Genomic DNA, 288,358 nt, shown 5'->3' on the forward strand with positions numbered 1-288,358 from the left:
CCATGGGTGAGTGGTTTCTACAAGGAGGAACCAGGTTTGTCATCCAGGTGACCCCAGCGGACTCAAAGGGGATGAGGAAGTTGTTAATCCCCAAAGTCACGTTCAGGAACTTGAAACTCCCGTTCTCCAGACTTGTAGGGATGGGTAATTGGTGGGAGAATGGGTAGGATTCAAATCTAGATCTATTTGACTATCAAGGCTGGCCTGGGAAACCTTGTCACTCACCTCTACTACTTCCCAATTCATCATTAGTGAACTGACAAAAGCTCCGTGTCTTCTCCATAGGCGATGATCAGAGAGGACAAGAGACAGAAACCTAGCTTAGGGATGTCAGTGGGAGAGATTTGGTTTTTTAAGACACTGATGAACTTTGCTCCTAATTGGACCAGTCAGCTAAGCCTGATAATACTGTGTCTAATCAAGCTTTGCAGCCATCTGGTCTGGAGTAGAGAGCCTGGCAACTTTCTACATAGCCCGGCACAGTCCAGCATAGCCTGGCCTGCACTTGTAGCATGTCTGGGCTGCATTCTAGGATGGCTGAGTCTATCCCCATCTCTCTGCGTCTTTTCCTTGAGTCTTCCACCTCCAGACTCCTAAAGAGAACCAGTGGAGTTGTGTCTGTTTATATAACCCAGAGGCAATGATTTCAAGCATTTGCACTGGGTGACTTTCTGCTTTCTCTAAAGTGTTTGGTGCAAGCCCAGCTGTTGAGTAATGTTTAAAGGCAAGGAGTCCTAGATTAGCATCACAAAAGTCAATTAACAAGTCAATTTCTTCCCTTGGTTTGTATTTGTATATTATTAATGAACTACCAAGCCTGCTAGTGCAGTAAATTAGCCTAGGTAACTGGGGATCAGAGTACAAACATTTTTTTCCCTTAATGGCCCCAAACTTTTATCTCGTACAGAGAAAACTATATACAAGTACAGGGAGAGCTCCTTGTTCTGGCAGCCGCTATGGAAGCACATTGCAGCAGCTCTGATAAATACTGATGTCTGTTTATCCAAATGCCACAGACCATGCTGGCATGTCGCCACCCACTCCCACCCTTGCAAAGCCCTAACTGGCAGGACTCATTATGCAAGGAGGAGACACAGGAGCCTCAGCTGCCTTTGCTGAAGGACTTTGAGCCTTTGTTTTCTGAACATGCACATACACACACACACTCACAAATTAGGGGAACTAGTTGTCCTGATCTACAAAGGTCAAGAATAAGACACACAAAAAAACAACAAAAGAATCCTGTGTCCTATCTTTAATGGAAGGGCAGAAATATATTCTCTTATGTAAGAAAAGAATGGTAATTGGAAAATTCTGCCTCACTGAAACGACTAGCTTAGGAATGTGTGAATTCTGCCCCAAAGTGCTGCTTTGTTACAAAATCAATGCCGTTAAGAACTGAATTGTGCTGCGTGTGTGTGTGTGTGAGTGTGTGAGTGTGTGTATGTGTGTGTGTGTGTGTGTGTGCATAGTCCCTCAGTATGTCCAACTCGTTGAGATCCCATGGACTTTAGCCCTCCAGGCTCCTCTGTCCATGGGATTCTCCAGACAAGAATACTGGAGTGGGTTGCCATGCCCTCCTCCGGGGGATCTTTCTGACCCAAGGAACAAACCCACATCTCTTGCGTCTCTTGCATTGGTAGGATTCTTTATCACTGCACCACCTGTACCAGAGCATTAACATGGAAATGTTAGTAACCACCCACTCAGTATGTCACAATTGAGCAACGACTCTGTACAACACAGTGTGAACCGTATCCTTCATCCAGTCTCCACTCATCTATTACTAAGCAACATGATTCAACTTCAAAATGTTTGGTACTAAACAGAGTGTCAATTAATAAGGTCTGTGTATTCATTCTTTTAATGAATATTTATTGAATGCTTATCATGTGACTGCCAGGTGCCAGGCACAGAACAAAAACTGAAAAAACACAGTCCTTCAAAGAGCCCGGTAGCTAGCCAGGGAAGCAGACAGATAGGAAAGCACTATATAGTGGACCACAAGAGAGGTGTAGCCCAGGCTCCTGGGACAGGGGGGAAGCAGAGGGCCATCAGGAATGGCCAGTGAAGGTCAACGTCCTGGGGAGAAGGTAGATGCCCTTACTAATGTTGTCTGCATTGATTCCTTCTAGGGTGATAAACTGACTCCTCCGGGTAGCCTTCTCAGACAAGCACATCATCAAATAGGAAAATCTCAGGTGGACATCTCCCCATGCCCTGGGAGTCCCACCTTCTTCCTTTGTTGTTGTCATTCAGTTACTAAGTTGTATCCAACTCTTTGCGACCCCAGGAAATGCAGCACGCCTTTCCCTCACCACCTCCTGGAGCTTGCTCAAAACCCATGCCCATCGAGTCGGTGATGCCATCCAACCATCTCATCCTCTGTCATCCCCTTCTCCTCCTGCCCTCAGTCCTTCCCAGCATCAGGGTCTTTTCCAGTGAGTTGGCTTTTCACATCAGGTGGCCAAAGTATTGATGCTTCAGCTTCAGCATCAGTCCTTCCAATGAATATTCAGGGTTGATTTCCTTTAGAGACAAAATAAGACAAAACAGTTCCTCATTTCAGAATAAATTTTCTTTCTGACAAAATCTGTTTTCTGTCTGCCTAAAGCACCTTTATTTTTTTTTTAACCTTTTAATTTTGTATTGGGGTGTAGCCAATTAACAATACTGTGACAGTTTCAGGTGAACAGTGAAGGAACTCAGCCATACCTGGACATGTATTCATTCTCCCTCAAACTCCCCTCCCATCCAGGCTTGCCTAGTCTCCTTTAGACTGAGCCTCTTGACACACTTTAGAGGATGTTGACCCTGAGGGACCCCGGAGGGGTCAGGCCAGGGATGCCAGAGGCTCTAGTGAGAGTTACCTGGAGTCAGAGGCCTGGTGGAAAGCTGCATGCAGCCTCTTGTATCTGTGGATGTGCAGAAAAGCAGCACATAACTGCCCAATGTCTCATTCCTTCATACGTCAGTGGGTCTGGGTGTGTATCAATGTCTTAATTTACATCTTATGACTTTCTACCTGGATGGTATAATAAGTATCTACATGCCATGCTCCCTTTACCTGGAATATCCCCCATCTCCCCACCTCTATCAGCTTCATCCAGTTAAACACCAACACACCTTCAGATCTCAGGGAAATGTGCTTTCTTCAGAGATGACTTCCCTGACTCCTCAGGCTAATTGCCCAAGTCATTCATAATCTCTGTACCAAGCCCTCTCCTCCATGACCTTAGCTGTAGCTTGCAATTATGCATTCATCTGAGTCATTTTCTTTTATCTCTTCCCGCCTCTCCCGTGGTCACACGCTCCATGTAGGAGGCACAGAGTCCAGCTTATTCCCTCTGTAATCCCAGCTCTTACCTGGTGCACGTTCACCCGCTAAGTCAAGAAGATCCCCTGGAGAAGGAAATGCAAACCGCTCCAGTGTTCTTGCCTGGAAAATCCCATGGACAGAGGAGCCTGGTGGCCTACAGTCCATGGGGTCGCAAAGAGGCAGACACAACTGAGTGACTGAGCATGCAAACATGCACAATCCTAGCTCTAACTCTGTGCATATCATGCACTCAGCAAATTCTCCTTGATTATTCAATGAATTTCAAGTAATGAGAGTCTCTCCCAGAACTTGTTTCTCCTGTTCTGCCACACCCCTGCCTGGCTTGGATTTCTGTTTGGTTTGAGGCTTTGCTTTGTGGATCAAAGGCATTATAGGCAAAGGCAAAGCCCTTCCACCTCCAAATATCTCCTATGCCAGTTGGCCAAAAGGAGCCCTTTGAAGGCAGAATGCAAAAATAGTAAATAGGAATTTTTAAAAATTAAGACCTGAGTTCAAACAAGCGAAATATTTTGCCAAGAGTATCACACACCAGTTGTTTCAGAAGGCTATCATAGACACAAATCAATAATGTTTTTCTTCTGGTAGATTAACTTCATGTTTAAAACAAGAATCTAATGGACAGCTCTTTGCTTCCTCCACTCTGTGATATGATGCAGTTATGCCAGAGCGAGGAATTTGAGGACACAGAAGGTTAGAAAGCTAAGGACATTGTCTAAGACAGGAAAGAAGACTTGGAAAGAAGGTCAGATTCTCCCTGACCTGTCAAGTGGGATAGAATTGTTTATGCACTTGAAATGTGATGTGCAGACAAGTCACATTGAAGGTGACTGTGTTGGCTGCATGTATGAAGAACTGGAGAAGGCCAGCCTGCCAATAGGAAGGATGACAAGAGGTCAAGTGTCCATGAACAACACCTTCCTAGGTCCTGATCCCTGCCCCTTATGAGGCCAGCCTGAACTTTCCATCCTTGGAACCCATGATACTCCTTGTGTCTCCTGAGGAAATGCCCGCTCCCCACCTTTCTTGTTGCCAAAGTTACTTTGAGGGTGCTTCTTTTCCTTATGTATTAGTTTCCTGTGACTGCTGTAACAAATTACCACAAACTGGGTGACTTAGAACAACAGAAATTATTCTCTCATAGTTCTAGAAGCTAGAAGTCTGAAGCTAAGTTGTCAAGATGGCCAGACTCCTTCAGAAGCCTCTAGGGGGAGAATCCTTTGCTTCTTCCAGTTTCTGGTGGCTTCTGGCATTCCTTGGCTTGTGGCCACATCACTCTAATCTCTGCCTCCGTTTTCACATGACCTTCTTCTCTTCTGCCTCCCTCCCCATTTGTCACTTCTGAAGACATTTGTCATTGGATTAAGAGCCCACTTGGTTAATTCAAGATCATTTCATCTCAAGATCTTTAACTTAATTACATCTGCAAAGATCCCTTTCCAAATGAAATCATGAGTATAGTCACTGTGGGTTAGGATTTGGACATAGCTTTTTGAGAGTCACCATCCAGTTCATTATATACCTTGCAACCCACTGAGCCCAGGGGTGAGTTGACCAAACATTCCTGATTAGGCTTGCAAAGTGTCAGTGACCAGTTGATGTATAGCCCACAACACAAACTGTTTACAGATTCTAAACAATGAATAAATGAAATAAAAAGCAATTTGTATCTTTTTTTTTTTTTTGGTAGGGGAAGTGCTTTGTGACCAGTTGTTCTTGAATATTCTGGGATGGAGTCAAGCCTTGGTCTGTCATATCTGAACTCACTGTCTTCTCTAGACTCTTCTGGAGTTGTATTGATGATAATATAGTGTGATGAATTGAGCATGTGCTCAGTATCAGGCACTGTATTTGGCTCTTTATGGGGCAACACCATGATGTTCTGAGGGTGGTTTTCTTGCCCCCAGGAGTCACACTCAAAGGGTCTGGTGCAAAGTCAGCATTTTCATCACCAGGAAGACCTTTCGGCGATTTGGCACCTTTGAGGGCTGTGGATAATAGAGAAAAGAGAAGGACCTAATATGGGCAACCCCTACTAGGTGTCAGCTTCCCAGGTGGTGCTAGTGCTAAAGAACCTGCAAGCCAATGTAGGAGACACAAGAGATGAGGGTTCGATCCCTGGGTCAGGAAGATCCCCTGGAGGAGGGCATGGCAACCCCACTCCAATATTCATGCCTGGAGAATCCCATGGACAGAAGAACCTGGTGGGCTAGAGTCCATAGGGTCGCAAAGAGTTGGACATGACTGAGGTGACCTATCACACACACATTATCATGTGTCAAGCACTGCCTTTGGGTCGAAACAAAGGCAGTGTTGATCTTTATAGTTCCTCCACAAGAGAGATGGTGCAGAAATTCACGGGAGGCCAATCAGGCTAACCAGGTCTTTCCCTGGATATAACCTGCTGAAGTCAGTAGGAAAAAGTCCCAGGTGCTCCTGCTCATCAGTGCCCAGGAGTATCAGCCCCTACAAATCTATTTCTACCAACCTAAGGAAACACAACACAGGTAGACACCAGATTGGCAGTTGTAAACTGAAGGTGAGAACGTACTTCCTGAATTAGAATATTCTTCTCACCGGAGAAGCTGCAAATGTCACCTCTCAAGTTGTGGGCCTGGATGAGAACTGAAGTGAAGCAGCCTTCAAGGTCATGCCCCAAAGGGAAGGCTTCTCCTGGTACATGTTTTGTCATAGTAGTTTTCTACTCCAACCCCAGGAAAGAGTTAATTTTCAAAAGCCTAGTCTCATAGTTTCCCTCTTCCTCCTTATTGTCAGTGGAATTTTTCCCCTCCTCTCCCTTAAGAGTTGAGGACACACGGTGCAGATCAAGATCATCACTCACCTCCCTCTTTATTCCTCCTCACTAGCTCTACCCACACAGTCACCCAAATCAGCCACCAGGACGTCATCCTCAGCTCTCTCGTGCCCAATCAGTCATCAAGTCCTGCTAGCGCTAAAGAACCTGCCTGCCAATGTAGGAGATGCAGGAGATGAAAGTCGATCCCCGGGTCGGGAAAATCCCCTGGAGAAGGGAATAGCAACCTGCTCAAGTATTCTTGCCTGGGAAATCCCATGGACAAGAGGAGCCTGGAGGGCTACAGTCCATGGGATCACAAAGAATCAGACACAACTGATTGACTAACACTTTCACTTTTCACTTTTTTGCTTGCATATGACCTCTGAACATGAAGGGTAAGGGAAGGGAGTGATGCAAGGCCATTTGCCACGGTTTTGTGATTAAAATTAGTATGAAGTCCCTTGAAGGATCCTTTGCAAAGTAGAGAGTAGTTTCAAAGTAGAAGTTTCCTAACCTTCATAGTACATTGGGAATGTGTGTCAGATTTGTTCATTAGACAACATGGAGTATTAAGTGTTGGAGTAGGAATTTGTCCTTGGTCAAAGATATTTTGGTTCCTCTTCTTTAAGAATGAGACCCCACCCGACCCCACCCAGAGACCTTTGAGGTAACTAAAGAACATGGAAGAAGAAAGTCTGCCCAGCTAAGCAATTTTATGGAAAAAAATCATACACTTGTCAGTCGGAGTCTTAATTACTCTCACTCTGATGGGAATAACCATAAAAAGTCATGTGGTCTAAACTGGACAGGATAGATGGTTTTGAATAGTCTTCAGTCCAAAGATATTTCGGTCTGAGCCAGGAAGTGAGACACTGAGGGTAAAAACATCTGAAACCCATGAGCACCTTCCACCTATTGATCAAAGGTATTAGAGGATGTAATGAGCCCAAGCGTGGTTTGAGGAAAGTAGCTTTAGCACAAATGAGAGCAGAATTTCCTGGGGCTGAATGAGCATCTCGGTCAATTCCTATAGAGTTCCAAGAAAAGAGAAGTTTTGACAGTCATTGGTTTACTTGATCAATGCATTCTGGTCCTCAAATGGATTTCTTTTAAACATGTGTGTATAGAGCCTGATCAGGCTCATAATAAACCATCGATTACTTGTCAGTGAAACCAGTAATTGTCTAAGCTCCTGTTCAGTTTGTATAAGAAACTCGCCCACACATGTGACTTATAGTGTCAATAGTTGTACAGTATCAGTGTGCTCATCTACCCACAGGAGTACGCATAAACCAAAGGCATCCAAATCATTCATTCAACACACTTTGAATTCCCAGGCTGGAGTTATAAACACAGATAGAATGTAATCCCTGCCTTCAAGAAGCACAGTCATGCTGGAGTGACAGGTATGTTAGCAAATTAAAAGTCCCTATGGAGTGACTGAGTCAAGGATAGAAGTTTGTACTGAGAACAGGGAGGTCTGGAGGAAGGGGTGTCAGAAGGCTCAGAGAAGGAATTTCAAGAAAAAAGAAGGAAGCTAGCAAGAAGACAAAGGCACTCCATTATGAGAGAACTGCTTGTGCAAAGGCCCTGAGGTATAAAGTCTTAATACTCAGGGGACTGCTGATGGTTAGGTAAGATGAGTATTGAAACAGGCATGTAAAATAAAGGTGAAGGAATATAGGGAGAGGTCTGATCTTTTTTTTAATCAATATTTTTATTGATATATAGTTGATTTACAATGTTACATTAATTTTTGCTGTACAGCAAAATGATTATTATACATATATACATTCTTTTTTCATATTCTTTTCCATCAAAATCACAGGATTTTGAATATAGCTCCCTGTGCTATACAGTAGGACTTTGTTGCTTATCCACTATATATATATATATATATATATATATATATATATATATATATATATACACATATACACATATCATCTGTTGCATCTGTAAATCCCAAACTCCCGATCCATCCCTCTCCCACCCCACTTCCCTGTGGCAACCTCTAGTCTATTTTCAATGTCCCAGATTCTGTTTCATAGATAGATTCATTTGTGTCACATTTTAGATTTCACATATAAGTGATATCATATGGTTTTGTGTTTCTCTGACTTACTTCACTTCGTATGATAATCCCTAGTTGCATCCATGTTGCTGCAAATGGCATTATTTCATTCGTTTTTGTGGCGGAGTAGTAGTCCATTGTATATATGTAGCACACCTTCATTATCTATTAATAACTTCAGTAGACATTTAGAGGTCTTTGGTATAGTGAATAGTGCTATGAACATAGAGGTGCATGTATCTTTTTGAATTACAGTTTTGTCTGGATATATGCCCAGGAGCAGGATTGCTGGATCATATGGTAATTCTATTTTTAATTTTCTGAGAAACCACCATACTATTTTCCACAGTGGCTGCACCAGCTTACATCCAAACAGTGTAGGAGGGTTCCCTTTTGTCCACACCGGGAGAGGTCAGATTTTTCACTCACTGCTTCAGATAGCATTGCAGGCAGACTCTACCATCTGAGCCACCAGGGAAGCCTCAGATAGCATTACTGAATACCTGTTACTTACCAGGCAGGTACTTCTTGACACAGCACTAAACAAGACAGATGCAGTTCCCGGGCTCATGGAGTTTATGTTCTGATGGACTGAGACAGGATAAACAAGCTAATAAACTTAATTTCACATAGTGATGAGTGCTGTGAAGGCAATAATCAGGAGGCGAGACAGAGTAATGGGTTTGGAAAACAGCTTAGAAAACATGGTCTGGAAAGGCTATTCTGAGATGAAGGCTGTTAAAAGAGGCAAAGGATGAAAAGGCCAGAAATGAGGACTAAGGACCCTAACCTTTCCCTTCTTCAGGGGATCTTCCCAACCCAGGGATCGAAACCAGGTCTCCCACATTGCAGGTAGATTCTTTACCAGCAGAGCTACAAGAGAAGTCCAAGAATACTGGAGTGGGTAGCTTATCCCTTCTCCAGAGGATCTTCCTGACCCAGGGATCGAACTGGGGTCTCCTGCATTGCAGGTGGATTCTTTATCAACTGAGCTATGAGGGAAGCCCCAGAAATGAGGACTAAGGACCCAAATGTGGAGGTTCTTATCATTTAGGGGACAGAGAAAGGAAGAAGAGGCAGCAAAGGAAACCAAAAGAAATAATCAGAGATTAAAGACAGGAGTTGGGAGAGGACAGTATAATGGAATCCAAGGGAAAAACAGACTACAAGGAGAAGAAAGGCCTCCACTCCAACCTTCTCCTTTCACTTAGTATTTTTAAAATACATGGTTATCAGATTCCCAGGCAAAGACGGTGTATTAAGCCAAGCATCTGGTTTTCCTCCTCTTAAAATCTCACTTGAAACTACATTAGAGAAAAATTTTCTAAGACCTAAACCCACAAGGACAGAGAGAGTTGGCTAAGAGACAATGTCAAAATTCTGGAAAGTGGATGTGTGTGAGTGCTAAGTCGTGTCTGTCTCTGCGACGCTATGGATTGTAGCCCACCAGGCTCCTCTGCCCATGGGATTCTCCAGGCAAGAATGCTGGAGTGGGTTGCCAGACCCTCCTGCAGGGGATCTTCCCGACCCAGGGATCAAACCTGTGTCGCTTATGTCTCCTGCGTTGGCAGGTGGGTTCTTTACCACTAGCGCCACCTGAGAAGCCCAGAGAGCAGACAGATGAGTGCTAATTGACTTGACAAACATAAGGAAGCCAAATTCTAAATTGGTGATGGACAATGTGGAGAAAATTCAAAAGACTCAGGAATTGGTGGCACCACATACCTTTAGAAATGAGAGTAAAGGTGGGAGATTAAAATTAGTTAAAGTTAGGAGGACTGATTGAAAACTGTTTGAGAAATAATTCCTCCTCCCTCTCCACATCACTACTCCTCTCTCACCCTGGCAGAAGACTGGGATTATAATATTTGGAGGGAGTAAAACACAGCTGAGGGCATGAGTGTTGTAGTAAAATAACTTAAAATTTGTAAATGGATGCACACTGATCTCTGAAATCCTCCTGATTTCTGCCCTTACACAATTCCCAGAACCCTGACATTCTGGTCTGTATCTTTAAGCCAGGAGAATCAAAGAGCATTCTCTAAGGAATCTAACTTGCCTGAGAGGAAATATCTAATGATATAGCATGAGCAATTACCCTAAGGATGGCTGAATCAGATCACTCTATAGACAGTTCAAAATCTAGAAGCAGACTAACATACAAAAAGTTCCTATCAGCTACCTGGCCCACCTCTCTTAAATATATGCAGACAACCAGAATCACCTGACTCCTGAGAAATAAACACTCACATTTATGGTCAATTGATTTTTGAAAAGGACACAAGACAATACAATGGAGGAAAGGACAAAGTGTTTCCAACAGATGATTTGGGACAACTGGATATCTACATGAAAATGAATGAAGCTGGACCCCTGCCTCACACCATACACAAAAGTCTACTCAAGGTGGATTATGTGCTACCTACATGTAAGAACTAAAACTTAAAATTCCTAGAATAAAATATAGGGGTAAGTCTTCATGACTTTGGGTTAGGCAATGATTTCTTAGGTAATGATGCAAAATGCACAAGCAAGAAAAGAAGAAAACAGATAAATTTGACTTCATCAAAATTGAAAACTTCTATACTTCAATGGACACTATCAAGGAAATGAAAAGACAGCTCACAGAATGGGAGAAAATATTTGCAAATCATATATCTGAGAAGGGACTTATATCCAGAAATACAAAGAACTCTTGTAAATTAATAATAAAAGACAAGTAGCCCAATTTAAAAATAGGCAAAGGATTTGAACAGACATTTCTCCAAAGAAGATCATCATTAGATGTGAGGGAAGTGCACATCAAAACCATAAAGAGATCCTACCTCACACACACTAGGATGGCTGAAATCAAGAAAACAAGCAATGGCAAGCAATGGAGAAACTGGAACCCATATGCCCTGCTGGTGGAATGCTAAATGGTGTGACTGCTTTGAAAAACAGTCTAGTAGTTTCTCAAAAGGTTAAACATAGAGCTACCATAAGACCCAGCAACTGTATTCGTAAGTATATATACAAGAGAAATGGAAACATATGTCCACACAAGCACTTATACACACTGTTTCATGGCAACATTATTTGTCATAGCCAAAAAAAGCAGAAAAACCTTAATGTCTAACATCTGCTAAATGCATAAACAAATTGTATATTCATACAAGGCAATATTATTTGGTCATAAAAAGAATAAAATACTCATAAGTGGTATAGCATGGATGAAATCTTAAAGGCATTATGCTAAGTGCAAGCTGTTGTTTTTCAATCACTGAGCCAACAAAGGTCCGTCTAGTCAAGGCTATGGTTTTTCCAGTGGTCATGTATGGATGTGAGAGTTGGACTATAAAGAAAGCTGAATGCCGAAGAATTGATGCTTTTGAATTGTGGTGTTGGAGAAGACTCTTGAGAGTCCCTTGGACTGCAAGGAGATCCAACCAGTCCATCCTAAAGGAGATCAGTCCTGCATGTTCATTGGAAGGACTGATGTTGAAGCTGAAACTCCAATACTTTGGCCACCTGATGCGAAGAGCTGACTCATTGGAAAAGACCCTGATGCTGGGAAAGATTGAGGGCGGGAGGAGAAGGGGACAACAGAGGATGAGATGGCTGGATGGCATCGCCAACTTGATGGACATGGGCTTGGGTAGACTCCCGGAGTTGGTGATGGACAGGGAGGCCTGGCGTGCTGTGGTTCATGGGGTCGCAAAGAGTCGGACACGACTGAGCGACTGAACTGAAGTGAACTGAACTTCCCAGCATCAAGGTTCTTTTCCAATGAGTCAGCTCTTCACATCAGGTAGTCAAAGTGTAGCCAGTGACAAAAAAATCACATATTGTGTCATTTCTTTTACATGAAATATCCAGATTAAGCATACAGATAGAAAATGATTCGCTGTTGCCTGGGGTTGGAATGAAAGGAAATGAGGAGTGATTGTTAATGGGCATGAAGTTCCTTCTTCAGGTGATGAAAATGTTCTAAAATTAGATTATGGTGATGGCATCACAACTCTGAATATATTAAAACTAATCAACTGCACAGTTTAAATGGATGAATCTTATGGTATGTGAAAAATATTTCAACAAACCTATTAAAAAAATCTCACTAATCATAGATATCAACAAAACATAAAACATAAAGATACGTCGATATCTTCCTAGCACTACAGTATGTTTCCCCATCTTGTTACTCAAGACCCTCTTGGCACTTTTTCAACTTGTAATAACCTTGTAAAGCCAACTGGTCTTCAAAAGATAAAGCAAGTCAAAGTTTCGTAATTAGAGGGAAGAAGTACTTCAACGTTCAGAGGTCAGGTTTTTACTCAATAGGAAAGGGTAGGTCAGAAAATATTGGTTTACAACATCTTAAAACTAACTTTTAACACACGTTTATTAACTGTTTGCATGGTGTTAATAAGCTTTATTTGTTTTTTTGAAGAATCTGAGGAGTAAGAAGAATAAAGATGCTTAGCCAGGTGTCCCACTGAATTTTTCTTCACTAATGTTGATTATTTGGTTTTCTGGATGTGAGATGGTAGGGAGCAAAGAGCCAGTATGTCATAGTGGTCACCAGATTGGAATCCAGATACAGATGAACCTGGATTCGTTTTCTTCCTTTGCCACTTAGTGGCTGTGTGACCTTCTGCATGTTGCTTAACCTCTCTCTGCTTCCATTTCTTCTCTGTAAAATAAGAATTCTATCTTGATCCCATGAACAGAGGAGCCTGGTGGTCTACAGTCCATGGGATCATAGAGAGTCAGACATGACTGAAGCGACTTAGCACACACGCATACTGATCCAGTTTTCATTTGAGGGCCTAGCCCATTGCAGTTACCTTTGTTTTTAAAAAGCTTTTAATAGGCATTTATGAGCAGGCAATGGCAACCCACTCCAGTACTCTTGCCTGGAAAATCCCATGGATGGAGGAGCCTGGTAGGCTGCAATCCATGTGGTCGCTGGGAGTCGGACACGACTGAGCGACTTCCCTTTCACTTGTCACTTTCATGCATTGGAGAAGGAAATGGCAACCCACTCCAGTGTTCTTGACTGGAGAATCCCAGGGACGGGGGAGCCTGGTGGGCTGTCGTCTATGGGGTCGCACAGAGTCGGATACGACTGAAGCGACTTAGCAGCAGCAGCATGAGCAATATATCTTGGTTACTTTGTCCTGACTTAAAAAAGTAGTGTTGGCATTTTCTGCATATCAGTATCTTATTCTTCTTTCATTAGTTCTGTTTCATTTTGATGTGTTTATTATTGAGTAACTTGTCAAAGTTCTTCCTTGAAACTCTGCTATCAATCAGGAAATATAGAATTAAAGCATTTGATTACTGTGTATTTTGTTACTGAACACTTGTGGCTCTACCGCTGCTTAGCTAAAAAATAGAGTGTGGAGTCAGAATGAGGACAATCGAGGTGAAGAAGCTCAATCTTCTGATGCGGAGGGGGCGGGGGGCAGTAAGAGACAGTAAGGGCGGGCGGCACTATACAAATTTCCTTTTAAAGGTCCCAGCTGGCGCCACTCGCCTGCCAATGCAGGAGATGCAAGAGACATGAGTTCGATCCCTGGGTTGGAGGATCCCTTGGAGTAGGAAATGGCAACCCACTCTAGTATTCTTGCTTGGGAAATCCTATGGACAGAGGAGCCTGGCAGGCTACAATCCATGGGTTTACAAAGAATGGGACACACAATGAACACATATACGTTATGCATTCATCCCAGAAATTCTTTGGGGGTTGAGTAGGAATCTTTGTTACAATGCAAATATTTCTTGGCCATCAATAGCACATAAACGATAATAATTAATTTCAGTTGTCCTTGATATTTTGCCAACTATCAGCCACATAAAAACTAGAATGTGCAGATTTTTTTAAAGTTTTGCCATTGTGAATCCATATTCGTAGTGCAGAAGGAGAAGACAAATCCTGTTTAACAGCCTGATACATAATTTTCGAACATTTGCAGTATTCCTACTCTAGCCCTGAGTCCACATGTTTTAAGACTGGGCTCCATTGCTTCAATCAGATAATCAGATTATTCTTTTTCTGAAATTTAGCTAGCAATAACTTATTGACCCTAAGTATGTGCCAGGCTTCCTATTAAGTACTCTCTACATATTACCTCATTAAATCCTCTTGATAGTCTTGTGTCACCAGTAATTTTATTATCCTTGCTTTACAGAGAGGACTCTGGGGTTTGTAGAGTTTAAGTGACTTGCTCAAGGCCATATAACCTCTAAGTCCTGGAGCTGGGATCTGACCCCAGGAGGCCGGAGTAACTTTGGAAAGGGTAGTTAGCAGAGGCAACCTTGATGCACAGTGCCGTGGGGAACTTGGACAGAGCAAGGCGATGTGGGAGTGTCAAAGTATAGGGAGAAAAGGCTGTGAGGACATGTTCCATTGGACTTTGCAGTCAGACCGGAGATTTGAGGTCACCTCCAAGGAGCATCCCCAAGCACCAAAGGCTACCAGATATCTGAACAGGTGGGCAGGAGTGCCAGTGTTGCCAGCTTTTCATGTTCTCCTGACTTTAACATACACAGGGAAGAAGGTCCCATGTAACTGTGTTACTCTCGGATGCTCATTCTGAGGACTGATTTCTTCTTTCCTTCCTTTCTCTCCCTCCCTCCCTCCGTCTCCTCTGTCTCTGTCTCTCTCTTTCAGGAAATACACACTGAGTTAACACTATGCACCAAGAACTATGCCTGGTTCAGGACAAAACAGACAGAACCTCACCCTTATGTCTAGAGGAGAGACAGACAGCAAATTAACACGAAAAGACTGAAAATTGCCGCGATGATCCAAAATGCCATGAAGGAGAGGCAGGTGCTCTAGGAAATGGGAACGAGGGGAATCTGGCCCAGTCTCAGGGTGAAGTGAAAGTTGCTCAGTCGTGTCTGCTCAGGCCAGAATACTGGAGTGGGAAGCCTTTGCCTTCTCCAGGGGATCTTCCCGACCCAGGGATTGAACCCAGGTCTCCCACATTGCAGGCGAATTCTTGACCAGCTGAGCCACAAGGGAAGTAGGGAAGAATTCCCTGAGGCAGTGACATTTCAGCAATGATGGTGGTAGTAGGAGTTAACCATACAAAGGTTCAGGAGAATATTTCAGGCTGGGAGCTCTTTAAGGAAAGAGCCCTGTGGGTTGGAGCATGAAGATTCTGAGAGGAGGCTGGTGAGGCTGGATTGTGAATAGAGGGCAAAGTTCCAGATCTTCTAGACCAGGAAGTAGGCAAATTATGGCCCCCTGCCTATTTTTGTAAATATAGCTTTCTTGGAATACAGCGACATTTGTTTATCTACCGCCTGTGGCTGTATTTGGCTACAATGGCAGAGTTGAGTAGTTACCATAAAGAATGGATGGCCCACAAAAACTAAAATACTTACTTTCTGCTCCTTTACAGAAAAAGTTTGCAGACCCCTGATCCAGGAGGAGTTTCCAAATGAAACCAGTGCTGGGCAGACAAAAAAAATATCTAGTGACATAACTAGGCCTGCTCTATCTATACTGGCCAGGCCAGCACCCACAAGCTTTGTAGAGGAAGCCACTTCTGCTCCTGTGGCCAGAGCAGAGTAGACCAGAGATCAGTCCCAGAGCAGCCTGCAACACACATCAGTTGAACACAAGAGAGGCTGAACAACACTGAGATGACTCAGCACAAATGCGGGGTGAGGGGGCTTGAGGAGCTAACCAATCAGACCTTCTCTTTTGGAAATATACGTGCCAAGTCAGCAAAATAAGGAGGGCTATTTGCACTCAGATTGACAAGGCCCTAGTGGCTCAGAGGGTAAAGCGTCTGCCTGCAATGCGGGAGACCTGGGTTTGATCCCTGGGTTTGATCCCTGGGTCGGGAAGATCCTCTGGAGAAGGAAATGGCAACCCACTCCAGTACCCTTGCTGGGAAAAGCCCACAGATGGAGGACCCCGGTAGGCTACAGTCCATGGGGTTGCAAAGAGTCGGACATGACTGAGCGACTTCACTTTTTGACAAGGCCAACATTACTTAGAAAAGTGTCTTGGTTTCTAAATACATAGCTCACCCTACATCCCAGGGTGTAAACAGGAATCCGCACAGTAAATACCTCCTTGACTGAGGGAAAACCACACCTGACTCTTCCTCCTAAGGAATCTGTATGTCTTGATCACTATAGTTTGATGCCCTGGGAATATCTTCCTCTGTCTTTTCAAGAGAAGATGTTTCCGTCTTTGAATTTTACCTATTTTATTAATTTGATTGTGCTGGGTCTTACTTGGAGCACACGGGATATTTAGTTGCAACATGTGGCATCTAGCTGCCTGACCAGGTATTGAACCCCAACCCCTCTGCGTTGGGAGCTCAGAGGCTTAGCCCCTGGACTACCAGGGAAGTCCCTGTCTTTGAATTTTAGGCAGCAAGAAACGAGCTACTTTTCTGGCAAGGAGTATAGTCAAAAGAAAGACTCCCTTATTGAAAGAGAATTTAAACACTTCAGTAGGTGGTTAGGAAAATGTAACCACAGGACTTTTTAGGGAAGGAAACTGAAATAAAAGTTAAGCACCATGGAATTAGGAACCCACCAGCAGCTGGGAAGGAGTCCTGAGTTTAAGTCCCTGCTGGGACACCAGGGCAAGTCACTTCTTCCTTCTGGAAAATAAAGTTTCCAAAGTCATTCATTCCTTCTACAAAGGTGTAGATTAATGGCTGGATTAAAAGGGTGGCTGAAGAGTGAATGAGGTGGAAAGTGGAAGATGATAGGCAACGGGGACCAGGTCATCTGGAACCTTGGACTTCACCGTTCAACTTCAGCTTTCACCTTGCCTGAGACAGGGAACTGTATAAGTTTCTTGTGGCTCTTACAGCAAATTAACCACAAACAGTGGCTTAACACAAATTTATTCTCTTACAGTTCTGGAGGTCAAAAGCCCAATTTTCAGCAATCTCACTGGATGGAAATTAAAGTGTTCCTTTCTGAAGGCCGCCACAATTCGTGCTCTTGGCCCTCTTCCATCTTCAAAGTCAGCAATAGTGGACTGAGTCTTTCTCCCATCACATCATTCTGAGCTTCTGTCCTGCCTCCCTCTTCCACTTAGAAAAAAGAAACAACTTCTGTTTGGTTATCTGACTGTGCCAGGTCTTAGTTACAGCACGTGGGATCTTAGGTTGCTGCATACAATCTCTTAGTTGTGGCCTGTGGGATCTAGTTCCCTGACTAGAGATTGAACTTGGGCACCCTGTATCAGGAGTTCAGAGTCTTAGCCACTGGACCACCAGGAAAGTTCCCTCCTTCTTCCACTTTTAAGGACTCTTATGATCGTACTGGACACAACTGGATAATCCAGAATAATATCCCTCTTTTAAAGGAAGCTGAATAGCAAACTTAATTCCATCTGCAACATTAATTCCTTTTTGTTGTATAACACAACATACTGAAGGGTCCTGGGGATTAGGATGTGGACATCTTTGAGGAGGTCACTGTTCTGCCCACCAGGGCACCACTGGTGGTTTTGAGCACTTGAGTGAAACAATCAGACTTATGCTTTAATGCAGTCACAGGGGCATCTGTGTTTGAACAGACATCAGGGTGGCCAGGGAAGAAAGAGAGAGGCCACTGAAGAATCTTCTCTGAAAATCCAGGCCTAATATGGTGCTTGAACCAGGATGTTGAATTGGTAAAATTCCAAATATATTTTGAAGATAGAACCAACAGGATTGATCAACAGACCAGATGCAGATATACGCAAAAGAAAGGTGTCAAGGACAACAAGAAGCTTTAGGCTTGAGTACCTGGAAGAACAGAGGCACCATTAATAGAGGGCTGCCCGAAGAACCAGTAGTGGTGAATATCAGCTTAGTTTTGCACAGTATTAATATTTGAAGCCATGAGGTTGAATTAGATCACCTAAGGAGTGAATATAAAAACAGAAGAGGTGAATGTGCCCTGGGACACAGTTACACTGTGTCATCAGTTACACTGATTCCCAACAGTTGATCTGGACCTGCCAGTAGATCTCAAGGGCTTACAAACTCCAAGCCTCTTGCAGCTGCAGCCTATCATTCTCCCCCACAGTTACCTTCCTCTGCTTTGATGGGGAGTACAGCCAAGGGCAGTGTCTCTTCTCTCAGCCTAATGGGGCATTCTGGTATCAGTGCTGCCTCTTCCCTAGCCTCTTCCTTCAAACAAGTGGTCTCAAAGTTTCAGAAAAATAGGGTAGCTCTCTCTCACCAAAAGTGGAGAGGATGACATGTGAATATATTCATTCATTTAATAAATATCAGTTGAGCACTTACTATGTTCCAAGCTCTATGTTGAGGACTGGGAAACATTGTGGTTTATAAGACACATTGTACAAGTGATGACAAAAAGATGTGATGAACCTATATCAGGATTGAGTCCCATGGGTTCGCAAAAGAGTTGGATACGACTTAGTGACTAAACAACAACAACAGAGACCTGAGAAATAGCTAGATAGCTTAAGGGATATATTTCTCTAAAGCAAAAGAGGTCCAGAGGTGGGACTGCAAGGTTGTATATAGCTTCAGTATCATCAGTGTTCTAAGATTCTTCTTTCTGTTTAACTATCTTCAGTGCATTCTAAGGTTTTCTCCATATCTTGTGATATTTGCATTATTTTGTATCATTTTTATAAAATGGTTAGTGGGTTACTCACAAAGTCTCCATATTCACATGCTTTGGCTTTCTCATCCTATTTGTTCCCTCACCAAGAGGAATTCAGAATTTAACAGCAGAAGTGGTTCACGCCTCTGTCTGGCTGGTGAGAATGCTGGTCTTATTTGTACCCCATCTTCCAGTATTCAACTGCCTTTCCCCTTGGAACGGATACTTCCCAGGAAGGCTGGTGAGGCAGATACATTTCAATGACATCATTTGAAACTCATTAAAAGGTCAGCAGGCTGGCTAAGTACTTCTTCCTTCAAAAACATACTCAGAATCATAATTGTTGAGAGCTGGCGGTCAAAGGTTCTCAGACTTTTGAGTTTCTGTGAACTAGCATTAATATTTTTAAAAAAGTTGCTGAATTTCTATTCTTCCAGAGAATGCCATTAAAAATAATAAGCTTCTAGGAACACAGTATCAACCTCCCACAATAAACAGGACATCCCTCATAACAAAGAATTTTCCAGCTCCAAATGACAATAGTGCCAAAGTTCAGAAACCCTGGGTTAGCTGCCCTTAATGAAAGGCAAAAGAAGAAAAGCCCCCAACCTGGCAGACATTTGCATTGGCAGATACTGTTGAAATGTGGAAGTGGGTTGGCCAGATGGGCTATGATGAGGTCAGCTAGACAGGGGGTGGACTGGCTACCCCAGGCCTGGGCAGGGTGGAGGGACAGGGCCAACACTTATGGACATCTTGATTTTTAAGTGGGATAAGGCACATAAAATCTGTAACACTAAGCCTGACACATGGGCTTTCCTGATGGCTCAGCAGTAAAGAAACTGCCTGCAATGCAGGAGACGCCGGTTCAATCCCTGGGTTGGGAAGATTCCCTGGAGAAGGAAATGGCAACCCATTCCATCACTCTTGCCTGGCAAGTCCCATAAACAGAGGGGCCTGGCAGGCTACAGTCCATGGGGTGGCAAAGATTTGAACACAACTGAGCATGAGCACGAATGAACGAACTTTAGGGGACAAATTCTGCTGGGCACCCGATCAACACTATATAATGGGTTGAGAAGATTTGAGGTTATCAGAGGTAATCTGAGGAGTAAGGATGAGGTAGGAGAGCAGAACAGGGAAGAGCCTGCAAGATGGGAGTCTGAGACTGAGACTCCCAGGAAAATCATCAACTTCTGTGTGGGAGAGGGAAGTGGGCGAAGAATATTTTAAGATGCATAATGCATTAATGCACAATTTGAAGGTTTTGTATTTCAGTAATGTGAAGATTATTCAGATAGTCTTCCACCTCACCTCCGGCTTCTGTGATGTTTAGTACAATGTGAATGTGTTATTGGCTCAGTCCTGTCTGACTCTTTGCGGCCCCATGGACTGTAGCTCACCAGGCTCTTCTGTCCATGAAATTTCCCGGGCAAGAATACTGAAGCGGGTTGACATTTCCTTCTCCAGGGGATCTTTCCTACCCAGGGATCAAACCCAAGTCCTCTGCATTGCAGGCAGATTCCTTATCCTCTGAGTCATCAGGGAAGCCTTACTATAACGGTACAGGAGTATTACAAAGGTTTTTGGTGGAAATTAAGGGTCTACATTTCCCATTTGGGTTGAAACAGTGTAGAACTGAGCAACCCAAAAGCAGAAGCAGGAGCCAGAGGTGATCACAGGAAAAGAGGCTGCTTGGAGCTCCCAGATATCCCTGCAGGGTTCTGGACTTCCACAGGATGTGGAATATGGTTTTGAGCCTGGTTCTCTCAGCAGGCTTACATTTTCATAGTAAAGGAGCCATTCTGGTCTCATACTTGGGCATGAATAAGAAAGATGAGATCAGCTTGGTTCCAAAGTTCTATACCTGCTCCAGCTGGGTCAGAATTCTGTTTTCGTTCTAGACTCACCCAGACTCAGGACAGTCACTGGCTTGGGGATCTTCCAGGACTAGAGAGGAGCCCTGCCCTGGCCCCTTAAGGCTACCCAGAACCAACCAGACTTTTAGGTATGGAGTATTCTGATCCTTAGTTCAGAAAACTAAGATCATGGCATCTGGTCCCATCACTTCATGGCAAATAGATGGGGAAACATTGGAAATGGTGACAGACTGCCGGGAGCCAGCTCACGAGATCCCACCCATGACAGGGACATGAGGAGAAGGACTGATTGAGCAAGGCTTCTCAGGCCTCAGGGATTCTTGGAAGGCTGCCTCAGCTCTCACCTTAAAGATGATATCTGTCTTTCTGATATTTGCTACAATAAACCTCTTCTTATTTTCTGTGACTTAGGCAAAAGGCCTTTCCTGATTCTCTTCTAAAATAGATCAACCCGAAACCTCAATCTACAACGCCCCTGAAAACAGTAGCACTCAAATAAAATTATCTAGGATATAGAGTATACTAATCCAAATTCCTCTTGCTAGCATATTGGTTTGTTTAATAAATATACCTGTGCCTTTGGAGCTAATGTGCATGACTGCTCCTTAACAATAAACAATACTGAGAGCTTCCACACAGAAAGCCCCAATGGGCACAGAGCCCTTCGTAGGAAAAAAGGCTTATTAGAAAATATAAGAAATATTGCTTTATGAAACTGTTACTTAGTCTATATTTACTCACTATGTTTTTTGCTCTTAACGTATTTAACCTATATAATGAAAGCATAATAGTTAGAGATTTATATAAATAGAAGTTTAGCTTTAATACAAATAATAAGACAATTGTTAATTCAGCTGGTGATTTTGCTAAGAACTGACCTTTGTGCTACATTGTTTCAGCTTGCTGTACCATGACTTTATGGGACCACATTCTTTTCTGTTAGGTTCAAGGCATAAGATAGATTACAGAAAAACAGGTTGTACCTTGAAACTCTGAGTTTATAAATTCTTTCTTTGTCATAATCTGCTGTGCCTGTATTCTTTAAAAAATGTAACTCTGGTACTTTCTGTGCCTGATACAAAAGTGTTCTGGCTGATCAACCCTTATCAATAAAGGAGTCACCAGATGTTAGCAGGCCTCCAGGCCAGAAGATGATGTAAACAACTTTAAACTTTTTGTAACTAAAAAACACAAACAGTGTCCTGATTCCGATAAGGGTCAAAAACTGCTGACCCATTGATCTGATTTGGCATGACTCTACACTTTACATTTGTTTCTATGTACAAACTAAAAATATAAAAGCTGTCTTGAAAACAATAAAGTCGGAAGACACTTGGAAACACCAAGACTCGCTGTGTCTTCTCGTTCGCATCGCTGATGCCGTCCTTCCTGAGGGAACCCTGGACCAGCTGGAGCAGGACTCCGGCAACAGACTTTATTTTGGAGGGCTCCAAAATCACTGCAGATGGTGACTGCAGTCATGAAATTAAAAGATGCTTGCTCCTTGGAAGAAAAGCATGACCATGACCAGAGACATTACTTTGCTAACAAAGTCCATTTAGTCAAAGCTATGGTTTTTCCAGTAGTCAGGTACAGATGTGAGAGTTGGACTATAAAGAAAGCTGAGCGCCAAAGAATTGATGCTTTTGAATTGTGGTGTTGGAGAAGACTCTTGAGAGTCCCTTGAACAGCAAGGAGATCCAGCCAGTCCATCCTAAATATTCACTGGAAGGACGGATGCTGAAGCTGAAACTCCAGTACTTTGGCCACCTGATTCGACGAACTTGACTCATTTGAAAAGACCCTGATTATGGGAAAGATTGAAGGCAGGAGGAGAAGGGGACAACAGAGGATGAGATGGTTGGATGGCATCACAGACTCGATGGACATGAGTTTGAGTAAACTCTAGGAGTTGGTGATGGACAGGGAGGCCTGGCGTGCTGCTGTCCATAGGGTCCCAAACAGTCTGACACGATTGAGCGACTGGACAGAACTGAACTGATCTGACCCGTATGGGAGTAGGGGCAGATCTTTGTGTTGTCCCTGTGGTTGGAGCACAAAAGCATTTATGATGTAACCAGACGGCAGGGGGAGTAACATTGTTGCTGGGCAACCTGGCTTCATTAACTCTATGGCTTTCCTCAAGGTGCTACCCTGTGCAAAATTTCCTGAAGTCTTTCCTCACCTCCCCCTCCCTCTTTCCTAATTCCCCCTTCCTGTGCCCCAGGGAACCGATCAGCCCCCTTCCAACTCTAGCAGTCTTGTTATCCTAGTGCAGAGCAGTGACCGAGGACTTAGGGTTTAGTTTTAGACAAACCAGGCTCCATTGTGTAACCCTAAGGCAACTTCCTTTGCCTCTTCGCCAGCGCTTGCATTTGTAAAACGGATGGTGGCTAACTAAAACTGGTGGCTAACTAAAACTGTCTCTTAAATGGACTAAATGTGGCAATACACTCAGGGGCTTAACGCACTGCAAGAGCTTGACGGTGACTATTCATCTTCCAATCATCTGGCAAGTTCATCTCACTCCTCATCCATTCCTTGTAGCGGTTCTTTTTTGTCCTTCTGGTTTAAATCTCAAATATCTATCTAGGTAGTAAAGTTACTTCGCATCTGACGCCTTTTTTTGGTCTGTCCCTCCTTCCCAGGGCCCACCCTCTGCGGATGCAGAGCGTCTGTTGGTCAGACTGTTGGTCGGTTACGGCAGTCTCCGAGGCAATGCAATCTTGTCCTCGGCTTGGAAAGTCTCCGAACCGCTAGCTCAGATCCTCTGCGGCGCTGCCCTGCAGGGAAAGCCGCCAGCCCATTCTCAGGGGCGCGGGTGGAAGGAATCACACTGCGGCAGAGGTAACAGGGACCGAGGCCAATGAAGGGGGATGGGCGCATGAGAAGATAACGGGATGACCGGGATCAAGAACACGCCGCCACGCCCTCTCCGCCCGGCCTCTTATCCTCCAGCCGGTGGCCCCGGCTATCCTCCTAGATCCGGACGGCGGCTTCCGAAGTGACAGCCACGTGGACTGCAGGGGACTCGAATGTTGGCGTGGGGGCGGGGCTGGAAGGGCGCCCGAGAGGTGAAGAAGGACCCGCGTACGCATGCTCGGGCGCTGGCTGCCAGGCGACGCCGCCGGGAGCGAGTACGCTCCTGACGTCACGCGCCGCTCGTCCAATGAGCGGCGGTCGGAGGGAGGCGCCGTTCCGCCCCCTCCCGCCCCCGCCGCCGCCACCTCCACCACGGCAGCCGCCTTCGGGAGTGTCTGAGGGGGCACGGGGGCGCCGCAGGCTCGGGCGCTGCAGCGCGCGGTCCGGAGCCGCCGGACGAGGCCCAGCTTGCCGCTTGCTCCGACTCCCGCCGCCCGATGTCCTCAAGATGGAGGCAGAGGGGAGGGCGGCGTGAAGAAAGCGGCGCTGTGGGCGCTGGGGCAAGGGCCCGGGCGCCCCGGGCGGAGGCGGCGGCGGCGGCGGCGGGATGGGGCTGCTCCTCATGATCCTGGCGTCGGCCGTGCTGGGCTCCTTCCTCACGCTCCTCACCCAGTTCCTGCTGCTGTACCGCAAACAGCCCGAGCCGCCGCCGGACGAGGCCGCCCGCGCGGCCGACGGCTTTCGCTACATCAAGCCGGTGCCGGGCCTGGCCCTCAGAGAGTACCTTTATGGCGGCGGCGGCGGCGGCGGGGCTGAGGAGCCCTCTGGCGGGCCCCCCGATGGCGGCGCGACCCCGGCCCCCGAGACCCCCGCCCCGCCAACGCGGGAGACCTGCTACTTCCTCAACGCCATCATCCTGTTCTTGTTCCGGGAGCTGCGGGACACCGCGCTGGCCCGCCGCTGGGTCACCAAGAAGATCAAGGTGGAGTTCGAGGAGCTGCTGCAGACCAAGACGGCCGGGCGCTTGCTGGAGGGCCTGAGCCTGCGGGACGTGTTCCTGGGCGAGACCGTGCCCTTCATCAAGACCATTCGGCTTGTCCGGCCCGTGGCGCCCTCGGCCACCGGGGAGCCCGACGGCCCCGAGGGGGAGGCGCTGCCCCCCGCCACCACCCCCGAGGAGCTGGCTTTTGAGGCGGAGGTGGAGTACAACGGGGGTTTCCATCTGGCCATCGACGTGGACTTGGTCTTCGGCAAGTCAGCCTACCTGTTCGTCAAGCTGTCGCGGGTGGTGGGGAGGCTGCGCTTCGTCCTCACCCGCGTGCCCTTCACCCACTGGTTCTTCTCCTTCGTGGAGGACCCGCTGATCGAGTTCGAGGTGCGCTCCCAGTTCGAAGGGCGGCCCCTGCCCCAGCTCACCTCCTTCATCGTCAACCAGCTCAAGAAGATCATCAAGCGCAAGCACACCCTTCCGAGTTACAAGATCAGGTGAGAGGAAGGTTGCGGGGGAAGGTTGCCCGGGCGCGAGGGCCCCCTGGCTGCTGGGACCTCGAGCCTGGTAGGGCACTACCTCCGTCGTTGGGTGGGAAAGGCAAAGACTTATTCATCCCGTGCTTTCCAGGACTCTTCCCGACACCCTGGACAGGGCTCTCAATTAAGTGCCCACATTCTTTGCTTCCGAAGGGCATTAATAGGAGCTGGAAGCCTTTCCTTGTGCTCTTGGGCATCCACGGTGCTGTCAGCGCGGGTCGAAGCAGCATATTGAAAATGGAAGGGAAGTCCGTCCCTCCCTGGACGGCTCTGGGACTGTTGAGAAACTATTTCTCTAGGTGATTGCTGCGTTGAGGGCAGCTTTGCAGCATCGCCTTGGCCACATTGAGAAATTGTTGGTGGACACCAAGTACAGGCATGAGGAGTGTGCTGGAGCCCAGAGCTGTTGTATTTTGCAACCGCAGGCCAGTTTTGCTGTGATGCTTTGGCAACTTTTCAAAGCAGAGGCAGCATCTTTTGGAAAGGAGTACTTTTCCACTGCAAATTGGAAACTAGTTGAGAGCCTACACATCTTGTAGTTCTCTGTACCTTTTGTGTTAATGTCATCTGGGGTAAATTCTGTAGCACAACCCTAGGCTGCCCCTGACCTTTCAACTCTATTTGACTGTAGGTTCCTCCTTCAGTACCTGAAATTGCCCAGCAGGTAGTATTTTAAGATGGGTAGTGATTTTAACTTTGTAAAGCCTACCTATATCTGGGGGCTTGATTTTTATGAAGTATACTATTTTGATTAATGTACAAGGGTTTGGATTTTTATTTATTTATTTATTTTTAATATCATAGAAGTGGAAAGGGAAAAGAAGTTTTGTGGGGCTAGATCTTCACTTTGGTCTGGGAAGGCTTGTCGGTGTTGAAGGGTCATATATGGCTGCTGCTGCTGCTAAGTTGCTTCAGTCCTGTCCGACTCTGTGCGACCCCATAGACGGCAGCCCACCAGGCTCCCCCGTCCCTGGGATTCTCTGGCTATTTCTTCTAAAACAGATACATTTTAAAATTTTACTTTCTGTTGTTTAATTTTGTGTTCATTAATGTGTTTAATCCTTTTGGATTTTGTTCTTTACTATAAAATTATGTCAGTCTGGTATTTGCCTTACTTAGTTCCCTTTAGTGGAAGTTACATATTTCTAGATCACTAACTTGCTACCACAGTTTAAAACATCAGTGACCCAGATAATTCAGGAATGTTTTATGTTTGGGACGAAGTATTGACTTGTGTTATGTGGCAGATTTGCCTTAGTAGTTGTGTTTGTTTAGGCTAATAGCACAGTGACAGCTTAAAACCGTCAGATGGCAGAAATTTATAATGGAAACATTTCCATAGATTTGCAGAGGATGGTGAACTGGTCATTCACTGTCTGATTTCCTGTTCTGTGAAGTAGAACATACTTTATGAAATCTACTCTTTCAGCTCTGGAATATGTGACTAAATTTCAATGAGTTGCAGTGTTTAAGCAGTTAGGTGTTTATAGCAGTCTGTGGCTGAGAAAGTCATGAGAGAAAGTTGTTACAGATTTTGATATGTTTTCACAACTTCAATTCTAATATTTTCTAAGTGGCTTTAAGATGCCAAAAACTTGACTAAGCTGTTACTAATATTTGGGAGTTATTTGCAGGATAGCCAGTGGTAATGGGATTACATGTCATTTTGAGTTGGTTGTTTTTTTGTTTGTTTTCAGTGTCGACTTGAAATTCAGTTAAATCTGAAGGAAATTATGATGAGGAGTTACGGAGCCATTAAGAGGTTTATTTCCTTTGAAGGAACTTTTGGCATCTGTTTAATTGAATAGCATCATCATTTAAAATATAGTCAAATTACTTTTATTTACTGTATCCAAAAGGATTTTTAGAAAACCTAAAAATCTTGGGTGTGTTTGGGTATAATGATGTTTCAGCTTTTAAACCTTCAACGTTAAATGGTCACCTCCGGAAGTCTACACACTTGTGCTCTATATTCCAAAGCATTTCAATAGTCAGTAAGTACTGCACAGAATATATCACTCAATCTGTAAATATTTACTGTGCATCTGCTGTGTGCTTAACCATTATTCTGGGTACAGGATTTCAATACAGGCTCAACCCTAATGGAGACAGGAGTTTAGTGAGGATTGAATTAGTTGTACTTAATAAGATTTAGCTAGAATGTCATTGATGGGGTAACACTGAAGCAACTAGGAAGCTGATTTTAGTTTAGTAAAAGAAAATGATAGAAGTATGAGGATGGGGAGTGCTGCTTCAGAAAGTGTTGAGTTCTCTTATCTCTGTGTAGCTGTTCTGCCAGGAATATTTTAAGCTACTGATGTTGTGGAGCAAATTCAAGTTTCAGCAAAGAGAATGAATTAAAATATATTTAAGATGTGTCACAATTCTCATAATGAGAATTAAAATAGCTGTGGTTTCTCCTTTTTTTTTTATAGGTGGGGGAAGAGTGCTCAGAGTAGTCAGATGGTGAAATCCAGCTCAAATAAAGTCAGACTATCCTTTTTTCCTAAACTATACTGTGTTGTCCTTAAGGGATTTTTAAAGTATGCCATCAAAATAATGTACGTGGGGGGTATCCTTCCAAATTAACTGAGAACTCTTAAGAGGCATGTGACTGTACAGCTTTTTTTCCCCCTTAAATCAGAAGTTTTGAGAAAGATTCCTTTTAAATTTAAATCATAAGGTTAAATCTTTGGGTGCTGCCCTATTTAGCATTTCATTTTTAATCCAACAGATTTGTTTCCAAATAGAAGGTCTTGCTAGTTTATCCTCTTTAGCTGTCTAATCTACTTAGTAGAGCTAAAGCAGCAGTAAACTGTGTTGAGTTTTAGGATCTTTTGGCACTTGAAATTATTCTAAAGCAGAAATATCTTAACAGTTGACCTTGTTGTCACTTCTTCCCCCTCTTCATTTGTTTTTCCATTTTCATGTTGCTAAAGGAAAAGTGTAAAGTGGCCCATAAGGGCTACCAGTTCTCATCAGGAGATGGGAATGCAGCTCACGTGGTTGGCTGCTTTCTAAGGACCTAGCTGATAGACACTTCATTTTACCCAGCTAACATAGTTGGTAAAGGTTGTAGTATTTTTTTAATGAGTATACATTTTTTTACATATTATTCTAATTTTATTAATATTCCAATGTCACTATCTTAGTGTTATTTTTTTTATTTTTTTCTTAAAACGTACACTTTAAAATAGTAAATTAAAGCCATCATTTTAAAAATTATTATTAACCAAAAATTCGTCTTCAAGAGAAGAAGATTACCATCAGTGTTCTTTTCTTCTCTCTCTTTTTTTTTGTTCTCAAAAAATTTTTTTTTCTTTGATTTTTCATTAGCAGAGAATTGTGGATTACCAGTGCTCTTGACTACATGGGGAACCCATCTTCAACATGAAAGCTGAGAAATAGTCCTGAGGAGTTTAGGGTTTGCGAGTCAGGTATTTGAGATTCTTACTGATGCTCCTCTTCCTAGGGTATCATTGCTGAGTAGTCAGCAGTGGTTGCATACTGAAAGGCCAGATCTAGTTCGTAGGTACTTTTAGTTTGGCCTACACTGTAGTTTTTTTGTTTCTTCATTGCCAACATTTAAAAATAGAAAATATTGCATTATTTGGATTTCTGGCTTCTCTTAGGAAAATCTGGAAGACCTTAAAGCAGTAGGCCTGCATTCGTTCTAGCAGTAATAAGATGGGAGAGATGGAGTCTAGTCATAGCTGCAGGAAGCTCTTACATAGAGTGAGTCCCCACCCACTTGCTACAGTTACGGATGACATTTGCCTGGCCTGGCATTATATACATTTGAAATTGCTTACTAAATGAAGACCATTACTCGTGCTCTTCACTGCAAATGGGAAGAGTTAGTTAGTAGCTGGGTAGTAAAGGGTGATCATTTTTATCCCTTTTTAAACATTATATCTTTGAAAAGCCTTTCACTGAACAACCTTATTTTATAAAAGATACTATCATTATAATGTTGAATGTTAAAACATCATTCTGTTGGAAATCTTTTAAAAATCCCTTAAAATATTTTTCGTTTCTCTGCAGTGTAGTGATAGTAAGTAGACAGTGGCTGCTTTTCCCTTGAGTTTACTGGACTTTTGCTTTAGTGCAAAGTGTGGGTCATCAATTAACTATGTGTAAGTGTTTACTTCTCTGAGTTACAAATAAGGGGGCATCTACTTATTGACACTATTTGAATTTAATAAATGAGTATAGAAAAATATTGGAAAACTTCACTTTTCAAGTTCATGGAATGTCTTCTGAGCATGACTATTTTGTTGAAACTGTTTCATTCTTTTACTCTTAAAAATGTTCTGATATATATTTGTAGAAAATTTTCACATATTCTTAGTGACTGGAGATTGAGGATAGGTCTGTATTTAGTTCAGTAGGGTCTTTTAGCATAATTAGCTGTATCTTCTCTAATATATGATTAATTTCAGAGAACTAAATTAGGCTTGGTCTGGAAAGCCTCATACTCTATAAAGTAGCTTGTAATTGTGTTATTTCTTCCTTGGTCGGAGATGAGAAAGAAAAACATTTATTCTTAATGTTAATTATAACTTTTAAAAATTTTATTGAATATTGGAGGTAAAGATGGTTTCTAGTAATCAATGTCTTCTTAAAAAATTTTCAAAGTGAATTCTCTGAAAGCTGACAAAATCTTTGTAAAGTTAAGTGTATTGTACTGTGTTTATTCACTTACACTTTCATACTTTTCTTTCGTATATAGATAGCTTTTAAAAGATATCTTTGCTTAGACTGGAAAATACTTTAAAAAATAGCTACTAATCATAATTTTACTTATGTTAGCAGGAAATAAAACTCATCTTTGGTACTTTGGGATAGTGAAGACAAGGACATTGAGATATCACTCTAGCTGTTCTAGAGTAATGATGTATTAGCTAATTTTTTATATGTTAGTTCTTGTACTTCTGCTTAGGTAAGTATCTCTATATAAATGGAATTGTAAGATAACATTGTCTTAGATAAATAATTGTCACTTTTAAAATAGTCACTTATTTTTAGTAACTATTTCCTGAAGACTACCATACCTAACAGAGAAGGAAATGGCAACCCACTCCAGTATTCTTGCCTGGACAGTTCCATGGACAGAGGAGCCTGGTGGGCTACAGTCCATGGGGTTGCAAAGAGTTGGACACGACTGAGTGACTAACACACACACACACACCATACCTAGGGTTGTGGTAAGAGTATGATGATAAAAATGGTTATAGCATAGTTCATGCTTTCAGGCTGGTTAGTCTTCCTGGGGAAAACAAAAAACAGTTAAAGCTCATTATACTGGCATTTGTATATATTTAAGACCTCCAGTTTTGTGAGAAATGAAGAGGAGCGATCAGTGTCTGCTAGGCAAACACTTGATTACTTTGTGCTGTATAATATTTTGTGACCTTGGAATACCTGAGTATGCTCTGGTTTAGTGCTGGTTTTAACTTCTTGCTAGTTGGGTTTTCTTCAGCTATTTTGAATTATTATGGTTTAGGCATTTAAAACACTTTAGATGGAAAATAGTATATTGAAAATTAAATCTTTGCTCTAAAAATTTGACTTACATATTGAAAAGAGAAGATTAATAATGAGGAAACTGTTGGAGTCTAATCATTAGTGTAGAGATCTGTTGGCTTCTGAGAAAGCCCTACTGTGTTACTGGAAATAAACAAAGCAGATCACTATAAAGTAGATTGCATTGAGGGAGCATGCCTGATCAAACACTTAATACTGACTTATAAATATTACTGTCTATTATATGGGATAGAGGCACAGGTAATAAAATCAGTTTGCTAACTATATGCAAAGCACTGTGTGTGTACTTACATATACTTGCTATCTTTTTCATAGTTACAGGAACTGTAGGAGACGGCAGTATCTCATTTTTAGTGACATTGGAATTTTGAGACTTCCAGGGGGTTAGTGACTTTCTCAGAGTCCTTTTAAAAAGTCCTGGACTCCCAAAGCCATGCTGTGTTATTTCTATGGAGATAAATCAGTGGTTACTCTAAATATACCAGGAGTTTGCAAACAAACTGGTGCTAGGCTCACAAATTAAGGATGGCTTTTACACTTTTTAACTTTACATTTTGAAGTTGTTCAAACAAAAAGAAGAAGAATGTGCAACAGACCATATTCACCCATGGATTCTAAAATATTTCCTTTCTGGTCCATTATAGAAAAAGGTTTGCTAATCCCTGGTCTAAACCCTGAAACATAAAGCCCTAAAAAAAAAAAACTGTGCTTAAGTGTATGCAAAAAAGGAACATGTGCGCATATACAATACGTTGAAAGATACTTTTAAACCTTTTTTTGAGGGTCCTATCTTTTTGGAAAGCTAATGATAACTGCGGTACTTTGCGGAAAAATGCATAAACAGTTTAATTTCATGGACTTTTTTAGTCCCCTGGAAACCTATCTGGGGTTCTCAACCCAGGTTGCATAGTAAACACAAAGGGATACAGTTTTCTTTCCATAAATATAACTAAAACTAATCTTCTGAAATAAATATTAAGTACTTCATACTTTTGCTGGTCTTCTTATATGGCTTCTGTGACTGACTGACCCAGCATTTCTTCCCTTCTCATTCTCCGTACCCTCCGAACATTGTCACCTGGAAACAAGTGCTGTTAAATCCCTTTGTTTCTTTCTAGAGTCACAGGACCTACCAACACTTTTGTCATGACATCAGGGCATCACACTTCATTGGAAAGTTGTAAAGCACCTACCTAGTCATTAGCAGAAGTTTTACAGAGTAGTTTCAAAATCTCTCTTGCCAAATTGCTAGGACTTCGATAAAACCACATACTGTATTTGTATTAGGGAGAAATGAGGTGTAAGTGTTAATTCAGTTCATTTCAGCTCAGTCGCTCAGCCGTGTCTGACTCTTTGCGACCCCATGAACCACAGCACGCCAGGCCTCCCTGTCCATCACCAACTCCTGGAGTCTACCCAAACCCATGTCCATCAAGTCGGTGATGCCATCCAACCATCTCATCCTCTGTCGTCACTTTCTCCTCCTGCCCTCAATCTTTCCCAGCATCAGGCTGTTTTCCAGTGAGTCAGCTCTTCGCATCAGGTGGCCAAAGTATTGGAGTTTCAGCTTCAACATCAGTCCTTCCAATGAACATCCAGGATTGATCTCCTTTAGGATGGACTGGTTGGATCTCCTTGCAGTCCAAGGGACTCTCAAGAGTCTTTTCCAACACCACAGTTCAAAAGCATTGATTCTTTGGTGCTCAGCTTTCTTTATAGTCCAGCTCTCTCATCCATACATGACCACTGGAAAAACCATAGCCTTGACTAGATAGACCTTTGTTGGCAAAGTAATGTCTCTGCTTTTTAATATGCTGTCTAGGTTAGTCATAACTTTCCTTCCAAGGAGCAAGCGTCTTTTAATTTCATGGCTGCAATCACCATCTGCAGTGATTTTGGAGCCCAGAAAAATAAAGTCAGCCACTGTTTCCCCATCTGTTTGCCATGAAGTGATGAGACCAGATGCTATGATCTTAGTTTTCTGAATGTTGAGCTTTAACTTTTTCACTCTCCTCTTTTACTTTCATCAAGAGGCTCTTTAGATCTTCTTCACTTTCTGCCATAAGGGTGGTGTCATCTGCATATCTGAGGTTATTGATATTTCTCCCGGTGTTAATTATTTACCTTCAAATGAGTAGAACTGCAGGTGTTACAGAGAGGCTGCCAGTACTGTGGAATTATTTCATTCTTTTGTTTGAGGATACAGAGAAGTACTTCAATTATCTATTCCGGTAAATAGAGCTTATTTAACTTATACGCAGAGTACATCATGAGAAACGCTTGGCTGGAGGAAGCACAAGCTGGAATCAAGATTGCTGGGAGAAATAGCAATAACCTCAGATATGCAGATGACACCACCCTTATGGCAGAAATCAAAGAAGAACTAAAGAGCCTCTTGATGAGAGTGAAAGAGGAGAGTGAAAAAGTTGGCTTAAAGCTCAACATTCAGAAAACTAAGATCATGGCATCTGGTCCCATCACTTCATGGGAAATAGTTGGGGAAATAGTGTCAGACTTTATTTTTTCGGGCTCCAAAATCACTGCTGATGGTGATTGCAGCCATGAAATTAAAAGACGCTTACTCCTTGGAAGGAAAGTTATGACCAACCTAAACAGCATATTGAAAAGTAGAGACATTACTTTGCCAGCAAAGGTCCATCTAGTCAAGGCTATGGTTTTTCCAGTAGTGATGTATGGATGTGAGAGTTGGATGGTGAAGAAAGCTGAGTGCCGAAGAATCGATGCTTTTAAACTGTGGTGCTGGAGAAGACTCTTGAGAGTCCCTTGGACTGCAAGAAGATCCAACCAGTCCATCGTAAAGGAGATCAGTCCCGGGTGTTCATTGGAAGGACTGATGTTGAAGCTGAAACTCCAATAGTTTGACCACCTCATGCGAAGAGTTGACTCATTGGAAAAGACCTTGATGCTGGGAAGGATTGGGGGCAGGAGGAGAAGGGGATGACAGAGGATGAGATGGCTGGATGGCATCACCGACTCGATGGGCATGAGTTTGGGTGGACTCCGGGAGTTGGTGATGGACAGGGAGGCCTGGCGTGCTGTGATTCATGGGGTTGCAAAGAGTTGGACACGACTGAGCGACTGAACTGAACTGAAATAGAGCTTTGGATTACCATATACCTTAATTCAGCACTCTGCTGCTGAAAAGGACCTTGGACAAAAGGCTTTTATCTTCTCTTAGTCTCAGTTTCCATATTTGTAAAATAGAGATGAAATAATATCTATCTAATTGGAGATAATAAATGTCAGATATGATACCTACTGAATAAATATATCTTTCCTTTAGTTACTAATTGAATGTACACATTTATTGATTATCCTATGTTCATCACGTTTTGCTAAAGATATGTCAGAAATTTGTTAGGTGATACTGTAAAAAAATTTCTCTTCAAATGAGTGATATGCTCATTGTAAAAAAAAATACAGAGAAAATCTGTTAGAGAAAATCACAGTGCAAAATCTCCTGTAATATGTTTTCTTAAAGAAAACTGTTAAATTCAGGGGCTATTCTTTCATATTTTTTTCTAAATGTATTCTAGTTTGTTGTTGTTCAGTCACTAAGTCATGTCCGACTCTTTGTGACCCTGTGGATTGCAGCACAGCAGGCTTCCCTGTCCTTGACTATCTCCTGGAGTTTGCTTAGATTCCTGTCCGTAGAGTTGGTGCTGCTATCTAACCACCTGATCCTCTGCCACCCTCTTCTTCTTCTGCCTTTAATCTTTCCCAGCATCAGGGTCTTTTCCAATAAGTTGGCTCTTCACATCTGGTGGCCAGAGTATTGGAGCTTCCCTCTGTCCATGGGATCCTCCCAGCAAGAACACTAGAACAGGTTGCCGTTTCCTCCTCCAGGGGATCTTCCCTAACCAGGGAATCCAGCCAGTGTCTCCTGCATTGGCAGGTGGATTCTTTACCCCTAGTGCCACCTGGGAAGCCCCTGTAGTTTGTTACTAATTTATAAAAACAGTTGGTATCCCACTGTTAGCATCTTTCTTTTTTTGTTTGTTTTTTTTTTTGCTCACTGTATCTTAGGTTTTTAAATGTACCAGCTTTATTTTCTTTTTAAAGTTGCTTGGAGTTACACTGATGCAGGTACCACAAGGTAACCAATTCCTTGTTGATTTTTTTCCCCAGTTTTTCACTAATATAAATAATGGTACCATAGACATTTCTCTGTCGATGTATCTTTGAGTAGATACTAGTTTTTTTTCTTGTGATTTGTTTTTTTGAAGGAGTATGGTTTTTTTGATTTGTTTTGGTTTTTCCCCATTTTTTTTTGCCAGTGTTCAAGTAGTATTTAGGAGCGTTAAGAAGTTGAAGATACACTCCTCGCTCTTTTAATTTCATTCCACGATGTACCCATTGTTGAGTGTGTGGTGTACACCTGGCTCTGCTCAATCACAGGCGCATCAATACAAACCTTTGAGGTGTACACCAAACTCTAACGCTCAAACACACATATTCAAGCCTCTTATATACTGAGGAGGTGCCTGACTCTTCCTCTTTCCCTCCCACTCCATGTTCCCATCCTTTTCTCCTTAATAAAAAAAATTGGGAGTGTAATATAAATGTGACCCTGAAAATTGGTTTGTAGGTGTAACACGAACATCCCTCCAGGCAGTATGTGTAGGTCTCATTCACTGATTTATTCCACTCCTGGCCATACCTTATTGTCTATAACTCGTATTTTCTCTGGCTCTGACCTTATATTCTATACCTCTTCCTCTCACTTAGTTTGTTCCGGCCTCCTGAGTGTTCTCACACTCCAATCTTGCGGCCATTGCGAGGCCTTGGCTAGTTGTTCTCCAGGAATATTTTTCCTACAGATAGCCAAAGAGCTCACCCTGTCACTTTTCAGGTCCTTGCTTCCATATCAACTTTTAGTTATCCTGTATAAAAAAGTACATTAGCGTGTTATATGTGGAATTATTATTTTTTTTGCACAGACTTTTTACTGACGCATTGTGTGTGTGTGTTTCTGTATGTGATATAGAAACTGCCCAAATCCTAAGGGTACACTTAAATTCTCACAAAGTGAACTCAGCCTTGTAACTGAAGTGCTGGGATGTTGAATTTAGTCTGAAGAATACCTGTTCATTGACTTTCTTTAAATGGAATGTATAGAATATATTAACTTTTTTTTAATGGTTGAAGGTTGTCATTATAAACACAGACTGATGATATGTAATCCAATTCTGATTGTAAAGAGGAATGCCTTCTCTCCCAACACACATGCATGCACTGAAATGATGCTGATTGAGGTTTCCAAAAGTTCACAGTGCTGACTTCAGGGTCTATCAGGCACCTTATGGACACCATCTCTCCTTCTCTGATTGTTACACACAAACAAAGACAAAACATGAATGCATTTGCAACCTTCTCTAAAACTCTAGAAGCCTTGGTTTTTGATTTCACACTCTTTGGAAAGGTCAGTATTGATAAACTAGATTATCATCCTTCCCTTGGACTGATATAGAATAACAATAAAACTTATTTTCACGTAATTACCAGTTTTCTTAAAACCAGCGGAATGCTTCAGAACATGTATTTCTTTTGTAATCAGCACAGTTCAGTTCAGTCGCTCAGTCGTGTCCGACTCTTTGTGACCCCATGAATCGCAGCACGCCAGGCCTCCCTGTCCATCACCAACTCCCTGAGTCTACCCAAACCCATGTCCATCGAGTCAGTGATGCCATCCAGCCATCTCATCCTCTGTCATCCCCTTCTCCTCCTGCCCCCAATCCTTCCCAGCATTAGGGTCTTTACTAGTGAGTCAGCTCTTCGCATGAGGTGGCCAAACTATTGGAATTTCCGCTTCAACACCAGTCCTTCTAATGAACACCAAGGACTGATCTCCTTTACGATGGACTGGTTGGATCTTCTTGCAGTCCAAGGGACTCTCAAGAGTCTTCTCCAGCACCACAGTTCAAAAGCATCAATTCTTCGGCACTCAGCTTTCTTCACCATCCAACTCTCACATCCATACATGACTACTGGAAAAACCATAGCCTTGACTAGATGGACCTTTGTTGGCAGAGTAATGTCTCTGCTTTTCAATATGCTGTCTAGGTTGGTCATAACCTTCCTTCCAAGCAGTAAGCGTCTTTTAATTTCATGGCTGCAATCACCATCTGCAGTGATTTTGGAGCCCCCCAAAATAAAGTCTGACACTGTTTCCCCATCTATTTCCCATGAAGTGATGGGACCAGATGCCATGATCTTAGTTTTCTGAACGTTGAGCTTTAAGCCAACTTTTTCACTCTCCTCTTTCACTCTCATCAAGAGGCTCTTTAGTTCTTCTTTGATTTCTGCCATAAGGGTGGTGTCATCTGCATATCTGAGGTTATTGATATTTCTCCCAGCAATCTTGATTCCAGCTTGTGTTTCTTCCAGCCCAGCGTTTCTCATGATGTACTCTGCATATAAGTTAAATAAGCAGGGTGACAATATACAGCCTCGATGTACTCCTTTTCCTATTTGGAACCAGTCTGTTGTTCCATGTCCAGTTCTAACTGTTGCTTCCTGACCTGCATACAGGTTTCTCAAGAGACAGGTCAGATGGTCTGGTATTCCCATCTCTTTCAGAATTTTCCACAGTTTATTGTGATCCACACAGTCAAAGGCTTTGGCATAGTCAATAAGCAGAAATAGATGTTTTTCTGTGTAATCAGCACATTGGGTCTTTATTTTATGCCCATGAATTCTTTATATATTACAGGGGAAATGGAGCTGATGGTATGCTAGGTGAATTACTGAAATATCTATGCTTTGATTTGCATAACTTTTATTAAAAGGCTGCACAATTTCCCCTTCCCCAGCATAATTAGTTTTTCTCGATATGTACTTACAACAAATGTGCTGATTAGCAAGCACAACAGTAAAGATGTTCTAGAAGAGTTTATTCTTTTGTATTGGACTTTCCAGGTGGCTCAGGAATAAAGAATCTGCCTGTAGTTCAGAAGACGCTGGGGAGACAGGTTTGATCCCCGGGTTGGGAAGATCCCCTGGAGTAGAGCATGGCAACCCACTCCCAGTATTCTTGCATGGAGAATCCCATGACAGAGGCCTGGTCGCAGAGTCGGACACAACTGAAGTGACTGAGCATGCACGCATTCTTTTGTATTAAGTACCTGTTAATGTGTACTTGTTTCATTTGGTGAGGTATGTGCCTGTTATTGAATAGGTGTTTGTTTAGAAATGGTGTTTCTGCTAGGATTAACTCCATATCCTCCTAGATAATCTGCAGTTGTAACTGACTATTGTTTTTAGTTTTTTCTGCTGTAAAATCTTTAGTAGCAATATGGGGAGATAGTATTTCTGTTTAGTAGCTGGCTATAAGAATCTCTGTTTTGAAAATGACTGTGTTCTTAGTACAGCTGTTTCATGCAGGCATCAGTACCTACTAAACAGAACATCTGGTGTTGTGTGCTAACTCATTGTTCTGCTCACACAATAGCCTGTCATGAATGTAAGATTATACTCATACTCATTACTAAGGATGGATGTGGTTGCTGACTGCACAGTCTCTCTACCTTAGTTATTCGTTCAAGCAAGTAAATTATTCAAAGCTTTTAGTTCTGTGAAACTTGGTATAGCTGAAGTTAAGAGCCATTCTTCTATAACTAATTCCATCGTATGATAATTATTTTTTATAACACACTGAAAATTTTGTTCTCACCATTATTAAGTACAATATTCTGTAAAATTCAGGAAGATAATGTCTGGTCTATTTTAATATTTAGGAAGGTAATTAGTTCTCAATATTTAACTTTGGATTTTAATCAGGACTAGAATTCCAGACTCTTAACATGGGAAGAATTTAAGTGTTTGTAGCGAAATATGATAGCTTTTGTTTGCTCATTCTGGAATGGTCGATAGCACAGATTTAGGTCAGATATTTTGAAATCCGTGAAGTATAAGGAGACAAATCATGGCAATCTTAGTCTGTAGTAAAGCCCATGAATATAGTTTGTCTAAATGAAAGGCCATTTTAGGAGCCAACTGCTTACCTTTATTTTAAGCTTCATGAAAGCTTAGAGTTTCAGTGTAGTTGGTCATAGGCCATGGTAAGAGACCTTCACATTGTAGGTTGTGATGAACGTAAAAAGATAGGTTTATTAGACGTGGTCAAGAGAATTGCTTTGGTTTCCTGAGCAACTCATCTCGTTTGATACGTTATCTCTCTCATGCGTAGGATATCAGTTAGCACTGACTCACCTTTGAGTCACCAGCTATTGAGTTCTCTAGTGAAGGACTTGCAGCCTCTGTTATCACTCTTGTCAGCCTATATATAAAACCACTTCAGAAAATTTTGTAACATTTTAGTCCTTGATTAGTCTGTGCAGAATTAGGAGTTTGGATAAAAGTGAACCTTTCATATTAGGTAGAGGGTGTATGGATGAATAAGCAGGAGGGAAAATTTTTTTGTAACATTATTTGTTATCCTTGTTTTTATTAGTTTCATTACCATTTAGAAGTACTTTTTTCTCCTCAGGAGTACAGAAATTAAAATCATTTTCCCAAATATGAACTTTACCCACCTAGTGTGCCCCAAGGAATTCCATAAATAGAACAATTCTGTGTGGGTTTCCTTAAGAAACCCACGCAGTGTCTTAATATATTCAGTTTAATATAAGCCTTTGTTTAAAAAGCTTAATGACACAGAGGTATAAAGGTGATACCTAAGTTAGGGAAGCATACTGGCTATTATTAACTTGTTTCATTGCACTTGCAAGTTTATATCCACACAAAGGACACAGATTTTAAAAGGTCAACTAGTAGAGTGACTGAAATCATGGTCATGTGAAATCTGAAGTCCAAGGAAGACAAACAACTACAATCTTGAACATCATCTGTGGTGAATGCTAAGTCCTGAGATGGTTCCTTGTGGAAGGGAAGAAGTTTGCTGTCTGACATGTCTCTAGGAGACCAGCCTTCAAATAAATAAATAGACAGTTTGACAGGAAATATTTCTAGAGCATCTCCCTATGCCAAATGCTTTATGTGAACTTTCTCATCTACTCCTTAGAGTAACCCTATAAGATAGGTGCTAATTATTATCCTACATTTACTGATGGAGAGACTGAAGCTCTCAAAGTTGAAATAGCTTGCCCAGGTCTCAGAGCTAATAAGTATTGGACCTGAAATTCAAAACTAAGTCTTAACTAAAATCTGTGTCCTTACCACTGCTTTAAACTACCGTGTAAAAAAGAAACTGAGAAGTGAAGGATGCTAAGTGCTTTACATTATTTCTTGTAATCCTTATAACAGCACTGTGAGATAGTTGTTATTATTGTCCTCATTCTGGTATGAGGAAACTGAGGCTTAAAGGCCGGAGTTGACTCAGGATCATGTTGCTGCAAAGTGGCAGAACAAGATCCCAAGCCCAGCTGTCTGGCTCCAGATTCTCCTCTTAACCACTCTTCTGTACTACCTGCCATAGATGTTTCCTCTCTTCAGGCAACTCCCTGTTTAGCTGGGAGGAGAGGGAGGTGTGGGAGAACCACAAAGAGACAGACATGTAAACGGGGTGATTAGTGGCATAACAGAAGTGTGTGTAAAGTGCTTTTAGAATACAGTTGAGGAAGCTGTGACCAGATGGTGGGGGTGGGGAGGGGGCTGCTGGTTAGAGAGGAGGTGACTTTGAAGGAGAACTTGAATAGTGTAAATCAGGAACTTACCATCTGGGGCTAGTTACAAGATCAGAGTGATTAGCAGGCAGACAAGTCTCGCAGAAGAAATTATATGGATGTGCTAACCTTGCTGAGTGGAGGAGCTTGGTGTATGAATTGTCTTTTTAGTGTAACATCAGTTGAATTGTCTACATAAAATAGAAGATTTGAAATTTAGGTCCATAGTTTACCAATATAAAAAATAAAGAGTTTTGAACTACTTGTACTTTGTTTTCTTTCTCGTTACATTCGGTTTTTTATGTGTACCATACTTTGCATAATAATGGGCACCATACAAGTTATGACTAATAGAGGTTTGTGATGATATTTAAATGCACCAGGAGAACTCTTTCTTTAAATGACTACTGAGGTGCCTCTGAAGAACAATGAATGGAGACACATTTTGAAACAATCACCACTGATTTATCTAGTTTATATATTTGGTTTAGGAGATTTGGGAGCACATTTATGTTTGCTAGTTCCTAATGTGAGAGAGTCAGGACTCTCCGACTAAAAGTCAAAAACTACACAGAACTCTCAGTTGCCTGCTCACATCTGCTTGTTCTGCTCTTCATTAGGCAGGATGTAGTGCTGTTTATGTTCCTGAGCCTGAGATGAGACTAGTCTCTGAGTGCCTGACTGTGATGGGTCTCTCTATTCTTGAACACAGTAAACCTTTGTTGAAGGGATGAGATGACATTTAAGCTGATTGTTGAAGGATGATACGGCTTTAGACATAGGGAGGTGGGATGGAAGTTTAGTGTGGGTAGAAGAAATAGCAAAGGAACAGAATCAGGACACTGTATACTATCTTTAGGGACATTAAGGAAGCCAGTTTGATTAGACTCATGCACAGAGAAGGGAGAAAACTAGCATTTGTACACCTATTACCTGCTGAGGACTCCACGAGGTGCTTCACATGTGTGAACTCTCTAATTAATAGTCCTGTGAGGTAGCTTTTTATTTAAAGAAAGTAAAAGACAGAGGCTCTTGTTTTTGGTTCAGAAAATGGTCTTTTTTAAGAAGAGGACACATAATTTTAGAAGTCACAAAATTCTGACTAATCATTGATAACCTGAACCAAGCTTTGGGGAACACACAGAAGAATAGTGGAAGAGACAGTTGAGCAATATGAAATTGGGGGAACGGAGGTGGAACTGGTTGGTTGTGAGGAAGAGGTACAAGTTAGCTTCAGATTTATAAGAGTTCATGAAATCAGTGATGCCAAGAAGAGAAAACAGGAGAGGAGGAGCAAGTTTGAAGGAAAGGTATTCCATTTACTTTTAAGCATAAATATATGGAATTCATAGAAGCAGTGAGAGCAAGTGATGTGGCTAAGGAAAGTATAGAAAAGAAAGGAAAGAAAAAGAGAGAATCCAAGTTGTTTTAGTATACAGAACAAACCTCTAATTCTCCATTATGGGAAATTGCAAGCTTACTCAAAAGTTAAGAGAAGAGTTTGATAAACCCCATTATCTGTAGCCAGACAGTCATGAACTTGTGGTCACTTTTGATCATCTGTATCTTCCCATGCTCCCCTCCTTTGATTATTTTGAAACAAATACCTAGGGACTGGGACCATAATCTATGTTTGTATGACTCTAAATCATGTTTACACAACACCTTCCCTCCTTGACAAGGGCTCATCCAACCTCTACATGAATATTTTGAGAAATAGAAGGCAAGCAATGCATCGAGACAGTTGTGCCTTTTTTATTATTATTATTATCTCTTAATTGGTAGAAAGGTTTCCCTTTTATTGAGTTGAAAACTCTAGCTGATTTATTATTATGGCAAGGATACAAGAACCCATGGTGAAGTCCAAAGTAGATTTAGGCCTGAGAATATTTTTATATTGGGTTTGTAGTAAAAGTAAAGCCTTTTCTCTAAAGATCACAGTGTTTGCAAACAGTTTTACTGCTGCCATGTGATGGAGATGTCACCAGCTGGCATTCAGGGTGCTTATAGAACAGTCTTGAAACATCTTAAAGCAAAAACATATTTTAGATGTTAAAAAAGATTCTCTCGGATCCACATATGAGAAGAAGGCTTGGCGTTTCTTGTAAGTGTAAAATTTTAAATATGTATTTTTAAAATGTTATCAAAGTAACATATTTTTAAATTAAACATGGTTTTTCTTTTAAACTTTTACTGCAGTATAACTCACTGCTTAAAAAGCACACTAACTGTAAAAATTCAGTTCAGTGAATTTTTACAAAATGAACAAAACAGCATTCAGAACAAGGAATAGAATATTACCAGCAATTAGGAAGTCCCTCATATGCTACCTTCCCTGCTCTGCCTGGGAGTAACTACTGTCCTGCCATCTACCACCATTGCTTTTCGTGGGGTGGGGGAATGCTTGTTTTTTAACTTATATAAATTGAGCCATAGTGTTTACACTCATCATTTTTCTGGGTTCTTTGACTCAACAGTACATTTGTGAGATTTCCACGTTACTGTGTATAGATACAGTTTGTTCATTATATTTGCTGTGGTGTCTTCCACTTGTACCTCGACTTATCCCTTCTACTGTTGATGGACAGTTGGATATTGCTGTTATGAGTATTCTTATATATGTTTTTGGTGAACATTTATGCACATTTCTATAGGATATCTAGGATTGCTGAGTCATAGGTTAAGCATCTATTCTGGTGTAGTACATATAGCCACCCAGTTTTAAAGTAGTTATAATAGCACACTCTCAAGTTTCACATCCTTTTCAGCATTTGATATTGTCTGTCTTTTCATTTGGAGAACCTGCCTGCCAGTGTAGGAGACTTAAAAACATGGGTTTGATTCCTGGGTCTGGAAGAGCCTCTGGAGTAGGGCCTGGCAACCCACTCCAGGATTCTTGCCTGGATAATTCCATGGACAGAGAAGCCTGGCGGGCTACAGTCCATAGCGTTGCAAAGAGTTGGACACGACTGAAGCGACTTACCATGCATGCACGCATGTCTTTTCATTTGAGTTAATGTACATAATTTTAAAATCAAACATAATAGAAAGACTGATAATTAAAATCAATGATTACTTCCCTAAACCCTCTACTTTCCTCCCCTAAGTCACACTCTTCAGAAGCAGCCATTTATATGTACTATTTCTGTTTTTAGCAACTTTTAATTTAAGAGGCAATGATAAATAGCATAGATTTTGAAGCCAGACTGCTTAGATTCTCTTCTTGGCTTTACCACTTACTAACTGTGTAATCTTGAGCAAGTTTTTTAACCTCTCTGTGTCTCAGTTTCTTCATCTACAAAATGGGGATTAATTATTGTATCTGTCTTACAAAATTGCAAGAATTAATAAATGACTTACGTGGTAAGTACTCAGTAAAGGTTCGCTGTACTAATTAATTATGACATTACCTATATTGTTCAACAAAGTCATACAGTTGTCTCAGTTCAACATCTTTAAATATTTTCTATTGATTGACTTCCTTCTAAGACAGATGAAAATTTAGCTAAATGATACCTTCTCACCTCCCTTAAGGAGAAGGAAATGGCAGCCCACTCCAGTGTTCTTGCGTGGAGAATCCCAGGGACAGGGGAGCCTGATGGTCTGCCATCTATGGGGTTGCACAGAGTCGGACATGACTGAAGCGACTTAGCAGCACCTTCCTTTCTGTCTTTTCCCAATCCAGTTATGTCACTATTTTCAGTTCATTCACTGAACTGCATCCTTTGTATATAATAACAATTATGTTCTACTCAGACTTAAACTTCCTTGATTGATATATATACCTTATTGTACATTTTTTTTAATTGTATAACTGCCACATATGCTGGTTTATGCTTCCTTTTCTATATTCCAATTTCAAAATCTTTATGCCATTCAAATCACTATGTTCCTAGAGTCAAGTTTGAATTCTTTTTTATCCTCTTACCAAATTGCCTTAAACAAATCTTCAAGATTTAATTGAAAAATGAACCTCTTCCTTATTTCTTCTTTCATTCCCTATTTTCTGGAGATCTCCTTCTTGGGGTTTTCATCACCTTCCCTAAACTGGACTTTTCTCTTGGCTTGCCACAGCCCTGTCATCTGGGTTTATTAGGACATCATTGCCTTCTTGACTTGGATCCCCTGTTTCCTGAATTACTTTCTTCTTTCTTGCTTAAGACCCTCATTTTGTTGGCATGTATTTCATGTAACTTTTTAATAAAGGATGCAGTCTCCAGCAAGGCTCTTTGTTCTCTCTGAACCTATTGTGTGAAATGGGGAAATGATCTGCAGCTGTGCCTCACCCTGTTGTTGCTGAGTGAGAAGCAGGCACAGTAGTACTTGTGAAACCATGCCCATCCTTGTCCGATAACTGCAGACCAGGTTTAGAGCATGTGTTCCAGCAGAAATCAGGCTGGTTATCAAGTCAGCCTCAGGAACTATAGACCAGGCTCTGGAGTTATGTTTGAGTTGGACAAATTGTGTCCCCAAAATGTTAAAGCTCTAACCTTCAATGTAACTATTTGAGATAATAGGGCCTTTAAGGAGGTAATTAACATTGAAGAGTTTATAAGGATGGAGTTCTAATCCTAGTAAGACTGGCTCCTTATAAGAAAAGGAAGAGATACCGGAAGTGTGTGTGCAGAGAGTGTGTGTGCAGGATACAGCAAGAGGTGGCTGTCTGTAAGCCAGGAGAGAGGGTTAGCTAGAAACCAGCTCTCCTGGCCTCTTGGTCTTTGACTTCCACTGTGAGGAAAGAAGCTTCTGTTTTTTATGTCCCCCAGCCTATGGTATTCTGTTGTGGCAGTGCTAGGAAACTAATATAGGTTCCAGTTTTGGCTCCAGTGTAGAGTGTTTGTGAGACATCTCGGACTGTTTCCTTATGTACAGTGTGCTAATGCCTGGTTTGGGGCAGTTAAGTGAGCAAATAAGTGCTTTATGCAGTCAGTACCTGGTATGGTAGCCATATTCAGTAACTCTTTGTCATAAGCCTTAAAACAACCTGTAAGTTATTTTATTTTATTTTAGTTAGGAAAGGATAGATTTATTACTTTGTCAGGCAAAGGGGGACACACTGGGCTTCTGCCTTGAAAAACTGTGTGTCCCCTATAAGTTATTTTAATGGAAAGTGTCATTTATGGTTTTGTTTCTTTAATTAGACAAGTCTAACCAAGCATTTACATATCAAAACAATGACAAGAGCAATTATCTCTGGGTAAGTGGGTTAGATTTTTTAAAAGTAGCTTTACTGAGATATAATTCATACTCCAAATCCAGCTATTTAAACTTACAATTCAGTGGTTTTTAGTATATTCACAGATATGTACTGCTGTCACTACCGTCATTTTAGACCATTATTTATCACCTCAAAAACAAAATCCCACCCTCACCATCATCCTCGTTACCCACCTACCACCCTAAACTTTAAGCAACCACTAATTACTTTCTGTCTCTGTAGATGACTTTATTCTGGATTTTCATATGAATGAAATCATGTAATTTGTGGCTTTGGGGCTTACTGCTGCTGCTGCTGCTGCTAAGTCGCTTCAGTCGTGTCCGACTCGGTGCGACTCCATCGACGGCAGCCCGCCAGGCTCCGCCGTCCCTGGGATTCTCCAGGCAAGAGTACTGGAGTAGGGTCCCATTGCCTTCTCCATTGGGGCTTACTAGCTACCTCTATTTGAATATTTTTTTCTGCTCTTCTCTCTCTCCCCACCTCCCGCTGGCACTCCCCTTATGTTTATGTTGGTGTACTTAATGGTATCATTTCTCTAAGGCTCAGTTTTTCTTCATCCCCCCCCACCCCCGTTCTTTGGCTTGGCAACCTCTATTGCTCTGTCTTCAAGTTCACTACTTTTTTTCCTTCTACAAGTTCATAGCTACTGTTCAGAGCCCTTTTGTTGAACTTCAAAATTTCTTTGTACTTTAAATTTTATTGTACTTTTCAAGTCCAGAATTCACACTTTTTTAAAAAATATTTTTTTAAAATATATTAAAGATTTCATGTGACATTGTCGTAATCATGCTTTAAATATTTTTTGCGTGAACATATTTTCAAGAGCTATTTTAAAGTCTTCTGTTAAGTCCAACACCTGGTCATTTTAACTGGCAGTTTGTAGTTTGTGTTGCCTGCTTTCTTTCTGCTTTACAGATCATCCTTTCCTGTTGCTTTATATGCCTCATGTTTTTTGTTGGAAACCAAATATTTTAGATAATGTATTGTAGTAACTGGATACTGGTCCCCCTCTCCCAGGGTTTAGTGTTTGTTTGTTTAGTGATTGTTTTAGTGATTTGCCTGGATTATTTCAGTGGAGTGTTAAGCCTCTGACATGCCTTGTTTTCAACAATGCCCTGGAATGTTCCCTGACTCTTAGCTGTTGGATGTTAAATGGAAGTGGGATGAGGGGGTGGCAGAAGCCTGAGGTCTTCTTGGGTTGCCTCTCTTGGCAGAGAACCACTGTGTCATGAACCAGGACAAGGACAATCGAGATGGCAGAATCCTTAGTGTGCGTATGCCCAAGATAGAGTCTGCGTTTCTCAAGTGGGGACTGAGTCAGTGAAAGGAGCTCCCAATTTCTTGAGCATTCTTGCCCTGAACTTAACCTCATCATAGGTAGTCGAAGGTAGTCAAAGACCAGATGAGAAACACTGATGACCTGTTCTTTCCTCTGACAGGGAATTGGGATTGGGGCGGTGGTGATGGCACCATCTGTGCTCTTGGCTTCAGCAGTCCAGAGTGAAACCTCTTTCTTGCTGAGCCTGTTGGTGGGAGCAGTGTCGACTTCCGCACCACGGATTGTCCCCTTTCTTACCACATTTCTATAGGTTTTCTTGAACGGAAGTTTCTTTACTTGCTCTTTGCCCTCGGAAACATTTCCAGAGGCCTTAATATTTGATTTAATAATTTCCCCAGTTTTACTGGGAGCAGGTCAATGGAGTGTGTCTCATGCTGTTGTTATGAAAGTCTATCTTCCCAGATTGGTTTTTAAAGTTTTCTACAAGAGGAAATACAGATAGCTTGTAAAAGGTTTGTCTTCTGGGAACTTGAGTGAGAAAACTGACAGTTTTAAGTTGATAGGTTAACAAGAGATAAAGGCTAATGAAAGGATTTTGTGATAGGGTGGGAAGACAAAGTTCAGCTCAGTTGCTCAGTCTTGTCCAGTTCTTTTCGACCCCATGGACTGCAGCACACCAGGCTTCCCTGTCCGTCACCAACTCCCGGAGCTTACTCAAACTCATGTACATCGAGTCTGTGATGCCATCCAACCATCTCATCCTCTGTCGTCCCCTTCTCCTGCCTTCAGTCTTTCCCAGCATCAGGATCTTTCTAGTGAGTCAGTTCTTCTCATCAGATGGCCAAAGTATTGGAGTTTCAACTTCAGCATCAGTCCTTCCAATGAATATTCAGGACTGATTTCCTTTAGGATGGACTGGTTGGATCTTCTTGCTGTCCAAGAGACTCTCAAGAGTCTTCTCCAACACCACAATTCAAAAGCATCAATTCTTTGGTGCTCAGCTTCCTTTATAGTCAAGCTCTTACATCTATACATGACTACTGAAAGAACCATAGCTTTGACTAGACAGACCTTTGTTGGTAAAGTAACGTCTCTGCTTTTTAATATGCTGTCTAGGTTGGTTATAACTTTTCTTCCAAATAGCAAGCTTCTTTTAATGTCATGGCTGCAGTCACCATCTGCAGTGATTTTGGAGCCCCCCCCAAATAAAGTCAGCCACTGTTTCCACTGTTTCCCCATCTGTTTGTCATGAGGTGATGGGACCAGATGCCATGATGTTAGTTTTCTGAACGTTGAGTTTTAAGCCAACATTTTCACTCTGCTCTTTCACTTTCATCAAGGGGCTCTTTAGTTCTTCTTCGCTTTCTGCCATAAGGGTGGTGTCATCTGCATATCTGAGGTTATTAATATTTCTCCCAGCAATCTTGATTCCAGCTTGTGCTTCATCCAGCCCAGTGTTTCTCATGATGTACTCTGCATATAAGTTAAATAAGCAGGGTGACAATATACAGCCTTGACATAGTCCTTTCCTGATTTGGAACCAGTTCCATGTCCAGTTCTAACTGTTGCTTCTTGACCTGCATCCAGATTTCTCAGGAGGCAGGTCAGGTGGTCTGGTATTCCCATCTCTTGAAGAATTTTCCACAGTCTGTTGTGATCCACACAGTCAAAGGCTTTGGCATAGTCAATAAAATAGAGGTAGATGTTTTTCTGGAACTCTTTCTCTTTTTCCATGAGCCAATGGATGTTGGCAATTTGATCTCTGGTTCCTCTGCTTTTTCTAAATCCAGCTTGAACATCTGGAAGTTCATGTAGTGTTGAAGTCTGGCTTGGAGAATTTTGAGCATTACTTTTCTAGCGTGTGAGATGAGTGCAGTTGTGCAGTAGTTTGAGCATTCTTTGGCATTGCCTTTCTTTGGGATTGGAATGAAAACTAATCTTTTCCAGTCCTGTGGCCACTGCTGAGTTTTCCAAATTTGCTGGCATATTGAGTGCAGCACTTTCGCAGCATCATCTTTTAGGATTTGAAATAGCTCAGCTGGAATTCCATCACCTCTGCTAGCTTTGTTCGTAGTGATGCTTCCTAAGGTCCACTCGACTTCTCATTCCAGGATGTCTGGCTCTAGGTGAGTGATCACACCATCGTGATTATCTGGGTTGTTAAGATCTTTTTTGTATAGCTCTTCTATGTATTGTTGCCACCTTTTCTTAATATCTTCTGCTTCTGTTAGGTCCATACCATTTCTGTTCTTTTGTGCCCATCTTTGCATGAAATGTTCCCTTGGGAAGACAAAAGGAAAGTATAGAAGTAGCCTGCTTCATTGTTTGGATTCCTTTATGGGTTTGAGCTACTAAAGACTTGGACTGAAAGTTTTGAAAACCAAGTGTTCTTTGTGAGTGTGTGGATTCTGTTTATTAACTTGCTGAACAAGTAGCATTTTGTTGAAGTATAGTTTAATTTGCAATGTTATGTTAATTACTGCTATACAGCAGAGTGACTCAGTTATGCACATATTTATTAATATATTCTTTTTCATACTCTTTTCCATTATGGTTTATCACAGAATATTGAATATAGTTCCCTGTGCTATACAGTAGGACCTTGTTGTTTATCCATTCTATATATTAAAACTTACATGTGTTAACCCCAACCTCCAACTTTATCCCTCCCCCAAATCCCTCCCCCTTGGCAACCACCAGTCTGTTCTCTATGTCTGTGATTCTGTTCCTCTCTCATAGATAGGTTCATTTGTGTCATGTTTTAGATTCCACAGGGATTTCCCGGGTGGTTCAGTGGTTAACGCAGGGGTCACTGGTTCAAGCCCTGGTTGGGAAACTAAGATCCCACATGCCGCATGACTTGGCCTTAAAAAAAGAAATAGATTCCATATATAAGTTATATTACATGCTATCTGTATTTCTCTTTCTGACTTACTTCGCTTAGTACAGTAATCTCTACTTGCCTCTGTTGACCTGTGCTGCTGCAAATGGCATTATTTTGTTCTTTTATGGCTGAATAATATTTCATTGTATGTGTGTAGCACGTCTTTTTTATTCATTCATCTGTCTATGGACATTTACAGGTTGTTTCCATGTCTTGGCTGTTGTGAATACTGCTACTGTGAACATAGGGGCGTATGTAGTCTTTTGAATTATAGTTTTGTCTGGATATATGCCCAGGAGTATGATTGCTGGATCATATGGTAATTCTATTTTTAGTTTTCTGAGGAACCTCTCTATTGTTTTCTAGAGTGACTATGACTACACCAACTTACATTACCACCAGCCAGGTAGGAGGGTTCCCTTCTCTCCATACCCTCCCCAGCATTTGTTGTTTGTAGACTCTTTAATAATGGCCAGTCTGACCAGTTTGAGGCAGTACCTCATTGTAATAATTTTGATTTGCATTTCTCTGATAATTAGTGATGTTGAGCATCTTTTCATGTGCTTATTGGCCACCTGCATTTCTTGTTTGGAGAAATGTCTTTTTAGATCTTCTGCCCATTTTTATTTTGGGCTATTTTCTTGTTCAATTGTATGAATTGTTGGTATATTTCAGAAATTAAGCCCATGTCAGTTGCATCATTTGCAAATATTTTCTCCCATTCTGTAGGTCATCTTTTTGTTTTGTTTATTTATTTATTTATGTATTTGCTGTACAGAAGCTTACAAGTTTGACTAGGTTCTATTTGTTTATATTTATTTCTGTTGCCTTGGGAGGTTGACCTATGAAAATTCTGGTATGATTTATGTCAGAGAATATTTTGCCTATGTTCTCTTCTAGGAGTTTTACAGTGTCGTGTCTTAAAGTCTTTAAGCCATTTTGATTCTATTTTTGTGTATAATGAGAGGGTGTTGAACAAGTAGCTTTATCCCACTGTTTAGTGTGCTATTTTTAAATGGAATACATTTTTTAACTTTATTTTTGTGCAGAAATCCTTTCAGCAACACCCCTAGAAGTATTAATAAACCCAAATGAGATTTTACTGCTTGTAACAGTGAAGTCACACACCTGTGAGAAATTTTTTAATTGAATTTTAGCTTTATATTTGACAAGAAAAGTTAATTCATAGAGCAGCTGTGATTTAGCACCTGGATTATTCAAAGTTTCTAGTGTATGTAGTGCTTTTTGTGATTTTTTTGTTTTTAATAGAGTGACAGTAGCATGTTCTTCAGGAGTCATAAACCTTATTAAAAACACTCAGCTACAACATCATCTGTCATTTCTATGATAGATGTAGTTTCTAACTTTTTTTCCTCTCAGAAATTTGGCACCAGTCTGTCTGAATCAAATAAGTTCAATGGAAACTAAGAAACTAAAGAGGCCTTTCTGTTTTCCATCTATTTCATAAGCAGAAGAAAAGCACTGAGCATTATCTGTGTACCTACTTCCCTTTCCCTGAGAAGTTTTTTTCCTTAATACTGTTCATCGGGCAACCTTAAATTGTATTTCTCTCCCTCTAACAATGTTTTTCAGTATAAACTGTTGAGGGCCATTCATATTTTCTTCATGTTTGTTTCATTTTTAATGTTGGATGTTTATAAACCAGATCGATACATGCTTCAGTCCTGATGGTATGTGTGAGCGGTTAGATAATTGTAAGACCAGATCACATCTGAGATTTCAAGGCATAAGTGCCCAGCAATTTAAATAACTATAAGATAAAGAAGAATGAAAGCAATGTGTGGTCTCCCGTGATGAGGGACCTGCAGCAGATTGGTTAGGGTGTGAGCGGGTGCTGAGGAGTAGGGGAGACCTTCACTGGGTACAAAAGGCTTGAAAGCAGGAATACACACGGCATCTCCTGGGTTCATGAGGTGACTACTCTTCTAGATTGGAAAGTTTCTACTAAGGAAAAATGCTATTGGAAAGATTGGTTTTGGTAGACCTTGAATATGAAACCAAGAACTTTTGACTATCTTTTGTATTGTATGGTTAGTGAGAAGGCACAAAGCTTTTGAGCAGACAAATGTCATATCTAGTGACAGCAAGTAGGGTTAATTGAAAACTATGGACCCTCAAGTCCAATTTTCTCTTATTTTCTTTGTCCTTTGCTTAAATAGAGGAGTACGAATTATGTTTCAAATTACAGTTTTTAAAAGCCTGCTGTTTGTAACTCACCACAAGCATCTCCATAAAAACCAAGAGTATTAACAATGAACACATAAAGCCCTGAATAATTCATAGGTAACGGAAGTGTTATGTAGTCTGGGCTTTGATGAAGTCAAAATAGGTTAAATTCTGGTTATGCCACTCACTATGTAATGTTGAACAAATTCTTTATCCTTTCTAACCCTCACTTCATCTGGAAAGGGAAGCTAGTAATATTGCCCACTCAGGATTGTAAGCATGAATAAGGTACAAAACATGTAAAGCTCTTAGCACACTGCCTGGCAAATACTAAACATCTCTGATAAATACCTTTGCTGCTGTTGTTATGTTATTATTTATCATTTGGTAAAGAATCTGCCTGCAGTGCAGGAGATCTGGGTTCGATCCCTGGGTCTGGAAGATCCCTGGAGAAGGAAATGGCACCCCACTCCAGTATCCTTGCCTGGAAAATCTCATGGACAGAAGAGCCTGGTGGGCTGCAGTCCATGGGGTCGCAAAGAGTCGGGCACGACTGGGCGACTAACACTTAACACTGATTATTTATCATTATCTAGTACTAATCACTATCCAGTTATATTGTTTCCATGGAACACTGCGTTCTGAATTTTGATTTTGTTACTGTAGGAACACTTCCCATCTGGTTCAGAAAGAATCTCTCTCCTTCCCACTCAAGTTTCAGAGCCCACTGGTTGGCCATAGATTTTCTTTAAGTTTCTTCTCGGAGTCCTGCCTGGTCAATGAGGGCATGCCAGAAAAACCAGGAAGATTTGACTGCCGCAAAGAAAGCACCATTTCCAGCCAGTTATGAGGGAGAGTGGTAAACTTTGGTTTTACAATTTAGGTATTAGGTGTTTTGTGGTGTTTTCCTACAGGTCGGTTTTGTTACTATGCTTTAAAGTGTGGTGTTTACATGTAAACCCATGGCTGATTCATGTCAATGTAAGGCAAAAACCCCTACAATATTGTAAAGTAATTAGCCCCCAACTAAAATAAATAAATTAATTAAAAACAAACAAACAAACAAAAAAACAAAACAAAAAAGAATTTTATAACTATTTGTGGCAACAGATGGTAACTAGACTTACTGTGGTGATCATTTCACAATGTATACGAATACTGAATTACTATGTATACAAATATACAATTTAAAATATACACTATATAAATATTGTCATTATGTAGAAGAAAATGAAGTGTGGTGTTTATTATTCAGAAATTTAGACTTATCTTTACTTTTGTCAGGTATAAGCCGTTTTTCCCGTTCCAAACCTTGCAAGGATTTGAAGATGACGACGAAGAGCATATCCATATACAGCAGTGGGCACTTACTGAAGGCCGCCTTAAAGTGACATTGCTAGAATGTAGCAGGTATGTTCTTTGTTATTACTACATTAGAGGAAAGAAGGTATACCAAAAATGTACTTGAGCAGTATTTGTGCTTGTTCCCTCTGTGTTAATTTATATTATATTATCTGTAAATTGTTTAATGGTAAATTTCATAAGAGTAGTCCTTTCCAACTTATAAAAAATATAAACTGTATTTTAGAAAGCATGCTAATGGGGGGAATCATTTATCCTGTCATAATTTCCAGACTTCTTAGATACATAATGCTCTGTTGCGTATTTCTTACTACCTGTTAGAAAGCTGTTCATAGCATAACAGTTTTGAAAATTGTTTTTGATAATTAAAAATACCCTGGAAAGTTGCAAAACTAGACTTGTAAACCCCTGTGATTCTTAAATTTTAAGCTGGAAGGGAAACTCAGAAATAATCTGGCCCAGCCTCTTTATTTTTCCATGCCTATAGTCTAAGCTGTATTTATACTTTGCTTGAACTACTTACTACATTAGCCTCCTTCCTTATCTCCTAACACTGGTTACCAGTATGACAACCAGTATAAGCTTTTCAAAATGCATATCTGATTGTCCCTTTCCTACTTAAAATTCTCTTAATGGCCTCCCCATTCCTCATAGACTATAGACCCAAGTCATTACCATGACAGGCGTGCCCCTCTTTACCTCTCTAGTTTCTTTTTGTACTCAGCCCCTCACTCACAGTGCTTCAGCCAAATAGGCCTTCCTAAGAGAAGAGGATGGCAGATTTTTTCTCTAAAGTGCCAGATAAGTAAATAGTCTAGGCTTTGGGATTCACATGGTTTCTTTTGCAACTACTCAACTCTGCCTTGTAGTATGAAAGCAGTCATAGATAAGACAGTAGGTGAATGAATGGGCGTGACTTGACTGTGTAACCATAAAGCTATATTATATGAATTTTATAATTTTTATGTGTCGTAAAGTTCTTTTGATTTTTTTTTTTAACCATTTAAAAATGTGAAAACCGTTGGTAGCCCACAGGCCATAGAAAAACAAACAGTGGACTGGGTTTGGTCCATGGACCATAGTTTGCCATTCCCGGCCTTAGGTATTTAAACATAACAAGCTCCTGGTGTCTATTGCTTGTGACTTTTAACCACTAGCTATTGTTGTCTCCTCTGCTCACCATCTCTTACTGTATCTGAGATACTGCTCACCTAAAGCCTCGGGTCAGTCTTAAACCCAAGACTGCCTGAAGGCATCAAGAGAGTGTAGGAAGGCATTATTTAGGTCATGTTGAATTGAGATCAATGATACAAAGAAAAACATGACAATTTGTGAAGTATATGTATCCTACTTTATTTTAATAAGGACCTGTATAACGAGTCTCTGAAAGAATATATAAGAAACCAATAAATATTTTTATGGGGAAAAGGTGAAGGAAACTGGGTTAGTGATGATGGACAGGGGTGAAGGTGGGAGCCAAACTTCTGTAAACTTTTTTTGTATTGTTTGATTTTTGTGACTGTATCACCTTGTCAAAAAATGAAAGACCAGTATTTCTGGAGAGTTGAAGGAGAAAGCATGGACAGTAGTTCATGTTCTTATGTTAGTCCTTGTAGGCTTGGGTTATATAGTGCCAGCACCTTTCCCCGGGTGACAGCTTACTCTTGGGAATAAGCACGCTATGTCAATAGTTTTTTAGTCACTACGGTTACAAACCTGACCATGTAAAGTTACTTAGTGTTGTGGTGCTGTGTATTATTCACACAGTTTAAGGAGTACTTAAAGTTGTTAATGGAGGAGAGAATAAATTACTATTTTCAACTCATCCTTGCTTTTTGGTCTTCGTGTTGAGAAGTCAAAACATTCGTCTCATTTTTATTATAATCTTTTTTACATTATTTTCTTCTAAACATTTTTGTTAGTATAAAAATAGAACTCTCAATTCATATAGCTTCCAAGTTTCTAGAATTCACACTAAAGGAAATATACTATTATAATCTCAGTATTTTAAGTTTTCCCCCTACTGAATATAAATTCATCTTGTGTGGTTTATTGTAATCTCTAAAACAGAAAGTGACACTCTAGAAAAAACAGAGGAACAAATAATAATGCCCCCCCTTTTGGAGGAAGAACGAAAAAATGCTTATCGTTTATTTCAATTTTGGAAGCTTAAGGCTTAAGAGCTCTTAAGATATTTTTACCATGACTGCTTCACTTAGTAATATGAAAAGTTGTTCAGTTGCTAAGTTGCATCCGACTCTTTGTGACCTCATGGACTGTGGCATGCCAGGCTCCTCTGTCCTCCACTGTTTCTTGGAGTTTACTCAGATTCATGTCCATTGAGTCGGTAATGCTATCTAACCATCTCATCTTTTGTCACCCGCTTTGCCTTTTGCCTTCCAGTCTTTCCCAGCTTTAGGGTTTTTTCCAGTGAGTCAGCTCTTTACATCAGATGACCAAAGTATTAGAGCTTCAACTTCAGCATCAGTCCTTCCAATGAGTATTCAGGATTGATTTCCTTTAGGATTGACTGGTTTGATCTCCTTGCTGTCCAAGTGGCTCTCGAGTCTTCTCCAGCACCACAGTTCAAAAGCATCAATTCTTTGGCATGCAGCCTTCTTTATAGTCCAACTCTCACATCCATACATGACTACTGGAAAAACCATAGTTTTGACTACACGGACCTTTGTCAGCAAAGTGATGTGTTTGCATTTTAATATGCTGTCTAGGTTTTCATAACTTTCCTTCCAAAGAGCAAGCATCTTTTAATTTCATGGCTGCAGTCACCGTCAGCAGTGATTTTGGAGCCCAAGAAAATGAAATCTGTCATTACTTCTCTTCCCCTTCTACTTGCCATGACATGATGGGACCCGATGCCTTGATTTTAGTTTTTTTGAATGTTGAGTTTCAAGACAGCTTTTTCATTCTCCTCTTTCACCCTCATGAAGAGTCTCTAGTTCCTCTTTACTTTCTGCCATTAGAGTAGTATCATCTGCATATCTGAGGTTGTTGACATTTCTCCTGGCAATCTTGCTTCCAGCCTGTGATTCATCCAGCCCAGCATTTCACATGAGGTACTCTGCACAGAAGTTGACAATATACAGCCTTGTTGTACTAATTTTCCAATTTTGAACCAGTGAGTTCCATGTCTGGTTGTAACTGTTACTTCTTGACCTGCCTACAGGTTTCTCAGGAAACAGGTTAAGATAGTCTGGTACTCCCATCTCTTAAAGAATTTTCCACAGTTTGGTGTGATCCACACAATCAGAGGCTTTAGCACAGTCAGTGAAGCAAAAGTAGGTGTTTTTCTGGAACTCCCTTGGTTTCTCCATGATCCAGCGAATGTTGGCAATTTAATCTCTAGTTCCTCTGCCTCTTCGAAACCCAGCTTCATATGAAAAGATTTGAAACAAATAAGAACATTTTAGAATGGTCAAATTTTTGTAAGAGCATAAACCAATTAAGATTAGAACGTATCTATAGACCAATTGTATGTATATAAAATTGTTCTAAATTAGCATGCTATCATGATTTGAAGTTTCTTGGGTTTTTAACATTTAGGCATGCATATTCACATTTCTTCTCCTTGAGACCTATTTAAACATGTCCAAGTTGTTACAGTGTCATAGGGATCACTTAGTATTGTTATGTTTGTACATGCTTAGTCTCTTCAGCTGTGTCAACCCATGGACTGCAGCCCGCTAGGCTCCTCTGTCCATGGGCTTCTCTAGGCAAAAATACTAGGGTGGGTTGCCATTACCTCCTACAGAGGATCTTCCCAATCCAGGGGTCAAACCTGTGTCTGCTGCATCTCCTGCATTGGCAGGCAGATTCTTTACCACTGAGCCACCTGGGAAGCCCAGTGTTGTTACAGTTTTAACTTAATATATATTTTTAATTTTTATCTTTTGGTTGCACTGGGTCTTTATTGCTGCACATGGGCTTTCTCTAGTTGCTATGAGAGGGGCTATTCTTTGTGGCAGTGCATGGGCTTCTCTTGTTGTGGAACACAGGCTCTGGGCACGTGGGCTTCAGTAGTTGCATCACACAGGCTCAGTAGCTGTAGCTTGTGGGCTCTAGAGCACAGACTGAGAAGTTGTGGCACATGAGCTTAGTTGCTCCATAGCATGTAGAATCCTCCTGGATCAGGGATCGAACCCATGTCCCCTGCATTGGCAGGTAGATTCTTATCCACTCTGCCACCAGGGAAGTCCCCTAGCTTACTATTCTTTTAAATGTTTGTTTCTTAAGCATTTTTGAACTTGACCTTGAATCAAGTAAAATATAACTTTAATAATGTTTTCCCAAAATCCAGGAAAGGATCATACTCATCACCCACAGACAGTGATGGCTTTCTGCAAGGATTTCTTTATTTTTTAAACTTTATTTTGAAATAATAAAATGGTTCTCTGTGAGGATCTTTTTCTTTCTTAACTTTATTTTGAATTTCAGACTTCCAGAAGTCTATGTGAAGATTTAGCAAACTTAGCTGTTGTAATTTAAGAATAAATTTTGCCAAAGAGGAAACAAGTTAGAAGTGTTCATAGAAAACTGTTTACTGAAAATACTGGAGTTGTACAGCTGGAAGCTTTATGCCTCAAAAGGCAACACGAAGTAGAAATAATCCTGACTTTTGAGTTATCAAGTGCTGTGTTCACATCCTGGCAATATGCTTTTACTGTTTGTTACATGTTCTTGGGCAAGCTACACATCTGTAAAAATGGACAAGTATGCTGGTAATTGTGATCAGAAATAGGTAAGTAAACTATAGTGCCTGCTGCTGCTGCTAAGTTGCTTCAGTCGTGTCCGACTCTGTGCGACCCCATAGATGGCAGCCCACCAGGCTCCTCTGTTCCTGGGATACTCCAGGCAAGAATACTGGAGTGGGTTGCCATTTCCTTCTCCAATGCATGCATGCAAGTCGCTTCAGTTGTGTCTGCCTCTGTGCGACCCTATGGACAGCAGCCCACCAGGCTCCTCTGTCCATGGGATTCTCTAGGCAAGAATACTGGAGTGGGTTGCCATTACTGCACACTAAGCAGAGACATTACTTTGCCAACAAAGGTCCATCTAGTCAAGGCTATGGTTTTTCCAATAGTCATGTATGGATGTGAGAGTTGGACTATAAAGAAAGCTGAGCACCGAAGAAATGATGCTTTTGAACTGTGGTGTTGGAGAAGACTCTCAAGAGTCCCTTGGACTACAAGGGGATCCAACCAGTCCATCCTAAAGGAGATCAGTCCTGGATGTTCATTGGAAGGAGTGATGTTGAAGCTGAAACTCCAATACTTTGGCCACCTCATGCGAAGAGCTGACTCATTGGAAAAGAACCTGATGCTGGGAAAGATTGAGGGCAGGAGGAGAAGGGGACAACAGAGGATGAGATGGCTGGATGGCATCACCGACTCGATGGACATGGGTATGAGTGGACTTAGGGAGTTAGTGATGGACAGGGAGGCCTGGCGTGCTGTGGTTCATGGGGTCACAAAGAGTCGGACACGACTGAGTGACTGAACTGAAGTGAACTGAAGGCTTCAGTAGATGTAACTTCTGTTATTGTGCCTTATATAATCATTCTCATATTTATCAAGAAAAAAATAAATCTTTATAGAAAACTGGGTTTTTTAAGTTGCCTTTTTTTTTTGCATTGACTAAAGTTAGTTTTTTAATCATAGAAGAACTCAACTGCTATGTTTTTAGTACTGCTATTAGAAGACTAAATTATTTCACATTAGTGTTTCAGTCACTAAGATTATTAAGATTATTATTTTTAAATTTATAGTTCAGCTTCTAAAAGGATTTTAGATACTTTGCAAAAGAAAATAATATTCCCATGTGCAGTTAAATAGAAGATAAATTAGATCAAAAACAGCCTTGTAGAAAAGAGATCAGTTTTCTGGCAGAGAAGGAAACTTGATGGGTTTCTTAGTTTTTAATATCTTGATAAACCGTGCCTGCTTTTCAGGGGAAGAGAGATTCTGATGTCAAATTCTAGAAGGGATTTGTCCCTACATCTTTGTATAAAAGACATTAAACAGTGTAGTGGGCCTCTTCTCATCTCATCTCTTCTCTCTTTTGTTTTCTTGGTTTTAGCAACCAGTGATATTTTTAAGAAACGAGCTAAGATTATAGTCAGTGAAAGCAAAGCGTGTAAAGTTTTGTCGTGTGAGAGTTCTGTACTCTAAAGCAGTATATTTAGGATAGTCTGTCCTTATTATAGATAGAAGATCTAATTAAGGTCAGTTCTTCACTGAGTCATACTTACAGTGTTGTAAAGCTTCTGTTTTCTCAGCACCTTTTAGAGTGTTTTGTTTTACTGGGTTCCAAAAATACATCATTTAAAAAAATTTTAAACATTAACACAAACACAGAAAAACCATAGCCCTTGGCATTCTGCTTTTATTACCAAGAGTTCTCTCTTATCCCATAATTATCTGTTATCAGCATGCATTCATGGACTCCTATTTTTTTCAATGGTTATAATTCTTTACCATGTTTAATTATTTTGGTGCCTAAATTTCCTCAGGTGTAGCTTCTTGGAGCCTCTTCAGACTGGCTCCTATATGCTTGTGACATGACCTTGTCTTTTTTCTTTGCTTTTCTGCTGCTGTTTCTTGAAAACTGGACATTGGAAATAGTGAGTTGTAGAAACTCTGGATTCTGTTATATTCTGGGATGATTGATTTTACGTTCTAGAAGGCAGTTGACTTTCCTTTTCTCAAGTTGCAAACTTTGTCGCCTCACTCTTCCCGCCTGTCCATCTTCCCAGCAGCAGCATGTTTCTGTTCTCTATTTTGTCTTCCCACTACTGCCGTTTTAGACTGGTGGCCTGGAGTCTCTTCCTTTATACAGCAGTCAGCCAAGGATTTGAGCAGAGGTGGAACTTAGCCTCTCAGTGGTTTCTTTGCTCCTAGGGATCACCCCATAATTTCTAGCTGCTCTGTTGGCTTTGCACTCCATCCTCTGGTAGTTAAAACCCATAAAGCTTCAACTTTCTGCTGCATGAACTACACCACCATTTTCCTGCAGCCCTAGCCCTGAGCTATGTAAACCCCAAGCCAGTAATTTGTTCTCCTTCTTGAAATTTTTTGAAATTAGACTGTCCTCTGGCTTCTCTCTGCTTTGGAAAGGTTTTCATTGCCTTTAAGTGTGTTTTTACAATTCTTTTTATCCACTTTTTATAACTGCAGTCTGTTGGAGAGTTTGTGTGACCACTTTACCACTATTACCTGAAGTACTGTTCACCTGGTATTGTTGTAGATGTTGTTGACAGGTTTTGCCTTTGTTTTGCCTTTGTTTTCCTGATTGTTATCTGTGCTTTTATGGGAAGATTTTGGGAGACTCAAAACGATGCTATCACTACCGCCATCCTTCTAGAACCAGAAATACATGTTTTTACTTAGATTTTTATAAGGCAAAGGGAAGGGTTTAATTGTGTGATTAAACGATTTTGAAATAACATCAGCTGGTCTTCCTTTTTTTATTAGAGGCAGCTTTGACATAAAAATTTGGCAGAAGGAATTTAATACTTTTAAATAGCATTATATCCATATTATATAGTGAAGTGTTTAGTTCTTCCATAGAGAAGGCTATTAACATGGAATTTTGAAATTCATTTCAAATTTATGAGCTATTTTAAAAGTTGAAACCAAAGATATAATTCTAGCTTACATTTGTTTGTAATCTTCCATTTATTTTAGGATTGAGTTTGAGTACATTCACTTGTTTATTTTTGACTCAAGTGGTAACTTTAAAAAAAAAAATTATCTGCAGTAAATAATGTTAAATATTAACTTTCCCCTCCTGCTAAGTCACTTCAGTCATGTCCGACTCTGTGTGACCCCAGAGACGGCAGCCCACCAGGCTCTCCCGTCCCTGGGATTCTCCAGGCAAGAAACTGGAGTGGGTTGCCATTTCCTTCTCCAATGCGTGAAAGTGAAAAGTGAAAGTGAAGTCTCTCAGTCGTGTCCAACTCTCAGCGACCCCATGGACTGCAGCCTACCAGGCTTCTCCGTCCATGGGATTTTCCAGGCAAGAGTACTGGAGTGGGTTGCCATTCCCCTCCTGAGTAGTTGGTAAATAGGTGTTCCTTATAGTCGGCATTTATTTTAATATTTGACAGTTTTATTGTTTTAAAAAAGAGAAAATATCTAGCTAAATTTTAATATATTTGGGGGCATGATTCCACAGATACCTTTATTGTTGTTAATAACATTTACTTATTATTTGCAATATATATACTTACGTATATATATATATATATATATGGTAGGCAGTTTGCATTCATTATTTCAGTCCTCAGAACATCTTCATGAGATTAGTAATATATCTGTTTTATAGATGAAGAACTGAGATCCATAAGTTCAATTCAGTCGCTCAGTCGTGTCTGACTCTTTGTAACCCCATAAATCGCAGCACACCAGGCCTCCCTGTCCATCACCAACTCCCGGAGTTACCCAAACTCATGTCCATTGAGTCGGTGATGCCATCTAACCATCTCATCCTCTGTCGTCCCCTTCTCCTCCTGCCTTCAATCTTTCCCAACATCAGGGTCTTTTCAAATGAGTCAGCTCTTCACATCAGGTGGCCAAAGTATTGGAGTTTCAGCTTCAACATCAGTCCTTCCAATGAACACCCAGGACTGGGATCCATAAGTTACTTGCTTAAAACCACATAGCTGGAATTTGAAAGTAGGTTTGTTTGACTTCAAAATCCTTCACTCATTCTATCTTCATAGTCTTTTTTTTTTTTAGCTTGTTGAAGAAAATTTTGATCCTTAAATTTTTCATATTGTGTTAGAAGTATATAAATTTTGGAAATTTTTTTTTAATCTGTTTGAAGGCAAGTCATTTTTTTTTTTTTAAGTTACCTTTTCAGGGAGATCTTGAAATGTAGAAATGTGTATTAATAATGAAGCATCATTTATATAAAGGCTGGAGGAGAGATAAAGGAAATTAGCTCAAACATGAGATATTTAATGTTGTTTAAGGGAAAACTTCCACTCAAAATGAGCTGTTTAAAAACAGAAGAATTACTTGGCACTGTTGCTGAATATTATTCCTAGAGTTTTTTTTTGAAAGCTATGTAGATCTGTAACGATAACGGTCTGTAACTCTGAATTTGGACATATAACTCCACAAGATGAACTGAATTCCTAGAAATCTTGTGCCTATGCCTGTATTTATTTAGCTGTTTAAGTTCCTCTAGCAGTAAGAGATAAATAAATAAAATAAAATAATTGAATGATATTTCCCTTTGTTTCTATACACTTCTCGGGGTATAATTAAGGAGTCTTCCCTATAGTTAGGTTGCTTTTGACTAGAAGCAGGCTTCTCAGAAGATCCAAAGTTTGGAGTTCACTGGCCCTAGGTTTATGTAGGTATTCTTTTCTTCCCCCGCTTCCTGTTCCCTAAGATTATTGTACTGGAAATAGTATTGTTTCTTTTGTAATTGTACAGGCATAGTTCCAGAGCACTGCAATAAAGTGAACATGACGATAAAGCAAATCACATGAACGTTTTGGTTTCCCAATACATGTAAAAGTTATGTTCACACCATACTGTAGTCTATTAAGTGTGTGATAGTATTATGACTAGAAACATGTACATACCTTAATTATAAAAGACTTGATTACCAAACAGTGCTCACCATCATCTGAGCCTTCAGCAAGTCATAAACTCTTTGCTGGTGGATAATCTTGCCTTAATGTTGATGGCTCCTGTGATGTACCAGGTGTAGTGGTTGCTAAAGGATGAGATGGCATGGTAATTTTTTAAAATAAGACAACAGAGAAATTGGCTACATTGATTGACTCTTCCTTTCATAGACGATTTCTCTGTAGCATGCAGTTCTGCTTGATAGTAGTTTACTCACAGTGGAACTTTTTTTCAAAATTGGAGTCAGTGCTCTTAAATCCTGCCACTGTTTTATCAGTTAAGTTTATGTAATAGTCTAAATCCTTTGTTGTTATTTCAAAAGTCAATTGAGTTTGAAACAGTAAATGCTGGAGAGGGTGTGGAGAGAAGGGAACTCTCCTGCACTGTTGGTGGGAATGTAAATAGGTATAGTCACTATGGAGAACAGTATGGAGGTTCCTTAAAAAACGAAAAATAGAGCTACCATATGACCCCGCATATGACTACCATATGACCTCTTGATGAAAGTGAAAAGAGGAGAGTGAAAAAGTTGGCTTAAAGCTCAACGTTCAGAAAACTAAGATCATGGCATCTGGTCCCATCACTTCATGGGAAATAGATGGGGAACAGTGGAAACAGTGTCAGACTTTATTTTTTTGGGCTCCAGAATCACTGCTGATGGTGACTGCAGCCATGAAATTAAAAGACGCTTACTCCTTGGAAGGAAGGTTATGGCCAACCTAGATAGCATATTTAAAAGCAGAGACATTACTTTGCCAACAAAAGTCCGTCTAGTCAAGGCTATGGTTTTTCCAGTGGTCATGTATGGATGTGAGAGTTGGACGGTGAAGAAAGCTGAGCGCCGCAGAATTGATGCTTTTGAACTGTGGTGTTGGAGAAGACTCTTGAGAGTCCCTTGGACTGCAAGGAGATCCAATCAATCCATCCTAAAAGAGATCAGTCCTGGGTTCATTGGAAGGTCTGATGTTGAAGCTGAAACTCCAATACTTTGGGCACCTCATGCGAAGAGTTGACTCATTGGAAAAGACCCTAATGCTGGGTAGGATTGGGGGCAGGAGGAGAAGGGGATGACAGGATGAGATGGTTGGATGGCATCACTGACTCGATGGACATGGGTCTGGGTAGACTCTGGGAGTTGGTGATGGACAGGGAGGCCTGGCATGCTGCAATTCAGGGGGTCGCAAAGAGTCGGACACAACTGAACTGAACTGAACTGATGACCCCGCAATCCCACTCCCCGGCATATACCTGGAGAAAAACATGATGTGAAAGGATACATTCACCCCGGTATTCACTGCAGCACTATTTACAGTAGCCAAGACAGGGAAGCAACTTAAATGTCCACTGACAGAGGAATGAAATAAGATGTGGCACATATATTCAATGGAATACTACTCAGCCATTAAAAAGAATGAAATAATGTCATTTGCAGCAACGTGGATGGACCTAGAGATTGTCATACTGAGTGAAGTATGTCAGAGAAGGAAAAATATCATGTGACATTCCTTATATGTGGAATCTAAATAGAAATGAGACAAATGAACTTAACAAAACAGAAAGAGACTTGCAGACTTAAGAGAATGAACTTATGGTTGCCAGGGGGAAGGGATACTTAGGGAGTTTGGGATGGACCCGAACACACTGCTATGTTTAAAGTGGATAATCAACAAGTACCTATCATAGTAGGTACTATGGAACTACATAGTAGGTACGTGGAACTCTGCTCAATGTTATGTGGCAGCCTCGATGGGAGGGGAGTTTGGGGAAGAATGGATACATGTATATATATGGCTAAGTCCCTTCTCTGTCCACCGGAAACTATCACTGCATTGTTCAACTGAAATAAAAGGTACATTAACAGATTTTTTTTTAAGTCAAACAAGTTTGCCTTCTTCATGGTGGTCCAAAATAATTACATAATAGCATCAAAGTTCATTCATCATAGATCACTGTAACAAATATAATGATAATGAAAAAGCTTGAGGTACTTTGAGAATTAACAAAATGTGACACAGACACAAAGTGAGCAAATGCTGTAGGAAAAATGATACTGATAGACTTACTTGCTCAATGCAGGGTTGTCACAAACCCTCAATTTCTAAAAATTGTAATATTTACAAAATATAGTAAAACAAAGAGAAGTAAAGCAAGGCGTGGTAAAACAGGTATGCCTGTATACCTCTACTGCTATTTCATGTAGTAAAACAACTATTTTAATGCTTCTGATATCTGAATAGCAAAAGAACTTAAGAAAATTAAGGTTAAACCCAGATGACATAAAGCCAACACTGTGTTAAAATGCCAGACTCCAAAATATTTCAGTGTGATATTGGCATGCTATATACTTAAATATGATACTTTCAACAAAAGTGAACTAACTATGAAATGAACTGTGGTCAGAAAAATAAAAATTCAAGAGTATTATGTCTGAATTTTCCCTCTCTTTGCACCATTATACCATAACTGTCAATCAAGTGCTTCTGATGAAGTTATTAAAGATACCTGAAGGTGACATTAAGATAACACTTGTTTTCAGAAATTGTTGTTTATAGTATGGATTGCATGGTAAGAGAAATTGAAGCCCAGAAACAAACTAAGAGGTATTATAGGTTAAAAGTGAGCAAATAAGTTCTTGAAAGACATGTATTAATAGAAACCAAAAGGGACAAATGGTATAACTGGGACAGGATTTAGTGAGTGACAGAATATGTGGGTGGGTGTAGGTAGAGGAAGCCAAGGAATGTTAAGAATTTGAGTCTAGGAGAGTTATGATCTCACTGACTTTGATTTGGTCAAGTATTGGTTATTTTCTAATATTAGTGGTTGTAAAGTTCAAGACAAAGTTTCTCTCTTCAGGACTAGTGGGGGGAATAGTGACACTCGTTTCAGAGGGAGAAGAAGGTACAGCCATCACCACAGTCTGATTTTAGAACATTTTTGTCCCTGTCACAGAAGCTCCACACTCATTAGCAGTCAATTCCTATTCCCTCTAGTCCTCTTCCCCTAGACCTTATGTAACCAATAGTCTTTTGAATTCTTATTTTTCTGACCACAGTTCATTTCACAGTTCACTTTGTTGAAGGTATCATATGTAAGTGTATATATAGCATGCCAACATCACACTGAAATATTTTGGAGTCTGGCATTTTAACACAGTGTTGGCTTTATGTCATCTGGGTTTGTACTTAATTTTCTCAAATTCTTTTACTATTCAGATATGAGAAGCATGAAAATAGTTGTTTTACTACATGAAGTAGCAGTAGAGATGCACAAGCATACCTGTTTTACTGCGCCTTGCTTTACTGCTCTTTGCTTTACTGTATTTCATAAATATTATGTTTAGAAATTGAGAGTTTGTGACAGCCCTACATTGAGTGACAACCCTACATTGAGCAAGTCTATCAACACCATTTTTTCCAACAGCATTTGCTCACTTTGTGTCTATGTCACATTTTGTTAATTCTCAGAGTATTTCAAACTTTTTCATTATTATTATATTTGTTATGGTGATCTGTGATCAGTGATCTTTGATACTACTTTTGCCTCTATAAATTTGCCTATTTCCAGACATTCCATACAGTATGAGATCTTTTGTGACTGGCTTTTTTCACTTAGCTTGTTTTCAGGGTTTATCCATATTGTAGCATGTATCATCACTTCATTGCCTTTTGTTACTAAATAATATTCCATTGTGTGTATATGCCATATGCCATGTCTTACTTACCTGTTCATGACCTCATGGACATATGGGTTGTTTTCACTTTTTGGCTGTTGTGACTAATGCTATCATGGACATTCATGTCAAGCTTTTGTGTGAATGTATGCTTTTATTTTTCTTGATTATATATATGCTGCTAAGTCACTTCAGTCGTGTCCGACTCTGTGCATCTGCGCGACCCCATAGACGGCAGCCCACCATGCTCCGCCGTCCCTGGGATTCTCCAGGCAAGAACACTGGAGTGGGTTGCCATTTCTTCTCCAACACATGAAGGTGAAAAGTGAAAGTGAAGTCGCTCAGTCGTCTCCGACACCTAGCGACCCCATGGACGGCAGCCTACCAGGCTCCTCCAATCCATGGGATTTTCCAGGCAAGAGTGCTAGAGTGGGATGCCATTGCCTTCTCCGGATTATATATCTAGGAGTAGAATTTCTGGGTCATATGTTAATTCTATGTTAACTTTTTAAGGAGCAAGTGGCTACATCATTTTCCAACCCCTCCAGCAATGTGTGAGGATTCTACGTTCTCCATATCCTCACCCATACTTCTCTCTTTTTTAAATTAGCCATCTAGTGGGTATGAAGTGTATCTCATTATGGGTTTAATTTGCATTTCCCTGATGACTAATGATGTTGAGCATATTTTCATGTGCTGATTGGCTGTTCACATATCTTCTTGGGATAAATGTCTATTCATATTCTGTGTCCATTTTTCAATTGGGTTATACTGGGTCCTTATAAGACAACTGATTTGCACATTCTATGGATTGTCTTTGCTTACTTGGTGGTATCCTTTGAAGGAGAAAAATTTTAATTTCAGTAAAGTTCCATTCACCTGTTTTTTCTTTTGTTACCTGTGCTTTTGGTCTCCTGTCTTAAGAAATTGTTGCCTAATTAACGTCACAAACGTTTGCTTTTATGTTTTATCAGAAATTTATTTTCTGAAACAAAAAAGAAATTTATTTCTCATCAGACATTTAGTTCTTTGGCTTACTTTTTGGTTAATTTTTATAACATGTTTTTAAAATTTAAAAAAAAATGTTGTGAAAAATAAAGAATCACTTATGATTTCAGAGAAGGATTGCAAGAATTATGCTTTCTCATTCCTGAATCCTGTAATACCTGTTGAGAATTTGGGAGTACTAGATGATGCATTGGAAAAGGAAATGGCAACCCACTCCAGTGTTCTTGCCTGGAGAATCCCAGGGACGGGGGAGCCTGGTGGGCTGCCATCTATGGGGTCGCACAGAGTCAGACACTACTGAAGCGACTTAGCAGCAGATGATACATAGCCTTCTCCGCACTGACAGTAAATCCTTCAGGTAGTTTGCTCTTTTGAACAGATGGTGGCAGCAGAGCTTCGCTGAATGAAAATTCTTGTTTTTTAAGCTTAGTATTTTTGAATTATGAAAATTTTTAATGCTTGTGGCAATAAATTGTTAGGCAGTAAGTTTAAATTTCCATTTAAGATTAAAAATTATTTAAATTTAGGAACTTTTTTGTGATGAGTTTATTATGGCTTTTCAGTTTATGAAACCAGTTTGTGAGGTATGGGCATGGTTTTCTTCAGCGCTTCAACCTTAAGACACAATTTTCTCTTATTGCTCTAAGGTCTTTTATCCACTTTTTCATTATCTCACTCCTATCCCTATGCTCTTTGTGTAGAGATAAAGTAATAGCGCAAGTGCAAATTGCTCAGTCATGTCCAACTCTTTGCGACCCCATTGACTTTACATTCCATGGAATTCTCCAGGCACGAATACTTGAGTGGGTAGCCTTTCCCTTCTCCAGGGGATTTTCCCAACCCAGGGACTGAACCCAGGTCTCCTGCATTGCAGGCAGATTCTTTACCAGCTGAGCCACAATATAGAGTAACAGTCAAAATGGTGATTAATGCTAAAGTTCTATTCACAAACTTACTCCTAAAACACATTGGCAGACGCACATTCTGATTTAGGAGATATACAATATAGAAGTTGAACATGTGGATAACAGTTTTTTCCTTCAATAAGAAAAATGCTTTATATCATCTCAAGATTGGATTTAAGATTTCCTTTTTATAAAGATCTAAATATAACACAGTAAAATTAAGTGGTGCAGTTATTCTGTGACAGTTGTTTTCAAGGTAGTAGAAATAGTAAACATATATTGAGCACTGACTGTTTGCTAAGTGTTAATCACTGAGTTGCGTCCAACTCTTTGTGACCCAATGGACTGTAGCCCACCAGGCTCCTCTGTCCATGGAATTCACCAAGCAAGAATACTGGAGTGGGGTGCCATTTCCTTCTCCAGACTGTTTGCTAAACACTATGCTAAATGCCTTTTGTGCATTGTCTCTTATTCTCACAACATCTGCTTCTAAGAGGTAAGTTACTGTTTTTGGCCTGAAGTTTCCAGAGGAAGGCACGAGTTTAGAGAAGTTAAATAATTTGCTCAAGTCACATTAGTAGATGGAAAGGGGTGTGTGTGTGTGTGTGTGTGTGTGTGTGTGTGTGTTCATAAGCAACTATATTATACTATTTTATGTGTGTTTATTTTTTACAGAGATGGTATCATACTGTATATATGCATCACTTTGCAACTTATTTTTAAAATTCAACAGCTTGAATTGAAAGTCTATAGCATTTGCTACTATGTGTAGATGTCTGATCAATTTGTTTACCTCATGAATAGATACTACTTTCTTCGACTAAGCTGCTTAAAAACAGCTTGTCCTAGAGTTTCATCTGATTTTTCATTTTATTTCACTTTTCCACTAGAGCATGTAGCAAGTGTTTAATTAAATTTTTTCCTCTGTTAACAGAGTAATTTCTTAATTTTTGGTATAATGATCAGGAAGAAAAAGTTTAATACATATAATTGGTATAATAGTCCCTATGTTTTATTTTATACTGCAGATTACTTATTTTTGGATCATATGACACTGAGGCAAATATTCATTGCACACTTGAGCTGAGCACTGGTGTTTGGGAAGAAAAGCAAAGGAGTTCTATTAAGACGGTAAGATAAGTTTGCTTAGTTTTACATCTCTATAAAGTTTATATTCTATAAGTGTTTTTTTAACATTTCTGTATCCTTGAGTTATTTTTAGTCATTTGCAAATAATTATGAATAGCTCTTACTTGTTTTGTTGTAATTCATCCATAATAAAATGAATCACATAAAGCTATAATATTAATTGCTTGCTTGCATCAAAAACCTTGTCTGACTAATTTTCCTTTTATAACTTTAGTTGTTCGGATCCGAGTTCACAACTTCATAGTTGTGGGATCAGAAGGAAATAATTCTGAAAACATTGAAAAGTATGTGCATTCAGAGCATTCATTCATTCATTCATCAGATATTTTGTGAGCACTTTGTACCAGGCACTGTATTAGCTGCTGGGGAAACAGTTCAAGACAAGAGACCCTGTTTTTGTTGTGCTGTCCCAGGGGAGAGGTTTGGTATTCGTCTGCCTATACAAAGAAAGAATCACAGGAGGACAGGGGTAAACCTGCAGACAGAGAGATCAGATCAGTTAAGAGGCATTTAGGGAAGGTGTTGGCTACTTTAACTAGGTTGTAGCCAAGGAAATTGGAGAAGGCAATGGCACTCCACTCCAGTACTCTTGCCTGAAAAATCCCATGGACGGAGGAGCCTGGGTTGCAGTCCATGGGGTCTCGACGAGTCGGATACGACTGAGCGACTTCACTTTCACTTTTCACTTTCGTGCATTGGAGAAGGAAATGGCAACCCACTCCAGTATTCTTGCCTGGAGAATCCCAGGGATGAGGGAGCCTGGTGGGCTGCCGTCTATGGGGTCCCACACAGTCGGACACGACTGAAGCGACTTAGCAGCAGTAGCTTCCAAGGAAATGGAAAGAAGAGAATGGATTTGGGACCTACTTTTGGTGTGTGAAGGACTTGGAGTTCTGGTTCCTTTTTTGATCTCTCTCTTTCTCTCTCAAAAGAAGCTATCACCTAAATTGCAAAGAGTTTGAAAAAACTGTCAAAGCATTTTTAAAATATTTTAAGTGCTATAATTAAAAATAAAAACAGTGCTTTAATCTCATTATGTTTTATTTGGACTTGTTTATGTTCTTTGGGTTCCTAAATGAATAAAAATTGTCACTAGTTATTAGCTAATTTGTTTTCAAAGTTGAGTTGGTGTTTTTGAATGTTCTGGATAGCAGTTTTAATAGCAGTTATGTCTTGCTTCTTGGAATTTGCATAAATCTAGTAGCCTATTAAAGATTTTAGAGCATTTATTCAAGATATTGTCTACAGAATTTCTTTATTAAGCCCATGAAGTTACACAAGGAAAACAGAACCCCAGAATCATATGGCTGAAATAGAGAAGAAGGGAAAAAAAGTCAGTGTCCTAAAGAGACCCTCAGACTTTAAAAAAAAAAAAAAGGTATATTTAGTTTACTAAACATATACTGAGATATTATGGATTTAGTAATAAAATTCCAAGAGTGCTTTTGGAACCCCAAAAAAGTAACTCTCCAGAGTTAACTTGTAGTCTCTTTTAAGGTATGATCTACTTAGTACATCAGTAGTTTTTTGCAGGAATAAATTATTGTGTTCTTTAAAGTTGTGTTGAATAAGTTAGATGTTCAGCTGTTCACATTTAAACTCTTGGTGGCAGTATAACTAATCCTATGATTATTAGTTGGTAGCCAGTATTTAAGAAAGCTCTCTCTTTTGTCTTCATTATACTGGTGAATAAGGACTTTTGAACTGTACTACCTAGCTGTTTCACAGTAGTAGTAAGGGTACTTTTTGGAATTTCTAGGATAGTCTGTTATTCTTCATAGCAATTTTTAAAAGACAGTTCTCAATTTTTTATACGTAAGCATATTACTATGCTTTCAAAAATTTTGACTTTTAATGGTGATGTGGTATTTTTATGGATGTCCCTTTGACTTTTGAATTGTTGCCAGCTTCTCTATGTAGTAATTGTTATGAACATTCTTACGTAAAAAAAATTGAGCACTCTTAAAACTCTCTTGGAATAGAGTAATTTTAATGAGTATGGAAAAGGAGAGAGAAATAAAGCTGAAAAGGGAGGATGGGCTGACTCCCAGAATTTGAATGTGTGAAAGTAATTGGGAGCATAGGATTTGGGACATGGGAATGCAGTCCATAGGGTTGCAAAGAGTTGGACACGACTAAACGACTGAACGGAACTGAACTGAGTGACAGGATCAAAATAGTTCTTTATAGGAAAACCTCCCCTTTCTCTCGTGGTTGTTCATGGCACCTTTCCTTTGTTACATCTCAAACAATTTGAAGCAACTTCTCAGAGAAAATAGCCAGGTTTACAGTTTGTTCTCAAATAAATAAATACATGAAAACCAGCATTGTTTTGTCTGGATATGAAAGGGTCCTAATTTGCCATTGCTGTTGGCATTTTCAGTTTCCTTTATTATACTTGCAAAGATATGAGATTAGACAGCTTTAATATTTTGCAGCAAAGGTTACTGAGACTTTAATCTTGAGTCATAATTTTAGATCTTAGCATATGTCATAGGTAGTTTGGGGGAAGGAATTCTAGGTTAGTAATTACATCTGGTGTCAAAAATGTCAGCAGCACTGAAGTGTCTCCAGGGGTTAAATCACATATGTCTCAATTTAATAACCCTAGGGAGGAGAATCAGAGTGTTTCTCAAGACTACATAAAGCATTACAGAATAGGATTTGATAATTTGAGATACTTTGCAAATTTGGCTAGAAAAAAAGTATATCATTAAAAAATAACTGTGCTAAAAAAAAGTATTTGAAAGAAACTTAATTACATACTTTAAATATGCCTTTGAGTTTTTCAAACCTTTTTTAAAGTATAATGTCCCTTATGCTGTTAAGTTGGGTAAGATCGTTAATAAATGGAAAGTTTTGAATTTGTGGTATTTGCACAGATGTTGGAGCTGGGGGTGGAAGTGGAACAGTTGTAATGCAATAGCTGTGAGTCCTAGCTAAATCTAATGAATAGTGGCTTAAGCAAGAAAAAGAACTTAATTGTCTTGTGAAATTTTTCTTAAATTGGGATGTCAGAGAATAATTGAAAAGAAATTTAATAAATACCCTGCATAGAACCTACTTCCTACCTTATTAGAAATCTGAGGAAAGTTTGGATCAAAATCAGACACTCAGTTCAGTGCCCTGTTTGTTAGCTTATTTGCACAGTAAAGAGCTCATAGGGTAAATGAAGTACTCTATGGTAGTGTTTGTTCTTTAAAAATAATAAGTAAAGAAAGATTCCTCATGAGATAGAATGAGGAATAAATTGGAAATTAGACTTAAACAAAAATCAGAGGATCATCTTGCAAGTGATGACAGTGTCAATACTAAAAATGTATTTACTTGCACCAAAAGAGACAGGGCACTTTATGATTTATTTCAGTCTGTTGCACTATACAGGTTTGGTGATGATAGTTTGCTTCTCTTTTACTAAGGAACAAGTTTAAGGAGTTTTCAGATTTTAAAAAACTTTCAGGCCATGATATTTCAGTAGGAAACTATGAAGACAACAGTATAGCTCAGCTCTATTGACAATACAGTTAACCTGACATCTATTAAACATGGGACTTCACAGATGGCACTAGTGGTAAAGAACCTGCCTACCAATGCAAGAGACCTAAGATACACTGGTTTGATCCCTGGACCGGGAGGATCCCCTGATGAAGGGCATGGCAACCCACTCCAGTATTCTTGCCTGGAGAATCCCATGGACAGAGAAGCTAAGCAGGCTGCAGTCCATAGGATTGCAAAGAGTCAGACACGACTGAAGCAACTTAGCACGCACACATATTAAACATATTGATCACAAATAATCATTATTGTGTGCATGGTAAAGCAAACAGATCTCATAAATGTCACTTAGACATACATGGTTTTAAAGAGGGAGAGATCTTGAGTCTTACCCTCCCAGAATTGGAGTTCACTCATCCTTGACCACCTACTTGCTTTACCCTTACTCCTGGACATAAGATAGGTTATCTGTAAATGCTGTTTTCTTTTATGCTCTCTCAACTATCCTGTCTGTGCCATCCATGTCTTCTCTTCCATCAGTTATCCAAACTGCCACTGGAGTCTTCAAACATTGTTTTATTCTTGGTATAATGTGGAATTCTTGAGGTCATTTGAGGAGAAGAGAAGAAGGCACCTTGAAAATGAGCTCAGAATGTGGAAATTCTGGGGTAGAGGGAAAAGCAGTGGGGGCCCTTTGGCACCCGGCTGTTCAGTCTAGCTTTCCCTTGTTCTCCATTTTAAACAAAAATAGGAGAGAAGTTTTAATTTTAAAACAAGCTTTTTAATGTATACTTTTTATACTAACCCTATTCCCTCTCCTTCCAGCCTACCACACTATGCCCTGAGACCCTTGATAGCAATTGTCCTTTGTAAGATTTAAGTTTTCCCTTCTCTAATTAGAGATAGAAAGCTGAAAATCTAAGTAACTGTTAAGGCAGTCCATCTGCATAAATATGTCGCTATCAAACAGGAAGAAAGAATATCTATTTCTTTCTTTGAGGTGATGAAGAATTAGCAAAGAATCTTCCCTGGATATGTAGTAGATGGACAAAAGAGAGCTACTGTTAATAGCCACGTGTTCAGTATGAAAAGCAGAAGCACTTAATGTCTTAGGTAGCCCAATATGTGGATACCAAAGGGAACCGTTAAAGACATTAGGAGATGTCATGACATTTCAGATTTGTCTGAAAAATAAGAAGTAAACTCCTGAAAAGCATTCAGCTAACCACTTGGGGGAGAAGGCAATGGCAACCCACTCCAGTACTCTTGCCTGGAAAATCCCATGAATGGAGGAGCCTGGTAGGCTGCAGTCCATGCATGGGGTCGTGAAGAGTCAGACATGACTGAGCAACTTCACTTTCACTTTTCACTTTCATGCATTGGAGAAGGAACTGGCAACCCACTCCAGTGTTCTTGCCTGGAGAATCCCAGGGACGGGGGAGCCTGGTGGGCTGCCGTCTGTGGGGTCGCACAGAGTCGGACACGACTGAAGCGACTTAGCAGCAGCAGCAGCAACCACTTGGGGAGAGTCCATAAATAATAATTTGAAACTCTTAATCAGAATGAATGTATTCCTTTAGCGGGTTATGTGTTGTCAGCTGGCAACTTGAAATTGGCCACTGCTCTAAGAAGAGCTTTAGATAGGATCAGCCACACCCAAAATCATGAAGTCAAAAGAAGTCATCTAGAGTCTAGACTTTATCTTTTTGTTTTATTTGATTGGTACTTTTCCTTCTCTCTACTACTGCTTCCCTATCGAAACCTCATTTTTTGAAAGGATTTGATTCTGAGAGATAAATAATTTATATCAGATTCCCTTCCATTTTCTTTTAACCTACCCTTAGAATTAGACCCCCAGTTCGATTCCTGGGTTGGGAAGATCTGCTGGAGAAGGGATAAGGTACCCACTCCAGTATTCTTGGGTTTCCCTTGTGACTCAGCTGGTAAAAAATAATGCCTGCAATGCTAGAGACTTGGGTTCGATCCCTGGATTGGGAAGATCCCCTGGAGAAGGAAAAGACTACCCATTCCAGTATTCTGGCCTAGAGAATTCCATGGACTGTATAGACCATAGGGTCACAAAGAGTTGGACACGACTGAGTGACTTTCACTTTGACTTTGACTAGAATTAGAGAAACATTTGAAGAGATGATGCCTACTTTGTAAGAACTGCCAGTGTAGGAAAAGAGACATGTAAAACCAAATATGTCACATAAGTAATACTTCAGAGTCTACGAAATATTGGATTCTTTTACCATTTATAAAGAACCAAAGTCTTTTTGCCCATAGGATCTGTTCTTGTTCCCTTAAATCCTACTACCTCTTAACAAAAATTAGACTGTGTGTGGTAGTCTGATAATTAGGAGACAATTTGGGAGTGGTGTTAGTGGGATTACTTTAGAGCAGAGGCAAGGAGAGCTCTGAGACTGTGGGGAGATGGAATTTGAGTGGAAGAGCCTTCATGATAAGGTCAGCCATGTTTAATTGCCAAAGATCAAGCCTGATAATCTGCCTTATTGTAGAATCCAATGAGTCTGCTACTGGAGATCAGTGGAGAAATAACTCCAAAAAGAATGAAGAGACAGAGCCAAAGCAAAAACGGCACCCAGTTGTGGATGTGACTGGTGATAGAAGCAAAGTCCGATGCTGTAAAGAGCAGCATTGCATAGGAACTTAGAATGTTAGGTCCACGAATCAACGCAAATTGAAAGTGGTCAAACAGGCGATGGCAAGAGTGAACATCGACATTTTAGGTAACAGCGAACTAAAATGGACTGGAATGGGTGAATTTACCTCAGATGACCATTATTTCTACTACTGTGGGCAAGAATCCCTTAGAAGAAATGGAGTAGCCCTCATAGTCAACAAGAGAGTCCGAAATGCAGTACTTGGATGCAATCTCAAAAATGACAGGATGATCTCTGTTCGTTTAAGGTAAACCATTCAGTATCACAGTAATCCAGGTCTCTGCCCCAACCAGTAATGCTGAAGAAGCTGAAGTTGAATGGTTCTATGAAGACCGACAAGACCTTCTAGAACTAACACCCAAAAAAGATGTCCTTTTCATTATAGGGGACTGGAATGCAAAAGTAGGAAGTCAAGAGATACCTGGGGTAACAGGCAGATTTGGCCTTGGAGTACAGAATGAAGCAGGGCAAAGGCTAATAGAGTTTTGCCAAGAGAACGCACTGGTCATAGCAAACACCCTCTTCCAACAACACAAGGAAGACTACACATGGACATCACCAGATAGTCAACACCGAAATCAGATTGATTATATTCTTTGCAGCCAAAGATGGAGAAACTCTATACAGTCAGGAAAAACAAGACCGGGATCTGACTGTGGCTCAGATCATGAATTCCTTATTTCCAAATTCAGACTTAAATTGAAGAAAGTAGGGAAAACCACTAGACCATTCAGGTATGACCTAAGTCAGATCCCTTACAATTATACAGTGGAAGTGACAAATAGATTCAAGGGATTAGATCTGATAGAGTGCCTGAAGAACTATGGACAGAGGTTTGTGACATTGTATAGGAGAAAGGGATCAAGACTATCCCCAAGAAAAAGAAATGCAAAAATGGCTGTCTGAGGAGGCCTTACAAATAGCTGTGAAAAGAAGAGAAGCGAAAAGCGAAGGAGAAAAGGAAAGATACACTTATTTGAATGCAGAGTTTCAAAGAATAGCAAGGAGAGATAAGAAAGCCTTCCTCAGCTATCAGTGCAAGGAAATAGAGGAAAACAATAGAATGGGAAAGACTAGAGATCTCTTAGAGAAAATTAGAGATACCGAGGGAACATTTGATGCAAAAATGGGCTCAATAAAGGACAGAAATGGTATGGACCTAACAGAAGCAGAAGATATTAAGAAGAGATGGCAAGAATACACAGAAGAACTATACAAAAAAGATCTTCATGACCCAGATAATCACGATGGTGTGATCACTCACCTAGAGCCAGACATCCTGGAATGCGAAGTCAAGTGGGCCTTAGGAAGCATCACTACAAATAAAGCTGGTGGAGGTGATGGAGTTCCAGCTGAGCTATTTCAAATCCTAAAAGATGATGCCGTGAAAGTGCTGCATTCAATGTGCCAGCAAATTTGGAAAACTCAGCAGCAGCCACAGAACTGGATAAGGTCAGTTTTCATTCCAATCCCAAAGAAAGGCAGTGCCAATGAATGCTCAAACTACCACACAGTTGCACTCATCTCACATGCTAACGAAGTAATGCTCAAAATTCTCCAAGCCAGACTTCAACAGTTCGTGAACTGTGAACTTCCAGATATTCAAGCTGGATTTAGAAAAAGCAGAGGAATCAGAGATCAAATTGCCACATCCATTGGATTATCGAAAAAGCAAGAGAGTTCCAAAAAAACATCTATTTCTGCTTTATTGACTATGCCAAAGCCTTTGACTGTGTCCATCACCACAAACTATGGAAAATTCTGAAAGAGATGGGAATACCAGACCACCTGACCTGCTGCTTAAGAAATCTGTATGCAGCTCAGGAAGCAACAGTTAGAACCAGACACGGAACAACAGACTGGTTCCAAATCAGGAAAGGAGTATGTCAAGGCTGTATATTGTCACCTTGCTTATTGAACTTATATGCAGAGTACATCATGAGAAATGCTGGACTGCAGGAAGCACAAGCTGGAATCAAGATTAGCAGGAGAAAGATCAATAACCTGAGATATGCAGATGACACTACCCTTATGGCAGAAAGTAAAGAAGAACTAAAGAGCCTCTTGATGAAAGTGAAAGAGGAGGGTGAAAAAGTTGGCTTAAAACTCAACATTCATAAAACTAAGATCATGGCATCTGGTCCCATCACTTCATGGCAAATAGATGGGGAAACAGTGACAGACTTTATTTTGGGGAGCTCCAAAATCATTGCAGATGATGACTGCAGCCATGAAATTAAAAGACGCTTGCTCCTTGAAAGAGAAGTTATGACCAACCTAGACAGCATATTAAAAAGCAGAGACATTACTTTGCCAACAAGGGTCTGTCTAGTCAAGACTATGGCTTTTCCAGTAGTCATGTATGGATGTGAGAGTTGGATTATAAAGAAAGCTGAGCGCTGAAGAATTGATGCTTTTGAACTTTGGTGTTGGAGAAGACTCTTGAGAGCCCCTTGGGCTGCAAGGAGATCCAATCAGTCCATCCTAAAGGAAATCAGTCCTGAATATTCATTGGAAGGACTGATGCTGAAGTTGAAACTCCAATACTTTAGCCACCTGATGCAAAGAACTGACTCATTCGAAAAGACCCTGATGCTGGGAAAAATTGAAGGCAGGAGGAGAAGGGGACGACAGAGGATGAGATGGTTGGATGGCATCACCCCCTCGATGGACATGAGTTTGAGTAAACTGTGGGAGTTGGTGATGGACAGGGAGGCCTGTTGTGCTGCAGTCCACGGGGTTGCAAAGAATCGGACACGACTGAGTGACTGAATTGATCTGAACTGAATGAGTCTTCCTTTATTTCCAGAGTAAAGGTTAGGGCCCCTGAACACAGGAAGCATTTGGTAAAAAGAAGCTAGTCATTTAGGAGAAAATGCAATGTATAGGGAAGTCTTTCCTGTCTAGTATGAAGATGCTAAACAAACATATAAAAGAAATGAAAACAGTAAATGTATTCTCAACTTTTCAAGAAGCTTTTGATGAAGAGTCATACTATATTCCCAAATCATCTGATTACTAGGAGAATGTTTTGTCACAAATAGATTTGCCTTAAGGATAAGGGGAAGCAGGGTAAAAATGACCAGGTATAAATATGCTGGATGATTGAGTCTAGGACTTTGCCCAGTTTTCACAAATGATCTAAAATAAAATAGCACTCTCCAGTAGAAATAAAATGCATGCTACTTAAGTAATTTTAAATGTTCTTATAGCCACGTTTGACAAAGTAGAAATAAGCCAGTAAACAATTTTAGTAATCTTTTATTTGACCCATAAACCTAAAACGTTGTCATTTCCACATAACATAAAAATTAAGGAGACTTTTTTTTTATAGTCTTTGAAATCTGGTACATATTTTACCATTACAACACATCATAATTCACCCTAGCCACATTTCAAGTGCTCAGCCACATGTGACTACATCTGACAACGCAAGTGTAGAGAAAGCAGCTCAGCTTTGTACATGTCATTAAACTTCTAGAATGTGCCCAGTTAAGAGGTACAAAATTGAGAACATGCTCTCAGGACAAATATGTAAGAAAGAATTCCAAACTGTGCCTAAAATATGTGAAATCTAGGTTCCCTAAAGAAATAGACAGTTATATCATTGAACCTCCAAAACAAGACAGCTTTTCATTAGAGTGGGTGTCACAAAGTGAATATGCTTATTTTAAAGCTATGAAATTCTCAGAATAAGTTGTTTGTACATTTCTGGTTTCTATAATACTACAAATTTATATTTGCTAGATAAGCTAGGGAGAAAGAACTAAACTTTACAGGGAAGTGAGGTAGCCATATAAAGATAAATGGATGGGAAAAAATTAATGTTCTTCAGCTGAAAAGACAAATGTGGGCGAATGAATGGAAGAATATAAATATAAAAAGTAAACAATAGAATGATCAAATTTACAGAGTCAAGGAACTAAGTCTATGGGTCTATGAAGGTAAATCTCATAGCTCTGATGATAATCAGATGATAAATGCTAAAAGAAGGGTACTTAAAAGGTCTTTGGTAATACTGCACACTACGTACTTGCTAATAGACCTTTCAGGAGCACAGATATGTTCTATTCTATTTACGCTATGTGTCCTACACCTATTAGAATTCCTGGCATGTTGCAGTTGTTCAGTGAATGTCCTGGGAGGGGACGAGGAGGATTGGTGGCCTTCATGGCTCCATACTTCTCACAGGACAAACTCACTACACTTGTACCTTCTGCTGGAAAAATCTGCTTGATGCTCCAGCCTCTAGCCTCTGCTAATAATATTGTACTTCCTCCCTGTGTTCAGCAAGAGCTTCTAAAACTCCCCACAATTTAAAGGGAAGTAAGGCTAGTAAAATTTAGACCCCACAGTATTTCTTCCAAACTTTCAGCATGACTTAGTCACATTTCTGTCTCCTTTCTCCCTTCAAGTCTATCTCTGATGTATGTTTTAAGCAAATAAAAATATTTAGGTTAAGTATAACCACAAAATGAGATTTACTGCTCAGTATTCAAGAGGCCTGGTTTTCAGAGTGAGGAATTTACAAATATGCCACATAATAGTATAATGGTGTTATTAAAAATATCAGAAGAACTTCTTACCCAATGTGTGTAGTTCAACATATCCTGAAATAAAATGACTGGAATCTAAAATTTTACTTGTCTCACTTCTTTCTTAGTTTTGGAGAGTTTTAGAAGTTCATGCTGAGTATTATTTGTCCATGAATTGTATATGTGTGTACATACAAACTGTTGAAAAGAGCTCCCTAAAGAACTGATTTTAAGTAAGAACATAAGAGACAAATTTATAAACACATTAAGCTAGATACTTCAGGGTTGGCATTTTGGTATGTTTGTTTAAGGCCAGATGCCTTGCAGATGGTATTTTTTGGTGCTCCTGTTTAACCATTTGCCATTTACAGTCTTAATCTTGTCGAAAGGAAGAGAAAGATTAAAGCAAATAAAGCTTTTTTGAAAATGTCAGTTTTTATGAAAACTCTGCTTTAGTTCCATTTGATATTTATGAATTCAATAGGGACTCAGTGAAATTTTAACCATATATAACCCTCTATAATTTGGATTCTTAAATAAACTAAATACCTTTGAGCGTTAGTAGTAAATCCTATTTAGCATTTCCACTCTTAAGTTCATCTTGGTTAGAAATGAAGGATGCAATTTTCTGTCTCATATTTTCTGTGTTTAATATGATTGTGAAATTCTGTGAAAAGAAAGGAACTTAGGTTAAAATACAGAAGTATCTCCAAATCAAGTCAGTATAAAGCATTGAGTATGAGAAAGAGGAAACTGAACATGAGGTGCAGGGTGATGAGCATGTGGTCCTGTCCTTCAAGGAGGAGGAAACAAGCAGCAGTATAATGAGCATACCTGAATATTCTTTGCAAGGACGTATGCTAAAGCTCTAATACTTTGGCCACCTGGTGCAAAGAGCTGACTCACTGGGAAAGACCCTGATGCTAGGAAAGATGGAAGGCATAAGGAGAAGGGGGCAGCAGAGGATGACATGGTTAGATATCATCACTGACTTAATGGACATGAATTTGAGCAAACTTTAGGAGATAGTGAAGGACAGGGGAGCCTGGCTGCTGCAATCCATAGGGTCACAAAGAGTCGGACACGACTTAGCAACTGAATAACAACAACATGAGGAGCATCAATATTCCTGTTAGCATATGAATGCTCTAAAAGAGTTTCATAATAAAGTATAATAAGGTTCCATTGGAGGGTAGATGGCTTTCTTTTGGGAAAACCAGAAAAGAATATTTTGAGGTGACATTTGAGCCAAGCCTCACAGTATATATAGGATTTTGAAATGTAGTAGGGAGGGCATTTCAGGATGAAAAACATAGGGTAAATTCAAATAAATAGTATGAATGTTTGAGCATGTTTAGGATACACTGGGGGCTTCCCAGATGGTGCTAGTGGTAAAGAACCTGCCTGCCACTGGAGGAGACATAAAAAGACTTGGGTTCAATCCCTGGGTTAGGAAGATCCCCTGGAGGAGAGCATGGCAATCCACTCCAGTATTCTTGCAACCCACTCCCAGTATTCATGGGAGAAGCCCATGGACAGAGGAGCCTTGTGGGTTACAGTCCATAGGGTCACAGAGAGTCGGACACAACTGAAGCAACTGAGTGAGCATGCATTGAGTCATCCAGTTTGGCTAAAGAATTTGGTAATGCAGGTAGATCATGCAAAACAAGAGTGAAAGCAGTGGGATCATGTTAAATTTGACTGTTAACTCCCAGACAGCAGTTACGGAGGCTTTTAGAATGAAACTGATGTCATCACAATCTTGATTTAAACAGACTTGGCTCTCACTTTGAGTCTTAGCTGTTTCACTTTTGGCAGTAGGATCTTAAAGTCCCCAAACCTATCTCATCCACAAGTATCTTATTCGTCTCTTAAATACTGCTCAGTCGTTTCCAACTCTTTGTGATCCCATGGACTGTAGGCTGCCCAGCTCCTCTGTCAATGGGATTCTCCAGGCAAGAATACTGGAGTAGGTTGCCATTTCCTTCTCCAGGGGAACTTTGCTACCCAGTGATCTAACCCAGGTTTCCTGCAATTGCAGGCAGATTCTTTACCAACTGCACCAGTAGATAAATGAGATTCTGTATATTAAAATGCCTAGTACAATATCTGGCATATAGTAGGTAGTAAAATGTTCACTAAATCTGGCAGCAAATGGGTAAAATCAAGGATGATTTGACAAGGGAAAGACTTGAAATAGAAAAGGTGAAGGGTAATGGAAGTCTAAAACAGAACAATGGTGAAAGTGGAAAATAGAATCAGTGTGGCTCAGATACCACTGGAAATGGAGGGTTTTGGAGAATGAGAGAGAAAACCAGAAAGACGAGCCATGAGGAGGGTAAAGGAAGAGGAGAAAGGAGGTCTCATTCTGGATGTGCTGAGTACACACATACCACTGTACCTGTAATGTGTTAGGGTACAGTGATGGTCAGAGGTCAGTCCGGAGATAGATTTTTTTTTTAATGTGCTGCTTTGATTTATTGTTTTTTGTTCATTTGTTTTTAATATTTTCAGTGTCGTTGTTCAAAGTTTTAATATCTGGTAAGTTGAACACTTTATTTGGAATATCTCTTGTGGCTCAGCTGGTAAAGAATCCGCCTGCAATGTGAGAGACCTGGGTTCAATCCCTGAGAAGATCCCCTGGAGAAGGGAAAGGCCTCCAGTATTCTGGCCTGGAGAATTCCATGGACTGTATAGTCCATGTGGTCGCAAAGAATCAGACACAACTGAGCGACTTTCACTTCACTTCACTTTGCTCTGTTTTTAGATTTCTTTATTCAAGTATAAAGAGAAGCAGAATAGCAGAACTATTCTTTCACAAAAGAATAGTAAGAATCTAAAATTTTTTTTAAAGAGCCTTTGATAACAAGTTAAGGAAATAATACTAGTGAGACCTAAACACTGGTTTGGAGTTTTGTTTATTAGAACTCTCCAGTTCACCGCAATCCAGGTAAAACTGATGCCCTAAGTCCATACTTTGTCATGAACTAAAACATTCTGTTCAAGGCACAGTAGCACCTTCCCATAGAAATCCACGTAGCCAGATAGCTCATTTTCTGAGTCATACACTCAGATGCAGGATACAGAACTAGGAAATAGACAGTTTAGAAAAGTGTTAGGTTTTGTCAGAGATCCTGCAGTGTATTACAGCTCCTTGCCCACATGTGTTCAGTCTGGTGGTATTTAGGAGCAACAACAAGATACCAGTGATTTCTCTGTGCCTCTTGGGATTTTAAGACACATGCATTAAATTCTTATAACAACTCCTTGAGGATAGGCACTGTTATCATCTCCATCTTATGTATGAGGAAACTGAGACACAGAGAAAGTAACTGACTCAGATCATCCAGCTAAGCAGGTGGTAAGATGGTCTGCACACCCAGGCGGTGTGACTCCAGAGCTGGGGTTCTGCATTACTATGCCATCTCCATGAATGGTGGCTTCAAGTCCAGTTCTTCCACTCTAGTTCTATGCCAGTGAACAAGTTATTTCATAATTCTAAAAAAGAAATACTAGTAATGGTTGGACACTTAGCCCAGTGTCATGGTAACTGTAACAGTAACTATTATTATTGAACTTGACCCAAATGCTGCCTCTTTTGCACCAGTGTTTTTAGTGCTATCTGATATTTTGTACATTCTTATAAATCCCCCTCTCCCTTTTAAATCCTTCCTATAACAAGGTGAGGAAGACAAGGAAATAGCTTCCTGAAGGGATAGTATTGTTTTAAGAGTTTCAGATGGTTATTTTAAAAAACCTCTACAAGATTATTAAAGGCTATTAGAAGAAAGATAGAGATCAACTAGCTATTGCTCATCACAGCTGATGATTATCTTTTGTAAACTGATCAGCACTTTGGGCTTCCCAGGTGGTCTAGTGGTAAAGAACCTACCTGCCAATGCAGGCAGAGAAGGCAATGGCAGCCCACTCCAGTGTTCTTGCCTGGAGAATCCCAGAAACGAGGGAGCCCAATGGGCTGCCGTCTATGGGGTCGCACAGAGTCAGACACGACTGAAGCGACTTAGCAGCAGCAGCCAATGCAGGAACCACAATGAGATGCAGATTCGATCCCTGGGTCAGAAAGATCCCCTGGAGGAGGATATGGCAACCCACTGCGGTATTCTTGCCTGGAGAATCCCTTGGACAGAGGAGCCTGGCAGGCCACAGTCCATGGGATCATGAAGAGTTGGACACGACTGATGTGATTTAGCACCTGTATGAAAATGTTGTCACAAGTCTAAGTAGGAAACCATTGAGCATAAGGAAGTAGGTATCATGAAGTAGAGTTTTAGTTTTTGTTACACTCATTTGTGAAATTGGAGGATATTTGTGTATTTTAACAGTAAAATCAGTAATTTATATAAGATAAAAATGATATATGTTTGGAAATAGGTATGAGCTTTCTTTTTTTTGCCCATATTAAAAAAAAGAGAGACGGCTATAAATAAAGCTGTAAAAGCCATCCATATTCCTACTTTCCAGAGAAACCACTACTGACTTTTAAGAAGAACTTTATAGATACAAGCATATACACACAGGTATGTATATGGTTCTGTAAATAAGAATAAAATGAGATTGTATATTTTATAACCTACTTTTTTTCCAACTTAGCAATATACCAACGGCATATTTTTATCTCAATACATGTTATTGTTTTTATGTCTTCATGATAGTCCACCGTGTACCATAATCTATTTAACCAATTACTTCTTGGTAAACATTTGGACTTTTTCCAATTTTTTGATGTTGTAGAGAAATATATAATGGCTCTGTGTGTGTGTGTGTGTGTATATATATGTATGTATTCACACACATTCATTAAGTCATGGTTTGGCACACTTTTTCTATAAAGGGCCAGATAGGAAATATTTTAAGCTTTGTGGGCAAGATGATAAGTCTCAGAACTACTCAACTCACTTGTTTAATTCTAAAGCAGCCAGAGACAATACATAAACAAATTAGTGTGGCTGTTTTCCAATAAAACTTTTTTAGAAATAGCTAGTTTGCTGACCCCTGATCTAAATGATTCCTTGATCAAAGACTATGCAAGAAAAAAAAAGCTTTTAGTGGGTATTTCAAAATTGCATCTCAGCTAGAATCAAGGCTATAAATTAGATAATAGTATTATATCAATGTTAATCTTCTGACCTTGATAACTGTGCTGTGCTTATATAACAAAATGTCCTTGTTAGGAAATACACAGTTAAATATTTAATGGTGAGGGGACATCATGTCTGCAACTCATTTTCAAATGGTTCATGAAAAAATATGAAAGAGGAAAAAAGTAGGAAAATGATAATAATTGGTAAATCTGGATTTAGAATAAATGGAAACCCTTAGTACAATGTTTCTGTATGTTTGGAATTATTTCAAAATGAAAAATAAAAAATAAAATGATCCAGCCCTAAAGCTCTCATACTTTCTTACTGAGGTGTAAATCACCCTGCAGAAGGATGGTTGACAACATATGAAACTGTGAGTTGACTTGGTGATTCAGAATCAGAGCTGTTTCTATTTGACAAAGGAATTAAAAAGGGCAAAAGTGTTCCACTGCATTGTTTCCATAACAACTCAGACTTGACGTACTTTTCAGAGCTTTTTATTTCACTGGAATGGTTGTGTAAAATTTAAGTTAGTGTCAGATCAAAATATTAATGCAGACTTCAATCACATTTAAAAAGAGAGAGAGAGGAAGCCTAGTGTATGGCAAGGTAATCATTTGGATAAGCTTACTTTCCTAAGAGCCTTTGAACCTGGGCAAAGGATCATTATTATTCTTTGGATCTCTTAGGTCAATTGTATTGCTATAATGGACTTTTTTTTTCTCAGCATATTTGTACATCTTTTTTGTCTCTAAGATGAAGCAATGAAAGGATGCAGCCCTAATTGACCATTCAGTTGCTTTAGAGACAAGGTTATCAGATGGCCAAACTGGCATTCCGTTTTAATACTTGAGGGGTCTCACTTGTATTTTTATCCCAGAAAGAGGTCTTCCTAATCCAACTGAAGAGAGATAATTAAAGTGCCTGGATTGTACTAGACATTTATTCTTCGAGTTCATTTAATCTTGACAACACCCCAGTGTGGTAGATATTAGTGTCCCCTTTTCACAAAGAAGACCCATAGAGGTTAACTCAACTTGCCTCAGACCACAAAACTAGTAAATGTTAGAGCTAAAATTCAAATCCAATACTGAATACAGGCCATCTCAGACATTGCAGTTTTTCTTCAAAGAAGAATTTTGAATTGGTCCTAGTACTGAGGAGTTTATTTCAGTATTTTTATTGTTTCTTTTGGTTTTTTTTTTACCTATTCATTAAGATGTGATGACTAAAAATTTAGGCAGTCTACTAACAAAAAAAGATGTTTACTTGTAAAGTCTTTGTGAGAGAATTTAGGGTTTATCCCCTGTACTATTAATATATGCCTTTTTAAGAAACACCCATCTCTTTTAAAAATAATTTTTGTTATCATTTGGGACAGGGCATGAAAATTTACTTCTGTGGTGGCACTTCTCTTTATCTGACAGATTCTTTTGTTTTTATTTATCTGGCTTATGAGTTTAAGATCTGTTATGATTTAAACCTTTATGAAGTGGTTGACTTTAATGCCAGGTCTTTGAAAAAGTTTATGGGAGTTGACAGTTGTTTGCCAAGTGATAAAAACAAGACATTTGCCATATGTATGTCTTAAGAGTTACACTTCTTTTGAAAAAGACAGTAAATTGTGAATTCTCTTTACTGATAAGAGTTTCAAAGAAGACAGCTAATAAACATAGTATCTCCTTTTTTCTGGTCGAGTGATAAACTTTAATGGAAGACAGTTGAGAATTTAGTTGAATCTTTGAAAGCAGCATAGTTATCCAGTAGTCGAGAGTCCCATGACTAACTGATGGAGTTAGTGGAATCATCAATTATGGTTTTGATTTTTAAAGGTGATAGATGGTAAAATACACAGTGGGTGAAGGTGAGAGTGGGAGGAATTGAGAGTAACATTGACATATATACACTAGCATGTGTAAAATAGCTAGCTAGCAGGAAGCTGCTGTATAGCACAGGAAGCTCAGCTCCTCAGTTCAGTGCTCTGTGATGACCTAGAGGGATGGAATAGGGGTATGGGAAGGAGGCTCAAGATGGGGGGATATATGTATACATATGGCTGATTCACATTGTACAGCAGAGACTAACACAGCATTGTAAAGCAATTATGTTCCAATTAGAAAAAAAACTAATAACACACACAAAAAATGTGAAATCTGGCTCTAGCTCTTCAACGGCCTCATTGCTGCTTCTAATTGAGATGGACAGTAAACCGTTGGTCCCAAGCCTGGCTGTATTCTGTGCCCTGTAGCCATAAACAAATTGATCTGACATCTGGTATTCAAGCAAATGACCAGAAAGTTACACCTCTAAGACACTCACTGCCAAGTATGTTGTACTTCGAAATTTCCCTTGCAAACAGCTCAGAAACATATACTTAATGTAAAAGTTGTTCTAGTTTTGGAAAGCTTGACCTCTCAAATATAAATCAGAGTTTGGGGATAAATCTTTAATCATAATTAACTGGGCCCTAAATATTCAGAATTTAAATGCCATGTCCCAAAGCAAGCCAAGTAAAGGTGGTCTGTTAAAAAGTTCAGTTTTATACAGGTGCTGTGTACGACTGTGTACAGGCTGTTGTGTCATTTCTCCTTCTTCTTTTCCCCTAATCAACTAAAAAAGCCAGGAAATAGTCCTCATGATGTCTTTTTCAGAAGCTTTTTTGATGAAAGAATACTCAGAAGTATATATACCTGGTCACAGTAATTCAAGGGTCTTTCACATAGACCCTTTTATTCTTTCTTGCATTTTTGGTTTTTTGCTCAATGTTACAAGCTCAAGTAAGAGAACAGTTTGTAAAGGAGTTATATTGATGTGTTATTAAAATATATCCTCTTCTTATCCATTATATAAAATTATGTCCCTGTTAGGAAGGGATTTAAAAATCAATATGTTGTTTCCCAACCTCTTAGGTGAAAATAAGGCATCACAGCTGGGTCCAGGAAAGGCTAAAATTATGTCAGAGTGTGAGAGCTCTTAAAGGCTATCTTGGTGTTTTTACTAAATTGCTGTCCACCAGATAGGTACACATACAGTTAGAATTTTTTAACCTGAGTCCAGCATTATTGGTGAAGTTAAATGCAGGCTGTCTGCAATCTTGTATGTATTGACTAGTGATTTAGCTCAGGTAATTGCTGTTTAGTTAGTATGTGTCAGCAGTTCTTGACAATTAGTAAGCTTTTCTTTTGGTATATCATGCAAAAGAGTACTAGAAATAGTATTTCTATTCCAGTAGAAATTTACCTTTTGGTTTCAGCAAAATTCAGGCAAATTGATACATGCTAAGCCACAGAGAAAACACTTTTCCATCCTATATTTTTTTCTATTCCTATTAGAGATTGGTATATTGATTGTGTTGACAGCGCAGTTAAAGAATTTCTTCATAACAATTCAGAGTATAATCAACTACTAAGATACGAGTTACAGAAATTAAAGCCCACTTTTCTTAGCACATGAGGGTACTACAAGGGCAGGGAGCAGGGGTCTGCTCCTGCCCAACAGGTATGGCTTCCAGCAGATCCCTGCTCCTCCCAGACTCTCTTAAGCCCACTGTGCTGCTCCTGGGGGGTAGGGACAGCAGCTCAAGTCTCATGGAGACCCTGAGGACGCAACTTATGAGTTTGGAGATGCCTAGACCTGCACTCTTCCAAGAGCCTCTCAGTCGATGACACTCCAGGACTTGGAGCTGCCAGCCTGGGGGTCCTCTTGTTATGGAGCAGGGCTCATGTGCCCAAGATGTAGAAGCCCAACACTGACAGCAGGTGTATGAGTCAAAGTGAGGGTTTATTTGTAGGGTGCCAACCAAGGGAGTGGGAGACAAATCTCAAATCCACTCCAATTTGGTCTTTGATTTAGGGGCTATTTTAAAGGGTAAGAAAGTCACAAGATCAATCATCACCTTGTGATTTAATTGAGGCATAGCTAATGTAAGGTATTATATAACTTTCAGGGGTACAGCATAGTGAGTCACCGTTTTATAGGTCGTATACCCTTTATAGTTATTCTAAAGTACTGGCAATCTTCCTTGTTGTGTGTGTGTCAGTCACTCAGTCATGTCCGACTCTTTGCGACCCCATGGACTGTGGCCCACCAGAAATCCTCTGTCCATAGGATTTCCCAGGCAAGAATACTGGAGCGGGTTGCTATTTCCTGCTCCAGGGGATCTTCCCGACCCAGGGATTGAACCCAGGTTTCCTGCTGGGACTTCCCTGGTGGCTCAGATGGTAAAGTGCCTGCTTACAATGCAGGAGACCTGGGTTTGATCCCTGGGTCGAGAAGATCCCCTGGAGAAGGAAGTGGCAACCCACTCCAGTACTCATACCCAGAAAATCCCATAGACAGAGAAGCCTGGTATACCACAGTCCATGGGGTCGCAAAGAGTCGGACACGGCTGAGAGACTTCACTTTCTTTCTTTGTCCTGCATTGCAGGCAGGTTCATCTTCCTTATGCTGTACGTATAATACATCTTTGTAGCTTACTTATTTTGTACATAGTAGTTTGCTGTTTTTTAACCCCTAGTGGTGGTGGTAGTCACTCAGTTGTGTCTGACTCTCTGTAACCCCATAGACCATAGCCTGCCAGGCTCCTCTGTCTATGAAATTCTTCACACAAGAATACTAGAGTAGGTTGCCATTTCCTTCTGCAGGGGCTCTTCCTGACCCAGGGATTGAACCCAGGTCTCCTGCATTGCAGGCAGATTCTTTACCATCTGAGTCACCAGGGAAGACCTTTTAACCCCTACTCCTGTCTTGTCCCTTCCCACTTCCCTTCCCCTACTGGTAACCACTAGGTTGTTCTACATGACATTTCTTTTTTTAAATAAAAAGCAGAGACACTACTTTGCCAACAAAGGTCCATCTAGTCAAGGCTATGGTTTTTCCAGTTGTCATGTATGAATGTGAGAGTTGGACTATAAAGAAAGCTGAGCACCGAAGAATTGATGCTTTTGAACTGTGGTGTTGGAGAAGACTCTTGAGAGTCCCTTGGACTGCAAGGAGATCCAACCAATCCATCCTAAGGGAGATCAGTCCTGGGTGTTCATTAGAAGGACTGATGTTGGAGCTGAAACTCCAATACTTTGGCCACCTGATGCAAAGAGTTGACTCATTGGAAAAGACCCTGATTCTGGGAAGGATTGGGGGCAGGAGGAGGAAGGGACGACTGAGGATGAGATGGCTGGATGGCATCACCCACTCGATGGACATGGGTTTGGGTGGACTCAGGGAGTTGGTGATGGACAGGGAGGCCTGGCGTGCTGCTGTTCATGGGGTTGCAAAGAGTAGGACACTACTGAGCGACTGAACTGAACTGAATAGTTGATTTACAATGTGTGTTAGTTTCAGGTATACAGCACAGTGATTCAGTTTTATATATGTATTTTTTCAGATTATTTTTCATTATAGGTTATTACACAATATTGAATATATAGCTCCCCGTGCTATACAGTAAATCTTTGTTGCTTTGGTGTTTATCTTTTGTATACAGTAATTTGTATCTATTAATCACATACTGTATGTCAGTCAGTCAGTTTAGTCGCTCAGTCGTGTCTGACTCCTTGCGACCCCATGGACTGCAGCACACCAGGCTTCCCTGTCTATTACCAACTCCCGGAGCTTGCTCAAATTCATGTCCATCAAGTCGGTGATGCCATCCAACCATCTCACCCTCTGTCATCCCCTTCTCCTCTTCCCCCCTTCAATCTTTCCCGGCATCAGGGTCTTTTCCAATGAGTCAGTTCTTCACATCAGGTGGCCAAAGTATTGGAGTTTCAGCTTCAGCATCAGTCCTTCCACTGAACACCCAGGGCTGATCTCCTTTAGGATGGACTGTTTGGATCTCCTTGCAGTCCAAGAGACTCTCAAGAGTCTTCTCCAACACCACAGTTCAAAAGCATCAATGCTTCTGCGCTCAGCTTTCTTTATAGTCCAACTCACATCCATACATGACTACTGGAAAAGCCATAGCTTTGACTGAACGGACCTTTGTTGGCAAAGTAATGTCTTTGCTTTTTGATATGCTGTCTAGGTTGGTTATAGCTTTTCTTCCAAGGAGCAAGCATCTTTTAATTTCATGGCTGCAGTCACTATCTGCAGTGATTTTGGAGCCCCCCAAAATAGAGTCAGCCACTGTTTCCCCTGTTTCCCCATCTATTTGCCATGAAGTGATGGGACCAGATGCCATGATCTTAGTTTTTTCTAAATGTTGAGTTTTAAGCCAACTTTTTCACTCTCCTCTTTCACTTTCATCAAGAGGCTCTTTAGTTCTTCTTCACTTAGTGTATGTGTCATGCCTTAATCATAATTTCAGGAGTCAGGATGTCTCTGGTTTATGATTCTCAGGCCAGGTGTTCCCTGGGGGTTTGTTAGCCAAACTTGCCCTGGAGAAACAACTTGAGTTTGTACCTTAAAGATGATATCTACAACAGCAATTTTGATACATTAATGATGTTAGCAGTAATCTTAGCTATGACTCTAGTTGATTGGTGTTCAGTTAGCACAGGATTGGAGTAAGAGGTGACAAAGAAAGGAAATAAAGCTTTAGATAGAATAACCACAAACTCAGTAAGGAAACTCTGCTTTAGGGAGACTTGGTTTTATTCTGTTGGAGGGTGGCAAGGATAGCACCCCACTTCTGAAGCCTCGAGTCCCCTTGAGTTGCTAGACAGGCCCCTGTCTGTGGAAGAGGCAGCCTGTGGTGTCAGGAGGAGCTGCTGGTACAGTGCCGGCCCTCATGCTCCTCCCTTCTCTGACCCATCTTGCAGGCCCTGAGTCCCTGCAGGGGCAGGCAGCAGAGGCCCCTGGCTAGGTGCAAGCAGACTCCGCCCTACACTCATAATATGTTTGTAGCTGTGAGGTTAATAAATACAGCAATTTGAGTTTATGACATATTGTATACAATGGTCTCTAACACAGGGCCTGGTAAGCCTGAACATGTTTGAAACAGATACCTACTAAAACTTGCTTAAACACAAAATGAGTACTTATTCTGAAGATTCCATAGTGTTTCATGCTACAGTCAGGTGTCAGGGCTACTGTTCATGGTTGTGTGGGCTAGGTTCTACATAGCTTTCAGTAGGAATGCAGCTAGGCTTTAGCCACAAACTGGAACCAGAAACTAAACCACTCTCTTTCCTCCCTGCTCCTGGCTGTTCAGTGCTTTACTCTTCACCCTGTAGACTGGCTTTCTCCTCTTCCCAGCCCATAAGAAGATACACAGACACCTATAGCCATGTTTATGTTTATTCCATTCAAAGAATCTCTGAATCTGAATACCTACCAGCCAGGACAGGACTCTGATTGATACAGCTTGCGCCAGGTTTGTGCCCCTGGACCATCCAATGAGGCAAGGCAGTAGAAGCATGTTATATAAGCATGGCTGTTCCCACTGTAACTGTGAAGTCACTCAGTCGTGTCCGACTCTTTGCGACCGCATGGACTGGATCCTACCAGCCTCCTCTGTCCATGAGATTTTCCAGGCAAGAGAACTGGAGTGGGTTGCCATTTCCTTCTCCAGGGGATCTTCCTGACCCAGGGATCGAACGCAGGTCTCCGCATTGCAGGCAGACGCTTTACTGTCTGAGCCACCAGGGAAGCCCGTAACTGTAGGAAGGACTAAAGGATTGTGGACATAGTCCCAGAGAGGAGGAGAATTTGGCAGACATTAGTGACTATTTTACTAAGCCTATGGGAAGTATTAATTTCATTTCTTATTTCTCTTATAAAATATCTGCCATGCCACAAAGTACTTGTTCAGGAACATGTTTATAGCAACTAGATATTAGTTGCTATACTCTTTATACATTTATACTCTTTATACATTAGTTGCAAACTCTTTATACATTTACAAAACAACTTCCTGTAGGACTTTTTCTCTGTAGGATAATCAGAACATGTAGGATTCTATGATAGGTAATGAATGAAAGGCTATTTCTTTTTCTTAGTAAAAGGTGTTTTATTGTAATTCACTTCAGTTCAGTCACTCAGTCATGTCCAACTCTTTGTGACGCCATGGACTGCAGCACACCAGGCTTCCATGTCCATCACCAACTCCCGGAGCTTGCTCAAATTCATGTCCATCGAGTCGGTGATGCCATCCAACCATCCCATCCTCTGTTGTCCCCTTCTCCTCCTGCCTTCAATCCTTCCCAGCATCAGTGTGTTTTCCAATGAGTCAGTTCTTTGCATCAGGCAGCCAAAATATTGGAGTTTCAGCTTCAGCATCAATCCTTCTAATGATTATTTAGGGCTGATTTCCTTTAGGATTGACTGGTTTGATCTCCTTGCAGTCCAAGGGACTCTCAAGAGTCTTCTCTAACACCACAGTTCAAAAGCATCAATTCTTTGGTGCTCAGGTTTCTAGAAGTCCAGCTCTCACATCCATACATGACTACTATAAAAACATAGCTTTGACTAGATGGACCTTTGTTGGCAAAGTAATGTCTCTGCTTTTTAATATGCTGTCTAAGTTTGTCATAGCTTTTCTTCCAAGGAGCAAGCATCTTTTAATTTCATGATAGCAGTCACCGTCTGCTGTGATGCAGTGATTTTGGCGTCCAAAAAATAAAGTCTGTTACTGTTTCCATTGTTTCCCCATCTATTTGCCATGAAGTGATGGGACCAGATGCCATGATCTTCGTTTTTTGAATGTTAAGTTTTAAGCCAACTTTTTCACTCTCCTCATTCAAAATATATGTTCTTATTTGTCCATAAGAAATATAATTTTGTTCTCTCCCTGCTATTGCTTTTCTTGGCTCCTTCTCCTTTCATTTGATATGTCTTTAGTCTTCTATAGAGGAAACTTTCTAGTGGGATAGAAACATAATTTAGATAGAAATACGAAAACATTATTTTGTGAAAAGGTAGATATTTATCATCATTGCACTGGTTTCTAGTTTTTAGAAGTCTTAATAAAGACCATGCTTGAGCCCCTTCTTCTCCTAGTGGGTTTGAACCGGCTGCTGTTCTCTTACTGAATGTTGACATCAGTCACCATCTTTGTCTTTTCTAATGAGACAGTTTTTAAAGTCATGTGATCGTAAAATTATTTTTAGCTTCTCAGTCTTGATCCTATAAAATTAACGTTTGTACGATATAAAACAGTCTAAATATTCTAATGTCCTGAATTAATGTTTGTTTCATGATATGTTTGCCTTGTTTGTTGAGCAGTATATTAAGTTCATTTACAGCAGATTGGTTTTTAAATTTCCTTTTGTATCCCATTTTCACTAGTGGTGCCAAGTCTTACTAATAATAATAATAATAAATACTGAAACTTTTCACAGCTCCACATATGAAAAAGACGTGTCATTTTGTCAGTGACATTCACAGAACTTAATATTTGCCTAAAGTCATAGGCAAGGATTGTTGAAGACATTGTATTTCACCTCTAAGTATTTTAGTATGAATCTTCTAAAAATAGAACATTTTACTACATGTTCTATTGGTAGGTAGATGCTATAATAACCATCATCACACATAAAAAATTAATAATTCTTTAATTTCACCAAAGTTTCAGCTCTCAATGTCCCATCTTGCCTGGAGAATCCTAGGGATGGCAGAGCCTGGTGGGCTGCCATCTATGGGGTCACACAGAGTCGGACACGACTGAAGCGACTTAGCAGCAATGTCCCATAAATGTTTTTGTGAGGTTTTTTTCCCCCTAAGCTTGCGTCTTACCAAGATTCACACATTGCATTGTGTTGTTACATCTCTTTAGTCTTTGTCTCTCTCTTTTTTTAATCTAAGTACTTCTCTCCCCTTTAGGGAGATTACAAAAGGGTGATTTTTCAAATCTAATCATTCTTTCTGCATTTATTAACTGGCTTCTTTTAGGCAGGAATGAGGGAGGGGTAAAGAAAAACTTCCCTTTGACCAAATGCTAAATAATTTAATAGGTAAACAAATGGATAGGTGCATTTAAGAGCTAATTGCAGAAACAGTCGTGATTAAGCAGTATTTCACCCAGATAAGTACTGCATTTGGCAACATGTAGAAGGCGATGGCAACCTACTCCAGTACTCTTGCCTGGAAAATCCCATGGACGGAGGAGCCTGGTAGGCTGCAGTCCATGGGGTCGCTAGGAGTCGGACACGACTGAGAGACTTCACTTTCACTTTTCACTTTCATGCCTTGGAGAAGGAAATGGCAACCCACTCCAGTACTCTTGCCTGGAGAATCCCAGGGATGGCGGAGCCTGGTGGGCTGCCGTGTATGGGGTCGCACAGAGTCCGACACGACTGAAGTGACTTAGGAGCAGCAGCAGAAACAGTGCTTACTTAAATCCTGCATTTAAAGTGAAAGCTATGTTGTTTTAAGAAAAACCTCCAAGAAAAACAAAAGACTATACAAGACAGAAAGTGTAAAGGTGTCCAGATTCTCAATAAATAATATTTATATAGTTAATAGTGTTTTAAATGTAGCTGACTTTCAGTCAACCTTGATGGCTTAAAATAGTTTAAAAATAAATATAATAGTTATCAACTTTGATGATAGAGTTTAGAAAGTAGAAAGTGAATTATACGATTGACTCCTGGCTGCTTGAATCAAACTTTAATTCCTGAATCAACTCCACTTGATTATGATTATTATCCTCATCTACTAGTGAAATTCCCTAAAATTTTGTTACCAGATGTAAGGAAAATATTTAGGATTTCTGTTTATTTTCACCTCATCATTTAAAAGGTTCTGTTTTGTCATATGTTTTATAGTACATGGTATATCCAATAATCATATAAAAATTTAAAATATAGATACATGTATATAGGGGAGAATTATATAATTTTTTTGCTATTCTTAATTTAAAAATAGTTTCACCCCAATGGACATGTCAGTTTTGTTTTAAAAGTATGGCATATTTGAATGGTCTTGTAAACATTATCTTAAATTTTCATTAAAATAAAAACTATATGATACTCATTTTTAAATGTTTTCTTTAAAATTTTTCTCAGGTTATTAATTAAGAGGGGTTTTTCTACTTTAAAACTTTTGAATCGTTGTCACAACTTAATTGTAAGTTTTAAATTTGTATTTCAGAGAAGGTGGGACTAATTCTGAAAGTAGATGGGTCAGCAGTATCAGCTTAAAAGGAAATAAGCTTTTAATAAGAAAAGAGAGGAAATAAATAGTGTCTTAAGCTCTGTACCCTGTGTATGAAATTAAGAGCATTTACCAATAATCAGTATAAAAGTTGAGGGGAGAAGGAAGTAATTTAGTATTTGCCCTTATTAATTATTCATACTAAAAACCTTTTTTCCATCTGGATTGTTTACTTCAAGGATCATTTGAAATAAGAAGAGCAAAGGAAATAATATGATTGGTAGGGAGAAAATAAACTGAATTGCGCAGAAGCCTGTATTGGACTCAGTTCCCTTCTCAACCCCACCTCCCCCCACCAATCTCCATTCCACTTGAGTAGATCACAAAAAAGCACATTCTAAATGTTAATTTTTAAAATTTACAGTTCTCAGACTCATACAGTTTAGCTTTTTTCTTTTTTTTACCCATTTGCCATTGTTAACTTTTTGGAAGTAGAAGAATTTGCATTCTTTTTAGCTTTGGTACTCTGTATATTAAGAATACATATATGTTCATGGATTTGAAAGAAAGTTTTCTTTAGGGCTTTTATTAACTGAAAAACGCTTTTAACATTATAAGGTGATTATTTACTATATCATGAGGCAAGAATTGGACCAATGTTTTTGGAGGTTTAAACAGAAATAATGTTTTATGGAAGGATTGTTTTGGTAGATTTTTTTGTAAACCTTTATGTAGTCAAAAACTTGACTACATTTCCCATTTCTTGAACATATTATTAATATCGGTAAGATTTTTTGTAATATAAAAATAACTTTACAATATCCATTAACACCCATATTAAAGAACAACTTTCAATAGCATCATTAGGCCAGCATCATTAGGGAGGAGAATTGAATTTCTGGCTTTTAAGTGAGATTTATCAATTAAAGCACTACAGACAGTGATATATGTGGATATTAGCAGATTATTTGGCAGAGTCCTTCATGAGATAGCTTGAAGAATAGACATGGCCTGAATGATAATACAATTAGACTGATTTATAACTTAGCTTAATAAACACAGAGTAAATTATTGTCATCTAGAGGGTTGTGGCATTCTATCCATTTTTTAAATCAGTGATTCAAATGAGGACAGTTAGCATATGTTGTTTTTTTAATTCATAGATGATATGAATCTGAGACACATACTCCTAATAAATTGGATGGTATTTCTTTAGAAAACAAAGTGATCTTGATGAGTTAGAACAGGATATTTCACAAGGTAACTCTTAATAAAACAAGCATAAACTCCCCCCCAAAAAAATTTAACAATATACTATAAAAAATGGAAGTTCCCAAGCACATCTTAATAGATATTAATAGAAGCTTATTCCCATTTTATTTCAAAAAAGCAAGGTTCGGGATTATATTCATAATGGGATCTCAACTTTATTAATATATATGAGAAAGTATGAAATACAGCAGTTCTAGATTCGGAGTGATTTTCTTTTCATTTTGCCTTTGTGTTTATTTTCAAATTTTCTACAGCAAGCATGCATCTTTCCTAATACATGTAAGATAAGGTGTTTCATGTTTTCAGTGGCCCAGATGTGCAGTCTAAGTGTAGGTTAGTTTATATTGTCACAATATAGATTTCCTACTTTGATCGGTCTGTAATAATCACCCTGGCGTAAAAGCATCAGCTGTAGTGCTCTGTGTGTTAGTGTTTTCTCACTCCACTACTATGAACCCACTGAATCTGTTTTCATTTGTTTCTCTTTATCAAAGGTTGAATTAATAAAGGGGAATTTACAAAGTGTCGGACTTACACTTCGTCTCGTCCAGTCAACTGATGGCTATGCAGGGCACGTCATAATTGAGACTGTGGCCCCAAATTCGCCTGCTGCAATTGCTAACCTTCAGCGGGGAGATCGACTGATTGCTATTGGAGGTAATTATGCTGATGTGCAGTATACTTGACATTTACCAAGAAAACCAGAAAGTAGATGTGGGGCTTTTTTCCTCTTCCTCCTTTGTTTCTATAAGCACATTACTTTTATAATGGAAGAAAAAAATCATTACTGTAAGTAAAAATCTGAAGGAAGCCTTAAAATATTTGAAACAGGTATCATTTTAGTTCTAATGTATAAATCTTTAAAACGTTTCCTCTTTAGACCATTTTCCTCCTTTTACTTCCCTATTTTTTTACTGAATATGAAAGGGCAGGTCAACAGTTATCTTTCTGTATGATCACCACCATTACTACTCTGAGCCTAGAATCGGACAGAATTAGCACTACTACCCCCATCACTTAGGACTAGATACTGAAAAGGAGAGATTTCCTTGTCTAACAGGGCACATCTGAACTATCCTGTGGCCCCCATATTGGTGGCCCATATTGTTCCTTACTGGCCAGCCTTTTGATGATAGACTGTCATTCAGAGTGGAGCCCAAATTACTGTCACTGGAAGAAAATGTGTCACCTGCATGCCTTCCTGTCAGTTGCATTGATACAATAAAAACTGCAAATCTGTTGATTGGCAGATTATTTGCTTGCATGTAGATAAATTATCAATAAGGCTAACTGCGGACACCAGTGGGGAAAAGTCTAAACCTTTTCAGATCTTTGTAGTACCTGGCGCACCCATTCTAGACTTGTCAAGAGATTTCTTAAACAAATGGTTGGTTACAGTTGAGCTTTTAAAGGCAATGTGGAATATTCTCTCACAGCTAAGACAATAAATAACCAGGTAGGTTAGTTCCTAAATTAAGGAGCAGTTGTCCTGGTTATATGTCAAAGAAACTCTGTCTTTATTTTAATTCATAGCCATCATGAAAATAAAATAATGAAAATTTTTGAATTTTCAAAATATTGAAAAATTAGAATTTCAAAATTTTGAAACAGTGCTTTTCAAAGTCTCTTGTGTATTCCAGTCACCCAGGCATGGTGTTAAAATGTGGGTTCTGATTTAGTAGATCTGGAGTGAGGCTCCAGGTTCTACATTTCTAACAAGCTCCCAGATGACTCTGGTCCAAAAACAGCTAGGATAATAAGGCTATAAAATAGACCTCATCTGTTACATTGTTATTTAACATAGTTATCCCTCAGCTAAAAATCACAGTTCAGTATAGATTTTTTTATATTTATACATACCCTGTTTTGATTTTACCTACAGCATAAAATTTTCCTTTTTAGGCCCTTTTATGGGAGATTTTTGTTTTCAATTGCACAAGTCATAAATATCTATTATCAAAAATAAATAAATCCAAGCAATATAAATATAGACAGGGTGAAAAAACAAAAGTCACCTCTTCATGTCTAACATTTGTTAAAAATTATAATATTGAGATAAGGGGCAGATATAAAACACATTCTTTTTTTTAATCACTGTACTTCATTTATACAGGTATGTATCAATTTAAAAAAATATTTAGTAACAGGATTGGTGATAGTTGAAATAAGACTGACAAAATGTTATATTTAAGGTCAACAATGGCACCCCACTCCAGTACTCTTGCCTGGAACATCCCATGGACGGAGGAGCCTGGTAGGCTTCAGTCCATGGGCTCGCAAAGAGTCAGACACGACTGAGCGACTTCACTTTCACTTTTCACTTAAATGTACTGGAGAAGGAAATGGCAACCCACTCCAGTGTTCTTGCCTGGAGAATCCCAGGGACGGAGGAGCCCGGTGGGCTGCCGTCTCTGGGGTCGCACAGAGTCGGACACGACTGAAGCGACTTAGCAGCAGCAGCAGCCTGGAGTTCATTTTACTATTTCCTCTGCTCTTGTATGTATTTGAAATATTCCAAAAGGAAAATAATCCAGATTTGGCTGGCAGTTCCGAAGGATGAGTTTAGACTGACTTGAAGTTTTGCCTACCTCAGATGATCTGATGGACTTATTTTTTATGTCAGACTACAGTTTTGCTGGAACATAGTGTGGTTAGAGGGAACCAGTAGAGCTTAAGGCTGGATGAATCATGAAGTCATGTTAGCTCTCGATTTCCATACGATGCGCTTATAAGCTAAAGGGTTTTGAACCAGTGTTTTAGGAAAGCTGGGAAGCAGCATATCTTGGGTGATTAAAATAAGGAAGCTCTAAGTGAGGGATCATAGTAAAAAGCTGTTTATTACTGTAGTTGAAACAAGTGGTCAGGAGGATCTGAGCCAGGAAGGAAAATGGACTGGAACTCTTGGATTCACAGCAGAGTGACTCTCAAGAGTCTGCCATCTCCACGATTTGAATCAGATTGACTGGGAGGGCAGCAGATTGATTCATGTACTAGTGAGGACAGCAAGATGAGAATGTCAAAGAGAAGTTTTAACTTTATCAACAAAACATCCAGGTGGTGATGTCCAGAAGTCTTTGGGAATGTACAGCTAGATTGATGAAGAGGGGTCACCACCCAAAGAAAAAGTTAATGGTTGAAACTACTGAATGGGTGTAATCTAGAGAGAGAACAAAAAGGTCCAGGAAACTAGTGACAAAACCATGGGAACATTTGTATACAAGGGACTGATAGAGGTGGGGGGGAAAAAGAAAGTAAAGGAGAGGTGATCAGAGCTAAATTACTACAGCGTTGTAAAAACCAAGGAAAAGAAGGAAGGGAATTAACATTTCAGCAAGGATAATTGATAGAGCAAAGTCCTGAAGGTACAGGATCCATAGTACAGGTGAAGAGCCGACTCCTTCCTCTCAGAGAGCTCAGTCCGGAAAAGGATAGGCAGGGAGAAAAGGCAGGAGTTTGTTGGTCTTTTCAGTAAATAAAGTGATGTCATCTATAGAATAAAATAAAAGAGCAGGAAGGGTGGGTTTCAGGGGAATAAGAAAGGTTTGAAGCTGGTGTTTGGAGACTTAGTTGTTTAGAGACCAATTCAAAGAATGCTAAAGCAGCACTGAAAGGCACGCTGGAGACAGATGGCATAACTTGGTGCTGTCTCCAAGTAGGAAGCTCAGCATCAGGAAAGGGCAGGGAAGGGGCCAGCCCAGCTGGGGATCATCAGGACAGACAGACGGTAGAAGAGGAGAGGGCTGGAGCAAAAGCATAAACAAGCTTGGTGTGAACACCATTAAGGTGAAGAGGAGAGGGCTGGGTTAAAAACATAAAAAAGCGTGATGTGAACACCATTAAGGTCTTGAGACCAAGCCTGGGGAGGGAAGCAAGTGGACCAGCTGGACCATGAGAGCAAAAGGAGGAATGACCGGACGTGGACACTACCTCAAAACAGATTCATTTAGCAGACAGGCCTGTTAGAGGTGGAAATAGGAGACTGTGAGCAGAAGTTCATTTTCAAGTAGAAGATCTTTGATGTGGAAAAGTTCCAAGTAATGACCAGATCTAAAGCATGCTCTTGCCTGGGCAGCTGAAGTTGGACAATACAGAGGTTGGGGAACTCTGAAGTCAGGTTATTAGATGGGGCTGATACTATTTTGATGTATTGAGGATAGCTGTAAGATCTTTGGAAAGCCAAGACTCCTTTTCACCTTTCTCTTAAGTCCTATAGAAGGGGATTGCTTAGGTAAGTACTGTTTGAGGGAGGGCAAGGAGACCTTTTAAAGTCACACCTGGAATGTCCCTAGAAGAATGCATCAGAAGCTGCCAGCTTTGATTGCCTCAGGGAAGGGAGACTTTCCACTGTGCATCTTTCTGTGCCTTTTGAATTTTGAATTAATACAGCACCTATCAGAAAATAGAATGAAAACTGAAGATAGGTATTACTGATACAGATACAGGTAATAAACAACTTGGTTAACTTTAAAGCCCTCCTATCCCTTCCTTATTCTTTCTGGTCCTGAAAAAGATTAGTTTCATGGGTAGGGCTAATAGAATCTGTAAGCGTCCACTATTCACAGCATAGTATTTTGCTAAGTTTAGTTCAAGCACTAGCCTCTTTATTTGAATCATTCACCTAGCTTATAATCCCTGAAGCACTGTAGAATTTCCTTCAGTAGAATCACAGTTTCCCATCATTTTTAAGCCTGGTTTCCCCATTAATAAAGTCCTTTTCAATAGGTTTCACTCTGTTCACTTCAATTCAAACTGAGAAGCAATGTCATTTAAACCTAGGAAGGAATGGGAAGCAATTAGGAGTTAGCAGCTTGACACCCTCCTAAGATTTTCATGGCATCATTTGGTTTGATAAGGTAAACATTTCCAGGACATTGGAGCAGTGAGAGTTTAAGAATCAGTACACTGACCTATCCATAAGCCCATAACATATTTTAGAGGTTTCACTATTGCTTTTCCATCAGTTAAATGATCATGAATTAATGGCAATTATACTTAGTGAATTTAGGTAATTTTTACTGCAATAATTTTATGTTTTCCCTTTTAAAATCTTAAAACAGGTGTGAAAATCACATCTACACTGCAGGTGCTGAAGCTCATCAAGCAGGCTGGTGACCGAGTGCTGGTGTATTATGAGAGGCCTGTTGGCCAGAATAATCAGGGTACAGTGCTGCAAGATAACTTTGGACAGTTGGAAGAAAACTTTCTGTCAGGCTCATGCCAACCGAACTTTGAAGAGGAAGCAACTGGGTTGGCAGTAGATGCTGAAAATAGAGACCTGGATTCTGAATTTGAAGACTTAGCAAGTGATGTCAGAGCACAAACTGAAGCCAGAGAGGAGGCACAGTCACTAAGTCACAGCCCCAAACGTACGCCCACAACACTTTCTGTTAAACCCGTTGGAACTATATCACCTGTTTTAAACCGTAAATTAGTTGTAGGAAGTTACCCACCACCACCAAAACTTCCATCCAAAGAAGGAAATAAGCCCTTAGCCCTAAAATCTTCTGAGATAACAGAACCAGCACAAGTGTCAAAACCCACCCAAGGATCCACTTTCAAACCACCTGTGCCACCACGACCACAAGTCAAAGTTCCTTTGCCTTCTGCTGATGCCCCGACTCAGGCCGAACCAGATATTTCTGTTGAAAAGCCAGAGAAGGTGCTGCCACCGCCTCCTGCAGATAAACCTGCTGAAAAGCAAGTGAAGAATTTGGATTACATAGAAGAAGCAGCTGCAGCTAAGCAGTTTTTAGCCAAGCAAGAAGTGGCAAAAGATCTGACTTCTGAAAGCGCCTGCCCACCTAAGGACAGTTCAGATGACCATCAGACGTGGGAATCATCAGAAATTCCTTATCGCAAGAAGCTGGGAAAATGGACAAGAACCAGAGCCAGCTGTTTCTTTGATATAGAAGCCTGCCACAGGTACTTAAACATTGCACTGTGGTGCAGGGACCCTTTCAAACTAGGGGGTCTCATCTGCTTGGGGCACGTGAGCTTGAAACTTGAAGAGGTGGCATTAGGATGCTTAGCTACTTCGAACATGGAGTACCTTTCCAAGTTTAGACTGGAAGCCCCGGCACCTAAGGCCATGGTCACAAGAACCGCACTACGCAATCTCAGTATGCAGAAGGGGTTCAATGACAAATTCTGCTACGGTGACATTACTGTTCACTTCAAATATTTAAAAGAAGGAGAGCCAGACCACGTAGTTACTAACTTAGAGAAAGAAAAAGAACTCCATTTGGTCGAAGAGGTTTCTGCCCTGCCTAAAGAGGAGCATTTTGTTGGACAAATGGGTTTAACAGAAAATAAACACAGTTTCCAGGACACTCAGTTCCAGAACCCGACTTGGTGTGATTACTGTAAGAAAAAAGTTTGGACTAAAGCTGCTTCCCAGTGTATGTTCTGTGCTTATGTCTGCCATAAAAAATGTCAGGAAAAGTGTCTAGCTGAGACTCCTCTTTGTGGAGCGACGGATCAGCGTATAGACCGGGCCCTGAAAAATCTCAGGCTGGAAGGACAAGAAACCCTCTTAGGCCTGCCCCCTCGTGTTGATGCTGAAGCTGGGAAGTCAGTCAACAGAACAACAGGTTTGACGAGACATATTATCAATACAAGCTCTCGTTTGTTAAACCTGCGTCAGGTCTCCAAAACTCGCCTGTCTGAGCCAGGAACTGATCTAGTAGAACCTTCACCAAAACACACACCCAACACATCAGACAATGAAGGCAGTGACACAGAGGTCTGTGGTTCAAACAGCCCTTCTAAACGGGGCAACAGCACAGGAATAAAGTTAGTGAGAAAGGAGGGGGGTCTGGATGATAGTGTTTTCATTGCTGTTAAAGAGATCGGTCGTGATCTGTACAGGGGCTTGCCTACAGAGGAAAGGATTCAGAAACTAGAGTTCATGCTAGATAAACTGCAGAATGAAATTGATCAGGAGTTGGAACATAATAATTCCCTTATTAGAGAAGAAAAAGAGACAACTGATACAAGGAAAAAGTTACTTCTTTCTGCTGCTTTGGCTAAATCTGGTGAAAGACTACAAGCTCTAACACTTCTTATGATCCACTACAGAGCAGGCATTGAAGATATTGAATCTTTAGAAAGTCTGTCTTTAGACCAGCACTCCAAGAAAATCGGCAAGTACACAGATGACACAGAAGAAGACCTCGACAGTGAAATAACCCAACTCATAGACTCTCAGCCATTCAGTAGCATATCAGATGACTTATTTGGCCCATCTGAGTCTGTGTAACAGTCCATATTTAAACTTTCAAGTGATTGAGGAAAAGTTGCATCTAAAGTACCACAGATAAAACCACATTTAAACCCTCTTATTATGCACTTTGGCCTGCTTCTTCACAGTTATTTGCTTGTGTGAGAACCAGAGTGGAAGAGGTGGTTTTCCAGCAAAAACATGACCAGCCCACTGGTTGTTTCAGATTGCATTTATAGCTATGCTTTTTTGGGTTTATACTGGGAATTTATTTTTACTAATTTATTTTTAACTTTTTCTAATTATGTAATTATGTAAGCTAACTTTTTGTGTTTATGTATGTGTGATGTCTCATTGTGTTTTTTTCCCCCTCCTCTTCCTAGTTTTTGAATTAGTGTTAAATAGCATACTGTCCAGATTCTTGAAATATTTTCACTTCCATCACGGTTGTAACAACAAATTTGCTGCATGCCCAACTTGACAACAGCAATCATTGAGGGAACAGCTTTTGAATCTTACTTTGTATTATGAAGTTTGTCATTTCTACTTGCTTGAGATTTTTGTTATTTTGGGGTTTGGGGGTTATGCTTTCTGTTTTGATTTTGCCAAATGTAATATGAAAGCAGATGCTGCAGCTTTAGTTAGTTATGCTGATTTAGTAAAACAAAAAAAAATTACATATATTGCTTGTTTTTTATGCTTCTGTGAAATTTTTTTCTAAAGCTTCTGTGAAATTTAAGTATAGTAAGACTATAGTGATTAATTTGAAGAGCTTGCATTGAAAAACAAAATATAATAGGGAATAAATATAGAATGCAGTTGGTTAAGAATTTTGAGAGGATAACAAGATTGCTAAAAAAAAAACCAGTAACCGTAGGATTTTGAAATAGAATCTTTCAAAATATTGATAGTTTCCTTTCAAATGGAAGTTTTAAACATTTATGATTATTTTTCAGCTTCAGTTCTCCATAGGAAATAAAGCATGTGCAAGGATATTTGAAGTTGCAGAGGACTGTTCTTAAAATGACCTTGTTGATACCTGGTTTGGCTGTTTTGTTTTAGAAATTTTTTCATGCATGAGAATGTTGTGAACGAGAGGAATCATGCAAAATACATTTATCGTTTCATGTGACATCTGCAGACTTAAAGGAATGATCATTCTGAATGCTTCTGTAGTTCAGATTGTCTTTTATTCATTAAAAAAAAAAATTAGCATAGATACCTAGGAATTGGGACCAGGTGTCTTAAAAGGAAGGTCTACTGTAATAGTTCATTGTGTGGATCCTCAGTAACACATGACTGAGGGAAAACATGTGAGCATGACCTTTGTTGGTATACCATAAAAGTTTTGGCCTTCTATATGTCTATAAAAGATATGTACATGTTTTTCCCTCTCGTAAGTAGCTACTATGATAATTGCTATATAGTGAAACTGACATGAATTTAAAACTAGATAGCACAGCTTTTATAACTGGCTGGAAAAGGCATCATATAATAGTAAGGATTCTGGCCCAGGTCCATAACCCAGGATTCCATACAAGAGTTTAAGTTGAAGCTCTTCTTTTGGCCATTAGCAAACTGTGTAACCATAAGCAAGCCACAAAAGGGCTCCAGGCTGCAGAATCCCCAGCTCTAAAGTAGGAATAAACCAAAACTTCCTCTTAACTACCTCACAGAATTGTTGTGAGGATAACAACAGCATAACTGTGGAAGTTCTCTGAATAGTAAAAAGCTGTTCAAATAAAAGAGATGACTTACATGGATGGTAAAACATTTTTATGGGTAGAAAAGCTATTCCAGTTTTAAAATCAATAGCCAGTTCTCATTCTTGCTGTTTTATTATCAAGTAAAATATAAGGAAACTAAATACCTTTCTTGGCCAAGTTTATAACAAAAATATATCTCTGTATGCCCCCCTTTTTTGTTTAAGCATGCCTACATTTCAAAAGAACCCTGCTATAGAAGTTTCTATACACCAAATTCACTGAGAGCTAAAATATTGTTCTGTAAACAATAGTTGAAAGTAATCTGCCCAGTGTGACTACAAACTTTCATCTTATCATAAAAAAGTCACTTACCACTGACAACCTGGAAGGCAGAGTAAGTGACTGGTGGTTTTGGATTATACCATGGAAGTTTTAGTGACATCCAAGCATGCTGCTGAAATGGATGCATTTGAAACAGCTGTAGAAATAATGCAAAACTTAGCTTTCATGAAAATCTGCTCATGTTTTTAAAGTATTTAACTCTGTAGAACCACAATTATGGAAAGCTCAGAAATGCTGCTAATGATAATTGTAAAATATACCTTCAGTGTAGTGCGATATTTTTCTATTTACTGGTGAGAGGCAATAGAGGCATCACAGTTGTACTTCAGGGCAAGGGAGGAGAACCCTCCCAGCCGCCTAGGGAATAGTAAGGTCTAAAGCTTCAATGAAAACAGTTGTATTATATCACATTCCTGATGTAATCTTTCTGCTATGCTATGTTATCAATAGCTTAAAAATAATAATAAATAAAAACTACCAAGAAAACAAGAATATCTTCATTTAACGACATCTGAAAAAAAGTGATTACTGCATCTCTGTGGAATTATTGCCAGTATAATTGGGCCATGAAAACAAGCTTAACAAAGTCCACTTTTGCGAAACAAAATTGCTATTCTGAAAATTGTCTAAAAGCATTAAATTTGGTTTTACTCTTTTTTTTATGCTGTGAAATACCAGATTTATCTATTTGTCTCTGCTATCTAGGAGTAACGAGACTATTTAAAGTGTATTTTCCACATATTGGTATTCAGATGAATGTTTAGACAGTCAAGTTGAGCACCATTTCAGCATTATTTTAAAATCAATTCATATGCTACATTAATATCAAGCCTTACATTCTTCAGTATCAGAACTAGTTAAAATATTCTGTAGCTATTTGTGATTTTGAGAGGAGAAAACACACGGTAGTAAAAATTTGAGGGTACTGTCAGTTCTAAATTTTAAGTATGTTTGAATTTTTTGAAAGGCAGTTTGAAGATATTTGGCTCTTACTAATAGTAAGATAATAAAATCTTAAGTCCCTGTAAAACTGAATAACTTCAAAATCACTTTAATTTTAAAATATATTGAGTTTATTTCTAAACTGAGAGATAATAGCTTTTCTTTAAAAATGGGATTGGGGGAGGTTCCCTTAAACCTTTTTAAGCCGTGGATCCACTTTAAGATCTGTTTAAAACCATGGATTCTCACCCCTGAAAGATGCACACAAGCACATCCTAGACTTGATGGTATTTCCATGGCCGTGGATCTACTGTGTCAAGTGGCTGCGTATCATAGTTACTTTTATCAACTATAGTCATTTGTTCATAGCAATCAGGAAAGCAGTACAGCTTTAGAGATGCAAGGATAACTTACTGGTTGGTTCCACATTGACACCATGTGGGTAGTTACATATTTCAATTTAAAACAAATTTTGCAAAGCCAGAAAATATGGTTCAGACTAGTCTGGAGTAGATTTTACCTGACGCCTGCAAGCAAAAAAGAATAGTTTTTAATTGAATATCCACAGTTAATATGTTCTCACATATTTTATTCTGATGATATCTGGTTAACAAAGGAAAACAACAGGCACAGTAGTGTTCAGAAGATTTATTAGGTAAACTAGCTAAAACAGAACGTAGGTAAATACACTTAGCAGTCAAAAGAAAGAACTGAGTATTCACTGCTATCTCATTAAGTTTTTGTATCTGTTTTGCTAGGTACAAACATAAAAACCACCTCTGCTCAAAAAATAAACAGTTCAGAGAGCTGTGTGTTCTTTGTTCTGGTGCACACATTTGAAAACAGCCCCTCTTTTCATGGTTTTGCCAACCCCAGAATATTATTCATATGAAAGACCTCATAGTTTTTTTCCTCATCAGATACAGTTTTTCCCCTTTTGCTCTCAATACACATCTGAAAAACATTTCTCTTTTATATGATCTCTAGGGAGCACCAGCAGACATGGCTGCCAGTCATTCTTGAAGAGACTGAAGCCTTACAGGCAAAAATTTTAAAAGCTGTATGGTATTAGGAGTGGGGAGAACTACAAACCCTCCAAGAGAACTGATTTGCAGCACACTGTTTTTTAAGGGTCTCTCCCCTACAGAAGTAGAGACCAATCCCGCTTTTTTACTTTAGCCATAGAAGCACCTCCAGCAAAGCAGAGGCCTTGTGTGAGTCGCCCAATGCAAATACATGAGTAGGAAGCCAGTTTGCTTCCAACACATGCACTTAAAAAACCAGACTTCAGATCAAAGCCCCACAGAAAAGCTTCTTGAAGAAAATGGAAAGGAAGTATTAGCTACTTTCTTAGGGAAGTAAAAGGTGGAGTCTTTCCAAGTTAACAATTTTAGCTTAACAAAAAAACTGACATTAGATAGTTTTGTTTACGATTACAGAACTACAGAATGAACAAGTGTTTTTGAGACATTCCACACTATCTTCATAGCATACAAAACTCGATGTGAACGGACAGTGTTCACTAACACTACTTAACATCGAAAAGGCACAGCAATGTTATCATGCTCAGAAAAACTACATCACAGCAGCGCTAGGTGATCCAGTATTACACAGACATTTTTAGATGTTTGGGTTTTTTCCTGCATATGAAAGGGAGTGTGCCCTGACCACCCTATTATTTTTACCTGTTTTCCTAACACGATTCAAGACAGTTTTATTCTTCCTTCATCTTCACCTAAAATAATAGTGTCAAAAAAATTAACAGATCCCTAGAAAACACTTGACTTCCAGGTAAAAGAAAATTATAGTCTGATTTTTTTTTTCACATCACAGCAGCTATTAGCTTTTTAAATTTCTTTTCTAAAATCTCATCATGCTTAAACAACCCTAAGAGTATAAGGTGTTTCTAGTCTCAGTCTTGTCATCCGGTAAGACAAGGATGTATCTGAAAGGGAAAGCTTCTAGTTGTTCATAACTATATGTTTGGGTGCTTTTCTCTGCTTTCAGAACATTCACTGTTTTACCCTTATTGGTTTTAATGTCTGCTGCCAACCACAAGACATGTAAACATATAATTTACAACCATCTGCTTCCAGGTAGGTGATTACATAGAAAACTAATGCCAGCTGAGATTCATGGATTAAATCCAAAAGATGACTAACTCAAGTTCTTCTGCATTTGAGATAACTAGCTTTTACCTCATGAATATATTGATAGTACAGTTGACCCTTGAACAACATGATTTGAACTGCATGGGTCCACTTATATGCAGAGTTTTTTCAACAAATACAGACTGCAGTACTACATGGCCCGTGGTTGGTTGAATCCACAGATGTGAAATCACGGATACAAAGGACTGATTGTTTTCGGCTGTGTAGGGTGTTGGCATTCCCAAACCCTTTGTTGTCCCAGGTCAACTGTAACTCCAAGTTCAGTAACATTCAGTGTCACTACATAATATATGCCGTCTTACTTGACTCTGTTTCTCAGACTTCCTTCTAGTTTCTCATTGTTGGAAGTGTCTCGGAGATAATGTGTGCTTTAAACACTCATTACCAATATTCAGAAAAAAATATAAGCCTTTTTTTTGCCCAGGTGTTTGTGAATGTAAGTTAAAAAATTATATTTGATTTGGATTCAAATATTTATAGATTTACACTATATTTCGTCAAAATATATTGTATAATATTTAATAAAATCAAATACATAAAATAAAGTTTTCAACACTATTTATACAAACCCCTAAGAAAAGCTGCTTTTTCTTTATAAGGCCGTTGGCAATCGATCATAACCGTGGAAAAGAAAGAACCTTTGGTTGTATGACTTTCACCAGGGATGAGTGGTATGACTAAGACAGTTCTGAATGAGTCATTTCATTGGAAACACTGTTTTATACAATTAGGTACTTGGAGGACTTTTGAGGGTCTCAGTCACTTTCAGATTCTTCATCCTCACCTATCGGATACGACTGGCTGCTATTCTGAGTGTACATTTTTGTTTTAATGGGGCAGTTGTGATCCATGAGGATAGCCTAAAAGAGAGCAGAGTGCAGATATATTAACTCACTGGTTCATAAGGAGAAGACAGAAACTGGTTAAGGATTAGTAGTTTGAAAACTACCTGCAGGACCACCCAATATTAACCAACCAGTAATTTGGTGCAACTGCCAGGTACCTGACCTAGAAGACCTGGAGCTCTAAAGAGTGAAAATTCCAGGCAGTAGGAGGCAGCAGCAGCAGTCTCTGCAGTGTTCCTATTATATCTGCCAGGGACCCTAAGTCAATTTGGAAGAAGCTGTAAGCTATGAAGAAAGGGGTATGCAGGTTAGGTTTAGTTTATACTTAGGGTGGGGGGATCCTCCTTAGTAAGGCCACATGTATGGCCCCTTTGATTACCCTGGATTAAGTATCACAGGGCCCTTATCTTTTTAAATATGGCATCTTGGATGGACATCTTCCCAAGTCCTGGCTGGCTGCCTCTTGCTCAAGTGTGTTTTATTAATAAAAAGTATGTTTCTCTCATACACATAAAAATTTTATGTGCTCCCTTATTGTAACAAAAACTTTTTAAAGATCAATTGATCCTCAGTTGATAAACATCTTCAGTTGATAAGCGCTATAGTCATTATTCCTCCTGGAAGTATACAGACCAAGCACATAGTCTTGAATATACAGCTGGGGTTTATCATGCCAAGACCGTGCTAGGCATTTTCAATATATCTATACTCCACAACAACCCTATGTGATAGCTTGATCACCCTCTGTGTAGGCACAGGGGTCAAAGAACTTGACCAAGAGATGTACGGCCAAAGGGTGGATCGAGCCCAGGCAGCCTGTGCCAATGTCCACTCTGGTGACACCCCACAGGACAACCAGGGGTGCAGAGCATGACATTGGGTGCAACTGAAATGAATTCTCTCACCAGGCATGTCTTTTCAGTTTTCCTCCACATAAGCTATCCCACCAGTGCCTTTGTGCATTTGACAATCTAAATGGCAACATTTATCTGGATTAAATTAATCTTCTGTTGGCCTGTTGCAACCTATCTTGGCACTTGTCAGCTGCTCCTCCCAGTTCTTGTCCCACAGATTTGATAAGCTGCTGTGTCTCCACTCAGCCCTTAACCCATTTATCATTTCCCAAGAAATTCTAAAATGATCTGCCATGTGGCCTGTGATGATAAGGACTTCCGTGACTCTCTAAGTTAGGCTGCCAATTCAAATTGTCAGCTGCAAATTCAACTCTAGTTTTTTTTATTATTATTATTATGCTTCTTGCCAAGTGAATTGAAACATGGACTTCATGAAGAGCTCAATTTTAAAAAAGTAAGTAACTGAAGTGATAGACAGCAGGACCCTTCTTCCCACATGGGTGTGTGCTGGTAACACTAAAGCTCTGGCCATCAAGAGCTGCATGTCTTGCCTCTGGAGTCACAATCCTCAAAGAAACGTGCCCAAGAATCACTCGATGGGGCAGGTTAAACATCGAATCCCAGGTTTCTACCATTAGTGACACTGGTGTCAACGTGCTGTGGGAAATGCCACCCGACTTACGTGTGGCATCTTCTGGGACAAAGCAGGGTCACATGGTTGACGACAGCTTACTGGGCACCTACCAAGATGTGTGTTTCAGTGCCTTTAAGGTCCTCTCCCAGCAACTTAGGAACCTCACTGCACACAAGTGATGGTTCCACAGGGTTCGTGGGCAGAGTGCTTACTCTGGGAGTTAAGTGCTTGGGGAAGGGACATGGAGAAGATAGGGGTGGACTTGAAGCTTGCAGGACATCATGTAAAGCAGCCTGCCTTTTCCCCCAACTCTCCTGACCCTGAGATCTGATGTTGAGGCACAAGGAGACCATTGTGGGAAAGCCCAACCAGACCCAGACTGCAGGGCCCTGAATGCCAGGCAAGAGGCCTTATTAACCCCAGGCCCACAGGAAGAGAGCCATCCTTCTTCCTTACCACAAAGGCCTTCTCTCCCCTGGCTAGTCTACCATCATACCATACACTATATAGACTTAAGGACTTCTGGAACCTGGCACTGGGCACATAACAGGGACCCAATTTAAAAACTGCATTGCAAGGGAAGAAGTTCAGTCAGACCAATTATTTGGCACTGTACAGAACTTATCAATTAACCAAACTGCATTTGCTGCCACTACCTGTACCAGGTAAAGGAGTTTTCTCTCTTAAAAGATCATTTGTAACTTTTAAAACCTAGCTTACTGGCTTCTGGACACTTTTTTGAAAGATTTATTGTGCCATCTTTTTTTTTTTAAGTTATACAAGATTCAGCCAGATGGCATGTAATAGTCCAAAAGTGCCACGAAAAGAGAGGCATAAACAGCATCAAGTGGGTAAGTCACGGGCATGAGGGACGCGTACAGAGGGGCCTAGGGGGCAGCCTGGCAATCAGAGCAGTCCTCCATGCCTGCTGTGGGGAGAAAGGTATGTTTGACCCTCAAGTGAAGTATAAAAGAGGGGGGTGCTGGGGATTGTCATTTGTATTCAGAGCAAAGCCCGTTCCTAAGAGTTGAGCTCCGGTCCTGCCAAATGCCTGGTTTCATATCAGACACTGTTGAGTCAAGATGTCCAAAGCAGTGAAAACACGCTGGACCAAGTGAAGTGTAAAAATAACACAAATATGAAGCTAGGACAGTGAAACTATCAAAGCATTAAAATATAAGAGTTCCGGGCTTCAAGACGTTGAAAGATACCAGGGCTCCTGTGTGCTAGAAAAGACTTATTTACATTTTTTTTTTTTAAAGTGATGGTTTTACATTGGGATCAGCCAGTAAAAGCAAGCTACAGTCCTCAAATCGCCTACTTTCCTGTCTGAGCAACAATTAGAAACTTGAAGAGTAAGACCTAAGTTGTTGTTTAGTCATATGATTCTTTGAAACCTCATGGGCTGCAGCATGCCAGGCTCCCTGTCCTTCACCATCTCCCGGAGTTTGCTCAAACTCATGTCCATTGAGACCTAAGAAATGTGCCCTATCTTAAAAAAAATCTTAACCTGAAAAAATAAAAGTCCATTCCAGACCCAGTTTCCTCACTGGGTACTCTGAGAGCCAGAGGCTGCAAGCAACTGTCTTATAAGTGGAACGCAGTTCCCTCAAATGACAGAGCTGGTGTTTCTTATACCTGCAGAGGGACTAGAGTAACAGGCTTTTCTCTCTGCCTGTTTTGATAACACTAATTTAAAACAAAACAAAAAACAAAAAAACCCAGAAATCCAATAAACCAAATGGAAGGAAAACTCAGGTGCTCACAAACTGGTTCATGACTGGATGACTTGGGAACCATAAAATGGCACTTGAACTTTCCATTTCGAGCTTAAGTCCACACACCACTTAATCAGAATGCTTCCTAATGAAGGAATTATTTGCTCAGGTTTGTACGCTTTCTGGCTCTCCCGTCCCCTGCGCTTGGTAACTGCTGATCCTGAATGCCGGCACTTGGCGGTATTGGATTTTCTCAAGTGGGTGGTAATCGATCGTTTCTCCACCCCGGCACGCACCGCTCCCTGCCCCCGCTCCCTCTCATCACTCGGTGCCATCGGCTGCTTCCTGCCTGCACAGTGAGTAGGCAGCGGCTGTTGGCTGCCACCTTCCCATGTCACCACCGTGTCCCTCAAATGGATCTGATGTGATGCCTTCAATTACAGGCATCAATTATGGGCAGGGAGACACACATTCTCTCTGGTTTTCAATGATTCATCTTGCTAGGCACTTATTAAGTGACATTTTACAGTGGAAGTAGCTTCTGGAAGCCTGGCCCTTCTTATCGCTTTGCCATTCAGGATTGTCTCTTCCATTTCCTTCAGCACTTTTCTTTTTAAATGAACTAAAGCCTTGGTTTAAATGTGGGAAAAGGCACAAAGGCCTTCTGCGCATCATGTGTGGACCCCAGAGCGAGAGCCAGTCCCCTGACCTCACCCACTTCCTCCAAGACCTCAGATAAGCCCTCAAAGCTGCTACTGACAAACGGATAACACAGCAGCCACTAACGTCTGCTGCTCGGCAAGGGAAGCCCACTGGGCAGTGCTGGGTTATGAGAGTTCTCATCTCACAGAGAGAAGGAAGGGAGGGAACTGAGGGACCGCTGGGCTGACAGAGTACGTCAGAGTTAGGTAAGAGCAGGAAAGGAGAGTGGGGTTATGTGGAAACTAGTGACAATTTATTGAGCATTTACTGTGTGCAGACTTGGGGGTCACACTCCGCTGGGATTCCTTCACTGAATCCTCAAACCACCCTGTGAGGTCGAGGCTAAATCGTCTTCCTATGGAAGAGACGGCTCGGCTCCAGGGCCCTGCACTATCTCCTGAGTCTTATACAGTCTCCTGGGTGACAGAATCATTTGTAGGTGATATTTTCTTTTTTTGGTCAAATAGGGTTGGGAGTAATCTTCATTTAGCCTTAATCAGATTGATACGGTGGCAACAGAACAAGAGCTATTTTCTGTGATTGCACAGAGAATTTCCTGACCCCGATGGGGGCCAAGGTACTCTGCTGGGGTCGGACAAAGGTGGCCAGGGAACTCAGATGACCAGGCAGGAAAACAGGAAGTGCCCTGAGAGAGACGAGAAAGTTGTTCAGAGCTGCGGGAAGCGTCAGCAAAAGAGGAAGAGTCAGATGAGTGTAATTCAAAGATACCTACTTAAAACCTATATAATAAAGGGCACAAGATCAGTGCCCAGTGCTGGATATACTTCTTAAATATACGGAACATATTAATAAATGCCCAAAATGCCCAAAACAAAGACTACACATGACCCAACTTCAGGGTCTGCGTCTGTCTTTAAACCTACTCTTTGGGGAAGGTCATGAAAGGGGCAATTAAGAAATGCCAAAGCCTTAAAACCCATTTCAGTTCAAATGTCATGGAGAACTTCTGACATACTCCCAAGAGCACAGCACAAGGGAACCTCACATCCATTACTAAACACAAAAATACCATCTCCCCTGGCCTTGCTTCTCTCACTCTTAATCTAAGGCCCTCTTCTTTCAACCAGATGAGTGTCCATCAGCATCAGACGTTTAAAAAAAGTCAGCAGCAGCACCACCAGGTATGAACACTTACTGGCAAGGGTAAAATGACTGATGCATTTCAAAATTCAAATTTAGAATTGATAAGTTTGAATTTGTTCAAAAGGGGAACACTTTATACTCAATACTATATCTTGCCTATAGCTAGGATTCTGGTCATGAAATTATTAACTTAAACGTTATAAAGATGTGCTCACATGTGCCCAAAGGTACATAAAACAATGTTTTTCCATAAGTGTCTGTTACCTACATTAAAACCATTTCCAGAATCTTATGCAGTAAAGACTAAGACACTACTGAAAACTGTAAGGGTTAGGAGAAAAGCAAGCAGGACCAAAAATGGTTGATCTTAGGAGTGAGCACCAGAGGCAAAAAGGTTATGTTCAAGATCTCAAGAATCTTTGAAAATTAAATTGTTTAATTGTTAATATAAATCTATGTTTATATTTGATTGACAGAAGAGCTATATTGATCACTAATCTATGTATGAAAATTATTTCACTCTTCAAATGTATAAACATAATGCTTGATACTGTCAAAGAAGTATCTGCTCTATGTGGTATAAACTAAAAAGGAACTCTTACCATTTATATTTGGGGAGTTCTGTTCAAAAGGAGTAGAAATATATTTTAGAACCAAGCCATGAGACACTAGCCAGAAGACTATGCTAAGATGATCAAGAAACACTTAACTGCATCCTAAAATTTTTCTTACCATTTTTTCTTCCTTGGCAGGTGGACTTCGAAGAAAAAAACAGAGAGGAGCAAAAAGAATATCAATTATCCCAATAATTGTCATGAGCCATGGAAATCCAATTGCCTTTGCGATAGCCCCACCAGCGGAAGGACCTTTCAGGAAACAGAGAATTAGATAAAGCTCTCTCTAAATGTCTTGTAGGCAGAAAGATGCAAAGGTTTAAATAATTTTCAGCAGGCATTATCAATCGTGCACTGAGAAAAAAAAGTTCTTTTGGAAACCCAGTGTCCTTACCTATGGCATATCCCATACAGAACGCTACATCGGCAATGGCATACACGCTCCCATAGACCGACACATGCCGCAGGTCGACCAGGTAGCCCATGATGGGCATCATTGATGAATCCACCATGCCTGTGGACAGTGAGGAACATAGGCAGTCTACAGAAAACTGATGGAAACCAACAGTGGGCTGAACGTCAATAACTGTGTCCTAACCTCACAACCCTGCCAAGATTCTTCACTGCTGTCTGCAAAGTCTTGAGGCAAACTCCCTACAACATACCTTTCACTGAAGACAGACTAGAGGTGCCTGAGGCTGGGACTGGAACTCAGACTACTATTTGCCTGGTCTCTGCCTTGCCTCATCTTGTCCTCCACTGTCTGGTAGACGGCACCCAGTCCTCTAGGGACTTGCAGACCCAGAGGGATGCTGGTTACTGGCTGTGTGGACCCTGAGCCTGCTTCCTGTGGGTGCTTTCCTGATTCACTATTTTCTGGTCCACATCATCCTCTGCCCTCAAAGGGTGGGTACACTTCATGCCTCACCCAGCCTCCTCCCCACCCACAGCTTGGCCTCACTCTTAGATTATGAGAGCTAAAGTTGGAAAGCATAGAGAGAATCAGAAGGAACCAGAACAGGAAAGAGTGTGAGGGATTGCCCGGCCCTACTCAGGAAACTAAAATCAAAAGAGGTTTGCTCATTTAATTGGCTAAAACACCAAAAACCATCACCACTGCCAAGACCTGTATTAGAACCTCTGGTCTCTAGAATAGTCAAGGAACAGGAAGCATAAAGAAAGGTCACGTGTATTCAGAGATCTAAATCCAAACCCCTGGCTGGTTGAGCATCGTCATGCCTTATTTCTCTGAACGTCACTCTCCCCATCAATAAAATGGAGATGATAATGACTGGCTGAATGAGATGATGGCTGTGAACACACCTGGCAGGGCATTCAAATGTTAGATCCCTCACCCACACCCCTACAGAGGCAGGAGGGTAAGGGAAATTTCTTGCATTCAACTAATATGTGCTGATCACCTGAAATGTGCAAGGTGCTGGGATAAGGGTGAACAGAGCAAAGAGTTGAAAACTAATTATGATTGTGAGTGATGCTATGAAGGCGCTGTGATAAGCTATATGTATGTATACACATGTGTATGTGTATATGTATATGTATGCACATAAGCTGGGATAACCTAGCCTGGTCTAAGGGGTCAGCAAAGGCTCCATCCTCTCTACTGTACCAAAGATCCAACCTCTGCCTTTACCCTGCGACAGATTCACCTTTATCATGATTAATCTGTATATTATAAATGAGAAACAAGCATGGGCTATTTATCTAAAATATGAACGAGACTTTTCCTAACATATTACTTACTGTGCCTCACATTGCTACAAAGACTTGTTCCCTTTGCTTGTGAAAACTCCTGCAGTACAGCTGGTCATCAATACATCAGTCTACCTTTTCTGTACCAAACCTTATTGAAAACTACATGTGAAGCCTTTGTCCCCCAGCCTCATATGATAAGGTCTGTGCACAAATATGAGCCCAAGCAGATGGGTTCTGAGCAAGCAGTTCTCCTGTTTGCCCAGGCTCAGCAGTGGAGTGTCGTTTTGCTTCTGTAAATATCAGGCTTTTACAATACTGGTTTTCAGGAAATAAATGACTAGTTCATGAAAGCCAGTATCTGTGGACAATCTACAAACTGTACATCAGCTAAGCTGCCACAGACTCCTTTCGAGTCTAGAAATTTTAGATTGAGTAACTGTAAGTCTGCCCAAGTAAGAACTCTTTCTCTTTTTTTTTGGCCACAGCATGCAGGATCTTAGTTCCCCAACCAGGAATTGAACCCAAAAGTTTTAAATTTAGGCACAAGGCTCTGGTGACTTACCAATTGCAAAACCAACTCCGAAGTTGGGAGCTATGAGTCCATAGATGTTTTTTGCAAGAGGAACCTGTAAGAGGAAATACATGTTATGCCCAAAGAACATGCTATTCAACTCTGAATTATCATAGAAAGTCTTAAAGATAGGTTTTCTCTTTACAGTCTATAGTTTCATTTACAGGTTATTTCCACCTGCCAAATGTCATCTTTTTTTTTTTCAAATGTCATTTTTTACTCACACATAAAATGCTCATTCCAACAATTATCATTCCTAAAAGAGCACAAAGCCATCTGTCAAAAAACAAAAAAGCACCATTAAGAAACAATTCTCCCCCACCCCCCATTTAGATTTTCAGTGGAAATCAAAACAGTTATAGTAGCAAAGGTAGAAACACTTGGAATTTTTTCAAGTAAGTTCGTTACTGTAACTGAGTGAGTGTTGGGTTGTTTCATTTCATCTTACCTCCCCATCTTGTGTGCAAGGATCCCAAAAACATTGGTTCCAATGAGATAAGAGATGCTAGCTGGCAAGAAAGCCACGCCTGTAAATTTATGAAAGGGACACCTTATCAGTACAGGTATCAGTCACATGTGAGAAAAACTAATAATTGTGAGGCACCACGCTTATGATGAGAGCTGAGGAAATGAAGCCCTGGGACCTGCACCCAAGCAGCTAATATCCGGTGTCTGATGGAGCTAGTCTGCACTCCACACGGCTTACCCATCCACACGAAGCCGCCAGCCGCCTGGACAGTCCAGAAATGAGATTCCTCCCTCTATCATGGGCTTCATCTGGCCCCCACCTCTGCCTGGTGGCAGGCTTTACCAGGGGAGGGGGAGCGGTGACAGTGACAGCTCCTGGCTGTGGAGCTGCCAGCTGCCACCCCACATAGGCAGTGAGCAGTGGTGGTTATCTGCTCCCAGCTTCCTCCCTTCGTATTTGTACAGCAGAACAAAGACACAGGCACTGACAAAAGTCAGGAACACTGAGATGAGCACAAAGTAAAAAACATTAAAATTCTCCCACGTTCCATCACTCAGATAATCCCTGGAACAACTGGGACGTGAAATGAGATTGCACTTAATTGTTATTTTCCAGATTATCAAATATAGAATGATTTGGTTTTAGATTTAGCTCCTGTAAGCAATCACTATTGAAGTCCCTTCTGTTCTGGGAAGCACAGCCTTTCTGGAGGATTTTTTTTTAATTAATTTTTATTGGATCATAGTTGCTTTACAATGTTGTTTTAGTTTCTACTGTACAGCAAAGTGCAATCTGCTGTATGTTTACATATATCCCCTCTTTTGATTTCCCTCAATACTGTGTATCTGAGAGTTTGATGACTTGTGTTAGTGGGTGTGGGGGAGCAGTGGAAGTGGAACCGGAACGTGTGCCGGTTCCTGGGTTACACCTGTGTGCTCAGCATCCCAGCTGGTTTGCTTGGGAAGACGTAGCTCCTCTGGGGCGTCCCCTGAGCTTGTCTGCATCCCTGCTTTGAAGTTTTGGCTTCAGAGATGCTTCCCATGTTTCACCTGGGGAGTCAGGAGTCAACAGCAAGCCATTCTGGTCAGACACTGTACCAACCACTTTCTCCAACCTCTGCTCAGGTTCTGGGCCAAATTCAGCCTAGAAGTATGTTTTGCTTGGCTGGCACAGGTGTTGGCATGAGGTTTATGTTTTTAAAATACGAAGTGCAAACGTGTAAAAATCAGGAGACTTCATGTAAGAATCTGGAATTCCAACGTTTCTAGAAAAACCAGATTGTCTCATTTGGGACTTCAGTCCCCCAGGGCAGTCATTGTCTGGGCAGAATGGCAGCTGTGTCCTTAGGTGGGTCTGGGGCCTCCCCCTGTTTTCCTTTTGTTTCTCTGATGCTGAAGCTGAACTCAGCAGCTCTTTATCACAGTACCCATGCTGTCGCTTTCCTGATAGTTTGTGTACTTCATTCATTAATGCCTCCCTGACACTCATCCTCAGACAAAGGCCCTCATGATTTCTTACATCTCCAGACTAATTCTCTGCTATGCAAGGGAAAACAGTTGTTTTCCCTGGCAAGTTCTATGTACATAAATAAATGCATAAGCACAGGAGTTTGGTGTCTTTTCAAAAAAAAAAAATTAGTATTATATCTACGGTTCTACATCCCGCTTTTTTTTTTTTTTTTAAGATTTATTCATTTATTTTCGGCTGTGCTGGGTCTTCATTGCTGGTCAGGCTTTTCCCTAGTTGCAGCGCGTGGGGCTACTCTTCCTTGCAGTGGCTTCTCTTGTTGGGAACCATGGGATCTAGGGCCCACAGGCTTCAGTAGTTGCAGTTCCCGGGCTCTAGAACACAGGCTCAGTAGTGGCACATGGGCTTAGCTGTCCCATGGCATGTGGGATCCTCCAGGGATCAAATCCATGTCTCCTAAAATGGCAGGCAGAGTCTCTACCACTGAGCAACTAAAGAAGCCCCATCTTGCTTTCAATTACCTTTATGGACATCTGTCCATGCCAGATAAAGAAGTAAATAAATACGTGGTCATTTTTTGTGGCCAAATCCTATGTGACTGACAGTTTCATGTTTTCCCAGGAGAGGAACTTTGCAAGCCCCAAGCTGAGTTCACAGCTGATGAAGGCAATGGTTGCCTTGAACCATGTACCTCTGCCTGGAATAGGAAAGCCTACTCAAGCCAGCCCATGCTCGGTGGCCAGGGCATTTGTCCACATCAGCTTCATCTGGTCTCCATCCATCATTAGGACAATAGGACAGTCTCTTTTCCAAAGATGGCTTTTCAAACTTTTAACACTTTTGGTTTTTTCCCTTGAAATCCAGAAGTACCAGGTTGGTTCCTAAGCCTTGCCCACAAGTGGTAAATGTTGCTTTGTTCCCAATCATCTGACTGCATAAATTAGATATGCAGAGGGATACCAGATGGTCAGCAGGTCCCCACTCACTCCAAAGCCCCAGGGCCAGAGTCCTTCTTTTACAGGCAGCTCACCAGCACACGAGCAGCAGGTGTGATCTTACCTCTCCAAAGACACACTAGCTTCCACTGCTCCCCCACACCCACTAACACAAGTCATCAAACTCTCAGATACACAGTATTGAGGGAAATCAAAAGAGGGGATATATGTAAACATACAGCAGATTGCACTTTGCTGTACAGTAGAAACCAAAACAACATTGTAAAGCAACTATGATCCAATAAAAATTAATGAAAAAAAAAAACCTCCAGAAAGGCTGAGCTTCCCAGAACAGAAGGGACTTCAATAGTGATTGCTTACGGGAGCTAAATCTAAAACCAAATCATTCTAGATTTGATAATCTGGAAAATCACAATTAAGTGCAATCTCATTTCGTGTTCCAGGAAACCATTTCCATCACACTTAGCAACATACAGTGGCCACATAATTGCTGGGGGTGACAGGACACAGCAAACATCGCCGACAGCCTATGCCCAGCTCAGTGCTGGGCTGTGGCAAAGACAATGGCCACCACGTGGTCCTGGTCACCATGAGAGCCTCTTCAAAGGATCAGAGGACATCTGAACTACGACATGGCTGAGTTGGGGACGCACACAGGTACCAGTGGCATACTCTGGGAACAAGAGTCTGCAGCTGGCAAAGCTCCCCAAAGCAGCTAGTGTTTAAACCTGACCCTGGAAGGGGCATAGTAGAGAATTAGTCTGGAGATGTAAGAAATCATGAGGGCCTTTGTCTGAGGATGAGTGTCAGGGAGGCATTAATGAATGAAGCACGCAAACTATCAGAAAAGCGACAGCATGGGTACTGTGATAAAGAGCTGCTGAGTTCAGCTTCAGCATCAGAGAAACAAAAGGAAAACAGGGGGAGGCCCCAGACCCACCTAAGGACACAGCTGCCATTCTGCCCAGACAATGACTGCCCTGGGGGACTGAAGTCCCAAATGAGACAATCTGGTTTTTCTAGAAACGTTGGAATTCCAGATTCTTACATGAAGTCTCCTGATTTTTACACGTTTGCACTTCGTATTTTAAAAACATAAACCTCATGCCAACACCTGTGCCAGCCAAGCAAAACATACTTCTAGGCTGAATTTGGCTCAGAACCTGAGCAGAGGTTGGAGAAAGTGGTTGGTACAGCGTCTGACCAGAATGGCTTGCTGTTGACTCCTGACTCCCCAGGTGAAACATGGGAAGCATCTCTGAAGCCAAAACTTCAAAGCAGGGATGCAGACAAGCTCAGGGGACGCCCCAGAGGAGCTACGTCTTCCCAAGCAAACCAGCTGGGATGCTGAGCACACAGGTGTAACCCAGGAACCGGCGCACGTTATTTTCCATGGATGGCAAACAGCGCTGACCCTTGAACAATATGAGTTTGAACTGCTCAGATTCACTTGTGTGTAGATTTTTTCAATAGTAAATACTACAGTTCTACACGGCCCACGGTTGGGTGAATCCACACATGTGGAACCATAGACACCAAGGCAACTATAAATTATAGTGAATTTCCAACTGTGTGGAGGGTCAGTGCTTCTAACCCTCTCGTTGTTCAAGGGTCAGCTGTACTCTCAGACGGCAAACACCAACTTTATGATTCTCTAGCCAGAAGCACGGAATTAGGAGGCAGGCAACAAGGTGTTCATTTCAGCTGGGAATTTACCAGCTGAGGCTTGAATGGGTCACTTGATCCTCGAGACTGAGAGATGGCAACAGCTCCCACTGCACACACCTCACAGGGAGGTTTTGAGGATCACGTGGCAAAGTGAGCACCAAGGGCCTTGGCACCTGCCCTCCCAGCCCGATCCCTGTGCCCTGTCACTCCACACTCACCCCACTGACCCACCATTCACCCTGGCACGCTGACCTTCCCCACACCACGGTAAGCTTCTGTGGGCAGGGACCACTTCATCTGTCTCCCTGCAGGCTTGCTCCACAGCGGCACACAGGAGGTGCCCAGAACCAGCGGACCATTTAGAGGAAAGACCCTGAGCGAGGACATTCACTTAACAGAGCTGAAGGCCGTCCCTCGAAGGCGCCCCCACTGGTCCAGCAGCCTGCCCCATGGGGAAATGGGCAGGGTGTGTGTTCAGGAGCCCAGAGGCCCCCCTTCTCCCTCCAAGATGCGGACAGGGCCACATGTTCTTTGGACCTCAGGCTCCAAGCTCCCGATTCGTGTTCTGACACAGCCTCTGCATCCTTGGCCTTCTGGGACCTCCACCGCCTGTACCATCAACGGAACCAGCCTCTCTGAACTCAGAGAGACCTCAGTGGGCCTCACGGAGGAACCGCTCCAGTATTCCAAGAGGGGGCCATCCATCTCTGCTTTAGAGACCCGGGGCTGGGAACCTACTACCTTTCCAGACAGCCTTTCAGGGGCACCTCCTAGGACAGGGCGGGCACCCTGACACCAAGCCCTAAGCCTTCCCGTCATCTCCACCCACCAGCCCTGGTTCACATTCCAGAGCCAAGGGCAGCAGGCTTCAACCCCTCCTCACGAGACCCTAGACAGGAGAGGCAGAGCTGCCAGGCCTCCGGGAAAGAGCTGCGCGGCCTCCTGGCGCCAGGTCCTCACCTCGGGGACAAGCCCAGCCTGGGGGCTCCTCACCTGGCTGGGAGGGGCCCAAGGGGCTCGGGAGAGGTGGGTGGCGAGGTGCCAAGGGCCCACATGGTGGGGGTTGGGGGGAGATTCCCCACACACTGGAGATGACACTGCAAATGGAAACAGAAATCTGATTCTCTGAAGGAAACACAAGTCTGGCTCTGAGGCAAGGAAGGAGCCAGGTCACTGATGGAAAGGTATGGGGTTGGGGGACCATCTGGCCAGAGAGATAAGCCCTGCAAGAGGTCCTCCTGATGAAATCTAGGCAGCCTGTGGCCGGCTATCTAACCCGGATGGCCCGGGTCCCTGACTGACGTGAAAGACCTGACTGTATTTACGTGTCTGGAGAGGAAGAGGGCCAAGCCGCTGAAGAGCCCTGCGAACGGCCAAGACACGGCCAATTAGGGCGATAAGTCAGTTAATTGGAGAAAACAGAAACACCGGAGCAGCATCTCTGCCCAGGAGCACGTGCAAACTCAACACGTAGCTCCACTCACAGCCACGCGCCGCCCCCCACACAGGGCACTGCCTGAGGACACCTGGAGGCTCCAGTCAGCACAGGCCAGAGGGAAAGAGCCCGAGAAAAACACCTCCCATGGTGTCATCCGCTGGTATCAGCACTGAGACGGAAGCCCATCTCATCCTTTGCAAAACCGCTATTCGCTAACTTGAGGACAGAAGTCCGTGCCTCCTGCGAAGCACTGAGCTCGCCTTAGGACCCTGGGGAGCCTCCACAGTTCCTCTGCCGTCTCCATAGCCAGGAAGTTCAGAGTGAGATTTCTGCTGAGAACTGGCCTTAGATGAGCTCCCAGAATCTTTCCTCCTTCACTGAATGACTCTTGTTGTTGAGGGTTTGGTTTTGTTTTTGTTTTGTGGCACAATCCACAGACCAGACAATTCTGCATACCCTTTTAAAGTACACAGTTCAGTGGTTTTTAGTATATCCACAGGGCTGTGAAACCATCATTACGATTTAATTTCAGAATGCTTTCATCACCCCCAAAAGAAATCTCACACCTTTAGCAGTCCCTCCACATCCAGCCCAGCTTCCAGCCATTTGGGACTTTTTAATGAAGGATTTTTTAAATGAAAGAACACAGAAATTCAGTGCAGACCCCCAAAGCACTAGTCCCCAGGCCAGGCCAACTGGAATAAGTCTGGAAGATAAGGGACCAGCCCCAACCAGAGGGCAGCATTTGAGAAGACGCCTCTGCAAGGGGCATGCAAGCTCACCTGAGGAAGGCAGTGCTGTGCTGTGCTCAGTCACTCAGTCGTGTCTGACTCTTTGCTACCCCATGGACTGTGCCTGCCAGGCTCCTCTGCCCATGGGGATTCTCCAGGCCAGAATACTGGAGTGGGTTGCCATGCCCTCCTCCAGGGGATCTTCCTGACCCAGGGATCAAACCCAGGCCTCCCGCATTGCAGGCAGATTCTTTACCAGCTGAGTCACCAGGGAAGACCAAGAATACTGGAGTGGGTAGCCTATCCCTGCTCCAGGGGGGGTCTTCCCAACCCAGGAATTGAACTGGGATCTCCTGCATTGCAAGCAGATTTTTTACCAGCTGAGCTACCAGAGAAGGTTGAGGAGGCTCTAAAAATGTGTGCTTATTCAGAACTGAGAGGCTCCATCTGAAGATGTCAGTATTTAACGTGAAAGAACTGTGAAAAGAATCTAAACCTCTAGGAAGGACAACTGATAAATTCTTAAAGAAATGTGTACGTGCAAGGACTAGTCTTTCAGATGTTAAGCAGGATTCTCAGGCTGCTGTAATTAAATAGTAAGGTAATGACAAGGGGATACAGGCAGACAAATGGAACACAAGAGAGAAACCCAGAAACAGACCCGAGAATGAAACGGTCATTTCCAGCAAGTTGGACATGGGAAATATCAGATGGACTCCAGGGGCGCCTGGCTGTAGGGCTGGCTGGCTATAAAGAAAACAATAATAACACCAGGTCCCCATCACACTCTTTTACAGCAAAATGAATTCTGTGTAAAAAACAAGAATTAAATGAGAAAAAAAAAAAAGCAACTCATACATTTATTGAAAGAAACTCAGTGAAACAATAATTTTGACATAGGAAAGGCCTTCCTGAACCTGACTTGAAATGATGGAGAAGCCTGCTAAATCTGACTGAGGGCATTTTAAATGTTCCAGTGGCAAAAAGGAAAAAACAAAAAACCTGAAAACAAATCAAAAGACATACAACAAAGTGCAATATTTGCAAAACATCTGATAAAGATTAATATCTGAACATACAAAGAACACAACATTTTTAAAAAGGATGAAACAATAGAAAAAATGGGCAAAGGATATTAACCAGAAATTCACAGTAAAGGGAATAAATATGGATAATAAACCTATGAAAAGGTGCTCAATTTTGCTCACAAAGCAGAAATGAATCAATATGAGACCCCCTTTCTCACACACACTCACACTCAATGGGGAAAGGCTGATAACACATGTTTTAATGCAAGGCCACCAAATATCAAAACACAATTTAAGTTTAGGAATTTGCCCTATAGACATAGGTACTTTCAAACCTGAGTAGAAATACATGGAAAGGATATTTCACTGCATTGTGGTTTCTAATGGCAAAAACTAGAACAAAACCAAATGTCCAGCTAAGGATAGGTAGAAAATGTATGGTATAATCATAACACAGAACAGAAGGAAATCACTAGAAAGAGTGATGGGGACTTCCCTGGTGGTCCAGTGGCTGAGACTGCACACTCCCAATGCAGGGGGCCCAGGTTTGATCCCTAGTCAGGGATCTAGATTCCACCTGTAGCAACTAAGTGTTCGCACACCACAACTAAAGATCCTGCTCAGCCAAATAAATAAATAAATATTTAAATTTAAAAAAGGAACGATGTTGTTTAGTTGCCAAGTCATTCCTGACTCTTTTGCGACCCCCTGGACAGTAGCCCAGCAGGCTCCTCTGTCCGTGGAATTCTCTTGGCAAGAATACTGAAGTGGGTTGCCATTTCCTTCTCCAGGAGATCTTCCTGACCCAGGGATCGAACCTGCATTTCCTGCATTACAGGCAGATTCTTTACTATTGAGCCACCTTGGAAGCCAGATCCAGTTAAATAGGGCAGACTGAATTCCTACAGGATTTTCTAAATTCCACTTAAATTGTAGTAAAGGAATAAAAGAAAACTATAGACCCTCCCCTCTCTGCTCAAGGAGAGACAAAATGAAAAGGCAAAAGGCAGCGAGAGGGAGGATCAAGCAGAGGGAGAAAAGTGTGGGACATGGCAGAAAGCACTGGAACCTTCCACTTGCACACAGATTGGGCAGAAGCAGTGAGACCTTTGTACCTCAGAACCCAGGAAGTTCAGGAGCTGAAGGCTCCAGGTGCTGTGAACGTAAGGCTGAGAGTAGAGGCTGTCGACCAGAAAGAGGGTTATTTTAAGATTGGTTGGACCGCCCCTTCACCTGCCCCGTCCTCAGTGGTTCACCTGGCAGGAGGCAGTTTCTTGAGAGAAACTGAACTGAAGATGTTCAAAGACCCCAGATAATGACACAGGAGGCCGAAACAGGAAGTGAAGAGAGTCTTCCTTCTAAATAGTAAGAAGATATTCTTTCAACAACCCCATCACCACCCCCCCAACACATACACAAAACCACTCAGAGAAAATATGAAAGGACTCTTCAAAGGTATGACATGTGACACCAATTATAAAAGCTCAACAGAGTTTAGAGGATGAAGGTGAAGAAATCATTGGAAACAGGAAAGGCAAGATAAGAAATTAAAGTATAAGATGTAGGGTCCAACATCTGACCAACCAGAGCACCAGAAAAGAGCAGAGAGAAAATGGAAGAGGGGTAGGATTAAAGAAATAATATAAAAAGGTTTCCCAGCACTGAAAGAAGGGGTTTCCCACGTGAGGAGGCTGCCCATGCTAGTGGCCAGCAGAGTAGAGGAAAACAAAGACTCCTGTCAGTCACCATCACGGATGCTCAAAACCTAGAGACAAACAGAAAACCCTTCAAGCTCCTACAGAAGACGGGGAATGAGGACACTGGCCTCCTCGACAGCGACCCTGGCTGCCAGAAGACAACAGGGCAGTGGCCTCAAAACTCTGAAGGAGGACTTCCCTGGTGGTCAAGTGGTTAGGGCTCCATGCTTCCAAGGCAGGGAGCATGGGTTTGATCCCTGGTTGGGGAACTAAGATCCCACATGCCACACAACGCAGTCAAAAAAAATTTTTTTTAAGATTCTGAAGGAAAAGCATTTCCAACCAAGAATTATATACCCAAACAACCAAGAATTATATACCTAAGTCAATCAAACTAAGGATAAAATTGAGGTACGGATGCATGTGTGTGTGCTAAGTTGCTTTAGTCATGACCGACTCTTTGCAACCCTGTGGACTGTAGCCCACCAGGCTCCTCTGTCCATGGGATTCTCCAGGCAAGAACACTGGAGTGGGGTGCCATGTCCTCCTCTATAAAGACACTTTCAGGTATGCAGGATCCCAGAGAACTTTTACCTGCCATGCATTCTCCCCTCAGGAAGCTGCTGGAGGATGTGTTCCAGCATAATGAGAATGTAAACCAAAGAGACGAATGCAGGAGAGGAGGGTACAAAAACAGAAGAGAGGCAAAGAAGATGCCCAGATATTAGAGGAGAAAAGTCTCAGGATGGTGTGGAGAACACGTCTAGGCCGGATCAGGAGAACAGAATGACGTGGAACAGATGTCCACAAACACAGAAAGGCTAGGTCTGTGGATGCACTTGGCTGTATTTAGAGGGTCTCTCATCTCTGCAGGAGAGTTTGAGGGATATATTCCCAAATGCTACATAGGAAACTAAGGAAATGGAGAGACAGCAATCACTACCTCCAGGAAAAACAAGCAGTTTGTAAAAGGGAAAGAAACTACAGATGGTCTAGTAGTTAAGACTCTGCGCTTCCACTGCAGAGGGCCTGGGTTCAATTCCTGGTTGGGGAACTAGATTCCACACACACACACACAAACAAAGGAAATAATCACAGAACTCCATACAGCTCATCTTTTAACAATATTTACACAGTCACAGTAATGTCAACACTGAATGCCAACGTAAACAAAACCTGTTATACAATTGTTTTAGGAGAACAGAGGATGAGAAAACATGTGAGTTGTTTGTTTGATAGTCTCAGGTAGAGCAATAATGGCATTAAAACTTCATCTATTATATTAGGAAGCTGGTGGACAAGTCAGAAATTGGAAAATCAAAAAATAAGGGTGTACACGTTCTTGAGAGACATAAAAGAATTAGCAGAAGAAACAACTAAAAGTGTTGAGGGTGAACAAAATTTGAGGAAGGGATTGGAGACGAGAAGGCATTGAGAAAAGACTGCTGTCTTTTCACTATGACTTGTATAATATTTTACTTAAAATTATGTACATGTGTAATTTTGATAAAAATTAAAATTTAACTGTGAAAAGTAAATCTACCCATTCTGACAGAGAAACATGAAAAAACAAGAGGTCACACAGTGATGTAAATGACAAGATTACACATGGGTTGGGTTTTCAAGCATCTCACACAGATGGCACAGAACCAGAAAAGACACAAAATTGTTGACAGTGAATGTCACAGAGGACTGGGCTGGGAGAAGGGGAAAGATGCATATGAGATGTTTAAAAAATTTTTACTTCTGCATTCCCTGTACTTTGGTTTTGAACAATAAGCATGAAAGCGAAAGTGAAAGTCTCTTAGTCATGTCTGACTATTTGCGAGCCCATGGGCTCTACAGTCCATGGAATTCTCCAGGCCAGAATACTGGAGTGGATAGCCGTTCCCTTCTCCAGGGATCGAACCCAGGACTCCTGCATCGCAGGCGGATTCTTTACCAGCTGACTTACCAGGAAAGCCACCAACAATCATGAACTACTCTATAAATAAAAAATACTCTAAAATATTCATCCTCTTAAAAACTAAGTTTGTAATGGATAAAGATGATATGGTATATATATAAAATGGAATACTACTCAGCCACAAAAAGAATGAAATAATGCCATTTGCAGCAACATGTATGGACCTAGAGATTATCATACTAAGAGAATTAACTCAGAGAAAGACAAAGAGCATATGATATCACTTATATGTGGAATCTAAAATCTGACACAAATGAACTTATTTGGGAAACAGAAACAGACTCAGACATGGAAGACAAAATACATAGTTATCAAACAGGGAAGGTAGGGGAGGGATAAATTAGGAGTTTGGTATTAGAAGATACAAATTACTACATACGAAATAAATAAACAACAAGGGCCTACTCTACAGCACAGAGAACTATATTCAATATCTTGTAATAAACCATAATGCAAAAGAATATGTATATTTATGCTTGGGCCTTCCTAGGAGGCACAATGGTAAAGAATCTGTCTGCCTATACAGGAGACACAAGAGACTCAGGTTTGATCCCTGGGTCGGAAAGATCTGGAGGAGGAAATTTGCCTGGAAAACTCTAAGGACAGAGGAGCCTGGTAGGCTACAGTTTGCAGAGTCGCAAAGAGTCAAACACGACTGAGGAACTGAGCACGCATGCACGCGTAACTGAATCACTTTGCTGTACATCAGAAACTAACACAACAGTGTAAATCAACTACGCTTCAATTTTTTAAAAAATTGTTTAGTTGCTAAGTCGTGTCTGACTCTTTAGCAGCCCCCTGGACTATAGCCCACCAGGCTCCTCTGTCCACGGGATTTCCCAGGCAAGATACAAGAGTGGTTTGCCATTTCCTTCTCCAGAGGATCTTCCTGACTAAGGGACCAAACTCGCATCTCCTGCACTGCAAGTGGATTCTTTACCACTGAGCTACCAGGGAAGCCCCTTTGAAAAATAAAACTAAGTTTCTTGTTATTCTCTTTTCCATAAATTTGATTGCTGTCCACATATATTTAACACAATAGTTCAGCTTCAGAAACACGAGGAAATACTGAATGCATTTTTTCTCTCTCATTTCTGCTCTTTGTATTAACTGCACCTCTATCATGCATGACGCAAAAACTGGAGCTGAAAGAAACCCCAAAGCTCTTTGCTGTCCTAAGCACTGATCCCCTTAAGTGTCAAACAGAAACAATCGTTTTGTCATCCTGCCACCAGCAGCTCAGCAGGGCTACAATAATGAGACCTACCCTGGGGACAACAGTTCTGGAATCAGAAGTGCCCAGCCCAGTCTTACCTAGCTGCCACTTGTGGGAACACATGGTCTCCATCATCCAGATGGGCAGGGCCGGCTCCAGCATGGCAATCCCCATGTTTGCGAAGCAGATGGACCCTTTAAGGGAGGAAGAAGGTTAGTGTCCTTCTCTTTGGGGTCTCCAGTGTCCTCTACCACTTCCAAACACAGCTAAATCCCATGTGCCCACAGCCAGAACAATCAGCTCAGATGCCCAGAACTTCCACTTTTCTAAGAATAACAGGTCAAGGGGATGGTGGGGAGGGTTGTTTCTTTTAAGTATTATTACTTAAAACAACTAGCATCTCAGAGTCATAAAGTTTGGGACTGGAGAAAGGCTGAGAGATCACTAGGTTTAAACTTCCCAATTTATTAGGGAAGTAACTTGCTTGAGGCCGCTCGGCAGCTCAGACTGATCATACACAGACTCAGGCAACCTGAGGCTCCTATACTTTGTGCAATCACACAGATATTTCTAATGATGGTTGCTTGAAATTCCAGTGCACTTAGTGCAAATGTGCTGGTGAGGGATTTTTCTTTTTAAACAACTATACCTATAGGGTAAATATCCATCATCACTGAGTTAACCAGAACCCTTTGTAAATGCAGAACATTTTTTCTCGGAAAAAACACACACACACACTGCTGTCCCCTGTTATTCTGAGAGCTTCCTGTGCTGTGCGCTGTGAATCCTCTAATCTTCTAGACTTCTGATTCCAAGAACATTGTGCAACCATAATTAAGGTGCTTACAGAAGAAGAAAGATTTTTTTTTCATTCTTTGTAACATTTAAAGACAGAACATAAAAATGATATTGAAATGGCTGGACTAGCTTCAGTCACCTATTTTGTGTTTCCTTAGATTCTGTATTTGTCTATTTGACATTAACTATAGAGCCAAACTAACAAATCAGGGTTGTTCATGTCTCCCCTGTGATCCAGAGCCCATACTCTGAGGTCCCTCTTTATCAGCTCTGACCCATGACACCAGTACCCCCTCCCCACCCTAAATTCACCCAGAGAACTGGGGAGAGCACCCAGACTGGGATTGCTGAAACTGCTGCTAAGTCGCTTCAGTCATGTCCAACTCTGTGCGATCCCATAGATGGAAGCCCATCAGGCTCCGCTGTCCCTGGGATTCTCCAGGCAAGAACACTGGAGTGGGTTGCCATTTCCTTCTCCAATGCATGAAAGTGAAAAGTGAAAGTGAAGTCGCTCAGTTGTGTCCGACTCCTAGCGACCCCTCGGACTGCAGCCTTCCAGGCTCCTCCGTCCCTGGGATTTTCCAGGCAAGAGTACTGGAGTGGGGTGCCATTGCCTTCTTACTGAAACTAGCCAACCCTAAGCTGCTTACTCTGCCCTGATATTCACATAGAAGCCCCCAGGATCTGGCCTGGGCTTTCCCCAGCCCCTTTCTGCCTCCTGACCAAGCCAGTTCCCCATGCGGCCCTGAGCAGTGTGGCATGCTCCCTTTTCTTCGGAAATGCAACTAACAAAATCTTCCTTCAGTAGAATTGACCTCTCCGTGTCATCACTCAGTCACCTCCATACACTAACAAATGAGACACACTGGGCTCCCAACTAGCCCCTCCCCCTGGCCAGGCTGCCTGGACCTGTGATGGCCTGACACTGAGTGCTGGCTGGGTCTCAGTACTTCCTCCAAGGTGGGGGGCGGGGGGTGGTGCGTGGAGGTAGTGACAAGACAGAAGAGGTCAGAGAGAGGCAGGGGCAGGAAGGTCACAGGCAGCAACACCTGCCCACACATCTGCCCCAAGGTGCAGGGTCTCGTCTCTGGGCCCCCACCTCTCACCACACATGTCCTCACCCCCAGCTGGGACAGCCAGGGCTCCAGGGGAATCCCAGCTCTAGAATGTTCCCTGTGTCTTGCAGGGGGCACACAGAGGGCCCCCTCCAGGAGGCAGTCACCACACTAGGCTTACCACCCTTTGGTCAACGGGTATGACAGACAAGGTCTACACCAGAGTCACATGCGTGCTGCCTGAACCATACCCAGTGGCAGATGGCTTAACAAAACCAGCCTGGGTATACAGGTCAACCCCAATCTCGCAATCCAGCCCACCCGCTCCTCTCCCCCTTAGTAACCAAACGTTCATTCTCTACATCTGTGTTTCTATTTCTGCTTTGTAAATAAGATCCTCTGTACCAACTTTTTCAGATTCCACACGGACATATATACATTACTGATACTATGTATAAAATAGATAACTAAGGAGAACCTACTGTATACCACAGGGAACTCTACTCAATGCTCTGTGATGGCCTAAATCCAAAAAAGGAGGGCTGTGATTAGTCGCCCAGTCACGTTTGAATTTTTGTGACCCCATGGACTGTAGCCCACCAGGTTCCTCTGCCCATGGGGATTCTCCAGGCAAGAATACTGGAGTGGGTTGCCAAGCCTGCTTCAAAAAAGGAGGGGGATATATATATATATATATATATATATATATATATATATATATATATACACACACACACACACATATATACATGTATATATATACATATATATATATACACACACACACACATATATATATACATTTAACTGATTTGCTTTGTTACACAGCAAAAACTAATACAACACTATAAAGCAACTATACTCCAATAAAAATTTTTAAATATTAAAAAAAAGTCGGCCCCCATGTCTTTGACCCCTGCTTAGACACACCTAACCCTAATGGGAGGAAACCCATACTGCACAGCTCCCCTGACCTCAAGGGCTGCTGCTGACCCCTGTGTCCAGGCCCAGGCCGCATAAAACTGGTCCCTCACGAGGCAGTTCCAGGCCTGGGTCACAGGAATGGTCCTGGGAGGATGGTCACTTGGATGGATACAGCCCATTATCCCCCCGCAAGAGCCACGGCACCCCAGGCCCATCTCTGCTAAGAACACAAACGATGTCTTCCGGCCGCTGCACAGGATACCCTCTGCAGAAAGGGGGCGCCCCTTTGCCCTCCAGTGCCCTGCTGTCGGTCTGCATTCACAGATGCCTAGGTGAAATCAGACCACCCACCTAAGATGCCTGCAGGGAGCCCATGGACCCATTCCGGAAGTTCAAGGCCAAACAGTGATGCCCGCTGGCACAAACACAGCAAACAAGCTTGGCCCCAAATAATCCTCCATGGAGGGTATCTTTGTGACTCAGACAGCTTTGCCCCAAATGCAAAACAACAAAGGAGCTTGGCTGCGTCAGAAATCAACAACAGAAGAAAAACATTTCTTCTGATGTGTGACCTCTTTATGCCTTTTAAGTTTTTCTACAGCCCAACATTTGCAGCAGCAAAACCAACACTGTTCCTCGCCACCCACCCCCACCCGCTTGGCGGGGAAGCGCCGGGGTGCCGGGGGAGCCCCACCTGCAGCGATAAGGATGTACGGGTCCCTCAGCAGCGTGGTGAGTGGTGTCCCCTTCTGGCTCTGTCGGGAAAACAGGGGTTAGAAGAGGCCGCGCGGCCACCACAGTGCCCACCCGGCCCTGCTGCTCACCTCTGGCTGCACCCGGGATGGCTGGAGCACCAAGAGCTGAATAGCTACGGGAGGAAAAAGAAGAGGCGTGGCCCTGAGCACCTGCCCACAAGGATGCTGAGCCCGAGGTCCCCGAGATCACAGCCAGGGGTCCCAGGGGACTCACTCACTCACCTCCATCCAAGAGCACCAGGGCCGCCAAGACCAGGAACGGAGCTGTCTTCCCCACAAACTCGTACAGCACACTCCCAAAGGGGGGGCCCACTGCGAGGAAGACAGAGCGGGGCTGGAGCCAGGTCCAGGACCGCCGACCACCCTCTCGACCAGAACCCTCTTCTTTGTGCTTCTCCCTTTGTGCGTGCTGTCGCTCAGTCATGTCCGACTCTTTGTGACCCCATGGACTGTAGCCCACCAGGCTCCTCTGTCCATGGGATTTCCCAGGCAAGGATACAGGAGTGGGTTGTCATTTCCTACTCCAAGTGATCTTCCCGACCCAGAGAGCAAACCCTCCTCTCCTGCGTCTCCTGCATTGGCAGGTAGATTCTTTACCGTGAGCATCACCTGGGAAGCCCCTCTACTTGGTTCCAGACAGTATGTGAAAGGACCACCCTATATTCTGTTCAGGAGTGTTAAACCACCCTGGCAACTCCTCTAAGTGGTTTTACGCCTGAGACATGGGCAAGAGCCTATGAGAGAAACCCCACAAGCAAAGGTCAGAGAGAAATAAGACCCAGGCACAGACGTGCATAGGAAAACGGGCCGGGGAGGACGGCAGGGTCCTTACGAAGCAGCGGACAGGGAGGGACTGTGGGCTCCCAGACGAAGGTCAGGAATGTACAGAGAAGGCAGATGACCTGGATCTGTCAGGGAAGGGGCTTATTCCTGGACTGGGAGTTCAGCCAGGGCAAGTCGGGGAGGCAGGCTCAGAAAGTGGGAAGGTCCTCAGGCGGGATGGAAACTCAGAGAATGTCCTAGGGCAGGGACCTTGGCAGAGCCTCCTGTTCAAGACTCGTTTACATCTGGATCGGAGAGAGAGGACTGGGGAGCCCAGGACTGCCCAGCTCAGGACATGTCCCACCATTTTTCAAAGACTCCATGAAAGCAGGGAGGAAGCAAAGGACAGCAGAGTGAAAGGGAGCTCATGTCCAACGCAGGATAGACCCTTCCCTCCACGGGGGCCCTCACCCACCTAGGACCCCCATGGCCAGGCCTCCCAGGGCGATCCCCATGGCATTGCCTCTCTCCTCGTCATCTGTGTACACGCTGGCCAGCATGCCCATCCCTAAACAGGGAAAGAAACGGTGACAGCCAAGCTCTGGAAGCAACAGAATTATCTTTATGACTCAAAACCCCGCCCATCCCCAGCCCAGACTGTGGTCTTCCCACACCAGCCAGACCACCAAAACAATAAGGTCAAGCAACATCCAAAAACACACCACCCACCACCACCGTTACCTCGATTGCCTGAATTATTCCAGCTCATTCTGTAAAGGGTGGCCAGCCAAGGCAATGCCCATGGTCCTCCCACAGACCAAAGTCCCCTGGGGCACGGATTTAGTCGGTTCCACACCTACCAGCTACAGACGAGCAGGAGGAGCCGATGCCCTGCAGGGACCTGGCGATCAGCAGGAAGGCGTAGCTGCGGGAGAAGGCAAACACTGCGGAGAGAGTGGCCAGGCCACGGTCAGTGTAGACCCGGCTGGCATGTTGACCAAATATGCTCAAACAGGACCCTTCTGAAGGCTTCCCTTAACCAAATGGGGATACTTCTGGATTAACCACATCATACTTTGGCTCCCCGAAGACCTCACCCACCCTAAAGACCCTCACTCCTTTCTGCAGTTGTTGACAACATACCTACCCCCGCCCCCATCCCGGTTGTGTTCTCAATTCCCAGCTGGTGGTGGTCAGAGCCCACCTGGTGACCCACACTCGGAAGGCAAACGTCAGACACTTACTAACTGTTGAGATAAACATGATGCAGAACCCCGTGAACATGGGAATTGGGTAGCCGATTCTGCAAAACAGAACCACAGAGAGAACCTAGTGACTGCTCCGTATTTTTTTTTTTTTTTAAGCCTTTCTATTGAGTTTCTCCTATTAGCCTTCGGGATCAGGTGGATAAGCGTCTGGTCAACTTTTCTAAAAATTCATATAGTTGGTGCTTCCTCCGTGACCTTTTGGTGTTTGACTGTCTTGGAACGTGAATACATTTAGGGACTGCCACTCTGAGGGGAAATTTCTCTGGCATAAATGTTAATAAAATCTTGGCAAGTAACCCAGAACACTTTCAAACACACAGCCCCCGTTTCCAGCATTTTGTAAAACTTTCTTTAATTATAGTCTTGGCGAGAGCTTCCCCAGAGGGACAGCTGCAATCAAATGATTCTAGTAAAAGGTCATCAAGAGATTCCATGGGCAGCAGACACAATTGCACTATATCTAAGAGGCATCAGGAAGCGAGGACATTTCCAAATCTATCTTCACCTTGACCCTGATAAGGCTAGCTAAGAAAGACAGGCCTTGTTTTCTGTGCAAAAATTTCAACATCCTAATTGCTCCATAAGACCACTGTCTGCACAGGGGTCTGCCATCAGACAGACAGGAGAGGTAGGGAGACCTCAACATCTGGGTATCACACCCTTGGCTGGACACCTGGCCTTGCCATTTAACTCAAGTAGATCTCCCCCCAGGCCCAAAGAGAGACCACCACCACCTACTTCCCAGAGGTGGAACACTAAGTCCCTTCAGTCATGTCCAACTCTTTGCAACCCCATGGACTGTAGCCCACCAGGCTCCTCTGTCCATGGGATTCTCCAGGCAAGAATACTGGAGTGGGTTGCCATTCCCTTCTCTAGGGGATCTTCCCGACCCAGGGAGTGAATCCACGTCTCTTATGTCTCCTGCACTGGCGGGTGGGTTCTTTACCACAGGTACTACCTGGGAGGTGGAATGGGTATGAAATGAGACATGGCTATTAAATTGCTACCATGGCACCCAGAATATGAAAAGTGCTTCATAATTTTGCTTCATCCCTCATTCTCTTTCTGTTTTCCCTACCCATTTCTGCAGATTAAGCAAGCAGGTTGGTCCCTGTCATATAGATGGCATATGAGAGTGAAGCAGTTTCCTGCCCCCTGGCCTCCTTTCTTCCAGGAAAAAAGCAGAAAAAATCAGGGGCCAAGACTGGCTGAGCTACAGCCCTAGAGGAGATCTGTGTCACAGCCCGGAATAGCCCTGAGCATCTCCAGTCCTCATCTTCCACCAGATCCAGACACTCCAGACCCTGGAGAGAAACCCAACGAGGAACAAGGAGCCCTGAGTCCCAGTCACACAGCCTGGGAGGGCTCTTCTACCCAAGGTTGGAATAAAAAATCATAACACTACCTTCACTGAAGGTTATACTCCATTCTCCAAGCACTTCCACCCATGAGCTCCCTGATGTGATAAGAGCAGATGGACCACTTCCCCATGTTACAGATGAGGTATGAAAAATTGACTTGTCTGATGTCCTAGGGCTAATTCCATTCAGGGCCATTCCATCCAGTCCTTCTCCTTGCAGACTTACTTTACTAACCTCCCCAGGTAGCCAAAAGGCATATGTGGTTTTGAACAGAACGTTCTAAAAGTTCTGGTCTCACTTAAATAATTTTTTAACTGCTTCATGTGCATCCAGGAAACAAATAGCATCATAAAATCATTGCATTCTCAGGCAGTCACTACCCCACAAACCGATGCAAAGACTCCTCTACTGTGACCTGAAGTGGGCTTGTAACTCACAAAGCAGGCTTTGAAGCCAATCAGATGAACTAGGAAAGATATCAAGGTGCTGAACTGCAGTTCAGTTGTTCAGTTCAGTTGCTCAGTCATGTCCGACACTTTGCGACCCCATGAACCGCAACACGTCGGGCCTCCCTGTCCATCACCAACTCCCAGAGTCTACCCAAACTCATGTCCATCAAGTCGGTGATGCCATCCAGCCATCACGTCCTCTGTCGTCCCCTTCTCCTCCTGCAGTTCGGATGCCATCAAATGACAGCTGCTCGTCTCCACCAGCCCTGAGCTGACTGCTCTGTGCTCTTACTCCTGCAGGCAAAAGACACCTGCTCACAACACCAGATCCAACGTGGCACTGATGGAAACTGATGACGGAAACTTCCAGGAGGCTCAGAGAGAAGTCACAGGCAGTTTATTTTCTCAGCAACTATTGCATGTCCATAAAGAAGGCTGAGCGCCAAAGAATTGATGCTTTTGAACTGTGGTGCTGGAGAAGACTTTTGAGAGTTCCCTGGACTGCAGAGAGATCAAGCCAGTCAATCCCAAAGGAAATCAACCTTGAATGTTCATTGGAAGGACTGATGCTGAAGGTGAAGCACCAATACTTTGGCACCTGGTGCAAAAAGTTGACTCACTTGAAAAGACCCTGATGGTGGAAAAATTGAGGGCAGGAGGAGAAGGGGACGACAGAGGATGAGATGGTTGGATGGCATCACCGACTCAATGGACATGAGCTTGAGCAAACTCCTGGAGCTGGCGAAGGACAGGGAAGCCTGGTGCTTGCAGTCCACGGGGTCACAAATAATCAGACACGACTGAGCAACTGAACAACAACATTGCATGTCTGGGAGAAGAACAAACACACAATTGCCCTGGAATTAACAGAGGCTTTTTATCCCTTTCAACATCCAACTTGGAAAACCACTGACTTAAGTCAAAGCTATTGGAATACCAGTAATATTACATCCAGTCTACAGTCTGGCCACTGACCAAGGTCACCTGGCAGGACACAGCTGGAGTGAGCGCCTTCTTACCAGGAGGCTCCAGCACTCCCAGAGATGATAAGCATGCAGAATCACCTGTGATTGTCACAATTCCATGTGATAGCTAGCTCCAACCCTATTTTCAGATGGCCACATGGAGGCTCAAGAGATTTAAGTAACTTGCCCCAAATTCAGGGCAGAGGGCATAATCTTGAGTGTTGACGAGGCCAGGTCCTGCAGTATATACTTTGGTGGGGACACCAGGCGCATGAGCAGAGGTTCACACAGGGTGCGTGGAATGTGGGTCCACAGTGGCCAGGTGGCTTGATACCCACAAGGATGCACACTTACGGACAATTCTTTTAACCAAGACTAGGTGTTGTGTTTTTCTCTAAAAATGCAGTAGCTACTGTTGTGTTTCTCAATTGCTTTGGGATTTTAATAAAACATGACTGGAAAACCAAATGGCAAAGCTAGAAGGAAACTCGAAGGCAGGCCAGTCCAAACCCCCATCTCGGATGAGAAAGTCAAGGTTCAAAGGTGGAGCCTGTGACTCAGCCACAACTGCAGAGCAAGCCAGTCGCTTTGGGTAAGACTGGGATCCTGGTGCTTCCTTCTCACTACCAGACTCGTGTGCCCTATGCTTTCGACACTGGCCAAGCCACTGGCAGGGCTGCCCAGTGGCAAGTGCTGGGCAGCATCCTTCTCTGGAGCTCAGCCCCAAGGCAAATCCAGCCCAGTGGGCAGCTCCTGGCTCTCCACCTTCAGACTGCCCTGTCCCCCTGAACATCTGCCTCAGGACAGCTGCCCAAGGCCCCAGGGTCACTGAGTGGTGGGCAGATGGCCACTGTCCTTTCTGCCTCCCCACGATGTCTCCTAAATGGTCAGAACCTCAATTGACATTAGTCATAAATGTCTGATTTGGCCACCTGCCACAATTCAATGCCATCTCATTAAAGTGTTACTGAGCCGAGCCATGTCAGATGCGGCAAACCTTTACCCAAGCATCCCATTATCACCCCCTCGTGAGTCATCCTGGCCCACAGTCATCTCCACAGGGCATCAGGGAGCAGTTAATCCAATTGGAATAAGAATAAAAATCGTATATTTGAATCCTAGAAGACAGTGCAAAGCAATAAAAGTTATATGCATTATGTACCCATACACAATCAGTGGAGAAACCCTATTACGTTCCTAAATTATCACTGGCAATCAATACTTGCTCTCTGATGCTATGAACTAGTTTATCTTTACCACAGAGATTAACGTAAGCTCTTGTCCCAGGCTTGCTAAGATCTGCCTCGGTTGCCTCTTCTGGGTAAGTGACAAAAGCAAGGACGCAGAATAGGGGACAGAGAAGGGAACAAACTGCCACCAGATGAGACAAGAGGTGACATCTCCCTTTTCAATTATCTCAACACACTCCTAAACAGTCAACAGCAGTAAACAGAAAGGTATTTTACATTTACTAGTGCCTCAGCGGTATGCAGGAAACACAGGTTACATCCTTGCAGTGGGAAGAGCCCCTGGAGAAGGGAATGGCAACCCACTCCAGTATTCTTGTCTTAGAAATGCCACGGACAGAGGAGCCTAGCCGGCTACAGTCCATGGGGTCACAAAAAGTCCAACAGGACTTGGAATCTTGTGGTCAACCGTTTCAAAAATAAAAGAAAATCCTTAGGTTTAGCCCCTGGGTCTGTCTCTTTCAGTTATTAGGTGTGTGGAGTGAGCTACATGAGCCTTGAATTTCTTCCTCCCTGGGGTGTTCCTTGATGCACAGATCATGTGAGGGCTTTGCTCCCATGGGAAGGACCCAAATCCATGGCCAGCTTGTTCTGATTTCAAAGCAAAGACTCTGTCACACTCTCTCTATCCTCACGACGTCTATGATGGGAGATCCCTTTCCAGAATGGCTGGTTTCCCTGTCCGTGGAGACACTTTTTGAAAAGGTCACTGCTTATTCCTACAGAACCCACTTCAGACCCACTGCCTGAAGCTAGAGAAAAAACCACAAAAACACACAGTTGATTTGGTGGGGATTTCATGCCCTGCGGCTTTCTCCCTGTCGTTCAGATGTGAGCTAAGATTTGTGAGGAAGAATAACTGGCTTTCAAATATACTAGGTAACTATGGAAATAAATTAAGCCACTGACGCTGGTTTGATAAAAAGCAGACCACTGAGACAACGGACAAGCTGAGGAGGAATCTTTCCCCACCCCCTGTCCCTGGAGTTAACCCTTTCCCAAGCCGTTGGGTTCATTTGGAATATCTTGGGTCTAAAGATACAACTACTATGTAAGCCTTATGTTAAGCAAGTGAAGACCATAGTGCCATGCTTTTAACCTGACTTACAGAAGAGAGAAATGTAAAGGTGGTTTTCACATTGTTTATCTCCCTGGAACAAGCTTTTTATGTGTGTGTACCTCTAAAATCCACTTACTGGGCCAAATGACAACAGCTATTCCTCGTATAAGTCCTTCTACTCCATTTCACTCACAAGTGCAATCATGAAATGAACAGTTAAATTGGAATTAGAAGAGAAGTCCCACAAGCCTCAAAGATGGCAATCAAGTCAAGACACACACCCATAGGCTTTGGAAAGTGTGTTACTGGACCTGTGATCACCACCCTCACCATAGTCAAAAGGTCCTTTGTTCCCTATCTGGTCACAGATTACTCAGTGAAAATATACTACCTACAGAGGAAGTGAAACGAGAATTACTTGTACCATCCAGCAGCCAAATGAGCACTTAAATACTTCCCAAGAATCATCATATTTTATTTTCATGGTTTGACATGAGATCTTACCCAATATTTAAAACAAAAGACAGGAGGCTGCCTCCTGTTGTCACCCACTCACAAAAGCCACTCACACGGCAGCATCGTGACCACAAACAATGGGGCGCTGGATTGTAACACGGGGTTCAACGGGTTATGATGGGTGTGACGTTGGGAGTCTCATTTCAGAGTGGGTGCTGCTTATAGCAAGAAGCTTTAGAAATGAGTGGCTCCAAGCAGCCCGTCTCTAGGGAGCTCCCCACTACATCTCTGGAGATGCAAGAGGTCTCTTTTTTCCCCACTGTCAGAAGCACTGCAGAGACACCGGGAGACTGGGCCAGCGTGCATCGCAGGATGGAAAAAGGTATTTTTCTAGGGCCAGGGAGGTGGGGGAGGATCGAGATCCGTCATATCAGGCTGATTTTTCCTAAACTCCCTCCCACTGAATAAAAATAGCATCCAACAACTCAATGTTTGGACTTTTCCTCATTCAGCCTGATGTACCCAGGGAGAGCCCAAGTAGATGCCAAAAAGGGCTGATTTTACCTATATTATTTACCTATATTATTTATATTCCGTAACTAAAGGTACAAACTGGGTTAACAGTAAGCTGGTGGAAAGAACCAGAAGAGAGGAAGACATCAGCCAGAGTCTGGACAAATGCTTTCTCCTCTTGAGTTGTTGTTTAGTCACTAAGTTGTGTCTGATTGTTTGGTGACCCCATGGACTATAGTTAGCCAGGCTCCTCTGTCCGTGGGATTTCACAGGCAAGAATACTGGAGTGGTTGCAATTTCATTCCACTGAGTCACTGAGGAATCCTATCCTTGTGAGTGGCAAACCCCTTTGGCTCTAAACCAGGGGTCCGTACCTTCAGGATCTAATGCCTGGTGATCTGAGCTGGAGCTGACATAATAATAACAGAAATAAAGTGCACAATAAATGTAATGCCATTGAATCATCGCCAAAGCACCTCCTACCCCCGACCCATGGAAAAACTGTCTTCCACAAAACCAGTTCCTGGTGCCAAAAAGGTTGGGGACCACTACTATAAAAATACTAAGACAGCCCCAAAAGCTTTTGCTCAAGCCTCTTCAAGATCTGATGCTTCATGTTTTAACTACTCTTTAATCAGAAACATATTAACCAAGTGTAAAATGCTATTTTAAACTCAGTTCTTTACAACCCTGAAAATGTGAGTCACACATCTTGTTGGTAATTGCGGATGTGATTGGCACAAATCACATCAAAAGGCTATTTGCAATGGCTCACAAGGGAAGAGTCTGTAAACGGAAATATATTTATCACTTCTTTGAGCAGAGCCGCAGAGTGCCCAGAAATGCTGCAAGTCCCCAAATTCATATCTACTGGGCTTGGAAAATATTAGAAAACATTACTTATCATGATCATGTTGAGGGACAACAGAGTTTGTTCAATTGTTTTGCCTGCCTGCATTGATATTAAAATTTGTTTCCATTTCCACATTACAAGGCAGTGCTAGAAGATGAAGATTATTTTGAAATTTGCTGGAGAGCTGGGAGAAATCAGCTAGGGAGGAAAATTTTGTTCTTGACAAGTTCCACCATACAAATAGACTAAATTTCACAGGTCACAGGTCACTAAAGGAAATTAGTTTTCTCTTGGAAGATAATTTTTTTTAGGAGGCCCAAACACAAGCCTTGCATGCATGTATGTTAAGTCCCATCCAACTCTTTGCAACCCCATGGACTGTAAGACTGCCAGGCTCCTCTGTCCATAGGATTCTCCAGGCAAGAATACTGGAGTGGGTTGCCATGCCCTCTTCCACAGGATCTTCCCAACCCAGGGTTCAAACCTGCATCTCCTGTGGCTCCTGCATTGCAGGCAGATTCTTTACCGCTGGTAGCTGTAATGTCAAAGCATTTGGAGTATTTAATAGGGCAAAGGTATCACTGGTTTTAAACAAGCTCCTGCCCCTTGGCATAAGCAAAGCATTAGAAACAAGAATGGGATTTTTTTTTAAGCTTTTCATTTGCCATTTACATTTGGAAGATTGGAACACTCACATCATTTCCGCCAAGTTTCTAAGTATTGCGCTGTACAGCTAGTGACAGTCATGCCCAAGTGATTGGCAAGGTGTTATTACAATAATGTCCTCAATTTTCCCATGTAGTATTTGAGCTGTTTGCTTTCTCAGAATACAAAACCCGGAGCTGTTTTCTGTAATTATACCAGATGCATTTTAAGGAGCGCTCTTAGGCATGAGAAAAGAAAGAAAACCCTGTAACCACGGAGGTCTGCTTGGTTTTCCTCCTGAAGAATAGAAGAACTGCTGAACGCCACCTTAATAATGGTGCCTCTTGGTGGGCTCCCAGTCGGCCCAGCATCCTGCATTCATTTGCTTAGCATTTTATGCAGCAGCCTGATAACACTGCCACACAGCCTGGAGGCTGGATGTGGCCTGGGATGGTTAAAATGGATTCAATGGCACCACCCAGTCCAGAAAATCACATCGCAGAGGTAGAAAACATGCTTCCATCTGACTCACCATGGGTACCCTACCAGAAATCTTTGTATCAGAGGACCGCTTGTGTGGAGGAAGGCAGGCCTGCCGTGCCCGCTTTGAGCCCCTGCCACCACCCCAGGCCTCGTCGCCTCATAGAGCCCCCAACCCTCCAGAGTTGGCCGCACTCTCAGCCACACAGGGCCCCTCTCTATTGTCACCATTTTGAAATGATTAATAAGATGTTAATAAAAGGCCGGGCCTTGGAGGAGGAAATGGCAACCCACTCCAGTATTCTCCTCTGGGACATCCTCATGGGATTTCCCAGAGGAGCGTGGTGGGCTACAGTCCATGGGGTTGCAAAGAGTTGGACACATCCGAGTGGCTAACACTTTGACTTTTCACTTCCCCTGACTCTTCAACTTGGCTTTGGAACCTCTAGTGGCTCCCAAGTGCTCCTGCAACAAACTCCTACTCCTCTGTCATCCAGCATGTGGGGCTTCTCATAGCCCAGTCCCACCCAGTCCCCCCAGACCTGCCGTCCTCAGTTCTCTGGACCCCTCTTTTGCTCTCTTCCCCACCTCTAGTCCTTGTCTTTGTGCTTCTAAGTCTGCTTCACAGGTAGGACTCTGGGCACTGCCCCCCTCCACCATTTTTCACATCTCTGCTCTTGGGGTCACACTGTTTAGATGGGAGCCCACCACCACTGCTCACTCTACCATCTCCCACTCTTTGCAACAGACACCTCCTCCCCTCTTTTGCAAGCCCCCTGTCCTGTGCTTGCAGCCCCCAAGTCCTGGGCAGAGCTGGACCACCTCAGCTGTAGGAGAACAAATACTAGCTGGATGGCCACCAACAATGGAAATGTGAACCATTATTCAGAATAACTGGGTCTCAAAAGACTCCAGAACATCCGGATTAACATAAAGCTCCTGTGGGCAGCTTGAATTATCTGGGAAAAAAAATTCTCGTCGTTGTGTGCACGTGGACACAGCTCAGTAGGTGGCAGGGGAAGGTCCACTGCCCAGGGCCTCGGGGTCAGTGAGCTGCTTCCTCTATCAGCAGGACTATGGATCACATGCCACGTTCCCCACCTGGCCATCCACACGAGCCTTGACCACGCCAGCCCTGAAGGAAACCACTTCGGCTGTCTATTGGGAAGTCCATGATCAGAGGTGGAAGAGAAGAGAAAGCCACGTGGTACATACAATCCCACAATGACGGCCACGGTGGCAATGGAAAGGAGCACCAAACTGGAAATCACGACTGACTCAGGATGGAAACGTAAAGTGAAAGAGGCTGGATTTTCCCTCCAGCATTGGATCTCCAGACTCTGATCAATGAATGAGAAACAAAATGATCTGGAACAATATGAATATTTAGCTCCTTGACCGAAACAATATAACCCACCTGTTGGTCAACAGTCCTATGAACGGGTTGGTGAGGAGCTGGACAGTGGCTTTCGAGGCAAACAGCAGGCCGACCTGCACATTCTCATTCAGGAGGTCTTTGTCTTCACTGGGACAGTCGGAAGGGGCCGAGGACGCGTTAGTGACCATGCGCTGCGTGGTGGCCTCGTGCGCCAGCGCCCCCAGAAAGTGGTCGGTGCTGTTCCCGGTGACCATGGTGGAGTTGTCGTAATAGGAGAAGATATTCAGGAAGCCGCCGGAGGCGGAGGCTGTGAGCCCAGGCTTGGTGGTCTGGATTTCTGGAGCATCTTTCTCATGCTCAATGCTGTACAAGTAACTCGGGATGATGGGGACTGCGGACAAGAGCAGGACAACGGTGATCACACAGAAAGCCTCCCTGGGACCAGAGCCAGCAAAACCGTGGTCCTGTCAAATGCTAAATGAGACCCAGAGAAGTGGCATGTCTGCCTCAGGAAAGGGAACCTCTGCACCGACACTGAACACTTTCATGTTGTTTAGTTAGCTCCGGGAAAGACTGAGGGCAGAAGGAGAAAGGGGTGACAGAGGATGAGATGCTTAGACGGCATCACTGACTCAATGGACTTCAGTTTTAGCAAATTCCAGGACATGGTGAAAGACAGGGAAGGCTGGCAGGCTGCAGTTCAAGGGGCTGCAATTCAAGGGGCTGCAATTCAAGGGGCTGCAATTCAAGGGGCTGCAAAGAGTCGGACACGACTGAGCAGCTAAACAACAACAAGCTCTGAGAATAAAGCCCCAGAGGGTGTGAGAGCTCTCAGGGACAGCAGACCTGACCAGCCCCAAAGCTCCCCGTGCTTCTTACAGGGCTCCTTCATAGGAATATTTTAGGAAAGGAAAGCAAGATGCGATCTGAAATCTAGTCAGTGCTGACCTGGGGTCAACCAGGGCTTCTCAGAAAGAGGCTAGAAAGACCTTTAAGTGGATGAATCAGGAAAACAGAAACCTAAATTTCATTATGCATCTTAGAAAAAAAAAATTAACCTGCAGGAAGTAATAATTCGGAAATTCTGCCCCAGGCTCACTTTATCTTTCTATTACTTGAGGGCGAAGCAGCAATGTTTCATACAACTTGGCAAATTCAAGACTTCCTGAGACTTCCATAAAGGAAAAGAAAGCTGATATAATCGAAGCTTTGGGCATGTGTATAACAGAGGATTCAAGACAAAGGAGGACCCAGGCCCTTGTTACTCTACTGGGATGAGCCCCAAAGCTCCCATATTCCTGGAAGTGAAAACCTGACTCTCTGATGCTCTGAAAACTGTCCAGAGAAAGAACCTTAAACAGAGACAAGGGAAATGACCCTTTAAAAATTTATTTTTTATTCATTAAAAACTGGGATATTTTTCAGGAAAATATGCTTGCCAAACCTGTTATTCATGGGGCTAATTAAGAGACCTGGATGTCAATTATGTAGCTGTTCAAAAATCTATTACAGCAAAAAAGATGAAAACCAACAGTTAAAACTGCTCTTGATAGGAGTCCTGACATGTGTCCATGTCAAGTCATCTGTGGAGTCGCTACATTTAAATGTCCCTTCCTTCTATGGAGGGAGGTATGCTGACCTGTTCCTTTAGGTGACAGACCACATTATTAACCCACCTTTTTCGGGGGACGTAATAATTATTATAACATGATTCTGAATCCTGGAAATTGCTCTTCCTTCATAGACTATTTTTTTAAAAAGTTTTTTATCGCGTTGAAAGTGACAAGGGGAAGCAGGAAATTATCAGGAGGAAACATAAGTTCTGGGTTTTATCTGATGTCACAGTTTTTTGACCAGACCATCAGGAAACCGAAGCCGCAAACGCGGCCACTAGCCTAAGCGAGGCAGTCTCCGGCCGGGAACGTCTTTTTGCAAAACATATTCTAGCCAACCTGCCCGCACCGCGCTGGGGTAAGCCGGGCGCGCCCGGGGACTGGGACGCCCTGTCCGTACTTACCCACGACCGTGAGCAGCATGTTGTCTAGCAGCAGCGCGAGGAACACGATGAATAGGATGAGCTTCCGCGAGTGCCGGCTCTCCTGCAGCCAGCGGAGCAGCGCCAGCTCGCTCAGGGCCATGGCTTCAGGGCTCGGCTGCGGGCGCGGCGCGCGGTCAGGGGACGTGCGGGGCCGCCGGTTCCCCGACCCCGGGGCTTGGACTTCGCCCGACCCGGCCTGCCGGAGGGGCGCTCGGAGAGCGGCGCGCACACGGCGGCGCCAGACGGTCCCCGGCGTCCCACCCTCGGCTCACCTGCGGCAAGCGCGTTCTCACCGGCACTTGCACTCCCGGGTAATAACGCCCGCGAGCGCCGTCGGGGCGCGATCCCCCGCGACGCCCGGCTCTCCGCCGCCCGCGCCCACTTCACCCCCTGCGCGCTCGGAAAGGGCCGCGCGGACCCCGCGCACCATGCGTCCTGCACCTCGGCTTTCCCGGGACCCCTCGGAACCCCGCGCGTGGCGCCTCCGGGGGTTTCCCCTGTCCTTGGCCAAGCCCCCTCTCCCGCGCGTCGGGGCGGCGATCAGTCCCCAGCGCCGAGCCCCGCGGGCCGGGAGCGGGGTCGGCCTTACCTCGAGGGGTGGTCTGCGGCTGCTCGCCCTGGCCGCCGTGGGCTCCGTCTGGCCAGCCGGCTCCGGTCGCAGTCTCCACCCCAGCTCCCGGCCGCCGCCACTCAGTTTACCGGGTCCGGCTCTGACGTCACGGCCGGCGCGGAGCGGGGGCGGGGGGCTGGGGCGCCCTGGCCTCCGCCCTCCCAGCACAGTAGCTTTCCTGTCCCCGCCCCGCCCCGGACCCGGCTTTGCGCTCGGACTCTGGAGCTCCCGGTCCCGAGCAGACCCTCACCCCTGTCCGGGCGCTTGGCCGTGCGCCCTGGGAATACCGGGAGTGAAGTGGATGGGTCTCAACGGGAGGACGTCAGGAACCCCAGGGCGACCGGCCAAGGGTCCCGGGCTCAGGGGCCAGGATGAGGAGTCGGGGATTAGTGCTCTCATCTGGCCCCAGTTAGGAGCTAAGGCTCTCTTTGAGCCTCCGTGTTCCTGAGATGGGCCATGAGGACGTGAAGCCTCGCGAGTGAGTGTGCCTGGGACAGAGGTTGGGCTTGGGCGGCCGCGGACAGACCTGTTTCCTGGAGAAGCCATCCTGCACCCCAGCACCCCTCCCCTCTTCCGCCTCCGGATCTTGGTGCAGAGTGCCCCTCGGCCTCTTTCACCACTGGTCCTCGGGTACCCTCCAGATGGTGATGTGGAAAAGGGGAGGGGGAAGGGGACATCCCTCAGCGTCACCCCCGCTGTGAGAGTGAGGATATGAGGGCCCCAGGCCCCGGAGTCCAGCTCCCAGAAAGGAGGACCATGTCGCCTGAGCAGGGAACACTGGAGACTAGGTGAGTGCTTGGTGCCCAAATAAAAGGCCCCCGGGGGCAGCTGCCCAAGCCCTGTGCGCCACGGTGCTCTCCGCTCAGTGTTTTCCTGGGATTCTGGCAAAGGGCCTGTTTGTGGCTGACCTGGAGCTGTCATCTTCACTACCAAAGGGCAGGAGCCCACTTTGCTTTCCAAGTCCCTCTATTTTATAAAGAGAAACAGACAGACTTCCTCCCTGAGACGGCTGGAGCTTTGGAGACCCTTTAGGGGGCCGGAGGAGCAAAAGCTATTGTCCTGGAAACCACTTAGAATAAACGTTATCTGCTGCAGCGGCGGAGATAGAGTCTGGCCTTGTTTTATTAATGTTTGCTTGTCAGCTGGAGACTGCTAAGAGCAGCGGAGTGCTGTGTGGGGCTCCCCTCTCTCTGCACTGCCTTCCTCCCTTCCAGACACCCCGTGTGCCATCCCCGATGTGAGAGAAATGGTTGGATAAGTAAGTAGGTCAGTAACATGGGGACTCTGGGATGTCCCAGGATGTGTGCAACTTAAATATTAAAATATTAAATATTAAACTTAGGAGGAGAGAACAGATGGCAGGGAGCTCCTTGTATAAGATCCGGAGTTAGAATAGCCGAGGTTCAGAAAAAGAATGAGACTGGCACTCTACAGGAACAGATCACCTTTAATGAGGCGAGAAGGGGCAGCAGGCAGATTAGCGAGCTGCTGCACTTATTGAAGAAAAGAGTAAGTATATATAGGCACGTATGTAGAAAGCTACTGTCTTAAGGGGGCCTGTTCTTCTCCGAGGTTGCTGGGAGTAGTTATCTCTTAAACAGCTGGGGCAAGGAGTTCTGGAGATGGGCCAGAGGTTGGGCAGGCTTGGAGCTGGGCGTAATCAACCTAATGTCTATTTTTTCTTCTGGTGAGAGAGTTCTTTGTTTTGCCTAGAATGGTGGGGAGGACCTGGAGGGGAGTTTTAACTCCGGGCTACCTTGAGCCATGCAACTTTCCTTCACAGGCCCTGTTCCTCTGCTGCCTGGGGCAGAGAAGTGTCATGATTATCAGGATGCCTGGGTCCAGTCCACTGCGTCCTTGATAGGTGACCTCAGGCACATTATGTATCTTCCTTAGTTTCCTCATCTCTGAAATGGGGATACCAACTGGACATGATGCCAACTGGACATAATGCAGTATTGTTGTGGGGATCCACAGGGATTCCTTAACACAGTGCCTGGCACAAAGTGAGAGTCAGCATCCACTGTTCATCCACCCAACAAAGATTTGTTGAGCATTGTCGTTGATACTGGAGCGATATTAATGGCCCAAAGAGATAAAATCCCATCCTTGGGGGGCTTACACATTCTGGTGGCAACACCACAATGGTGCCAGACCAACTCCTGCCCAGCCATCTGGAAGAATATGGCACTAGGGAAAAATGCCAATCCTTGGGTCCCTTCTCCTGATCTCTGCCACCCCCCCCAGAGCACCATAACCTATACTAGCATCTTCAGATTTTTCATTGACACCCCCTTTTAAAAGTGTTTAAACACTTTTTTAAAGTGTTTTTAAAAAGATAGGTGTGCCTCACACATTTCGCAGTTGGCACCTAAAATATTCTTTTATCATAAATTTAAATAGTTTAGGGGCATATCATGTATGTGTGTGCGTGTTGGTCACTTAGTTGTGTCTAAATCTTTGCAACCCCGTAGACTGTAGCTCACCAGGCTCCTCTGTCCATGGAATTCTCTAGGCAAGAATACTGGAGTAGGTTGCCATTCCCCTCTCCAGGGGATCTTCCCAACCCAGGGATCAAACCATCGAACCCAGGTTTCCTATGTGGCAGGCAGATCTTTACTGTCTGAGCCACCAGGGAAGCCCCATATCATGTATCAGTTCAATTCAGTTCAGTGCTCAGTCCTGTCCAACTCTTTGCGACCCCATGGACTGCAGCACACCAGGCTATATTCACCTTTATATATAAAACCATTATGACTCTCTTTTAAATGTACCCAATGTGGAGTAGGAAATGGCAACCCACTCCAGTATTCTTGCCAGGAAAATCCCCTGGACAGAGGAGCCTGGTGAGCTCCTTCAGGGCTACAGTCCATGGGGTCACAAAGAATTGGGAGACGACTTAGCGACTAGACAACAACAAATGTAAAACTCAACCCACCCAATTCCCCCAACATCCTAGTTTCCCTTCCCTTACCCCTTCTTATCTTTAGTTAATGTCTCCAGGGTTCAGCCTGCCTAGAGCTGGAGGCCAGACATAACTTTCAGAAGCAGGGTGGTCTCCGGAGCCTCTGCAGAAAAAGGCTGGAGGTGGCTGTGTGGCTCCACCCAGACCCTGCCCCTTCCCCCAGTTAGAAAATAAGTCCCTGGTGTCTACTGGGGAGCAGCATGGTGCTTTGGAGTAGGGCAAGCTGGGGCTTGCCTGGACTGGCCATTCCAGCGACCTAGCCCCTGCATTACCTGGGGCAGGGAGATCCCAAGAGTGCTGCCGCCTGCCGCCACTCCTGTATCCAGAGGCAGGGGTTTACGTAGTTTTTGAGTGCCTCCCTTCCCCTGCGGGAGTGCATGGGCCGCAGTACACTCAGAAGGTGGCCCCTCACTCCATGCCATTCCCCCAAAGCAGGTTGGGAGAAGGGGTAGCTGGCTGGACCAGACTATTCCCAGACGACTGGGAGGTAGCGCCAATAAAAAAAAAAAAAAAAAAATGTACCCAATGGATTATAAAATTACCATATTTTATTTAAAAATACAAACAACTTTTTCTTTAACACTGTAAATGTTACATTGTTTCTCTTTAACAACATAAAATTTTTACACTGTTTCCTTTATTCTCTCAAAGAATATTTTCTAGCCACTTTCAACAGAATTTTATCTAACTGTAATGTTTTTATTACTTAAATTCTGTATTTACCACTTTATCTATTATATGAACTGCAACAGATATACGAACATGCATTAGCATTTTAAAATTTTCTTATGGCCATAAGGTCCTAAGTTCGAAAATTCTTTTTTTTAAGATTGTGTTCTTATAGCAATTATTAGTAGTATATAAATGATAAAGCTGCAAACATATAATACAAATTTTGACAAATATTAAACACAAAGAGAAACATATTATACGTGCATTACTTAATGAGATGAGTAGGGAGAGGATTTTTGGAGCCTTAACAGAAGCAAAACCATATTGTTTCTGGATGTTTTTATGCCTCAGAGCAATGTAACACAGTAAAACGGTACTGTGTTGTTTGGCTGTGGATTCGTTCGTAGTTAGAGTCAGGTTGGGTGGGAGGTAAGCCTTTCTTTGTCCAGTGGGAGACAGGAGACTGTTGAAGGGGGAAGTGATAAAAGAGAATCCTCATGTCTCTACCTGGGTCCATCTCAGCCAGATTAATTTTTAAGTACAAGACATACGGAATGAACATCTGCTATGGCTTGGGAAACCTTCGTGTGTACCCAGTGTCCTGAAGTAGCAGACTGAAGAGCCAGCCTGGAAAGCCCTGCCTGATCTGGGACTGTGGGACTCCACAGCCTTTTACTTGATTCAGCCCCTACCTCCCCTCTCCAGCCACACTGGCTCCTCTGAGTATTTCTCTGCCGCAGGGCCTCTGCACATTCTCTGCCCAGGAAGTTCTGCTTCTAGCTATCACCTTCTCATTCTTCGTTACCAGTCCTAATGCCACTTCTTAAGGGGAGCCATCCTTTCATGGACACCCCAGCCCCAAGTATCAGACAGATTCTCTTCTCTTGTAAATCCTCATGGAACTGTAACTTCCTCCATAATATCTCTGTCCATGAGGAGCTGTTCTCCCACAGGTGTGATCAATTATCTCTGTCTTCCCAGATATCAGGACCAGAGAAACTCTCTTGGTTATCACTGAGGTTCCAGAACACAGATGAAGCTCATTAAATACCTGCAAGGAGGTATTGTGGTCTGGGTAGATCGGGTTCCCTTCTGAAGCAGAACGGTGGGAACCTGAAAGAGAAGCACCTTTGCTGGAAGGTCAAGGTTACACTCCTGTCTCTCTCCCCGATTCCTCCAGGACCAGGCTTTGAGGAAGCCCCTAGTGAACACTGGTGTCTCAGATGATAAAGAATTAGCCTGCAATGTGGGAGGGACCAGGAAAATCCCCTGGAGAAGGGAATGGCAACCCACTCCAGTATTCTTGCCTGGAGAATTCCACGGGCAGAGGAGCCTTGCAGGCTATAGTCCAGGGGGTCACAAAGAGTTGGACACAACTGAGTGACTAATAGTTTCACTTTCATTTCCTAGTGAACACATTTATTGGTTGACCAAAAAGTTCGTTTGGGATTTTCTGTAGGATATTAAGGAAAAGCTCGAATGAACTTTCTGGCCAACCCAGTATTTACTCTTCCTGGGAACTCAGACTGCTGAGCTCAGTCACTCAACCCCCTGCCTCCGACCACTCCCACCCTTTTCAAACACTAGGGACTGGGAAGGTACAAAGGTCCCACCAGGGTTGTTTTTTTTTTTCCACTAAATTTCAGTATTTAGGAAAGATAAGGCATGGAGCTTTCTGGAACATAGCAGTTATTTGAAACAGGCACTATGGGAGATACACTAACAAGAATTTAAGCTATGGATGGCATCTGATTGGGCCACTTTTACAATTCTGTGAATTCGAGTGAGTCATTAAACTTTTATGTGCCTCAGTCTCATATCTGTCACTCAAGCGTGATAGGAGCCTCCCCACCGCCTGCCTAGCAGAGCTGTTTGGGGATGGAGGAAGATGACCCTGGCATAGTGCCTGGCACAGAGCAGAGGCTCACACTTGAAGAGTTCCTTGGCCTGAGGAACTTGAAAGTGCTAATACATGGGAGGTGTCAGAGGTCCATGGGAAAATCCTTGGGCACTCCCCCCACCAGAGACCTTGGAAATAAGGAAAACAAGTTTATGACCTGGGCATTAAGCTGTAACATGCAGACAGGGGATCAGAGCAGAAATGAACAATGGCATCCTGAAGAGACACAATGGTTCATGGGCCAGCAAAACCCGATACACTGGTTAACATGTGGACAGAGTAAGGAGTGGAGTACCCAGTGGAGAGCCAGGCACGGGGTGGAGCAGGTTGTTCCTAGAAGAGGGAGCCCCAGTGGCTTCCAGGATCACGAAGAGAAGCCCAGACACACTAGTGATCAGAGAAATGCCAATTATAATGGGAGGGAGAGGCAGCACTATACTCATCAGACTGGCAACAGCTAGGAGGCTTGGGTAAATGCCATTTGTTGGTGAAGATGTAAAGGAAATAGGGACCTTTTCCATGGGGGTCGTATGGGGACTGGGGCAGCCTTTCCAGAGAGCTTGGTGGAATTAAGTCAGCGTGCACCCTCTGATCAAGTCTGCATCTCAGGGAAATCCCAAGGAAGGGAAGAACTAGGGAAGGCATTACAGGGTTGTTGGTCACAGTGGGGAGTTGGAGGCAACCTCGGTCTCCATCACTAGGGAATAAATAATTGAAATGTGGAGGATGCTCAGAATGAGTGCCATGGATGTGGGATTACCCACATGTCTGTGCACAGATTCTACTAAGCCTTGAGTGTAAAGGCAGGAGGAGACGAGCAGGTTCTGAAGCAAGATTCCATGTTGTAAAAGCACGCAGAGCACCACTTATTTTGGAGGCTTCATTCCTATTCAAGTGTCCGTATTGAGTCGTTCAGAGTGGGTGCCTTCATAGGGGAGGGGCCCAGAAGTGAGCATCTGGGGTGAATTGGAAAAAAAAAAAGTGGAAATAAACCAGGAAATGGGCCTTACAAGGACTGATGATGATAGTATGCTCAGAGATGAGACAGATGATCAACTCTACTCTCTGCGCACATGGTTGCCCCCAAAGGGGTGCCTAGGAAGTCGAAGCCTTTTAGTGCAGAGTTAGCTGTTCTGAACGCATAGGCTCCACATGGGCTTTATCTCCCAGGGCAGGCAGGGCTGTGCTCTGTCTTAACCCAGGCTGATGGGAAGTGAGAGCAGATGGAAATCCAGGTCCAGGAAAGAGCAGAGAACATCAGAAAGAGTAAGCTGTCTGGCTAAATGAAAAAGATACAGCTCGTTTTTTGGTCTTCTTTTGTTTTGTTTTGCCTTTTCCCTCTTGTTTTTTTTTATGTCTTTAACTGTTTAAATTTATAACATTTAAGACTATAACAGTTGAGGAATTGATGACGAGTAGATGTACTTCTTAAAACAACTATAACTTAAAGGATGAGGGTGGTTGTGGGGATATAAAGCAGCCAGATATCTGTATTTTATGTGAAGTGGTATATTATTCACTGTAAACGGACTGTAAAAAGTCAAGAATGTGTATTGTAATCTTTAGCACAACCACTGTAAAAATAATAAAAAGGAGAATAAATAGCTAACAGGAAAATTAAATGGAATTCTGTAAAGTATTCAAATACTTGTGAAAGGTAGGAAAGGAGGAACAGATGAGCAAAAAAAAAAAAAGAAATCAAACAAACAAAAAAACCTAGCGGAGTCAAGTAGAAAAAAAAAATAAAATGATAGATTGAGGGCTTCCCTGGTGGCTCTGCGGTAAAGAATCCGCCTGCCAATGTAGGAAACACAGTTTCGATCCTTTATCCGGGAAGAATCTACATGCCACGGAGCAACTAAGCTTGTGCACCACAACCATTGAGTCTGTGCCCTAGAGTCTGGGAGTCACAACTATTGAAGTCCATGTGCCCTAGAGCCCGTGCTCTGAAACAAGAGAAGCCACCACAATGAGAAGCCCACACGCCGCAAGAGAGTAGCCCCCTGTTCGCTGCAACTAGAGGAAAGCTCCCGCAGCAACGGAGACCCAGCACAGCCAAAAATAAGTCAATAAAGAAAGAAAATTTTTAAAAAATGAGATTGAAATCCAGCTATATTAACAATTACATTGTGTGGGGACATACAATTAAAAGACAGAAATTGTCAGAATAGATTAAAAAAAAAAATAGCCCCACCTCTACAATATCTATAGGAGACCATTTAAATATAGACACAGGTAGGTGGAAAGTAAGTGGAGGAAAAAAAATACAGCATGCAAACTGTAAGCGTAAGAGTGCTGAAATGACTACATTAATGTAATGGTAAAAGCGATCAATTCAGTAGAAGACGTAAGAATCAATGTATATACAACCGAGTAGAACTTCAAAATATATGAAACAAAACCAGACAGAATGAAATAAGAGAAAAAGACAATTTCACAATCCAAACTAGGGAATCTAACACTTAGACCAAAAAATCAGCAGACATAGAAGATCAAAACCATGCCATCAACCACCTTGGTTTAATTGATAATTATTTACCCTGAACAAACAACTTCACATTCTTTTCAAGTGTTCTTGGAAGGTCTCGGCCAAGATGGGTCTCATTCAGAAAGTTTTTTTCCTTCTTGAAGCCAGCTCTATCTACTGTTGACCACATATATAAAGACTGAGAATACAAGTAGGAAAAAAGTGCATTTTATTTTCATTCTTCTCTGAGTTCTTCTGCGTACTGCAAAAGCACATTTTCTGTATAAAGTTTAACCAAATCTACTGTTCTGGTTTTAAGACAGAATGGCAAAGCAAATGTCAATTTACTTGAAGGAGGCCTTGCTGACGGCCAATGAAATTAAGTCATAGATGCTCTAACTTAATAATTCAATCACTGAATTAACTGGCTTCATGCAGCATTATCTGTAAAATGTGGGTGTCCAGGTTTGGCCACTTTAATAGAATCACTAACCTGTCTGAGGACATTTGCTGTAATTAGAGGCTGCAGAGGAGCCAGGCAGCTGTGAAGGGCAGCATTTCATCAGCTTTAGGCCTTGATCCTCCACTGTCACCTGGACTTTTGCAATCATCTCCAGTGGCTATGCTGACGGTCACCCAGGCCTCCTACAGTTCATCCTCCTCACCTGTTCTAGAGAGCTCCAAAACACCAGAATGGTGATACCACTCCCTCTCTAAACCTTCAATGGCTTTGCACTTGGAATAATGTCAAACATCTTCAATGTGGCTCAACAGGAAGTGCCTGTTCTGGCCTCGACCACTCCTCCATCCTCATTTACCACATTGTTCCTGCCACTGACATAAAATCAGATTTCTTTCTAATTTGCTGGGCTCTCATGTGGCATCAGATGTCTGTGTGTATCACGGGGGTCCTAGCATTGCAGCTGGAGGAACTCTGGCCCAGAGGCCATGCCCCTCCTGGGTCATGCAGCCTTCACACTTCTTATGCCCCCTGCCTTCCCCCTGCAGCCACAGAGGGCTCCTTGCACTGAGGTTATCTGCCTCAGGGCCTTTGCACACTCCATTCCTTCTGCCTGTGAAGCTCTTCTCTGTCTCTTTGTTTCTCTTTCTCATTCCTTGTCTCCCATCTGTTCATATATCTTGTGCTCCTTCCCACCCAGAGCCTTTGCTCAGGCCATTTCTGCTTGCCGGGAATGTCCTTCCCTCTCGCTCCTTTTAACTTAGTTAATTCTCCCTTAGCCTTTATGCCTCGGGTTCAAGACACAGGTAGGCTGAAAGTAAGTGGATGGAAAGGTGTTTCTTCTTAGGGAAGTCTTCCTAACACCTGTGCATTTGTCCCTTGTACTATATTGATTGGTTCCTTCGTTTCTGCTATTTCTCAATTCTAATCTGTGATTGTGAGACTGTGATTAATGTCTAACTTCTCCATGCCTCCTTCACACAATCTGAGGCCAGGGCAGAGCCGCTGGGGTCTTGCTCCCCACGTCTTCCCCCCAGAGCCTCACGCTGCCTGGCACAGAGTAAGTACCCATACATGCAGCGGTTGACTCCGGCTTGGAGATCACTTTGGCAGTGAGCGCCCTCTGAGGGTGACTCGCGGAATTGACCTCTGTTCTCCCAGGCTGTCTGGAAACAGAAACAAGCTGCTCTGCCCGGTCCAGCTCATAGGCGGTGGCAAGAGTGATGTCCCTCCACCACCTGTCTCCTCCCTGCCCAAGCCCCGACCCCCTCCTACCTGGTTGGCTTTGAAAAACCTTTTTCCTGGCATTCCACCAACTCACCAAAAACCCCACTCAATTTGTGATGCCAAGGCTTGGTGGCTCAGATGGTAAAGAATTTGCCTGCAATGCAAGAGACCCAGGTTCGATCCTTGGGTCGGGAAGATCCCCTGGAGAAGGGAATGGCTACCCACTCCAGTAGTCTTGCCTGGAGAATTCCATGGACAGAGGAGCCTGGCGGGCTATAGTCCTTGGGGTCTCAAAGAGTCAGACACGACTGAGCAACTAAGCACAACGCAAGGAATTGCTGTCTCTGCTTGTTAAAGCCTCAAGTAATTGATTCCTTCATGCCTCCTCCCTCTCCAGCAGTTACCTGCAGACCCATCCACATAGTATGACCCTCCTGCCCTTAGGAAGGAGAGCCCAGGAGGAAACAAAATGCCCAGATGTCATCACACTGTCGCGGTTTCACCATCAAAGCTGAAGACCCACGGGACCGGCATCCTCTCGTTCTGTAGCTGGCTCCGCTTACCCCCAACTCCGGTCACCACCTCCTGCGCCAGCAATCCCCTCACCCGCTCCCTGGCACTAGGTGCTGCCTCCAATCCATCAGTGACTGAGCGGATCTTATTGAACCACCTCTTCCAGCGAACCCTTCCCCAGCTCAAGAGCCAAAGGTGGCTTCCTATGCTCCTGTCTAAACACTTCTGTGTTTCAAGTTCAGTCGCTCAGTCATGTCAGACTCTTTGTGACCCCATGGACTGCAGCACGCCAGGCTTCCTTGTTCATCACCAACTCCCGGTGCTTGCTCAAACTCATGTCTACCAGGTCGGTGATGCCATCCAACTGTCTCATCCTCTGTTGTCCGCTTCTCCTCCTGCCTTCAATCTTTCCCAGCATCTATGTTTCAAGTTTGTCCACAATCCACCCCACCACACCCCTCCAAGTTCCCACCTTCGGCTCTAATCACACTGGCCCCCTCAATTCCCAAAAAATAGACATTATTCATTCTTTCCACACCTCTCCGAGTTTTCAAATCTTCTTCCTACCCCGGGAGCCCAACTCAAGTCCTTTGTCCACATGAAGTCAAGCCCGGGATGACCCACAGCCTCCCTGGGTCTCTACCTCTAAGAGCACACGAAGCCCTGATAGCCTGTTCCTGCTAAAATTTTACCAGCCAGCACGGGTCCCCAGCAGGTGCCTCTGGGCTCATTTTTTTCTTTTCTCCAACTGGATTATTAGCTCCTTGATGGCAAAGGGATTCCTTCCTCCTCTGTCTCCCCCAGAGTGGCTTGTACAGTGTGCTGTAGAGAGTAAATCCTGGGACCAGCATCGGATCACAGGCAGGAGCCTGGGGCTAGAGCCATCTGGTCAGTTGGTCTGCTTTAGTGTCTTCATCTGCACAGTGAATGGGCCAGGGACACCTGAGCTGTCCCGTCCAGTAGCCATTCACCACCCGTGGCCATGGAGCACTCAAAATGCCAGGGGCCAAACTGAGATGTGCTGTTAAGTATAAAATACACAGTGAATTTAAAAGACTTCATATGAAAACATTTCATTAATGTTTATTATTCTTATATGCTGAAACAATAATATCTTAGATACTTAGATAAGATCTTCATATCTTAGACCTTAGTATCTTAGATACTTAGGATTGGCTTAAATAAAATACATTATTAAAAACTAATTTCACCTGTTGCCTTTTACTTTTTTAAACCATGGCTGCTAGACATGAAATGACCTATGCAACTGCTGTTTGTAGCTCACATTATATTTCTACCGGATAGTGCGGGGCTAGAATATCAGTGCTGGAAGGGACCTCAGAGGTTGTTGAGTCTAATGGCTGCCTTTCCACATGGGAAAGCAGACTCAGAGACAGAGCCCTGCCCGAGGTCACACAGCAGTGGGAGCTGGAACTCTGCTTCCTGGGCCTTCGTGGTTTGGGGACGGCTGATGTGCAACGCTGGAGGGTCTGACAGGTGGGTGCCCACAGATGGTCCTTGGCCACAGAGGATGCTGGGAGGGACTTGGGGTGCAGCTGTGTGGAGGCTCCCGCCCCCACCTCCTCACCCCCTGCCCAGATCTGTCTTCACCCACTTGCTATGCTGACTGCACATCCGGATGTCCGCAGGGCAGGAGATTTTACTGGATAATCAATAGTCCAATAGGGCAGACTGCAAAGCCCCAAACCTAATTATTTTGTTCAGAAACTTGTCCGTAACTAAAAGCCATCTGAGCAATCACAGTCACCATGTCTGAAGGGGGGAGAGAAATCCAGTCATTACGGCCAATTGGATTTATATTGACTGTTGTTGTCTTGTTGTCAAAGATGTCGTCCCCCTGAAAAACCAGAGTTCGGGTGTCACAGGGACACACACACACATACGTATACACACTCACACATATACATTCACAGGAACACATATGCATGCACATGGACACACACATGTAATCATACTGACGTGCACACACACACATGTAAACACACATACACACATAAACACACATACTCATGTACACTCACACACACACAAACACATAAACATATACACACGTGCACATGCACAGGCACACACATACACATAAACACACACACACACACGAGAGGGAGAGTTATCCCTTTTCTAGGAGACTTGGGGGAGGTTCTGACCCACCCTTTTCACACAGGTGACCAGAGCTGCTTTTACATAGCTGACTCTCTGGGTCTAATTTTTGAAGTTCCAGATGTTGCCGCCCTAATTCCTCTGAGGAGAACAGAGAATGAATCCCTTTAAAATGGTGGCACGGAGAGACTGCGTATCTTCTGCAAGGGCAGGGATTTACAAGTGCCCCCTGCCCAATGAGACCAAATACTTAGGAATGAGAACTCTTTTGAAAATTAGTTAAGACCTTTGTATGTCGAGTCACTTGCGTGACTTTAAAATTGCAATAGGGAAGAACTGGAAGCCTCCTGAGTGTCTGCACACTGGGGCCTGTGAAAGTAAGCGGCGGTCATCCTGACGGTGAAATACCCAGTGGCCGCTAAAGAGGATGAGGCAGCCCAAGGTTTACCATGGAAAAGTATCCAGGACATTCTTCATTCTGTATTTTTCATTCTTTGATTTGTGAAATCAAAGCTCACAGGACAGTGTGTCTGCTGTGATTCATTTAGGAAAGCAAGTTAACTTATCGAAAAGGCTTTACATACATGTACTAATGCAAAATGCAGAAAACAGGTTAGTTCTGGATGGCTGATGGTCAACCCACAATGGTATTGACTGTATTTAGTTCCAGGGACCGAAAATAGTGGGAGAAGAGGAGAGTAGGAGGGTGAAGATTTTTACTCTCCATGGGTAATTTTATGTCCATCCAATTTTTTTGAAGTATTATTTAGCATAGCTTCTATTGCTTCTTTCTCGTATCTTCATTATGGGATATATCGTATATACAAAGGAGAGCACAAAACATGTTTACAGAGTAAAAAATAGTTGTTTGGTGAGCCGCAGCTACCCCACCCATGCTGTGCCGTGCTCAGTCATGTCCGACTCTTTGCGACCCGTGGACTGTAGCCCGCCAGGCGCCTCTGTCCTTGGGGATTCTCCAGGCAAGAATACTGGAATGGGTTGTCATGCCCTCCTCCAGGGGAACTTCCCAACCCAGAGATCGAATCCATGTCTCCCACACTGCAGGCAGATTTTTTTTTTACCAACTGAGCCACCAGGGAAGCCAATGTTTACAGAGTAAAAAATAATCATTCAGTGAGCTGCATGCGACCTCACCCAGGTCAAGATATAAAACCCGTCTGGAAGCCCCAGAGCTCCCAGGGGACTCTCCTCCATCACAGTCACCTCCTTTCCTCTAGGCTTCCTGACTTGTTAGATTTTCCATTCCTTGCTCTTTTTTTATAATTCTACCACCTATGGTGCTTCCCTAAAAATATAATTGAGGTTTGTCTGTTTTTTATCTTTTTATAAGTGGAATCCTTCTGTGGATATTCTTTCTTTCTCTGGTTCCTTTTCCGTGTCACCAATATCACTGGTGAGGTTCATCCATTTCATGAATACCTAAAGGTCATTCCTGTTCACTGCTGTATAGTATTCCATTACAAAGCTATATCACAATTTCTTTGTTCATTCTGTGGATGGACATTGGTGTGTCCCACATTCAGGGCTGTTTTTTAGCAACACTGCTGTGGAGACTGTGACTTGAGTTTCTTTAGGGTCCATGCCTGGGAGGGGAACTGCTGGCTCATGGGATACCTAAGCTTCATCCTCCCTAGCAAGTGTCAGATGCTTTCCAAAATTGCGTGAATACATATTTTGCATGATTACATATTGCTAATTTTAAAAGTTTTTTTAAGGTTCTTTATGCAAATAAAAAATGAGAGGGTGAAATGTGTTGTGCATTGTGTGCTGACCAACCAGCTTGCTTCAGATCTTGACATTCCCCTCTACTCCCCACAGCTCACCTCTCCCCAAAGATGAGGGAGGGGCTGGTTAGCAGGATTGCTGGTGACACTGAACCCCACACATACCCAGAAGGAAGGGGCTCCCCAAAGCTGAGGGTCCACTGAGCCTATACGCCCAGTGACAGGCAGTCCATTCCATTTTGGGGTTTTTTTGGCCCTGCTATGTGGCTTACAGGATTTTAGGTCCCCAACCAGGGATCAAATCTGTGCCCTCTGCAGTGGAATCGAGGAGTCCTAACCACTGGACTGCCAAGGAAGTCCTTTTTTTTTATTGACTTCTGTCTTCAAACAACATGTTATAGGGAAGTGGAATATATAACATGGAGCAAAGTAAGTGACTGGGATCTTCACCTGGGTTTCAGAAACCTCCGTATGAAAACCTCTAGGCTCCTTCAGCCCCCTTGTACTCTGGGAAACAGGCCTGGGGAGGCAGTTCTGACCATAAGCTCTGAGAAAACAGAGACCTGACTGGTTTTTTACCATGCTGAATCCCCAGCACCCAAACCACTGCGAGTCCTAGCACACAGTGGGTGCTTAGTAAATATTTTTTGGATACTGACATACAAGCAAGGCTGTCTCTGTGAGGTCATCTCTTGTTCTATACATGAGATTGCTTTCCAAAGAGACTAAAGGAGGAGGGCTTGAAACTCAGAGAGGCCCCTTAATTGCCTGTGTCTTGAATTTATAGCATTTGAAAGGGTTTCATTCTCTGATCTAAATGGCAAGAACAAAAGCAAAGCAGTAAAGAGCCCAGGAGGATGAAAAGAAGCCATAATTTGCATCAAAGATGGAGGAGCCCTTTGTTTTCCCCGCATCCAAGTCAACTTCAAAGTTATCTGCCGAACAGACAGATGTGCATCGGTCACCATGGCAATAACCAAGCCGCCCAGCCTGCCCAATTCTGACAGCCCAGATCCAAGAAGTTATAGGGCTTGGGGAGTCTGATGACCTGCTCAGCTTGGCCCCTCCATTATCCAGCCATCTTGTTCCTTCTCTGCTGGGGGGGAGGTCTGGGTCATCATCTCCACCTCAATGCACAGGAGCATCTGCTGATTGCCTGGGCATCAAAAGTGTTCTCCTTCAGAGCTGTTGCCTTGGTGCCCGGCACACAGTCATTGGACAAACGCTTGCGATGAGGAAGTGCATGAAGACACAGCCAGAGCCCCCTGGGAGCTTCTAAAATATACAAATGCTGAGCCCCTCCTGAAATCAGCTACAGCAGAATCGCTCAAGACTGGAGTGGGGGGCTTCATAAACTCTGCACACATGCCTCTCCAGTCACAGCGGGCAAGAGAAGAAAGCAGGGTCAAGACAGGCTCCCAGCCATGTGGCTTGAGCAGCTAGCAGGCTGGAGCTGCCACTCTCAGGGTGGATGGGAGGGAGCAGGACCCGGGGAGAGGTTCGAGAGGTGTCTTGGACTTGTTCAGGGAGAGGCTGCAGAAGAAGTCGTGCATCTGTAGTCCTGGGGAGAAGCCAGGACTGGAGATGGTGTTTGTATCCACCAGCATGGACGAGACAGAAGGGAGGGAGTAGAGACAGGAAAGAAACAAATGGTCCAAGGTGTAAGCCCTGGAGCCCCATGAGGAGGGCCCAGCAGAAACGAGCCGTCAGAGAGAGAGCATCAGGCAACGTGGTGGTGTGGAAGCCACAAGAAAGGACAAACGCAGGCTGGAGAAGGAGGATCTAGTCGTGTCTGGGACCTCAGGGTACCCAGTGGGGAGCCAAGGAAGAGGTGTCCTGGGGTGTTAGCCACTGAAGGTGCCCCATCTGGCTGGGGGTTGCCTATTCTGCCTGGGCCCGCAGGAATAAGACCACCCTAGAATCAGCCAGGGGTGACTACATGCACCCTTTCCCCTAATCAGTGAGGGGGTGCTGGAGACAGAGGAAACCTGGCATTTTTTGCCTCCTAATCATAGTAATGGGGACAGCTAAGATTTTTTTAGACATTAGTAAAGGTGAGCATGGGTGTCCCTGGTGGCTCAGTGGTAAAGAATCTGCTTGCAATTCAGGAGACGCAGGAGACATGGGTTCGATCTCTGGGTCAGGACGATCCCCTGGAGGAGGAAATGGCAACCCACTCTAACACTGTTGCCTGGAGAATCCCATGGACAGAGGAGCCTGGTGGGCTACAGTCCGCGGGGTCGTAAAGAGTCGGACACGACCAAAGCGACTGAGGACACACACACACAAAGGTGGGCACAGGGCTACAGCGCTTCACGGGGATTATCTTGTTTGATCCTCACAACGACCCTCTGAGGTCAGTAGTATTGTTGTGTCGGCTGGCCAGGGTTCATTGTTAGGGAACTGGTCATTCCTATTTTCCACTCATCAAAGCAGCAGGACACAGGGGCGATCCTCTCCTCTCTGGAGAACTCAGAAGCAGGGGCACACCCAGGACTGGTGCTCTGGCCAGGTTTTCTGATTCCTTGTCCCTCCGTCCCCAGCAGCCCTCCCGGGAAGCGCTAGGTCTCCCCAAGCCCCTTTCAATCAGAGCTGGCCTGGCCCTGTCTCTTCCTGGTCAGCACATTGAAGGTGCTCCCGGGGAAGTTTCTGGGCTGGCATTTGAGTTCTTTCCTCTTGACTCTTTCTATCAGCCACCTTCTTTTGGGAGGCATCTCTAGACAGTGGGCAGTCTTAGCACATGGCAGAAACCAGGGCATAAATCCTGTTAGTTCCTGGCTCCTCCTAAGGTTATTTACTGTGTGCCTGTGTATGCGGAGGCTGATGTGGCCAAAGGGGACCTTGTGGCCAGTGGCAAAGTGGCTGGACCTCTGTCTGGGGGAGGACATTGGATCAGCATGAGGCTGGCCAAAGGGGATGTCCCCCTGGACAGCATTTCCTTCTGTTGTGTACCTGTCAGCCAGGGGCAGGTTTGTGGATGTTGATTCAATTTAAGGGGCTTCTGTAAGAAAACAATACAAAACTGCCCATTCAAAATTGGGTTTGATTGTGAATAATTTTCTAGAGTGTTTAACATTTAACAAAAAACTAAAATGCCAACGAATACAAAATACAACTGAGGAACTTCACTGTCAGGGTATCTCCCAGCCAAAGGACATCCCAGGTGAGCCACGGGACCCTGAGCTTAAGCTTCATCGGTTTCCAGGTAGATCATCTCTGCCTTTAACACACTGACCTTTATCAGAGTCACTGGGAGTCTCTGATCCTTTGTTGCAAGCACCACCTTCTGGTATCTGGCCCGGTCCACCCAAACTGGAGAGGGGATAGTGTTAGGGAGGCCCCCGCCTTCCAGTGAGGCTGCTGCTGCTGCTGCTCACTTCAGTCGTGTCCGACCCTGTGCGACCCCATAGACGGCAGCCCACCAGGCTCCTCTGTCCACAGGATTCTCTAGGCAGGAATACTGCAGTGGCTTGCTATTTCCCTCTTCCCAATGAGGCTGGTGGGTCAGAGAAACATTCAGGGTGAAAGGCAGCTAAGGGCTTGATTACTAACAGGACACCACGTGTCGAGTGGCTGAGACTCAAGCAGTAACATTTCAGGCACTGACTTGCGCTGTGATTTCAGAGATGCGGGACAGACGTCCGAGGCGCCCACGTGTTGCTTTCCTCGGTGTCCGCGGCGAGAAGTCCGAGGCGTCCCTTCTCAGAGCGCCACTGCAGATGACAGGAGCCTGACTCTCCCCTTCGCGGGGGGACCACAGGGTGGGGCTGGGAGGAGACAAACACTCCTGAAGCCCCCTTTTCCGAGGCGCCGGGCGGCAGGAGCGCCACCTGCTGGCCCCGGGAGCGCGGGGCCCGCGGGGCCTGGCGGCGCCACCTGGTGGCCACTCGGGGAAGGACTCAGCTTGGGGTCAGGATGTCGCAGGTGAGCGGTAAGGGATGGCATTCGTGCACCGAAGTTCTGTCCAGAGTTCTCCCGTCTGTGGGTCTGTGGCAGACACGGCGACGTATGGGTGGGAGGAGTCAAAGAACAATGATAATGAAAAAGACACAATCATTTCATTCGGGGAGAGGACCTACTTACAGAGGAAGAGGTTACGATGGGTGCAGTGGGAGCATGGGGGCGACCAGAAGTCAGGGACATTACCCAGAGGAGGGGACATGTGGGCTGAGGCAGGGACTTAAGCCTTCATCGGTCCTAGACGGGAGAAGGGCATTCAGGTGAGAGCGCAGCTAGTGCGTGGTTCTCAACTCTGACGACACACTGGAATCAATCGGGGGAACTTTTAAAAAGTCTGAGTGGCACCTCTACCAATGACTTCTGAACCTCAAGGGGAGGGAGATGGGGAGACACGTGAATTCTCTGAGCCCCCAGGTGTCAGTGTTGTGAAATGCAATCAGTTCAGTTCAGTTGCTCAGTCTTGTCCGACTCTCTGAGACCCTATGAATCGAAGCACGCCAGGCCCCCGTCCATCACCAACTCCCGGAGTTTACCCAAACCCATGTCCATCGAGTCGGTGATGCCATCCAACCATCTCATCCTCTGTCGTCCACTTCTCCTCCTACCCTCCATCTTTGCCAGCATCAGGGTCTTTTCCAATGAGTCAACTCTTCGCATCAGGTGGCCAAAGTATTGGAGTTGCAGCTTCAACATCAGTCCTTCCAATGAACACCCAGGGCTGATCTCCTTTAGGATGGACTGGTTGGACCTCCTTGCAGTCCAAGGGACTCTCAAGAGTCTTCTCCAACACCACAGTTCAAAAGCATCAATTCTTCGGTGCTCAGCTTTCTTCACCATCCAACTCTCACATACATACATGACTGGAATATCATGAAATGGAATGTTTCCTGCCATATCAATAAACAAGGATGTCACAGCTATCTGTCATTCTAGCCCTCTAATTTCAGGTTGTGACTATTTTTTTTCAGTCGACAGAGTATAGGCAAAGTTGAGAACCACCAAGCAAAGTCTTGAAGGAAAGAATTTCTGGGATGACTCTGAGGGATGGGATGGGGAGGGAGGTGGGAGGGGAGTTCAGGATGGGAAACACATGCACACCCGTGGCTGATTCATGTCAATGTATGGCAAATAGAGGTGTTTTTTTTTTAATTCCTATTTTCTCAGAACCGCAGAATACCCACTAGCAAATGAAATAAGCAAATCTTTAATTTGTATAAAACTTACACCTGACAAACTGTTTGCATTTGAACACGACTCTCCTTATGAAGGAAGGGACTGAGCAATTCAATGGAAGTGGAAGTGTGGAAGTATGGAAGTGTTAGCCACTCAGTCATGTCCAACTGTTTGCAACTCCATGGACTATAGCCCTCTGGGATCCTCTGTCCATGGAGAGATTGAATATCACCAGTAATTACCTCCACGTTTCTGAGAATATGCCTGATTATCTTTGGAATCCTCTATGATCCTGGAAAACAGCAAGCACTCAATGAATGTTTGCTGAGCTGGACTCTGAATCCAATCATGTGCTTCACGCGAGTGGCTAGTCTTGATCACCTTTGGGTTTGAGCGACTTTGCTGCATAGAAACTGGGCGACTGTGATTTCAGGGATGTGGGGAGACGTCAAAAAAGCCCTCGTCCCCATGGCTGCTGCCTGAAATTCATGCGTTTCAGTGGTTTCTGTTGACACCATATCAATTCCCTTTCCTGAGGTAGGTCTTGAAGAATTAAAGGGGCAAAAAGCCAAACAGTGTAACCGAGAAGGACCCTTTGGGACCTTCCAGGGACAAACCTTCCCCCATATCCTCTGCTTTAGCTCCTCTGAAGTACCCAGATAATAGTATTTGATACACACTTCCTGAGTAGTTTGGCAAATGTCAAAAAAAAAACAACCCTCCGCCTCTCCAACAGATGGAAGATGTTAACTACTTGATAACCCTGAGCACCTAGCCCCAGGCCTCCAAATCCTGGGGACTGATAATGTTAACCCCTGTGACACCACACTGCTACCTCACCATCAGCCAGAGTATTGCTGACAAACGGATCACAGACCCTGCAATCCCTCTCCCTCACCTGGTTTCTAAAAGTTTTTTGCTGAAATCCTTTGGGGAGCTCAGGGCTTTTTAGGGCATTAGCACCCGTCTACTTGCATTGATCTTGCAGTAAACCTTTCTCTGGGCTTCCCTGGTGGCTCAGACGGTAAAGAATCCACCTGCAATGCAGGAGACCCAGGTTCACTCCCTGAGTCAGGAAAGATCCCCCGGAGAAGGGAATGGCAACCTACTCCAATTATTCTTGCCTGGAGAATCCCATGGACAGAGGACCATGGTAGGCTACAGTCCATGAGATCACAGAGTCAAGGACACGACTAAGCAATTAACTCAAACCTTGTCACTCTGTGTCTGGCACAGAAACTTACAAATTGTTAACTTGCATTAACAACAGTAGCAGGGTAGAAAAGGAAAGATCCAGAAAGGAAGGCCTGCACCCCCCACTGGGAGCTGACTTCCTTTCACTTCAAACTGGAGCCCACTGGCAGTTTTCACTGGTTCTTGTGACTTTTGTTCGATCTGTGCGCTCAGGCGCACAGTTGTGTTCGACTCTTTGCGACTCCATGGACTGTAGCCCACCAGGCTCCTCCGTCCATGGGATTTCTCAAGCAAGAATACTGGAGTGGGTGGCCATTTCCTCTTCCAGGGGATCTTCCTGACCCAGTGATTTTTGTTCTATACCCTGGAGCAAAATTCACTGGTTACGCAATTTGGCCAATCACAGGAACAAGATGATTTTTCCAAGATTCTCTCAAGGAAGCATTCAGGAAACTTTGTTTCTCTCCAATAAGACACTTGCAGTAAGTGACTAGGGAAACAGTGTGGCTCATGTTATTCCATACATGAGCCAACTGGTTTTCTATACGGATTTGGTACTTCTTCTCCCAGGGTGGGGTCTCCAGGAGTGACTCTGAGACAAGGCTTTATGTCCAAGTGGGTGCTAGGGGTGATCTCAAGAGGAATGGAGACCTGAGACAGAAATGAAGGAGGGTACACCAATACAAGGTGAGCAAGTGAGATGCAATTGCCCTGGAGAACTTGGGGAGACGGTGTTGAACGTGGTCCAAAGTTATCCCATGGGAGGGGCAAGAAGCTGGGGACATATGTCCAACCCACTCCCACGGGTCATCAGTTCAGGGATGTACCCAGGAGTGTTAAGCCCTTGGCACTTCTAGCCTGCTCTGCGCATGCCTGTGCTTTAGTGGCCAGAGAAAGTCCTCCGGCAAAGGGAGCTGGAGTACCAGGCCACGTGTCACACAGATCCCCCCATTCACATGCCAGTCATTCATGAACAGCTCACATCCACCAGATAAGCACCAGCCCTTTTATGTACCCATCCGTAAACATCAACATGTTCACATGCCAGCTCACTCAGGAGATGCGATTCTGTGCCACTTGATGAGAGCCCTAGTCTACACTGAATCTGGCAACCAGGAAGTCTGCCAGGCTCCTGTGAACACAGGTGACGATTTCTCTTAGTGCCATCAGTGTATGTTACAAGAGCAGGGACTGGGCTGATTCGACTCACTCAGTCATTCAAGAAGAGAGGTGGCTCAGACTCGCTTTGCTTCACCAAGGGTAATCAGGGAGCGGCTCAGGAAGGTTTTAATTTAGCTGAAAGTACACATGGCAAAATCAAAGGTAATTTTTTCCCTCCTGTTGCAAGAGACCCAGTGACATCTGTGAGGTGGTTTGATCCACATCAAGGGGAGCTTTTGAAAAATGGAGATGGCAATTAATTGGACTTTAGAGGATGGTGACAGTTTCTTTTTTCTAATGTCCTGATAGGAAGGACATTGGCCACTTTTCTGCAGGGCCTCAAGACTGTAATCAGATGTCATGTCGGAATGTGACTCCAAGGTCTCAGGCGACACCAGATCTAACTATAGCGCCCCCAAACACAGGACGAGACAACCGGCTTGGCTGGCGGCGTCACATGAGAGTCAATGGGGCTTTCCCTCTTCAACAAGATGGGAAAACCCGAGTCGATGGAGCCTTCACTTTTTGACAGGACTGGAAAAACTCCCATTTGCAAAGAAGACTATGAGAGTTTTATAGAGGTGAATCAGCCTGTTCTGCACCAGCTTGAAAGCAATGCACACAATCTCCATCCCAATGATGATGTAAATGGAGAAGAACAAGAAGAAGTGAGGGTGTTCCAATACAATGTCCCCGAACCCAATGGTGGTCAGCGTGACAAAGCAGAAGTAGAAGGCATTTTCGAAGTTCAGCTGCTTCTCCCAGATGGGAAGGACGGCGGCCGCGCAGGAAATGTAGGCGAAGACCACGAGGGCGATGACGGGGAGGGGGATGTCCAGCCTCTCCACCTGCCGCCCCACCTCATCCAGGTTGCTGATGATGGAGCTCGAGAGCCTCCCGGACCCCAGCTCGGGACATGACGTGCTCCTCTCCATGGCCTGAGGGGGCACCTGGAGGGTGTTGTCTTTCTCCCGTGCCAGAAGTCTTTCGAACAGCTCCATGTTGCTGCTTGGGGCGGCGGGGGCAGGTTTGGGGCCCGGGAGCTCGGGGTCGTGGATGACCACGTTCTGGACGGCTTCGTCTGCGGGGAGGGAGTCGGGTCGTCTTTTGCAGGAGCGTCCAAAGCACCACTTGGGAAGGGGAGTGGGGAGGAAGGGGAGTCTTCGGAATTGATTGTAGGACGTGGATAAGACGGTGGCCAGGATGTCGCCCGTGTCCGTGAGGACCAGGAACATCAGCGGGATGCCAAAGAGAGCGTACAGCATGCACAGGTACTTGCCGAGCCTGGTGACGGGGTAGACGTGGCTGTAACCTGAAAAAGAAGACAGAGCCCCCAGGACGGTCGGTGGCTCCTCCCCCTCCCCAGCAAAAAAAAAAAAAAAAAAAACCTTTAAAGAGACCTTCTGCCATTTCCTTTCCTTGGCATGGCATTTTGCACCACATATTTTTAAAATATTCATCTTAAAACATTCATCAGCTTGTCTGATGTTAGGTCTGCTTTGGTTGGGGGAGAAGGAGGTGAAACCCAGTTTATCTTTAGGGTAAGGGACGACTCGTGTCCTTGGCAGGAGACAAGCCCACGTATGGGCGTGAGCTGACTGCCTTGCCTTTTGCCATCTCTGAGCGTCTGAAAGAGGACCTCCCAGCGCACATGGAGAAACGGGATGAGAGCAGGTGACAGGGTACGGTGGCTTTGCCAGCAAACCCATCACCTCCATCATCCTCCAAGAAGGCGTCGGTCCCTAAGAAGCCATGTCCATCCTTTCTGGGATGTCTGGGCCTCCATATAAGGTTTGTGTCTATATAAGAGGCAATTAGGTGCCAGTGGCATGTAAGCAGTGCACACGGTACTTGGGATGGCAGAAAGAGGGACAGTGAATAACATACCACTGCTGCCCTCAGAGCCAGTTGTTGTTGAGTGGGTCACCTGGCAGCCTCACTTCCAGTTCCAGCTCTACCATTTACTAGAAAGTGATGTGACTGCTCACATTTTCAGGTTTCTTATCTCTAAAGTGGGGCAGATCACCCCTGCTTTGCATACTGACAGCTGGAAGGATTGCAAGAGACCAGTGCCTCACATGCAGTAGGTGTGTCATGCCCGGGAGGTCGATGTCCTCATTCTAATAATAATAGCTGGCTTTTTGAGCACTTACTGGGGGCTGGGTATTAACCAGCCTTCATTGGTAGCTCTGGTGATCACCATCACAGAGGGGGAAACTGAGGCTCAGAGAAGTGAAGCGACTTAGCCAAGAGCATACGTGTGATAAACTGTGAAGTTGGGGGTCAGAGCATTGAAACCTGGCCTACAGTAGGTGCTCAATAAATGCCAATCCAGGATGGATGCCTGGAAATCCCATCCGGCTCCCAAGCCAGCTCCCTCCACTGGGTCAGGAGCACCAAGGGGGCCAGACACGCCGACCATCAGGAACAGGTGAGCCTAGCAAAGAGAGGGCTAGGTTGAGGTCTTCCTTCTCTTCACGAGCTGCCTCCTTCCGTCACCCCAGCCTCCTCTCTTGTCAACAGAGGCCCAGGAGCAGAGGGATGGCAAATCCCACAGCGCAAGTCACTGGATCTTCTGGAGTGGGCAAGCTCAGTGCCTTCCACAAAGAGGGAGAAGCTTCTGTATTTAATGCCTGTGTTTAATTTTTGATGTCCTAAAGGATGATTAATACAGAAAGCCCCAGCCCAATTATGTAAATTAATTGGAAGGCAACTGACAAGCTGGCTAAGCCCCAACCTCCTCCAGGGCCATGGCTTCCTATGCAAACTCTGGCCTCAGCATCTGCCCTCCAGGCACACGGGTGGTCAGGCTGCCCATCCTCACTGGGGTCCTGGGGGAGGCCCTCAGCAGGTCTCCTCAGTGTGCATCCCTCCCAGGGCACTCCACGCCACCCTGCTGCTTCCACAAGGTACCATTTAATGGCAGGAGCAGTGAACTCTACATTAGTATTGATATGGGATCCAACTTCGGTGAGCTTCTGGTTTAGTGGAGAAGGCAGATATGAATCAAATAACCACCCCAGTGAGTATGCTTCCCTGGTGGCTTAGAAGGTAAAGAATCTGTCTGTAGTGCAGGAGACCTGGGTTCAAACCTTGGGTTAGGAAGATCCCCTGGAGCAGGGCATGGCAATCCACTCCAGTATTCTTGCCTGGAGAATCCCCATGGACAGAAGAGCTTGGTGGGCTACAGTCCATGGGGTTGCAAAGAGTCAGATGCGACTGAGCAACTAAGCACAGTGAGTATGCAATTGCACGTGGTCATCAGTAACAAGTCATAAAAGAGGAAACCATGGCCACCCGATGCGAAGAGCTGACTCATTGGAAAAGATCCTGATGGGGGAAAGATTGAGGGCAAAAGGAGAAGGTGGGCAGAGGATGAGATGGTTAGAGAGCATCATCAACTCAACGGACATGAATGTGAGCAAACTCCAGGAGACAGTGAAGGACAGGGAGGCCTGGTGTACTGCAGTCCATGGGGTCGCAGAGTCAGACACAACTTAGCCAGTGAAAGTGAAAGTCACTCGGTCGTGTCTGACTCTTTCGGACCCCATGAACTATACAGTCCATGAAATTCTCCAGGCCAGAACACTGAAGTGGGTAGCCTTTCCCTTCTCCAGGGGATCTTCCCAACCCAGGGATCGAACCCAGGTCTCCCACATTGCAGGCAGATTCTTTACCAACTGAGCTATCAGGGAAGCCCAAGTGAGTGAACAACAACAAATTAGATTGGAACAAAGGCATCCAAGCTGTATTTGCATTTATTGAGGACCTACTCGGTGCCAGGCTTTTGTGGGCAGTATTGAGGGTACAGTGAGGAACGGGCAGAGGTCACGCCCTCTGGGAGCTCCTAGTCGAGAGGGAAGCAAAACCATGAATTCAGCTCCCTCAGTGTCCAGCAGGACCCAGCAGCACCAGGGTCAGGAGTGAGCTCTCCCTGGCTAAACACCGGGGTTGCTCAGTGCGGCCGGACTTGCTGAGGAAGCCCAGGGTTTCCGGTCTCTGCTCCCTGCAGGGGTCCAGCAGCTCGGCCCTCCCCTCGGGGAGAGGAGGTGGCAGAAGGGACCTCAGGACAGCGTTTCTTCCATACTTCAGTGACAATGACCGCCTAGGAGCATGGAGGAAGTGGGGGTGCGGTGGCGTCTCAGGGAGAAGGAGGGGGTAGGGAACAGAGGGGGCCCTGGATAGGAGGACCAACTGCCCCACATACCCAGGACTCAGGGTCTCCTGTTCTGGTAAAACCCTTAAGTGCTAAAGCAAGGGCAGCCTCGGGCACACCAGGGAGCTGCTCACTGGAGCCAGGGTGAGTGTGGAGGGTGCAGAGAGATTCTCCAGGGCAGGGAAGAGGAGAAAGGAGGGTGTCCAGAGCCCCTCGTGGGGACAGGAGTTCAGAGAGGCCATGGAGTCTTGAAGAGGTCCAGGCCCGGGTGTCAGCAAAGATTCCCATGTCCGAGCTTGTCACGGGCCCCACAGGGCCGGTAGTCCTTAAAAGATGTCAGCAGCAAGGCCCGTAAGCAGGGAGTCATCCCTTTTTCCAGATGTTGCATAAGTCCCCAGCTTTCGTGCACCCATAGGAAAATCAGGAAAAGCTCCCAGTGGAAGCCCCCCAGCCTCCAGGATGGGGTCCTAAGGTGAGATCTATGTAAAGAAAAGAATATCACATTTCTTACCAGATTTATGGAGTAAATGCCTTTTAGCGTCAGAATTCCCTGCATAGCAGAACCCCTAATGCCGGCAACCACCCCTATTACTGCAGGTCAATGGGCAAGGAACAGGAAAGTCAGGTGACTCGTCTGGGGCCCCCAGCCCACAGACAATAAGCATGTGCACCCCTCGCCCAAAGACCTCTGCCCCCCCACCCACATGCTGTCCTTGGCAAAGGTGGGTTCAGTGGATCATAAACAAAGTCATTGTGGCTGCCTCTGAGTGGAATATGATTACAATCCAGAGGACGGGCCACACAGCAGAGAGGCAAGTCTCAGAGCACAGGCCCCTGTGAAGGAAATGGATTGCCTCCCCAATTACTGAATGCTAGAACACATAATGGAAAAATCATATTATTTCTTATAATGCAGGCGTATATTCTAATTCCATCAGTCCACCTCACTTAGTCTGTGAGGATTTAACAGCCCATGCACTCTCAAATCCCAGGGGGCTGATCCATTTGGAAATGACTGGGGATTGATCAGCCTTGTACCTGCCCAGGGTCCCTACCTCGGCATCAAGGTCAGGTGCATTTCAGGTGACCCAGAGATCGGAACAGCAAGCAGCATTACCAGCAGGGCCATTATTGATTACAGGCAGTGCAGAAACTGCCCCAACATCCCCTTCCAGTAGTAATTACTGGATGGCCTGATGTCCTAATGGAGTTGGACATGAGTGGGAGCATCGTTTTCTTGGGATATAAACCAAGCTAATGCATTTCCATTAGATCAGTGGTTCATCGCCTGGACTACCATTAGAATCACCTGGAGGGCTCTGAAAAACACTGAGGCCTGGGCCTGTCCCCAGTAAGTCTCACTTGATTGGCGTGGGGCCCAGGCACGGCAGGGTGGGGGTGGGGACGTGTAAAAGATACCCTAGTGATTCCAATGTGCAGCCTGGCCTGAGAACACTTGTCCCAGGAGAGTGTTTCTCAAATGTCTTGTGCATCAAAATCACATGTAGAGCTGGTTACAACACAGTTCACTGGCCCCACATCCATAGCTTCTGACTCAGTACGTCTAGGATGGGGCCTGAGAAGTAATGTGTATTTCTAACATGTTCTCTGATGATAGTCATCCCACTGGTCCAGGGACCACGATTTGATAACCATTACATCACATCAGTGGTTCTCAACAGGGGGCAGTTTTGCTCCCTGAGGGATATCTGGCAACGTCTGGAGACATTCTGGGCTCTCATAACTGGTGGAGACAGTAGGGAAAAAGTTGGGTTTCCATGGTGGGGAGAGACCAGGGATACTTCTAAACATCCCACGATGAGTGCACAGAACAGCCCCCACCACAAAGAATCCTTTAGTTTAAGACATCAGTAGTGCCAAACCCAGAAAAAAAATGCTGCCTTAGACCAGTCCCCTTTGCTTCAGTAAACCCCACACTCTCAAGCCCCTTTGCTTCCAGTCTCTTTCTTGCATTTCTGATCCCCTGTAACTTTGCTCATTGAAAGCATCCCCTCGAGCTCTGGGGCCCCTGAAAAGGCCAGCTGTGTCCTGCTTCTTCCCTGCTGGAAACCACTTCCCTCGCTCCCAAAGTCCAAGGTCCCTCCCAAAAGGGACAGTCACAGAGCCTCCCTTGTAGAGCTGCTGCGAGAATTAAATAAAATCGTGCATATAAAACATGTTGACACCATGCCTGATGCTGGTACGTGCTCAGTAGCACAGCTATTAAGTTGCTGTTACTCTTTTAGCGATTAAACAACAACTACCCCACCTTCTGCCCCTTACCTGTCCCTGCCTGTATCAGCATTCAGGTGAATGAGAGCTGTTCTGAAAGAAGCCACACGGGGGCGCCCTTGGACACAAACACACGCCCATTTACGCAAGCACGTTACAGTAGACATTGGCTGTCCATCCAGCAGCCATTCCCCCCTCTTTCCCTGGCCTGCCGCTGCTCCCTCATCTGATTCAGCGATAGATCCAGTTAGTCTAAATCATCCCGGTAATCCAACCCGCTTTGCCAGGGACTGGCTTGGGGTGGGAGGCTTCTTGGAAGAAGTTTCCTTGCTGATTATGACAGCCGGCCCTTCCTCTGCCTGTGAGATGTGACTACGCCCAGGGTGGGAGTGGACCTTGGTGGTCATCTTGTGACCCACTGAGCCAGATGGAGAGAACCTGATGGTCAGTGTCAGAAGTGAGCTGCCCAGCAAGCGGCCTGAGAGCTGTCCCCCACTGGCCTTCTTCCTTGCGAGGGGACGCATTTTCCTTGCAGTTTAAGCCAGTTGGGTTGGGTTTTCCGTCAGTGGCAGCTGGCTCATATAGGCGCTTGTCACTGATCCTCACGCAGACCCTGAAGGCAGGTCTGGGAGGAGTTAGAGATTAGGGAACAAGACTCGGACAGGCTACATTGCTCACTGGAGGTCACATAGCTCTGACCCCAGGTGGCTGACCCCCAGAGTCCACAGTAGCCACTGTGCTCCACTTCCAGGATGAGTGCCCAGCCACGATCCTTGTGAGCCCAGGTTTACCCCCCGTCCCTGGATTGGTACTCTCTTGAATTGATGTCCTCCTGAATGAAAACGGGGCCCCAGTCCTTTGTGCTGACCAAAAGGGGCAGGGCTGAGCAATGGATCACACGCCTGGTGGGGAGGCTGAGCCAGGATCTCCTGACTCGTGGCTAGGAGCTACTCCACCGCCTCCACTACGGTGACCCCCGCCTCCAGCAGGGGAGGCTCCTGCCAACCATGGCTTGGCTGCTCTCACCCGGCTCTTCCTGCTGCTGCACCGCAGAGGGAAGCTTCTTGTCGTTCAGCCACTCAGTTGTGTCCGACTCTGTGACCCCATGGACTGCAGCACGCCAGGCTTCCCTGTCCCCCACCATCTCCCGGAGTTCACTCAAACTCAGGTCCATCGAGTTGGTGAAGCCATCCAACCATCTCATCCACTGTCATCCCCTTCTCCTCCTGCCCTCAATCTTTGCCAGCATCAGGGTCTTTTCCAATGAGTTGGTTCTTTGCATCAGGTGGCCAATGTATGGGCCCAGATTCTAGAAGGCCCTCTGACACTGGCCTAGGGAAACAGTGCTTGAATGCAAGACCAGCCCCGTCCCTCATAGCCCGCCAGCCTCGGTGGCCTCTTCCTCAGAGTTCTGCCCTGCTGTCTGGCTGGAAAGTTCTCTCAGCCTTCTTTGCCTGGTTAATCTCCACAGATCCTTCAGCTTCAATGTCACTTTCACTGACAAGCCTCTCCCTGCTCCCCACCCATCAGGACCACCCCCACATCCTGTTTCACCCACTTCCACAGTCCAAGCTTCTCCTCTGGGCTCATCTGCATGCTCAGCTATTCACTGTTCCTCCCTCCGCTAGACTCTGAGCCCCACTGGGGTGGGAGGCATCCACCTAGTTCAGTTCTGTGCTGGGCACAGAGAAAGTCAGGTCTGAGCAGAAGCAGTGGGGTCTCAGGTTAAGGCCCAGACAGCCTGAACCCAGACACACATGAGCTGTGTCACCTTGCAAACAGGGTGGACCTGCCCTGCCTCACTTTCCCCATCCAGAGAGCGGGACGAACATCAGCAGCTACCTCAGGGTTGCTGCGAGGGTTCAACAGGCTAATCATGGCAAAAAACTTAGAATGGAGCCTGGTCAGTCATAAATACACGTGTGTTAGCCAGTGCGGTGGCTGCTGTTGCAGTCATAGGTGTTCAGTATGTGTCAATTAAGGAAAGAAGGAAAGAGGGGAAGAAGGGAGGCAGCAAAGGCTATCTCCACGGCCCAGATCCAGTGTCTTCTGTCACCCAGGAAAATGAAAAGTAAAAGTGCTACTTGCTCAGACGTGTTTGACTCGTTGCAACCACACGGACTGTAGCCTGCCAGGCCCCTCTGTCCATGGAGTTCTCCAGGCAAGAATCCTGGAGTGGGTAGCCATTCCCTGAGCCCACCCTTTGTGCAGCCATCAAGAGGAGAGTCAGTGGCTTTGAGGGTCAACAAGGCCATCTTTAAACATGCAAGTGGTCACTGTGGGGTGGGGGCAGGTCTGTCCTCACACCCTCTCCTCTGCTGGGGCTCTGGGAGGGACATCCCCGGGACAAGGACTCACATGGAAGTCTCTCCCTTGCTCCGAGGCTGGAGACACGTATACAGCAAGTGCAGGGAACAGGGTGAGGCCAGCTCCTTCCTCTCTGCAAGCCCCTTCCTTCCGGGCACTGTCATCCACTCCAGTTGGACACAGGAATCCGAGGGTTCCCTGCATCCCAGGCACAGCCAGGCCCTCCCAGGGGCTCCCTGAGCAGCGGGAGGCAGAGTCCCCACGGCACTCCCACAGACCTGCAAACCAGCAGCCTCCTTTGGGGAAGGAGCACTGGACTTGGAGTCTCAGTGGTTGTCACGGGCACCAGCTCCACTCTCTGCGTGACCTTGGCCCCCGACATCCGCTCTCTGGGTTCGGGCTCCCTGACCTGATTCCCTGTGGGTCTTAAAGGAGGTGGCTTAGCACAGCCCCTGCAGGCAGCTGTTAGCTCTCTTTAGCCCCGTAGCTCCCCCTCCTCCTCCTCAGTCTCATGGCTAGTGCTCCGGTCCTGCTCTGGCACACCGTCCTCCCTCTCCACGATGAGCCCTCCTCGAGCACCTTCCTCCATTCCTTCAGAGTCAGCTGCCATCATTGTGCCAGTGACTCTGAAACCCCAAGGCTGGAGTGGCTGTGCTCTCACGTTACCCTGAGCACATCACACTGACCACATTTGGTTGCCCCCGAGTCCAAGAACCTGGGCAGACAGGTACATGGCAGGTTATGTTTTGTACGAGAGCACTCACCCGGAGACAAAGAAGAAGCTGAAATGCAGCCTGCACCTTGCTTACTGGGACCTCCGCATGGGGCTGCCCCCACCCGAAGGAAAGGTTGTGGTGCTTGTTTAGTCGCTAAGTCATGTCAGACTCTTGTGACCCCCTGGACTGTAGCCCACCAGGCTCCTCTGTCCATGGGATTCTCCAGGCAAGAATACTGGAGTGGGTTGCCATTTCCTTCTTGAGGGGATCTTCCCGACCCAGGGTTTGAACCTAGGTCTCCAGCATTACAGATTCTCTACCATCTGAGCCACCAGGGAAGCCCGAACTAGAAGGGTATGCTTTCCTGATTCGCACAAATGGGCCAGTGGCAGCCCCACTCATGCCATCTTTCTGAGCACAGGGTAGGCACTCCACACCCATTTCTTGCACTAAATGAAGTAAACATTTCAGCATCCCTACCAAGGGTTTCCCCCACCCCCCACCCCTGCTTTCTCTTTGCAGATCTGCCCTTGCCCTTGGACTTACCCACTGTGCTGATGACCGTGCAGCAGAAAAAGAGTGAGCTGAGGAAGGACCAGTCTGCAGAACTGCTAAACCACTGGGGCTTCACCTTCTGCAGCAGCTTCTCGAGGTCCCGCTTCCGGCCTTCCTCAACTCCAGAGAGACAGGACCCGTGTGAGAGAGAAGGTCCCACCCTCTAAAACAGGTCCCGCCCAGGTGAAAGGGTGTCTTCCCCCCGGGACCACGCCCCCTGCCTTGTGGCCCTCATCAACAGCAGATGGGGGCTCTCGGAGCCCTTTGCTCGACGTCTCTGCAGTTTAGGTCCTGCTCCAGCAGCTGCGGAGGTCAGGTGCCCACGTAAACCTGCATGATGAGTACCCGAGAGAGATGCCCACCAGCCTGAGGTCAGTCATGGAAGTGCCCTGGGGGCTTTCTGAACATTCTTAGCCTTGCAAAGGGGCTTACTAACTTCTGTTCTGTCTCTTTTACCGGCGTCTTAAGAACTGAAAGGAAAAGCCTTTCATGAAATGCGAGGAGTTGCATGATTGCAAACCATCCCCACTCCCGGAGACCATTAAGCCTGATGGAGCATGGGGATTAGGCTGGCATCATCTGCCTGAGAATGTCTGGGAAGCCTGGGTGGAGGCCAGCTTGGGGGCCCTGGTTTCTCAAGGAGGTTCCCAAATGGTTCCTTTGGCCCAGCACTCAGGGGATTTGGGGATCCCAGAAACTGCCTGCCAACTGGCAGTGTTATAAGAGATCACACAGCCAGGCACACAGCAGAAAACCCTTATCTTTGTGAAATATTACACAATTCCTTAATTTTATGAAAGAAAATCCATCCTTATTTGAATGGGCACTAAACTGGAAGTCCGGGCACCTGCAGTCTAGACCCAGCTCTGCCCTTGACTAGTTCCTGTAGCTGTGGACATGAGGCTTCTTTCTGAGCCTCAGTTTCCCCATCGGGGAGGAAGCATGACAAGGAGAAAAGTTCTGGCTTAGGAATCTCAATGCCTCGGATTGAATCCCTGGCTCCATTTTCTCATGGGTAACCTTGGGCAAGTTGTTTTACTCCCAGTGCCTCAGTTTCCTGATCTGTAAAAGGGGGACAACTCATACCTCATAGGATTGGTGGGAGGATTAAGTGAGAGAGTGCATGAAAAACAGTTGGCACAGGAGCTGCATGAATCCAGCACTTCCCAAGCATTTTCTCCAGTGAAAATCAGGGAATGGACCAGCTCTGTTCCCCGTACCATTCTGTGCATCAGAATCACCCAGGAAACTTCTTAAAAATAAGATTCCCAGCCCAGCCCTGGAGACCCTGCTTCAGTGGGTTTGGGGAAGAGCCTGGGAATGTGTATTTGAGACAAGCTCCTTCGATGATTCTGATGTGTGGCCAGGTTTGGAAAGCCCTGAACTTGTTGATAGTTTGGATCCAGTGATGGCACAGTGTCTGATGGCATCTCATGGGTCATCTGAGTGGGCTTGTGTCTGGCCCAGATGCAGAGAGAAGGACTCTCCACAGAGGAAGGACTCTGCCACCTGTGAGCAGCCTCTGGTCTGCCCCCACTGAAGGGACCTCCTGCAGGTCAGAGGCATCATTAACAGCCTGGCTGAGGACCTGTCGTTACCACGGGACCCTGTTCTTCCCCTGAACTTTACAGTCTGTGTTTCCTTTGTCTTTTCTTCACTGTCTATTATTTTATCTTGTTCTGTTGAATACATCTTTGCAAGTTTTAGGGGACAGAACAGAATAGAAATAATGGACAAATACCAGTGAAAAGCGATAAGGATAAAGTGCCCTGTGCCTTCCAAGAGGCTTCATGTCCATTATCTCATCTGCTTCCCACAGGGTCCCTGGGATTGGCAGACCTGAGATTGTGGGCCTTCTCCCTGTCAGACTGAGACCTAGAGAGGGTAATTACTCTGCCGCAGATCACACAGCGAACTGGGAGAGCAGCTGGCCTGGAACCAGGACCCAAGCTCCTCTCAGGACCCTTCTTATCTCCCCTGAGTTGGACCACAAAAGAAAAAAAAAAGCGTTTGGAAACAGAAAGTAGAAGACCAGAGGGGCAGGCTGGGGCCTATCCAATTTGGATGGTTCCTTGAATTCTAGTCCCTGTAAACTGAATCAGGGGTGGGGCAGGCAATTCTGAGGACCAGCCTAGGAACCTCTGGCTCCAGATCTAGCCAGCCATCCATGCCAACCCACCTCCTCAAATCTCCAGCAATTGGGCCTCCATGGAGCATGACGATCTGGGTGGGGCTGGAGCTGAGGCAAAGTGGAGGGAACACCTACTGGGTGCTCAGCGCTTTTCCTACGTTCTTTATAGCAACCCTGAGAGGCCGCCCACTCTTCTCCCCCATTTTACAGAAGGGAAAAGCGAGACCCAGAGAGAAGTCACTTGCCTAAGTTTGCCCAGGGATGGGGAGGAGGAAGGCAGAGGGCTCCCAGATGAGGCCTCCCCAAACCCGCTCTTCTCTGGGGGCTGCTTCCACCAACAGAGAAAAGGCCTGCCCACCAGGTGAGCCACCTACCTGTGCTGTTACATTTCAGGATGCCACAGAGCTTCTCCAAGAACTCCTCAAACTCCGGGTCCTCTGCCCTCAGGTCCTGGCTGCCCTCGATGGCTGAGAAGACCGCAGCACCCACCAGCGCGTAGGTCACCAGGGAGCAGAGAAAACAGAGACGAGGGAAGAGCTTCTCCAGGGCCTCCCAGTAGCACCTCTTTGCCTGGGGAAGCCCCGCAGCCTCCATCCTCCCCGCAGTGGGCAGGACATGAAATGCTGGAGAGGCCGGAGTCCAGAGCCCGGAGGAGGTTCGGGGGGCGGGGTGGGTGGAGGGAAGCGCCCTGAGAATGGCCCGGCTCCAGCGTTAAGTGGTTGGTGCCAGGGTTTCCCCCCTGAGGACTCAGGAAGCAGCCGGCACTCACAGCATTCAGTTCCTACGAGTTTCTCGGATAGCGCACCCCCCTCCCCGACCCACCCCTACTCAGTGCCCCAAATTGCTATTGATCCACCCGGCCAGTGCGCGCCCAGCAGCCTGGCTAGTCCTGGAGCTGCCCTTCAGACGCTTTGGAAAGACTGTCTGGTGGTTGCTTTGTGCTTTGGCCTTTCCCATTCCGAAGCTGCACTTTTGACTTCCAGGTACCTACTGTGACTTTTGCTTTTTAGCCAAGTGGTGGTCCTTCCTGGGTATGTGTGGTTCCCTGACTCTTGGACAGGTCGAAATAATCGTAATTAGTGCGGCCAGAGCTCCATGGTTTACAAAGGGCCTTCTTCATCCTGTGCGGCTCTAATTGTTGGTCCCACTTCTTTCTTCCTCAGTAGCATACCCCCAGCCTTGCCTTGGCCTCAGGTGGGCGGAGCATACTTCCCTGCGTCTTAGGGTTGGACTAAGCCACGTGACTTGCTCCATCCAATCAAATGTTAGCAGGTATGATGTAAGCAAGCGCCTGAACTGTGAATGTGAAGTGCAACTTGCTGCCCTGTCCCCTGTCTCTGCTAGGAGGGTAAAAACGTGCCCCAGATGGCAGACGTGGAGATGTGTGTGCCTTTAGATCCCCCTTCACGAAAGGATTCTCTGTGCAGCTCCACTGAGCATGGTTCCTGACGGCCTCCAGCTGTTCCTTCCTTTGGGGTTTGCCTCAGCTTTCAGGCCGTGTTCTCTGGGAAAGCCCTGTCCAATGACTGAGCAAGATCAGGGGAACGTGAGCTTAACCATTTCTGTCACCTGCCGAACTCCTCAGACCTGAAATCTTTGCTCTCCGTTGGTCTACCAGAGATTTTGTCAGGTCTGTGTTGTCATCTCAAGGCTCCCCTTGTCCCATCCTGCTTCCTCCCTTCTCCCTTACTTCCTAATAAATAGAGCTTTTGCATATTGTGTTGTTGTCCAGTCTCTTAAGGCATGTCCGACTCTTTGAAGCCCCATGGACTGCAGCACGCCAGGCTTCCCTGTCTTTCACTATCTCCTGGAGTTTGCTCAAACTCATGTCCATTGAGTCAGTGATGCCATCATCTCATCCTCTGTCATCCCCTTCTCCTCCTGCCCTCAGTCTTTCCCAGCATCAGGGTCTTTTCTAATGAGTCAGCTCGTCGCATCCGGTGGCCAAAGCATTGGAGCTTCAGCATCAGTCCTTCTAGTGAATATGCAGGGTCGGTGCTCCTCCCTTCTCCTTTACTTGCTAATAGAGCTTTTGCATGCCTTACTCTATCTGTGTCTGCTTCACAAGGGATCCAGTCTGCAGTAGCGGGCACCGGGGGTGATCTGAGAGAGCGGGATGGCTCAATACTCATCAGTAAGGAGATGGTGTGCAGAAAGTTCTTGGCTCGAGATCGCCATGCAGTTGTTAAACTTTTGTCAATGGTGAGCTGGGATGGTATATAAGTGCAACAACCCAGGCATTTAAAATAGGAGCGGGATGATAAATATAAGGATAAGTGTAGGCTGGGCTTCCCTGGTGGCTCAGACAGTGAAGAATCTGCCTGCAATGCAGGAGACCCAAGTTCGATCTCTGGGTCAGAAAGATACCCTGGAGAAGGGAATGGCAACCCACTCCTGTATTCTTCCCTGGAGAATCCCATGGACAGAGGAGCCAGGTGGGCTACAGTCCATGGGGTTGCAAAGAACTGGACATGACTGAGCAACTAAGGCTACTACTAATTTTAGAAGGTTATTAGACAGTTCCATAGATCCCCCGAAAGCAAACCTAGAAAGGGAGGTTGGTAGGACAACGCACAGCTCCCACTGTGGTTGGACTCAGGACAGCAACTGATATTCGTAGCCTCCTTATTTCACTATTCGTTCTAAATTCTCCTTGCCCTCTGCCACCACTTTTGCTACTTTCAGTGGATTTTCTAATGGCATGACCCAAATCCTCGTTCCTGAAAGGTTTGAGCCTTTCCAGGTTGGACTTGCTTATGTTTGTCCATTCACAGACACGGATAAGAAGTGGGTCCCCCCCGTTACTACCCATATTCTCCCTGCCCCTGAAGTGTGAGCACCTTCATGTCAGGTATAATGATTCCTCCTACCTTGTTCTTTTTCAAGATTGTTTTAGCTATTTTAAGGCCTTTCTACTTCAAAGGCGTACTGTATAGCACAGGGAGCTATACTCAATATCTTGTAATAACCTACAAGGGAAAAGAATCTGGAATATATATATATATGTATATATATGTATATATACGTGTGTATATATATATATATATAACTGAATCATTTTGCTGTACACGTGAACATAACACAACATTGTAAATCCACTATAATCCATTTTTAAAATTAGAATGTCCTTTTTATTTGTGTATTTATTTTTGGCTGTGCTGGGTCTTCACTGACACGTGGACTTTTCTCTAGTTGTGGGGAGCAGAGGCTACCCTTCATTACAGTGGCTTCTCTTGTTGCGGGCTCTAGGGCTCGCAGGCTTCAGTAGTTGTGGCTGGTGGGCTCAGCAGTTGTGGTTTCTGGTCTATAGAGCATAGACTCAGTAGTCGTGGCATATGAGTTTAGTCGCTCTTCAGCATGTGGGATCTTCCCGGACCAGGGGTCAAACCCATCTCTCCTCCACTGACAGGTGGATTCTTTACTGAGCCACCACCAAGGCCCTATGCTTCAATTTAAAAAGAAGGCAAAGAAGGCCTTTCTATTTAAGTTTTCGAATAATCCTACCTATGTCTACAGAAAACCTCACTGGGATTTTGATAGGAATTGCATAAACCAACAGTCCATGAACATAGTATGTCACTCCTGGCCATTGTTTTTGAATACCGCCTTAGTATGTTCCCATCATTCTTGACTCAAGTCAAGAATCAACATCGTAAGATGAGAATGCATAAGTCGTTTGTAGTTTATTATGTAGTGCATTCTGAGTGCTATTTAATGTGTTTGGGGGCAATGTTAATGGACGAAAAAGTTAGATGGTAGAGGTCAAAAAGTGTATTTGTACTCCTCTTTGTAAGTCTTTCCAGAAGCCATAGTCCAAACGTCTAGAACAGTGCAGAGGATAACAGAGCCTGTGTGCCCATCACCCTTTGTGATGAGTATCACGATGCTGTGTGCCTTCTAGAGGTAGACAGACTGCTGTCTGGAGAAGGACCCTGGGATTGACCCCAAACTGGCAGTGAGTGAGCTCCAGCTCAGTGGCCAGCCCCAGCCCCAGCCCCACCCCAAGGTGCAGCCATGCCACACTGGCCATTGTGCTCTCCTGCCACAGGCTCCCCTGGAGAGAAACACGGCCTCCGGCTTTTCTCCCTATGTGTGTGTCTCTGTGTGCATGCGTCTATTTCTCACGCTTTTATTTTTTATTGTTTCTGTTTTATGTTTTGGTTTCTTGGCGGAGAGGCATGTGGGGTCTTAGCTGCCCGACCAGGGATTGAACCTACACCGCCTGCATTGGGAGGTAAAGTCTTAACCCCTGAATCACCAGGGAAGTCCCAATTTCTCACTCTTAAGACAGGATGAGCAATCAGGGGTGCGCTTCTCAACCACAAAGAACCCACCAGTTCTAGTAGAAATAATGAGAAGCTGATTACACTTTTACACCAAACATGGCATTGGTTCCTAAAATCAATCAACTTTATGGCTTTGGCATGGAAATAGGGACATGTGACCTGCTGTACACATCACAGGGCCTATGGGAAAAGGATGATTCCTTCAGAAGAAGTCATAAGCTCAGAGAGGAAATTAAACCTTAAGGACATCATTGAACAAAGACCTGCCTGCAGACCACTATTACTTTCTTGGTCATCTCCCTATGTCCTAGATGGGGATAAAAGCGAAGTTGCTTTAATGAGAGGACCAAAAATTATATATAGTGGCTTAAAAGAAATGGAAGTTTACTGACCTCTTACATAACAGTCTGGAAGCAGGAGCTCCTTGTTGTTGGAGCAGCTCTACTCCATCCAGTTGATCTCAGGTGGCCTTGGCCTGCGGCGGCTTGAAGCAGGATTTCAGCGCCCAGACAGAGACTGAAGTTAGGCTGAGGCAGTGAGAGCTCTGAATCCCAGCCACAGACCAAGTGACCAGGGACAAGGCCCTGGCCTGACAGCTTTGTAGAAATAAATTTCCACATAGAGACAGAAATTCATGAGACAAGTTAAGTGTTTATTAGGAGGGAGAGGAATACATGTGGATAGATACATGGGTGGACTTGGAGAGAGAGTTGTGTCCACGTGGCAGTTTGAATCACTTACATGGGGCATTTCTTCTGGGTCTCCTTTGGCCAATTATCTTGCTTTGCCTGGTTCTGAGCTTGTTCTTAATTTATCCCAGGGTCCTCCCATGTGTAGGTGTGTATGTCTTGGCCAAGATGGATTCTAGTGAAGAGGCCCATGGTCAGGTTGACATCACTTACTGTGAGGTGACACCTCCTCCCTTTTGATCCCCGAGGAGCCTTTCTGCACAGATGTAGTTGGGAAGGTCTCCATGACCTTGAGAATGAGAGAAATGTGGTCTCTTATCTGGGCAGGGCTCGCCCAGCTCCTCCTCTTCATCTTGGAGTAACTGTCCACAGGAGACAAACTCCAGCTGCTCAGGCTGGGGCACATCAATCTCCCGCCTCATAGTCATTAAGCACCAGAGTCTTTCCATCTTGTTGCCCCCTCATATCCTAGGGCAGTAGTTTTCAAAATGTGGACCTTAGACAAGCGGCATGACCATTGTTTGGGGACTTGTAGGAAATGGAAGTTCTTGAGCCTCATCCCGGACCTACTGAATTCAGAACTCTGTGGGTGGGACCCAGCGCTGTGATGATGCTAAAGCATCCTTAGGTGATGCTAAAGCACATTAAAGTTTGAGAAGCATGCCCTAAGTCATCAACCCCTAAGTCATGCACTCTTAAAACTAGACTCTTGGGCTCGCCTGGTGGCTCAGTGGTAAAGAATCTACTTGCCAATGCAGGAGATATGCCAATGCATAGGTTCAAACCCTGATCCGGGAAGATCCCACATGCTGCAGAGCAACTATATGTGGTGCAAATATGCACCACAGCTATTGAACCTGTGCTCCAAAGCCCAGGAGCCACAACTACTGAAGCCCACGCTCCCTAGAGCCTGCGCTTCGAAACAAGAGAAGCCACCACAATGAGAAGCCAGTGCATCACAGCTAGAGAGTAGCGTACACTCTCCACAACTAGAGAAAAGCCCACTCAGCAACAAAGACCCAGCACAGCCAAAAATAAACTAACAAATACCTTTGATTCTTCGCTGACCACTTTATTAAAAAAACAACAACAAAACAAAACACTAGACTCTTAGCTCATCCCCATCCTATCTCAAGGGAAGGGAAAGGGGAAGTCAGGATGAGAACTTTTTGTTTAATGTCAGTGAGATGGAAATTGCACACGTTGCTTCTACTCACATTCAGTTGATGAGGACTTCCTCACACTGAGCCACCAGGTCATCCAGAAGATATAAGCAAAGCATCTAGCAGGTGGCAACCTCCCAGGAAGAAGAGGGGGGATTGATTAGGAGCACAGAATTGACCACAACCACACTCATGGGGCAAGACATCCTGAAACTGTGGCTAAGTCACCACTCCTGTGAATGGAGACACATGAATCTGAGTCTTTGATAGACGTTTCATAAAACCTCCTTATAGAAATGACTTATTACTGCCTGCAGTTAATTATCCTGCTTGGTGAGGGAAGAATGAAAAAAGCTAAAAGATTAAAAGTTTTGAAAGTGCTTTGGAAACTCTGAGTGTGCTAAGTCACTTCAGTCATGTCTTTGTGACCCCATGGGCTGTAGTCCACCAGGCTCCTCTCTCCATGGGATTTTCTAGGCAAGAATACTGGAGTGGGTTACTATTTCCTCCTCCAGGGGATCTTCCCAACCCAGGGATCAAACCCGCATCTAAAGCACTGTGTAGATTCAAGGGATGATGTTCTTATTTGGGGATTTTGCTTTCTTGTTGGGGATTTTTGTGATTTTTATTATTTTAGGATGTTCCCTAGTGGCTCAGTCAGTAAAAAGTCCACCTGCAATGCAGGAAACCTGGGTTTGATCCCTGGGTTGGGAAGATCCCCTGGAGGAGAGCATGGCAACCCACTTCAGCATTCTTGCCTGGAGAATCCCCATGGACAGAGGAGCCTAGTGGGCTACAGTCCATGGGGTCTCAAAGAGTCAGACACGACTGAAGCGACAGCACACAGCGCAGAATGTTGAGGTATGGCGGTTCCTACCCTTTTCATTCTGCCTGTTCAGTATTCCCCCCAGAAAAACACAATAGACATATTGACGGGAAATTGTGAATATAATCAAGTAGGGAAAAAAACAAAGGTGGACCCACATGTGATCCAGATGTTAGAATAAGGAGATAGGTACTTTAACATAACTATAACTAACACGATAAAGAAAATAAGAGAAAAGATTGACAAATGGATGAATGAGTAATGTTAACAAAGAATCTCTAAAAGACCATCAAGAAGATATTCTAGAATTTAAAATTTAAGAATATGAAATTTAAAACTAACTGAAAATGACAAGATAAGGCATAGAGTGAGAGAAGATATTTGCAAAAGAAATCCCTGATAAAGGATTTATCCAAAACATATAAAGAACTCTTAAAACTCAAGAAAAAGAACAACCTCACTTTGCAATATATTATATAAGAGCATCAAATCAACATACTGTACACCTTAAACTTACCCAATGCTCTATATCAATTACATCGAATAAAGCTGGAAAATAAAATATTTTAATTTTTAACAAGAAAAAGCTTCCCTGGTGGTCCAGTGGTTATGAATCTGCCTGCCATTACAGGGGGACACAGGTTAGATTTCTGGTCCAGGAAGATCCCACAGGCTGCTAGGCAACTAAGCCTCTTTGCCACAACTACTGAGCCAGGATTCTATTGCCTGGGTGCCACAGCTACTGAAGCCCATGCACCCTAGAGCCCATGCTCAGCAGCAAAAGAAGCCACTGCAATGAGAAACCCGAGCACTGCAATGAGGACCCAGCACAGCCATAAGTAAAGAAATAAAATTTTTTAAAGCTTTTAAAAGGGGCGAAAGATCTGAACAGACACTTCAAATGACATATAAATGATATATATATATATATACAGGTACAAATAAGCATATGAAAAGATGCTCAGCATCATACATCATGGGGCTTCCCAGGTAGCCCAGTGGTAAGCAATCCTCCTCCCAAAGCAGAATCCACAAGAGATGCAAGTTCAATCCCTCTGTCTGGAAGATCCCCTGGAGTAGGAAATGGCAACCCACTCTAGTACTTTTGCTTGGGAAATTCCATGGACAAAGGAGCCTGGTGGGCTACAGTCCAGGGGTTATAAAGAGTCAGACACAACTGAGTATGAATGCAAGTATGCAATCATACATCATTAGGGAACTGCAAATTAAAATAACAATGACATATCACTACACATCTCTTAGAATGGCCAAAATCTGGAACAACTGCCAACACCAAATGCTGGTGAGCAACAAGAACTCTCATCTATTGCTGGTGGAAATGCAAAATGGTACAGTTGATGTAGGAGATAGATGGGCTGCAGTTTAGACGTTTACAGTTGGCCTCCTGTTTGCATTTCATGGGGCATGAAGAAGTGGGCTTCAGGCTGGATATTTAAAACGGTTAGCATTTCTTGAGACAAGAGATAGGTGGGCTCCAGTTAAGGCATTTATAATCAGCTTCCTGTTTGCCTTCCCAGATGGAAGTAACAACAGTAACCGGGTAAATAGCCACGTTTGTCTCTTTAAAACAACAGGCTTCTCCGGTGGTTCAGATGGTAAAGAATCCACCTGCAATATGGGAGACCTGGGTTCGATCCCTGAGTCAGGAAGATCCCCTGGAGTAGGAAATGGCAACCCACTCCAGTATTCTTGCCTGGAAAATTCCACGGAAGAAGGTGTCTGGCAGGCTACAGTCCATGGGGTCTCAAAGAGTTGGACACGATTGACTGAAAAAAAAAAACAAAAAACACCTTAAGGTAACAGTCATGGCAAGGACAAAGAGGGGCAAAACTCTGTTTGAGTAAAAGATTAAGGGATCTCTGCTCCCCCCCTATTTGGAAACAAGGAAGACATTACTCATACACAGAAAGTCTCCTTGTGGGTCAGAAGTGAAGGGATAACACCAGGCCATAATGAGTCTTGCTCCTCCCAGAAGCCTTCACTTCAAGATCCATCTTGGCTGAGGGGTGGGTGCACACTCAGGGGAGGGTCTTGGAATAGTTCAGTTCAGTTCAGTTCAGTGTCTCAATCGTGTCCGACTCTTTGTGACCCCATGGACTGCAGCACACGGGGTAGGTCAGGTAAGGAAAAAGAAATCAGATAATTGGCCTGAAGGAAGACCCAGAAGAACTGACCTATATTGTCAGGATACATTTAACAGGAGGCTTCCTGTGTGCTGTTTTCAGTCTTGCATGAATTCTATGTTCCTTAACAGCACCTGAATACAGGTGCCAGAGGGCTGGCAAGCCGGCTTTTGGGGATAATAGAAATTCATGTATCTCATTCGTATGGAAATTCCATACGGTGAACAGCAGCCATTTACAAGTCTCCTCCTTTCTGATATGTAAAGTAACTGTTACAACCCCCTCTCTAGAGAATAATTCTAGCCTCTGGCTTTCTAGATGACTTGTTAGACTTTTGATCCCTGTCTCTGCTAAAAAGGGCTATCTTGTATATATATGAGAGAGTATATATATGCCCACAATATGTTGAATAAATGCCTTTGTTCCACCAGTGCACTGGTCCCCGTGTCTTTTCCTCATTCTCTCTCTCTCTCTCTCTCTCTCTCGCTCTCGCTCTCACTCTCTCCCTCTCTCCCTTTCAGGCTGCTTCCATGGAGCACAGGTGTCCACCGTGTCTACTTATTTGCCCGGGCTTTCAGGACCTCTTTAAGAGGGCGCCCTGAGCCTACGTAGACGCTGCTAGCTCTTTGTCCTAGAGTTATATTGGCATACTGTGTAAACCAGGGAATATCAACCTCTTTTCTTCCTTCTTTTACTTTCTTATCGGTCAACTCTGTACCCCCACGTTCCGGTCCATTAAAGGACCACAGCACTATATAAATGACTTAATCACTGATTTACTGCACTCCTTCTCACCAGAGGGGATGCCCACACACTTTCTCTCTGGGTGCACATCTCTGCCTTGCTTCTGTCTGAACTAAACAAGCCATTTCTCTTCGTGCTCTCTCACTTTTTGTGTGCTGCGCCTCTAATAACGAGCTCTGTACCTGCACTTACAGTTTCTGCCTCTGTGATAAATGCATTTGTCACTGGGGGCAAAGATCCAGGGAAAAATAGCCTCTAACTTCTAACCCTTGCTGATCCGGTGGCTAGGATTCCTGGTTCTCACCCAGGTTCAATCCTGGGTAGGGAATTAAGATCTCTTTTCATGCCACCACTCACTGCTGCCTTGGCGAGATCATAGTCACCTTGGAAGACAGTTTGATGTTTTTGTTTTCATAAGATTAAACACACTCTTACCATATGATGCAGTAATCACACTCCTCAGTGCTTCTCCAAAGGAGCTGAAAACTTACACAAAACCTGTGTGTGAATGCTTACAGCAGCTTGATTATAATTGCCAAAAGTTGGAAGTAACCAAGATGTGTTTCAATGGAGTAGCAGATTTTGAAAGAGAGAGATCAACATCTCAGCTTTGTTCAAAGTAAGTTTGGAGTTCCTATAAGACATACTAGTGAAAAATGTCAGAAGGCAGCTGGGTATTTAGGTCAGGGCTCAGAAGAGAGAAAAAGGCTGGAGATCCATAATTGGGCAGATAGTATATGATGGGACCGGAGTGAATAAGACTTCCCAACACATATAGAATCAGTAGAGAAGATGGTCCATGGCTGAGCACTGAGAAACTCCAACAAGGAGAAGAGGAACCTATAGAAGCCACTGAGATCAGGCAGCCAGAGGAGTAAGTGGGAAATAGGGGGATTCCATCTCTGAAGCCGGGACAGCCCAACATCATCAACACCATCAAGAGCTGTTGACGGATGAAAGTGAAAGTCACTCAGTCTTGGCCAGCTCTTTGCGACCCCATGGACTGTAGCCTGCTGGGCTCCTATGTCCACAGAATTCTCCAGGCAAAAATACTGGAGTGGGTAGCCATTCCCTTCTCCAGGGGATCTTCCCAACCCAGGGATCGAACCCAGGTCTCCAGCATTGCAGGTAGATTCTTTACCAGCTGAGCTACCAGGGAAGCCTGCTGACTGGTCAAGTGAGATGCAAATACACGTGAGTATATAGAGCACAAAGAAAATCCTGATGGGTTATACACCACACCATTGCCAGAGATTATCTCTGAGGGCTGGAATGCAGAGACTCTTCCTTTTTTAAAAAACTTTCCCAGTATTACATATTTCTGTGAGGCATGCATTATTTAAAAGGAAAAACTAATAAAGCAATATGCAAAGCGTATCTGTCTTGTGGGTGAGGATGCATCCACATTTTAGATGTCTGATAAATGTTAATTTTCCTTCCCTCCCCTCCTGGGGTTTTGCATTCTGAAAGGAGTCTTCCAAAGAGGCAAATCTCTCAGAATGGTTTTTAATGTGTTTTGTTTTAGGTATTTTTTGGGCCGCCCCATGTGGCATGTGGAATATTAGTTCCCCCACCAGGGATTGAGGGCTTCCCTGGTGGCTCATACGGTAAAGAATCTGCCTTCAATGCGGGAGACCTGGGTTCGATCCCTGGGTTGGGAAGATCCCTTGGAGAATGGAACAGCTACCCACTCCAGTATGATGGCCTGGAGAATTCCATGAACTATATAGTCCATGGGGTCGCAAAGAGTTGGACACGACTGAGCGACTTTAACTTCACACCAAGGATCGGACCTGCACTCCCTGCATTGGAAGGGAAATGTCTTAACCCCTGAAGTGCCAGGGGAGTCCCCAGAATGGTTCTTAGAGATGGAGTGAATTTCTGCTATCTCGGCAGAAAGGTAGCAAAGACCTTTCTGAACAGAGGATAGATCCTTTCTGCAGCCTTGAGGTCATATCACAGAGGGGCCTGTGGCATCTCCCACGGATAAGACGCTCCTACACGCTCATTTCCCTGACCCTGCAGAAGTGGAAAAGGAAACTCAGGGTCGCCTTGACATCTCAGCACAAGGCAGAGTCACTCTATTCTGAAATCTGAATTTTTAATAGTTTAGAAATGCCCAGTCTTTCTGGGTGAACGGGTCCAAACACTAAAAAGCATGAATACCCTGCTGGCGATTTCTGCAGCCTGCTGTTCATTTCTGAGAATGTTCCTGGAGGTGAATAATTGATGCCACTTATTGATGCACATTCCTTAAGAGGCCCATATTAAAGGAGGCTGGAGGTTTCTACCCAGAGCAAGCCCAGCTTCCCCAGAGGCGTTTCCAGCAGTCAGGATGCTCCGCAGCTGTGGTTGGCTATAAACATCCTACAGTGCAAATACATTTGCATCAAGACCATGAATGTCCTTGATACAATGTAAATGTGACATAGAAAAAGTAAGTGAAGTATTGAAAATCACCCCAGTACAAAGAGAAACAAATCTTATCAGAGATGTTGGGGAGGGTAACTTCTCCCGTTCCTTACTCTGTGCCTCTAATACCACAATTCAGCCACACCCTCTGCCCTGTGACTTTACAATGCCTCCCACAGTTACATCCCTTTTCCATTAAAGTTGGGCTCAGCCATGCGACTTTAGACAACGAAAGGGCCGCAGCTATGATGCCAGAAAAGGCTTTTTAATATGTTTGCATGGATGGGTTAGGCTTCTGCTAAGCACAGTAAGAAGAGCATCTCTGAGAGCTATTTGTTCCAGACACGCGGAGCCAACCAGAACCCCTTACTCGCACCCAAGCCAAGGCATGCCAGCAAACCTGCAACAGATGCAGGAGAACAGATGAGCAGGTGGCAGGCATTGTTAGATGCTAGAACATGTCTTCTACCTGAAGACTCGGTTCTTCAGGAAGTTAAACACAGAATTATTATATGACCCAGAAAATCCTCTCCTAGATACATACCCCAAATAATTGAGAACAGGGACTCAAACACATACTTGTACACGAATGTTCATAAGAACACTATTCACAATAGCCACAAGGTGGAAACAATCCAAATGGCTATCAATGGATGAGTGGTACCATATGTAATAGAGTATTATTCAGCCATTAAAAGAAATGAAATTCTGTTACATGCTACAACTTGTATGAACCTCAGAAACCTTATACTAGGTGAAAGAAGCCAGATACAAAAGGACAAATATTGTACGATTCCATTTCATTTACTAGAGTAAGGTAAACACATACAGACAGAAAGTAAACTGGTGGTTTCCAGGTACCAGAGAAATGGGGACTAATTGCATAGGTACAGGAGTTTTCCTTTGAGATGATGAAAGTGTTTTGGAACTAGCACATTCACATAACATTCACATAACATAATATTCACATAATATTGTGTATGTACTGAATGTCTCTGAATTGTTCACGTTAAAATGATTGATTTTATAAACTATAATGGAGAAGAATATGAAAAAGAATATATTTGTATGAATCATTTTATTGTACACAGTAACCAATACAACAATGTTAATCAACTATACTTCAATTTGCAAAAATGGCTGATTTTATGTTATGTAAACCTTATCTCAAGGCTTCCCTGGTGGTTCAGCAGTAAAGAATCCACCTGTAATGCAGGAGACATGGGTTTGACCCTTGGGTCAGGAAGGTCTCCTGGAGAAGGTAATGGCAACCCACTCCAGTATTCTTGCCTAGGAAATCCCATGGACAGAGGAGCCTGTTGGGCTACAGTCCTTGAGGTCACAAAAGAGTCAGACACAACGTAGCGACTAATCAACAATTAAAAAAATCTTACTCCAAGAAAAAGTAAAAGTTATCTTCATACAAATGAGATGTTTAATAACTACAAGTGTTTACCAGGGCTTAGTGTCATTTCTCTTTTCAACGAATCCACCGTGAAACAGGAGTGTACCAGGTCTCAGAAGCTTGCAAACTTTAATCCACAAGCCGATTTATGAGTGGATTTAAATAATGTGGCTGTAAATCCACTTAACGATTGCCTCTAAATTACCATCTTGAAGTAAAGCCAAGGCATTAAGGGGATGAATGACCTAGGCACCTCATCTAGTTACAAGTATGTGTTCCTCCCAGGGATGAGTAAAGTTTGGAGACAATCTTCACCCCCCTTTATTAATCCAAGTTTGTGTGTCTGCGTTTGTGTGTGTGCTCGTGGGCGTGCCCAGTTGCTCAATCTTGTCCGACTCTTTGCAAGTCCAAGGAATGTAGTCTTCCTGGCTTCTCTGTCCATGGAATTTTCCAGGTAGGAATATTGGAGCAGGTTGTCATTTCCTACTCCAGGGGATCTTCCTGATTCAGGGATCAAACTCGCGTCTCATGTCTACCTGCATTGTCAGGCAGATTCTTTACCACTAGCTCCACCTGAGAAGCCCACCCAATTCAAGTTTATAAGGCTCTATAAATTGTTCTTCACCGCCCTGCAAGATTAGGTTCACTGCCACAAGGGGGCAGTGGTGTTCAGGAAATGCACCACCTGTTAAGAGGAAGACAAATGAGAATTACTGAGCGGCAGATTTCAGTTTTCATCATCGAAAGGGGTAGCAAATATCCCCAGGTCACTGAAAACACCATCAGTTATTTAAAAATACACAGTATAGGGCTTCCTAGGTGGTACAGCGGTAAAGAATCTACCTGCCAATGCAGAAGACTTGGGTTCAATCCCTGGGTTGGGAAGATCTCCCAGAGAAGGAAATAGCAACCCACTCCAGTATTCTTGCCTAGAAAATCCCATGGACCGAGGAGCCTGGCGGGCTATAGTCCACGGGGTCACAAAGCATCAGACTTGACTTAGCAACAGCACCCATGGAGAGTGGTTGTTCTAATAGCTTGGAAGGGTGAAGGCACAGAATGGTATCCCCAGCCAACCTGTGATGATCACATACTAAGAGTGAAAAATAAACCTTGGTTTTATATATATATATATAGTATGTATGTTGAAAATAATATTGGATCTGGAAAAGAAACTTTGGAAAATAAGTCTATCAAATTTATATAAAGATAGAAACTGGGTTCCGTGAGCAGCCCAGAGCCACAGAACCAGCCCTGGAACCTGGGTCTAGTGTTTTCTGAGGCTCTTGGTGCCACAGCATCCTGCTCGCGAGATTTCCTCAGCCTTTTCTTGATGCTTTCAGAGCAAGTCGTGTCTGCGCGTTGACAGGAGCACTTTTCACTGATTCTTGCAGCAAGTCTCTTCCAACACCACAGGCTGCCCTCAAACTCCCACCCTGCTGCCCGTGGCCCCCATCTCCCGGGGCAAAAGCATTAACTGAAAAGCCCGGCTCTCGGAATCAGAGCTGGCGGTCCGAGAGCAGCAACTGGGGATGAGCGTCCACATGGGGGTGACGAGCTGTCAAAGCCGCCACCGTTTGTCAAGACCTATGAGATCGCAGTCCCCACAGGGCAGGCAAGCAGCTGATACGCTTGGTCACTCAGCATCAGCCTCAGAGGTGCACAGCAGTTCACCTCGTGACCGGCCCAGGCTCCAGCATCTCCCAGGAAGCCCTCCCATTGGCAAAGCCCCCTGCTAGATGCTGGAGGGAAGGAGGCATCCTTCACGGGTGATTAAGATGCCATCTCAGCACTGGAGAAACTGCCAATCTGCTTGAGAAATGGGGACCAATATAGGAAAGCTCTAGGGATAGGAATCTGCCTGCCAATGCAGGAGACATGAGACTCCAGTTCTATTCCTGGGTCAGGGAGATTCCCTGGAGGAGGAAATGGCAACCTACTCCAGTATTCTTGCCTGGAGAATCTCATGGACAGAGGAGCCTGGTGGGCTACAGTCCATGGGGTCACAAAGAGTCGGACACAACTGAAGTGACTTAGCATGCACAAGTGAGAAGATGAGCACCAAAGCGGTCCTGAGCAGCTTTCCAAGTTCCCTGCAAGAATCATTCACAGCAGGATACACCCACATCAACAGCACCAGACACCCGGAGGAATTTCAACTCCTCAGACTCCGAATGGCAGCCCCTTACAGAAGGGGATGGGTGACTTTTTGCCCGGCCACTGAAAGGGTAGAGGACCTTTCCTCCTATAGCTTCTTCCTGAAAACTCAGGTGACCTCTGTGCCACTGTACTCAGTCATGTCCAACTCTTTGACTGTAGCCCGTCAGGCTCCTCTGTCCATGGAATTATCCCTACAAGAATAGTGGTGTGGGCTGTCATTTTCTTCTCCACGGGGTCTTCCTGACCCAGGGATGGAACTTGCGTCTCCTGCACCTCCTGCTTTGCAGGCGGACTTTTTACCCGCTGAGGCCTCAGGAAGCCCCTCTGTGCCACTTGCTATTGTTCAGTCACTCAGTCGTGTCCAACTCTTTGCGACCCCACGGACTGCAGCACATCAGGCTTCCCTGTCCTTCATCATCTCCCAGAGCTTGCTCAAACTCATGTCCTTTGAGTCAGTGATGCCATCCAACCATGTCATCCTCTGACATCCGCTTCTCCTCCTGCCTTCAATCTTTCCCAGCATCAGGATCTTTTCCAGTGAGTTGGCTATTCACATCAGGTGGCCAAAGGATTGGAGCTTCAGCTTTAGCATCAGTCCTTCCAATGAATATTTAGGACTGATTTCCTTTAGGATTGACTGGTTTGATCTTTCAGTCCAAGGGACTCTCAAAAATCTTCTTCCACACCACAGTTCAAAAGCATCAGTTCAAAGGTGTTCAGCCTTCTTTATGGTCCAACTCTCACATCCATACATGACTACTGGAAAAACCATAGCTTTAACTATACAGATCTTTGTTGGCAAAGTAATGTCTCTGTTTTTTAATACACTGTCTAGGTTTTTACATAGCTTTTCTTCCAAGGAGCAAGGGTCTTTTAATTTCATGGCTGCGGTCACCATCTGTAGTGATTTTGGAGCCGCTCATGTCTGACTCTTTGCAACCCCATGGACTATACAGTCCATGGTATTCTCCAGGCCAGAATACTGGAGTGGGTAGCCTTTCCCTTCTCCAGGGGATCTTCCCAACCCAGGGATTGAACACAGGTCTCCTGCATTGCAGGCAGATTCGTTACCAGCTGAGCCACCAGGGAAGCCCAAGAATACTGGCATGGGTAGCCCAGCCCTTCTCTAGCGGATCGTCCTGACCCAGGAATCCAACCGGGGTCTCCTGCATTATAGGTGGATTCTTTACCAACTGAGCTATCTGGGAAGCAGCCCCCCACCACCTCGCCCCCCGCAAAAAACAAACAAACAAACAAACAAAAAAACCCCACAGAGCTGGATTTTTTTGTAATTGCCGCTAGAGGGAGCGCTAAGAACAAGTCTGAATTTTGCTTTCTTGGTGTTTATGAAGGAAGAGGGGGAAATGCTGCTCTCTGCTCTCAGCAAGTCCAAGGACCAGTGAAAACCCTCTAATGGTTTTACTTCACTATGAATTTATGACAGGTACACACTGCAAAATGAATCTGGATCTGTAGATTTACAGAACAGCTGCCCTCCCCCATAGGTTTCCCATGAATATTTCAGACACAAACGATCCCCAAAGCAGAAGTCCTGCCTTGATACTCTGCCGTAGCGCGCTGTCCAAAGGATCAGATGCTAGCATTCTCCCTGTCTGGATTCACAGCCTCCGGAACTGCTCTCCCAACCAGAACCAAACCCAGATTCTGTCTCCAACAGCAACAGGAGTGCCAGCCCCACCCGTCGGGCACCCTCTTTTCCAAGCTACTCCCACGAACATATAACACTGATGTGACAGACTGTGTTAGCCAGGCCTTGGAAGTAAAGTGGACATGGCTTCCAGCTACTTGATTCCATGTGCCTCCTTTTTTACTGCTGGTCCTCCTCTCGGCTGGGATGGGGACACAGCAGCGTGGTGTTCTGCTGCCAGGAAGAAGTGAGGAGACTCCCCATGGAGGAGATGCAGCAACAGCATCCAACAGCACGACAAACCCCACCTGAGATTGCTTGTTGATTAGAATAGTTGGTGTTCACAAGGTTATCATCCGTATTACCACATGAGGATGCTGCGCCTGATTTTTTTTCTCAAGATTATTTTGCACCTGCAGAAAGTTCCCTTTTTTAAAATGTGTTTGGAGACAGAACTGTGAAGAGGGCTGATGCTCCCGTGGGTCCATGGGTCCGTGGTTATTGTGCAGAAAGAACTTAAGGGGCAACCAGGAGGGCAGTGGGGGGTGGGGGTGGCAGAGGGAAATGGCCCTGACACTCAGGTTTGGGTGTTCAGCACAGACTGCTGTTGCAATTCAGACTTGAGCTCTTGGAGCCTTGCTTTCTCTTGGCCCGAGTGATTGGTTAAGGCATGAGCACATGGCCCAGTCAGAAGCATTGAGACTCCAGCTGTGATCATTAAGGGACAGGCATTCCTTTCATAGTACTTAAACCTGGTAGGATGCAGGCTTGGAGAATCTGGCAGCAATCTTGTCACCATGAGGGACCCAAGAAATAGAGAGTGTGATACCGTTGGTCTCTGGAGATAACTATGTCTGAAATGAGTATTTTTCTAGACTTTTTTGTTATGTGGTCCAATAAAGGCCTTTCATTTTTTAGGTCAGCTTCGAGTTGGCTCAAAAGTCCTATCCAATATAAAATCTTTCTACTACAACTACCAGTCATCCCTTTATAATCACACACATTCCTTTTCTAGACAATGGGCTTTGTCTCTGTCCTTGTCAAGTCACATGGAACTTAGTTGAGGACTCTGGCTACTCATCCCTTGGCCCAAAGAGTTGATTCATGGAATGAGGGCAAACTGCAATACCCCGGTGAAACCAGCCAGGCATCTCGCTTGATCCTCAAGTCTGTCTCATTTATTTGCATAAGGATCCATTATGTTTTCTTCACAGCAAGGCCTTTCCTGTCTTCCAATCTGCACCTGGACCCTGTTGCCCTGTTTACAAAACGAAAGGGTCAGACCAAATAATTTCTTTAAAGATCCACTACAACTAATATTCTGTTACCCACTTAAACATTCTTTAAGAAAATATGGAAACAGTCGTTATCAAGGAAGTGTGGCCTGTGATCAGAGGACTTTGGCATTTGGGAAAAGCCTGAGGTTTCTGGAAAATGTCACTGATGAGGATGTGCTTACAGACTCTCCATTTACAGTAACCTGTGACCCTAGAAATGTCTCAATTTGGGGGGAAATAAATGAGAATAAGCATCGAGGTGGGTCTGTGTGGGGCACTTTCTTCTTTGTCTGAGGACTCAGATTTGTAAGCAAACGCTATCCAGAAAGCAGCAGAGGCAGGTCCCTTTCAGGAAAAACTTCTTCTTGTACCGAGGTTCCCGGAAAATTGCGTTTGGAGAGCTAAGAAGCTTGGCCGTGAGTCATTTGTTTTTTAAAGAGCCCTGTTAGTTGGTCCGCATTGTGTTTTTCATTCCACCAGAGCCGAAGGTGGTGTTCCTTTTGTTTATAGTATTAGTGTTATATTATTGGTGATCTCATTGTTCTTGTTTGTGACATGTTTACCTCGGTGGGATAGTTATTGTAGGAGGCACGTTGGGGGCCAATCTACCCACCAAACCTGCAGAACGAAAGAAAAAGACGCCAATCTGTCCTGCGGGGTGCGCATTACTCCTCTCTTGGATTGTTAAAGTCTAATTATAGGCTGTTGATCCCAGTTAGAACCATTTATAAGCCTAAACACTGTTCTGCAGTGTCTTTTGCCAATAGGTGTGTTTCATTCTTATTGTTGTGTAAAACATAACATTTGCGCATTTGGGGGAACAGAACAGGTTAGTGTTCCCTTGGAAAGTCAAAGGGAAAACAGGCTAAATATGACTCAAAAGTGGGATAAGGGAAAGCAATAGACCTTGATGTCTACTTATCAGGAATTTCAGAAACCTCAGGACTATGGAACTGTCCTTGCAGATCTCAGCTCAAATGCCACCTCCTCTGGGAAGCTCTCCCTGACTGCTCATCTCATGTTCTTGGGACAGCAGATCTCTCCAACCTTCCCCCGCCCCAGCTGCCTGGCATTTGTCCCATTCTGTATGACTGTGTGGATTGATTGTGTCTTTCCACTAAATGGAAGGCAGGCTAGCATGATGCCTAACATTTAGTAAAGGTACCATGTAATGTGTGTGTGCTGTGTTATTTGAGAATACTGAATCATGTTCCAGAAGACAGGAAAAAGAAATGGATGGATGAAACTCATAAGAAGTGTGACAGTAAGCAAGTCAGTAGATAATGAAATATAAGCAAAATTCATAGGAAGTGTTCATTCTAGAGCACGGGTCACAAGTAGCTTGTGGGACATGGCAGAATTCACCTGCAGGTAAATCAGCATTTGCAGGATGTGGTAAAGATGGAGAGAAAAAAACAGTGTAGAACAAAGCAGAGTGCTAAGTACAAACAGAGATGAAAAGACCAAGTTCTAAGGTACAATCATGCCACCTCAGAGGTGGCAGCCATGTAATCTTTTAAACCAGCCACTCACTGGTGACATCCATTATGGTCCCAGTTGTGTTCTGCCCGTGACGCACAGCTAAACCTGAAGGTGTTCTGCAGACTAACAGTGGAGCTCCTGCTGTTAGCCAGGCGAACTGGCCGGTGAAAATGTGTGTCATTGCCTTGGGTGCCTTCTGTCTGTTATCTCAGTACCCACCCCCAACTCTAGTCCTTGTAACCACATCATCAAGGGGGAACCTGAGAAACCTGTATGCAGGTCAAGAAGCAACAGTTAGAATTAGACATGGGACAATGGACTGGTTCCAAATTGGGAAAGGAGTACGTCAAGGCTGTGTATTGTCATCCTGCTTATTTAACTTATATGCAGAGTACATCATGCGAAATGCCGGGCTGGATGAAGCACAAGCTGGAATCAAGATTGCCTGGAGAAATATCAATAACCTCAGATATGCAGATGACACCACCCTTATGGCAGAAAGTGAAGAACTAAAGAGACTCTTGATGAAACTGAAAGAGGAGAGTGAAAAAGTTGGCTTGAACATTGAAAAAACTAAGATCGTGGCATCCGGTCCCATCACTTCATGGCAAATACATGGGGAAACAATGGAAATGGTGACAGACTTTATTTTGGGGGGCCTCAAAATCACTGCGGATGGTGACTGCAGCCACGAAATTTAAAGACGCTTGCTCCTTGGAAGAAAAGCTATGACCAACCCAGACAGCATATTAAAAAGCAAAGACATTATTTTATCAACAAAGGTCTGTATAGTCAAAGCTATGGTTTTTCCAGTAGTTATATATGGATGTGACAGTTGAACCTTAAAGAAGGCTGAGCGCAGAAGAATTGATGCTTTTGAGCTGTGGTGTTGGAGAAGACTCTTGAGAGTCATTTGCACTGCAAGGAGATCAAACCAGTCAATCCTAAAGGAAATCAGTCCTAAATATTCATTGGAAGGACTGATACTGAAGCTGAAGCTTCAATACTTTGGCCACCTGATGCGAAGACCTGATTCATTGGAAAAGACCCTGATGCTGGGAAAGATTGAAGGCAGGAGGAGAAGGAGATGACAGAGGATGAGATGGTTGGATGGCATCACCAACTCAATGGACATGAGTTTGAGCAAGTTCCAGGAGTTAGTGATGGACAGGGAGGCCTGGCAGGCTGCATTCCATGGGGTCCCAAAGAGGTGAACATGACTTAGCAACTGAACTGAACTGAACTTACTATATAGGGGGGAGGGAGAAGGGGACATGAACTTGACATATTACATAATCCATGAGTCTGCAAGTTGTCCTCCCCACCTTCTTGTACCTGATCATATTGTTGCTAACCTACCTCATCTCTTTTATCTTCCTTCTCCCTGTGTGTTTTCAATTTATCCAATAATCTGTGAGATCCAAGCATCTTAACTTGGTCTGTGTGCCTTTCTATTCTGTCACCTCTAGAATAGCTTGCCTGGTAGTGCATTTGGAGGCTAATTTCTTTACAACATATTGAAAGAGTGTATTGTGAATTACCTACTATGACTGCTAATTAGGGTGAGGGGTAGGGTTAAACTATTTTCTGAATCTAGCTACCAAAAAAGCCATTTCATTGCCATTCAACCATTATCCATTGTATTAACTGCTAAGAACAACTCAGGGACAGGAAAACAGCCATGGAGCTCACAGCAAAAGGAAGACAATCTGATGATTGCACAAATAAATGTGAAGTTTTAACAGTGATAAGTTGTCATGAAGAGAAAGTGTATGGTCCTCTGAGAGCATACGACAGAGGAATCTGATCTGTTCAGAGAAGGCAGGAGTTAATGAAGCAAAGGGAAAGATGACTTGTGTAAGGCCGCATTTGGGATGACCAAATCCACTCACTCAGCAGCCAGCATGGACCCTGAGTGCCTGGCCCCCTCTTGGGTGCAAGAGTACAGAGGAGAAAGACCAGCCCTGCCCCAAGGCAGGTATAAGAAAACACTTAGGCTTGGGAAGGTCCTTGGAGAGCCCTAGGGTCCCAACTCCCAGCCTTATTGATTCTCACTGAGGCAAGCTTCCAAATGCTTATTTGTGAGTTCAGCCCTCCCAGGATTAAAAACTCACCTTGTAACAGTATCTCTGCCCCTAGTCTCATTCTTGAGTCAAAGTCAAATCCAATTTTCAAACCTTCACTAGCTAAAGTCTCTTTGAACTCTTAGGCTTCCCAGGTGGCGCTAGTAGTAAAGAAGTGAAGTGAAGTGAAGTCGCTCAGTCATGTCTGACTCTTTGCGACCCCATGGACTGTAGCCTACCAGGCTCCTCCCATGGGATTTTCCAGGCAAGAGTACTGGAGTGGGTTTCCATTTCCCTCTCCAGAGGATCTTCCCCACCCAGGGATCAAACCCCGGTCTCCCGCATTGTAGGCAGACGCTTTACTGTCTGAGCCACCAGGGAAGTCTAAGTCTTGCAAATGCAGGATAGATAAGAGACATAGGTTCCATCCCTGGGTGGGAAGATCCTCTGGAGGAGGGCATGGCAACCCACTCTGGTATTCTTGCCTAGAGAATCCCACGCACAGAGCAGCCTGGTGGGCTACAGTCCATAGGGTCGCAGAGTTGGACCCGACTGCAACTGAAGAGACTTAGCAAGCATTGAACTCTGGCTTTAGGCAAAATAATCAAGATACAGTTACCTGGCCTAGTCTACACTCTTTACATGTATGAGTTTTTAATCTTTATGACAACCTGTGAGGTAACTCTACTGTAACAAAGAAAACTGGTATTTAGAAGGTAATTTGCCCAAGTCATTCAGCTATTAAGTGACAAAATCAAGATTCAAATTCAGGTCATTCTGACCCCAGACCTGAAACCCACAGGAAACTCAGGGAGCTCCAACCAGGAATTTTGGCTAAATTGCAGCTTGCTGAGTTTTTGAACACTCTCAGGGCTTTTTTCTCCAGATTCTCGTTTGAATGAGTCTTCTCTCTCCATGGTGTCTTCCCGGTGGGATTTCGAGGGAAAGAAACTGCTTCACACAGAGATGTGGGCAGATAGCATCGGGGACACACGTGTGACAGGCGAGAAGGCCGTGGAATATTTGCCTTTCTGGTTCATAAGACGGGAGCAAGGGGCGGTGGACACGAGGTTGTTCAGGGGGGACGTTTTCTTTTTGAAAATCCAGATGAATACAGTTTTCCTTCACCCCTGAATTAGGTGGATGGGTAGATTTTTTTTCTTTTCTCAACCATAGCGCTGGCCTCCGACGGGTCTAGCGTCCAGTGAAGCCCGGCAGTGGGGTGGGGGTTACCTGGCATCACTGGTTTCTATTCAGGGAGGACCAGGCCCGCTGCTGGGGAACGTGGAGGGGGCTTGGGCCCCCGGGCCAGTCAAGGAAAGCCGCGAGCGTCTCTCAGACCGTCTCTGGGGACAAGGTAGCCACCTCCGTGGGAGATGGAAGAGTGGGCGAGGCGGGCGAGGGGGCCCGGGTGGTCGGGCGGTGGAGGGGCCCGGGAGCACGGAGGGTTCAGCCCAGAGCCCCCAGGACGACGAGAGCGCGCGGCTTCCTGCCGCCAGGGGGCCCCTCGCTCAGCGCGGCCGACGGCGGGGCTGCGCGCGGGGAAGAGCGGTTGGGGAAAGGGTGGGCGGGGTGCGTGCGATCCAACGAAGCCTGGGCCCCAGCGGAAAACACTCCGACTAGCGCTGGTGGCGCCCTCAACTCGGCCCCACGGGAGGGCGGGGGTTAGGACAGAGAGTAGGGGGCCCTGGGGAGCGGCCTGCAAATTGACCGTGACTGCGGGGAGAGGGCTGGATGCCGGGCGTGGCTCCCAGTAGGCAATCGTTGGATATTTACTGACTGGGGAGCTCGGGGACTCCCATCGCAGGGAGCCGCTGGCCCGGGAGCCTCATGTTCAAGTCTATTCCATAGCTGACTGCCGGTGCCCTGCGCCGCGACACCCGGTTACACGCAGTACACTCCCCGCACCCCAACCCCCGGTCCTCCAGAGCTTGGTTTAGGGTGAGGGAGCGAGGGAGGTTACGCGGGGTAAGGGTACCCGGAGGAGTCCTCGAAGCATCCCAGCATCTTGGATCCGCGCGCCTGCGCCTCCCTGGGACTTAACAGGCGTGGCCTCACCTGTTTTCTGGACCGCCTGGACCGCTTGATCTCAGCTTCCAGGGAGGGGAGAGGTTTCTTCCCCGAACTTTTGTCCGGATGCTAGGGTGGGTCACTCTGATCTGAGATTGCCTAGGGGACGAGAGACGGAAGCAGACTCGATCAAAGGGTCCGAGGACACCCCAGAACTAATTAATTGAGTGAAAATTCGCGTCAAGGCCTGAGATTCCCGGGAGCCTGCCGCAGCTTCCGTAGGTGCCAACGCAGGGCAAAGGAAACTGCAGTTTAAAGAATGTAGAATGAGTGGAAACCGAAGGGTGAAAGCTTTTGCTTTCTAATGTCACACCAGAAAGGGCTTTGCCTCTGAAAAAAAACAGCTGTGTGATCTTGAGCAAGTTACCCCACCTCTCTGTGTTCAGTTGCCTGCTCTGTAAAATGGAGATCTGAAAACTACTTCTGTCCCATCACTGTGAAGATGAAATGGGATAGTGAACGCGCAGCTCTTAGCCCTGGGTCTGATGCAGGTTAAGGCTGGGTGTGTGACACTTGTTAGGCCAGGGTTCTCATCTCTAGATGCTATCATAAACGAGGGTGACTAGCTTCCCAGAGCCGAGAGAAGTGAGCTAAGTCCTCCCTTCGAGCAAAGCCTGGGCCCTGGTGGAAGACACCCAGGAAGCATGGGGACCCCGGGGCACAGCCTTCAGGGCTGTCACTGCTCTGTATCCACTTCTCCTGAAAACCGGGGTTAGCACCACTGTGGTGCTGCAGCCCCCCCACCCCTTATGGGATGCTCTCTGGGGCACTTTCCTGCAGGGAACACCCTCAGTCCTCAATGGTGACCCTGACTGAGCACATGCCAGCACTTGAACATTATCTCAATTCTCACAACCTCCCTGAAAAAGTAGCAAGGAAAGAGATGTACAGAGAGGCTGAAGGTCTCAAGATCACACCGTCTGCAGGTGACTAAGCTGGAACCCAGAGCGGACCTGGTTCGGAAGTCTGAACTCCTTCTCTGTGTCTAGTGATCTAAACACCTACCTCTCCACCAAGCCCTAGCCTCAAGTATGGGCCCAGTCCTCCAGTTGGTGGTGGGTGTCTTGAAGATGGTACCCACACCCGGCACCAGATGCCCAGCATGGGTTGGAGAAGAGGGCAGTCTTCTTCCAGGCACCTGCAAGAAGCCAGGGCTGTTGGGGACCCATAGGAAGGGGACAAACTGGGGAGGACTCTGGGCCCTGCTGAGCCGCGCCATGGTGTTCCGAATGGGTCACCTGATACCTACCCATCTCTCCCACTTCGGGGTGCCAGGAAGACCGTGACCCTGCCTCCCCTTTGTTTCTTCTCTGGAAAGCCCAGATGCAAAAAAAAAAAAAAGTGCCCAGGGAACTGGTGTTCATTAAAAGAATGAACCTTCCCAATCCTAGATGAGTCTCCGTGTACACAAGCCTCCCCCCTCACCCAGGCCTGCAGTGAGGCCTCCTGGCAGCCCTCACATCTCAGCGGGCACTTGGGTGTCAGAGTCACACCGGGGGCCTGGTTTCGGCAGCCTGGTTTCGGGAGTCCTCTTTGGGGAAGTGAGTGCTTGGGGCGGGGCGGGAAGGAAGGCTTTAGAGCTCCACAGGAGACCTCTCTCGAGGCCTCCCGGGGAGCTTCTAGAAGAGGGCTTGCGGCCAAAAAAAGGACAAAAAGGTTAGCCCCGGCCGCGGAGCAGGGAGATCGCCACCTCCTAGCGGGGCAGTTTTGGCGCAGGATACCAGGGGGCAGTGCTGCGCAGCGAATGTGGACGAACCCCAGCTTGCCGCCGGTTCTCCGACTCCCCTCCGGTCTCTCAAATCCGCTGCAAAGTTGCACCTAGAGTGCTCCTGACCCCAAGAGGCCCCTCGCCGCAACACGCTAAAGAGGGCGCGCTCCTCTCCCTCCGCGCGCCGCGCTCGGTGCGGCCGTCCTGAACGTCTTTGCTCGGTAAAGACGCTGCCACCTGGTTGGTTTTCCACCACTGATTTGGTCCCCAAGAAGCATAAGCTGGGGCGGCGGGGTGCCCCATCGGGTTTTTTTTTGCAGGCCTTGCAGGTCAACCAAGGAGGCTGGAGTTTGGGGGGGCCAGCCCGCAAAAATGCAGATACCACTTTGAGAGCAAAGGAACGGGCTGCTAGCTTTCGATCGCCTGCCAGATTTAGGTAGAAATCAGTCTCAGTAAAGGTCAGCTGAAAGGTGGAGTCCCACCCTTGGCCAGGCTGGAGCCAACCCAGAGGGATGAGGGTAGAAGGGCTGATCTTTAGCCCAGGACCCAGCCTCCAGGCCCACCCCACCCCCGGATTCTGTGCTGTATGGAAAAAATGACTTTCCTTCTAGCCTAGAGGAGGCTGTGTTCAGATTTAAACCTGCAGATGCAGGGGGTAGACAGGACCAGGTGATACTCGCGGGGCTCTTCCTACTCCCGAGGCTATGAATTCCGCTCCCTGTCCCGTGGAGGAGGAAAAGGTCTGTCCCCGGAGCTCCCTGGCCAAGTGAGTGCCCAGGGAGCTTGGTGAAATACAACGTGAACATGGTTTTCTCTTTGGGCTCGGCCTGCTCTTGCTGGGATTTTTGTTTTTGTGTCTCTCTCTCTCTTTTTTTACTAATAGCCGTTTTCCAATAAATAAAATTAAAAGGCAGCTGCACGTCAGCGTTTGAATGCTAGTGGCTGTTTGTTCTTTGAAGAATTCACACTTTAAAATTGCTTTCTGTGAGCCCAGAGGAAGAACTTATAAACCACCGTTATGTAATTTGAAACCATCAATAGCCCCTCTTTAAGGTTGTCTTTATTGTGGGAAGTCAAGGTAATGATTTTGTCGCTGTCTAATTTCATCCCAATGTACAGCATCGCTTTTATAGCCTTTCAAAGGTAAGTGAAAGGCGTCAATCTGGGACCCTTTTTGTGGCCGATTAACAGTTTAAAATGGTTTTCTAACCCTGTCACAACTATTGGGCCGATAAACAGGATTTCTGCAGAGGCATTAGCAAGTCTGTAAATAGATCATTTTTAAAAAACTCAGGCAATTCTGCCGTTCCTCTGGCAAAAATAAAACGTAGGTCCACAGGGTGGTGAGCTTGTGTCTCACCTCCTAGAAGAGGTAGTTATAAGCGACTTCTCAGGAGCTGTTTGTGTCCTGGTTATTATAATGATGATGATTGCTGCCATAATCTTAGGAGAAAGTGAACAACAAGCTGACGACACAGGGGTGGAAATCAATGGCTTGGGCGCACCGCATTGACTCTACCTTATTGTAGGAAATGTCCTTCCGTTAATCACGGGCAAAGCCGGGTGCCGCTGCAGACCGTCTTTGACGTAGAACCATCCAAATAGAAAATCCGATTTTGTTGCAAGGGTTCGACAGAAGAAAATATTTTACGTGGACACTGCTGGGACAACTGCGGGAGAAACGAAGGAAATGAAGGCAAACTAGACGCGCAGGGTGACCCATCAGTCACCTTTCATTCCCGTAATATTTTCAGTAGAAGCAAAAAGACAAACTGGACAATTTGAGACCTTTTAAAAAAAATTAAGTTTAGGCCCAGTCCTATTATAAGTTTATTCCCCCTGACGCCGTTGTGTTTCTCAGATGCATCAGAAATCTTCAACTCCTGGCCCCAGGTCGTGCACCCAGGCAGACGGCCCCACTCCCCCGGGTCACCTGAGGATTCCCTTTGGGTGCGGGCGCGGCCTCCTTCTCCAAGAGGAGGGGCTAGTTCCCTGAGTGCAAAGCGAAGGAGACATTAGAAGTAGCGATGAAACTGTCAAAAGGCCCAGCCTGGCTCCCACTTCAGCAAGTCACCGGGGGAGGCGACACCCTCCTGAAGCGCACCCCCTAAGAAGTTTCTTTGGCGCCGCTGGCGGAAAACTTGGACTGTTTTGTCTTCCCCGCCGCAACCCGGTGCCCCCTGCACGGGGTTTGGGGAGTTTAGGTCCCTGGGGAGGAAAAGGGCAAGAAGGAGCCTCTGGGCTGGCTAGGGATGCGGCCTCCGCGGAGCCGGCCCGAGGCAGGGCCCGACGCCGAGGTGAGGTCGCGGGGAGGACGGACGGGCAGGCACCCCTCGCCCGCGAGGGGCCCCCGGGCGCTCCGAGCCGTCGGCGCGCAGGAAAAGTCGAGGCGCGCGCGCAGAGCGCCTCCCTCTCCGCTCGGCTCCCGGGTCCCACGTGGCGATCCGCACCAGGTCCCGGAGAGCGTCGCGACTCAGTACCGGTGGGGGTGGGAGTGGCGGAGGGGCACCTACCCCGGGCCGGGACCGAGACCGAGGAGGGCAGTTCACTCCCGGCGGTCGCCAGCGACACACAGAACCTGGAGTTCGACTTGCATCTTCATTCCTGGCTCCCCGGCCCGGCCTGCAGGGGCCAGGGAGGCCCCAAGTGGCCATGTTTCCTCCCCTCCTGCAAACACCAGCGCCTGGTAAAACGGGCCACCCCATCCAGCTTGGAGAGCCACCCGGCCGCGGCTCAGTCTCCGCGGCTGGTGCAGATCCGCGATCGAGCCTGCGAGGAAGGCGGACAGAACTCAGCATCCCGGCGGCTCCTGCCTCCAGGAGGCCGCCACCTGGGAGGGGAGGGGGCGGGCAGTGGGCCGTGGGCGGAGGCCGAGCCCCGGGACCCAGTTCGGCTGCCGAGGACGCGGCCTCGGGCTGAGCGGCGCGCTCGAACGGAGCCCGGTCCAGGCCCTTTGGTTCCAGACGCAGCCCGAGTGCTGCCCTGCCTCTTCCCCGGCCCTCCTCTGGCTGCGTTCTCCGCCTTGGGCATTTCCTTTCCCTCCTGGGGTTTCCACCCCCCTGCTTCTCTCTCTTACTCTCTTCTTCGCTGACTCCTTTCCTCCCCACCTTGTCTCCCGCCCCCCACTCTGCAGCAGATCGCAGAGAGAGCCCCAAACAACCCTCATAAAGCCAATAAACTAAAAATGTAAGCCCTGCCCAGATCCTTGTGCGCATCCTGTTGCTTCTAGAAGGCAAATTGACACCGGGAGGATTTGGGTAGGCTTCCTCTGAGAGGCCAGAAAGCTTTGAAACATTCTAAGTCTGGAGACAGTTGGCTGTTTTCTTAGCATCTCTGCAGCGGCTGAGGATTTCTTTCTTCATCCTCAGGCATCCCCAGACCAGGGACGTTAGCCCATTGCACAGATGGAGGACTTGGAGCTGGGAGGTAACCCCAACTATTATCCACTTAAAATTTCTCATGTGATGGATTTCAGTCCTCTGAATATGATCTCTACCTCCTGTTTTCCATTCCTCTTAGTTTCTTAACGTTTTCTTGGTCGATTTAAACAGTAGAAGGAAGAGAGGGCAAAGATAGCCCTGAATCGTTTGATAGAATGAAACAGCAGCCTGGAATTTCAGGCACATAACTACCACAAATGAAACTGTGTTTGTGAAAATCTGTAACCCTAGCTATGTAATCTGGACACAGTCATGGAAAAAAAAAAAGAATACTGCACAGGTTAAAGTGATTTTACAATTGCTTCCATATTTTTTTAATATTTGTCAGAATTGCTGAGAGCACTTTTCCCAAATACAAGGATGAATGTTTCAACTTGGAAACTTCAGCCTATGCCTTAGGCATCAGCAGGCAGGCTACAGTTATCAGAAATCGCTTTTAAAATGTATATTAAAATGATCAAAATTTGTTTCCTTTTTTCAGAAAGTCTCTGAAGTTGAAAACTTTCCGCCTTTACCAAATAGACTTTCCTAAAACTTTAAAACAATTTTCATGAACTTTTTCTTAGAAAAATTTCACCTTAAATATAATATTTCTGGCAGCACTCTTTAAGAAACAGGAGTTGGAGCACAACCTTCACAACCATCAATTTCCTGCCAGATTCTTTGGATTGAGCATGTCTGGGTGCCTGGACCTTCCTCTTCTGGAAGCAGAACTGTCAGGAGGGAAGTTTTGCCTTCCTGGAGAACTCTGCTTTATGGCAAGTCCAGAAGAAATGCAAGTTTTTGCATCCCTATTAGGGTGGATGAGATTTTGGTCTTGACATCAGCGTAAAATCCAGCAGATATTTTGGACATGCTGACAAAATGAGGAAGATGCTGAATCTAGCCAGATTCATGGAGGATGAAAACAAAATTCCAATAATCCCTTGTTTTACAGGATGCACTCAGATACTGAAGAGGCAGTGAGATCAGACTTGTCCTCAGTGTTTTTGTATCTTTCTGTTTATTACCAATTTTCATTCCTTTTCCAGAGCTCGTTTTGTTTAGCCAGCTCTGAGTACCTAGGATTTACTGGAAAACTGTTTGCTTTGGTTTCTCCCTATATTGTTGGTAATAATTTGAACTGAGTCTGCCTAATTCAAATGCTTATACTCTGATTTTGTCTTCAACAACTGGATCTTCAAATTAAAGAGTTTTCCTGTCCCTATGAATTTTTACTTTTCCCCTCTTTATTCCTGTATTTCAGACTAGCTATCCTTGCTTGTTATTCTTCCCCATTTATTCTTTTCTCACTTGAGGTTTCTATGATGGTGATTTACATTACTTGAACACATTTTCAAAACACTTTCAAAATTAACTGATGACTTTTCTCACCCACTGGAATATCATTTAACCAAGGACCCCTAGTCAACACAGGAAGGTAAGGGAGAAAAATGAGAAAATCATAAACAAGTGACCGAGGGCAAAAACATCTCCTTCAGGTTTTTTAAAAAGATGTCTTTAAATTAGAAATATTGGATTAATTACTGTAAGACAAATGTAAATTGCCACTTGCCATTGGATATTCACGTCCAGAGTTCTTTTCTGCTAGCAACATTATGAAACACAAATAGTGGCCATACAAAACATCAAAATGTTGTGTGTCTAACCCCAAATGCCTCGTTTCTATAATTGACAATCTCTGGCATCCTTCTTTGTAGGAAAACCTGTACATAGAGCGAAAGGAAAAGTTGGAAGGACACCCTGACAGCTGATACAAAATAATTCTCTTGTTGAAACAACTGAAGGGAATTCCAGCAGAACAAATGAGTATTTCCATGGTCTGTGTCTGCCCCAAGGAGAGGGAATTTGGGATGGGAGTGGAAATGGCAGTTATCGGGAAATGGAATGCTTGCTCAGAATTCTAAGCAAGTCAATCACCAGACCAGGCAGGAGTTGGTTTTTTGTGAATATCCACTTCCCATTTGTTTTACTCAATTTAAAATTTTTTCCCAAGAAAAAAAATACGCTTGTAAAATGTCTCAGTAGCAGCGAAGATGAATTGGACCGCAACTTTTGAATGCCACGAAGCTTTAATGGAGATTGTAGAAGTTTGGATTGAAAGAATAGTGCCAGCTTGCATTCAGACAGACTATTTTCCATCTGTGTGGTAGAGTTTGAACTGTATTTGCTACAAAAGCTTCAGTTGGCTGAGGGACGACTTTGACCCTGAATTTTCATTTATTTTTTGGTTTCAAACGTGCAAGGATGTTTGTTATTTTCCAAAATGTCCAATTTTCCATCATTTCCACTTTTTATCTGCTTTAATTATGTTTTGAGATACACATTAGAGAGTCTCTACATTTAATATTATTTTACAGGGAAAAAGAGGGAAAGGGAAGGTTCTGACTTTCTATGCCAGAGAAATGAGTTACTGGTTTTTGTCTTTAGGCATCTCTGATTAATACTTAAAAAATAAAGGTGTTCTCACATGCAGAACTTTGCTAGCACAAAGTCCACCAGTGTGATCAGCAGCCCCGAAATGGGAGGTGTCGAAGGTGGGATGTGGAGGCAGGGAGGACTCATCTGGTACCGGACGTGCGATGCAGGGATAGTTTTTTATGGAAAGCCTGTTTTGTCCAGCAGCTGGTGAAATTCAAAATGGTCCCCAAAGCCTGTCTCTGAAGCCAGCAATTCAGGAACAGGAGAGCAAGTTAGCCTCCGGAGCTTACTTCCCCACTCAGCGACACCCCAGCCCAGAGAGCCTCCAAAACAAGACTTTTCTAACCAAAAGGAAGCTGCTGGGAGGGGCTGGGTTCCAGGATCAACAGTTTTTTGCGTTAAAAAGAAGGTAGCAGTTCAGCCCCTTGTTTGTTTTTGCTGAGCACCTCAGTTTAGCCTCTGAGGTTCCCCAGCAGCAGGAGACCATTACCAGGGACAATGTCCTATTCCATTGTCATCATCTCCTACAGAACTAAAACAATGCTCTGTTTGGCCTCCCAGGCGAGAGGGATTTGCTCTGCTCTTCCTGAAGCAAAGTTTCCGACTGAGTTTCTGACCTAGTCACTTGATATTCTGCAGGGACACCTGGGGACAAAGTTTTTAAAAATCTGTTGTCTTGTGTTTCGTAATTTCATTCTCTGAGAACAGCCCAGAAACTCGATTCTCAATCAACAGGAATCACACCGTGGCTAAAGGAAGAAGATTTGCTCAAGCTGCATGGGCTCTATAATTTAAATCAGCTAGATAGGATTTATTTATAGTTGTCTCATTTTTTTTTGTTTTGTTTTGTATTATTGAATAACAAACCCCTAAAAGATTTTCTAATATTGTGTTGTTGACTATCAAACCCCTAAAGGTTAGAAACCACAGAATCTCAAATATTTTCCACTGGGCCATAGTGTTTCCTTTCTGCTCACTTTATACATATAGACACACAGATACGTATATGTCTGTGTGTGTACACGTATATATATATATAATATTATGATATGTCAAGATTTCTAACATTCATGACAAACATTGGTAAACATTAACTCTTTGGAGCTATTTTGTCGTACTTGAGATCTTCTATAAAAGTGAAACAAGCTCACAGAATAGAAAGAAACCCTCTGATCTGCCATAGGCATCTCTCTTTTCACATATCCCTACACTGGTCTACAGCCCTAAGTGTTTTCACCTGGAAAATGTTATGAAGCTTAAGGCAGTTCTAGTGGCAGAAAGACTTGTTTGTCCTGGAGCTAAAGAGTCAGTAGGACACTTAAGACTGTTTTGCCCTTGGACCTGGGGCAAGCTAATTGTCGGCATCGCTCCAGTAGTTGTTATCCATTTATTACTCGTGTTTAGCTATGAGTAACCTGGGAAGCACAAAACATAACAGCTGCTTACAATAAAAGTATAATTGGCCAAGACAGGCAACCTGAGGAGCCTGAACCTCATGCTAATGAGGCCAAGGTCGTATGCTTATTTACTTTGCTCTGAGATGGTAATGAATAGTCCCTGTCTCCAGCACCCCCAGGCTGGATCTGTGCAAATCTACCTTCACATGGCTAGCACAGAAACAGCTCAGAGCCTAGGTCTTACTGGAAAGTGAGAGAGCCACTGAAGGAGATGAGATGGCAAAACGCTTAAGAGTTGGGCCTCCAGAGACAGAGAGACCTGTGTTTGCATCGTGACTCCCCCATTTGCTTTCTTGGTGACTCCGAACAAGTAACTAACCACTCTTGAGCTTCTGTTGCCTTGTTTTTAAGAATAGAGAAAATGAGAATAATAGTACTCTATTATTTGTTAGAAAGCTTAAATGACAAGTTGCATGTAAAGCATTCAGCACTCAATGTTAGTGATCATCAGTATTATCTGTGTATGCAGTGAGCATCCAAGACCCAACCCTATAGTTCTTTCTAGTCTTATCCCTGTCACTGGAAAGATTGTCAGTTCCAAGGATACTGTGGTCACATGTTTTACTTCTAGACCACAGAGACTTGTCATATACAAATAAAGCTTCGTTAATTGGCCTCTAGATTTACGGACACATTCTGCAAACATAGTAGTCTTCCCAATTTTGATTCTTCTATTTTTACGAAAGAGAGTTGAGAAATCCAAGATTTTCTAGTTTTTATAGATAGGAACCTTGAAGCAGGAATAAATTGGAGTATTCAAGTGGGGTATATCAAGACTGACCAAGAGGTAAGATCATTGAAACCAACATATTTCCTTAAAATACCAGTCATGTAACAAAATTTGCCCTTCACAAGGGCTGCTTGAAATCTAAGAGACCTTTTCCAAGTAACTTCTGCTGTATGAGCTGATTGGTGACGTATAAGAAGTTTTCATTTCCCTACTGACGGGCTGAGACTCTGAGAAGCCTATGAACAAAAGAAATGCCCTCCGGCTTTTTGGGAGATAATTTTTGTAAGGTTATGGTTATCTTTCATGCCCTTCTCCATGGCAGTCCCTAGTCCTAAACTTACCGATTCTGAAATGTTATACTTAAAAGGTCATGCTTTCCTGACTATACTGGTTAGTTTGTAACATGATCCCCTTGTATTTTACTAGACATATGTTACATTTGCAGGAAGTCCAGGATTATGCCAACAAGCACACTGGATAACCCCTATGGTTTCTTACAACTATTCTGAAAACTTCTTTATTTTGCTTTTTAAGCAAAACTGTGCCTAGAATGCTAAGTCATGGGTTCTGATCTCTTAAGCGCGTTCTTGATTACTGGGTTGGGCCTCACTGGTTCTGTTCTCTTTAGATCCAATTCTACATCTTTTCTCCTGTGTTACCTGTGAAACCTCCCCATCATGTGAGCTGCTTTCCCATCATCATTGTTTCTTTGACTAAAGCCTGAGTCCCATAATCTCACTGCACTGGCCACAGCTTCAGGGAAGAGATCCATGCTCTCAAGAACTTATAGCCTAGTTATGGGGACACATGTGCATGAAAAGATAACTAGCAGCAGAAAGCAAGGCAAGAATGGGATGAAAATGTAGTCAAGATGATAAGTGCTATGGCACACTGCACTTGGAACCTCACTTTGCTCATTTGAAAAACTGGAGCTAATCCTCGAAGGTCAGCCCCTCTCATGGGATTTCAGTGAAAACCAGATGACATGTCTATATGGGAAGCTTTCTATCAACCACAAATCAACTGTACAGAAGAAGAGTGAGCATTGTTAAAATGTAAGATGCAGGAAAATAACAGAATTCTTATTAAACAGTAAAAGGTTTAATGACAGATGCCAAATTCAATAGCATGGCAGTATGGTTCTATCTGGAGTGGGGATAAGGGTAGGGGGTACAATTTGAAAGGCTGTGCAAAGGGTGTTTTTTATCTTTTTTGCAAAGAGTCTTAAGTTATGTTGGTGTGCTATGTGTTATGTTGGAGGTGGTCACATGAATGTCCACTGTCTCATTTTTATAAATGTTGGTATATATGAAATATTTACATACCATACATATATTCATATGTATATACTCTATGTATATACATACATAAAGAACTTAAGTTATTGGGTCTAAATAGTTTTGTTTTCAGAGAAGGCAATGGCAACCCACTCCAGTACTTTTGCCTGGAGAATCCCATGGACGGAGGAGCCTGGTGGGCTGCAGTCCGTGGGGTTCCAAGGAGTCGGAAATGACTGAGTGACTTCACTTTCACTTTTCACTTTCATGCATTGGAAAAGGAAATGGCAACCCACTTCAGTGTTCTTGCCTGGAGAATCCCAGGGACGGCAGAGCCTGGTAGGCTGCCATCTATGGGGTCGCACAGAGTCGGACACAACTGACGCGACTTAGCATCAGTAGCAGCAGTTTCATTTTACAGATGAGAAAATTGAGACCTGGAGAAAGAAATGCTTGCTTGGAGTCAAACAGCCTCTCAGTAGCTAAACTAGTGTTATACAATATTTTAACTGTTTCCCTTCCCCCTCCATCTGTATTTCCCTGATCTTCTGTAAATCTCGTTATCCTTCATTCCTCTCTTTCACTTACCCTTACACTCAGCAGACCAGCAGGTCCTTCCAGTTCAACCTTCTAACTATGTCCTGAGTCCTCCCACTTGTCCCCATGGCCATTGCCCATGTATGTGCTCGTGCATTTCCCCAGCAGCTCTGAACTGATGGTAGAGCAGGGCAGTGTAGCAGTGGGCAGAGCTGGGGTTCCAGGTTTCCTGATTGGGTCCTGACTGAGAAAGCACTGCATTTATGCACATGGGAAATAGAAGTCACCATCCCTCCTGTTGTACCTACTTAACAAAGCACTTATGCGGATAAATGTGAAGGCACTTTGAAAGTATAAATTGTTCTTTGTATATGCATGTATAGATAGGGAGGTGTACACACAAGTTTCTATGGCTACTGTTATACACAAAAGGCAGATCCACTCCTCTCACGTCCCTCAGTGTTTTCCCAGCTCTCTAATGAAGCATCTCACTTTCTAGAGTACAGTGTGTCATCAGGGGCCTTCCTTATCCTTGCCAGATGGAAATACCTGGAAGGCAGGAGCCTGGGGCCCCACAGGGACAGAGCATGTGCTGAACAGGTGTTGAATGGAAGTTCATTCAGAATAAGCTGTTGCTGTTACTGCTGTTTCCATTCCACCATACGCCTGTCCTTATAGATAGATAGAAAACACCCCCCAACCCCGCCACGCATCCATCCTTTGATGCCTGTTGAGTCCCACGTCTTCAAAAAAGCCATGCTCCACACTCTAGCTCGCACTGTGGCTGGCCCTTCCTTTCTTCTGAATTCCTTAACTGCTCGCAGTGTGGGCCACAGAGTTCAGCCCTCAGGGATGTCTTAGCTTGACATTTTAGTGGAAGATTGGAAGCATCTTGGGCTGGGACCATAATGTCTTAGAGTCTCCTCTCTATAATACATTCACCAGTAAATTTCTCGAGGACAAGGACTTGATCTGTCTTGTTCACCACTGTTTTTCCAGCATCAGTACATTATCCCACAGAATAGATATTCAGTAAATATTTGTTGAGTGGGTAAATAGATTTTACACATAATAAATGCTTAATAGATACTTAATCATTCCTGACCAAGTTAGTCCAATAACACACCTTATTATTATTTCTTCATAGCACTTATCATTGTTTGAAATTATCTAGTTGGCTAATGAGTTCACATGTTCCTTGTTTGTTGCCACTCCAGGGGTCCCCAATCTCTCTTTTCTAATGCTTGATGATCTGAGGTGGAGATGACATAATCATAATAGAAATAAAGTGCACAATAAAAGTAATGCACTTGACTCACCCCAAAACCATCCTCACACCTCTGGTCCATGGAAAAATTGTCTTCCACAAAACTGTTCCCTAGTGCCACAGAGGTTGGGGACTATTGAAAGGGAGCTTATATTTTAACAAGCAAGGCCCTTGTTTGTCTTTTTCTTTTTTGAAACCTCTCTCTTTAAAAAAACAAAAAAGGTTATATATTTATTTATTTATTTATGGCTTTGCTGCGTCTTTGTTGGGGCTTCCCTCATAGCTCAGTTGATAAAGAATCTGCCTGCGATGCCAGAGACTCCGGTTCAATTCCTGGGTCGGGAAGACCCCCTGGGGAAGGGATAGGCTACCCACTCTAGTATTCTTGGGTTTCCCTTGTGGCTCAGCTGGTAAAGAATCCATCTGCAATGCAGGAGATTCGGGTTCAATCCCTGGATTTGAAAGATCCCCTGGAGAAGGGAAAGGCTACCCACTCCGGTATTCTGGCCTGGAGAATTCCATGGACTATATAGTCCATGGGGTCGCAGAGTCAGACGTGACTTTCACTTTCACTTTCTTTGGGTCTTTGTTTCTGCAGGCTTTTTCTCTAGTTGCATCCAGTGGAGTCTGCTCTCTAGTTGTGGTGCATGGGCTTCTCCTGTTGCAGAGCACAGACTCTAAGCACACAGGCCTCAGGAGTTGTAGCACATGGACTTAGTTGCTCCATGGCGTGTGGGATTCTCCCGGATCAGGGATCTAATCCATGTCTCTTGCATTAGCAGGTGAATTCTTCACCCCTGAGCCACCAGGGAAACCCCTGCTCTATCTCTAGATACTTAACAGACTGTTTGGCAACTGGTAAATGAATGAGTGAATGAAAAAAGTCATATCACACTATTAGGCTGAATTCTGGCCCTCTCAAATTTTTATGTTGTAGCCCTAATGCCTACTGTGGCTGTATTTGGAGACAGAGACTTTAGGCAGGCAATGAAGATTAAATGAGGTGATAAGGTAGGGCCCTAATCGAAAAGGATTGGTGTCCTTATAAGAACAGGAAGAGACACCAGGTCCCTCTCTCTCCCCACATGAGCACAGAGGTCAGGCCATGTGAGGACATAGTGAGAAAGTGGCTGTCTACAAATCAGGAAGAGAGGTCTCTTCAGAACCAACCTAGACAGCACCTTGATCTCAGACTTCCAGTCTACAGCACTGTGAAAAATTAAATTTCCATTATTTAAGCCACCCAGTCTATGATATTTTGCCATGGAGGCCCTAGTAAACTAAAATATACACAGTTACTAACTAGTTGGCTGGCCTTGGACCAGTCTTTTATCCTCTGTGTACCTTAGTTTCCTCACCTATAAAATGGAGCTAATAATAGTTTCTTTCTGGTAGAATTGTGATGAAGATTAAATGAGTTAATATATGTAAGGGATGGTAAAGAATCTTCCTGCAACATGAGACCTGAGTTCGATTCCTGGGTCGGGAAGATCTCTGGAGAAGGAAATAGTAACCTGCTGCAGTATTCTTGCTGGGGAAGTCCCATGGGCAGAGAAGCCTGGTGGGCTACAATCCATGGGGTTGCAAAAGAGTCAGACATGACTTTGCAGCTGAGCGTATAGGATACTATGTTAATAGTAGCTATGTGAATTAGTAATAGCAGGTCCAGTCAACTTCATGAATGACAGCAATTATGCAAAATTTTAGAACTCCCAAGTAGGACAAAGAAAATGTCATCTGGAGAAAAAAGTGACTTGGAGAGGTCCCAGACAAATAGGCAGATGTGAAGGGGCAGAGGAGGAAGAGAAGAAACTCTGGGGAGACAGGGATGGGAGGCGGCACTGAGTGATGTGTCCTGGGGCAGCAAACAGTGTAATGTGGCTTGGGCAGAGAGTCTGTAGAGAAGAGAGCTCCATTTTTATTTTTACAAAAACACCAGTGTTTCAAAGCAAGGGAGAAGCCAGCAGACATTCTGAGAGTGTTTTGCATCACTGGTGATTCCGTTCCATTTACCAACCTTCTCAGATTTGTCAGCAGGCCCTGCTGGCCTGCCCTGTCACCAGCTGTCACTTCTCACCCTTCTTGGCACCGTGCTCTTTCTCACTCAGCACACTCTGCTTCTCGTGTTTTCCTCCAAACACCCACCAGAGTCAATGTCCTGGTATAGCGAGACATTAGCCATTGGGCCACACAGTCCCCAGTCTGACTCTCCCTCCCCTTCTGGCATAAGAAGATTTGCCCTGTAAAGAGAATTGAACTAGAATGTTTTTTTACTGTCAAATGAGTTGATCTGTGTAGACAGCTGGAATCCTTTTGGGTTTGGTTTTATTGTTTTTAATCCTCAGAACCTGGGGCAGGGTTGGGGTCTGAACCTCTGGGTCTCACATCGCCTTTATGTATCTTCTTTCCTCTTCTAGAGCTGAAGGATCAGCCTTTGCATCCACAGACAGGTGCCCGTGTTTTCTCCTTCTCTGTGTCTGGCAGAGTAAACACCAGCCTGTGGTCTCTGACACCAACTCTTCGGGTGCAAGAGAGGGAACGTGGGCGCTGGAGTGAGAAACATAGGCTGGTCATCCTGACTCTGTTTCTACTTCCTCTAGGCTTGTCACTCTGGGAACCCTGAGCCTCAGTTTTCCCATCTGTAAAATGGCACAGACAGAGGGGGAAGATTGATGTGAAGGCTCCTGTGGATGTGTCACACTCCAGGAGGATATGGTTGTTCTCACTGTTGTCACCAGCTGCCTGTCCTTTGTTCTCTCATCTTCTCCAGCCTCATGGTGGCTGGATCTCTGGTTTGGGGAGAAGGAACGGAGGGCCCCAGTCAGCCTCATGGCCATTCCCCTGATGCAGGACTTCCCTGATGTGACTCGGGCTTCTAAGTACTGCATGGATGGTGCAAACCCCAACGGGCAGTTCTGTGAGATGTGTTTTAGGACCAGCAAGCAGGGAGAACCCGACAGACGCTGAGGCTCTCTCACTTTGTCTGCTACTTGGAGTGATGGCAGCCTGCACCACCAGCTTCTTGTGCAAGCCAGCGGGACAGACAGGTCTACAGTACCTGCTCCCTACAGCATTTCTTAGACTCAGATGCCTCCAGGCCCAAGCAAGGAATTTGATTCAAGAGCCCATCTGGTGAGGAACTGGGGAGCCCATGACATTTCCAGTAAAGGTAGTCACTTCTCACCTCCAGCTGACTGTTGACATGGAAAAAATGAGCCCAGTGCGACCCGGTCATCTAATTTTTCAAGAGAAATGAGTTCAGGTTTTTAGATGAAATTGCTTATCTTTTAAATATTGGAAATTAACTTTAAAAATGTGAACAAAACAAAAAATCACAGACTGGATTTGGCTGAGGTCTTGAGCCTCTGCTTTCAAGTAATCCACATGAGCATATTGGTAAATGCTCAGTGGAGCTGTTTTGTGACTTATCTGTGTTTTTATTTGGAGTAGGACATGGCAACCCACTCCGGTATTCTTGCCTGGAAAATCCCATGGACAGAGGAGCCTGATGAGCTACAGTCCATGGGGTTGCAAGGAGTCAGACACGACTGAGTGCACACATTGCGTTTTTATTTGGCTTTCTCTAAATACTCAGCAGCGGTCAAATTTGGATAGCCTGCTGATACTGCCATGAATCAAGTAGCCTCTGCCTAAGTACCCAGTTCCCGTAGGGTTACATGTGTAACTACAGAGTCTGAGAATGTGAGAGCTGGGATCACCAGCTCTCCTTGGGCCACTGATCTTGTCTTGCTCCTTCTTCACTGAAAAAAAAAAAAAAGTTAAGGTTGGATGGAGTGGGGTCTTGCCTGGGATCACTCAGATTGTTAGTGAACTATTTGGAGCAGCCCAACTCCTGGTCTGATTTCCTTCCTTTTTTCCTAGAGCTTCCATTTCCTGCTATAAAATAATTGTCTCTGCTTCAACCCCAAACTTGGGCTTCCCTGGTGGATTTAAAGAATCCACCTGTAAAGCAGGAGGCAGCAGGAGCTGCGGGTGTGATCCCTGTGTTGGGAAGATCCCCTGGAGGAGGACATGGCAACCCACTCCAATTTCTTGCCTGGAGAATCCCATGGACAGAGGAGCCTGGTGGGCTACAATCCATGGGGTCGCTAAGAGTTGGACATGATTGAAATGACTTAGCACACACACAACCCCAAACAACAGTCTCCTGAGAACTAGTATTCCTCTGAGCCACTGGGATTTCAAGCCACTGTAGAATGAAAGGCAGGTTGAATGAGTGGCCAGCACTGTGGTCTGTTCTTTATGGCTGAAGTCAAAATCAGGGCGAGTGGGATGCAGAATTCCGGGGACTCTGATTTGGCAAATCAGAATGCTCCGATGTGCATCTTCATTTGATTGCCGCCGAATTTCTTCACCAAGAATAACAACATCCTTCTTTTATGAAAAGCATGGCAACATGTAAAAACAGGCAAAAGAACTTGTCCAGATTAAGAATGTAGTGGGGGAAGACACTGTAGACTTTCAAAACTGTGACTATTTTAAAGCATTTATGTATTGGGCAGCAAAGACCAAATATTTGAACAAGGTGGGGGTAGGGTTGAGTGTCTTACTCTGCACCAGATATTTGGCCCCTGGCTGGTGTAGGGCTTCTTGAGATTGTCTGCTCCCCACACCTCTTTATGAGGCCCTTTCTGCAGAGCTGGTGGATGGAGCTTGATTTACCCAGGAGTCAGGCTTCCTCCTCTTTCCATGTACCCAGGGCTCACACAAGCCCTTCACAGAAAGAACTGTAAGGAGAGGGGACCACAGCCAGCCACAGACCATCACGCTGCTTAAAGAAAGAGGGCATCCTCCGCGTTTGGACTTGGTCTTCTATTGGTGATGTCGTGGTAGTGACATAATGTTGCCATAAACAGCCTCTGAGAATATCAAATGCCACATCACACTTCCATATTTAATCCTTTACAAAAGCTGTTTACAGTTCTGTGTACTCCTCTTCACGAACATTACGGCTTAATTTTATTAGCTTTTTTAGAGAGCTCAAGCAGATTATAGAGGCTCAATTTTCCTTTCCAGAAGTCATGCTGGTTTAATTAGTGAATGTTTGTAAAGCACTTTTGAAGAAGGAAAGTGCTGGAGAAGGACTAAGTATAAGTAGTATTAGAAATTACTCAACTCACTTTATTATAACATCTCCTCATTATAAATGTCATCCTTTCCAGCTCTTTGGGTGTGTATTAGTTCTGACCATCATATAATTCATTCCCTGGAGAGTGTTTCTGTCTCCTTCTGGGGTCACCTTGGGGTCCCAGGCCAGTTACAGCCACCTGAGACCCCTAACTGGAGTTCTCCCCTTCAGTCACAGCTGAGAGTCTTGGCAAACTCTTAGAACAAACATCTCTCAAAAACAGCCAACGGTCCTCTCATTTTCTTTTCCTCTCTTTGCAAATACTGAGTGCCCATCTTGTACCAGGCACTCCCTCCCTTTGGGTCCTCTTTTCTTGTCTGGGTTGATGTTTTTTGCTGGGTGACCTTGGGCGAGTCAATTCTTCTTGCCGCTTCTCTTGATTCCTTTGGCTCTGTTGCAGAGATCTAACACAAAACATCTTGGAATAAAACTATGCTCAGTTCTGTCTTCCTGTGTTAATGCCCTCACCTCTATCAGCTTTAAGTTGAGAATGAAGGGAAGTCCTCAGTGCTTGCACTGCTTTCATACCGATATAATTTTTCCTTTCAAACTTACAGTGATTTCTCCCTTATTATAAATGAATACAGTGTGACATGTATATAATTTTCTGAGTTTATTTTATAATGAAATGTTTCTCAGATGTTTCATGTGCTTCCCTGCCCTCTTAAACAAAAACGCAATTTAATCTTTTGAGGGTCATTTCCCTGGATATCCATTGTCACGTTGCGTTCTACTGTTTTCATGTCCTCAAGAGCACTTGAGGTTGTAGTTACTTGTGTCCAAGCAAAGTCACCCCAGATTGTGATAGTTTTCAAGTTACTTGGTCTGTTTTCGCTCTCTCTCCAAGCAGTATTTTCCCTTCCCATTTGCTGCCTCTAATCTTCTATATACTAGGAAATAGGAGAGTTGGGTTTGTTAGAATTGGGTCTAAAATGAAAGTAAATTGGCTTTGAATGAGGAACTGAGAAGGTCTCCTATAAGCCAAGAATCGAGGTTGTAATTTACATTCTTTGATACACACCTTTTAACTACTCCATGGCTTTGCCTTCTTTCTTTTCCAGTTGTGGCTCTCTTCTAGATGGGGTGAGGTTTATAATATAAGTGACTCCTGGGCAAGCATTCCTGCACACTGAAATAAAAACACTTTACAGTTCTGATAGAGGAAGTTCTTAGAGATTTGCACGGAGTAGGTGTCAGTACCTGCTTGTTGAATAAATGGCTCCAGCAGCTACTCAGGCAGTCAGACATTTTAGAAAATGATGGGTTTAAAGATGCTTTGAAACACAAATGTACTCCTATTAGAAAGATACAGATTTATAAGCCAGGTTTCCTGGAAAACCTCAAAGTTCTCCCTGACCCAGAAAATGTAATAAAATCAACCTTTCTTTCCTTCTCCCAGAATGCTTCACTTGGAGAATGTCACAGCCAGCAAGCACCTGTTGTCATTTTCCACTTATCACCCTAAGTGCAAATGGGTCTCTGATTTCCAAAAGGCGAGAACAGAATATGTTCATTTGCATCTTTATTTTTTTTAAAGTAATTTAGGGCTCTGCACCCTGAGGTACATCCCAGTGAAGTAGCCCTACACAATTCACAAGAAGTGACAAAGAACTTGGCAAAGACCACAATCATTTGTCCATTTCTAGCTCTAACACTTTTATCCTCTTTGATCTTTAGAGTGAGGTCCTATGTCTTTTATTAGTCCAGTGCTTAAGGTCTGAAATAGAGAAATTACAAAAATAAACTAATAAATTATTCTTTAGAAGTCAGTTATTCCCTAGGAAGTACAACATAGTTCATTGGTCAAGATCATTAATTTGGGTATAGGATGGCCCTGGGTTTGAATTCAGGCTACACCACTGCCTACTTGTGACACCAAGTTGCTTAACTTCTCTGAAAACCTCAGTTTCTCATCCAAAATATGGGTGTTTCTGTTACCAATTACTGGATAACAAACCCACCCAAAGCACAGTTTAAAACAACAGCAACTGTATTTTTTTTCAAGATTATGTTATTTGGACAGGGCTCAGCATGGACGGCTCACCCCTGCCTCACGTGATTCTGTGAAAATGTGAAAGTATTAGTTGCTCAGTCATGTCTGACTCTTTGCAACTACACGGACAGAAGAGCCCATGGAATTCTGTAAGCAAGAATACTGGAGTGGGTAGACATTTCCAGGGGATCTTCCCGATGCAAGGATCAAATCCAGGTCTCTTGAATTGCAGGTGGATAGGTACTAGGGCTAACCTTACTGTGCAGACAGGCTACTGAGTCACAGAGTAGCAAAGCAACCAGCCTAAAGCTACATACGTAGTAAGTAGTGGAGCTAAGAACATATGAATCTGACAGCTTGGCTGACCCCAGAACCCTGTTTATTACACCAATTTAAGACCCCCTCCTACTCAAAAATTGTATGTTGCTTCTACCTACAAAATATATAAAGTAGTTGAAAGAACTTGGTTTCTTGTTATAAAATACAAAATTGAGAAATGGAGTCTCCTGGGAATATTTGCTGGAAATGTGGTCAGAATAATTTGGAACTTAACCCTCTGCCTTTTGGCTAAAACTCTATCTTTAGCTAAAATGGGGAAGAAATATCTGGATATAAGGCTGTATTTTTCACCTTGGATATTCAGCACCAGTTCTCAATTCAATTTCTTCTCCAGTGCCCTGACTGCCCGCATGCAAGCTAAGTCATTTGAGTTGTGTCCGACTCTTTGCGACCCTATGGACTATACCCACAAGGCTCCTCTGTCCATGGGATTTTCCAGACAAGAATACTGGCGTGGGTTGCCATGCCCTCCTCCAGGGGATCTTCCCAACTCAGGGATCAATCCCACATCTCCTATGGCTCCTTGCTTTTCAGGTGGATTATTTACCACTCAGCAACCAGGGAAGCTCAGTGCCCTGACTACTTTCTGTGAAATGAGGATAATGATAATTAGATGATACTGCAACTTTGATAGGTGTTCTTGTTTTTAGTTAGTCATTATTATCAGGTACTCTGATTTATTGTTACAGAAACTTAGTTTCTGGTGGCATTATCTCCTCTGGTGCAGTTCTTTTTAAAATGATGTCTCAGACATTGTTATGCTATCCCTAAGTCACTTATAATCTAAGAAGATCTCAGATTTTTCTGCCAGCTTGCTTTTCCCTCCTACTTCTTTCTGAAATAAAAAAAATGAAGATGGGAAAAGGAAGCAATGTGTAGTACCTCTGATCCTGCTTTCTGTTACAGTGACAAGGTGGAGGCAGGAAATATGAAAAGCACCTCCAAGGCTCAGATTATGATGGAATTAATTTAAATGCCATTGTTTCACCAATTCCAGAGAGCACATTCATCTTGTTCAGGTTCTGGGCAGTATGGATGGTGGTGGGAGTGCAGTTTTAAGTCAGGAGACAAGGATTGTAGCACAGATGCTCCCACTAACTAGTTGCCTAATCCTTAACAAGTCACTTTGTCTTTCCAAGCTCATTTTTCTCATCTGTCAAGTCAGATGAAGGTTATGGAATAGATGATCTCTAAAAATTCTTCCGGCTCTACAGTTCTATTCTGGATCTGTCTGCACCTGCAGACAGTGATCTGGGGGCAGGAAGGGTACTGAGGAGGGAGGCACATTTAGTCAGGAGAATAAAACACTTTTTACCTGGGGCAGCCCTGCATCCTCATGTGTTGTGTAGACAGGCTTGTCTCAGATTAACCAAATAATTGACTGGATTCTCTCCTTCCGTTGCCAATGGACACACAGCTTTAGTTTTTCTGGGAGCAGCAGCTGCTTTTCTGAAATTTCCATCCCAGGGCTTCCGTCTCCCTGTGTTCTCTCAGAAACCTGTCATGGTTTTTCTGGATGGATGCCCATAGAATTTTAATCCAGTCACAAAAAAGTGCTATACATAACAAAAAGCAAAAACAGGTTATGGGTTGACTGTTTCTTTATTGAATTTGGTTTTTTTTCAAGGGCTTGGAACATTTCAGGGCATCGTTCAACAGCACCATTTGAGCTGCCAGCTCAGAGCCATGGCTAGGGCCAGTAGTTAAGGGTTTGTCCTTGAAGCTGTGGAGAGAAGCCCTATATGATTTAGTAGCAACCCTGGACTCTTGGTAACTGGCTGCTTAATTTAAATTGGTTGTTTCTCCAAAATACCCCATTTTCTTTCCTTCCCCAGTAAGTATTGCATTTCCAATAAGGGGGAGGGGGAAATCCCTGTCCTCAAGAAGCTTGGCAGAGTCTCCCAATTTAAGGTAACTTGAAAAGGCGTGGTTCTCCAACTTTAACTTGTAGAAAGTTTCCCTGGGGAGGCAACTAGAAATGTACATTCTAGGACCCTGCTCTCAGATGTTCATTCAGTAGGTTTTGAGCCAATAAAACTACATTTCTCTCAATCTAGGGCAGCTTGATGTAGGAGGGTGATGGACTACTAAGAAATGTTCATGGTTAGAAACAAACAGCATTATCAGAAACAAGAATTTCATGTTCGCATTTGTATTTCATGCAATCAGTATAAAATTCATGAAAATTGATGCCTAATACTCTGGATTTCAGGCATTAACATGAATGTCCTTGCACTGTACCTCACCATCACTGGCAGATTCTGAAAACTCAAAGCAGGCATATTATTATCTCCCTGATGGGAAGGTTAAAAAAATTAAATGAATTTATGCACCTGGTCAGTAAGTGGCTGCTCAATAAATAGTTGCCACTTTTATCCCCTACAAGCAGAAGGCAGGAAAGACTGTCTGAGGCCCAACTTCAAACTGGGATTTGGCTACAGTTGGGTGTATTCTTTGGTGCCAGGGAAATGTGGCCATGGATCTCCAGGACCACCACCCTGGAACACCCACCGTGGTGCCCTTACTACGAGCAGTAGTTCTGTTCTTTCCCCAGTTCAACTTCCTAGACCTAAAATAAAAGCGGTGGTATGTATGTTAGCTGCTCAGTCGTGTCAGACTTTTTGTGATCCCATGGACTCTAGCCGCCAGGCTCCTCTGTCTATGGAATTCTCCAGGCAAGAATACTGGAGTGGGTAGTCATTCCCTTCTCCGGTGGGTTTTCACAGCCCAAGGATCAAACCCGGGTCTCCCTTCTTTACCATCTGAGCCACTGGGGAAGTTAAGAGGTGGTGGGTGGGGCATTTTTATTTTTAAAGATTTCCCTCTGGGCCTTTGACATGATTTTTGCAGGCTTTGGAGGTGGGTGTGGCCGGGGAGGCTCCCTGCGATCTTGACTCTCCGCTGCCCGGAGGTCCCCGGAGGGAAGAAAAAGGCCCCGAATCCTCCGGAGCAAGGGACCCGGAGCGGTCGGGGTAGGGGACCCTGGCCAGCGCCGGGAGCCGGAGGGTTCAAGGCCCCACCCTCGGGTGGCGAGGAAGGGCGGTGGGCAGGGATTTGGGACCACACCATCTCCCAGCCCGCAGAGGCCCCAAGAACTGACTGGTTGAGCTCTTCAGGGAAACAAGGGCCCCATCCACCTCCGAAATCCTCATCAGGAGGACCCAGATTCCGGAACCGCCTAGTCCCGGCCCTGGTGCCCCGCGTCGGCTTGGCCGGCGAGGGATCGAAGCCCTCGTGGGGACCTCGGAGCGCCAACCCAGGGGTTTACTGAGCGTTGCCGCAGGTCCCCGGGGGGTTGGCTGGATTTTTGTCTCAAGCCTGCTCTACTTCTTCAGGACAGGGCCGCCGCAAGGACCCTTCTTCCCCCTCTCCACGCCCACCCGCCCCTACCAGCGCGCCCTCGAGACGCGGACCCAAAGGCACTGACCACTTGAGGCCGGGCTGGCGTCGAGTTTGGAGAGTCGCGCCGGTGCAGAAGGGGACCGACGGGCCACCGGTCGACTGGGAACTCGGGAAACCAGCCGCCCCGCGGAGAGGAGCTCGGGACAATCGCGCGTACACACACACACACACACACACCCTCGTACACACAACCCCCAACCAATGAAATAATGTAAAAGCCCAGGGTCTGCCTCCGGGGACAGAGGAGGCCGTCCGATTCCTTTAGGTCGGAATCGGACAGAGCGTGGATTCTCCCTGGGGGCCAGAGAGGCTGGGGGACGAAGGGGCCGGGGTGGGGGGGCCGGGGAGAGAACGAAGATCCGGGCTTCGGGCCCCCCGCCATCCCCGCCCCCAAAGTTAGCCAGATTCCGGCTGGGCGGCGACCGCGGCGGCGGGAGGGTGGAGCGGCCTCGCTGTCAGCCCAAGCCCCTCGGAGCCCACCGCACACACTCGCACCCCTGCCTTCCCCCTCTCCCACCGGCTCGCCGCGACCCCCGCCCCATCCCCCTCCCCTTCCCCGCCCGCCCGCCAGCCTGCCAGCCTGCCTGCCTCCGCCCCCATTCTTGGAATTGTGTGGAAAAATTCTCAGCCAAACCTCCCACCTCTCCTCTCCTCCCCGCCCCACTCCCTTTAAAAAACCCCCTTTCCTCCCCGGCCCCTGCACTCTTTGTGAATGAGGGCAGGAACACGGCCCTTCCCCCGCCCAGGAGCCACGCCAGACCGCCGCACTCAGAGGACTGTTTGTTAATAGTCCAATTAGATAATTGCCATCTTTCACTCCTTTTGCTCCGTATTTCCCATAAAGGAATGAATGGGGAGAGCGGCGTGGAGAGGGCTTCTGCCCCGGCAAGGTGACGAGAAGGGCTGGAGCATGCTCCTTGCACAAGGCCATGCGCTTGAATTGAATCATTGTGGCCTAATCAATGCTCTTATTGGATTACTGGCTGTTGCTTTTCTCAAAGATATTGTAGCAGAGACAATGAAATAGCTAGGGGAAAACTTTTTTTTTTTTTTTTGAAGCAGATCTCACAGTTGAGATTTTCGCGGCTCTCTCTCCCTCTCCCCCCCTCTCTCTCTCCTGCTGGACTCTCTGAGTACAAAGCTGCCCTTTGAATGGGCTGCCTCAGGGCTGCTGGAGGTGCAGGCATGAAAAAATCCAACTGGAACTAAATGAAGAGAGGTGGCAGTTTAAGATGGCTGTCAGCGTCGAGGTGTGTTAAGGAGTTGTTTGGGAGGAAAGCTTGGCTTTTTAGAGTGTGTGGGGGGATACTTTTGGGGAAAACTTTTTCTTCTTTCCCCTTCTTTTTTTCCCCCCTCCTAGAGGCGACTGCTTTCTTCTGCTGAGGGTGTGTAGGGGGTTTTGTTTCTCCTGCCCCCCGCCCCCCCATTCAGCTCTATCTGTGGAGTGTGGAGAAAGCCCCTCCAGCCGGTGTGTGAGCAGGCGGGTCAAAGGCAAAGGGAAAGTTAATAATGCCTGCTAATGGTACTAACAATTCAGGATGAATCTTGTCAAAAGTTTTTCTGGAAGTATGGGTCTTTGATTGTGTGTTTCCTGAAAGCAAGACCAATCATTTCCGTTTATTCACTGGCTAAACCCCTACTTGATTGGGGACAAGGACAGAAACCATCCATTACGATCTGATATATTATCCAAACAATTTAGTGTATTCATGAGGTAACCGAAACGTGGGGGCTGCGAAATTACCCGTAATCAATTGCAACAGCGAGTGCGCGTCCCCCCCGGGTGTCGGACAACTGCAACTCGGCGTCTCAGTAATAGGCGGGAGCCACAGCAATTCGGAGTTGCGCTGCTCGCTACCTGATCGCCAAGCTGGGGACACTGGACGTGCTCAGAAGACGCGGGCGCTGACGAGGCGGCCTTGCCGCTGCTCCGCCGGGATCCTGGACCAGACTCGCCGCCTCTCGGCGAGCGCGCCACTCGGTGGTCGCCGCTGACCCGCCCGCGGCCGCCCCGCGGGGACATTCATTCGTGCCGCTTGCCTCTCTCCGGGCCGGGCGTAAGGGCTGTATTGTAGGGGTTTTGTCCCCCCTCTGCTTTTTTTTTCCCCCCTTGCCTTTTTTTTTTTTGTCTTTTTTGTTGTTGTTGTTGCTCGTGCCTCTCCTATGTTCGGGAAACCAGACAAAATGGACGTTCGGTGCCACTCGGACGCAGAGGCTGCCCGGGTCTCCAAGAACGCGCACAAGGAGAGCCGGGAGAGCAAGGGCGCGGAGGGGAACCTCCCCGCCGCCTTCCTCAAGGAGCCGCAGGGCGCCTTCTCTGCGTCGGGCGCCCCGGAAGATTGTAACAAAAGTAAAGCCAATTCAGCAGCCGACCCGGATTACTGCCGCCGAATCCTGGTCCGAGGTAGGAACGGGGCAGGGCTGCTGCGGGGGGCGTTCTTTAGGGGCGACTCCAGGACCCGAGAGGCACGCCGCCACCTACCCCTGCCGGCGGGGTGGATCTGCCGCCTGAGACTTAAGTGAAAGTTGCTGGCCCTCCCCGGGCCAGGGTCCAGCCCGCCGCTAGGGACTCCCACCTGGGACGCACGCTCTCCAGGAGCCTCGATTCCTCCAAGCCTCGAGGGGCCCCGCCGGCTGGGCTGCTGGGGAGAGCCGAGGGACTGGGCGGGCGGGCCCAGGCTCCAGGCTGCGGCCTCCGACCCGGGAAGGCTGTAAGGAAACCCTGGAGAACGTGTTTGCCTCCGGCGGATCCGAGAAACTGCGGGGAGCCTGCTTGGGGGCTTTCCCTGCGAGTCGAGGGCACCCAAGGGGACGCGGACGCTGGAGAAGAGTCGCGGACCGCCTGCTAGGGCCCGGCCAGTTGGCACTCTGGGCCAAGGGGGCCCGGCGCCGTGCTCCGGGCTGGCCGCCGCCGCCGCCGCTGGGAGAAGCAGCCAGGCGGGCTTGCCCGGCCGCGGATGCTGTTTTAGTGCTGGGCTTGACCCCGCTCTGCCGCGCGGGGTGCGCTCGGCTCCGGCGATGGCGGTGGGGAGGACCGGCTCCGGCCCCAGCCGGGCGCCGCCCCCGCCAACCGATCGCCAGGCCCTGCAGGCTCCCGCTCAATCCCTCCTCTTTCCGCCGCCCGGCGTCGGGAGGGAAGGAGACCCCGGGATGGGGATGGGGACCGCTGGAGTACGGTCTGGTCAGCCTGCTCTAGAGCAGGGGCTGGCAGGGCCTGAGCTGGTCAGTGCGGGGACCCTTAAACTATAGGGGATCCTGTCCATGCCGCCGAGGCTCCCAGGCTAAAAGGAACGTCAGCCCACTTGATTGTTTTTCTCTCCCCTGTCCGGAAGGCTCTACAAAGGCCAACACCGATTCCCCCTCCCATCAGCTATGTGGAGTTAGTCCCCTCATCCCCAAACACACATAGGGTCCTTGCTTCCCGGCTGTGGCTGCACCCCCACTTCCCTCACCACCCCCCACCATCCGCCTCCGGACTGTGGCTCTGAAGCCAGCTCCGGCCTGAGGAGATGGAGGAAAGCAGGTGGGTGGGTTCTGATGCTTGACATCTCCCCTTCCCCAGATGCCAAGGGGTCCATCCGAGAGATCATCCTCCCCAAAGGCCTGGACCTGGATCGGCCCAAGAGGACACGCACGTCCTTTACCGCCGAGCAGCTCTACCGCCTGGAGATGGAGTTCCAGCGCTGCCAGTACGTGGTGGGCCGAGAGAGAACGGAGCTCGCCAGACAGCTCAACCTCTCCGAGACGCAGGTACTCAGAGACCAGGCCGCACACCGCTCTCTGCATCAGCCTCCTTCCCCATCAGCCCCTGCCAGCCCTAGCAGCTCTTCCTGACCACCTAGCTTGACACTGGACCGAGCCTCCCACGGGAGGCAGAGGAATTGGGGAGGATGGAAAAGAAGGGCTGAAGGCTTTCTCCCTTCCCTAAGCCATCCCTTTCCCCCTACACCTTCCAGGGCCCATGTTCTGCCCACCTTGGCCTAGCTCAGCAGGCCCCCAAATCCTGTCCTTTTGGTTTCTTTTTGGACCCTAGTCTTGAGAATTCCCTGCTTGCCTCTCCTTGTGGAGGAACCTATGTTTGCCCCTGTTTTGGCCAGATTTCCTGGCACCACCCTCTCTGGAGATGGTAAACTTCCCTAGCACCCAGGCTCATTCAGCAAGAATGGGGCTAGGACCAAAGAACCGTGTTTCAGAGCTGTGGGTGACAACCAGGGATTAAAAAGGTGCACATTCCAGAGATCTGCTTTTGCCTACCAGGCTGCCCTGATCCTTAATGCTTTTACTGGCCTTGAACTGGGCTCAGCCCCATTCCCAGCCCCAAACATCCACTCTGGGCACCTTCAGTGCCAGTGATGTGTGAGGTATGAGATAGGAAACAGATCTGGGCCCTTAGGAGCCAGCACTGACAATTGTGCTTTAGGTCTTCTCCTTTAGTCGAAATCCATATTCTACTGGGACTGGTCATTCGGACTCTGGGCCCAAGAGGTCTCTGGGGCCCAAGAGCTTTGCCTTGTGGAGGTCATTTAGGACCTGCCCAGGGCATGGCTTCAGCTTGGCCTAGGTAAGGCATATTTCTTTCTGAGGACTAGTCCCTTTTACCGTGTCCAGCTCTGAAACAGATGGGGAGCATTTTAGATATGGGATCTGGGCAGAGCTGAGACCCAAGGACAGAGCATACTGGATATCCATTTTGAGTTTGAGTTGACATGTAGCTTTACCCCTACTCTTTCTGCTACCATCCTCTTAGTTTATAAAATCTGGACAGAATAACCTTTCCCTAGAGCCGCCAAATGCCATTCTGGGCCACCAGTTAGGCCTGAAGAGGGATAGAGTGAGAAGAGGAAGTAAGAGTGGAGATTGATGGAGAGTACTTAGTCTACCCCAGCCTCGAGACTTCCTCCCATGACTCCAAAGTCCATGATGGAGAGCAGCAGAGTTATGTTATAAATTAAGGACATCACTCAGACCCTTCAGTCCAGCGGCTGGTGAGGAGGTGGAGAAAGCTTGGCTTATAAAATGCATGCTGCACAGATTCTATGTGTAGACATCTTCCCTGCTTGCTGTTAGTTGATAGTCCATCTGACTCTAACAAGCAAGAAATAGCCTCTTGTAGCCTTCAACAGAATTAGTGGTGCTGGAGCTAAATTCGAGCCGGTTATGGCCAGGGGCTTGGGTCCTGAAAGGCAGGGCAATACTCCTTCCCATGCACGCTCACTTCCTACTTCCCTTTAGGCCTTACACCTTCTCCTGGAAAAAACGGGCCTTTACGCAGCGCTGATCCACAGTCCCCCTGCGAGTAGTGCGGTGGCCCAGTGAAATAACTTCTGAACTTCCAGTTAGGGTCATGGACATTTTTATTTCTTTGTTGTTTGTAACCGCGGACGGCCTAGGCCTGCTTCCATGACCCACCCGGAAGCGCAGCCTGTGGGAGCTGTGTCTCCCTCTTGGCGGCCCTTGTCCCCCCCAACCCCCCACCCCGCCCCCCGCCCCCCGCCCCCCGCCCCCCGCCCCCCGCCCCCCGCCCCCCGCCCCCCGCCCTTGCCCCGCTGCTCCCGGGCCCGACTTCTCCGGCTCCAGCTTGGGGTTGGGATCGGGGCTTTGGCTGGAGTTGGGGGAAGCCCCCCCGGAGTCCTGGCGCCTCGGGAGCCCGCTCTCCTTGACGCTCGTCTCCCTCTCTCCCACCCTCCCCGCGGCCGGCGCGCAGGTGAAGGTCTGGTTCCAGAACCGGCGCACGAAGCAGAAGAAGGACCAGGGCAAGGACTCGGAGCTGCGCTCGGTGGTGTCAGAGACCGCGGCCACGTGCAGCGTGCTGCGGCTGCTGGAGCAGGGCCGCCTGCTGTCGCCGCCAGGCCTGCCGGCGCTGCTGCCGCCCTGCGCCACGGGCGCGCTCGGCTCCGCGCTCCGCGGGCCCAGTCTGCCGGCCCTGGGCGCGGGCGCCGCTGCGGGCTCGGCCGCCGCCGCCGCCGCCGCCCCGGGTCCCGCCGGCGCCGCGTCCCCGCACCCGGCAGCTGTGGGCGGCGCTCCCGGCCCGGGGCCCACCGGGCCCGGGGGACTGCACGCGGGCGCACCGGCCGCCGGCCACGGCCTCTTCAGCTTGCCCGTGCCCTCGCTGCTCGGCTCCGTCGCCAGCCGCCTTTCCTCCGCCCCGTTGACAATGGCCGGTTCACTGGCCGGGAATTTACAAGAACTCTCCGCTCGATACCTGAGCTCCTCGGCCTTCGAGCCTTACTCCCGGACCAACAATAAAGAAGGGGCCGAGAAAAAAGCGCTGGACTGATTTGAAGTGTTTCCCTGTATTTATATTTATAGTATCTATTGTGGTGATATTTATGGACTCACGCGCATTAGGCGCCGGGGCTCCTGAGCTGGGCACCCGGCTCCCAAGAGGCCTCTGACAGCTCTCCTTCCCCACCAGTTTCTGCTACCATTTGGGCTACCCCCCTGCCCCTTCCTCTGTGTCCTCCCATACCCACCCTTCGGCGCCAACTTCCTTCTGAATCCAGGAGAATCCAAAGAATTGGGGGGAAAAAACCAACGAGATGACCCAACCAGTGCCTGGCCCTGGAGGGAAAAGACTGGTTCTAAGTCCAAAGCACAGGACATCTGCTTTAGATCGAGCCGCTGCTGCCGTTCATTATGCTTATGAATATTTGAAAAAGGGAAGCTGCAAGCAGACCGCAGCTGAAAAGGCTGACAGGTTTCGTTAGACCAAAAAAGAGGAGGCTCATTCCTCTCGCCAGAGAAACCAGGACTTTTGGAAGCCGCTGGGCCCCACTTTGCGGACATCTCGGGAGAGCCGGCGCACACGCAGCTTCCTGGCTGGAGAAATCGAGCCGAATCTTCTCCCCTTTAGAAAAACTCCCATCACCACCAACCCCGATCCCAGGAGACAATAAACCAAACATCGTGATAGGCGACGGTGGTAATACGTTTGATCTAATCAGCAATAAAAGGAGAGTAATTACCATACAGAACCGAGTGGAGTGGAGGCAGTCTTTAAAAAACTCATAACGATGGAGTTAGGAAGCCGTAAGAAAATTTACGATAGAAATGCATCCGGGGCAATGCAAAATTAAAGATCCGGGTGTTACGGCTTTAAACAGGAATTGAAAAGGGAAAAAAGCAAAAGAAATGCCTATGCCGCGAATGATAGAAAATTCAGGATCTTCTCCGAGGCTGCTGCGGGAGAGAACCGACGGCATCCCGCTCCTCCGGGAGAGGGTAGGGCAGCTCCCAGCCGCTCCTCCCCACCGTCTCCGGGATCCGTGGCTCCGGGCAGCATTGCTAGGTTTGGAAACAAATCAGTGCCCATCCCTCTCCCCCACCGCCCGGATTCACAAAACCCTCCAGCACGCTGGAAACGTCCGAATGGCAGCCGCGGACAACAGGGTCACCCGGCCTCCTCTGTCTGTGGTCTTCGTATCCGGATCAGTTCCCTGCGTGGTTAGGAAAAGCATCCTTTTCCACCTCCTTCCCTACAAAACAACAACAAAAACAGTTTCCACGGTTCCAAGTGAGAAACCCGGACCTCCACTCGGTCGCGGCCTCACCCCTTCCCCCGCGACAACGCCCATCCCCACGGCCACGGCCACGCATATTTTGACCAAAACCACAGACCCAGATGGCGGGTGCTGCAGCGTCTAAGAATGTATTCGTCCATCCGAAGTGAGCGCAGAGCATTTTAAAAATAGTAATTTTATTGTAAATTATTTACGTCGGAAGCTTCCCCCCTTTTCCTTTTTCCTTTCTTTCTTTCTTTTTTTTTTCTAGGCAAATAGTGAAGAAAATAATGAATGATTCACACGCGGGTAGGTGTTACTGAATCCTGACTACTAACTGTTCTGAATGTTTTGGATATTTGGATGTTTTGTATTTATGTGGTGAGAGTGAAATATATATATCTATGATGATAAATGAGGTGTATTTTTGTCTTGTATTTGAAGGATTAAAAAAAACAAAACAAAAAAAAGGAGAGAAAGACTCGGCAAGTGATGAGTCTGGGGCAGAGGGTGGCTGCCCCGCGGGTGCCGGGCCCTACAGCTGGTACCCTGAGCCCCTGGGAAGAGGTTTTCAGACAGAGGAGCCTGCCACGATGTTCGTTTGGTTTCCTTGAGGATCTCACTCTCCGGCCCTCTGTCCCAATGGTATCCGACCTTCAGTCCTTCTCTCCTCCGTCTCCCACTTTGATGTTTCTTGGTTTATCTAGGAATTTGTCTCCGGACACCCTGGCATTCCTGCCTAATGATAACGCTTCCAGCTTCTAGAGTTTTCCAGCCGCATCTCCAAGGCGGCAGTATGTTGGATTTGTGCAATCACAGGGTCCCGAAGAGGGAAGATTTGCCTTTCTTCTGACTTACAAGAAGTCGCTCGGCAGTCAAAGAGAAACTTTGAAGGAGCAAGAGAATAAAATAGATATTAATTCTTGCAGAGATGTCTCCACCGCCCCCACCCCACCCCATCCCGCTACACACACAATGGTGACCGATGTAGATTTTGCAGTCAGAAATCTGGGAGAGCTCGGAGGCCTGGAGACGGTACCTGGGACACACTCTCCTAACCCTAGCCCTCTCTTCGTGGCGTCAGAACCGCTGGGGGGCCGGGTGGGGGGGGGGTCAAAGTTCTCTTGGGGAAATCGCAGAAGTGAGGCCCCTCGGGCCCCTACGAGCGTACAGCGCCTAAACCGCAAGTTTGAAGCATCCGAAATGAGGCGGCGGCATAGTGCGGGGCGGTGAAGCTCCTGAGCTGAGTGTGGGTTGCTCTCTACGGGTTTAGGACCCTCGCCGTGAGCTCACGGTATTTTTTTTTTTTTCTGGGGCTCAGAGCAGCCGCAAACCCTAGACTTTTGTTTCTCAGAGTTGCTACACACCCCTCAGCTTCGTTACCTTTCTGCTTTTCCCTCCCTGTCCTTTCTTCCTCCCCTCTTTTCCTTTCTCCCCAATTTGTATCTTTGTCTTTCCCTCTAAGGACCTCTCTCCCCTGGTGGGCTCTCAGTCTCCACCCTCTTGTTTCTCCCCTTTTCCATCGCTTCTCCAGACTGTCTCTCTCCCTTCTTCCACTCAGTCTCCATCTGGAGATTTCCACTGCTTCCAGTCTCTCCCTCTCCCTCTCTCTTTCTCCCTGCTTTCTGATTCTTCTGTCTGCCCGGGTGGCCCCCAGGCCAATGCGTGGGTGGTTCTGGCTGCAGTTTCATGGCTGGTGGCCGGGGGCCTGCAAGGGGGAAGAAGGGAGTGAGAAGGTGGCATGATTTTATAGAACAAAGGAAAGTAGGAAAATTTCAGCTTCAGGGCCCCCAAAAAGCTCAGCCCCCTGCCCCAGGAGCCTCAGCCTGGGGAGTCACCAAGACTATCCCTTACCAGCTCCCTAGCCTTTCTCCTTTTGCTTTTTATTCCTAAAAGGAGAAAGAACCAGTTACCAAATCTCTTCTCTGCTCTCACCTCTCTTCCCCTCCCTGGCTTTGGGAGAGCTGCTGAGCATTTCACCTGCCACTTGGAGCAAAGTTGTTCTTAGACTCTTCTGCATGGAATAAGAATTACAATTTCAATTAAAAAATGTTTATAGACAATTAATTTCATTTTAATGCCTGCCCTGTCTCCTCTCCTTCCCCAAGGGCCTCCAGCCAGTTGCTTTGGTCCCTGGAGGCCTCCAGTGAAGCCTCTGGCCCCCAACAAGTGACTCATAGGCCAAGGAGAAGGCAGGTGGCTTCTGGGACAACAGCTGGCCCTGTTGGGGAGAAGGTGGAAGGGTTCTGGGGTCAAGGAGAACAGCTGGAGGTGGGAGTGCTGAAAGGAATCTCATACCCAGGCCTGCACAAAGCCATATCCAAGTTAGCTCAGAGCAGAGAAGAAAAAGGGAAAACATCTCACCAAACTCCTGTGAGTTTGGTGGTCAAGTGTGGCAAAGATGAGGGAAGTCACTCCAGGAGCTGAACCAGACGTGACCACATCCATGCTTGCAGTGGGCCTAACTCTGAGCCAGAATCAATTTGTAATGAGCAGCATTTAGCAATTCTTTATACAAAACAGCTTTTGCATACACCACCTCTATTTCTACTTACTTCTAGAGGTCTAGCCTCATTTTAAAGAGCCACATACAGCCCCCCCCCCTCCCCGCCAGGAGCCCTCAAAAGACTTGCCCACGGCCACATAGTCAGAACCACAGGACTGTAAGCTCCCCCTAGGTTCAGGGCCCTCCTCTTGCCGTTTCTTCCTCTTCTTTCCTTCCCTCTGCTGCCTTGCTCCTTCCCTCACTCCCTCCTTTCCTTCCTTCCCTCCTTTTAACGGAACTCTTTAGCCTATTTGCATCCACGTCTGCCACCCGCTGTTTTCCAGGCATCTTTCTCCTACACCAGCTGCTGAGGATTAACTTGGTGCCTCCATCAAGAGATCCGAATTTCTCCCTTCTTTCTGTTTTCTTTTTCTTTTTTTCCTGCCAGTACCCAACTCCTTCCCTCTGAAATAATGCCCATTACCCTCTTCACCTTACACTTTGTATCTTCCAATCTCCTGCAGTCCTGAGGTTGACTTAAACACCTGGTCAGAACTGTCTACTAACTCAGGGTTTCTCAAGATACAAATGAAAACCACCTGCTATAGAATCACTTGGGAACTAGTTAAAATGCAGATTCCTAAACCTCAGCCCCATCTAATAATCAGAAACTCTGGGGGTAGGTTCAGGAATGTGCAAGTTTTCGACGTGATCCTTACCCACGCTAACATTTGAGAATTCCTGTACTCAAAGGCAAACTCACGGAGACCTCCAGCATCCGGCCTAGCGCCTGGTGTTTGGTAGGAATACAATGCATGTTTATTAAACACAATAACCCACATTTTCTGATACAAGTTTCTTGGATCACCTCATACTATTGTAATTTAACACCATTTCTACATTGGGAAATCCTTATGGATCAGAGTCTTCTCACTTAAGTAGATTTCATTTTAATGAAGCAGGAGAGGAAGATGGATAGATTCTGGTGATATCTCAACTCTAAGGGCGGGGCTTCCTCGGTGGTTAAGTGGTAAAGAACCCACCTGCTAATGCAGGAGATGTGGGTTTCATCCCTGGATCAGGACGATCCCCTGGAGAAGGAAATGGCAACCCACTACAGTAGTCTTGCCTGGGAAATTCCATAGACAGAGGAGCCTGGTGGGCTACACAGCCCATGGGGTCTCAAAAGAGTCAGACACGACTTAGCAACTCAACAACAACAACAGGAACAAATCTAAGGGAAGGTCTTTTATCAACCTAACTGGGACCATCTTGTTGGACTGCTCCTGTTCAGACCTGGGAGTTTGGGGAGGGCAGAAGGGGAGGCCTCCATATTTGCTGAAAGACACTCAGGTGCACACCTTTCTTGATGGGACCCAAAGGTGTCGGTTGGAGAGACATCAGAGCTGTGATAGGAGCAAGGCCACTAGGTCCAGAGGAACTGGCATGGAATATACATGAAAGCTGAAAACAAGTACCACATTCTCTGGTTTATTTAGTTGATAAGAAACTTATTTTCTATATAGAAGCATATGCGCTTATCCTCTTAGCCTGAAAACAGAAAATAAATGTTGTGCTTTATGTGGTAGTGGTGTATCCATTCTTCGAAAGAGCAGCCACTCACACACACACTCCTCAGTGCCTTATAAGGCTCAGGATGGTGACTTGCGGCACCAAGAGAAAGTAATTCATCTTAGTGGTTACTAGTTATGGGCTCCAGAGTCAGAGTGACATGGGTTCACATCCTAGGCCCCTCACTTAGTAGCTGTGTAATCCTGGACACATTACCCAGCTGGTTGTGTTAAGCCTGTGTCTACATATGTCACATGGAGATAATAATGTTGCTCCTCATAGAATTTTCATGAGTAGTCAATTAGGTAAGGCATGTAAAGCATCTGGTACAACCTAGTATCAACATTCAAATATTAGCTATTATTATAAGACTGTACTACTGTGGTAGCTGATGGTCTGAGACTCTCTCCAGGCCTCAGTTTCCCTCTCTCTAGAGTGAGGGGGTTGACCTTAAGTCTTGACTTACAGAAAAGACTTGGAAATGTGGTTAAGCTGGTCATAATGGAATTTACTCTCCCTGCCTTTAGAATGGACACCACAGCTATCAGTAAGAACAGTGATTTTTACCAAAAGTGTTAAATTATTATTTTAATGACTTGGCAGACAGCCTTCAGCTGTCAGTTGTCAGGCAGGCCTCAGTGGTAAGTCTTTTTCGGGAGTTGCCTCAGCTGAAGAAAACCAGAGAACCACCTTGCCAAAGGTCATCCCGTGTTTCCCAGGGTGGCTTCCAACGACTGCGAGACCTGGGGATAAGCCTGCTGGTCCATGCTTCAACTTTGGATAGTTTTGAAGAGCCAGCCCATCTGATTCTGGTAAGACTTCAGTGCAGCTTGACTTCTCCTCCTGTCCAATACTACCTTCTTGTTTTCCCTTCCTTGTTGGACCTGGAGCACTCCTAATAAACCACCGACATGCCAGTCTTTCCACCTCTTAGGGAACCTGACTTGCATCAGATGTCATGGGAAAGAGCAGGCTGAGTGGTGGAAATGGAGAGGAAACACTGAGGACCTAGAGCACAGAGCGACTGAGGGCAGATGGTGGGTGAAGACGCAGACATGCAGGCAGAGCCTGGCACACCATGTTAATTACATTTGGACTTGACCTTTAAGGTGATAGGGAGTCACTGAAAGTTTCTCCCAAGGAGATCATGAAATCATTGCAAGTCTGTATTTTGTTCCTTTTAAACATTTTTTTAAAAATATAATTTTAAGTCATTTTCCATTTACAGTTATTACAAAATATTGGCTATATTCCCCGTGTTGTACAATACATCCTCGAGCCTATCTTACACACATTAGTTTGTACTGTACCTCTCATCTCCTCCCCCTTCCCCCATATTGTCCCCACCTTCCAAGACCACCAGTTTGTTTTGTGTATCTGTGAGTTGCAGGTCTATATTTTGAAAGATGTTTTGGCAGTTGAGGGGATGATATGGAAACAGGAGCGCAAGGATTCTTGAGCCAGAGGTCAGTTGGTGAGTTAACGGCAAGAGGGACAAGAGAGGATGGCAGTGGTGGTGGCAGGGCGGCAGCAGCATCAGTTGGTGCAGTAGCAGCAAAAATGGAGAAGAGAGGATGGGTTCAAGGTTTTCTGAGTTTAAATCAACAGATCTTAGTAATCAAATGGAGGTCACGGGGTGGTGGCATTCATTCCAAGATTGGCTCAAGGGGAACTTTGAAATTACTTTCTTTGAGTCGTGGAAGGAATGAGATGCGTGAACCCCAGAAGGGTTTGAGCCCCCAAGGCTTTGCTGGCAGCCACGAATTCTGGTGGAAGCCCTGGACCTGGCGGTGGGAGGGTCAAAGGGCGGGAAGATCACGGAGCATGCGCCCTCTGCGCAAACCCAGCCTGCACACTAGGCACAGCTTCTCGCCAGCGGCAGGAGGGCTGGAAGGATTCTTGGGGTGACCGGGCTTCTAGTCGCCTAAGCCAGGACCCCCACCCCTCACCCCTTTCCCCTCTCTGCTCCCTCCCGAGGGGCATAGTATGCACTAACATGAGCTGCCGAGGAAGCGGAGAGTTGACCTCCCGCCTTGCCCTAGTCTGAACCTGACTGTGGCGTCCTGTTGCCAGTCTGCACAGGAATAAGCAATGGAAACGCCTTCCCTGAAGGCCGGTCTCTGAAGAGGTCAGCAGTAACCAGGTCTGTGAGGCAGCATTGGCATGAGGAGGTGCAGCCGCCAACCCTGGAGCTCCTTGTCCCCACCTGACTGCTCAGCTCCTGAAAGAGGAGTGGGAGGCAGGCCAAATGCCCCCTCTCCAGCCTCCAGACCAGCGCTCTGGGCAGCAACACAAGCTGGACCCCAGTCATGGACTCATTCATCTCTTGGAAGGAGAGAAACAGGGATGCAGTTTGCTAGAAATGCCCAAGAGTAAGTGCCTGGGTTTTGCTTTGTTTTCCTTTTCTTTCATTTGTTAGTAAGACTGCCATCTCTTAGATAGGATGTGAGAGTTGGACTGTAATGAAAGCTGAGCACCGAAGAATTGATGCTTTTGAACTGTGGTGTTGGAGAAGACTCTTGAGAGTCCCTTGGACTGCAAGGAGATCCAACCGGTCCATCCTAAAGGAGATCTGTCCTGAATATTCATTGGAAGGACTGATCTTGAAGCTGAAGCTCCAATACTTTGGCCACCTGATGTGAAGAACTGACTCATTGGAAAAGACCCTGATGCTCGGAAAGATTGACGGTGAGAGGAGAAGGGGACAACAGAGGATGAGGTGGTTGGATGGCATCACCGATGCAATGTACATGAGTTTGAGTAGGCTCTGGGAGTTGGTGATGGATAGGGAAAACTGGCATGCTGCAGTCCATGGGGTCACAAAGAGTCAGACAACACTGAGCGACTGAACTGAAACTGAATTAGATAGGTGGTCAGTAGGGAAGCTCATCTGGCCCATTGTACTAAGGTTCAGACTTTCCATTCCAAAGAAGAGCTAAATGCAAGTTTAATGTTTCTGTCCCACTTGTCAGTTGTTGCTCTGGGTCTGGAAGAGCAAGCCCAGGGAGGTGAGAGGGTGTTTATTCTTAGGTTAGGTTGAGCAGAGAGCTTGTCAGGAAGGACTGTAGGATTCTGAGATGATCAAGAAGGTGTTTCAGGCCTTAGCAAAGGCAGCTCAGGGGGAAATTGGAAAGGAAAGGAAATAAAATGAAACAGAGTGAAAGGAGATGTCGGGGACACACACTGAGAAGAGGGGAAAGATGAGGCTGGAAAAGTAGCTCCGTCAAGAAAGGTCTTGAATACCAAACTAAAGGTCTTTATTCTGTAGGCAAACAAGAGGGTTTTGGTAAGCAGCAAAGAGTGGAAAACTGGATCAGGCAGGTGCAGACAGAGGAGAAATATTAGTGAATCTTGAAGTTAGGTATTGAGATCTGAAATTAGGCTGCAGGTGGGGAGAATGGAAAGTAGGTAGGAGTTAATGTTTTTGATCTTATCAGCGATGGAGGCTAGGGGTGAGCCAATACATTGATACCAAAACTAAACAAAAGCACTATTTCAAGATTCTTTTCCTGTTCTTCCTATGAATGTCTCTGTTCAGAGACAAGAGGGAAGGTGGCAAATAAGTTTCAGCTCTGGTGCTAACTTGGATTCATTGATGGCGGCTGCCTGTCATACTAAGTTGCAGAGGATTCTGAAGCCTCATCAACCATCAGTTGGAAAAGTGATGTCTACCATAGCCATTGGAGATATTTTGGTAATTCTGAGAACTGCAAATTTCAGGCTGCTTCTCTATGTTCTGAGTGAGGAGCTGGGTCCAGTTTTGACTCAGTAGGTTTTCTTATCCTGGAAAGTCATGGCAGAGTGGGGAGCTGATTCCAAGTAACCCAGGGGCAATGCCTTGCAGCAAGCATCCCAGTCATCACAGACCCCCACAATTTGGCCATAGTAAGAAAACTTGGTCTTGAATTCCATCTCTGCCTTTCATTTAGCCATGTGAATTTAGACAAATTACTCAACCCCTTTCAATCAGAATACTCATCTGTAAAATAGAAATGTATTATTTTTTCAACCTAAGCATAAAGTACTTAACATAGTGACCAACTATGAGCTCAAGTACTGATCAGCTGCTTATTTTCCATTTTGAACATAACCTTGTCTTTAGATTTTGAGCATCAACCTCTGACTAGAGTTTCACCTGGGGAAAATTTTTTAACTGATTTTTGTGAAGATTCACTGAGATATTGGATGTGGAGTACATGACATAGAACAAATGGGTAGAACAAAGGATACACTTTCAACATTTTGGTGTCTCCAGAGCAGTTTAGTTTTATTTATTTATTTATTTTTGGCTGTGGTGGGTCTTTGTTGCCACATGTGAACTTTCTCTAGTTGTGGCAAGAGGGGCTACTCTTCCTTGCAGTATGCGGGCTTCTCATTGAGGTGACTTCTCTTGTTGCAGAACATGGGCACAAGGGTTTCGGCAGTCGCAGTGCGTGGACTCAACAGTCTTGGCTCGAGGGCTCTAGAGCACTGGCTCAGTAGCTGTGCACATGGGCATAGTTGCTCAGAGCCATGTGGGATCTTTCCGGGCCAGGGATGGAACCCGTGTCCCTTGCATTGCAAGGTGGATTCTTAACCACTGGACCACCAGGGAAGTCTGCAGAGCAGTTTTTATGCATTTTTACAAACACACACACACTCACTCATACATGTTGCTAGGTTTTCTGTTTTCCCTTGACATAAGCAGGTTCATATTGTACACATTGTTTTGTGTTTTATAACTTTCTTTTCATTTAACAGCATATCTTGGAGATCCTGTTATGTCATTGCTTATAAGTCTATTTTATTAACCTCTCTAAATTTCATAGTATGGGTGTATCACTTATTGATGGAAATTTGTTTTCCTTTTTTTTTTGCCTTTACAGATATATTTATGAGAACATTCCTGTGCCTTTGCACATATACTGATATTTCTGAAAGTGGAATTGTTGAGTCAAACAATATGTATTTTAATAATTTCAATAGGTACTACACAAAGATAAAACAAATTTGTTTTTATATTCCTACTCACAATTTTTTGAAAGTGAGTCTGGGTAATTTAATTTCTACCCCATGGACAGAGGAGCCTGATGGGCTTTAGTCCATGGAGTTGCAAAGAGTCAGACACGACTGAATGACTAAGCACATTCCTGGATATGATCCATCTGAGACTCTTCTATATTCTAACTTCTCAAATAATTGGTGTTGAAACTACATACAGCATGAATACCCGGAATGTTCTGCAAAACATAACTTGCTTCTTCTCTTTTCTGGGTTGATTATTAATATTGTAGATCATTTAGCATCTCCTTTAAAACTAAACAGATTTATTTTCAAGGGATAAAAAAGTGTCAAGACTTTTCATAAAAGAGCAGTCCCCTGCCCTCATTCTCAAGCTGTAACCACCTTACATTTGTTTGAGTGTTTTCTTTCAGTTTTTAACTCCTCCCCTTCATCTCCTTTATATGTCCATAGTTACTTCCCTCCAATACTCAGTTTAGTTTTAACATTTTTAGGAGGGGGTGGCTAGACTAACATTTAGTATTTACATTATTATGGCAAACACATCCTATTCACAGTTGAGCTGTTTACTATATATATTATGAATCCATTTTTTGCATGCAACTTTTGTTTTCTCTGTAGGTGGTCATTTTTTAAACATTTTTTCAAATGTAAGAATAGATAAGGAAAAACACTTTCCTTAGGAATAGTTTTTTCTTGTTTGTTTACACATGGTGTGTGTGTGTGTTGTCATGTCCGACTTCTTGCGACCCTCTGGACAGTAGCCCGCTAGGCTCCTCTGTCCATGAAATTTTCCAGGCAAGAATACTGGAGTGGGTTGCCATTTCCTACTCTAGGGGATCTTCCCAAATGTGGAAAAACCAGAGATTCTCTGTATCAAATGGGAGTTCCTGATCTGTTTTTGTTTTAATTTTTGCGTGCCCCCTATAGCAGGTGGATCTTAGTTCCCAGTCAGAGATTGAACTTCACCTCTGCATTGGAAGTTTTAACTTCCAGTCCAGTCTTAAGTCCAGTCTTAACCACTGGACCACCAAGGAAGTTCCTAAACTTTTTTTTGCTTAATTGGTTCTCTGTGTACTACACGAATTCATTTCAAAGTCTGCCATGAGTGTAAATCTTACAGTTAGTTCATATGCATCAAATATTCTCCCAGTTCCTTCTTTGTGGAGACATCTTTCTTGGTGGTTTTGTCCTGCTCTAATGAGGAATGCTGGCTCTTTAAGCTGGTGACATAGTTGTTTTCCTAGCATCCTTTTTGCCTTTATTCTGGGGATCATCCTCTCTTCCTGGGTTGGAAGCTCTGTCTCCTGAATTCTGTTTCTTCTTTGATGATTTACTCCTTTGTTTTGATAGGGCATTTCCTTCAGTGGCTCCTTGAGACATGGTGCATGGAGGTAATTTTTGAGAGTTTGCATGTCTCAAAGTGGCCCTATTCTACATTTACACTTACATGATTATTTACTTGAATGTAAAATTCTTGGTTGGAACTGCCTTTTCTCAGAATTTTGAAGACATTTCTTTATTGCCTTCTAAGCTCTAGTGTTGCTGATAAATCCGGTGTTTTTCTGACTTATAGTTTTTTTTAATGTGATTGTTATTTCTCTCAGGAAGGTTTTAGAGTCTTTTCTCTATCCTGGTGTTCTGAACTTTCAAAGAAGTGTGCTTCAAGTAGGCCTTTTTATAGTCATTATGGTGGTACTCAGTGAGTCTTTCATATGCTTCACTGGGAAATTATCTTGCATTATTTCTTTGATAATTTCTTTCCTTCCTTTTCCTCTGGCCATTTTTCTGGAATTCCTATTATTTGGATATTAGATCTCCTGGACTGATCTTGTAATTTTCTTTCCTAGTTTCTGTCACTTGGTGTTTTTTGGATGAGTTAATATGTTATAAAGTCCTTAGAACAGTGCCTGGCCAACTTTATCTTCTAGTACAAGATTAGAAAACTTCATTCTGGAAAACTACAGGCCAATATCACTGATGAACATAGATGCAAAAATCCTTAATAAAACTAGCAAACAGAATCCAACATCATATTAAAAAGATCATACATCATGACCAAGTGGGCTTTATCCCAGGAATGCAAGGTTTTTTTAACATCTGCAAATCAATCAATGTAATACACCACATTAACAAATTGAAAGAAAAAAACCATATGGTTATCTCAATAGATGCAGAAAAAGCCTTTGACAAAATTCAGCATCCATTTATGATTAAAACCCTCCAGAAAGCAGGAATAGAAGGAACATATCTCAACATAATAAAAGCTATATATGACAAACCCACAGCAAACATTATCCTCAATGGTGAAAAATTGAAAGCATTTCCCCTAAAGTCAGGAACAAGGCAAGGATGCCCACTTTCACCACTACTATTCAACATAGTTTTGGAAGTTTTGGCCACAGCAATCAGAGCTGAAAAAGAAATAAAAGGAATACAGATAGGAAAAGAAGAAGTAAAACTCTCACTGTTTGCAGATGACATGATCCTCTACATAGAAAACCCTAAAGACTCTACTAGAAAATTACTAGAGTTGATCAATGAATATAGTAAAGTTGCAGGATATAAAATTAACACACAGAAATCCCTTGCATTCCTATACTCCAATAATGAGAAAACAGAAAGAGAAATTAAGGAAACAATAACATTCACCATTGCATCAAAAAGAATAAAATACTTAGGAATATATCTACCTAAAGAAACAAAAGACTTATATATAGAAAACTATAAAACACTGATGAAAGAAATCAAAGAGGACACAAACAGATGGAGAAATATACCGTGTTCATGGATTGGAAGAATTAATATAGTGAAAATGAGTATTCTACCCAAAGCAATCTACAGATTCAATGCAATCCCTATCAAGCTACCAAGGGTATTTTTCACAGAACTAGAACAAATCATCTCACAATTTGTATGGAAATATAAGAAACCTCGAATAGCCAAAGCAATCTTGAGGAAGAAGAATGGAACTGGAGGAAGCAACCTGCCTGACTTCAGGCTCTACTACAAAGCCACAGTCATCAAGACAGTATGGTACTGGCACAAAGATAGAAATATAGATCAATGGAACAAAATAGAAAGCCCAGAGATAAACCCACGCACATATGGACACCTTATCTTCGACAAAGGAGGCAAGAATATACAATGGAGAAAAGACAATCTCTTTAACAAGTGGTGCTGGGAAAACTGGTCAACCACTTGTAAAAGAATGAAACTAGAACACTTCCTAACACCGTACACAAAAATAAACTCAAAATGGATTAAAGATCTAAACGTAAGACCAGAAACAATAAAACTCCTAGAGGAAAACATAGGCAAAACACTCTCCGACATAAATCACAGCAGGATCCTCCATGACCCACCTCCCAGAATATTGGAAATAAAAGCAAAAATAAACAAATGGGACCTAATTAAAATTAAAAGCTTTTGCACAACAAAGGAAACTATAAACAAGGTGAAAAGACAGCCTTCAGAATGGGAGAAAATAATAGCAAATGAAGCAACAGACAAACAATTAATCTCAAAAATATACAAGCAACTTCTGCAGCTGAATTCCCGAAAAATAAACGACCCAATCAAAAAATGGGCCAAAGAACTAAACAGACATTTCTCCAAAGAAGACATACAGATGGCTAACAAACACATGAAAAGATGCTCAACATCACTCATTATTAGAGAAATGCAAATCAAAACCACAATGAGGTATCATTTCACACCAGTCAGAATGGCTGCTATCCAAAAGTCTACAAGCAATAAATGCTGGAGAGGGTGTGGAGAAAAGGGAACCCTCTTACACTGTTGGTGGGAATGCAAACTAGTACAGCCACTATGGAGAAGAGTGTGGAGATTCCTTAAAAAACTGGGAATAGAACTGCCATATGACCCAGCAATCCCACTGCTGGGCATATACACCGAGGAAACCAGAATTGAAAGAGACGCGTGTACCCCAATGTTCATCGCAGCACTGTTTACAATAGCCAGGACATGGAAGCAACCTAGATGTCCATCAGCAGATGAATGGATAAGGAAGCTGTGGTACATATACACAATGGAATATTACTCAGCCATTAAAAAAAATACATTTGAACCGGTTCTACTGAGATGGATGAAACTGGAGCCCATTATACAGAGTGAAGTAAGCCAGAAAGAAAAACAACAATACAGTATACTAATGCATATATATGGAATCTGAAAGATGGTAACGATAACCCTATATGCGAGACAGAATAAGAGACACAGATGCATGGAACAATTTTATGGACTCTGAGGGAGAAGGTGAGGGTGGGACGTTCTGGGAGAATGGCATTGAGACATGTGTATTGTCATATGTGAAACAGAGCATCATTCCATGTTCGATGCATGTGACAAGGGCTCAGGGCCGGGGCAATGGGATGATCCAGAAGGATGAGAGGGGGAGGGAGGTGGGTGGGGGGTTCGGGAAGGGGAACACATGTAAACCCATGGCTGATTCTTGTCAATGTATGGCAAAAACTATTACAATATTGTAAAGTAATTAGCCCCCAACTAAAATAAATAAATTTATAAAAAAAAAAAAAAAAAGAAAGAAAACTTCATTCTGCTAAGATTTTCATTTTGGCTATTGCATTTTGCACTTTTAGTATCTAAGATCTGTGTTTGATTTGCTAAATCTGAGCTGTATAGTGTGGCATCCACTAGTCACATGTGGCTACTTAAATTAAAATTAAGTATAGGTAAAATTCAGTTCTTAGTTGTATAACTACATTTTGAGTGATCTATGGCCGCATGTAACCAGTACCTACCATATTGGGCAGTGTAAATGTGGAACATTTCCATCATCACAGAAGGTTCTATCAGACAGTGTTGCTCTAAATTATTTTAAAAATGTGATATCCTGTTATTGTTTCAAGAATGTACTCTCTTATTTCGCTGAGAATATATATATTTTTAATTAACTAATTTATTTGGCTGCATAGGTCTTAGTTTCGGCATGCAGGATCATTGATCTTCATTGTGGCATGCGAACTCTTTAGTAACTCTTAGTTGTGGCATGTGGGATCTAGTTCCCTAACCAGGGATCGAACCCAGGCCCCCTGTATTGGGAGCATGGAGTCTTAGCCACTGGACCACCAGGGAAATTCCCCCAGTCTCTACCTTTGAGGAGTAAATGCCCCACCATTCAGAAGTTGGAGGATAAATTTAGGTGGAAGGAAAGAATTTTGTATAAGTACCCAACAATGTAAGTTGGGGTTAGATTCTGGAAGGCTCTGAATGAAGGGCAAATAATTCAAACCATCAGAACAGACATTGGCTTTCTAATACGCAGTTTTGGAGGGGTAACTATTTGACTTTAGGCAATATTGCTTTATAACTTACGTGGGACTTAGTTCCCTTATTTGTAAAATGAGCAGAATAAAAATAGCTCTTATGCCTCATATCTGGCAGCTGCGTGGCACTGAAGCGGCTATGAGGAGATAACCCACGTCCAAGAGCAGAGAAGCCTCAGCAAGATGGTAGGGCTTGAAATTAAAAGACACTTGCTCCTTGGAAGAAAAGTTGTGACCAACCTAGACAGCATATTAAAAAGCAGAGACATTACTTTGCCAACACATGTCTGCCTAGTCAAAGCTATAGTTTTTTCAGTAGTCACGTTTGGTTGTGAGAGTTGGACTATAAAGAAAGCTGAGCACCAAAGAGTTGATGCTTTTGAACTGTGGTGTTGGAGAAGACTCTTGAGAGTCCCTTGAACTGCAAGGAAATCCAACCAGTCCATCCTAAAGGAGATCAGTGCTGAATATTCACTGGAAGGACTGATGCTGAAGCTGAAACTCCAATACTTTGGCCGCCTGATGCAAAGAACTGACTCATTTGAAAAGACTCTGATGCTGGGAAAGATTGAAGGCAGGAGGAGAAGGGGATGACAGAGGATGAGATGGTTGGATGGTATCACTGACTCAATGGACACGAGTTTGAGTAAACTCCGGGAGTTGGTAATGGACAGGGAGGCCTGACATGCTGCAGTCCATGGGGTTGCAAAGAGTTTGACTCGACTGAGCGACTGAACTGAACTGAAACCTCATATCTAGCTGTTGCCACATGGCAGATTCTAAATTCTAAATTTTGTATGTAAATTATCTACCTACCTATCTACTGTCTTCTTTGATTTTTATATCTCTGTAAAGCCATTCCTCTTTCTTTCCTCCTTCCTTCCTCCCTCCCTCCCTTCGCCCCTTTCTTGAAAAGTTTACCAGTAAGTCACTTGTAAAGGGTGCTTGTAAGGGAGAGTCACTTCCTGTGGATCTTCAGAAAATCCGTTAATGATTCCCAACACCACCCACAGGGATCACCAATGACATTCAGCACAGCAGTTTTAACCTTGTCTTTTCAGGCACAAATGTGACATTTGCCCAAGATTGTGAGATCTTCCTAAGAAAGTGTGATTGAGAAATCAAAATGTTACTAACGATCATTTTCTTATACTTCACACTGCTGCTGCTAAGTCACCTCAGTCGTGTCCGACTCTGTGCGACCCCATAGACGGCAGCCCACCAGGCTCCCCCATCTCTGGGATTCTCCAGGCAAGAACACTGGAGTGGGTTGCCATTTCCTTCTCCAGTGCATGAAAGGGAAAAGTGAAAGTGAAGTCGCTCAGTCATGTCCGACTTGTAGCGACCCCATGGACTGCAGCCTACCAGGCTCCTCCGTCCATGGGATTTTCCAGGCAAGAGTACTGGAGTGGGGTGCCATTTCCTTCTCCGATACTTCACACTAGTGCTTCTTAAATCTTCTGCTTTAGGAATCTTTCGTTCTCTTAAAAAATATTGAGTACACCAAAGAGATTTTTAGTTACATGGATTATATTTATTGATAGCTACTTTACTAGTAATGAAAAGGCAGACATTTCAAAATGAGATTTATTAGTTTATTTAGCAATGATAAACCTATTACATGTTAAATCCAAAGATTATGAAAAGTAAGTGTATTATCCAAAACAAAAATCAGTAATGGCATTTTAAAAATATGTTTGCAAGTCATGGTCATGTCTGGCTTTATAGATGACAATTGGATTCTATGTCTGCTCCTGCATTCAATTTGTTGCAATATTCTGTAAGCCATTTTCTATAATTATCTTGATTCTACATGAGAAAGTGAAGGACACAGAGGTTAAATGATTTGACCAGGATTATACAGTCAGTAAGTGGTGGAATCAGAGTCAAGCTCAAGCAAACTTTAGAGATTATACTCTTACTCTTCTGTATACTAAATTGCCTGTAGGTCTGTTTAGAGGATTAAATGAGATAATGTATTCACTTAATCAATGGCTGGCATATAGTAAGAGCTCAATAAAGTGAGCCACCATTATTATTTCACTTGAGGAAATTAGTGAAATGTTTAAAAACATGGTAGATTATTAAAAGTTTATGAGCTGTGGAGTATGTCATGTTTAAGTGTTAATTTGGGGAGCTTAATGTGACAGTGCTAAGTAGGATGAGATATTAGAAGGAGAGACGAGACACAAAGAGATGTTTGGAGACTTGAAATAATCCAGTTGAGTGTAAGGAAAGGTGTTCCATCAGTAGAACAGCTTGACAGGGAAGGGAATTTTAAGATAGCATTGACAGTCAAGCAGCAGCGTTTATGGAACACCTGAAATGCACAGATAACTGCTGGTTATTGTGGGAAAGAAAGAAAACTAACATTCTCTGAGCACCCATGACAGGTACCATTACCTTTTTTTTTTAGTACCTTGTATGGACAGACACTTGTCTATAATTATTTCTCAGTCTCACAGCAATATTGCTAGATAGGTGTTATTGGTGCCATTTTTCTGGATGAGGCTTACAGGTAAGAGACTCATCCGTGGAAGGAGGAGGGAAAGGGATGGGGGTGGGGGTGGATATCTCACAGGTTCCATCCCAGACCTAGTTGACTTCAAAGTCCATACTGCACTGAGAATATTAGTTTGAACTTTAGGAATTCCATGAGTTTTCCATGGAATTGCAGACATAGTTTTGTGGGGGAGATCATCATTTAGCACACTGGTCTCCAACCTTTTTGGCATCAGGGACTGGTTTTGTGGAAGACGATTTTCCCATGGAATGGGGAGGGGATAGTAATACAAGCGATGGGGAGTGGCTGTTAATGCAAATGAAACTTTGCTCACTTGCCATCACTTCACCTCCTGCTATGTGGCTCGGTTCTTAACAGGCCTCAGACTGATACTGGTCCATGGTCAGGGGGTTGGGGACCACTGATTTAGTAGATTTCTCAGAGGAATCTGTGACCCCAAAAGAGAAAAACAATTGTCTTAGACTGTCAAAGTTGGAAGGATACTTAAAAATTAAAAGTCCACTGCCTTCATGTGAAAGCTGGGCAAACTGAGACATAGAAAGAAGAAGAAAGAATTTGTTACAGAGTGACTCAAGTGGCAGAGCCAACACAAGAACCCAGTCCCCTTGTCCCCACCCCAGGCCACTGCATCTCCATCTCTGGTACCTTCTATGAAGGCAGCAGAAGCCTTGAACAGCTTGGAAGAACTGCAGTGCCCTGGACAGATCCCCTCTGAGACCATCTTGGCACGAAGTCAGTTAGGCACCTCTGGAGGGAGGCATGTTAACTCTTCAAGCACCAGGCTCTAAATTAATCCTATGTGGCAAATTGCACTTTACAGGGTACCATTAGTAAGTGACTGCTCTAAAGCGAGCTCTGGAGTGTAAAAGAGCAATCCACCTCTCCAAAGGTCTGCTTCTTGCCTAGTACATCATTTTTTCCCCTCGGTAGAGGAAACCATGCCTGGACTGTGGCAAATCAAATTGTGTTTGAGGAGGATGTAGTAGAAGGGGGAAAAATCAGGACATGATGCTTTTCGTACCAGCAGAAACTTTTGTCTGCATGCAGGAACAGCTTTAACATAGGAAGTGTGAGTAGTGTTTTATTTGCTCCATGGTCTGTCTACTGCTGGCAGCTCTGCTTTCCTCTGAGCCTACAACCAGTCCCTTTTCCATTTCTCAGCTACACTTTTCAAAACAATATTTATTAATTTGGCTGCCCTGGGTCTTAGTTGTGGCACGCAGGATCTTCGATCTTCCTTGAGGCATGCAGGATCTTTTTTGAACTCAGTTGAAGCATGCCCTCTGCCATGGCATGTGGGATCTAGTTCCCTGACCAGGATTCGAACCTGGGCCCCCTGTGTTGGGAGCACTGAGTCTCAACCACTGGACCACCAAGGAAGTACCCCCCCAACTATACTTTTTTTTTTTTTTAACTTTTTGTTTTGTATTAGAATATAGCCAATTAACAAACAATGTTGTGATAGTTTCAGGTGAATAGCAAAGGAACTCAGCCTTACATATTCACGTATCCATTCTCCCCCAAACTCCCCTCCCCGACTGTACTTTTAAGGCTCATTTTATTCTATCCACCACCTAGCTCAGAGTCTGGCACTTAGAAAATTTAAGCAAGTGTTTGTGGACTAAAAGATTCTACTTGTGCTTGAATCTTCATTCTACCAAGTATAAGCTGTGCTGTTTTAACAAGTAAATTAACTTCTCTGAGCAATAATGCCTATGGTTACCTGGTAAAGTAGAAAACAGGAGAAAGTCTCAATGATGGTCAGGACGGGCCCTCTTGGAAAGGATTAGCAGGAGCCTAACCCTCTTGGTGGGTCTTCCCCTGTGGTTCAGAGGTAAAGAATACTCCTGCAATACAGCAGCTGCAGAAGACATGGGTTTGATCCCTGGGTTGGGAAGATCCCCTAGAGGAGGGCATGACAACCCCCTCTAGTATTCTCACCTGGAGAATCCCATGGACAGAGGAGCCTGGAGAGCTACAATTCATAGGGTTGCAAAGACTGAAGTGACTTAGCATGCACACAGCCCTCTTGGGGAACTTGAAGGAAGATTGTTGGTCAGAGTCTCTGAGACCCAGTCTTGATTCAAAGCCCCAGTCTTGCTCTTGTAGAACATCAGGCTTATTCCTCAGCCTTGGCCTTTCTTAGTAGCACTGGGAATTTTGACTTTTTCTGTCCTTTGACATGATGGCTCATCAGCTTTTCCTTCCCTCAAGCAAAACCAAATTTGTACCAGCATAATTCAAGATGAGTGGTATTTGGAGGAGATTTCTGCCCAAAGAGAGTTAGGAATGAAACATTTAGAATTTCTGCAAAATGCCCCCTTCCACTTCAGACAAGTTTCTGTTACTTAGCTTTGTCCAGAAAATGACTATTGCTCTAGATAAAGCCTTGCAGGTTCAGACCTAATCATGATAAATCTACCAGGAATTAATGCCTGTCTGACATTAGACCAATTGCCTAGAAATCATGACACTTATAAGAAACAGTCATCTCTTTATTTGAATGAAAACAAAGCATCCCAAGGCAGATTTTAAAATATATTATTTTAATTTTTAGAGGAAAAGAATTCTTTAAAGAGAATTGTCAACGATCAAAACTGGTTGATAAATCACATATGTAACTATGTAATTAAACTTCTCCATTTTCAGAGACCTGCAATTAGAGTTCTTCATGTAGTTACCCATAATGATTCATTCTTGCTAATATGCTGAGGAAGAAGGGAGTAGGGAAGATAAATTTTAATTTGAACTTTTCCCTAATTTGGATCAAGATACAGTGGAAGTCTGCCTAGGCTGGGAGGTGGGAGAACTGGGTTCTAGTTCCAGTTCTGTTTCTCATTAACTGTGAGATCACCAAGCCCATCTGAGCCTTTGTTTCCTCTGCTATAAAATGATAATAATACCTACTTCAGAGTATTATTATGAAACCTTAATGAAACTGTGGGTGTGGTAATGCTTTGTAAATTTTAAAGCCCTGTAAGGTCCTAATGCATTTTCGTATTTTGCTGTCTTTTTTCATCATAGCATGTCAGGCCCTCTGTTGGTGGTGAGAGGAAAAGGCTTTAATGAACAATATCAGCCTTTGTGTAGTATGAAAAGACAGACAGTAATGAAGGGCTGGGGCGCTTTGTTGAATGTGTCTGTGATTGACTGGTGGCCCTGCTTCTGATGATCAGGAATTTATTATTAAGAAAATTGCTGTATGCTTGGGGAGCTAGAACTTGGTGTGTGCCTTGCCCACTGCAGAGGGTCACCACAGATGCCTCAGGGGCTGTTGAGTTGACTTTGCTGGATTTGCATTCAAAGAGAAAATTTTCCTTTGGATCAACTCGAAGTTAAGGGGGATTGTGACAGATACTTTGAGAATTTTCAGGGTTCCGGTCTTAATTTTTTTAATTGGCGTTAAGTTGATTTACAATGTTGTGTTAATTTCTGCTCTACAGCAAAGTGATTCAGGTATATATATGTATGTATATATATATATATATATATGTTACTCAGTTGTGTCTGACTCTTTATGACCCCATGGCCTGTAGCTCGCCAGGCTCCTCTGTCCATGGGATTCTCCAGGGAAGAATACTGGAGTGGGTTGCCACTCCCTTCTCCAGAGGATCTTAGTGACCTAGTGATGGAACCCTAGGTCTCCCTCATTGCAGGAAGATTCTTTACCATCTGAGCCACCAGGGAACGCAGGTTATATATATATACATATAATATATATGTATATATACATACATCCCAAAGAAAGGCAGTGCCAAAGAATGTTCAAACTACTGCACAATTGCACTCACCTCACACACTAGCAAAGTAATGCTCAAAATTCTACAAGCTAAGCTTCAATGGTACATGAACTGAGAATTTCCAAATGTTCAAGCTGGATTTAGAAAAGGCAGAGGAACCAGAGATCAAATTGCTGACATATGCTAGATCATAGAAAAAGCAAGAGAATTCCAGAAAAACATCTACTTCTGCTTCATTCACTATGCTGAAGCCTTTGACTGTGTGGATCACAACAAACTATGGAAAATTCTTCAAGAAATGGGAATACCAGACCACCTTACCTGCCTCCTGAGGAACCTGTGTGCAGGTCAAGAAGCAACAGTCAGAACCAGACTGGTTCCGAATTTGGAAAGGAGTACATCAGGACTGTATATTGTCATCCTGCTTATTTAACTTAGATGCAGACTACATCATGCAAAATGCTGTGCTGGAGGAATTACAAGCTGGAACCAAGATTGCCAGGAAAAATATCAATAACCTCAGATATGCAGGCGACACCACACTTAAGGCAGAAAGTGAAGAGGAACTAAAGAGCCTCTTGATGAACGTGCAAGAAGAGAGTGAAAAAGCTGACTTAAAACTCAACATTCAAAAAACTAAGATCATGGCATCCAGTCCCATCACTTCATGGTAAATAAATGGGGAAACAATGGAAACAGTGACAGACTATTTTCTTGGGCTCCAAAATCACTGCAGATGGTGACTGCAGCCATGAAATTAAAAGATGCTTGCTCCTTGGAAGAAAACTATGACCAACCTAGACAGCGTATTAAAAAGTAGAGATATTACTTTGCCGACAAAGGTCTGTCTACTCAAAGCTATGGTTTTTTCAGTAGTCATAGATAGATGTGAGAGTTTGACCCATAAAGAAAGCTGAGCACTGAAGAATTGATGCTATTGAAATGTGGTATTAGAGAAAACTCTTTATAATCCCTTGGACTGCAAGGAAATCCAACCAGTCAATCCTAAAGGAAATCAGTCCTGAATATTCATTGGTAGGACTGATGCTGAAGCTGAAGCTCCAATACTTTGGCCACCTGATGCAAAGAACTGACTCATTAGAAAAGACCCTGATGCTGGGGAAGATTGAAGGCAGGAGGAGAAGGGGATGACAGAGGATGAGATGGTTGGATGGCATCACCAACTTGATGGACATGAGTTTGAGCAAGCTCTGGGAGATGGTGAAGGACAGGGAAGCATGGTGTGCTGCAGTCCGTGGGGTCACAAAGAGTTGGACATGACTGAGAGACTGAACTGATACATATATATATATATATATATGAAAAATATATATCAATGCATTCTGTTTTAAATATTCTTTTCTATTATGGTCAACATAGGATATTGAATATAGTTCCCTGTGCAGTTGAGTAGGACCTTGTTATTTATCCATTCTATAATAACTTACATGTGCTAAGCCCAACCTCCCACTCTATCCCTCCTCCAATCCCCTCCCCCTTGGCAACCACAAGTCTATTCTCTACATCTGTGATTCTGTCTCATAGATAAGGGTTCAATTCTATGTCTTAGTGTGGGGACTTAGAATATGAATTGGAGTTTGAGTTCAAACAGAATATCAGAGCTGGAAAGTACCCTACAGATGATCTAATCCAGTGATCTTCAAAATGTGATCAAGCTGTAACATCAGCATCACCAGGGAACTTGTTAGAAATGCAGATTCTTAGGTCTCATCCAAAACCTGCTGAATCAGAAACCCTGGGCCTGAGGTTTAGTAATCTGTGTTTTAACAAACCCTCTGGGTGATTTTAATGCACTCTAAAGTTTGAGATCCACCACGTGAATCTAGACTCACTTTGTAAATGCTTGTGAAATGCTAAACCTCGTCCTTGGGACATAGTGTAAATAGTATTTGTTGCTACTTTGCTTTTCATATCTGAGAGCTGTGACTACAAAAGAGTCCGACTTCCTGACTGACTTTTCCATGATCCCATGTTTTGCAGTGGTCCTTACAAATCCTAGTTGCATAGCAGTGGTCACCTCTTTGATTGTGGCAGCGGTGTGTGAGAGCAGTAGCTGGGATTGTTTTTTAAGTGGGAGTGGTTTACATAAACAGGTTGGAAGTGTTGGTGGAGACTCAAGGTAGTTCTAAGGGATCAAAGGAACTTGTGTAGAGTCAATGCTGATGTCCAAGAGATGGTACTGTTCTCTGAGGGATGTGAGGATGTTCCAGAAAAGAGGAATTAGTTGTGATCATCAATATTAGCTATTTTGACCTTAACTATCATCAGAATCCTGTGTAAACTCAGGTAGGCTCCACTTCTATGATTCAGTTTTTCCAACTGTAAAGTGAAAATAATGTAATTTCCCCATTGATTAATTGACAGAAACAGGATAACTATAGGATCATGTTTATAAGAGCCTCAGAAGAAAGATTCTTTTCTCTTTTAAAATTTAACTTCATTAATTTTGGGGCTTCCCGGGAGGCTCAGTGGTAAAGAATCCACCTGCCAAGCGGGAGATGCAAGAGATGCACATTCGATCCCTGGGTCAGGAAGATCTCCTGGAGGAGGAAATGGCAACCCATTCAAGTATTCTTGACTGGGAAATCCTATGGACAGAGGAACTTGGTGGGCTACAGTCCATGGGGTCGCAAAAGAATTGGGCACAACTTAGCAAGTAAACCAAACCAAAAAAACCCACAATAAATTCATTAATTTTATTATGTAATATAATGTAAATGTCATACATGTTAATTCTTTTGGAAAATTTGGAAAAGTGTATGAAAGAAAAATTTAAAAAACCACCCATACTCCCATCACTCAGGGCAATTGACTGTTAATGTTTTGGTGTATTTCCTTCTGATCTAAAATTTTTACAAAATCACTGTGAAATGGATATTTTCTACTGAGGGAAGATTGCGTGTACTGTATATTTACTGTGTGCAAGGCATTGTGCTAATTGCTGAAGATATTTTAAATCAGTTAATCCTTGTGGTAACTCTCTAAGGCAAGGATTCTCAACTTTGACTATACATTAAAGTCACTGGAGCAGTGGTTGGGGGTGGTCTTTAGAAATAGGAGACTCATGCCTCAGAGACTATATCAGAAGCTCTGGGGGTGGGAACAAGGCATTGGTATTTTTAAAAGGCTGTCTTCAGTTCAGTTCAGTTCAATCGCTCAGTCACTCAGTTGTGTCCAAGTCTTCACCACCCCATGGACCACACTACACCAGGCTTCCCTGTCCATCACCAACTCCCAGAGTTTACTCAGACTCATCTCCATTAAGTCAGTGATGCCATCCAACCATCTCATCCTCTGTCGTCCCCTTCTCCTCCTGCCTTCAATCTTTCCCAGCATCAGGGTCTTTTCCAATGAGTCAGCTCTTCCAATCAGATGGCCAAAGTATTGGAGTTTCAGCTTCAACATCAGTCCTTCCAATGAACACCCAGGATTGATCTCCTTCAGGATGGACTGGTTGGATCTCCTTGTAGTCCAAGGGACTCTCAAGAGTCTTCTCCAACACCACAGTTCAAAAGCATCAATTCTTTGGCGCTCAGCTTTCTTTATAGTCCAACTCTCACATCTATACATGACTACTGGAAAAACCATAGCCTTGACAAGACAGACCTTTGTTAGCAAAGTAAAAGGCTGTCTAGATGATTACAACGTAAAGTCAAGGCTAAAAATTTGCTGTAAGGAAGACATTGGTTCTTGTACTTTGGTGTACCTCGGTAGCACCAGGAGAGCTTGTAAAAACACATATTGCTGGCCCACCACCAGAGTGTTGAGTTCTCATTCTAGTTCTCATTCTATCGGTCTTTCAGTATAGTCTGAGATTTTATATCTCTATCAAGGTCCTAGGTGGTGTTGACACTGTTGGTCCAGGGACCACTTTGAGAGTCTCTTAGGGAGTCTGCATACACACACAGGTGAGAAAAATGAGGCTCGTGTTAACTAATTTGCCCAAGGTATGTGTGTGTTCACGCGCTCGGTCATGTCTGACTCTTTGCGATCCCATGGACTGAAGCCCACCAGGCACCTCTGTCCATGGGATTCTCTAGGCAAGAGTACTAGGGTGGGTTGCCATTTCCTCTTCCAGGGGATCTTTCCACCCCCAGGGATCAAATGCATGTCTGCTGCATCTCCTGCATTGGCAGGCAGATTCTTTACCACTTGAGCCACCTGGGAAGCCCACACCCAAAGTATACCTCAGTGAAAAATTTGTACAGCCTGAATATGAGCCCAGGTCTATACAAGATCAAGTGTATCTCACCTCTCTACTTCCCTCACCCTATTAGTGTCACTTTTCTAACGTCCACAAATTTAATAGATTGTATCCATGGCAATATATAATTCTTCAATCTCTTGACTCACGTCCCCTTCCCCCACAACTGTAAGTAAGGGGGTAGAAGAAGGGAGGTTTGAAAGGTAGTTGGGAACTTTTCTTTGGTTTTAAAGGTCAGGCTAGGAAGCCTAAATTATACCCTATAGCAGCTGAATGTTCGACTTCTATCCCCAACTGTCTCCCCTGGTTGTTGATTCTAAAGGTTTGTGCCCAGGAAGGTTGCACAAGGCATAGAGTCCTAGCGATGGCTGTGTTTCTACTGTCCCTCACTGGTTCTGGTCTCAGTGTAGGACATCATTAGAACTTTTTGTTCTTTAATTTAGTTGATTTGGTAGTTTAAAACCAGGATCATTTTAGGGTCGTAAATCCAAATTTAAAAAAACCTGAAAAACAATCACATATGTGATTGTTCTTACCTTGTTTAAAAAAATATGCTATAATCATGGTTGGTTCATCCCTGGACTAAGTTGAACTAAAGTCCTATGCTTATGAGAAAAGGGACTGGGACACAAAAGACCGAGATTCTTGTCCCAGCTCTGCCAGATACTAGCTCTGTGACTATGGGCAAATCATTTGACCTTTCTGGACTTGACTGTTGTTGTTCAGTTGCTAAGTCATATCCGACTCTTCTGCAACCCCATGGCCTATAGCCGGCCAAGCTCCTCTCTCCATGGAATTTCCCAGGCAAGAATACTGGAGTGGGTTGCCACTCCCTTCTCCAGGGGATCTTCCTGACCCAGGGATTGAATTCGAGTCTCCTGCATTGGCAGGTGGGTTCTTCACCATTAAGCCACTAGGGAAGTAACTGGACTTGGGTACTTCATGTATAAATAAGAAAAAGAATTCTTGTCCTATGGATATTCAGACATATCAGACTTTTACTATGGAACCTATTAATGCTAAAATAATTTGGAGGCTCTTCAAGACAAGTAATTGTAATGGTAATAGTAAGAAACGAATGGTGAATTCATACTACCAGACGTAGGGCTGAGGTTTCCAGTGAACTCCACAATTGCCTCATTTGCTTTTTTCAGCAACCTTATGAAATAGGTGTCATTATCCACATTTTATAGATGAGGAAACTGAGGCTTGGTGTGGTCACACAGCTAGTCAAACCTGAAGTCAAACCCGGGTTTATCTGGCACTAAATCCACTATCTTTACTATTATTTTATGCCTCCTCTTTAAGTGTTTCCTGTATCTGTATCTGGTGTGAGGTGTTAGAGATTATTTTACATGGCCTTCCAAGCGAAAGTTGTTCAGTCGTGTCCAACTCTGCAACCCCATAGACTGTAGTCCTTGGAATTCTCCAGGCCAGAATACTGGAGTGGGTAACCATTCTCTTCTCCAGGGGGTCTTAACAACCCAGGGATAGGACCCAGGTCTCCCGCATTGCAGACAGGTTCTTTACCAGCTGAGCCACAGGATAAGCCCAAGAATACTGGAGTGGGTAGCCTCTCCCTTCTACAGTGGATCTTCCTGACCCAGGAATCGAGCCAAGGTCTCCCGCATTGCAGGCAGATTCTTTACCAACTGATCTATCAGGGAAGCCCTATTAAATGTCCTTCCAAGGCCCAATTCAAATACCACCTCTTTCATAACATTTCCCCTTCATCCTCATTAAAATTGTTTTTTTTTTCTCAGCATTTTATTTTTTTTTAATTTTTATTTATTTTTGGCCGTGTCGGGTCTTTGTTGCTGTGTGGGGTTTTCTCTAGCTGTAACGAGTGGGGGCTCCTCTCTAGCTGTGGTGCTCAGGCTTCTCATTACAGTGGCTTCTCTTGGTTTGGAGCTCAGGTTCCAGGGCACATGGAGTTCAGTAGTTGCAGCTCCTGGGCTCTAGAACACAGGCTCAATAGTTGTGGCCCAGGGGCTTAGTTGCTCCATGGCATGTGGGATCTTCCCAGACCAGGGTTTGAACCTGTGTCTCCTGCTTTGATACACAGATTCTTTTACCACTGAGCCAGCAGGGAAGCCCTCCGCATTTTAAATTTGTGCTTGCACAGGAGTAGTCCTCATCTCTGCTTTGTGTCTTAATGATTTGGGTACAAGAGTGTCTTCCTCCACTAAGCTGTTGCTCAGCAGTATATCTAGCTAAGCATTGTTTTCCATCATGGTTTGCTGATAATTGCATTTGGGGGCAGAAATCATAACTCTAAAACCCATAACTGCTAAGGGAAAACTCATGTGAAAACTGTATGTGGCATATTAGACTCGGTTTCTATCAGGTCAAATATGAAAAAAGGGAAGAAATTGAAATAAAGACCTCAGTTTTTATAACCATTCTAGTGAAGTGGCCCTGAAGAAACAGGTGACAATGAATTCTGTGGAGTGAAGCTTCATCTGGTTCTGGTTTGCAGAGCACCCATCTCTTTGCCTTTTAATCCTATAGTAGAAATGACTGAAAGAGTAAAGGAGCCGGGCCAATAGTTATGCTGAGTCCATTCTTCCCACTGATGCTTAAGGGATTTACGTAGGTAAGTCCCATTAATGTTAATGGAAGTTACATGTGTAATTCCCCTTTTTCATCACTGAGAGAATAGAGCTTTATATTCCTTGGGTAATTATGGTACCGGCACTGTTAGTTTTTTTTCAGTTAACTTTTTCACCTGCCTTTCCTGCTTGGACTGTTTGTGAAGAAAGGAACTGAATTCTTCTGTTCAAAAAGGAGAATTGCCGAAATATCTGAGAGGTGAAACAAATGTAACTGGATCCACTTGTTTGAGGGAAAAAGGCAAGAAAACACTGGGACAGGAAGCTGGAGGGTGAGCTCCTGCTAATTTTCAGATCCCAGGAAGCATGTCGTGGTTCGGATTTTCTAACAATGCAAGGCTTTTCCGTGGCAGCCCATTTCCTCAGGTATTTGAAGTGAGAGGAAAATAAGTCCCGAAACATTTGGACTGAACTAATTTCAGCTTGTAAGGTTTGAGGAGCGATGCCCAGGTCTTTGTAGTGTCTAATAAAGAATTAATCTTACTCTCTGCCTAAGACTCAAGAAAGTATTTGAAATACCTTGGTATCTGAGATTTGAGCACAGGAATCTGAAAGGACAGCTGTATTACTGTCCTGTTGGAAATGTAAGCCCCCCTGGGGGTTCCTCTGTCGCACTGGGTGCTCTGTTAGAGCAGACAGCGACTCATCCTGTTTCTTGGGATACAGCAGCGATGGTGCCTTAGCTGGAGATGAGAAAGTCAGTATCCTAGTCTTGCTATGTAGACAGGTCGTTTTCCAGAAAATGTTTTCACTGTGAAAAGGGAGAAAGTTTCAACTTTACTGATGGCTTTACTTCTTTCATTTAAAAATAGTTGTTGTTGTTTTGTAATTGGGAGTAGTGTGTTAGTCACTCAGTTGAGTCCGGCTCTTTGCAACCCCATGGACTGTAGCCTGTCAGGCTTCTCTGTCCATGGGATTCTCCAGGCAAGAATAATGGGAGAGGGTAGCCATTCCCTTCTCTAGGGGATCTTCCTGACTCAGGGATCGAACCCAGGTCTCCTGCATTGCATACAGTTTCCCTACTGTGAGCCATCAAGGAAGCCCAATTGGAAGTAGAAGAAAGGTATGTTTAACACGGGCTTCCCAGGTGGCGCTAGTGGTAAAGAATCACCCAATGCAGGAGAGGTAAGAGACTGGGGTTTGATCCCTGGGTTGGGAAGATCTCCTGGAGGAGGGCACGACAACCCACTCCAGTATTCTTGCCTGGGAAATTCCATGGACAGAGGACCCTGGCGGGCTACAGTCCATTGGGTTGCAAAGAGTCGGACAGGACTGAATGACTGAGCACAGCATAGCACACAGCACATACTTTAACACATCACTGACTCAGTGGACATGAGTTTGAGCAAATTCTGGGAGATAGTGAAGGGCAGGGAAGCTTGGTATGCTGCAGTCCATGGAGTCATCAAGAGTCAAACACAACTTAGTGACTGAACAACAACAAAATACTTGAACACATGGGCACTTTCAAGTTTTGTGGCAACTGCCCAAGCTCCTGTTGGAAGGGACTTTTATAGCCCCCTGGTTCAGCCAAATGGTCCAAATGCATTCAGTGATGGGGAACTGACTGTAGTACTTAGTATGGTATACCAGTGAGGAAGTGACTTGAATCAGCTCGTCAGGAAGAGGTGTCTCTCCCTTTGGGCAACTTTATATTAGAAAGTTCTGCCTCATCATGAGGTAAAAACATGTCTTCCATTAGTTTTTTTTTTTTTTTTTTAACCCATGGGCCCTGCTTTATCCTCTTGGGACCATAGAGAATAAATTAGTTGTCTGCTACTTGAAATTTCTTCACTTGTTTCTCAGAATTAACAATTCAGATATTTTATTGGCCTGCCTTTTTCATCCTAGGTGCAATCATATGTTGGGTTTTTAGGCTAGGGTTCTGATTATTCACTCTATAGCTGTTCTCTTATTCCTTGGGCAGCTGAGCCATATTTCTCCAATTGGGCTAGTTTCCTGAGGTTTGTGACAAGAGTTTTTGTCTATCACCTTGTCCTGTAAGTCTTGACGCCCATGTAGCTGCCTGTCCCTGAAGCCCCTCCCAGATGAATCAAAGCTTGGAAAAGACCCAAATGTTGTATGAGCTGCTTTCTCTAAGACAGCCCACTGTAGTGAAAAATAAAATTAACTGAAAGTTAGGAGACCTGGATTTTAGCCTGTTCTCAGTCATAGAGGCTTCCTATTTCAACTCTTTTCCATCTACTCATTTAATCAATATGCAAATACCAAAGTGATCTTAAAATATACATTGGATTATATCACTTAAAATCCTTCAATGTTTTCTTAACCCACTTAGATCTTAGGCTAAAATCCAAAGTTTTTACTGAGACCTACAAGGTCCTCCAAGATGGGACTCCATCCTGACCACCTGCCTCCCCCACCTCATTTTTACCTTTTTCTACATTGTTCACTATGCTTCAGTCACACTAGCTGTTTCATAAGATTTGTCCCACCTCAAAATCTTTGATAGGCTGTTTCTACTTACTCAAATGCTTATCCCCTCCATTCTTGCCTGGCTAACTCTCAATCTCTAGATTTCAGCTCAGATATGATTTCTTCAAGAAGCTCTTCTGTAACCTGGAAGAAGTGCCCTGGCTAAATGAAAGGCAGGCAAATGGGGCCCCATGTCCTGGAGATGAGCATAATCCAGCCCTCCAGCCCGCACTTCAGGGGTGTGCTCAGCTCTTCTGTGGTTCCTGCCATTGATACGCTTTACATATAGGTCTTATGTTATGTAGGCTGAATATGTAGGGATGGGTGCTGATGGCATAGGACTTGGGTTTAAAACCTTAAAAAAATGTAGCTCACTCAACTTGAAGAAACCTCACTCAGTAAAGGAAAGGAAACAGATTTATTCATTACCTGCTTCAGGTTTTGGCAGACTTATCCCGTAATGGGCCAGATAATAAACATTTTAGGCTTTTCGGGCCATGTAGTCTCTTGAACTCAACCTGGCTGTTATGGCCTGAAAGCAACTATCAGTTCAGTTCAGTCACTCAGTCGTGTCCAACTCTTTGTGACCCCATGGACTGCAGCACGCCAGGCCTCCCTGTCCATCACCAACTCCCGGAGTCCACCCAAACCCATGTCCATTGAGTCAGTGATGCCATCCAACCATCTCATCCTCTGTCGTCCCCTTCTCCTCCTGCCTTCAATCTTTCCCAGCATCAGGGTCTTTTCCAATGAGTCAGCTCTTCACATCAGGTGGCCAAAGTATTAGAGTTTCAGCTTCAACATCAGTCCTTCCAATGAACACCCAGGACTGATCTCCTTTAGGATGGACTGGTTGGATCTCCTTGTAGTCCAAGGGACTCTCAAGAGTCTTCTCCATCACATCAGTTCAAAAGCATCAATTCTTCGGCACTCAGCTTTCTTTATAGTCCAACTCTCACGTCCGTACATGACTACTGGAAAAACCATAGATAGTACATTAATGAATGTGTGTGGCAGTGTTCCAACAGAACTTGACAGTGACAAAGCAGGTGGTCATAGACTGCCAGTGATTGTTTCCCAGGCCCTGAACTAGTGTTTGCTGGGTGCTTTGTATGTATTTACTCTTTATGACAATCTGATAGGCAGTTGTTTATTTATTTTACAGGCTCACAGAGGTGAAGTAGCTTGTCTAGAGCCACCCAACTTAGAAAAACAAAGAAGTAAGATTCTAACCTTAATTTGAACCTTTGAACCTGCGCTTCAAAGATAAGAGAAAGAAAATATCTAATAACTTTTTAAAAACATTTTATATTATATTGGAGTATAGTCAATTAACAATGTTGTGATGGTTTCAGGTGAACAGCCAAGGGACTCAGCCATACATACACATGTATCCATTCTCCCCTAAACTCTCATCCAGGCTCCCACATAACATTGAGCAGAGTTCCCTGTGCTATACCATAGGACCTTGTTGGTCATCCATTTTAAATATAGCAGTGTGTACATGTCCATTGCAAACTCCCTAACTGTTTCTTTCCCCGATACTCCCCCAACTGGTGACCATAACTTCATTCTCTAAGCCTGTGAGTCTGTTTCTGTTTTGTAAATAAATTCATTTGTATTTAATTCAACAAATATATATTAAGCACCTATCATATGATTATGGTAGTGCTGGACATTTGAGAGACTAGCATCTTTATACCTATCTTCTCTCTGATTGCTGCTGCCGCTGCTGCTAAGTCGCTTCAGTTGTGTCCGACTCTGTGCGACCCCATAGACGGCAGCCCACCAGGCTCCCCCATCCCTGGGATTCTCCAGGTAAGAATACTGGAGTGGGTTGCCATTTCCTTCTCCAGTGCATGAAAGGGAAAAGTGAAAGTGAAGTCGCTCAGTCGTGTCCAACTCTTATCGACCCCATGGACTGCAGCCTACCAGGCTCCTCCGTCCATGGGATTTTCCAGGCAAGAGTACTGGAGTGGGGTGCCATTGCCTTCTCTCTGATTACCTAGTGAGATTTTAAAATAATTTGGAGAGGCATATGGTGTCGCGGTATGGTGAAAAAGAAAGTGATTTTTGGAATCAAACACGACTCAAATTTTAGCCCTACTACTTAACAGCTCTTTGATTTTGGGTAAGTTATTTAAGTTCTATTCTAAGTATCCTGAGAAAAAACAAATGAAGTGATATTGGTAGATGGTTGTTTTTGGTCGTGGGATTTCCCAGCAAGAATACTGGAGTGGGTTGCCATTTCTTCCTTCAGAGGATCTTCCTGACACAGGGATTGTACCAACCTCTCCTGCATTGCAGGTGGATTTGTTACCTCTGAGCCATCGAGGAAGCCCATTCCGTGCGCTAGAGCATCTCAAATTTCAGTCCTAAAAGCACACCAGAATATCTTCTGCTCCTAGAATGACCATTCACTGCCAGAAAAACTGTCCATTCCCTTTCTGTGACTTTTTGGTACTTTTGAGGGCAGTCAACTCCATTTTAAACGATGTACCTTGCAGGTACTCTCACTAGAGGCAGCTCTTGGACTCTCTTGCCCTTGTCTGTCACTGATGTACTAATGAGAGAAAAAAAAACCTTCAGAAACCAGTATGGGATATTAAAATATAAAGTAGGTCATGGTTGACTATTTGGTATTTGGTGCGATTTTAGTAATCCATAACCTTCATATCTTTCTTCTTTTATCAGATGCAAGTCAAACTCCTTTGACCCATGAAGTTGATCTGTGAGCTCTGTCAAAAAATTCAAAACCCTATAGTTGTAGATCATGCATCTATTAGCATAATTTGCCACCCAGGGTATAAATTTCTTGAACTGATATATAATATAGATGGTATTTTATAGTGTGATAAGGAAAGATTGTTTATTTGACATGTAGTAGAGTGAATTAAAAGTTTGCCATAAGAATTTTTGCTCTTCTTCTCTTCACGTTTTCTTCCAGAAACTGTGAGTTTTGTATTATATTGTGAGTTACAATATAAATGGAGTCACTGAGACAGATACTATACTTTGACCAAATAAGACCATGTATTCTAGCAGAAATTTTGGGTAGGTCGAACAGAGTGGGAATCTGATTTTCATAAGCATATCAGTTTGGTAAATTAAGATAGAAAAAAAAAATAAGTGCCTCAACTAGTCAAGTTCAGTCTTTGAATTTCAGAGAATGAGTTTATAAACTGAAGAAGTTTATAATTTGAGAATATGAATTTCCTTTTGCCCCTGCTCTGGGGCTTCATTCTCCGTGTGTGTGTGTGTGTGTGTGTGTGTGTGGTGTGTGTAGCTTGGGTGTTTGTAGGACTTACTTCACTGTTATTAAAGCTTTGTAAGAGATTTCTCTAGGATTGCCGTGATGATGTTCCTCTTTTTTAATTCCTGAAATTAAAATGTGTTGGAATGCTTGGCTGCCTTTCACTACCTCCTCAATGGACCCTTTAGTTTTTCACACCAAGGTGTCCTTCTTCAGGGTGCCAGGTCAGGCTACCAAAACAGCTTCTAGGAGGGGATTAGGACCAATTAACATCTTTGTACACAAAAGCCACTGGCAGCTGAACAGGCAGGCTGGTGGCGGCTCGGGGCTGCATTTTAAATAGGGGCCTTCTGTACTTGAGTTCAAGTAGGAAGAGGTGGAGAAAGTTTTTATTTATCATTGAAAATGCTGTTTTTGGTTAAAGTCTCGTGAAAAGAAAAGTAGTGCTCAGAAGTATCTAACAAATACCATTTGAATGTTGGTCTATATTGTACGTGATTCTATCAAGGATGCTCTCACAATATAGCCTGTTTCTTGGCACATATTGAGCTGGAGTGATGTTTCTTCACATAACGATTTTGTCCTTACATTTCTCTTGTTCTCTGTTTAAAAAAAGTTCAGCTGGATCCCTGAACACAAAAAGGAGCTGCTCCAATGGATATATGGTCTTAAACGCCAGTAGCCTTTTCATGATACATCTATCGTATGGATACCTGTACTACAAAATCTTTGTTTAGGGCAAAATAAAGTGGAGAGAGCCATTGTGCAAAGTTTGTTTGTTTATTAACCCTTCAATTTGAGAGGGGTCCAGTTAGTTTTGTTTTTGCTTTAATCACCATAACCAAATTGTTACACTTTTTATTTTTTTCTCTTAAAAATTTTTTTTTTTTTTGAGGTTGCGTGTACTTTTGAGTTCAGAAATACTGGAATCTATGGAGATAATTGAGATTTTATGACCTAACTAAGTGGAAACCATCTTAAATAGAAATCCAGTTGGGATGGATTAAGGATAATGTTGTTAAAGATGTAATGGAACCTGTTTATACACCTGGATGATGAGAGTTTTTCAAATATATCTTAAAGATCCGGGGTAAAGGAGGAGTGCTTTCAAACCATTTAATATTGCACCTTTTAGCTTCCTCAACTGCCAGGGTGTGTAGCTTTTTCTATGATTGAAAATGCTAGAAAATAAAATGCTGCTTTCAGAACCTGCAGTGGGAATCCATGGGAAAAAATAGAGACCTGGAAAGGAAATTAATATGTGGTTGGTCAAAAGAATGACGGTGATCACACATTTATTGAGTGAGGCTGGAATGTAGGAAAAATGTGACAACCTACTTCCTGTCCTGCGATATATTTTTGTTTTATGGAAGGAAACGATGAAGAAAATAGTATGCATTTCGTTTTCAACGGCTTGAATGGAAAATGTTTTTAAAGAGTCAGGCTCTTGGTCCCTAATCTAAATTATGGTCATTTTCAGTTTCCTGGGTTTTATACATAACTCTAGATTCTTCTTAGTGTGATATTTTCGAAGCAAACCTTAATACAGTCTCAGTGTGTGGCTTGCCCCCTGGGTTTTAGTTTCAGATACTGTATTGTGAGTCTTCAGACGTGTTGAGTCCCCCTAATGTTAAATGGTAATTGCCAGAAGTATAGGTGGGGATGGAAACATTGTTATATTTTGTTCATTTTTCACACTTCAGCAGTTATCCCTTTTTCTCTCTTGCTGTATGCTTATTAGGGTATGAAATGCAGGTGTGTGGGAAATGGCTAGCGGACATTGACAGGTTATTTTGTTGGTCACTGCCTAATTAGTAGCATAGTGGATGCACCCTGCTAAGCTTTAGTGTGGGGCAGTGGAGCTGGTCTGTTCTAATTTCCTCACGGCTTTGATATTCGCCAAAAGATTGACGGTTTACACAAAAAGCCAAGGCCCCAAGGAGGCCTGTGAAAACAATGAGCCTTCTTGCTTGTAGACACCACAGATGTGAGAGAAAGCTGGCTAAAAACAATTGGCTGACACTGTCTAATTGTCTCCGATGTCAGCGTCATTAATGTTTTCCCATGTAAAATGGAGAAGGCCAAGGTTGTATCCTCCCTTTATTTTGAGTCACATGATTATGTAACTTATCGAGATTCAGATTAAGTGTTAATTATATTTGTGCAATAAAGAAGCCGAAGCTACCTTGGGTTTAATGAATATGTGCTTAATTAATTTTGACAGTTTTTATCTTTATTACCCTTGGAATCATCCTTACCAGAATAACATTTTTCAGTATTAAAAATCACAACTCACTTAATGATAATATATATTTACATTTCTTTTTTGAGTTCAAACCAGAGAAATGAATGTCCAAGTTTGCTTATCTTCTAGGAAACTTCTTATGTGTATGTTAAGTAGCGCGAGAACAAGTTCTTTAGGGTGTTGGAGTTTTTCAAATTAGACAGCTGACCCAAGTGTTCTAAAGGAACACATAGTAATAACCCAGAAGCACAAAATTACAAGGTTACACCTGTGAAACTCCAAACCTGTTTTTATCTATGAAATGGTTTTAAAGATTTTTTTTTCCCTGAGGAGGGGAAAACTGGGAGAGCTGAAACCCTAGGAAGAACTGAAATTTAAAAAAAATTTTTTTTACAAGGTAAGATCTGTAGTTTCCTACAGAACTGATGATGTACTGTGCTGTGCTTAGTCGCTCAGTCGTGTCCGATTCTTTGCATCCCCATGAACTGTAGCCCACCGGGCTCTTCTGTCCGTGGGCATTCTCCAGGCAAGAATACTGTAGTGGGTTGCCGCGTTCTCCTCCAGGGACATAACTGATGATACATCAGTCCAAACTGAAGTACATAACTTTGTAATCAGCAAATATCACCATATAGTTTGTACTCTGCAGCAACAACTATGACACCAACATAAGTCAAGGCAGAAGCTGTAGTTTCTGCTCCTTTTAACATATTCTAGGTCTATTCCAGGCAGTACTTTTTTTCCCATCTGAGCAATGTGATGCCTGCGATAGTGGCTGTGGAACACACCCGTGTATTGGAGAAGAGATATTCTGTGGCTTGTTTATTGTCTATGGAGCTTTTGAGTAGGAGAAGCCCGCTTATCTTCAGCTCCACATTTAGTTAATTTGTATAAAACTTGAATTCCAAAAATAATGTCTTTGAAAAGTCAGCCTCTCCCCATACAGTTTTCCCAGGAAAGCCCCGTGATTTCTTCTTTCCCTTTTATTATCCAGTTTTGTCACTTGAGTACACAAATGCCCTTGACAGGAAGCATTAGTTTTTGAACTTGGAGTCATTCATGAAAGAAAGTGAAAGTCACGTCCGACTCTTTGTGACGCCATAGACTATACAGCCCATGGAATTCTCCAGGCCAGAATACTGGAGTGGGTAGGCGTTCTCTTTTCCAACGCATCTTCCCAACCCAGGGATCAGGTCTCCCGCATTGCAGGTGGATTCTTTACCAGCTGAGCCACCAGGGAAGCCAAGTATTTGGCTCCTTCCCCTGTGCTGTCTTCACAACAGTATCTGCAAAGTGCAGTCCACATGGGCTTCCCAGTGGCTCAGCGGTAAAGATCCCGCCTGCCAATGCAGGGGACGTAGGAGATGCAGGTTGGATCCCTGTGTTGGGAAGATCCCTTGGAGAAGGAAATGGCAACCCTCTCCAGTATTCTTGCCTAGGAAATCCCATGGACAGAGGAGCCTGGCGGGCTACAGTCCATGGGGTTGCAAAGAGTCGTGTAAAACTTAGCACATACATGCCCACACACACCATTCCTACTACACCGATACCTTCTGCTCTCTAGGGCTTGTCTGCCTTGTGCTATGCTGTGCTCCCCACCACACCCTGTTTTTTAACTGTGTGCTCAATTTCTAATTTTGAGGTTGTTATCTCACCTGCCTAAGGTGAATTAGTTCCTTTTCTGTAATATGGGGATGATAAAGATATATACTTCTTGTGTTGTTGGGAGGAGTAGGTGAACTGAGGGTGGTAATGTTAATAATAATAGACGTAATAACAACTGCTGACATTTATTGAAGTAGAGCTCAGTCCCAGGCACTGTGCTTTTTTTTAAATGCACATTATCTTACTTAATGCTCATGGCACAGAATTTGAAACATAATAAGTGCTATATAAATAATGAGCTGGTTTTGTTGTGCTTACTGAGAAGCCCTTGGAGTTCTTGAAGAATTTCAGCTCTGCCAGGTTCTTCACAGCAAGATCAAACCAGTCAATCCTAAAGGAAAACAACCCTGAATATTCATTGGAAGGACTGATGCTGAAGCTGAAGCTCCAATACTTTGGTTACCTGATGCGAAGAGCCAACTTATTGGAAAAGACCCTGATCCTGAGAGAGATTGAAGGCAGGAGGAGAAGGGGATGACAGAGGATGAGATGGTTGGATGGCATCACCAGCTCAATGGACATGCATTTGAGAAAACTCAGAGATGGTGAAGGACAGGGAAGCCTGGAGTTCCGCAGTCCATGGGGTTGCCAAGAGTCAGACAGGACTGAGCGACTAAAGAACAACAACCACAATCTGTATCTCAGATTCTTCATCCATAAAAGTAAAAATTGTGGAGAAATAGTATTTACTTCATCAGGGATATTGCAGGATTCAGTGATATAGTAATATATGTAAAGTGCTTGGAACAGTCCCTAGAACAAAGAAAAAGCTCAATCAATGTTAATATTGATATGTTAACTACTCCCAGAATATTTCCATTCAGAAGAAGGCAGCATTTAATTGAGGGAAATGGTGGGATTTTTCAGCATAATCATCTGCCTGAAAACAGAGGTCAGTGAGAGAATTAGAAAAAGGTGATCCAGTTCTCTCAATCGTGTGTTCTAGGGGAAAATTTAGTGCTGCTGCTCATTCTGTAGTTTGAAACGGAAACACAGATCCTAAATAGTAATTCCAAGCCACCCGGTGCGGTTCTCTCAGAATGAGAAGCTTTTAAAACAGAAGTCCTGAGAACAAACCCACCCCACTGGGCAGAACCTTCTCCTTCCTCCACTCTTGCCTCCTCCTCCGTGCTTGCCTGGCTCCCTCTTTCTTCTCTTCCTCCATCCGCCCTTTCTTACTGTCTCTCAATTTCTTCCTCTTTCCTCCTTCCCCTTCCCTTTACCCTTCTGTCTTTATAAATTAGGCTGCTTGACTTGGAGAACGATGTTGGTTGGATTTCAAACCCATGGCTAGGTGCCCTTGTGCAAGACAACCTGCATAACCATCTGAGACAGCCCTCATCCCATTTTGAACCCTCCTATCTGAGCCCTTTTAGTGGTCATTGTTTTGTTTTCTTTTTAATCGTGATAAAATACACAGAGGGCTTCCCTGGTGGCTCAGGGAATGCAGGAGACGAAAGTTCAATCCCTGGGTCGGGAAGATCCCCTGGAGCAGAGAATGGCAACCCACTCTGTGGGAATGCCTGGGAAATCCCATGGAGAGAGGAGCCTGGTGGGCTACAGTCCATAGGGCTGCAAAAGAGTCAGATGTGACTTAGCAACTAAAACAACAACAAAATACACAGAACATAAAAACTTATCATTATGATCATCTTTAAATGTACAACTCAATAGTGTTAAGGATATTCATATTGTTGTGCAGCCAAACTCTAGAATTTTTCATCTTGCAAAATTGAAACTTCACACCCATTAAATAACTCCCATTGTTTCCTCCTCTCAGCTACTAATAACTATCATGCTACTTTCTGTCTCAATGAATTTGACCATTGTAGGTACTGCATACGAGAGGAATCATACAGTATCTGTACTTTTGTGAATGGCTTATTTCATAGTGTCCTCAAATTTCATCAATATTGTAGAATGTGTCAGAATTTCTTTCCTAAGATTGAATACTGCTGCTGCTGCTAAGTCGCTTCAGTCGTGTCCGACTCTGTGCAACCCCATAGATGGCAGTCCACCAGGCTCCCCCGTCCTTGGGATTCTCCAGGCAAGAACACTGGAGTGGGTTGCCATTTCCTTCTCCAATGCATGAAAGTGAAAAATGAAAATGAAGTCGCTCAGTCGTGTCTGACTCTTAGCGACCCCATGGACTGCAGCCTACCAGGCTCCTCTGTCCATGGGATTTTCCAGGCAAGAGTGCTGGAGTGGGTTGCCATTGCCTGCTCCAAGATTGAATACTACTTCACTGTATTTATATACCGCCTTTTGTTTATTCATTTATCCTTTTAGGCATTTGTATTGCTTCTACCTTTTGGCTATTGTGAATAAGGCTGTGAACATGAATGTACAGATATCCTTATGAGACCATCTTCTCGATTCTTTTGCATATATACTCAGAATTAGAATTGCTAGATCATATGGTAATTCTATTTTAAATTATTTTTGGAACTCCCATACTCATACTGTTTCCTCAGTGACTATGCTGATTACATTCCTATTGTAATGCACAGGGGTTCCAGTTTCTCCTCATCCTTGCCAATATTTGTCTTCTGGGTTTTTTTGGGGGAAGGTAGTAACCATCCTAATGACAGGTGGTATCTCCTTGTAGTTTTGATTTGCATTTCCCTAATGACTAGTGATATTGAATATCTTTTCAGGTATTTACTGGCTGTTTGCATATCTTCTTTGGGGAAATGTCTATTCAGATCTTTTGGGAATTTTTGAGTTAGGATGTTTGATTTCGTTGTTGAGTTTCAGGTGTTTTTTATATTAGACATTAATCTCAAATATCAGATTCTCACCTACTTTCTCCCATTGTGTGGGTTATCTTTTACATGGTTGATACACAAAATTTTTGTCTATGTTTTCTTTTGTTACCTATGCCTTTCACATCATATCCAAGAAGTCATTGCCAAACCCAATGCTGTAAGGCTTTTGTCATGTTTTCTAAAAATTTTACAGTTTCAGGCCTTACATTTAGGTCTCTGATTAATTTTTTTTAAGTTTTTTGGCTGTGCCATGCAGGCACGTGGGATCTTAGTCCCTGACGAGGAATTGAACCTGTACCCCCTGCATGGAAGCACAGAGTCTTAACCACTGGACCACCAGGGAAGTCCCTAGGTCTCTGATCCATTTTGAGTTGATTTTTGCGTATAGTGTTAGGTGAGAGTCCAATTACATTCTTCTACATGTGGATGTCCAATTTTTCCGGCACCATTTGTTGAAAAGACTATCCTTTCCTCAATGAACAGTCTTGGCACCCTTGTCAAAAATCATTTGACATATATGCGAGAGTTTATTTCTGAGCTTTCTGTTCTGTTCCATTGTTCTGTATGTCTGTCTTTATGCCAGTACCATACTCTTTTGATTGCCGGAGGTTTGTAATAAAATTTGAAATCAGGTAGTGTGAATCCTCCCAGTTTTGTTCTTTTTCAAGATTGTTTTGACTTTTCGGGGGCCCCTTGAGATTCTCAGTAGGACTGCATTGAATTTGTAGATCACCTTGGGAAGTATTAACATTTTAACACTATTAAGTCTTCCAATCTATGATAATAGGATTGGTTTCCATTTATAAAAATCTTATTTAATTTCTTTCAAGCAGTATCTTGTAGTTTTCATTATAACTTGTCAGATGCTTTTTCTACACCAATTGAGACGATCATGTAGGTTTTTTGTTTGTTTCTTCATTCTGTTGGTGTGGTATATAATATTCATTGGTTTTTGTATGTTGACCCATCCCTGAATTGCAGGAACAAGTCTCACTTGGTCATGGTCTCTGTGCTGAGAGTCAGACAATATGCAGTCTGCTCCTGGTGCATGGCTGCCTGCCGCGTAGCTGGGGTGGGAGATGAGTGCCTGCTACTCTGCTAAAAACTGAGATTGATTAAAATAGTCCCAATTCACAGTCCAGTCCTGCTGGAAGTTGTAACCTTCAATAGACTGCAGAGTTCCAAAACTATTCCATCAGACAGATTCTGCCAGTGTGATTATTTTCTATGTGGGGAGACAGATTTCTGGTGCTTTCTACTTCTCCATCTTCCTCAAATCCTTCTCGTTTTCTTAATAATGTCATTCAAAGTGGAACTTTATAAATTTTGATGAAGTTTAATTTATCAACCTTTTCTTTATGGCTTGCCCTTTTTGTGTTCTAAAATTTTTATGTATCTCAAGATCATAAAAATTTTGTGCTTTCTTTTAGAAATTTTATAAATTTAGTTCTTAAATTTAGGTCTGTTTCCATTTTGAATTAATTTTGTTATATGGTGTGAAGTAAGGACTGAGAGGTTCTTTTCTTTGCATCTGATTATCCAGTTGTTCCAGTAATATTTCTTGAAAAGACTGTCTTTTACTCATCGAATTACCTTTGCACCTTTGTTGAAAATCAACTAATGTATAAATGGTCTTTCTCTAGACTCTCTTGTGTTACATTAGTCTATATCTGTCTGTCTTTAAACCAGTACTCCAGTGTTTTGATTGTTATATAGCTTTGTATTGTCTTGAAGTCAGGTGGTGTAAATCTTCCTACTTTTTTATTTTTCAAAATTGTATCAGCTAGATCCTTTGTACTTCCATGTAAATTCTGGAATCCTGAGCTGTTCTTTGGATACAGAAAGTATGTCCAAATCTTTTACTGTCACAATACCTGCTAAGGTACTTTTCTATGTTTGTTGATTTATCAGTTAATAGGAACTGATGGAATCAGTAGGATTAACTCATTGAATCCTAGGATCTTAGAGCTGGAAGAGGACTTAACAGGGACACTAAGATGAAGATGAAGCCCAACCACCCGGTTTTTGACCCACCTATTTATCAGTTAGGCACTGGGTTTACCTGGGTTGGTGGGTCTGTAGAGCTCTGTTTACGTGCCAGATATAAGATTTCATTTTGCCTTTGCAGCCAGAACTCATCAATAATGTGTCAGGTCAAAAGGATACATGGAGGAATGGTTTATGTATCTTTACATGGGAGATGTTCATGACCTATTGGGAGCTACTTTAGTATGCTTCACTGAAAGTGCCCCCAGACAAGGTCCCTGATGTATGTGTGTGTGTGGTCCAAGAAATGTTTCTAAAAGTGACTTTAGACAACTATGTTTAGTGGCAGACCTAAGGCAAGTCAACACCTGAGTGAATTTGATCAGACTCTTCAGAGACACAGGCAGCAATGCCAATGACAAAATTCTAGAAAAATAAACAGCCTACTCCTTACAGGTGCTGCCATCTGCACACCTGTATTGGAGGTCTTGCTAAGTAGAGACGTTTTGACTTCTTAATGGACAACCATGAAATTGACAAATTAGGAGGAGGAAAGGAAATTTCATCTTTGAAAGCTTGTGTTTCATCATTCTACTGAACTGACTCAGCTTCTTCCCTTTAAGGTATAATTTCAGTTTCTTTTTCTAATGGACACATTGATTTTTAGTGGTGCTTATTTCTAACCTTATGGCCTGAAAATTTCCTTAAAAAGAAATAGAGAAGTTAGGAGGTGTAATTCAAAAAATAGCTTTTAGGTAAAGTAACTTAATCAATATTAAGATTTAGTCATTGTTTTATAGTGGAATATTTCTAGTCTTGGATCACCTGTAAATAAATGCTACTGTTTTGCTGTGATAAATGAAAATTTCCATTTCTTTTAAATACTTTTGTCCATAATTGTTAAACAAAAAGCAAATGTTAGTTTCATCAGAAAGCATTAGAATATGCTGCTTGTTTCTCAAATAAAATATTTTTCTAAAATTTTGTATTTAGACTTTAAGTAAACAAAATTAGATTAATAATGTGAATTTCTATGAAGTAGCTTGAGAACTAGAAACTAGTAGTAAAACATAATTACCACTGTCTATGTGTTCTTCCTTATTCCATTTTCACCTCTTTTTCAGGGGTAGAAATTTTATGTTTCTACACGATCCTAAATTTTGTGTTTATCATTACCATACTTTTAATTTGTGAGATAGGAACAATGTATTTGTATAAGCAATAAATATATATTTGCCTAAACAGTAGTCTTGCAGATATTTGAACTTTATGAAATGGTATATCATACAGTCTTCTGGAATTTGCTTTTTTCTGTTCTATTTCAACTTCATTTATTTTTATTGCCATATAATATTCTATTCTGTGACTATGTCACATTTTATCTGTTATCTTGTTGATTGTTATCTTCCCATGTTTTTGCTACTATGAATGTTGATGCTATGAATATTTTTGAACATGTCTATTGACACACATTACAGTACTTTCAGCTGTATATGTAGAAGTAGAATTGTTGAATTATAAACTATGTCAATGTTCAGTTTTGCAAGTTACCATCAAATTATTTTCCAAAGTGATTATGGTCATTTAAATTGTGTCCCCATGTATAGGGCTTCCCCAGTGGCTCAGGGGTAGAGAATCTGCCTGCAATGCAGAAGACATGGATTCACTCCCTGGGTCGGGAAGATCCCCTGGAGGAGAGCATGGCAACCCACTCCAGTATTCTTGCCTGGAGAATCCCATGGACAGAGGAGCCTGGTGGGCCCCAGTCCGTAGGGTCGCAAAGAGTCTGATGCAACTGAAGCGACTGAGCATGCGCACACGCTGGCACCCACATATGAGTCCATTATTCATCTATTGTCAATTCTGCTATAAGACAACACTTGTGTCCTAGAAGTCACCATGCTATGCATAGTCACCGTGCTATGCATAATTACCTAATAAAAACCGCGGGGCTTATGGGGAAAAATGGAGTTGGGGGAAATGCTCAAAAATTTGGCAGTGGCATTTCAAAACAGTAGCAGAGTTTTATACACATTACATACTTGAGAAATATATAAATATTATAATAAATATAGCCCTTTGCCTTGAAAAAGACCTGAAGTTTGCTCGTGGAAGTGGATTTTGGAAGGGAGTTTGTGAGTTATTGTGTAGTGATGGAAGGAAGGTTATCTGAAACTGGATGGAATGCTGTAACACCAAATGTGGATGGGTATGGCTCATAATCCAAGGTGAACTGAGGTATTGATAGATATTATTAATAGAGGTGTGTGTGTAATGTATATTCCTACGTGTTTTAGTTCAGCTAGATACAGTTTTCTGCATCTGTCAGGATGAAATTGTGCATAATCAAATACAAAATTCATGTTATGCTCAAATTGTTCATTACTATATTAATTGCATTGGAACAGGTTCACCTTTTCATGACAAATATTATGGCAGATCTGATGGTACTCCAACACTCAATAGCATCAGTTTTTTACTTTTGCCAACAAAAAAAGTATAAAATTATTTCTTATGTGGTCTTTACTGTCATTTCTCTGATTCTAGTAAGACTGAGCATCTCTATCATTTGTTCATTTGCCAAGTGTGTTTCTTTCTCGGTACCTTGCATATTCTTATATTTTATCTTTTTAATGTGAGTATTTTGTCTTTGTGTTTTCTGTAGCAGACTCTCTATATAGTCATTTAAGAAGTCCTCCCCTACATATGTATACCTATGGCTGATTCATAGTGATGTTTGGCAGAAACCAACACATTATTGTAAAGCAATTATCCTTCAATTAAAAATAAATATATTTTAAAAAGTAAAAAAAGAAGTCCTCCCCTAAAAGGGCACCATTACCTTGATACCAAAGCTAAATAAGAACACTTCAAGAAAAGAAGACTACAGGCCAATATCTCTGAGGGTTATAGATGCAAAATTTCTCAACAAAATACTAGCAAACCAAATTCAGCAACACATTAAAAGGATCATACAGTGTGAAAAAGTAGGGTTTACCCTTGATGTGCAAGGATGGTTCAACATATGCATGTCAGTAAACTTGATACATCACATCAATTGAATGAAGGATAAAAATCATATGATCTCCTTGATACAGAAAAAACATCTGACAAAATACAATACCCTTTTATGATTAAAAACTCGATAAATTGGGTGTAAAAGGAGCACACCTCATATAATAAAGGACATATACGACAAACCCATGTTGTTATTTAGTCACTAAGTCATGTCCAATTCTTTTGTGACCCCATGGACTGTAGCCCATCGGAGTCCTCTGTTCATGGGATTTCCCAGGCCAGAGTACCAGAGTGGGTTGCCATTTCCTTCTCCAGGGGATCTTCCCGACCCAGGGATCGAACTTGCATCTCCTTCTTGGCAGGTGGATTCATTACCACTGGACCAACTGGGAAGTCCCATACTTAACGGTGAAAGGTTGAAAGCTTCTTCTCTACATTCAACAATAAGATAAAGGTGCCCACTGTCACCCTGTGGCTCAGCTGGTAAAGAATCCGCCCGCGATGCAGGAGACCTGGATTTGGTAACTGGGTTGGGAAGATCTCCTGGAGAAGGGAAAGGCTACCATTCTAATATTCTGGCCTGGAGACGTCCATGGACTTATAGTCCATGGGGTCACAAAGAGTCAGACATGACTGAGCGACTTTCACTTTCATCCACTCTCACCACTCCTATTCCGCATAGTACTATAAAACCTAACCAGAGCATTTAGCCCCCTAAAAAAGAAATAAAAGTCATTCAAATCATAGAGGAAGAAGTAAATTGTCTTTGTTTGCAGATGACATAATCTTATATATAGAAAATCCTAAAGATGCCACCAAAAACTTAGAAATAATCAATGAATTCAGTAAATTTGCAGGATACAAAATAAACAAAAATTAGACATATTTATCTATACTAATGACAAACTATCTGAAAATGAAATAATTCTATTAATAATAGCATAAAAATAATAAAATATAAAAAAAAAGATCTTCGCAACCCAGATAATCACAATGGTGTGATCACTCACCTAGAGCCAGACATCCTGGAATGTGAAGTCAAGTGGGCCTTAGGAAGCATCACTATGAACAAAGCTAGTGGAGGTGATGGAATTCCAGCTGAGCTATTTGAAATCCTGAAAGATGATGCTGTGAAAGTGCTGCACTCAATATGCCAGCAAATATGGAAAACTCAGCAGTGGCCACAGGACTGGAAAAGGTCAGTTTTCATTCCAATCCCAAAGAAAGGCAATGCCAAAGAATGTTTAAACTACCGCACAATTACACTCATCTCACACACTAGTAGAGTAATGCTCAAAATTCTCCAAGCCAGGCTTCAGCAATACCTGAACCGTGAACTTCCAGATGTTCAAGCTGGTTTTAGAAAAGGCAGAGGAACCAGAGATCAAATTGCCAATATCTGCTGGATCATCAAAAAAGCAAGAGAGTTTCAGAAAAACATCTACCTCTGCTTTATTGACCATGCCAAAGCCTTTGACTGTGTGGATCACAATAAACTGTGGAAAATTCTGAAAGAGATGGGAATACCAGACCATCTGACCTGTCTCTTGAGAAACCTGTATGCAGATCAGGAAGCAACAGTTAGAACTGGACATGGAACAACAGACTGGTTCCAAATGGGAAAAGGAGTACGTCAAGGCTTTATATTGTCACCTTGCTTATTCAACTTATATGCAGAGTACATCATGAGAAATGCTGGGCTGGAGGAAGCACAAGCTGGAATCAAGATTGCCGGGAGAAATATCAACAACCTCAAATATGCAGATGACACCACCATTATGGCAGAAAGTGAAGAAGAACTAAAGAGCCTCTTGATGAAAGTGAAAGAGGAGAGTGAACAAGTTGGCTTAAAGCTCAGCATTCAGAAAACTAAGATCATGGCATCTGGTCCCATCACTTCATGGCAGATAGATGGGGAAACAGTGGAAACAGTGTCTGACTTTATTTTTCTGGGCTCCAAAATCACTGCAGATGGTGATTGCAGCCATGAAATTAAAAGACGCTTACTCCTTGGAAGGAAAGTTATGACTAACCTAGGCAGCATATTAAAAAGCAGAGACATTACTTTGCCAACAAAGGTCCGTCTAGTCAAGGCTATGGTTTTTCCAGTGGTCATGTATGGATGTGAGAGTTGGACTATAAAGAAAGCCGAGTGCCAAAGAATTGATGCTTTTGAGCTGTGGTGTTGGAAAAGACTCTTTATAGAGGCCCTGCAAGGAGATCCAACCAGTCCATCCTAAAGGAGATCAGTCCTGGGTGTTCATTGGAAGGACTGATGTTGAAGCTGAAACTTCAATACTTTGGCCACCTAATGCGAAGAGCTGACTCATTTGAAAAGACCCTGATGCTGGGTAAGATTGAGGACAGGAGGAGCAGGGGACGACAGAGGATGAGATGGCTGGATGGCATCACCGACTTGATGGACATGGGTTTGGGTGGACTCCGGGAGTTGGTGATGGACAGGGAAGCCTGGCGTGCTGTGGTTCATGGGGGTTGCAAAGAGTTGGACACGACTGAGCGACTGAACTGAACTGAACTGAACTGGTAAATAAATTTAATCAAGGAGATGAAACATCTGTATGTTGAAAATTATCAGATACTGATGAAAGAAATTGAAGAAAACACAACTAAATGGAGAAATATCACACATTCATGGATAGGAAGAATTAATATCATTAAAACATCAATACTACCGAAGTGATCTATAGATTTGATATAGCTCCTATCAAAATTTCAATTGCATTTTTCACAGAAATAGAAAAAAAACCCCAAAGTTTATATGGAGCCACAGAAGACCCCAAATAGCCAAAATATTCTTGAGAAAAAAGAGCAAAGCTGGAGGCATCATACTTTGTGATTTCAAGCCACATTACAAACTATAGTAATCAAAACAATATGGTATTGGTATCAGCATAAAAACAGACACATAGACTACAGAAACAAAGTCCAGAAATAAACTCACACTTCCACAGTTCAAAAGGGGACCAAGAATACTCTATGGGGGAAAGGCAGTTTCTTCAATTAATGTCACTGGGAAAACTGGATATTTACTTGCAAAAGAATGTAATTGGACCCCTGTTTTACACTGTGCACAAATATCAACTCAAAATGGCTTAAAGACTTAAATATAAGACCTATGTTACAAAACTTCTAGAAGAAAACATAGGGAAAATTTTCTTCACAGTGGCCTTGGTGATGACTTTTTGGATATGACAGCAAAGCATGAGCAGCAACAACAGCAACAAAAATACTTCTGCATCATACAACTAGTAGTAGAGATTTTTCTGCCCTTGAGTCCTCTCATGGATCAAGATAGTGGCTATACACACAGTGCCTTGTGCAGCAGTGGAAGAACAGAAACCCACAGGCTCAGCATCTTTTGTAGTAAGCAATAAGCAAGCCAGTCCCCTTTCCCAGAAAGTGATCAGTTGCATGTTAGTCATGCTATGGTTATGTGTCCTACTTAATTGCCTGTGGCTGCTGAAATAATTCAGGACAAGATGATGGTTTGACCTTACAGTTTGACACACACAGCAAAGGTGTGCAGATATCTTCAGGATATGTGGCAGACTGCTTCTCCCAGCATTTTTCTTTTCTGGAAATATACATATTTCAGGTTTGTTTTTGAAGAGTATTTTTATTGGGTATAGAATTCTAGCATGGTAGTTATTTATTTCAGCACTTTAAGAATGTTATTTCATAGTCTTATGTCTTTCATAGTTTTTGGCTTCTGGTTTTCATAGTTGAGAACCCATCAATTCTTCAGGAGTTGCTCTCCTCCAAGGCAAAGCCTTTTGCTCTGTACATTACAGCTTCTTTCCATGAACCTAGATATGGCAAATACTTCATGGGGGAAAAGGCTACAGAACATCAGTTGACTTCTGCACAGTTCTCTCCTCTCTGGAATCAGCCTCTTGGTCTTTGTTTCTATCCTGTGCCCTTTCGGACCCAGAAGTTGTAACAACGGCTTCCCACTCTTGCTGGTCCCAGGGTGATTTCTTGTATCATATTGGTTCCCTCTTGGTCTTTGTTTCTATCCTGTGCCCTTTCCGACCCAGAAGTTGTAACAACGGCTTCCCACTCTTGCTGGTCCCAGGGTGATTTCTTGTATCATATTGGTTCCCTGAACTCTGCCTAAACTTTGTCAACAGTCCTTCAGTAAACTTTTTTCAGTTACTCTCTTTGGGAGTGATGTCTGTTTCCTGCTGGTATACATGTACAACAGTTTTCTTTAATGTGGGACTTCTGATATCATTTAATGTACTAATGCATCTTGTGAGTTTTCAAGAAGGGTCTTAAAATATGTATCTTTCTGACTGTTTAAGGAGCCTTGTCTTTAGAAATAATGTTACATGAATGTGGATCTAATGTGAAAGGGCTGACATTTCTTAGAGTCTATAAACAGAGGCTTCCCTGGTGGCTCAGTTGTAAAGAATCTGCCTGCCAATGCAGGAGACCTGGGTTCAATCCCTGGGTATAGAAAATCCCATGAAGAAGGAAATGGCAACTGACTCAAGTATTCTTGCCTGGAAAATCCCATGGACAGAGAGAAACCTGGTGGGCTATAGTCCATGGGGTCACAAGAGAGTCAGACATGACTTAGTGACTAAATAACAACACCAACAACAAGCCTCCCAACCTGGCTAATGAGGGACTTGATATCTAAGTCTTCATCCCTCTTGTCAGTTTTTCCTCAGAGACTTTCTACTTTAGCAAAGATTACAAAGTACAGATCTTTACTCTGCCAGTTACTAGCTATATCACTTTGATAAATTACATAATCTTTCAGAGCCTGTTTCCTCATTTAGCATATGAAATGGTTATATACTTATCTCTCTTATCCATCTTTTGGAGAAATTAAATAATGCATCTCGTTCATGGAGCATACTCAATAATGTTTTCTTCTCTCCCTTCATACTTTGTTCCCTCATGATGATAACCAACTGAAGTCAGTTGAGGAGGATATAGTTATAGATTCCTTTTTGCCTTCTCAAGTAGAACTTTCATGGAAATATGAAAATGACTGTAAAATTGCTGACCCATATTTTTTCCAATTACTTAAAAATTTTTTGCTCTATTTTTAATTGGAGGATAATCGCTTTACAATGTTGTGTTGGTTTCTGCTGTTCAACAACATGAATCAGCCATAAGTATGCATATGTCTCCTCCCTCCCAACACCTCTAAGTTGT

General features: G+C 43.9%; 4 protein-coding genes and 4 long non-coding RNA genes across 8 annotated transcripts; 5 read left to right on the forward strand and 3 right to left on the reverse strand.

Moving 5' to 3' along the window:
* Positions 1-17,056: 17,056 nt before the first annotated feature.
* LOC145539432 (uncharacterized) lies at positions 17,057-23,751 on the reverse strand. Its single transcript, XR_014077792.1, has 3 exons — positions 21,554-23,751; positions 18,848-19,033; positions 17,057-17,963 (listed from the first exon to the last, which is right to left on the reverse strand). It is a non-coding gene; the product is annotated as an uncharacterized LOC145539432 (long non-coding RNA).
* A 167-nt stretch (positions 23,752-23,918) lies between these two features.
* PDZD8 (PDZ domain containing 8) lies at positions 23,919-107,451 on the forward strand. Its single transcript, XM_081573467.1, has 5 exons — positions 23,919-25,022; positions 53,108-53,233; positions 69,456-69,558; positions 98,193-98,355; positions 102,756-107,451. The coding sequence occupies exons 1-5, from the start codon at positions 24,145-24,147 to the stop codon at positions 104,954-104,956; spliced, it is 3,471 nt and encodes a 1,156-aa protein (XP_081429593.1). The 5' UTR covers positions 23,919-24,144; the 3' UTR covers positions 104,957-107,451.
* LOC145539433 (uncharacterized) lies at positions 79,257-85,687 on the forward strand. The gene is made up of 2 exons (XR_014077793.1): positions 79,257-81,321; positions 84,427-85,687. It is a non-coding gene; the product is annotated as an uncharacterized LOC145539433 (long non-coding RNA).
* A 1,091-nt stretch (positions 107,452-108,542) lies between the features above and the next one.
* On the reverse strand, positions 108,543-149,115 carry SLC18A2 (solute carrier family 18 member A2). Its single transcript, XM_081573468.1, has 16 exons — positions 149,066-149,115; positions 148,456-148,748; positions 146,478-146,829; positions 137,008-137,066; positions 136,624-136,707; positions 136,239-136,331; positions 135,224-135,313; positions 135,071-135,114; positions 134,941-135,001; positions 131,568-131,663; positions 119,282-119,360; positions 119,058-119,109; positions 118,825-118,888; positions 116,944-117,063; positions 116,668-116,801; positions 108,543-110,938 (listed from the first exon to the last, which is right to left on the reverse strand). Exons 2-16 carry the CDS (start codon positions 148,574-148,576, stop codon positions 110,834-110,836), a joined length of 1,554 nt encoding a protein of 517 aa, XP_081429594.1. The 5' UTR covers positions 148,577-148,748; positions 149,066-149,115; the 3' UTR covers positions 108,543-110,833.
* LOC145539431 (uncharacterized) lies at positions 113,186-117,836 on the forward strand. Its single transcript, XR_014077791.1, has 3 exons — positions 113,186-113,262; positions 115,920-115,973; positions 116,688-117,836. It is a non-coding gene; the product is annotated as an uncharacterized LOC145539431 (long non-coding RNA).
* A 20,934-nt stretch (positions 149,116-170,049) lies between the features above and the next one.
* KCNK18 (potassium two pore domain channel subfamily K member 18) lies at positions 170,050-183,954 on the reverse strand. Its single transcript, XM_081568957.1, has 3 exons — positions 183,116-183,954; positions 180,602-180,730; positions 170,050-171,956 (listed from the first exon to the last, which is right to left on the reverse strand). The coding sequence occupies exons 1-3, from the start codon at positions 183,333-183,335 to the stop codon at positions 171,163-171,165; spliced, it is 1,143 nt and encodes a 380-aa protein (XP_081425083.1). The 5' UTR covers positions 183,336-183,954; the 3' UTR covers positions 170,050-171,162.
* Positions 183,955-207,545: 23,591 nt separating this feature from the next.
* On the forward strand, positions 207,546-213,469 carry LOC145539434 (uncharacterized). The gene is made up of 2 exons (XR_014077794.1): positions 207,546-212,244; positions 212,740-213,469. It is a non-coding gene; the product is annotated as an uncharacterized LOC145539434 (long non-coding RNA).
* A 19,524-nt stretch (positions 213,470-232,993) lies between these two features.
* Positions 232,994-237,801, forward strand: VAX1 (ventral anterior homeobox 1). Its single transcript, XM_081547382.1, has 3 exons — positions 232,994-233,234; positions 234,393-234,580; positions 236,535-237,801. The coding sequence occupies exons 1-3, from the start codon at positions 232,994-232,996 to the stop codon at positions 237,105-237,107; spliced, it is 1,002 nt and encodes a 333-aa protein (XP_081403508.1). The 3' UTR covers positions 237,108-237,801.
* The last annotated feature ends 50,557 nt before the right edge of the window (positions 237,802-288,358 follow it).

The sequence above is a fragment of the Giraffa tippelskirchi genome, chromosome 2, assembly GCF_054371585.1.
Source record: "Giraffa tippelskirchi isolate mGirTip1 chromosome 2, T2T-mGirTip1v1.2.pri, whole genome shotgun sequence".
NCBI classification, from domain to species: domain Eukaryota; kingdom Metazoa; phylum Chordata; class Mammalia; order Artiodactyla; family Giraffidae; genus Giraffa; species Giraffa tippelskirchi.

Bases quoted from the DNA above. Each gene is read 5' to 3' on its own strand.
- PDZD8 (XM_081573467.1), top strand. From the start codon at position 24,145: ATGGGGCTGCTCCTCATGATCCTGGCGTCGGCCGTGCTGGGCTCCTTC. The intron at 53,234-69,455 runs GTATGTTCTTTG...TTTATACTGCAG, and splicing joins ACATTGCTAGAATGTAGCAG to ATTACTTATTTTTGGATCAT. The intron at 98,356-102,755 runs GTAATTATGCTG...ATCTTAAAACAG, and splicing joins TCGACTGATTGCTATTGGAG to GTGTGAAAATCACATCTACA.
- SLC18A2 (XM_081573468.1), bottom strand. From the start codon at position 148,576: ATGGCCCTGAGCGAGCTGGCGCTGCTCCGCTGGCTGCAGGAGAGCCGG. The intron at 135,314-136,238 runs GTGGGTGAGGGC...TCTTCCTCGCAG, and splicing joins CCTGGCCATGGGGGTCCTAG to TGGGCCCCCCCTTTGGGAGT. The intron at 135,002-135,070 runs GTGAGCAGCAGG...TTTTCCCGACAG, and splicing joins CATCCCGGGTGCAGCCAGAG to AGCCAGAAGGGGACACCACT.
- KCNK18 (XM_081568957.1), bottom strand. From the start codon at position 183,335: ATGGAGGCTGCGGGGCTTCCCCAGGCAAAGAGGTGCTACTGGGAGGCC. The intron at 180,731-183,115 runs GTAGGTGGCTCA...GTCTCTCTGGAG, and splicing joins CCTGAAATGTAACAGCACAG to TTGAGGAAGGCCGGAAGCGG. The intron at 171,957-180,601 runs GTAAGTCCAAGG...CTTCTTTTTCAG, and splicing joins CACGGTCATCAGCACAGTGG to GTTACAGCCACGTCTACCCC.
- VAX1 (XM_081547382.1), top strand. From the start codon at position 232,994: ATGTTCGGGAAACCAGACAAAATGGACGTTCGGTGCCACTCGGACGCA. The intron at 233,235-234,392 runs GTAGGAACGGGG...CCCCTTCCCCAG, and splicing joins CCGCCGAATCCTGGTCCGAG to ATGCCAAGGGGTCCATCCGA. The intron at 234,581-236,534 runs GTACTCAGAGAC...GCCGGCGCGCAG, and splicing joins TCAACCTCTCCGAGACGCAG to GTGAAGGTCTGGTTCCAGAA.